This window comes from Mangifera indica, chromosome 2, assembly GCF_011075055.1.
Source record: "Mangifera indica cultivar Alphonso chromosome 2, CATAS_Mindica_2.1, whole genome shotgun sequence".
Lineage (NCBI taxonomy): Eukaryota > Viridiplantae > Streptophyta > Magnoliopsida > Sapindales > Anacardiaceae > Mangifera > Mangifera indica.
The window spans coordinates 23,752,526-23,981,872 of record NC_058138.1 but is presented as its reverse complement, the minus strand read 5'-3'; the positions used below and the strand labels follow the sequence as shown (position 1 = coordinate 23,981,872).

At 33.8% G+C, this 229,347-nt stretch overlaps 35 protein-coding genes, 1 long non-coding RNA gene, 2 other non-coding genes and 1 pseudogene across 76 annotated transcripts; 16 read left to right on the top strand and 23 right to left on the bottom strand.

The window, feature by feature from the left end:
* The first annotated feature begins 6 nt into the window (after positions 1-6).
* LOC123208820 (syntaxin-43-like) lies at positions 7-2,066 on the top strand. Its single transcript, XM_044626387.1, has 7 exons — positions 7-142; positions 305-392; positions 723-802; positions 919-996; positions 1,100-1,165; positions 1,246-1,326; positions 1,424-2,066. Exons 2-7 carry the CDS (start codon positions 338-340, stop codon positions 1,535-1,537), a joined length of 474 nt encoding a protein of 157 aa, XP_044482322.1. The 5' UTR covers positions 7-142; positions 305-337; the 3' UTR covers positions 1,538-2,066.
* Positions 2,067-3,429: 1,363 nt separating this feature from the next.
* Positions 3,430-4,216, bottom strand: LOC123208816 (exonuclease DPD1, chloroplastic/mitochondrial-like). Its single transcript, XM_044626385.1, has 2 exons — positions 3,836-4,216; positions 3,430-3,735 (listed from the first exon to the last, which is right to left on the bottom strand). The coding sequence occupies exons 1-2, from the start codon at positions 4,038-4,040 to the stop codon at positions 3,518-3,520; spliced, it is 423 nt and encodes a 140-aa protein (XP_044482320.1). The 5' UTR covers positions 4,041-4,216; the 3' UTR covers positions 3,430-3,517.
* Positions 4,217-5,385: 1,169 nt separating this feature from the next.
* LOC123208817 lies at positions 5,386-6,992 on the bottom strand. Its single transcript, XR_006500828.1, has 2 exons — positions 6,720-6,992; positions 5,386-5,688 (listed from the first exon to the last, which is right to left on the bottom strand). It is a non-coding gene; the product is annotated as an uncharacterized LOC123208817 (long non-coding RNA).
* Positions 6,993-8,334: 1,342 nt separating this feature from the next.
* Positions 8,335-9,640, bottom strand: LOC123208834 (GATA transcription factor 15-like). The gene is made up of 3 exons (XM_044626414.1): positions 9,282-9,640; positions 9,080-9,193; positions 8,335-8,917 (listed from the first exon to the last, which is right to left on the bottom strand). The coding sequence occupies exons 1-3, from the start codon at positions 9,408-9,410 to the stop codon at positions 8,561-8,563; spliced, it is 600 nt and encodes a 199-aa protein (XP_044482349.1). The 5' UTR covers positions 9,411-9,640; the 3' UTR covers positions 8,335-8,560.
* A 2,565-nt stretch (positions 9,641-12,205) lies between these two features.
* LOC123208833 (importin subunit alpha-2-like) lies at positions 12,206-16,697 on the bottom strand. Its single transcript, XM_044626413.1, has 11 exons — positions 16,403-16,697; positions 15,471-15,567; positions 15,281-15,372; positions 15,037-15,168; positions 14,651-14,836; positions 14,380-14,543; positions 14,207-14,285; positions 13,583-13,711; positions 13,327-13,454; positions 12,867-13,244; positions 12,206-12,769 (listed from the first exon to the last, which is right to left on the bottom strand). Exons 1-10 carry the CDS (start codon positions 16,610-16,612, stop codon positions 12,869-12,871), a joined length of 1,593 nt encoding a protein of 530 aa, XP_044482348.1. The 5' UTR covers positions 16,613-16,697; the 3' UTR covers positions 12,206-12,769; positions 12,867-12,868.
* Positions 16,698-19,536: 2,839 nt separating this feature from the next.
* LOC123203938 (dnaJ homolog subfamily B member 8-like) lies at positions 19,537-20,971 on the bottom strand. The gene is made up of 5 exons (XM_044620439.1): positions 20,608-20,971; positions 20,411-20,498; positions 20,258-20,319; positions 20,099-20,155; positions 19,537-19,999 (listed from the first exon to the last, which is right to left on the bottom strand). The coding sequence occupies exons 1-5, from the start codon at positions 20,731-20,733 to the stop codon at positions 19,853-19,855; spliced, it is 480 nt and encodes a 159-aa protein (XP_044476374.1). The 5' UTR covers positions 20,734-20,971; the 3' UTR covers positions 19,537-19,852.
* A 489-nt stretch (positions 20,972-21,460) lies between these two features.
* On the bottom strand, positions 21,461-25,373 carry LOC123200267 (calmodulin-binding protein 60 G-like). 2 transcript variants are annotated; one of them, XM_044615411.1, is made up of 9 exons: positions 25,181-25,373; positions 24,895-24,985; positions 24,706-24,781; positions 24,273-24,325; positions 23,341-23,834; positions 23,041-23,201; positions 22,752-22,952; positions 22,489-22,657; positions 21,461-22,412 (listed from the first exon to the last, which is right to left on the bottom strand). In XM_044615411.1, exons 1-9 carry the CDS (start codon positions 25,239-25,241, stop codon positions 21,928-21,930), a joined length of 1,791 nt encoding a protein of 596 aa, XP_044471346.1. In that variant the 5' UTR covers positions 25,242-25,373; the 3' UTR covers positions 21,461-21,927. The 2 variants fall into 2 exon arrangements, with proteins under 2 accessions (XP_044471346.1, XP_044471353.1); XM_044615418.1 differs by lacking the exon at positions 24,273-24,325 and having other exon boundaries at positions 24,895-25,285.
* Positions 25,374-28,275: 2,902 nt separating this feature from the next.
* Positions 28,276-37,713, top strand: LOC123208889 (exopolyphosphatase). Of its 6 annotated transcripts, none has more exons than XR_006500855.1 (9): positions 28,276-29,496; positions 29,938-30,111; positions 30,337-30,378; positions 30,467-30,547; positions 30,648-30,767; positions 32,001-32,105; positions 32,250-32,422; positions 33,450-33,579; positions 37,644-37,713. XR_006500855.1 is itself a non-coding variant. In XM_044626510.1 (7 exons), exons 1-7 carry the CDS (start codon positions 28,390-28,392, stop codon positions 32,343-32,345), a joined length of 1,725 nt encoding a protein of 574 aa, XP_044482445.1. In that variant the 5' UTR covers positions 28,276-28,389; the 3' UTR covers positions 32,346-32,558. The 6 variants fall into 6 exon arrangements, 1 of the variants encoding a protein (XP_044482445.1); XR_006500856.1 differs by having other exon boundaries at positions 33,345-33,579; positions 37,654-37,713; XR_006500854.1 differs by having other exon boundaries at positions 33,345-33,579.
* Positions 33,450-47,561, top strand: LOC123208888. 3 transcript variants are annotated; one of them, XM_044626509.1, is made up of 11 exons: positions 33,450-33,579; positions 41,668-41,839; positions 42,608-43,289; positions 43,465-43,549; positions 43,785-43,872; positions 44,449-44,633; positions 45,497-45,629; positions 45,877-46,013; positions 46,139-46,213; positions 47,075-47,194; positions 47,311-47,561. In XM_044626509.1, the coding sequence occupies exons 2-11, from the start codon at positions 41,692-41,694 to the stop codon at positions 47,359-47,361; spliced, it is 1,704 nt and encodes a 567-aa protein (XP_044482444.1). In that variant the 5' UTR covers positions 33,450-33,579; positions 41,668-41,691; the 3' UTR covers positions 47,362-47,561. The 3 variants fall into 3 exon arrangements, with proteins under 3 accessions (XP_044482444.1, XP_044482443.1, XP_044482442.1); XM_044626508.1 differs by lacking the exon at positions 33,450-33,579 and adding an exon at positions 36,872-37,180; XM_044626507.1 differs by lacking the exon at positions 33,450-33,579 and adding an exon at positions 37,660-37,760.
* Positions 47,562-48,833: 1,272 nt separating this feature from the next.
* LOC123204690 (ATP-dependent DNA helicase Q-like 1) lies at positions 48,834-53,161 on the top strand. 3 transcript variants are annotated; one of them, XM_044621490.1, is made up of 11 exons: positions 48,837-49,162; positions 49,303-49,679; positions 50,015-50,275; positions 50,363-50,526; positions 50,769-50,865; positions 50,961-51,004; positions 51,354-51,468; positions 51,549-51,902; positions 52,315-52,539; positions 52,635-52,750; positions 52,787-53,161. In XM_044621490.1, the coding sequence occupies exons 1-10, from the start codon at positions 49,048-49,050 to the stop codon at positions 52,743-52,745; spliced, it is 1,863 nt and encodes a 620-aa protein (XP_044477425.1). In that variant the 5' UTR covers positions 48,837-49,047; the 3' UTR covers positions 52,746-52,750; positions 52,787-53,161. The 3 variants fall into 3 exon arrangements, 2 of the variants coding, with proteins under 2 accessions (XP_044477425.1, XP_044477417.1); XR_006499603.1 differs by lacking the exons at positions 52,635-52,750; positions 52,787-53,161 and adding an exon at positions 52,086-52,214 and having other exon boundaries at positions 48,834-49,162; positions 52,315-52,455; XM_044621482.1 differs by having other exon boundaries at positions 48,838-49,162; positions 52,635-53,161.
* A 2,489-nt stretch (positions 53,162-55,650) lies between these two features.
* LOC123209344 lies at positions 55,651-61,654 on the top strand. Of its 8 annotated transcripts, XM_044627334.1 has the most exons (8): positions 55,655-56,092; positions 56,241-56,288; positions 56,870-56,980; positions 57,093-57,151; positions 57,275-59,014; positions 60,172-60,322; positions 60,692-61,379; positions 61,458-61,654. In XM_044627334.1, the coding sequence occupies exons 3-7, from the start codon at positions 56,878-56,880 to the stop codon at positions 61,363-61,365; spliced, it is 2,727 nt and encodes a 908-aa protein (XP_044483269.1). In that variant the 5' UTR covers positions 55,655-56,092; positions 56,241-56,288; positions 56,870-56,877; the 3' UTR covers positions 61,366-61,379; positions 61,458-61,654. The 8 variants fall into 8 exon arrangements, with proteins under 8 accessions (XP_044483272.1, XP_044483277.1, XP_044483269.1 ...); XM_044627337.1 differs by having other exon boundaries at positions 55,651-55,724; positions 60,692-61,654; XM_044627335.1 differs by having other exon boundaries at positions 55,655-56,125; positions 60,692-61,654.
* Positions 61,655-64,681: 3,027 nt separating this feature from the next.
* Positions 64,682-66,069, top strand: LOC123206113 (uncharacterized serine-rich protein C215.13-like). The gene has a single exon (XM_044623248.1). The coding sequence runs from the start codon at positions 64,769-64,771 to the stop codon at positions 65,918-65,920; it is 1,152 nt and encodes a 383-aa protein (XP_044479183.1). The 5' UTR covers positions 64,682-64,768; the 3' UTR covers positions 65,921-66,069.
* Positions 66,070-68,838: 2,769 nt separating this feature from the next.
* On the bottom strand, positions 68,839-70,798 carry LOC123199693. The gene is made up of 3 exons (XM_044614736.1): positions 70,620-70,798; positions 70,436-70,526; positions 68,839-69,323 (listed from the first exon to the last, which is right to left on the bottom strand). Exons 1-3 carry the CDS (start codon positions 70,687-70,689, stop codon positions 69,188-69,190), a joined length of 297 nt encoding a protein of 98 aa, XP_044470671.1. The 5' UTR covers positions 70,690-70,798; the 3' UTR covers positions 68,839-69,187.
* A 664-nt stretch (positions 70,799-71,462) lies between these two features.
* LOC123209219 (E3 ubiquitin-protein ligase RFI2) lies at positions 71,463-76,605 on the bottom strand. Its single transcript, XM_044627088.1, has 6 exons — positions 76,174-76,605; positions 75,133-75,302; positions 73,791-73,849; positions 72,882-72,907; positions 72,389-72,776; positions 71,463-72,165 (listed from the first exon to the last, which is right to left on the bottom strand). Exons 1-6 carry the CDS (start codon positions 76,355-76,357, stop codon positions 71,706-71,708), a joined length of 1,287 nt encoding a protein of 428 aa, XP_044483023.1. The 5' UTR covers positions 76,358-76,605; the 3' UTR covers positions 71,463-71,705.
* Positions 76,606-78,341: 1,736 nt separating this feature from the next.
* On the top strand, positions 78,342-80,334 carry LOC123201079 (translationally-controlled tumor protein homolog). Its single transcript, XM_044616533.1, has 5 exons — positions 78,342-78,501; positions 78,876-78,949; positions 79,572-79,700; positions 79,793-79,950; positions 80,050-80,334. The coding sequence occupies exons 1-5, from the start codon at positions 78,474-78,476 to the stop codon at positions 80,165-80,167; spliced, it is 507 nt and encodes a 168-aa protein (XP_044472468.1). The 5' UTR covers positions 78,342-78,473; the 3' UTR covers positions 80,168-80,334.
* Positions 80,335-82,414: 2,080 nt separating this feature from the next.
* Positions 82,415-85,848, bottom strand: LOC123208812 (26S proteasome regulatory subunit 6A homolog). Its single transcript, XM_044626376.1, has 10 exons — positions 85,662-85,848; positions 85,109-85,225; positions 84,743-84,850; positions 84,443-84,634; positions 84,158-84,349; positions 83,833-83,951; positions 83,611-83,698; positions 83,228-83,347; positions 82,999-83,139; positions 82,415-82,851 (listed from the first exon to the last, which is right to left on the bottom strand). Exons 1-10 carry the CDS (start codon positions 85,773-85,775, stop codon positions 82,774-82,776), a joined length of 1,269 nt encoding a protein of 422 aa, XP_044482311.1. The 5' UTR covers positions 85,776-85,848; the 3' UTR covers positions 82,415-82,773.
* Positions 85,849-86,747: 899 nt separating this feature from the next.
* LOC123208810 (heparan-alpha-glucosaminide N-acetyltransferase) lies at positions 86,748-91,860 on the bottom strand. Of its 3 annotated transcripts, none has more exons than XM_044626375.1 (13): positions 91,516-91,860; positions 91,282-91,419; positions 90,549-90,630; positions 89,984-90,060; positions 89,771-89,886; positions 89,563-89,680; positions 89,085-89,201; positions 88,889-88,980; positions 88,157-88,223; positions 87,992-88,073; positions 87,811-87,902; positions 87,402-87,545; positions 86,748-87,092 (listed from the first exon to the last, which is right to left on the bottom strand). In XM_044626375.1, the coding sequence occupies exons 1-13, from the start codon at positions 91,651-91,653 to the stop codon at positions 87,015-87,017; spliced, it is 1,341 nt and encodes a 446-aa protein (XP_044482310.1). In that variant the 5' UTR covers positions 91,654-91,860; the 3' UTR covers positions 86,748-87,014. The 3 variants fall into 3 exon arrangements, with proteins under 3 accessions (XP_044482310.1, XP_044482309.1, XP_044482308.1); XM_044626374.1 differs by having other exon boundaries at positions 86,748-87,069; positions 89,789-89,886; positions 91,516-91,858; XM_044626373.1 differs by having other exon boundaries at positions 86,748-87,069; positions 91,516-91,857.
* Positions 91,861-92,377: 517 nt separating this feature from the next.
* On the top strand, positions 92,378-92,449 carry TRNAE-UUC. The gene has a single exon. It is a non-coding gene; the product is annotated as a tRNA-Glu (tRNA).
* Positions 92,450-97,167: 4,718 nt separating this feature from the next.
* On the bottom strand, positions 97,168-101,935 carry LOC123198007 (F-actin-capping protein subunit alpha). Its single transcript, XM_044612578.1, has 10 exons — positions 101,638-101,935; positions 101,406-101,521; positions 100,536-100,625; positions 100,063-100,127; positions 99,436-99,597; positions 99,148-99,226; positions 98,961-99,038; positions 98,474-98,548; positions 98,366-98,401; positions 97,168-97,757 (listed from the first exon to the last, which is right to left on the bottom strand). The coding sequence occupies exons 1-10, from the start codon at positions 101,735-101,737 to the stop codon at positions 97,650-97,652; spliced, it is 909 nt and encodes a 302-aa protein (XP_044468513.1). The 5' UTR covers positions 101,738-101,935; the 3' UTR covers positions 97,168-97,649.
* Positions 101,936-102,582: 647 nt separating this feature from the next.
* Positions 102,583-105,977, bottom strand: LOC123197829 (tafazzin). The gene is made up of 7 exons (XM_044612253.1): positions 105,567-105,977; positions 105,111-105,229; positions 104,949-105,014; positions 104,670-104,867; positions 104,131-104,249; positions 103,830-103,935; positions 102,583-103,378 (listed from the first exon to the last, which is right to left on the bottom strand). The coding sequence occupies exons 1-7, from the start codon at positions 105,805-105,807 to the stop codon at positions 102,857-102,859; spliced, it is 1,371 nt and encodes a 456-aa protein (XP_044468188.1). The 5' UTR covers positions 105,808-105,977; the 3' UTR covers positions 102,583-102,856.
* A 698-nt stretch (positions 105,978-106,675) lies between these two features.
* Positions 106,676-113,221, bottom strand: LOC123209603 (ATP-dependent Clp protease proteolytic subunit-related protein 3, chloroplastic-like). Of its 11 annotated transcripts, none has more exons than XR_006501092.1 (11): positions 112,805-113,221; positions 111,252-111,353; positions 110,667-110,789; positions 110,050-110,109; positions 109,660-109,756; positions 109,492-109,565; positions 109,171-109,224; positions 108,997-109,080; positions 108,745-108,868; positions 107,651-107,774; positions 106,676-106,990 (listed from the first exon to the last, which is right to left on the bottom strand). XR_006501092.1 is itself a non-coding variant. In XM_044627714.1 (10 exons), exons 1-9 carry the CDS (start codon positions 113,114-113,116, stop codon positions 108,773-108,775), a joined length of 1,002 nt encoding a protein of 333 aa, XP_044483649.1. In that variant the 5' UTR covers positions 113,117-113,221; the 3' UTR covers positions 106,676-106,965; positions 108,745-108,772. The 11 variants fall into 11 exon arrangements, 7 of the variants coding, with proteins under 7 accessions (XP_044483649.1, XP_044483651.1, XP_044483647.1 ...); XR_006501094.1 differs by having other exon boundaries at positions 106,676-106,888; XR_006501093.1 differs by having other exon boundaries at positions 107,651-107,736.
* A 736-nt stretch (positions 113,222-113,957) lies between these two features.
* Positions 113,958-116,110, bottom strand: LOC123208324 (REF/SRPP-like protein At3g05500). Its single transcript, XM_044625766.1, has 3 exons — positions 115,954-116,110; positions 114,742-114,966; positions 113,958-114,589 (listed from the first exon to the last, which is right to left on the bottom strand). Exons 1-3 carry the CDS (start codon positions 115,990-115,992, stop codon positions 114,098-114,100), a joined length of 756 nt encoding a protein of 251 aa, XP_044481701.1. The 5' UTR covers positions 115,993-116,110; the 3' UTR covers positions 113,958-114,097.
* A 3,637-nt stretch (positions 116,111-119,747) lies between these two features.
* LOC123208325 (rapid alkalinization factor) lies at positions 119,748-120,376 on the bottom strand. The gene has a single exon (XM_044625767.1). It carries the CDS (start codon positions 120,275-120,277, stop codon positions 119,921-119,923), a length of 357 nt encoding a protein of 118 aa, XP_044481702.1. The 5' UTR covers positions 120,278-120,376; the 3' UTR covers positions 119,748-119,920.
* A 3,288-nt stretch (positions 120,377-123,664) lies between these two features.
* LOC123208323 (cell cycle checkpoint control protein RAD9A) lies at positions 123,665-128,125 on the bottom strand. Of its 2 annotated transcripts, none has more exons than XM_044625764.1 (10): positions 127,961-128,125; positions 127,387-127,506; positions 127,205-127,313; positions 125,878-126,129; positions 125,698-125,810; positions 125,291-125,355; positions 124,873-125,123; positions 124,642-124,798; positions 124,233-124,273; positions 123,665-124,138 (listed from the first exon to the last, which is right to left on the bottom strand). In XM_044625764.1, the coding sequence occupies exons 1-10, from the start codon at positions 128,063-128,065 to the stop codon at positions 123,996-123,998; spliced, it is 1,356 nt and encodes a 451-aa protein (XP_044481699.1). In that variant the 5' UTR covers positions 128,066-128,125; the 3' UTR covers positions 123,665-123,995. The 2 variants fall into 2 exon arrangements, with proteins under 2 accessions (XP_044481699.1, XP_044481700.1); XM_044625765.1 differs by having other exon boundaries at positions 124,642-124,789.
* A 1,924-nt stretch (positions 128,126-130,049) lies between these two features.
* LOC123199189 (40S ribosomal protein S21-2-like) lies at positions 130,050-131,952 on the top strand. Its single transcript, XM_044614081.1, has 4 exons — positions 130,050-130,193; positions 130,286-130,380; positions 130,465-130,597; positions 131,537-131,952. Exons 2-4 carry the CDS (start codon positions 130,331-130,333, stop codon positions 131,600-131,602), a joined length of 249 nt encoding a protein of 82 aa, XP_044470016.1. The 5' UTR covers positions 130,050-130,193; positions 130,286-130,330; the 3' UTR covers positions 131,603-131,952.
* A 5,637-nt stretch (positions 131,953-137,589) lies between these two features.
* Positions 137,590-139,455, bottom strand: LOC123200528 (heavy metal-associated isoprenylated plant protein 36-like). Its single transcript, XM_044615726.1, has 3 exons — positions 139,209-139,455; positions 139,046-139,121; positions 137,590-138,896 (listed from the first exon to the last, which is right to left on the bottom strand). Exons 1-3 carry the CDS (start codon positions 139,293-139,295, stop codon positions 137,965-137,967), a joined length of 1,095 nt encoding a protein of 364 aa, XP_044471661.1. The 5' UTR covers positions 139,296-139,455; the 3' UTR covers positions 137,590-137,964.
* A 1,931-nt stretch (positions 139,456-141,386) lies between these two features.
* On the bottom strand, positions 141,387-146,722 carry LOC123203423 (respiratory burst oxidase homolog protein B). Its single transcript, XM_044619783.1, has 11 exons — positions 145,801-146,722; positions 145,450-145,609; positions 144,591-144,639; positions 144,382-144,495; positions 143,867-144,295; positions 143,392-143,778; positions 143,210-143,305; positions 143,000-143,115; positions 142,734-142,910; positions 142,127-142,644; positions 141,387-141,708 (listed from the first exon to the last, which is right to left on the bottom strand). Exons 1-11 carry the CDS (start codon positions 146,330-146,332, stop codon positions 141,599-141,601), a joined length of 2,688 nt encoding a protein of 895 aa, XP_044475718.1. The 5' UTR covers positions 146,333-146,722; the 3' UTR covers positions 141,387-141,598.
* A 10,687-nt stretch (positions 146,723-157,409) lies between these two features.
* LOC123204921 (luminal-binding protein 5-like) lies at positions 157,410-159,903 on the top strand. The gene is made up of 5 exons (XM_044621731.1): positions 157,410-157,532; positions 157,626-158,099; positions 158,199-158,921; positions 159,020-159,174; positions 159,257-159,903. Exons 1-5 carry the CDS (start codon positions 157,484-157,486, stop codon positions 159,821-159,823), a joined length of 1,968 nt encoding a protein of 655 aa, XP_044477666.1. The 5' UTR covers positions 157,410-157,483; the 3' UTR covers positions 159,824-159,903.
* A 584-nt stretch (positions 159,904-160,487) lies between these two features.
* LOC123203440 (ATP-dependent DNA helicase Q-like SIM) lies at positions 160,488-166,284 on the top strand. The gene is made up of 16 exons (XM_044619800.1): positions 160,488-160,622; positions 160,765-161,350; positions 161,450-161,669; positions 161,761-161,871; positions 162,317-162,506; positions 162,653-162,965; positions 163,136-163,362; positions 163,480-163,536; positions 163,816-163,896; positions 164,133-164,196; positions 164,452-164,551; positions 164,635-164,718; positions 165,035-165,122; positions 165,325-165,432; positions 165,525-165,617; positions 165,773-166,284. Exons 2-16 carry the CDS (start codon positions 160,774-160,776, stop codon positions 166,094-166,096), a joined length of 2,637 nt encoding a protein of 878 aa, XP_044475735.1. The 5' UTR covers positions 160,488-160,622; positions 160,765-160,773; the 3' UTR covers positions 166,097-166,284.
* Positions 166,285-166,589: 305 nt separating this feature from the next.
* Positions 166,590-166,660, top strand: TRNAG-CCC. Its single transcript has one exon. It is a non-coding gene; the product is annotated as a tRNA-Gly (tRNA).
* A 1,334-nt stretch (positions 166,661-167,994) lies between these two features.
* On the top strand, positions 167,995-168,737 carry LOC123209430 (probable histone H2A.5). The gene is made up of 2 exons (XM_044627492.1): positions 167,995-168,296; positions 168,467-168,737. Exons 1-2 carry the CDS (start codon positions 168,093-168,095, stop codon positions 168,689-168,691), a joined length of 429 nt encoding a protein of 142 aa, XP_044483427.1. The 5' UTR covers positions 167,995-168,092; the 3' UTR covers positions 168,692-168,737.
* A 910-nt stretch (positions 168,738-169,647) lies between these two features.
* On the top strand, positions 169,648-174,940 carry LOC123197839 (putative protease Do-like 14). 6 transcript variants are annotated; one of them, XR_006497933.1, is made up of 12 exons: positions 169,649-169,810; positions 169,894-169,996; positions 170,089-170,202; positions 170,304-170,561; positions 170,649-170,776; positions 170,923-171,134; positions 171,271-171,352; positions 171,623-171,765; positions 172,531-172,651; positions 172,848-172,940; positions 173,077-173,255; positions 174,329-174,940. XR_006497933.1 is itself a non-coding variant. In XM_044612301.1 (11 exons), exons 1-11 carry the CDS (start codon positions 169,796-169,798, stop codon positions 173,191-173,193), a joined length of 1,317 nt encoding a protein of 438 aa, XP_044468236.1. In that variant the 5' UTR covers positions 169,648-169,795; the 3' UTR covers positions 173,194-173,364. The 6 variants fall into 6 exon arrangements, 3 of the variants coding, with proteins under 3 accessions (XP_044468236.1, XP_044468214.1, XP_044468246.1); XR_006497934.1 differs by lacking the exon at positions 174,329-174,940 and adding an exon at positions 173,464-173,614; XR_006497935.1 differs by lacking the exon at positions 174,329-174,940 and adding an exon at positions 173,442-173,614.
* A 1,243-nt stretch (positions 174,941-176,183) lies between these two features.
* LOC123208451 lies at positions 176,184-180,946 on the bottom strand. The gene is made up of 2 exons (XM_044625988.1): positions 179,526-180,946; positions 176,184-178,954 (listed from the first exon to the last, which is right to left on the bottom strand). The coding sequence occupies exons 1-2, from the start codon at positions 180,667-180,669 to the stop codon at positions 176,535-176,537; spliced, it is 3,564 nt and encodes a 1,187-aa protein (XP_044481923.1). The 5' UTR covers positions 180,670-180,946; the 3' UTR covers positions 176,184-176,534.
* A 1,413-nt stretch (positions 180,947-182,359) lies between these two features.
* On the bottom strand, positions 182,360-190,970 carry LOC123209023 (acyl-CoA-binding domain-containing protein 4-like). The gene is made up of 18 exons (XM_044626729.1): positions 190,692-190,970; positions 190,003-190,073; positions 189,557-189,620; positions 189,390-189,461; positions 188,799-188,993; positions 188,631-188,708; positions 188,265-188,366; positions 188,044-188,110; positions 187,802-187,863; positions 187,312-187,451; positions 186,675-186,801; positions 186,480-186,594; positions 185,441-185,529; positions 184,833-184,916; positions 184,557-184,745; positions 183,913-184,068; positions 183,077-183,136; positions 182,360-182,863 (listed from the first exon to the last, which is right to left on the bottom strand). The coding sequence occupies exons 1-18, from the start codon at positions 190,851-190,853 to the stop codon at positions 182,672-182,674; spliced, it is 2,025 nt and encodes a 674-aa protein (XP_044482664.1). The 5' UTR covers positions 190,854-190,970; the 3' UTR covers positions 182,360-182,671.
* A 1,654-nt stretch (positions 190,971-192,624) lies between these two features.
* On the top strand, positions 192,625-199,697 carry LOC123209279 (annotated as a pseudogene).
* On the bottom strand, positions 198,149-201,177 carry LOC123209280 (psbP domain-containing protein 7, chloroplastic). 2 transcript variants are annotated; one of them, XM_044627200.1, is made up of 4 exons: positions 200,700-201,177; positions 200,314-200,524; positions 199,963-200,224; positions 198,149-198,421 (listed from the first exon to the last, which is right to left on the bottom strand). In XM_044627200.1, exons 1-4 carry the CDS (start codon positions 201,052-201,054, stop codon positions 198,416-198,418), a joined length of 834 nt encoding a protein of 277 aa, XP_044483135.1. In that variant the 5' UTR covers positions 201,055-201,177; the 3' UTR covers positions 198,149-198,415. The 2 variants fall into 2 exon arrangements, with proteins under 2 accessions (XP_044483135.1, XP_044483134.1); XM_044627199.1 differs by lacking the exon at positions 198,149-198,421 and having other exon boundaries at positions 199,802-200,224; positions 200,700-201,176.
* Positions 201,178-202,768: 1,591 nt separating this feature from the next.
* LOC123198469 (protein indeterminate-domain 12-like) lies at positions 202,769-206,497 on the bottom strand. The gene is made up of 3 exons (XM_044613153.1): positions 205,939-206,497; positions 205,130-205,526; positions 202,769-203,748 (listed from the first exon to the last, which is right to left on the bottom strand). Exons 1-3 carry the CDS (start codon positions 206,168-206,170, stop codon positions 202,947-202,949), a joined length of 1,431 nt encoding a protein of 476 aa, XP_044469088.1. The 5' UTR covers positions 206,171-206,497; the 3' UTR covers positions 202,769-202,946.
* A 9,523-nt stretch (positions 206,498-216,020) lies between these two features.
* LOC123209491 lies at positions 216,021-221,391 on the bottom strand. Of its 3 annotated transcripts, none has more exons than XM_044627565.1 (3): positions 221,278-221,391; positions 219,052-219,864; positions 216,021-218,529 (listed from the first exon to the last, which is right to left on the bottom strand). In XM_044627565.1, the coding sequence occupies exons 2-3, from the start codon at positions 219,862-219,864 to the stop codon at positions 216,487-216,489; spliced, it is 2,856 nt and encodes a 951-aa protein (XP_044483500.1). In that variant the 5' UTR covers positions 221,278-221,391; the 3' UTR covers positions 216,021-216,486. The 3 variants fall into 3 exon arrangements, with proteins under 3 accessions (XP_044483500.1, XP_044483501.1, XP_044483502.1); XM_044627566.1 differs by lacking the exon at positions 221,278-221,391 and adding an exon at positions 221,148-221,271; XM_044627567.1 differs by lacking the exon at positions 221,278-221,391 and adding an exon at positions 221,074-221,127.
* A 5,237-nt stretch (positions 221,392-226,628) lies between these two features.
* LOC123207893 (probable methyltransferase At1g29790) lies at positions 226,629-229,077 on the top strand. The gene is made up of 2 exons (XM_044625382.1): positions 226,629-227,040; positions 227,398-229,077. The coding sequence occupies exon 2, from the start codon at positions 227,468-227,470 to the stop codon at positions 228,869-228,871; it is 1,404 nt and encodes a 467-aa protein (XP_044481317.1). The 5' UTR covers positions 226,629-227,040; positions 227,398-227,467; the 3' UTR covers positions 228,872-229,077.
* Positions 229,078-229,347: the final 270 nt, after the last annotated feature.

Here is a 229,347-nt window from a genome sequence, read left to right as displayed (position 1 = left end):
ATTTGGAGACGGTAAAGAAGATCAGCGTGTGATTGAGACTCTTACCCAAGAAATAACGAACCTTTAAGGAGATCAGAGAGATTACAGCTTTCTTTCGGCATCTGGGACTTCTGAAGATTCAAATGTTAGAAAAAATGTGCAGGTGCGATTCTGCAGCCTTTGAAATTCCTGTAGTGTATATGTTACTTCTACTGGTTGTGCAGTTATGTTGGTATTTATTAGCCTTTTTCTTCAACTCTCCTCTCAAATGGTGAGATACACATATCTGCTTATATTTGCTTATATGAGCTGCTTTTAATTGCAGCGATCTCTTGCCACAGACCTTCAGAACCTCTCTATGGAGCTTCGTAAGAAGCAGTCAGCTTATTTGAAGCGTCTCAGACAACAAAAAGGTGAGTAAAGAATATTTCCTTGAAGTTCTGCTGAAGTAGCAGTAGTTTTCAGTCTTTCAACAATTAATGGACAAAATACATTTGTAGTCATGGTATTGCATAGGTACCCTTCTGATTATGTAAATTGTGATATAGTACTTATGCTGTATACTATGGGCTATTGGCATATCATCCGCTGCATGTAATTAACATATGGACAATGTTTGGTTGCTTTTCTGCTGCTTCATTTTCTTCTAGTTAACAAGAACTAATCTCTTCTAAATATTGAACTATTTGCAGTTGATGAAATTTTCATTTGAAAGATTCTCCTATATTGTTGGTTTGTGATGCAGGGTCAAGATGGAGTTGATTTGGAGATGAATCTAAATGGAAGTAGATCTAGAACAGAAGACGATGATTTGGATGACATGGTATGCGGACATTATACCTTCTCCTAAATTAATACACCATCATCAACTAAACTAGGATGACATTTATTAAATGGTATCTTATTTCATTTGCTTATATTAATACACAAAAAATATTAGCGTTTAATGAGCATCAGATAGCAAAGCTGAAAAAAAGTGAGGCATTTACGGCAGAAAGAGAAAGAGAGATCCAACAGGCAGTGGAAGCTCACTCAAACACTTACCCTTTTATAGTTTAAGTAGATCTGATACTTTTTCGTGTTGGCTAATACTGCTTTCTCTTAAATATTCTTTTGATAGGTAGTGGAATCAGTAAACGAGCTTGCTCAAATTATGAAGGATCTTTCAGTACTTGTAATAGACCAGGTTAGAAGCTGTTCATTGTTTAATAAGTCGAGAAACTTTTCTAAAATTCCAAGGCACTGATTTAGCTGATCTTGGAGCAGGGCACTATTGTCGATCGGATAGATTACAATATTCAAAATGTTGCAACTACTGTTGAAGATGGCCTGAAACAACTTCAGAAGGTACTCTTTCTCTTCTTTTAGTCTCTTTCTCTCCCCATGTGCACACGCACACTGGGATTCTATCGATATATTTTCATTCAATTTGCTGGCCATGCAGGCAGAGAGAACACAGAAACAAGGGGGGATGGTAATGTGTGCGACAGTGCTAGTTATCATGTGCTTTATCATGTTGGTCCTCCTAATCCTAAGGAAATACTGTTCTAATCGTTGAGCATAATTATTCCCATGATTCATTTACATGTGATAGTCCTACCTTCATGAGAAGTTGACATGCATAAAGATATTGATGCATACACTATCTTGCAGAAAAGCAGAGGAGTTCTGAACTGCCTCCTTTATATATGAGTAAAACTAAGTGCATTATAAAGAATACTAATTTTTGTATTAACAATGACATAGGTGATTGAGTGTTACTTCATTTCTAATTCAAAATCATCCCGTTACATGATAACATATCATTATTTTTACACAAATCAATCTTTGTTGTTAGTCCACATAGTTTTGTTGTTTACCTATGCTACCGGATTGGAAAAGGAAAATGAATGAATGTCTTGAAAATGTATAGAGCTTAATTTGTATTTTGTTAAGAACTATCCATTCTTGTGTTTTTACCCAGGACTTGAGTAGCTTTGGTTCTCACAGTGCTCCCTTTTTGAGGAGACGAGGCATTTGATTTGTTTGTATTGTATCATTTTTTTGTTTTTCTGTGTAATAAAAATGAGAAGCATCCACTTAGACCTTTTCCTTGGCTTTCCTTTTTAACTCTTTGTTGCTCTTACCAATCTATGTAAAGATCCAGTTATATGAGATGTATCCACAAATAGAGGTGGATTTGAACTGATTTCACACAAGAATAGGGCTGGATTCGAGCCGAACCAAGCTCGGCTCGCAGCCAGCTCGGGCTCGGCTCGGCTTTTTGAGGGCCGGCTCGAGTTCGGCTCGAGCTCGATTCGAGCCGAATTCGGCTCGGCTCGAGTTCAGCTCGTTTTCAGTTCGGCTCGGTAACGGCTCGGCTCGGCTCGTTTTTTATATCAAAACGACACCGTTTTGTATATATATATAAATCAAAACGACGCCGTTTTGTATAAAAAATTTTAAAAAAATATACCGAGCCAATCCGAGTCAGCTCGGGCTCGGCTCGAGCTCGATCGAGCCGAGCTGAGCCCGGCTCGTTTCGGGCTCGAACCGAGCCGAGCCGAGCTTGAGCTCGAGCTGGCTCGGCTCGAATCCAGCCCTCCACAAGAATAAGTTTGAAGTCGGTTTAAATTTGGAATGACAAGCTTTAGTTGAATGGTGAACTATAATATTAGAAAGAAAAAGAAAAATTGTTGGAAAATAAATAAAGGTCTCTATAGAGAAAGAGCTCCAGTGCAATGACTTTGGCAAGCTCTCAAACTTGAGTGAGGCGGGTCAGCTTCATTAGATACCAGCTGTCCTCAGGAAGACAGGACCATATAAGGGTATTTCTTAGTTGGCATTTCACCAATAAATTTATAATAATTTACATTTGGTTCTGGTAAACATAATAAAACTTTCAAGGCTAAACATAGTGAAGTGTAGAACCCAAACGGAGTTCATTTTCAAAGGTTAGGAAGAATTTTATTCTGGTTTTGTAAAATGAATAAAAACATTCTGATTAGCAAAACAATGTTCCTCGTAGCTCGGTTAGAGCACCCGTTTAGTAAGCGGGAGGTCTTGAGTTTGACTCTTAACAAAAACATATACTTTTACGTTTATTTCTCTCTCTCTCTTTTTTTTCTTTTAATAATTATTATAATGTACAAATATTATGCCTTTAACCCTTCCCCTTTGCATGGTGTTCCGAAATGATGACCTACAATAGATCTCTTATGGTTAGATTCAATCTAAATGCTCAAATTCAAATTTAAGTTTAGATTAAACAAACTAAATTTAAACTAATAATTAGACTCGTTTTTATAAATAACCAAGATCAAATCAACTCAAATATTAAAATTCAAACAAATTCAGAGTTGGTTTATCTTCAAATCAAGTTTAAACTTCAATTCATCAATGTAAGTTGACCTTGTTTGGGTTCAATTCAATACTAAAATTTCCTTACTATGTAGACATATATAATAAGAATGAATAATAAGTAGATATTTTATTCAAAAGAATTAGTTAAAAATTACAATAACAAGGGTTAGTACATGAACACGGGTAGGATTTGAATCTAGCTTGAACTCTTCTTCTTATGGGTGTTCAAATCAGAGGCTGTGAAAGTTTTTTGAACTAGGCCAGAGATAGATAGCTTCAGTTCGGAAGTCAATCTTTGAAGAATCATCGACAGGACCTTCACATCAGACTTGGCTCTGTGAGCTGAACCAGCCAATGGAATGCCATAGTATTCGCGTAGAGCTTGCAATGATAGTCCTGAAGTAAGCTTCGATCCTGTTGGCATTGTCAATATAAGAACATCAACCTTCTGTTGAAATTACATACCACATTCCAGAGAAGGATACAAAAGACATAAAAATATCGATCAACTCACCACCAGACTTCTTCATTTCACGTGCTAGAGGAAGCGTATCCAAAAACAGCCAATTCGGGGGAATTTCTTCAGAGCAACGCCTGAATTCCATAACCAGAAATGGTACATCAAATGCACGGGCATTGTGCGCAACAAACACCACAAATCCCCCTAGTTTCTCACGGCTTTTAACATACTGTTTTAATTTCGGTATCAGCTCCTCCATCCTGCATAAACATAAAACAGTAGTTCTATTAGTAAAATTGTATGCAATTGTTCATATATATTTTTCACACTGGTTATTTGCACATGTACCATATGATATATCTGCATTGGTGAACTTAGTTGAAATGAGAAAATACAAAAACAATTTCATACAAACCCATAGCTTCAATCCATGATAATGCTTCACCGTATTTGAATAGTGGTGTAGTTTCTAAATTGATTGAAATATAAATCGAAAACAAAAAACACCCCATAAAGCATGTTAAAGATATTGGATATGTATGATCATTTCATATTGCTTGGGAACAGAAGATTGGTAAAATAGTTTTGAACTCCTATATAGTCATATATGTTTTAGATTGCAAAATCTGTAAACAAAATAGTGACCGATTTTATCCAAAACGAATAATATCTTAATAATGGGTCATACTATTAGACCAAGATGGTAAATCATTGTTTTACAATAAAATAAAATTTTGTATACTCATTTTGGGTGCACAAATGTGCTTTATTTTATCCATCGATGTCAACTAAATATTGAAACTCAAACATAGCAAAAGCAAACTATATATTGAGGTAGAAATTACTCTCAATATTCATCAGTTAGCATCAACTTACTCCATCTCCCAACGAGATCGTCCTATTCCATGTGTATAAACTAAAGCCTAGTAAGAGCCTTCCTAAGTCGCCAAGATTATCCATATTCAACATAACATCCATTATCATAATCATATGCATATTGATACTATTTATCATAAAGGACCCCCCAAATACTTGATTCATCCATGGCCAAGTTAAGCCAAATCTCTACTTCACCATACAGGCAAACAAACTCTCTAGTTCCTACCCTAACTAAAACTATAATTTTTAAAAAAAAAAGTCCAACAAAAACCATTTTTCTTACGAAATCTAAAAAAATCAATGGAAACAATTTTCACAATATTGGCTAAATATAATTGAAAGTTAACCAAAGAGAATCATTAACAAACTAAAAAAGTATACCTTACATCACTTCTGCATCAGTAGGTTGCATTGAATATGCTGTGAACATTGCACATCACATTCAACATGATAGATTACAACATCTAAAAAACCCCTATTTTAACCCCTAGTGGAGATCTAAAACCCAATCTCAAAATCCCTCTGCACTGCTCAAGCCCAGTCCCGAACAAAAACAATAAAGTCCACAACAAATTCTTGTCCTCAGCAATCCTTGTTGAATATCAAAGTACTGAGAGTTCTATGGATACATTTATTCTTTTATTTACATTTATTGTATTGCTTGTTGAAATCTTCAAGCCATTGATTTTGGCTTTTATTGCTTTGGGTAGTCTTGTAGCCTTCTGTTCTTGTAGTAATTGGTCTTCTAGTCCAGCTGTTACTGCATCCTCCTTCAATTCCAGAGACTTTGGAAGAAAGCATCCTAAACCTTGAACTATTTCCATAATTCCTACTTAAACAGAAACTTTCCCAAAGATTACTTAGGGTATGAATTCTGCATTTAGGAGCTTGATGGATTGAAAAACACATCAGAGTTGTCCTCATATCAATTGCCTTCACAGAAGAATTCTACATCACCCATGGAAATGATTGCCTTTGACCTGATGATCAAAGCAGAATGAATGTAGGGAAACCAGGTATGATAAAACCTGTAAAACATTATCAGATATATATTTTCACCAACTCGCCAACAACAAAATTGCATATTTCATATTAATTAAAATTGCCAAACACAAACATGATTTTTTAGATTCTAGGATGAACTAACTAGAGAGTGTTTGTAATCAATAAAACGAACAATCACACTCAAACCAATATAAATGATAAAGAGAAAAATACACGTGATTCATCCTAGGGCTATGTCCAACAAAGTCATATTATTCCAATATTTTCTCATCTCTCTCATTACAATGAATATATTTACTTATGAATTGTTATATTTATATACTAAGATTCTAATCCTTAAAATTCTTATTCGTAAGAGAAACCCTACTAGAGTTCTTATTCCTAAAATGGGTTGAGCCCAAACTGCTTACAAACTTGGGGGCGCCCCCTATCAACTGAGCGCGAGACCTGTGTGCGCATATCTTTATCTTCACCAATTCTAACATTGGTTTCAGAAATTCTTGATATATGGAATGTTACATCATGCAAAAGGAAACAAAAGAAAAGAATGCCTTGAGGCTCTTTTTGGTAGCCAAAACAGGAAAGAATGCCAAAAGGCAAAGTCTTAAGAACATAAATGATAAATCTTTCATTACCTGGAATTAAGGGGGAAAAAAAAAAAGCAAACATCATATTTTCCATCTCTTCCTCAGCATAAGATTTGATTTAGATTTTACATCTCTTCCTCAGCATTCACACAATAAAAAAAAAGAAAAAGGCTAAAACAACAGAAAGATCATAAGCTCCATTAATCCAAACAACAGAAAGACTCAAAATTTAAGAAATCTCCATAGCTGAGCTTCAATCAAACAAACCCAAGTAAGTAAAACATCTTAACTCATCAAAATCTGATGCACAACAATAAAAATAAGTTCCCACATCCAAACTAAAAGATCCAACTTGAAATTCAAACATCACAGAACAAAGCAAAACAAACAGAACCGATTTAATTATACAAGACAAAATCATTAAAACCACATGCAAATTGCATATACATCAAACTTATAACAATTACATCTTTACACCCGCATCAAATAAAGATGAAAACTTTATCTATTCCCCGCTTTCTCGGAAACCAAACAGATAGAAACTGAATAGAGAAAGAAAGAGAAACGTGCCTAGAAGTTATTTGAAGGTTGAAAGAAGCACATTTGAATGTAAAAGAAATTGTAAAAGCTTTGAAAAAAGAAAAGAATTTATAGAGAGAGTGAAGAGTGAGATATATAAACTGTATTTCGTTCTTAGAGTGAAAAAGATGAACACGTTAAGCAGAAAACGATGTCGTGTTAACAAAGAAATATGGGAAATTATAAAAATAGCCAAGAAATATAGACCATCGTCAGAGCTTGACCCACGACTTGCGGAGCTAATGCCCGATCCATCTTTTTCGGTACTCAAATTCTTCTTCCTTTTTTTATTAATTAAAATTTAGTTATAAATTTTTATTTTTTGAAGTAATTACAAGTGGATTCAAATTCAAACAAATATCAATTTTGAGCTCAATTCGTTTGAATTACTAAAAAAAATGTTATTGTCAATAAAATATAAAAAATCATTGATGAAGGAAAATTGCCTACACATAGATTTTTTGATGTGACAACATTAACTTGATGAAATGATTCAAATCAAATTAAATTAAATTAAATTTTTTTAATTTAAATTTAATTTATTCGAATTGAATATATATTTAAATTTAAATAACTTAAATCAAATCTATAAGCTATGCACAATAATCAGTGGTATGGTTTCTTGAGAATCAAATCTACCTCTGGAGCAAGTTTATAGCAAACTACTTACCTAAAAAACAAAAAGGGATTATACCAAACTCAAACTCAAAGCATTATATCCATTGTTGACTTAGACAATTGATTAAAAATAAATAAAGCAACGTATGAAAATATATCAATATTTTGAAACCCAGACTGAACTCTTATCCAACTTGTTAACATCAACATGTAAAATTTTGACATTATTGAACCACAATTATGTTTGGTTAAATATTGTTCAAACCGATCAAAACTTGGATTGAGCCCTTTGTCGGATCGATATGCAATCCAGGTCTAAAAATCATTGATTATGCCTTGCTTGAGATACTAAGGCAAGTACCGGATGAACAAAACCGAAAGAATTTACCAACAAGCAATCACTTGGATGCCCTAACAAGTCATTTTGGTCAGCACTTTGATCAAATTTTCATGTGTGGAAATTTGGGCTTCATTGGGTTCATTTCATGATTTGGGCCGAGATTTTGGTCTGATTTGAAAGAGCAATGCCCATTCAGCCCATCAAGCACCTGAAAGAGGCTTACATCAGTAGAAGCAACCATCATTAGCCATCTGCCATTGAACATAAAAGGACGCTGATGAAACATCAACGGCCCTTAACATAATTGGATTACCCTTTTGGGTCTAAACAAATAACCCCGAGTAGTTCACTCGATAACTCAGTTCTTCCATTATCTACATTAATCATCACCGCTACGAGACTGTTTAATCTCTTGTATGATACTGTTCAACCCCCTAACAATATTGAAATCCGAACTCGAGTTGATTAATAATAGGTTTGGCTTGGATAAAATGCTCCCTTAATTTTGTCCTGTATGCTACAAATTCACAAACTTGACATTACAATTTACGAAGGAATTCAACACTTTTTTGTCATATTCCAAAAACAATATTTACAAATGTTGATTGAGATGACATCAACCAAGTCCTGCATTATCATCACTACCATCAATGTTGCTCTGTAGCTTCTTTTTGTCCTAGAAATTAACGAGGGAAAAACAAGAAAATTGGCCTGAAAACAGCCGAGTGAAGTAAAACGGTGTGTAATTTTGGGTGATTATGAACTAATTAATCAAGCGAAAACAAACCCACAAGATAAAGCCATCAAAGAGAAAGCTGCTTGTTCTTCCTCTTTCAGCTTCCTTCTTCTTTGGCATCTTTGCTTCTTCTTCACCACCGCAAATGGCGGTGTTGATGATGATGATGGCCTCTGCAACATCATTTCTTTGCCCAAAACCAGTAACCGCATCTTGAAAGACTCACTCAATCCTTTGTAACTATTATCATTATCAACTTTGGCAAAAGCACTTTTAGCAGAAGCACCAGGTATGGTGGTTTTGTCTTTTCTCTTTTCTGGACGACGCCTGTTTAAGCTTTCAAAAACTCTCTTTTTCTTTCTGTACCTGATCCCGCATGCGTTACAAAGCGACTGAAACAAAAACAGAAACAAACATCACCAACCTACTACTAAAAATCAAATAAATGAACCCAAAAAAAACAAAAATCACAAACCCAGATCAAGAAATGAATCAAATCAACTGGGTGCAAAGTGAATATTACAGAAACTGAAACTTGAGCTTGTGTGAATCACCTTAGGACCAGCAGGGCCACCTCTCCACAAAGGGGTTTTTGTAGTCTTGCAGTCCGTACAAAACTTGATGATGTTAAAGTTGTTGCTTTCATTCATCACGTTGTTTAATGATTTCTGAATCAAGAAAAACAACAGAGCTCAACAATGGCTGCTGCTGTTGCTAAAGGAACCAACAAAACAGAAAACACTTTAATCAACTCACCCGCTTCAAGTTCTCAACAAAAAACAGCATGGAGAAAAGAAAATCATGAGAAAAAAGATAAAAGAAAGAAAAAAAAGAACTTTTTGAAGTACCGAAAGGAGAGAGAAGAAGAAGGGGTTTAAAGGGCATCTTTTGTTGCCACTCAACCGATAAACCGACATGCAAATATGAATCAAATAAAGGAAGGGTTTTGGAGAGATGAGAGAGAAACCCTAATTATGAGGGTTTAGGTGTTTTAAAAGACGAAATTGCCCTTGGTGTGACAAACCAATCCGTGGAGAAGGTATTAGAAATGCAACATGTGCTGTGGTCTATTCTAACTTAAGTCGAATTGGCCAAAAGACTTGTTCCCACCCAAGGTTTCATGTAAATAATTTCACCCTTCAACTTTTAAAAGTCTAAACACCACTCATAAATTAATTTATGTTAAAAATCCCAGTTAAAACTAAGAATAAAACTACTATTTAATAAAAACTTTTAAAAATTAAAATTTTATCATATTTCTTCTCAAAGTTAAAAAATCTATCATTTTATCCCTCACTTAAGATTTGAAAAATAAACATTTTCCCCTTAAAGTTTGTAGTTTTGTCTTGCTACTACTTCTTTGGTGACTAGAGCCGACCAACATCTATATCGATGCTCCTCTCTCTCTTAGATGATGACAATTCGTCAACCCACCTTCGATTAACAAACGATTTGTCATCGTTCGAAAGAGAGAGGAACATCGGTATAGAGGTTGGCCGGCTCCAATCACTAAAAGAGCAACAACAAGACACCTTAGGGGGGAATGTTTATTTTTCAAACCTTAGATGAAAGGGAAAATGATATATTTTTAAACATAAAAGAAATGTGATAAAATTTTAATTTTTTAAAATTTTTTTATTAAATAAAATTTTACTCTTAACTGATATTTTTTAATAGAAATTGACTTATGATAAATGTTTAAATTTTTGAAAATTGAAAAATTGAGACTTTAAGATTACACGAAACCTTGGGTGGAAACAAGTCTATTGGCCGTTCGAATTTAATTCATAGAAATTCAAGAGGGTGAAAAGATTGTCCGTTACATGGCGTCATAAAAAGAAATTAAAATAATAAAAATATGTGAATTTACTATCTCAATTTAACAATTAACCTCAAATTTGTTATTCGAATTTAATATCAAACCAATTAAACTCAAGTACGACCCTATTTGTTTAATATTAATGAATAGAACCAACCATAAATACAACACTCATTGATCAACACAGGCAAAAATCTGGAGAAGGGGAGATGACACGTGGTGGCATACGGTGAAAGGAAGTCCTGAATCTTTCGTGTACTGTACTCAAAAGATTATGAGAAGATTCTCACTCTTACAGGGAATGTTCTCTGTTTTTCGCTTTCAAAAACAAAATTTGTTTTGTTTCCCTAACCATTCAATCGGAACACAACCTATTTTATGAACAAATTGGCAGAGACATAACTTGTTTTAGAAACGGATTTGTAACAAGAATGGCACTTTCACATACGTTCTATTATACATAATTTACATTTACTCGACACACCGTTTCCTAATGGATTAAAAAGCACAATTCATTTGCTGTAGGTGTTAAAAAACCTCATTCCAAACCTACATTTATATATGTCAGGTTTACGTAATCAAGGAGAATGAAGTACACGATGTCTTTATTACAGACAGACAAAAAGACCCCAAATCTTTCACGAAGGAACCAAACCAAGACCAATTATTCTGTGAATTATTATCAAAACAGACCCACAAAGGGCAACACAGAGAAGGCAGGGCCTGGAAAGGAGATGATGGTCTGGGCCTCTGGGGTTAATTGCATTCCCCAACGCCAATAATCAAACAAGTAAAAAGTACCTTTCTTTCCCTTTTTTTTTTTTGACGGTTTTCCGTTCCCCATGTGTATATAAACTAAAGACTAATTAAGTGACATCCATCAAAAGCTGAGCTTCGAAATCAGGTGGTGGAAGACAGACAGTGTGTGCTGAGTGAAGGAAAAAGCTGAATCACTTGCATTGGTAACATCTATTCATGTCAAAAATGGTTTTTTGGTAACCTTCTCACTTACCGAGGATCGCGTTGATACCTCGACTCTACCTCAATCTTCACTTCCAGTATTATTCTCCTTTGCAGCAATGTCTAAGCCAAACAAAAAGACATGATAACAGGGCTGGATTATATCCAAACTATTCAAACCCAAAGTTGAACTTGAATCAAATATTGGACTCATAAAACATGCGCACCTGACCACATATTCAAGTTTAATCTAACTCAATTTCAATATAAAATTAATATATTTTCAAAATAAATTTGAATCTCAAACTTATCAATCTTAGGCCAATCTCAAATTGGCTCTTTCGTATTCAAACCAATTTCAAGCAAGACTATATTCGAATTTAACCCAGATCAAATTCAACCATATAGGACAATTATAATTGATCAAACCTTCAATCATTGAATCACTTGCAAAATCACCAATATAAATAGAGTTAGATTCAAACCGAGCCAAACATAAACATTGCCTAATTCAAGCTCAAATCAATAATGGTCAATTTAAGTCAGTTCAAAGTTGAACAATGATTTTATAGGGTCATCAACAAAATGAATGGTGTCACCACCACAATGAACAACATCACCAAAGGAGAATTCTAAGCAAACTATCAAGCTAAAACTCTGGCACGAATTTAAATCGAATCATGTTGTGTTGGCTTGGTTCAGTCTAACCCTAAATACATGGGAATAAGCAATTCAAGAAAGTGCTGCCTGACAACAGCAAATTGAAAGCAAAAAATTCCAGCAAACCAAGAACTGTTCTACAATATCAACTGCACGGTTGATCAATGTATATGACAGATAATACAAACTAGAAGTACTATTGCGTTCCAAAAAGAAATCAAATGTTCATATGAGACTAGGAGGACACAAAAGGTAAAAGCATTTTGATTTAAAGATCGTAATCGATAAGAGATTTGCAATAAATATAGGAGTTTTGGACAGCTTTCCACACAACAGGTAGACAGTATCTATACCCAAACTATGCTAGAACCATAATTTCACGGCAACAAATGACTGACCAGGCAATAGAAATTTGCAGTGTAGACAAAAAGAATACTCAAACGTTCATAGTATCCAACGGCAATTGCGTAAAAGCAACAACAGGATAGCCTTCAGACAAATTATAAATAGACCACCTATTTTTTTTCTGTTTTATGACAGCCAATCTCCACGGATGACCTACTTGCTGAAAACAGACTGATTCAATGAACCTATTGTACCAGTCAATGACCTACTCATCCGACATCCAGATGCGTATCTTTTGTCTGTAGCCTTGGTAACCTGGCCATACTCAAAATTCAAGCCAGTCAATCATCCAAACTCAAATACACCTAAGACCGGACCAAACAGGACCACAAACGACAACCAGCCAAACATTATCTCAACATACTTCATCAGAACTTCCAAGTACAAGCAGTGAAAACTCCTGAAATCAATTAAAGAGAAACAGTTCAAATTGGGGAAAAGAAATTTTGCCCACAAAAGCAGATATGCTACCAGAAATTATAATGTCATACAAATACCTCTAGCTGAAATTGAATCCGCCAGATGGGGCATTAGGAGTCTCACTGCCTCCAAATTGGAAACCGGGTTGAGAAGCATCGCCAGGTGGCATTGTCTCATCCTCCTCATCTAACCAATACGTCTCAAGAATCTTTACAGCCTTCTCATAAATCTCATTGTTGTCATGCGATTGTAAATTCTCAATTTTTTCTAATCCCTCAGCATCATCAATCATTTGAGCAAACAGATTTACCCCACCATTGTTTCCCAAATTCTTATCTGCCTCTCCCACCTTCAAGATATTTTCAAGGCCTTCCAAACAGACCGTGACAATTCGGGGATCAGGACAAGTGAGGAGATCACACAAGGGCTTGATACAACCTTCATTCACAAGGTACCTGCAACCACCAGAAACAGATAATGAGAACAAGAACTTTTGAAAACAATATAAGATCAGGGGAGCACATATTATTTTCATACTTGATTTGATCACGAGTACCACCAGATGTAGCATTTGAGATTGCCCAGGCAGCCTCTTTCTTAATCTCAAACTCAGCATTTTGAAGCAGATAAACAAGAGGCCCGATGATGTTAGCATCAATCACAGCCTGCAATATTTCAGTATCATCAAGTGACAATACATTACAATATTTAAGAGACTTTTGTCAATCATTACTGGAATTTTAAAGATTAAAAGACCGACCTTAAATTAGGAAGACATGATTGTATAAGTTACCTGAATTTGCTCTTTGTTGCCAGCCGTGATATTTGAGATAGTCCAACAAGCTTCCTTCTTGACGCTCTTTTTATAATTATTACTCAAAAGATTTAAAAGGCAAGGCAATGCTTGATGGCTGATAATGCACTGAGTTGAAATAAAAATAGGAATAAAAAAACTGTCAGCCTAAAACCTAACAAAACTTCCCCTAAAAATAATAAATGATTATTTTCACTAAATACCAGAAATGTCAGTAGAAAGAAGGGTAAGCTTAAAAAAGAGGCAATAAAGCAACTCATCCAAAACTATCAGCAAAGGATCTATTTTTTTGGAAATATGAGTCAAAACAACAAAATATTATGGTGGAACATCTTAGCTGATGCGTTTTGAATGTTGAGTTTTGAAGGACCACAAAACAAGTAGTAAATGCATTTTAGGTAAATATGAAAATGAAAAAAAAATAATAATAAAAACAATAATTCCAGTAGAATTTCAAAAGATTTTGGCATCTGCAAATAAGAGTAACATGCAAGAAAATAAAGATCACATAACATTTATTTTACTAGCTTAAAAAAATAAAACTATCTCTTAAGCATATAAAAATAAAGAGAATATTAAATTATCCTTCATAGCACATCATACCTGAGTTTGCATATCATCCCCAGTGACTATATTACCAACAGTTCGAAGAGCAGGTATAAGCACAGAGGGAGAAGGATGCCTGAAAAAAGGCACATAAGAACACAGATGCACAACATACAACAAAAAGCTCATTGAACAACCAAGGTACTCTGTATAACTTGACTTGCACTCACATGAGAAATTCAACCAGACGAGGACACACACCCGCTTCAATAACAGCTTGGATTTTGTCATTTGTACCATCAGAAAGATATGAGAGTGCCCAGCATGCATCAGTCAAAACTTCCTCATCATTCGAATAAATAAGACGTGCAAGAGCTGGGAGTGCAGGCTTAACCTGTTTTAGAAAAAAAAATCAATGAGTACTTATACAACATAGCAACAAGAAACCCACAATAATTTTATATATTAGGATGAGACAAGAATTACAATGCCAGAACAAACCTGATCAAACGGTGGCTGAGGCTTGCCTCGACAAAAATTTGAAAGAGTCCAAGTAGCATTTCTGAGCATGGAAAGCTTTGCACTTTCATTCAATTGTGCCAATAGAGGCTGCAAAGCTCCATGGCCAAGAACAAGATCACGGCATCTAGGAGAGTCACCAGCTACATTACCCAGCGCCCACACAGCCTGCATGTTAAAGAACAAGAAAAGGTATCAATAGAACACTATTACTCACTTTCAATAAATATAGCTTGGCTAATGATTCACGTTAACCGCAACAACCAATAAAATGAAGTATCAATATCAAAAACACAAACTAAGAAAACATCATGAAAAAAATCAAAAGCAGAAGAGCATATTTGAATCCTGTTTACTAGAGTAAGTACCTGCTCGCGAACATCATCACTAGGAGAAGCAAGAAGTTTTACAAATATTGGGACAGCCCCATGATCAATAACCACCTTCGTGTTCTCAGATGTTCCAGAAGCAATGTTTGTAAGAGCCCAAGCAGCTTCAAACTACAAGAATGAAAAGAAAATTCAAACCTCAAAATATACTATCTCCATCAGTTAGAATACAATTATATACCAAAAAGGAAAAACGCCGGCTTGTATAAAGTTTCTAACAAACCTGGAGTTGCGGAAAGTCCTCCCTGACAAGAAACTCAACAAAACGAGGAACAACACCGGCTTGTATAACCTCCTCAATAGGAGGGCTCCGTTCTGTCAAAAGTTAGAAAAATACAGTTTAGTTGTCATAAAATATGAATACAACTAGAATACCGAACACACATAACAATTAAAAAGGAGCAACGTCTCACCAATTGACAGCAATTTCCTGAACTGAGTTGTTGCCTCAAGCTGTAGATTACCATCATTTGTCCAAACACCAGCTATCATAGCTGGTAGATTTTCCAACTACAATCATGCATTCAAATACAACATGAGAACATTCATCAGACCTTGAACGTTCCAAGCACTCCAAACCCCAATAACTATAATCAAACCCTCAATATGAAATCAAAGAAATGAAAGAACCTACATTACCCAACAAATAATGGCTCAAATTTCATAAGACGCAAAAATTTCATATCCCCATGAAGTTAAAATCAATCATAACTATAATAGCCCACATTGTCAAAATCTATCATAATTTTATAATCAGATAAAATAAGCTCTGGTTCAGTTTTAAAAAAAAAAAAAGTTTAAACTTTATAAAGCATAGAACAAATTGAACCAAAAAGAGCTCTAACTCCATAAAGCTTGATTGAAATGCATAATTATGAGATGATCCATCTTCTGAATAACAGAAACATAAGCTCTAGTTTGATATAAATAAGTTTATGTGTCATAAAAAACTACATACAGTGAACCAAAATGAGATTTAATTTAAAGAAAATTAAAATGATTGTAGAAGAGAGAACAGCAAACAGTCGCCTAATTCTTAAACAGCAAAGACTACACATTTAGGTTAAAACAAATCATAACTATAATCAAATTAAATGAACTTAGTTCAACCAAAAGAAGTTTAAACTTCGTAAAACATTAAAAGAAAAAAGCAATCGAAACGAGTGCATAAAATACTGAATTATTTTCTGCAGAAGAAGAAAGGATTCAATAAAAATCAACCATCTAACTATAATCTCTAATTCAATCAAAATAAGTTCATAATCATAAAACATTAACCATAATGAATAAAAAACCGTTCTAATTCAATAAAGCCTAATTGAATAGGTGTGATTGCGAAAGTGACCTTTTTCTCCACAGTTGAAGCGTGAACAGAAGCTGGCAGTTGCTGGTTCTGAAGGCCTTCACGTCGCTTCTTCTGCAAGCTTTCTTCTCTCTTGTTCTTGCGGATCTCCACCATGTTGTCCTCTCTCCTCCGGCGTCCCTCATCCGCATCCACCGCCACCTTGTAGCGGTTCCGGCGGACCTCCGTCCTCTCGCTCGGCCTCAACGACATCGTTAAATTTTAAATTTAAATTCAAAAGTTCTAAAACCCTAATACGAAATTTGAAATGGAGAGACACCGAGAGTGGGAGACGAAAGAATAAAAAAATGGTTTATATAGGATCGTGCTTAGGGAGGTGGATCTGAAACTGGACATGGATCGGGTGATTATTACGTTAACGGCCATTACGTTTGAATTTATAGAAACGACGTCGTGTAATTGAATTTATAATTTAATTTAATATGTTTTAAGTGGAGATTTAAATATGGTGGTACTTATCCCATCCCATCCCATCCGGCATGCTTTAACGGGAAACTTCGTAAACGACATCGTTTCTAGCCATGGCGAGCTAACCAACCTAAAATAGTTAGGCAATGACATTAATTTATTGTTTTTACAAATTTATGATTAAAAAATTTTTAACATTTTGTACGAAAAATCTTAACAAAGGGCCTAAAATTAGAGAAATTAATAAAATAGCCAAAACTCGAGTTTGACAAAATTACTCCCATTGATTTTTTTTTTTTTTCATTCTCTTACTTACACTTTATAGTAAGGGTGATTTAAATTCAAATTGACTAATTAAATATAATTTATTGATTTTGATGTAACCTTTTTATATCCAAATTTATTTTTTGAATTAAACACGATCACATTATATCTAAATCAAATCCAACCTTTTTTTATATGTTCTATTTTTATATTAATTTTGGTTGATACAATTATGAATAAAAAAAGTCAGTTTTAAAACTACTTCAAATATTTGAATTTAAATTAACACTGATTAAGAGTTAAATCATTTTTTTAATAGAGTTTAAACTTTAATTCATTATTGATTAACTATTTTTTTATTCAAATGGGTACAATTGTGATTAAATGAGCAATAAAAATATCATATATTTAGGCATCACAAATTTATATCATAAAGACAATAAATTAATAAAATTATATATATTTATTTTAATATATATGATTAAATAATTTTAAATTAAAAATAAAATAATATGACATATATTTATATAATTAAATAAATATATATAATATTATTAAATAATAAACATCATTATGGTTGGTTAACACGTGTGTTTCCACCACTATGTCTCACCTAATTTTAGATTCTTTTTAACCCACACGATAACTTCATGGACTATCAAAGTATTTCACCAAGAATAATTATTGATACCATTCAAAACTGGCTCGAACTTTAATATTTGGGTCTATTTAATTTTGATTTATTTAATTAACTTAATTTTAATTCAAATAGTTAAAATTAAATCCAACTCTAATATAATAGTTTAAATATAAAATAGTGAATTAGTCTACTTAAGATTAATTCAAGTTCAAAATAGTTATTGATAAATTAAAACTCAAATTCCAATTAAAAATGATTTAGCCTTAGATTTGATTGAAGGTAACGCAAATTGAAATATATAAACAAGGTGGAAGTCCATCAAATCAGCCCTAAATCAAATAATTAAAATATTATATACTTGTCATAAGAATTTACTGAACATTGTTAAACAAAAGTGAGAAAGCAAAAACAACATATAGATTAATAATAATATTAATGGGTCAATCAATACTATTTATACCATGGATAATCTCTATTGAGTTGATAAAATTATATATTAATTCGAACGAGTTCAAATTGAATATATGCTAACTTCAATACTACTCTAGCCCTACCAAAAGCTACACTCAACCCCTATAACCTCTACCATGCTATGTGTTATATATATATATATATATATATATATATATATATATATATATATATATATATATATATATATATATATATATAAAAGCAACTATAAATTATGTACTAATTTGAATGGGAGATGTATGGCGAAAAGGAGGGGCAATCAGAGAAGGAGAGTAGATGCTTAAAGATTATCGATCGTAGTCAAAAAAATGAGATATGAAGGTTTAAAAACCTAAGAAGAAAATACAAGTTTTAAAAACTTGAGATGAAGAGAAATTGTTAGTTTTTAGGGTTTGGAGGGAAAAAATGATATAACAAATAGACTCAATTAATTTTAATGATCCACAAGTTGGTAAATGAGATTTTCAAAGTTAACGAGGGTATATCTGAAAAAAAGCATACCTTGGGTGGGAAATAATCCTTTGGCCAATTAAAAATGTAAAACAATGACTTATTGTCATAAAGATACCTCTCAAGGGGATTAGATTAATACCCTAAACCTTGTGAAAGTATGTATTATTAATTTAAAGTCGTGAAGTTGTACCAAATTTTTTATCTAGCGTACGTATAATTTTTTAATAAGATCGTCAACATAATTTTCAAACTAATGCGGAAATTACCTACTCAAATTGTTATGATTTGTCGCATTAATTAAAAGTAGATGCATATTTGACATGATTTTATCATATAAAAGAGAAAACATTGTAAATTTATTCCTTGGCAATCCAATTTGGCTTTGCAACTTCAATCAAGAGGCCTTTATTTTCACAACTTATATGCCAAATTTTGTACAAAATGGCAAAGAGGAGTCGGTAATATCACTTTATCACTAACTTATAATGATCTAATCATATAATAAAAAATCTGTCTACTTATTTTATTCAATTTCAAAGCAAAGGAAAGACAGATATCCCCTAAGTTATTCATTGTCCCAAAGCTCATGTTGCCTTCATCAATGTTTAATACTACAATATTCTGGTTGTGACTTCCACTATTTTTCGCGTAGACCCTCGTTTATTCACTATTTCACGAACCAAATAGCAGTTGGAATCAATAATGAATCAAGAATTTGACTGTTTTCATAAATATGCCACATTTGAACAGATTTCATACATTTAAACTTAACCTTGACTCACATCAAAATACAAAGTCAAGTAATTTCCTATTTAAATTTACTTAAAAATTTTCGGTTCAATCAGATGTCAAGCTAACTTATAATCAAACTCAACTCTAATAATAAGAATGGTCAAGCATACTATTCCAAGAGTTACACTTTGAAGTACACATGTCTACTCGACAATGAGTTCCTTCCACAGAAGAATACAACAATGAAAGTCGAGGCTAAAAGATTAGTAAGAAAATACATTAGTAGGTCTAGATTATTTCTATAAAGCAACTATAAAATGTCACAACCACATCCCCACAAAAGCTTTCAAATCTCAAGCCCTAAAGGCTTTTACTGATTTGATGTCCACAATCAATTCAATTACATTTCTTAAATTAGGGGACAATTACAGACAAAATCTTATGGGATCCACTACATCGCATCAATATCTAGAACTGCTGCGCTTACCGTTTGATGCATTGACACGTGGCCTCTTGATGTCCGCTTGATCCACTTTGAACTCGAAGCTCATACTGTCTCCTTCCACCATCTCCACGAACATCCTTTGAAGGTCCTCAAAGCTATCTCCCTGATTAATCAAGGTTAATAAAAATTAAAAAAAAAAACAAGTTAATTACCATAATAACATTTTAAAAAGATCTTAAAAAGTGAGAAACGAAGCCCATACCTCGTCTTTTACACTGTTCATCATGGAGATCATCTCTTGCATGAAATCATAGAAGTCCTGTTTTACAAATTTCAACAAATTCAATAGCATAAAAAAAAATACATCAAAAAAACAAACGACATCTTTTAATACTAAAACAAATTTCAGAATTATTGATACTTCGTCTTCATCTTCGTACAGCCCGGCATCATACATTGACCGTTTAGTCTCATCGGAAAGGACTGTTAAAACAAACGGAGCAATTAACGGCCGTCATCTGGCCCAGTAACCGAAAAATTCACTGCGTCAATTAATCGGAGTTAAGATAGTTACCGGAGTAAGCCTCCTGGATTCGCTGAAACCGCCGTTTCGCTTCCGACGCCACCCCAGGATTCTTCGCAAACCTGTCCGGATGCCATTTCTTCAAAAACCCAGCACCGTCACCCACCCAGAATTAAAAGTTCCAACGTCAAAAACTCAGACAAATTTTTTAAAAAATTATTCGAAATTTGAATATCCATAAACTGTACCATGGCGAGCTTGCGATAGGCGGAGCGAATATCAGAGAAGGATGCATCCTTGCGGAGGCCAAGAACCGAGTAGTAGCAAGAAGATCCGGCAGTGGAACCTCCTCCTCCGCCTCCTTCTCCGTCCATTGTTTCTTTTGTGTGACGACCTGCCACGAAAGATCAAATCATAAAGAAACGAAACGAAAATGAGAAAACGAAGTTCAAATTTATGAACAGAGAGGTTGAAAAAGAGAGAAGGGGCTGGCTGCGAAAGCGAGAATGGCAAAAGTTTAATATTTTTTATAATAATGTGTTGGGGGTTGAAAGGAAATAATTTGACTGCTGAGAAGGAGTGAAATATCTTGGGGAAGAAAGTTTGAGAGATACAAGATGATAAAATCTTTGGAAGGAGAGATATTTTTCTTTGGAGTTTGTAATTGCCATTGGAGTTAGAAAAATTATGATTGTTGCCATTAATTTTGGGCTCGACCCATTCTGTTTGGGTTCGGATAAAGTGTTTGGAGCAATTCTGCTGTATTAGATCAACTACATTGGTTTTGCAAATTATTATTCTATGTGGTTAAAATAAGAGTAAATTTAAACTAAATCAAACGAACTTGTTTTTACATAGCTGGGTAAACTTGCAAATTCATGATTTAATTCGATTATAATATCAACAAATTCATAGAATCTTTATAATATGTAAGTAGTTAATAAATATATAAATAACATAATTTAACTGTAATTTTTTGTGCTAAGTTTGAGTCAATCATTTATGTCTTGAGTTCAAATTTCCAAAGAACAATCTCTCCTAAACTTTTCTTTTTCATTAAATTTATCCATTTGTTTGTGTATCAAATAGAGAATGAGAGAGTAATAAAAGAGAGCATTTTTAACCTTTCTTCTTGAGCAGATAATAGTTTACAAGAATAATCTCTCAAAAATACATTCATGAACAAATAAAAAGAATGCATGACATTTAAAACTAATCAACATTTAGATCATTTTCAAGATTATGTACATAGAACCCATTGCTTCTTTAGTTACAAGACGGAGACCAAAAAAAAAGAAAAAAGATTATCCATGAGATGGATTTGTGTTGAGTTGAATTAGAATTTAAATCTGTTGAGTTAAACGATGAATTTGAACTGAGATAACTCTGCTCGAATTCACCTCTATTGGCAAGAAAGACTAAGCTTAGAAATATATCACATGCTATGACCTCCCTTGCTGCAATGTTTACAAGCAGGGATAAAAAGACTGCTGCTAGAAAACAGACGGCTTAGCAAACTAAACTATAATACATCTACCAGAAGCTTTACCTTGTAACTTCTAGGATGCTTAATTAATGCCAGAGCTTAGCAGTTGATTTACATAGAAAGGCCTTGCCATTCTTCTGGCTGCCACATTGCGCCTGACTGATCCCCATATCACAGCAGCTCTGATCTTGCACCAGGCTGCTTTGGGGTTGCCAGTCCTTGACATATGTACACCGAGGTTTGGAAAAGAGGAAGCCATGCCAAATTCGGATTCGTTGCTTGGGGTGAAGAGAAATCCATTGCCTGACCCCCATCCAGGATTAACTGGAGACCAAGTTGACATTGGAGCCTGAGAAATGGACTCAGAGCCTAAGTTATAGTTTGGCCAACTGATTTCCTCATTGGGAACAAATTCAGCCATTGGGAAGCTGTTTCTTAGCATAGGATTAAACATGTCGGCAGGATGAAGGCTGTCTTGTAGGAGGGAAAATTGGAACTGATTGCAGTCTACTGGCTCGTAAGTATTAGAAGTTGAAGTAGAAGCATGGTCGAAATCCAGCTGCATTTCTGAAGAAAAAGTAAAGGTTATGGTTTATGCGAAAGTGAAAAGTGGGATAATGAATCATTGAATATCTTCATATACCTTGTGCAACTGGGAACTCATGATGCTGCAGTATTGAAGTTGGACTGTTGAGTTGTTCCACTTGCGGATCCATTAAGGACCTCTGAGGGCCTAAAATGGTGCGTGCATCAACTGCGACAAAGTCCGTCACATGCTTATAAGCACGAATCTTTAAGTTTTCAACAATGTACTGCCAAATGGAGAAAGAAGCTGTTAAAATTTTATATCAGATAGCAGATTTCTTTATTAACAAGAGTTTTAATTTCATGATATGAAATTCATACCTTCTGAGAGCTGTTTAGATTATCAAGAGATTGATAAACTTTGCCATCAAATGTGGCGGCTACAAGCTTATAGATGGAGTTGAACAAGAGAACAACCCCATCTGCATTCGTATAATACGCATACAACTTTTCGTCATCCACAACACAAGTTACAGCATGATCTACAATTGTCTCCCAGGTCTTGTGTGGAGCACCAAGTATCTATGTTGTCCAAAATTAAGATGGAATCATTAGCATATGCCCATCAAATGATACTAACTGCTGTAGCATAGTAGTTTATTTATCTTACTTTGTGTAGCAGCGTGGGATCGATTGTATGCAACTGCAGGAAATCTCTCACAGTTTTAACTTTCTTCTCAGCCAATCGCTCATAAATGGGGCCATCTTTGGCTATTCTCTCCAAGCGCCATACTTCATCGTCCAAAGCTGGAGGATGGTGTTTTTTGTATGCTGAAAAAACATCAGTAATCAGTCTTCTAGGATTGGCTATAATCGGGTATTATAATACATAAACTCAAGTAGATTTATAAAACAACCAGAAAACTACGCATCAAAATATTATATACAGTTTAAATTGATCTAAACTTACATTCGCCACGTTGATCCTTCACCATAAAAGCTTCACTTATGGCTTCCCTTATTCTCATATCATCATTATTTCTTTGCACTGCTCTAGCTCCTAACCTGAACTTCCGGCATTTCATCCAGCTAGAATTGTCAGTGAAAACTACATCATTGAAAATACCAACTCCTCCTTTTAGGGTAATAGTTAGCTCCCCTGTCACCAGTGGTCGTTTACCTTCTCTTTCACGCATAAGTTTGGATCTGAATTCATTCTCTGACCAATCTTCTTGGTCGTCGGAACAAAAATCACCATCAAGGACAACGATCTCGATTTTCATTGAAGAGAGGGGACCAGAATTCACTACCGTCCTGCTATATGCATCCATCAAGTTTATCTTAACAGGTCCGCCATCCTCAGCTTCTATTTTGCTGCAAGTAAAGATTGAGAGGGGCAGTTTGTTAACAAAAACCAATCGCAAGCGACTTCTTTCAGATGTCTCAGCTTGATCAACTAAGTTTCTGCACAAGAGTTAACAACAATCCAAAATTAGACTCTTGAGATAGTAAAAAGGATGAGAAGCAATAAGCTGCAAAGGCTCATGGAGTCAAATTATACACATGAAGGGAAGCTTTGAAGGAAACATGATCCAACAAATTTGCACTGTGACAGCAACTTAGAAGGACAATATAGATGATATTTTTAAGAAAAAGCAAATCAATCAATCAATAATTTGAGGCCTAAAACATGTCAAGAGCAGATTATACAGCAAAAATCTTCTCAGATTATGTGTCCTAAGCCTACAAGTTGCAGCCAGTGCACGAAAATTAGGATCTAAAAAGGATCTGTGCTCACTACAAGAATCACAAAGGGGTTACTTTTATACTTTGTTAATGAAATTAACTTATAAGATTGAAATCTTTAGATACCAAGAAACAACAGTCAGCAAAAGAACTAACCTTGCAGTCGGGTGAAGTAAAGGTAGAATCACACGTTCCACCTCATCTCGCACCTAACAAACAAAGATATATGGAAGTTGAATTCAGTGATTTAAAACACAGAAAAAGAATCTCTTTTGTACCGGTTGATTAAGTTGAACTTTGACAATCAAGCCTTTTTCAGAGCAAAGATGAAACTAAAAAGGTAGAAGGACAAAATTAAGGTTATGACAGATACAACACAAACAATTCAAACTGTCAACGTTCGAAAGACCCTGTTAAGTATGGCGAGTTGATTTTGGCAAAAAAGGAAAAAAATCAAACTATCTACATGAACTGATGCCTTATTGCCTTAAACTGAACTAAATCAGAAAGGAATGTGGAATTGTTTCAAAGATAATAGACTGCAATCAAATTCATATTAACAAGTGACAAGAAGGCAGGGTTATCTTACCGTTCTGCGAAGAAATGGCTCCATTCGGATGACCATTTCATCCATTGAAATCCCTTTCATGACATCCATAAAAGCTCTGCAACAAATCATACAAAACCCTGAATAAGAAAAACGGCTAATAACCCAAAAAAAAAAAAAAAACACCTGTTTCAACTCACACCACGCACTCTGTTTATTCAACCCACTTACTTCTTAGAAGTAACTCTCCTGCTAGTGTCAGGACTCAAACCTCCAAACTCATCATCATCATCACCTTGAAAGGCCCTCTTCAGTGTCATTGCTGATTCCAAAAAATAAAAGTTCAAAATTTCCCAATTGATTTTGATACAAGAATAACCTAAAACCCTTGCTCACAACCCCTTTAAATAGATAATAACTACATTGACTGGCAAACAAGAAGCAACATGGAAGCTTCATTTAAACTACAAACTCTTCCAATAACGCGGTAATGAAAATAAAGAAGTCAAGAATATACCCAGTAAAGTTTGAAGAAACAAGAACCTAATGAACAGATCTATTTGGATTCTCCAAAGCATCAACCAACTTCTTGCACTAGTCACTTATCAAAACCCATTAAAAAATACCGGAAATTGACAAAAAAGATTGGGCAGAATGAAGAACTCGAGATACTTGGGCGTTGAAATTCAAGATAACGAACATACCGCGTAATGATTGAAAGGTACACATAAAAACAATAATCATTCAACATGTGCTCTTGACTTGATTAAAGATTTGAAGACTAGCCGCGTGCTGACTAATATTTGATCCAGAAACTTGGTGGGAAAGTTACATAACATATAAAAATTCAGCACCTTACGCGTCTCCCCGATGAAAAGTTCCATATTATACACTCAGAATGTGACAAAATCAAGTCCTTTTCGATTTACAGTTGCATAATCTACTTGTGGAACCATATTTTATATATTTGATAGTTACAGGCAACAATTTTTCTGCATTAACGTGTTAACATTACCATAAACGAATGTTATAAGAACGAAACCTTGTTAAAAAACTCATTCTGATGCATGAGATGCAGACAGGTTAAGATTTTCTTGTTACGCGGTCTAACTGATTTATTCCTAATCCCGAAATATACCAGAGGTAGTGAGGAAAAACAACTGACTAATTCTTTGCAATAAATTCGAAACTCACACATCATAACAAGTAATCGTAAACACTACGAATAAGATAATATTTTTATATTATTCTCTGTTCTCTATCACAATTAATTTCCTCATGCACCACTAGCATACCTGTCCAATTCTTCTCAAATTCTATTGGCTGTTATCTTGTATAAGACTTTAAATTATGTATATTAGCTATTGAAGAGAAATCAAATCTATATTTCTTTAATTTTCTTGACAAAGTCTTTAAAGGGTATCTTGAATTTTGATTTTTGAAAGCAGCTGCTACATAAAACTAGTAAAATGGTGAGCTGGGTAGCGTCGACAAAGGGCGGTATGTCACTGTCCAAGTCAAGCCACCTGGCGAAGGGAACTTGTCTCGAGTTTTCGGCAACGCAGAAAAATCGAAAATATAACAAAGTGATTACATGAAAGTAAACAAAGTGATGATATGGTAGGTGAAGAGTTGTCGGTGACTGAGGTGCCTTTAAATTTCTGTGCAGTTTCTGGGGTTAGTGTTTTTCTATGCTTACATTTTCCGGGAAAATACCCCCGTTTGGTAAAATTCTTGGAAGTTTATATTGCATTCTATTGATTTGGTTAAAGCTATGTCATGCTGTTTGCTTGCTTTGTATTGCTATACTAGTATGCATGGTAGACTGGTTGGTGGGTGGGATGCTTCACTTTCTATGTATCCAGGATTAAATTTAGTGAAAAATTCACTCTTGGTGAAGTAGTGATAGATTCGAATCAAATTGATTCATTTGAATAAACTTGAAATGAGTTTGGTTTAAGTTACTTTAGACTCAAGCTTGAGTATAAAAGTTTTATATTGTCGAGTTTGAGTTTGAGCTCAAGTCTGAGAAGTATTCAATTTATTAAATTCGTGAGTTTAGAAAAATTTTACTTGAATAAATTAAAATAATATTATTTTAATCAATACCTATTATAATAATTTCATTGAAGTCAATTTTTCATTTGATTATAATATCAATTTAACCTTATCTACGGCTTTAATCATTTAACTTAAAAGATGGGTGAAATTTTAGTTCGGTCAAGATTGAATTGTTGCTTGACTAGAACTAATCAAGTTTGAATTAAATAATTTTCAACCTATGACTTCTTACTTTGAAACTTGTTTCATCAATAATTTCGTTTCTTTAATGACATTTTTTTGTTTTCTATGATGTTATTGTTCTTCATCAAGCGGGTTTAATTATTGAATTTAAATTAAATTTGAACTAATTTTTATTAAAATTTCACCCATTTGAACCCACTCCTACTCGTGTCTGTTGAATTTAAAAAGCCTATGTCAAATACCAGATGAGCTAATAGGAGTTATCAAATTTAACGTGAAATAAAATCTTCTAAACACAAACAAATTTATAACAATGGATGTGGAGTAAATGTAAGTCCGAAGAAAAGTGCTCAGTGATTTTTACAACGGTTCGAATCATCGATTTGGAGTGATCTACGTCCAGTTACTCAGGAGTCAAGACGGCACTCTCAAGGTTTTCACTAAATTCAGATCGTGTCAATTACATTAGTTTTGTTGGAATTTCGCTTAAATCTCACAACTGAAAGATTTATATAAGGATAAATTATTTAAAATAATGAGTTTGGTTAAATTGGCATTGATAATGATGCTGATATTACGCCAACAATACCAAGGGAAGAATTTTACTGTAGGAAATTCAATTCAATAAGGCCAAAGGACTATTTCCCACCCAAACTATGCGGATTTATCGAAGGTTTCTCTTATTAACTTTAAAAATCTCATTTATCCACTTATGACAGTTTAAACTTATTAATTTTAAGGATAAAATTATTATTTTATATTTAATATTAAAAATAAATTTAAATATGATTTTATTCTCCTCCTAAATTTAAAAAATTAACTTTTCTCCCCTAAACTAAGTTTAAAAAAATCACATTACCCCCTTAGAGTTTAGTTTCAAAATCCGTTCACTTTCTCCGACACTATCATTGGGCCGTCTCTCTCTCCTGACAGTTTTTCTTCTTTCGACGGCTTGCCTCAACCCTATTCTAACTCATCTGACGTCGAGAGACATCATCTAAGAAGAGAAATCATCTCAGACGATGTCTCTCAACGCTGAATAGGTTAGAGTGGAGTTGAGACGGGCCGTCGGAGGAAGAAAAATCACCGATAGAGAGAGACGACGGATAATGACATTAGAGAAAGTGAACAAATTTTGAAACTAAACCCTAAGAGAGAAATGTGATATTTTCAAATTTTGTTTAAGGGATAAAATGAGATTAAATTTTTATGGATTAAAATTTTGTTAAATTTAACTGAGTATAGATGGATAAATAGTATTTTCAAAATTAATAAGGGAACGTTGGGTAATCAACATAATTTGGGTGGGAAATACTTTGGCCATTCAATAAAACAAAAACACTTCATAAAATTGTCGCATTAATTTTTCTGTGAAAACTATTTAGTTCCAAAAGATTATTTTTATTGAAACCCACCATCTCAGGTAACAACTTTTGTTGTCACGTCATCTTCTCCAATCCATTGATCAAACGCAGCAGAGCCATGGCCACTAAATTTCCATCTCTCCAAACCCCAAAAACCCTCTTTGCTTCCGTTGACATGGGCACGAATTGTTTCAAGCTTCTCATTATTCGAGCTTATCCCAGCGGGAAGTTCTTAATTTTGGACCGTGTTAAAGAACCTGTGACTCTTGGTCGCGACTTCACATCATCTTTGTCTTTGCACATCTCCAGTGAGTCATTGTCTCGCTCAGTTGAATCTTTACTTAAGTTTAGAAAGTTGATTGAATCTTACAACGTGGAGAAGGATCAAACACGTGTTGTTGCAACTGCAGCTGCACGTGAAGCTAAAAATAAGGAACAGTTTGTTAAGAGTGTTGAGGAGAATGCTGGGTTTGAAATTGATGTGTTGAGTGGTGAAGAGGAAGCTGAGTTTGTGTATCTGGGTATGCTACAGTTTTTGCCGGTTTATCATAAATTAGTTTTGGGGGTTGATATTGGAGGTGGGTCCACTGAGTTTGTTGCTGGGAAGAGAGGGAAGATTGTGTTTTGTGAGTCATTGAGGCTGGGGCATGTGGGGTTGAGTGAAAAGTTTGGAACTTGTGAGAGTGAAATTGTGAAAATGAGGGAGTTTATTAGGATGGTTGTGAAAGAAAGTGGGTTGGTTGAGAGAGTGAGGCAGAGTGGTTTTGAGGTGGCTGTTGGTTGTTCCGGTACTATTAGGGCTATTGAGAAGGCGGTTTTTAATGGTTATGATCAGAAGTTTGTGGATAATGTGGGGGTTTTGCGGGACTGTAAGAGGGATTGGAGACTAAGTAGAGAGGGATTGAAGAGTGTAGTTGATAGGTTGTGTTCTGGAGGAGGAGAAGGAGAGAGGGTTAGGAAAGAGAGGTTTTTTAAGAGGAGATCGGAGTTTATTGTTGCAGGTGCGGTGTTGTTAGATGAGATTTTTGAGTTGCTTGGGATCAAAGAAATGGAGGTTTCTGGCTATGGATTGGCAGAGGGTGTTATTGCTGATAGCTTGTCTAAGATCTTTGATGGATATGATTTGAATGCAAATGCTAGGTGGCATTCAGTGATTCAACTTGCAATGAGGTTTAGTGGTACAAAGAAGATGAGATATGCTGCACAATGTGCTAGCATTGCAAAGGTACTCTGAAAATTTTATATGTTGGTTACTCTTACCAGATGTTTGTTGTAAAATATGTTTTATCATGATGGAAGTGAAATGGTTTCATATTTCAGCTTTCATAATGCTGCTGAATTTGCTTATGTGTGGCTTTGGTGTGCAGTAGAAATTTCTTTAAGGACAAGTGTTATGTTGTGAGTTTATGTTGGATACATGTAATGCTAGACATAGTTTTTCTTGAAGTTATTTTTAACTTGACATCATTTGCACAATGTAGATAGAGCTTTGTATATATTGGTATGTATTATGTGACTTTACTGTTGCGTTGTCGTTTCACAGCTTTTGCAAACTGAAAACCTGATCAAAAGCAAAACACTCTGCCTCTTATGTCTAATTTTGAATTGAGCTATTGCAAAGGATTACAAGTACAATCTCATAAGTTGGACCGAATGATTGCTGCAGGATATTTTTGAAGGTTTAAGAAAATGTGATGAGCTTGCCAACAGTCAAGTTAAATTTGGTGTCTCCTTGGATAACAAAGATCTTGAATATCTTGAAGCTGCATCTTTGCTTCACAGTATGGGACTCTTCATCAGTAAAAAGGGCTATCACAAGAAGTCTTGTGAAATCATTATGGTACATGCACTTTTCTTTCAGTGAGATGTATACCTCCGTAGGATGTTATTATGCGTGTGTAATATATCAGACTCCTCATGGCTATTAAAGAAGTATGTGAATACTCACTGACTACTGAGGACCACCTAAGAAGTATAAAGTTTTGAATTCTTACACTCTGTAATGAGTTATCTTTTGTTTTGTTCTTCAACATTTATACCTGACAGACTTCATCTTTTTGTATAGAATGGTGATCATCTTTATGGATACAGTACTGAGGAAATCAAGGTATCTTTTCTGCCTACTGATTGTGGTCTGTCCTAATTTTACTCAATAAATTTTTTCTATATGTTAATAAGCATTAAATAATTTGCAGTTAATTGCACTGCTTACTAGATATCACCGAAAGAAATTTCCCAAATTTAGTCATTCTCCTTTAAAGGAGTTTTCTGGAGAGGTATTTTATCTATGTTTTCTGCAATGTAGTCATCTACTTGAATATTGGAGAATCTACCATAGTCAAGTTTTTCATTACTAATATCTCGTATTCTTATTAGGTAAAGCAGAAATTCAAAATGCTTTGTGCAATACTGCGCATATCTGTTATATTACAGCAGAATGAATCTGTGAATCTACAGGAGTTGGAAGTTTTTTGTTCTCATGAAGGTTTTAAGCTGGTATGTTATGTTATAGTGTCCTTCTATTTATATTTCTTAAAAAACAACACAAACACAAAATATTTAGTTGTTCCAATCCACAAAGTCAATGCCCCTGGATGTTTTCTTCACTTTTATGTAAAACATTAGTCAACATTGTTGGTATCTCCGTTGACAAATATGATCAGGCATAAAATAAGATATGTGAAGAAATTTTTCTAAGTTGGATAGGTGTGCATTGTTATAAAGGGTCCAGAGTTCACAGTTGTAGTTGGAATATGTACATTTTATCAGATAACATATTTTTGAACTAGTTTTGTGTGTTTTAGTTGAGATCAAAACATGGAATTCAAAACTGCATTTTTCTTGACTTTTGCATAGATATAATACTACTCAAGTACTCACAGTTTGAGGAGGGATTTATTTGTTGTTTTTACAGATCCTTGATAGCTTTCAATAAATTTAGCGGACAGGTATTTATCTTTAGATTTCATTGTTTAGGAACATTAGAGAAGAGGGTGTGGGAGATATTGTTGTAACAGTTTGACATTTCTATGGTAGCAGATATAGTAAGCATCACTATACAACAAAAAGGAGGTATAGGAAATTATCATGGCACATGTGTTGAGTGAATGGAGTTAAAAAATGTTTCAACTCTTCTTGGGATGATATGACTAGACAGAAATAATCAAATAATCAGATTTTTGGCAAGGAAAGAGAAGAAAGCAGTAGCAAGTTACGATATCATTTGCTTTTTATTGGTCTTCGATTGCTAAGAAGATTCATAATTGTTCTTTTAATGCTTTATTCATCTTAATAAGGTAGGGGTTTTGGAATTATTTGGTACAGGGGAGTGATGATTAACCGCAGCAAATGAGTGTATAGAATTTGTTTCGCCTCTCCTGTGTTTTATGCTTTATGGACCACTAGTCTATGATTGTATCTTTCTTATTTTTCCTAATTTCATACAAATTTGCTGGTTTCTTATTATAAGAAAATGGAGATATGTACATAAATTTGCTGGGAGAGGAATCTATTTTTGAAATTCAGCCTATCAGTGGCTAAGTCCAGTACTTCGAGTGGGTTTTTGCTCTTGTGATTTTTAGCAGTAGTTCAAACTTTGCTGTTTCTAGTTATATCCTATTCCGAAGTCACACTTTGTCATTATTTATTAACTAGGTTAATATCATTTTTCTGCCCAAGAAACTGGTAAACTACCTTCTTGTTTCATTGAGCTGAGGGCCTTTTTAACAGGTAATCCAGGAAGCAAGGGGTCAACCTTCTTTCCATGGTATATCACAGCCCACGGCAGAGGACATTGAGGCACAACTAAGGCAAGAGTTAAAATACTTTAAAAAGGTAAGTTTTTCGAATTGATACTAGTATAATAGGTTTCTTTTCTTTTCTTTTCTTTTTTTTTTTGTATTTCCTGCAAAACTAAGATATTAATAAATATAATTAGAATTACAAACTTAACATTATGTATTTCTTTTCCATCTACAGGTGTTCAAGCAAGAATTGTTGATTATAATTCCACCGTCTAGTTCAATTGACTCTAAAGATAAAGTTACTTCTAAAAGAGATGTCGATCACTTGTAAACAATTATAGGTCATACTAGATTCTATAATCTCTGCATGATTAATAGCCTTAGCGAGGAGTTGCAACCGATGTATAGGTACTTTTCTTGTTTAACTAACACAATTTCTGTAATTGATTTGATAATATATATCCTCTTCATCAAGACAAACCTTGTGTTTGTTTGACTTTGTAAATTCATTTCAAATAATACTACACAAACTTTCTATGTGAAATTCATATATGTTAAGATTGCAAGTATAAGGTATAAGAATTGAATCTCACATAAAAAAGTATAAATTTCTAGTATGAGATTTATATGTTTTTGAGTTTTTGAATCTCAATAACTAGCATTTGAATCGTGGTTTTCTTAAAGTTTATATTATTTGGGAGCCACCATCATATTTTCCAGTTGTAATTATGCGGTGTGGATGGTGATATCAGCATTGTAGTATTCACTTAAGACTAGTGGTGAAACTAATGCACAACTTGGTTGCATGGGTGATAAGGTTGGGGAGCATGGTGGTTTGTTACAATTTCAAGTGTAAGGTATAAGATTTGGACCCTACATCAGCAAATGTGGGTTTCTAGTATGGGGGTTATACAACTTTAAACTTTCCAATCTTCATAGCTAGTTTTTGAAGTGTGGTTGTTCATATTATTATACAAATTCTTGTGGTACATGGTTAATGGGATGCTAGAAAAAAGTGTGTAAATGAAAATTAACAACGAGAAAACAAAAACGTAATATCACATCAGTTCATGTATAGAGTTTGTATCTACAACATCATCTATCCATTTAATATGTTTAAAATTAGTGTTACAATTCTTTAGTCCCTCATTGCTAGGAGGTATTGCGGGTTGGTTTTGTTTACTTTCTTTTTACTGTTGTGTGTTTTTTGCATAGGAATTTAACTGGAAATTGGTTCATTGTTCATAAATTTCCCATATTTGTTTGCTAAATTTATTGTTCAAATTTCACATACAATTATAACTTAATCTGTTGTATAAGTTATTGACAGTTTTACTCTGATTCGAAGTGGGTTGGAGTCCTTTTCTGGCCAACACGTAAGGAAGCATATTGTCATCACCTCTCACACTTAGTTCCTTGTCTTCTTTGAATCAAGAAAACTTGCAGAAATACAGAACTAGAAGGAGCAGCGCTTTCAGGTAGCTGATTTCTATACAGAACTTGAAGAAACAGAGCCTTTCAAAAGGAGGGTGGTGCTGGTCCAGGCTATATTCCATATGTGAAAGGTTAGTTTCTCAACATCTAGGCTATCTAATGTGATATTGAAGTTTTGAATTTGTGTTTATAAATTGTTTAGATGCAGGGTGGTAACATTCTTGGTTGGGTTTTTCGGATTCGAAGTATCAACATCATTGTTGTTACATGCAACTATATTATAATAACTATAGTATATAAAATAGTCTATAATATTACCATCTCCCTGCTAGGACAGGAACACTTGTCCCATTTTTAGAGTTTAGATTTTATTATATAGAGGGATAGTTAGGGTTATCAAGGGGATAATGAAGAAAAATTAGGGATTTTTGGACAACCTTAGGATTGTGGACAGCCTTAGGGCTAATGGGAGGTCTCCATCAAATTGTCTAGTTTATCCATGTAAATACCCTTTTCTGAATAAAATAATTTATGGTTTCTCTATTAGTTGGTTTGTTTGCTGGTTTGGGAGATAATGTGGTTGGAATTGGATGCCAAGACTCACTGGCTCCAATAATGTTACCTGATCAGTAAGGTTACCAGCTAAGCTTAGACTGATAACAGGCTATGGTAATGGTTTCTGATTCAGATAGAACTGTGATAAAAAAAGCCACAGCAGGCTATCATGTGTAATGTCAGCTTGTCTCTTTTTCTTTGCTCTAGTTGAAGCAAAAGCTAGGAAAGGTGGTTATGAGAAGTCACCTTCACATTTCTAATTATGATGACTTGGACAGAGACCTTTCACTGAAGCCGGAAAGTGCTTCCTAGTTTTATTATTTGAGAAATGAGATAGAGGTGGAGATACATGCAACCAACTTGTTTGAAGTTGACAACCCAGAAGTGCTTTTCTAAGTTGAGTTTAGATCTCACTGCTTTTTATTTTCTTTTTAAAGGAGAAATCTTTACTTGAGTCAGATCATTTCTTTGGGTTTGAATTGATTGGGTTAACCTTCAAATTTAATGATCGGTCCTATAATTATTATATTCAGTAAATTAAAACTTTAATCTAAATATGTTGTTTGTGAGTTTCGAACACATACTCTCTTACTACATGGATGTCTTTAACTTTGTCATTTAAGCTACCCTTGGGGTTATGGGGGTTATTTTCTCGTCCTTTCCTATCAACAATCCATTGAATCAAGAATTTTGTCATGTGCTTCCCAAAAGTTGCTATATTCTAATTAATAAGTTATTTATTATATTTTTCTCAATAATAAAACTATATGACCTCAAAGGGTTAGCTTCAGTGATTGTGGGGTACTAAGCAATATAGAGTGTATCAGTTAGAAACTCGTTAAAAACATATCAAGAGTAAATTATTGATTTATTTGGTGTAGTAGTTATGAAATTAGTTACTAAATTAAAGGTTTTCTTTCATTTGGTATAGATAGTTTAGATCTAACTAGATCAAAAAAGTAGTTCTTGACTAGATACAAAAAGAGAGTCCGACTTAAGTATTAGTTTTTTGTTATAAAAAAAACTTGGACATATGTTATATTTTTTTAATGTTAATGAAATTATGCGTTTTTTTGTGAGCAACGAAATTATGTTTTTGTTGAATGTTTATAGTTTAAGAATTTATTAGATGAAAATTTGTGATTTCCCTTTATCTCAAGTGAAAAATAATGAACTATTTTTTATGATTCAAATTGCATTAACCTAGGGATGGGTTTGAGTTAATTCTAAATGATTTCAAAGTTTCATTTGAATTTAGAATAATTAGCTTAAGTTTGATTCACTCAAATTGGTGAATATTAATATAGGAAATAAAGAAAAATCATTCAAATAGAAAAAAAGTTGTTGACTAGACGAGCTCTTACATTGGGATTGATCTTGAGTTAAGCTTAATAAGTTAATATTTCTTTAGTTCAAGTTGACCACCAGCCCAAGTCTAAGACTCAATATGAATCTATCCCACTTGCTATCCCCTGTAAAAAGTTTAGTTTTGGTCTTAACATGGATGTATTCGTTTGCCTTCAATTTCAATTTCAATTGTTCTAATTTCTAAATAGATAATAAGAATGAATCATAAGTCAATAGTGTTATAAACAGCCTGAACGATATTGTCCGTTTTGGGCTTCAGGCCCTCACGGCTTTAAAACGCGTCTTTCAAGTTTAAGGCTTCTGGCCTCTGCTTGTATACACGCTCAGTCGACTGCACGGGAGCGATGTGAAACTTCAGGTCACAATACACCTCCCATCGCGAATCGTGCTGATAACGTGTTATAAACAGTTTGAACGATATTGTCAGCTTTGGGCTTCAAACCCTCACGGCTTTAAAACGCGTCTTTCAAGTTAAGGGTTTTTGACCTCTGCCTATATACATGCTCAGTGAACTGTATGAGAGCGATGTGGGACTTCAGGTCACAACAAATAGCTATTTTTATATAAAAAATTAATTTCCACTTTTTTATTAATATTATATATATATATATATGCACACACACATGGGAGGTTGTACCTATCAAGGAGTTATTGACTCAACAACCTTATCTACTCGTTTTACCAGCTGCACTAGTATCCATACCATTTGTGTGGACCGTTGCACTTTATGGACAATTTTGCCCTCCACTCTTTTGATTTTTTTTCCCTTAAACAATGTGTATTATTGTGTAAATAATATAATTGTTATTTTAATTTGAATTCAAAATCTCTTAAATCACATTCAAATAATAAATTTGTATGAATACGTTAATGAAAATAAAGTGTTATTTATAAAATCCCACTTTCATATTTCATAAAGTGAACAATTTTTGAGGTCTTAATTGTAAATACAAATTATCCACAAGAGGTTAGAAACAATCAATCATATGTATGGTATTTTTTTTCAACAATTATAGAGTTATACAAAAACTCTTATCCAAGGTTACCGTTTTTTAAGTTGAGATTGAAGGATTTGATGGTTGATTTGATTTATTCAAGTTTGGATAAATCAAATTGAGTTTATGTTAAGAATAGAATAAAATATAAAATTAAATTATTTTAAAATTAAGTTTAAAGGTGAATCTCAAGTTAGATCTGAATCAAATTTAACCTAAACTCCAATGATTGATTTTAGAAGGACTCACCTTTAGAGTTCAAATGGAAAAAGCTAAAATCAGTTTCTTACATGGATTTTCTTAAATATGAAAAGGAAAAAAAACTATAAATACAAACTATTTTAATTTACAAATTATTTCATTTGAGTAAGCTGAAAAAAAAAAAATTAAAACATTCCCATTGATCAACGGTTGAAGTCCTGCCAAACAATCAGATATAACATTCTGAAAACCCATCTGCACGTAGCAAATCAAGTCACCATCGAAAAGTCGAAAGTCTAAAGTCCTTCTCTTTATTATATAGTTTCTTCCGGTTCCAGCTCCCAGCAAGGCAAAAATGCGTCCATTGTACCTCCCAGCGCAAATTAACCTTAACCGGAACTCTCGCGCAACTCAACATACTCCGAGTCAGTACAAAAAGAGAAAAAACAAATTTACCATTTTGGGAAAAAAATCCAGTGGGCCACCACTTTCACATTTATAAGCACTCTACGTCACTCGACTCATGTGAATGTAGAGCCACAGAGTGGGAGAGAGAGACAGAGGAGAAAGAAAGTATTTAGAGAGAGAACGAGGCTCCTGGTTTTGAAATTCGGTAGGTTGAAATTTGAATTCGTGTTTGGTTGCCGAGAAAATGACGAAAAATACAGGAATTCTAGTTTTGTTTTGTTGTGGTGCTTTTTCTAGGTGAAGAAACTGAGTCAAAGCAAGTTTTGTTTATTTATATTGTTTAATTTATATTTTTAGAGTTCTGCATTGGTGTGTTGTTTTATGCTTTTTTATTTGACTGTTTGATTGCTGAGAAACTGACGGAAAATAGACAAAGTTGAGTGAAGAAACTGAAAAACTGAATCATAATAATATCATTATTATTTATTTTCCTATGAAATTCTGCATTATTTGGTAGGTTGAAATTTGAATTCGTGTTCGGTTTCCATGAAAGTGAGGGAAAATAAAGGAATTATATTTTTGTTTTGTTGTGAAGTTTTTTTCTAGTGGAAGAAACCAAGTCAAAGCAAGTTTTGCTTGTTTATATATTTTAATTAATATTTTTATAGTTATGCATAGAGGTATCAAGGGATCCGGTCTGCATTTTTTGCACGCCCCTGGCTACTGTAGCGGCTGCAGGAAAAAAGGGTGTAGAGCTGTTCAGGCGTGTGGGCCGTGAAATGCAGGTGGGTGTCAGTTCTACATTCTTAATTTTTTTATTTTTTTCCCTATATAAACTCTCCCCACTCCCCAAAACATAATTTCCCAATCTCTATCTCTCAACACTTTGTTCAATTTCTCAATATTAAACTCTCTCAAACAATTTTTAATTCTATCTAATAACTTACTTTTCGTTTTTTTACAATTTTGTTAATTTTTTTTCCTTTTAAATACTTTGATAATGAAGAAATTTAATATTTTCTAAATAAAGAAAGTGTTCTAATGATTGGGGTGAATGCATTTTTGTAAGGCCAAAAATTAGATTTAGTGTAAATACTGTAAGGAACAAGTAACAGTAAAATCAAGCCTTTTATTTACGTATATCATTACAAAAATGTTTTGATTTGAGAAATCCAAATAGAGTAGCAAATAAAACAAAAGCAGGAAGTGACATTGTCTTTTTTTGCCTTATCTGCAACTCTACTTAAATTTTTTAAAATCAGAACATTTTTGTAATAATGTATGCGAATGAAAGGTTTGATTTCATTCTTACTTGTTCCTACAATATCTATCTTAGGCACTCATTTCTTCACATTTTAGTCCACAAAAATGAATTTGTCTTAATCGTTTAAACACTTTAGAACATATTAAGTTTTTTCATTATTAAAGTATCTAAAAGGAAAAAATTATTGGCAAAATCGTAAAAATAAAATGTAAACTAAGTTGTTAAATATAATTAAAATTTAATTGGGAGATTGAAGAAAATTTGAAGTTATTAGGAAGTGAGTTTTTTTGAGTAAAAATTTAGAGTTTCCTTTAATTAGAATATGAATATAAGTAATAGGAATACAAAAATGATTTTACATCATTTGAAAGTAAATAAACAATGTAATTTGAGGGGTTGACCCACCATTTTCGAAGTATTGTTGTCGGTTGTATCAATTTGAAAGTGAATAAAATTAGTAATATTTAATAATTTATTTGAAAAATATTTTATTATTAAAAAATATGGGCTGGCATGACACAACCTGCTACAATGTGGGTCATGCAGCAGGGCGACTCGGCCCACAAGGTCAACATTGTAGCAGGCCTTGGCCTGACACAGCCTGTCGGCATGACAGACTGAGCAATGCCGGCACGGCCCGTTGACATCTCTAGTTCTGCATTTGTGTGTTGTTTATGCTTTTTTATTAGAGTGTTTGGTTACTGAAAAACTGAGGGAAAATAAATGAAGTTGAGTGAAGAAACTAAGAAACTTAGTTATGATAATATTATTATTTATTTTCTTTTGAAATTCCGCATTATTTGGTAGGTTGAAATTTGAATTCGTGTTTGGTTCTAGAGAAAGTGAGGGAAAATAAGGGAATTAGAGTTTTGTTTTTTGTGATGCTTTTTTCTAGTTGAAGAAACCAAGTCAAACCAAGTCAAAGCAAGTTTTGCTTATTTGTATAGTTTAATTAATATTTTTAGAGTTCCGCATTGGTATGTTTTATGCTTTTTATTTGACTGTTTGGTTGCTGAGAAAATGAGGGAAAACGAACGAATTATGATTTTGCATTGTTTTGATAACTTTTTGCAGTTGAAGAAACTGAGTCAAAGCAAGTTTTGTTTATTTATATTGTTTAATATTTTTAGAGTTCTGCATTTGTGTGTTGTTTATGCTATTTTATTTGACTGTTTGGTTGCAGAGAAACTGAGGGAAAATAAAGGGATTTGAGTGAAGAAACTGAGAGGCTGATTCATAAGAATTATATTAATTTTTTGCTTTTGGAACTCTGCATTATTTGCTGATTTATATGTTTATATTGGTGTGTTTGGTTTCCTCAGAAGTGAAAGGGAAAATAAAGGAGTTTGAGGTTTATTATTTGCTGCGTTAATTTTTTTTTTTTCAGTTTTAATTTTTTTTAGTGAACCTGAATAGCTGATTCGCAAGCCTGTTTGTTTGTATAAGCTTTGTAGATTTCTTCTATAATTTTTTATATTTTGGATACATTTATATTTGATTGTTTGATAGCTGAGAAAATGAATAAAAATGGTAGAGTGTGGGGTTTGTTATATTTCTACTTTTTTTTTCTTTAAAAAAATTTTGAAGGAAAGTTACAACTCTTTTTATCTGAGCTAATAGTCACTTATCTATGGATTAGTTTACGTCTAAGTGTTTGTTTCTCAAAGAATTCGAGGGAACAATCAGATATAACATTCCGAAACCTGATCTGCATGTAGCAAATCAACTCACCTTTGAAAAGTCCAAAAAGTTCTTTTTATTATATAGTTCTTCCCGGGTCCTAGCATGGCAAAAAATGTGTTCATTGTACCTCCTGGCACAAATTAACCTCAACCAGAACTCTTGAAAAACACAACATACTCAGAGTCAGTACAAAAAGAGAAAAAAGCAAATTTACCATTTTGGGAAAAAAAATCCAGTGGGCCAACACCCCCGGTTTCACATAGCACTCCACGTCACCCGATGCGTTTCATCATGTGAATAATTAGATACAAAGTGAGAGAGAGAGAAGAAAGAAAGCATCTTAGAGAGAGAACGAGGCTCCTAGTTTTGAAATTTGGTTGGTTTAAATTGAATTCATGTTTGCTTGCCAAGAAAAATTATGGAAAATATAGGAGTTATAGTTTTGTTTTGTTGTGGTGTTTTTCTAGTTGAAGAAACCGAGTCAAAGCGAGTATTGTTGAGTTATATTGTTTAGTTAATATTTTTAGAGTTTTGCATTGATATGTTGTTTTATGCTTTTTTATTTGACTGTTTGGTTCCTGAGAAAGTGAGGGAAAATAAACAAAGTTGAGTGAAGAAACTGAGAAGCTGAGTCATAATAATATTATTATTTATTTTCTTTTGAAAATTCTGCACTATTTGGTAGGTTGATATTTGAATTGTGTTTGGTTTCCAAGAAAGTGAGGGAAAATAAAGGAATTACAGTTTTGTTTTGTTGTGATGTTTTTTTTAGTCCATGTCAAAGCAAGTATTGCTTATTTATATAGTTTAATCAGTATATTTAGAGATCTGCATTAGTGTGTTTTATGCTTTTTATTTGACTGTTTGGTTGCTGAGAAAATGAGGGAAAATAAAGGAATTATGGTTTTGTTTGGTTGTGATATTTTTTTCTAGTTGAAGAAACTCAGCCAAAGCGAGTTTTGTTTATTTATATAGTTTAATATTTTAGGCAATCTGTGTTCATGTGTTGTTTTATGTTTTTTTATTTGACTGTTTGGTTGCAGAGAAACTGAGGGAAAGTAAAGCAATTTGAGTGAATAAACTGAGAAGATGAGGCATAGTAATATTATTATATATTTTCCTTTTGAATTCTGCGTTATTTGCTGATTATATGTTTATATTGGTGTGTTGGTTGCCTTGAATGTGAAGGGGAAAGTAAAGGAATTTGAGGTCTTTTATTTGTTGTGTTAATTTATTTTTTCAGTTTTGATTTTTTAGTGAATCTGAATAGCTGATTCACAAGTCTGTTTACTTGTATAAACTTTGTAGAGTTCTTCTACAATTTTTTATATTTTGGATACATTTATATTTGATTGTTTGATGGCTGAGAAAATGAATAAAAATGGTGGAGCGTGGGGTTTGTTATTTGCAAGGAAAGTTACAACTCTTTTGATCTGAGATAATAGTCACTTATTTATGATTTTTTTTTTTGATAATTGGAGAACCCTGCCCAACTTCGCCAAACAGGCAAATCCCAGGGGCATAGTGATAGTTGTTTCCAAGGAAAGTGTTTGGTTTCATAGAATTTGAGGGAAAACTTAGTTCATGGTGTCACAGTTGTCTTTAGTAGGTTGAGAAATTCTCTTTAAATTAGTCATAAATGTTATGACAACAGTTGTCATACTGGATTTGGTAAATAAAAGAAAGTGATTTTATATCCCCCAGTCTTAAAGCGTTATATGAAAATTGATTTTTGTTTTGTCTAGGATTTTCACGGTGTCTTTTTTGCTATGGGCTTGGAGGAACAATTTACAGGGCAGCGCATTGATGGAGACAAGACAGACCAACCTTGGACTATATCCGTGCATGCATTTTCAGATTTGACCTACATTTCTCCTGTGGTTTTCATATACCTTCTGAAAGAATGTTATATTCATGGTAAGTTTTTCTTCTATCATTACTAATCTTATTGTCCACAAGCATAGTCTTAAAAATTTCAGCTATTGCCATAGAGGAAGAGGGATTTTGGGATAATGATTAAAATAACCTATTTTTTTTCCTTATATACATATATAGCCACTTTTTTCCTATTATACATATATAGCATAAAATATAAAATATTTAAAATATCCTTAGGTTTTGTACTCACTCAGCCAAAACTCACCCAATCAAACATAAACTCACCTAATCAAGCCATAAAACTTACTCACTCACTCACTCAACTAAGACTAAAATATGAGGTGAAATGAGATGAAAATGTGAAAATTTTTGATGATTTTGATGGTGGGAAGGTCGGCCGGCCAGCCAACCAATTTATTTTTAAAAAATTGGTTGCCCAACCAATTTATTTTAAAAAATTGGTTAAGCGGTGGTTGGCCGAAACCCCAAATCTCATAATCTTCTTCTTTTAAAGACAAAGTCAACTTAAAAAGTGGTTGTATTTGTGTAATAGGAAAAAAAGTGGTTATATATGTATAAAAGGCAAAATAAATAGCTATTTTAATCAATATCCCAAAGATTTTCTTGTATCTGCATATTTAGTTTGTGAAAGAGTTGACACAGGTATGTCAAATTGCTAGTTTTAGTAATTTGATATACACATTAAGATTATTAACTATGTGAACAAGAAAGGGTTTGATGAAGAAAGATACGATAGAAGGTCTCTGTTCATGTTTCCATTCAATTGTAAATAAATGCATTTTACAGGTACATGCAAAGCAACTAGAAAGTTCCGAGCTCTACAACAGCAAGTTCACCAAGTACTTTGCAATTCTCCCCAGCCTGAGCCAGCCACTTTTGTTCTTCAATGCCTCTATGTCTTGCCTATCTTTGGATTATATTCTGAAGGTTTCAGTCACTTGATTATTTCTTCTCTTCGTCGGTACCTAAAAGCGAAAACCACCTCAACTGTCTCCTCTGAAGCAAAAGAAATTGCTACCAGATTAATTCTTGAAATTGTTGGGGGCTCTGTTGGCCATGATGAGAGGGTAGTTGTGAAGATACTTGAAGTTTTTGATTTAAAATTGATAGACATTGAGAAATCCATAAGCCAACTACAGGACCAGAATGATTATAGGTTTGACACTGCAAAAACATTTATTGAGAAATACATTTTTGCGCTGATAGAATCACAGTCATATATGACAGCAGTCTCTCTGTTAGAGCATTTCTCTATCCGCCAGTCTGGAGAGTCTTTTCTCTTAAAAATGATAGAAAATAAACAATTCAAAGCAGCTGAGAAATGGGCAACTTTTATGGGGAAGCCAATGTTATGTCTGCTGGTCCGGGAATATGCTGAAAGTCACATGTTAAAGAATGCTTATGAGACTATAAAGAAAAATAATCTTCAGCAGGATTTTCCAGACGTGTATCACAAGTGTAAAGAGAGGTACCTTTGCTGATCTGTATTTGCTCAAAAGCAAGGCTTGTTTTCCAGAATAATATTGGTCTGTTGGTTTTTATTGCATTCAATCCATTTTCTTCTGTTGCTCTTCCCATAACTCCTGAAAAAGAAAAAAGAACCAAAATAATAATAATAATAATTGTATTATATCAACATGCAGCTTATTGAAGCAGCTGGCAGAAAAAGCATGCTGGGATGTTGCAGAGGCAAAGACAAAGGGTGATAAGCAACTTCTTGAGTATCTTGTGAGTAGTTTTTGGTAGAATGATTATATATTCTTGAATTTCTATTACTTATCTGGGGCTGGAAGTTCTCTTGAAAATTATTATTATGTAATAAAGAACATCCCTTAAAGAGTCACATTTTCCTACTTTTTATGTTTGTCTGTGCTTTTGGTAATATTATATTTTGTTTTGATTAATATTGCTCATTCTGTGATGAGTGAATAATTAATCTTTCTTCTTTCGTCAAAACTTGTAGGTTTATTTGGCAATGGAAGCTGGTTACTCTGAGAAGGTTGATGAACTTTGTGATCGATACTCCCTTGAAGGTTTTCTCAAACCCAGAGGTAGTGAAACATTTTTTTTTTTGGGCATTAAATTTAAAATGGGTGGATGTGCTATTCTGAGTTCATTGTAACTGTGAAGAAGATAACAAAAGAAGACCTAGAGATCTAACGCAACTTCCATTGTGATTTTTGTATTAACCTTGGTTTGATTTGTTATTATTGTGTAGAAGCCTTTTTTTGAAAGTGAGAACCAGGATTGGCAAATTGCAAATTAAGACCAAATCTTCTAATGTTTGTTTGTGCTAGATGTTGGATCAAAATACTGTTAATAAGTTCCAAATGGAGGTGAAGGATTCATGGAGTCTTTAGTCCTCCTTTTTGCATTTTGTAATGGTTCTTCATTTCTGATGAACCTGAAATCTTAAAAGATTTACATGCACTTTCACATATACTTGCATACATCCGATCTTGAACACCCTCCTAAAGTTCATGCAAACTCACATGAAGGCAGTTCTTTTATTGATGTTGAATTATTGGATTTCCAAGTCATGGCTTTTTTATGTGAACTATTTTATAGGTTTATTCGGTGGAGTTATTGTTTAGACCCTTAAATTGCTACTGTCTTATGTTGCACAGAACCTGAGGTTGGTATTCAACAGAGGCGCTTTTTGCATCTGAAAGAATTAGTTGAAGAAGGCCTAATCTGGGTTGATGAAGTTGATAGTTTATGTAATGCAACTTGCCACATTGAAGGATGTAAGGTCGTGGGTGTTGATTGTGAATGGAAACCCAATTATGAGAAAGGCAGCAAACCAAACAAGGTACTTTCTGTAATAGTGAACTGTATGCTGTAATTAATATCTTCTTGATAAATCTTTTCCATGAGATGTTTTTAACATTGTATTTTGTTAGTATATTTTCTTTCCCTAATCCATTTGCATTCTAGCCAACATTTTTTTTTTTTTTTTTGTCTATAAACTTAATGGATTCCAATCTTAATATGCATTTTCTTTTCTTGGTTTAGATCAAGGTTAATAAAAACACAAACTCAAACTTTTTTGAAACAATTTTCTAAATTCTGCTGCACTTGATGGAATTTTCTTGAATCTTTCTGCACATGATATCAATAAATAATGAAAATATGTGATCTTTCATTATTAGAACTGTGCTCTTTTCACTAATGATTGTGTAAATGGTTCTCTTTTTGTGACATTTACCATTAGTTGCGCATAATGCAAAATTTTGTGAAGTACCAGTCCAATAGTCTGTAGTGGAATATATCACTGAATTTCCAGTTTGAACTATCATGATAAGATGGTGCTTGAAACCTTTCTCCTCTCGTTCTGTGGCATGCCATTCTATGCTGATCTTAATTTATTGTGATAATTTTTCAGCTCTGCTGTTTTATGCTGATTGTAGATTATTGTGATTAATTTGTTTGTATATTTCCCTCTCTTACTTTTTGTATGTTTGAGTTGTATCACATTGGTGCCTTCAATTAAATCAGTTGTAGACACTAGAAAAGCAAATTGTTTGTATGGGTTCTAACACTTTTTTGTGTGTATGCTGTTGACTTTTTTCAGTTAATGTGTTAATGATGCTTCTCTCCTCATGTCCCCATTTATGTTTTTACTGTTTGCAAACTGCTTCGCTTTTTAATTAAAACGCCTTTTCCATGTTTCAGGTTTCTATCATGCAAATTGCTTCTGATAAGAAGGTTTTCATCCTTGACTTGATAAAGTTATGTAAAGATGTGCCCGATGTTTTAGATAACTGCCTAACTCGCATTTTGCAGTCTCCTGGAATTTTAAAACTTGGTATGAAATATCTGAATTCACCATTCTGAGGAGAATTGTTCTTATATATTATTACGAAATCTAGAACTTCAAAAAAGTATTTGAATCACCTGTGTTCCCAGCCATTATAAGGGATCCTATTAATGATCTTGATAAAGGTTTTAGCTTGTTAGCTGTTTGTGCTTCAAATACAATCTTCAGATTTGTGGGTTTGCAGTGTATTTTTCATTGTCTAGAATGTTTGATGTGTGGTTTGTGCATGTTGTAGGTTATAATTTTCAATGTGATATAAAGCAACTGGCTCATTCTTATGGAGAGCTGGATTGCTTCAAGCATTATGAAATGTTACTGGACATTCAGAATGTGTTCAAAGAACCTCGGGGTGGCCTCTCAGGACTTGCAAAGGTAACTTAAATGTAAAAATACTCCCAGCTCTTCCTTTCCCATTTCCACTGTGTATTTTTGCTAGCTTAGTGTTTGATCATGATTCTCTCTCTATGTCGGTTGGTGCTTCCATGCTATTAAATTAGAAAATACTGGGAGCAGGCTTGAACAAAACCAGAAGGAACAGCAACTGGGAGCTGCGGCCTTTGAGTTCAAATCAGGTTCACTACCTTTTGTGATTATTAATTTTCCTTTTCTAAGCAGTGTTACTTGACTGTGTTGCCAAAAACAACAAACTGAAGCTGCAGATGCGTATGAGAAATATCAGTTTTCATTTATTTGCACCTCCTCTCTGCATCAGCCCTTCTAATATACTGTATCTTAATGAAAGTTCAAGTAAAGCCATCCAATAGCAATTTATGTAAATAAGGACTTGTGATTGTTTACTAATGAATTAAATAAAGTGTGATGAAATGACATTGCTATTTGACATTGGAAACTCACTAAACCTTAGTTCACTTGTAATAATTTTTGTTTATCCTGCAGGAAATTTGTACATCTCTATGTTAGAATCCCAGATATTTTTCTTGTTACTTAGGGTAGATTTTACAAAGGGGCTGTGAGTGTGTTGTATTTGGGGGTTTATTTGAGCCGAGCTTGGAGCCAATTCAAGCTCATATCAAAGCCAAAATGTCTAGCTTGGGTTCGTTTGAGCTAGTATACAATGTCATCGGAGGGCACTAATGGGATGAATAGTGTCACTGGAGGGTAAATAGTATCATTGGCTTGACAAACTTTGTCACTAGATGGACAAACTAATTTCGAGCTGAATTATCAAGTTAAAATTCCAATTAGAAATCAACTTGTTTGAGCTTAACCACGGGTTCGATCCAAGCCAACTCAAATTGGATGTACCCTTAGTTATCTTCCTCTCATATATTGTATTCTCCAAACTGATTCTGAGATCATATAATGATACTTCTGCTTCAATAGATAACAATATTGTATGGAGTCAGTTCAATGAAGTTTCTTGTTTTTTATTTTTTGTCATTGAAGCTGAAATAGAGCTATCTATTGTGCAGCTAGAATATGCTGCCCTGGATGCTGCTGTACTCATTCACATATTCCGCCATGTTGGCGATCATTCTCAGCCTAGCAATGTCTCAGAGGGTCATGACAAATTCGAGTGGAAATCCTACATTGTGAGTATTGATGTAAAAAGTTCAATCCAAAAAACTTAACTTGCCCATGTGCGCTCAGGAATCGGGGGCTAGCTTGTTTATGCCTAATTTCATAAAATTTTGGATAAAATGTGCAGGTTTCTCACATGGATAAATCAAAGAAGTCGAAAAAACGGATCTATGATTAAAAGAGAGGCAACAACAGAATCCGAGGCCAACAACTCTCAAGTTGTCAATCTCCTCCGTCTGTAAATGTTTCCTCTCTGTTGAAGAATTTACTTATTAGTTAAAAGATGGCTTTGTTTACATTTAAAAGTTGGGCTTCTTTGCACAATTGAGTATATTGTCTCTCCTTAATTTGACTTCAATATATTGTTTTTTTTTTTTTTGAAAGAATATCACTTCACCTACAGAAATTGAATAGAACTTCTTCATGTAAAGCCTATTTGATTGAAATCGGGAGATAATTTTGTTGTTTTATTCAGGACGGAGTCCAGAATGGCAAGTAGGAGGGTTAAGGTTAGGAGGTGGCTCAAGGTAGATTAACGGTGAAATAGATGGGGTTGGGTTAAGTTATAGAAAATGTCGTTAGGCCTTGAATCAATTTGAACTGTTTAAGTTTACATTTAACAAATCGAGTTTGAGTTAATTCGACTATTCAAATATAAATTTGTTTGAATGAAATTTAAAATTATTTTATATTAAATTTTATTTTATTAATCTCAAATTGATTATTTTATTCAAACTCAGAGAGATTCTACTCTTGGATTTAAGAAAACATGGGGTGTAATTAGTTAACCCTAAGATAGTTAATACCAGTATATCGTTGCAAATAACAGTTTTGGCGTTATATCCTAGAAAGGAGTAAAGTTTTTAAAATTAAGCTGTCTAGCATACCACCTTCCACTCTTTCCTAACAAAAAAAACAAACGACCTTAGCTCACTTCTCTACCACTCCATGTATATTATATGGAGATGGTCCTGCCATCTTTCTCAATTACCCACTTACCCCTAAAATATATAATATTATGGGTGAGGTCTTGCCATCCTCCGGCAAGAGTTACGAATATGGAGATGGTAGGAATGTGAAGATCGGCAAGCAGGATGGCTTTGAACCCGATTTTAAAAATTACAACCATGTTAAGGTCAAGCTCATTAGGAAGCCAACTTCATGGTGGAATTCACCTGACACAAGGAGAAAAAGGAGAATTGCTAAATACAAGTATTATGCTGTGGAAGAGAAGGTGAAGTTTTCACTTCAGAAAGGGTTCCGTTGGGTCAAAACCAAATGGTCTAAGGCTGTTCATAGCTTGTAGCGATTGGAAGAGAAAGCAAAAGTGCTTTCACGGTAAGACAATTATATTTGTGAAGTCTGTAGATAGGCTTGTAAATTGTGTAAAACTCTTTCCTCATGTGTACCTACTGACCATGTATATGTTTATTAATTTTTTTTTAATCTATGAATAAAAGTTAATATTCGATCTTGTAACGTTATCAAACTGAAATTATCATGTATATTTAATAATGCTGCCATGTAGATGCAACGTATAATTATATAATTTGAGTTACTCACAATTTTCAGTTATTTTAAATCCTTTCTATATGTAATTTTTGTTTTATTGTTAATATTCTTTTAGAAAAATTAAGCAACCCATCCAAACCCGTTTGTTTCGGGCAACTTGTGGGTTCGCACTTAACAATTAAGGCGGGAAGAGGAATTAAAAACGGTGTCGTTTATGGAGCTTCGAACTCTGAATAAATCTCAGCTGGTTTTCTTTAGTACACGCTTTAGGTTTCAGCTTCTTCAAAGCACAATTTAGCGCGGGAAACTTTAATCATTTTCATCACCATTCATTCGAATCCATCGGTCGCAAATGGACGGCCACGATCTCGAGTTTGAGAAAGCTCGACTGCTGAGCTTGGCTCTTGATTTTGGCTTTGATGAAGCATCATCCCAGAAATGCTTGAATCGTTTGATTTCACTCTACGGTACTTGTTTTTTTATTATATTGGTTTCCTTCGTGTTTTTTTTTTACGGTAACGTTATGGAAAAATTATTGCTTGAAACATGATATGGGTCATAACTGAAGCATTTAGAAATTTCTTGGACAATTTTAATTGTTGTGAAGGTGATGATGGGCGAGATTTTGTTTCCGTGGAGCATTGCGGAGATGACTTTCTTGCGGCATTGGCTGAAACCATGCAAGGCAGTGAGGACTGGGATGATTTACAGGCTATGGAGTCGGAAGCTTGCGGAGCTTTGAATGACATGTTAGACGAAAGGGTTTTGGATAATGGTGCGGCTGGTAATGATGATGACAGTAGTAGAAATTATATTGACATTGTGGATGATTCACCTCAGCCTAGTAGAGAGGGCCCAACATTGATGGAGTTGGATTCTTCGAGTGATGGTGAAGACCTGGACTTCAGAGTTCCGAAGCAAAAGGATCAGAACAGGCGTTCCTGCACTGGAAGAAGTTCGGGTGAAAAATTTTCAAGATCCTTGGTAAGAATTTTTCAGTACAATAATACAATAAAACTATATGCACTTAAATGAGCACAAATTTGGATGTTAATTATGATGTGTCACTATGTGAGTAGGGGATTTTGAATTAAGGATAATGTAATATCCAATTACATGGTGACGCATGATCATTGGTATCTAAATTGGTACTCTTTTCACTCTCAGTGGTTCCAAGTTAGCTTTTTGCTGCAAACTATTCATTCACCTCAGCTAGTTGTGTATTTTGTTTATTTATGTTGCTTTAAGCTTACTTGCTTCAAAATTTTGATTGGGTCTGAAGTAATTCTGGATACTATTGTGGTTGGTTTATTTTGAAGGATTGTGAGAGCAGTATCACTGGTGCTTCAGAGTCATCTATTTACAATAAAAAGCAATGCTCCCAGATATCAAAAGGTGAACATGGGACTCTTAGTTTTGAAGAGTTACAAGCTTTGGATGATATGGAATTTGCAAATGTTGTTATATTTGGCAATAGAACATTTCGACCATTGCAGCATCAGGCTTGTGAAGCTTCTGTTGCAAAGCAAGATTGCTTTGTTCTCATGCCAACTGGAGGTGGTAAAAGTCTGTGCTACCAGGTGAATTTTTTTTTTTATTTATACGTGCAAATGCTGTCTTCTTATCCGTGCACAAATGTGATGTTGGTAACTATGTCATTTCTACAGCTCCCAGCAACACTAAAACCAGGTGTAACAGTGGTCATATCTCCCCTACTTTCACTTATTCAGGATCAGATAGTAACTCTAAACCTCAAGTTTGGAATACCAGCAACTTTCTTGAATTCTCAACAAACTGCCTCCCAAGCAGCAGCTGTCCTTCAAGAGCTAAGGCAAGGTTCAGTTTATTCTCTCCACCGGGTTCAGTATATTCTAGGAATTCTGGGTTCATATAAAACTCTGAACTGGGTCCAGTTTTTAGATTTGCTTGAGTTAATCTGTATTCTGTGATAACATTTTTTTGAGATTAATCTGTATTCTTGTAGCAAAGGTATTATCTTTCAAATTGAAGTACCCAGTTCTGACCAGATACTCTCCATCTATTAGTTTTCACTTTTACATTTTGTGTTTCTAGGAAAGATAAACCATCATGTAAGCTCCTGTATGTGACTCCTGAAAGGATTGCTGGGAACCCATTGTTCCTTGAGGTGCTAAAATGCTTGCATCGGAAGGTGAGTCTTTCCATCCTAGAATAATACAGAATATAGTTGTTTACGATTATACAAAAATTTTGGTTACTCATGTGATGCTCCAACTTCAATCACAGGGACAACTAGCAGGTTTTGTTGTTGATGAAGCACACTGTGTAAGGTATCTTCTTCACATTATGGTGACATTTTGTTTCATTGATGGTAATTACTTGTTGAAATATGTGAGAATCATCTTTTACCACTAGCTCCTCTTATTGTTCAGTGACTTTGAAATTATTCCTTGTAGTTGTTAAGATGTTTCTGTACTCATATTACACATTACATGCCGTTTGTGGAAAAGTTGTATGATGTTAAGGCTTACACCAACCCATGGAAAATAGATTTAGCAGACATACTAGGTCCCAAACTATGAGCATCAATCAGTGCAACACTCCTAACTTTTACTTTTGATGACAAGTAACTGAGAAACTTCCTCATTAATTTCTACATGCTCTACTTGTGCTTCTCAGTCAGTGGGGACATGATTTCCGTCCAGATTACAGGGGGTTAGGATGTCTTAAGCAAAACTTTTCAAATGTTCCTGTGATGGCTTTGACTGCCACAGCAACCCCGTCAGTTCGCAAGGTATTAAGATTTAGATATTGGGCATTTAATTTCTCTCTTTCTAAATAATGTTTCTCTTATTACAATTGATTCTTCTGCAGGACATTCTAAAAGCTTTAAGGATTCCTCATGCTCTTGTCCTTGAGACAAGCTTTGATAGAGCCAACTTGAAATATGAAGTGATTGCAAAGACCAAGGAATCACTGAAGCAGCTTGGACAGCTTATAAAGGATCGTTTCAAGAATCAGTGTGGAATAGTTTACTGTCTTTCAAAGAATGAATGTGTTGAGGTCTCAGACTTTTTGAATGACAAATGCAAGATTAAAACTGTATATTACCATGCTGGGCTGGCTGCTCGTCAAAGAATTGCTGTTCAAAAAATATGGCACACTGGAGAGGTCCATATTGTGTGTGCTACCATTGCTTTTGGGATGGGGATAGACAAACCAGATGTTGTAAGTCCAGATAAAATCTACAGTCTCTCTACTTATTCTCGATTAGGCTGTGACCATTGATGATTTCATTACTGACACGTTGTCAGGAAATATTATCTTCTGCATACTGCGAAACTTTTAGTTCATTAACGTTATTGAAAATGAACTGGCAATCAAATAATCAAATCTCTTGTTTCCTATCAGTTACAGTGAAAGTGACACTGGCTGCTATGTAGCGCATTTTGGCATTTGGCATTTGGCACTTTTACTTCTGTTTAAAAGTTCAAGCAGTTCTGTATGTATTGACTATCATAGTCATACAAAGTTTAGAATGTTAGTATTGGTATCAGAATCTTGCTATGTGTTTTTTTGGCATAGTGCATTGATAATTTTCCCCTCTACTGGTTAACATTTTCTTTATATCAACTTTCAGCGCTTTGTTGTCCACAATACATTGTCCAAATCGATTGAAAGCTACTATCAAGAGTCTGGAAGGGCTGGAAGAGATAATCTTCCTTCTGTATGTATTGTTCTATACCAGAAAAAGGATTTTAGTCGGATTGTATGTATGTTGCGGAATGGTCAAGGCTTTAAGAGTGAACGCTTTAAGGCCGCAATGGTTCAAGCTCAAAAAATGCAGCAGTACTGTGAACTTAAGGTAAGTTGATTCTTTCTCCAATTAATTCTTCCTACATGTTGCTGCAAGTCAAGCTTATTCTTATTTATCATTGTCCACTAATCTGAATTTTCTAGGTTGAATGTCGGAGACAAACCTTACTCCAACACTTTGGAGAGTCTTTTGACCGGAAAACATGCAAATATGGTCCTAGTCCATGTGACAATTGTCTCAAGGCATCCCTCTGATCTCACCATTGCCTCTCTTTGCAGCCGAGATATGTACTAACCCATTGCAGGTATTCACTGGCCTTCTTCACCAGCATACTGTTAAATTATCATCTTCTCTCCAAGGCATCCTACTTGTGATTCAGGAAATGGCATTGCCGTCTTAAACTTGCCAGAGTTAAAGATGCCAATCAGTGTCTTCATGTTGGTGCTGATTTTTTGCCTACATGCCATTCTTGAATCTCCATTTGAATTATTGAGTTACGATTTTGGGTTTTCTTGGAGAGTGACAATGAATCAATGGACTGAAGGTTTTAGTTTATCTTACGGTTGGAAAAGCAGTAATGCCCCTCATTTCATCATCAACCCTGTTAGTACATACAGAATTACGATATATTAAAACCACAGAAACAGGTAAAATAGTTTCTATGTTTTCATCTTTTGCTGTCAACACATTGCGGGCTTTACTCATAACTATGAATCTAAGATCTAAGATCTGCATTTTGAAGAAGACTTGTGAAAATTATTTTGACAGAAAGCACATGCAACCACCTTGCAAAACGGCTGGTGTGATTAACTTTTTATTAATCTAATTTACCAAAAAATTTACATCAGGTAATGATATGTCAGCAACCCAACAATGCATTTTTCATGTGTCACTCAATACAACAATAATAATTTTTGCTTCAATCCAAAAATCATCGACTTCAGGTGGAACAGGTGGTTAATGTATTGAATCTCAAATATAAAGTTATAGAATACTATATTCTTACAAATGTATTTTAGTGTATAAATTAACATCTTTTAATTATTGGAGTTTATCGCATATCCTAAAGAATCTCAACACTTTAATGGTGACTAACATTAAATTGTAATCTCAATTTTATATATCTATTCTAAGAGTTAATTATAACAATTTAAAATTATATTTGTATTTTATAAAGGTTCTAGTCTAGATCCAACGAATGGGTTAAAAAGGGTCACTTGATTTTGCCATATATGTTAAATACTTTTTTTTTTTTTTTAATAACTTGACCCTCTTATTATTCATTATCTCGAATACATAAAAGGGAGAAATAATTATTATTCAAAGATTGAGGGTGAAATGGAATTTAACTCTTATTGATTTTAATATTGAGTTTATTAAAGGCATAAATTCTTCCATTTGTACTGACTTTTAGCGGCGGAATTTAAAAGTTGCAGCCAAAAGTTTTGTTGGGAAAGTTGGAGCAGGGACTACTGGAAAATCTCCACAAAGATAAAGACAAGCTTTAGCTCAACGATGTTCTACCCTGAAATTTTCTATTGATTTTTTACATGCAATTCCATTGGTTTCTGGAGTCTTTAAATACAAGACTCCACAGAACAAAGGGCAGTTTACAATATTTAATTCCCCAAGTGTTAAAATGTAGCAGGCGTACCATCATATTTGGTGAAATTACAATGAACCCACAGATCTTTTCGTATTCAAAATAAAGTCATATTACAAAGCTTTAATCTGAAATAGCCAGTTCAAGTTCAAGGTCATTCTAGCTTTAATGGTAAACAATAATACTATAAAACATGAATTATTGTAGAAGAAGAATAAGAATCACCAAAAAAAGGGCTTTGATAACGAATGGTTGATGAGTCCTCAAATTCGAGTCTAACTATTGAATTAGAGTTTAAACTCAATTTTAAATTGTTCAAACTGAATATAGATTCAAACTTATATCAGTTTAGCTCAAATCTACCTTTGTTGTCCCAATAGTACCCTAGCTTTTTTTTTTTTTTAAGTTCTAAGTGTCACATTTTCCATTCTAAATCCAACCTTCCATCGTATTGTAAGGTTCAATACCAATTATATAACTGTTGTAATATCAAAAACAATTTTCGACTATTGGCACAAGATAAAAAATATTGGATTTAAAGGTTCACTATCACAGGGCTAAATTTATGTGATAACAATGGTTGATGGTCAAATCTATGGTTTTGAAAAGTAAAATAATAATTTCATCATTTATCAAAGAAAGTACATCGTAACAGGGTTAGAGTTAACTTCTTAAACTAGTAGGGGTTTTTAAATTGCAAAACATCCATGGGTTTGCATAAATTACTCCCATAATAAATGTGATTTGTTGATTTTTTCATTTAATCTTTTTTTTTTTTTTTTTTTGTAACAAAGGACTCTTTCTTAAATTGGATTTGAATTTATGTCTTCTCTGTTATTTGAGTGTCCCAACTTTGTCACTCAGATGCATCTTTTTTTCCAGTTAGAAGAAAGAGTATCATGAATTGATTTAACATGGCTAAGTGGCAACTGGCAACATGTTATTGCAGAAGAAGTTGGCAACATAAATGACAAAGTTATGACACGTTTGCATATGCTACTGATAAAAAGTAAGAAGAGGCTAAATGGTTGATAAAATTTGATCTAGATTGCATTGCAGTTTGCAGGACCATTCCTCATTAACTCTTTGTACTATTATATCTTTTATTCAATGTTTTTAGACCCAGTCAAAGGGCAATCTACTGGAAATTGGTTTAATGGACGGAAGGGATAAATAATATCAGTCCAATATAATTAAAAATTTTAAATGGTTTCATTAAATATATTTATGAGATAATGATGAATGTTTTCTGTCAAACAATGTGTTCCAAAATTGAGATTCAAGTCTCTTCATTCTCAACACCAATGTTTTCATGTTAAGATCAGCATGACGGTCTAACAGGTGTCCAATCTGAGATTTTAAACGCCGCTTCTATCCGGTCAACTATTTTATTTTGCCCCCCCGCGTAAAAAAGAAAACAAATTAACTAACTCACATTCCCACCAAATTTACAGGGAGGAAACTTACTTAAGTTGATCACTGAAGACATAACCACGTAAGGTAGGTCAAATCCATGCTCTCTTAGCTGCCCCACCTTTGTGCGATATCATAATATTTCCCTCTCTCTCTCTCTGGTATTAACTCAAGTTTTTACGTGAAGAGAACTTCAGACTTCTTCAAAATATTAACTGTAAGGGACAGAGCTTCTTCTGTCTTTCTCTTTGCTTTTATTACTTCAAATCAGAACAAACATTTCTTACCGTCTTCCCCACTCTCTGTCCTGACACACCCCATTTAACTTCATTACTTACTCCATCTTCTAGGGATCCCATTTCTTACTTGACCAGTTGACCCTCAATTCTCTCTCACTATCTCTGCTAATGTCACCCATATTTTCTTCTGATTTAACCTCTTTTTCCTGCTTTTTTTAGCAATTACTTTTATTCTTTTTTAAAATCAATCTTTAATTGAAAAAAAATCCAATCTTTACTCAGAAGTCACCAAAAAGGAAAGTACTTGCAGGAGATACTAATTGGAGTTTCTGTGGTTATAATGAATGTATGGTGGTCAGATTGGTTAAAATGCTTCAAAGTTTGTCTCTTTTGTTCTTGTTTAAGCATACCCAGTTTGACTTCGGTGATTTTCTATACTTCCATTGAGTTCAGTTTTGTTGTTTTTTTTTTTTTTTTTTTGGTTTCAATGGCAGGTAGAGGAGGTTGAAGTTGGCAAAGTGGGATTTTGCGTTTGATTTTGGGTAGGATTTTACTTGATACCCCCTTTTGATTGCAATTGTTTGTTTCTTTTACTTCATTGTGTTTGCTGATTCGGTAAATGTGAGATTAAGAAGATCAAAGATGTGATTTGCTTGTTAAAGTTCTTCAATTTTAGCGCTTTTGTGACTCTTTTTTGTCTAGCTCAATGAGAACAATTGAGGATAAACTCTGCATAGTTTTAATTTAAATTTGTGTTGCTTATTTTTTGGTTAACCATTTTGAACTTTTTGAAAATTTATGGAAGGAAGTATGATGGTTTTTTGTCGACATTATATTCTGAATTTTAAAGTACTTATTTATTGTTCCATTTAACTTATTTATGGTTAAATAGTTCTTCAATTTTGGGGCTTTTGTGACTCTTTTTTGTCTAGCTCAATGAGGGCAATGGAGGATAAAGTCTGCATATTTTTTGTTTAAATTTGTGCTGCTAATTTTAAAGGTTTACCATTATGAACTTTTTTGCAAATTTATGGAAGGAAGTATGATGAATTTTTGTCCTTATTATCTTCTGAATTTCTTAGTAATTATTTTTGTTCCATGTTGCTGTTCTTTTGGCTGGTAGATGAAATAATGGAGGTCGAGAAAAAACGTTCAAAGGGGGGCTTTCTTCATTTGTTTGATTGGAATGGAAAATCTAGGAAGAAGCTGTTCTCAAATAATCCTGATTTTGATGGTACATTCGTGTTCAAATTGCATAATCGCTTTTAGAATTCACTACCACTTTTATATTCAATCTATATGTTAATTTATTTAGTTAAATTTCAACCGTATATTTATTATCGTAGATGAACCGAAGAAAGTAAAAGAAAATGTTGGGAAGATGGCTAAGTCACTGCTTAATGTGGTGGGAATTTCTTTTTTCATCTTAATCTTTTCTTCTTATTTCTTTTTTTTTTTTTTTTTCTGACTGTTGCATTTATAATAAGGGTTATGGTTTGTAAATAATTCTTTTCTTTCCCTGTGTTAGCAGATAGAGGTGGATGAGAGTCTAGTGAGTTCAAGTAATAAGGCTATTAGTGATCTTAATTGTGCTTCATCAGCAACTAATGATGAAGGTTATGGGGCTAGAGCACCTGGAGTAGTTGCTAGACTTATGGGATTGGATTCGCTGCCAACATCTAATGTTCCTGAGCCTTGTTCAACTCCACATGTTGATGTACAATCCCTTAGAGCATCTCATTATGATAGGAATATCCCCAATATGTGGAGTGACCACTCAGTGCAACACCTTAACATTCCTAACAAAGAGTGTTTAAGTCATAATCAAGTTGATTCAAGGGTGCATAAGGTGCAGAACCAACCAATTGAGAGATTTCAAACTGAAGTGCTGCCACCAAAATCAGCTAAATCAATACCGATTAGCCACCATAAGCTTCTGTCTCCTATCAAGAGTCCTGGGTTCATCCCAACAAAAAATACTGCCTACATTATGGAGGCTGCTACAAAGATAATTGAGGCAAGTCCCCAGACAACTACCAAGTATAGAAGGCAATCTGTTGTTCCTTCGGTTCCCTTGAAAATTTGGGATTTGAAAGAGAAAATTGAAGCTGCACATAGAGTGTCAAGACCTCAAAAATCTAATGAGTCAGTTTCTGCAAGGTATACAAAAGGACAGCATATTGGCCAGAGCCGTGGGGGATCAGTGTATCGTGCTGTGAAGGCTTCAGTACATCTGGAAAAAAGCAATCCTGAGAACACAAGAAAGAAGGAAAAATTAGTTTCAGTTACGGCACAAGCAAAGGTCGATATTCAGAGAGAAGAGGGATCAACCTTGATTAGTAGTAGGAGTTCAACCAACCATAAGGAAAAGAGTGATGTGAAAGCAAATCAGTCTTTCAAGAGCCAACCAGATACCCAAAGGTCAGCACAGAAACGAATTTCTGTGAACAGGGCTAGCAGTGTCCTTAGGCAGAATAATCAGAAGCAGAATTATATATCAAATAAAGACACTTCATCTTCAAAGACTAAAGTTCTCAATCAGCAAGGCAGGGAAGCTAAGTCCACAAGTGGTACTATCAAGCCAAAGAGGAGCATAAATAGGGTGGCTGCCAATGCTGAAACTGGTTCTAGAAAGACAGACTTAACAACCAATAATACTGGAAATGACTTTTCATCGTCTAAAGTAAAGAATCTCTCTCAAAAGAAACAATCTGCAATTGCAAATACTCAATTTGAAGAAAGTATTGCTAATAATGGATTGAACAAGAAAGATGAAAGATCTGTAAAATGTAATGTGGCAAGTGAAGGATCCATGAACTGGGGTGCAGATAATAGAAAGAAAGGAATGGACATTGTTTCATTTACATTTTCATCTCCCATAAGATCCATGGCTGACTCTCAGTCCTCCAGTAGAGTAATGGAGAGGAATTACAGCTTCGATATTGATTCCTTTGCAAAGAATAATCAGCACTACTTGAAGAATTCAACTTCCGGGTTTAATATTAGTGCTGGTGATGCTTTGAGTGTTCTTTTAGAACAAAAACTCAGGGAATTAACAAGTAAGATTGAGTCATCCCACAATAATATGATCCAAGAGAGTACTACTGGTAGTTCTGCATCCAATTTACAAGACCTAATGACCGCATTTGATGCAATTAGCATTAAATCTCCCCAATATGACAAGAGGGTTCAACTTGTTTGTGATGAAGATACATTTGCTGGCCTTGACAACTCCTCTTGCTCTGTAATTGACAGCCAGAAGTGGCAGGTATGTCTCATTGGGTTGTTGTAACATTTGTTGTTCCTTGCTTTTTATTCACTCTTTGTAATTTATTTTTCCAGCTGGATTTTTCAATGATAAAGTGATAGATGAAGGTGTTGGAAAGTCTAAAAGAATCCCTGTTTGTTAGAGATTTAAGATCCTTGTCCATCTTTATTAAGGATTTAGGATCCCTATTTATTAGTCATTTGGAATATTTAATTGTTTCTTATTTTAGACGACATTATAATTATGTTTGCCAGTAGTTTTATATTTATATTTATTGTTCATAAATCTTAGTGATTTTTAAGTTTTATATTTGTAATATTTTCTTTTCTTTTTAGGAAATTCTAGTGATGATTAGGATTCTCCCTCTGTATATTTTGGTGGTGATGGCAATGAAGAGAATTTGAATGAGTTATTTATCTCAGATCTTGATTCAGAAGGTGTTCCTATGTGTAAACTCTTATGTTTGATCTTAAATGGATGAATAGATTTGGAACACCTTCACTTTGTCAGAAGAATAAAAAGACTTATTAAATATCTACAGTATACCAAAAAACTCATCTTAATTCAACTGATCCCCAACTTAAACTTAATAATGTTGCGCACGGGAGCCAGTAGTGGAATGTTTTAGTGTAGCATTTACTGTTCATCACCGTACAAGTTAATGGTTGATTCTGATCATATAGGTGCCAATTAATAAAAGTTAACTGTTTAAAGTAGTATGAATTCATGTTCAAGTACTAACTAGCTTATTGCTGACTGCTTCATTTTCTACAGAATTTGGCTTTGAATGTTTAGTTGTTTGGTGCATAATTGCATAGGTTGTTTTCTGGCTGTGCTAGAGGCAGAGATTTGAGTTTCTGTCAGAATACATGTAGCTGAAAATTTTTACTCCACACTGTGCAATCTATAGTCTCCTGCATAAGTCAAAATGTTGTCTCTATTTTTTATTTATTACTATCTATACATAATATATGAACAAGCTATCCATATTCTAAGGTAATTCAGGCTTTAAGATGAGATAATTTACCTTGGTTCCAATGAAGTTACTGCCTGCAGACCTTGCCCTTGATGTTTTAATTTGCAGGGCAGCATGATTTTGATAATTAGTTTTATGTAAACGGGCATTTCTTGATTAATATTCAATCTCTCTTGAACAGTACCTACAGTCTGAAGAAATGGAAATTCATATCAGTAGCAGCAATGAAGATGATGCTGTTACAGAAGATTGTCAAAGTTCTTGCGCCATGTCAAGTTTTGAACCCTCAATTACAAGTATGAGCTGCTCAGATAGCAGAAACAGTGCTGACGGTAAATTTATAGTCTTACCTTTTTTTACTTCTTGGCACCACATATAAACATGTTCAGTTAAAACAACTTTAGAAGCATGAATGGAAAAGAATTAACCATGAGGTTTGTGGAGATAAATAGGAGAAATGGTGCTCATCGAGTTCAGAGTTATTTGGACCAATACATATATTTTGCATATTGGGGATCTATTTTGCTACATGAGATCTATGCATTGTCTGAACATCGATTATGTGACATATTTTCTATAATAAGGCTTGTAAAAGCCAAGCGACAGTTCATGATGATTATGTGAATTGCTTCTTGGTACATAAGTACAACTGCATGTTCAATTGAGAGATTGTTAGCCAAATTATATACTTTTCTTTTCAGAAAGCAAGCAATTTCTGTTGGCTCTAGATCAGTCAGAATTCAGTTGGCTCCCTACTAATTTATCTGTTCCTGTGAATGAGGAGACAGATTTAGCTGATTCAGCATCTTCTACATTGGTGGGAAACATAAACAAAAGACATATAAATAGATCATTCAGTTTGGTAGATGCTGAGGAATCGAGCAGCTGGGAACTTGACTACATGAAGGAAATACTCGACAGTGCAGAACTAGTGATGAACAAGTTTGTGTTGGGTCAGACTGACCAAGTCATAACACCAAATCTCTTCAATCAGTTGGAGAATCAGAAAAATAAAATGGGAAGTAATGGGGATGAGTACCTCAAGCTTGGAAGAAAGGTTCTGTTTGATTATGTACATGAATGCCTGGATTTCAAAGGCCAACAAATTTTTGTCAGAAGCTTTAAGGGATGGGCTAAATGTGTAACAGTCTTTCAGAGGAAGGATTGGCTGGCAGAAGAATTATACAAGGGGATCCGGGGTTGGAATAACATGGAAGATTTAATGGTCGATGAACTTGTAGACAAGGACATGAGCTCACAATATGGCAAATGGCTCGATTTTGAAGTAGAAGCATTCGAAGAGAGTACAAAGATGGAGAATAGTATATTAACTTCTTTGATCGATGAACTGGTTTCAGATTTTTTTCGCTTCTAAAGCCCTTCTTTAAGGTATTTTTTCTTTTCCCCAAATTCTAGTTTATCTATATTAATTGTTGCCTGCTGAATCTAGTTCCCTTTCCTTTTCAGAAGTAAAGAAAATGTATCATTCAGAAAGTATCCATTCATATTCAAGCTTGTATATTTCCGTTAGGTGTCACGTTTGATCGCTATACAGGGTATCTGTATCACTGTACATACAAGAATTTTGCAGCATGGTACAGTCCGTGCCGCAAAATTTCTGTATAATAATAATAATATACCAGCTCTCCTCCATGATAGCAAAATCCAAAGTTTCCATCAACTTTGGTATGACATGTTTTTGGCTGTTAAAATTATGGTTATAGGAGAGTTGGATGAACTATGGTTTTCAGAGAGACAAACCTGTCCCTGCTACAATTGATCTTGTGGCCACAATGTTGGCAATGGTGTTAGTGATATCCTTCACTTGATAGTTTGTGTCTTCAAGGCTGGAACCTTCAGAGGAATCTCAACCTCTAACTTAATATTAATGATAGCAAAGTCCCAACTAAAACTAACCATATTCGGGTTGTGGTTGCTACTTCACAAGCCGACTCGTTGGATGGATTGGTGATGTCAATATTAAATAATTAAAATTCTTAAACATATTTGTCAAATATATCGTTGATATATCTAATTAGATTTCAACAATGGGACTTCAATCACACAATATAACATGTAAGTGTGGATGATAACTGATAGAATAATATTATTTATATATATATATATATATATATATATATATATAGTTTTAAGTATATAATTAAGTGTTTAGATATTATGTTATTATGTGATTAGATGTATTTTTATTTTTAATTTAAAATTATTTAATTATTCAATTGCCGGAGTATCTCTAAACGATGTGCATATAGATTTATTAGAACTGATAACAAAGAAAAATAAGGAAAGGCAACAAATGTGTTTAAGAAAACATTTTGTGAAGAATAGAAAGGGGGGCACATTGGCCCAAGGAAGCCATGAAAAAACAAATGTGAAAAACAGAGCATGTGAAGAAATATTTCTTTATTGGTGCTAATGCTAAGCCAAACAAAGTCCTCTTTAGTAGGTCCCCATTCATTGGCTCCAATATTCTTCTTTCTTTGTTTCTCTGTTCCTTGGACTCTGAGCCTGAGACCTGAAAAAATAAAAGAAAAGAAAGCGCTGCAACTCTGCAAGATTGTACAGACTACCATGTTCATTCTGATTTTCTTCATTAATTTATATAATCCCTTGTTAACAAATGATTAAATATTAATTATGGAGGTTTTAGGTGCAGAACCCTTGTCTTGAAATGGCTGCCCACAAGTCAGGATCCTATGAATCCTACTATAATTTTGTTCTTTTTAGGCTTTGTTCTTCAGAATTATCAGTAATTTTTTTTTCTATTATTTATTTAATATAATAATAAGTTTCAGAAGAACAATCTTTTTACTTTTCCTTTTTGAGATGTGCTGTGACGTGATTTGAAGGATTCGATTACATTTCAGTAGGTCAAAAGATTTTTTTTAGATAATCTAAAATTAAAATAAATAAATAAATAAATAATCAATAACTTTGATAGTTGATATTAAAAGTTTTGTTTTTTTATAAAAAATTTAAAATTTTGATTATTTTAATAAAAAACTTGAGATTTCTATCTATTTAATATAAAAAAATAAATTTTGATATTTTTAATAAATAAAATATGATAATTTGATATTTTTTAAGTATGGTTATCACTTTAAATTATTCTTATTTTTTTTAAGATTTTTTACTTTTATAATTTAGTTATTTTTTCTTACAAAACATCGTTTTAAATAGAGATAGGCACAATTCTAATCAGATTAGACTTAAATTGTGATTTAGCTCATGATCAATGTCTAATCGGTGTCACTATATTAAAACTTATTGTGACTCTTTAATATTTAAACAATACTTCTTTACAATCCTTCTTTTCTTAGGTTATTATTTTTCTTTTTTTTTAACATTATTATTTATAATTCAATTTATCCAAACCAAGTTTCAAGTTAGTTATTTTAAACTCGATTCAATCTTAAATTGACTTGAATAACATTCACCCATAATCATAAAGACTTAACATATGCCATTAAATCCTCATAAGTAATCATCAAAAAAATTATATAATTAAATATCTTTTTATTTTTAATTCATCGAAGTAATATCAATTTTATGATTATATTATTAAGCCTTGAGTGTCATTAATTTGATTAAAAAATCCTTATTTATTTTATAAATATAATATAATATAGTTATCATATCTATATCTTGAAACTTTATAATATTTTGTAAAAGTACATCCGTTAAATAGAACAAAGAGTGGTATGACATCAAAGTAGAACGTGGTGGCCTCTAACATTTTTATGAACCCAATTCACTTTTCATGTAATATTAAAAATAAATATTAAATATTTACATTTTGTCACACTATCTTTCTCAATTTTCCACGGAGATCCCTACACTTGTCTCAATGCTATCTACATGATGATACTTTAATTTATGTTTTTTTTCATATGACAAACTATATAATATAATAATAATAATAATAATCTATACATTATTATTTTATTTTACAAGTTGAAATATACTTTATTTGAGATTTGACAGGCATTGACTTTGGCCATTCAAATGATTTGGTTGGATGAGGAGAATAAATTCTCAGACTATTAACTGTCAGGGTTACAAAGAGAGGTGGATTTGAAATAGGCCAGGCTCTACCGGCTTCCCTCAAATAATTCGGATTAGATGTTCGTACTTTGCTTAACCAAAAATTAATTATAATAATATTATTTTGATATATTTTAATTTAATTTAATTTTTTTAGATTTATTAACTTGATATAATATATAAATTAATTAATTAATATATTCTAATATAATTAATTAATTTTAAATTAAATATATAATTACATTACTTAACCATAAAATAACAGTAAAAGTGCATTTAAATTAAACTAAGGTCAGGTCAACTCAATTACCTTAAGAGACAATTTTAACATAAAAAATTACATTTAAATTTTTTAATTTTTAATATTATTATTTTAAAATTTAAATTTTCTATATTTATTAATTATTTATTATATTTAAATTTTAAAATAAAAAAACAAGATTTGAAGGACATTAATAAATACAATATTCAAAACTATTAAAAGTATAATAGTTTTTCACGAAAAGGTTGAAGTCAATTCAAGAGCTAATATCGGTAATTTGATTTACACATGTGAATAATACGTCATTAATTACCTATATTTTGTCATATAAATAGACTAAAACCCAAACCCAAAATTTGATACCCACAAACTCAACATAAACTTTCTTTCTTGCACCCTCTATGGTTCTTGTCCCTCTTCCTTCCTGAAAACCTCACGCCATTTTCATAAAAAAATGGAGCTACAGTCTCCAAACTTCACCTCCAATGATACCCAAAACCCTAAAAATGACCTTCCAAAACATGCCCACATGGAGAAAGATCAAGAGCAAAAACATCACTTCTTTGAAGACATAGACAGCAGTTGCTCCACTCCATACGTCAGTGCACCTTCGAGCCCTGGTCGAGGATCCGGTCCAGTTAATGGCGGATTCTATTACAGTGCTCCTGCTAGTCCCATGCACTTTGCTGCTTTAACACCTTCATATGCATACCCATCATCATCATCATCATCACCGAATAACAATGGGAGCAGTACTAGTAGTATTTCTCTGGCTCTCGGTTTTGAGTTTGGATCCGGGTCTGGGTCAACCGGGTCGATGAGTTCGGCTGATGAGTTGTTTCTGAATGGAAAGATCAGACCCATGAAGCTGTCAAGTCATTTGGAACGGCCTCAGGTTCTGGCTCCGTTGTTGGATCTCGAAGGGGAAGAAGACTTTACTGAGTCGAATCGAGGTAGAGATATAAGAGTTGTACGTGATAAATCCATGAGGAGAAGAACAAGATCTTTGTCTCCACTGAGAAGCACTTCTTCTCAGCTCAAAAGTGCTTCTTGTTTAGATGAAGGTAAAGATCAGAAGAGTGCTGAGAAGAATGAACAGTCAAGTTCTGCTTTTGAAGCAGCAGCAACATCAACAACAACAGCAGCTTCTTCTACTTCAAGATCATCTTCAGCTGGGAGAAGCTCAAAGAGATGGGTGTTTTTGAAAGAGTTTCTTTACAGAAGCAAAAGTGAAGGAAGAAGCACCAACAAGTTCTGGTCAACAATCTCATTTTCACCAGTTCTTAAAGACAAGAAATCCTCAAACTCTTCCACTGCAACAACAACTATTTCTTCTTCTCTTCAAGCTTCAAAAGTTCACCAAAAGGAAATTTCCAATCAGGGTTCAAGTGTGAAGAAGCCAGTGAATGGGATAGGGAAGAGGAGAATGCCACCATCACCACATGAGTTACATTACACTGCAAATAGAGCTCAAGCTGAAGAGATGAGGAAGAAGACTTTTTTGCCTTACAGACAAGGCTTACTTGGGTGCTTAGGCTTTAGTTCAAAAGGTTATGGTGCCATGAATGGGATTGCTAGAGCTTTAAATCCAGTTTCTTCAAGGTAATTGAAATTGTATAGATTTATATATTTTCTTCTTCTTATTTTCATATTAAGCTTCTTATTAAATCTCAGTTGCCTTGTATGAAGAATGAATATTAATCTATCTATTTCCAAAAGCTTAAGATAATGTGAGATCTTTGGCTTCTTCTGGTATGCTGCTGTTACTCAAAATGGACAGATTATGAAGCAATATGTTGAATTATTGACCCAATAATATGATACAAACTTTGAGATGGCTAGCCCTATTATGGTAGGTGGTGGAGGAGGCCCCCATAGGAACCCACATTTCCATGAGGATGCCGCCTCACTGACCCACAATTCCAGAAGAGAATTTGGTTGTATTTTCTTGGCTCAAGCTTGTGTTGCATGTGCACTCAACATTAGTTTTTGTATCCATGAGATGTTTGTTGAGATATTGGGAAGATCTTGAGGTTACCCAACTAGCTTTTTTTCACTTGATCATTTTCTTTTATCATTATTAATGCAAGATCTTTGACTCAATAGTCCAGTTCATTATTAAGATATTATTTATTTTAGATAAATAATTTGTTACAATTTTATTTTTAAGTTTTGCAATCCAAAACATATTTTACATACAAAAACTCAAAATTTATTTAATCAGTTTTGTTTTATCATCTTCAAATGGGATTTCGATACATATTTAGTATCAATTAATATATGTTGTTGGCAAATGGTTGGATCTTATATTATATTGGGGCATTATGTCTCCTAGACATTGACATAAAGCAGCTTAAGATTATGAGCTCAAGATCTCATCCCAAACAATTGCCTCACCTCTTTTTGGCTTCTTCCTTTTGTGTTCACTTCTTCATCTTCATCACTTTTACCATCTGGGAATAGAGGGTTATAGAAGTTCAACCATTAATATTTATTAATATGAACCAGCTACCTTTGCCTGCCATCTATAACATCAACTTTTATGTCATTCATTTACCGACTTCTGCAATAAAATATAACAAATTGAAAACAAAATTTTCAATTAAGGAAGGATTCGAATAAAGAGGATAAATAGTTTTATCGGTGTAGTCAGAGGAGGATTAAAATCAAGATCAAATTCAAATTGGGTTATTAAACTGAAACACTAACCCAAATTTGGCTTGAATCGAGATGAACCCCAATCCAAGCCTAGCTGGTTAGGTTTGAATCCTACTATTTCCAAAGACAACCAAACAGGAGAGCTAGCCTGGAAGAAGATATCAGGAAATCTTTCTTATTCTTTTGGATTGTTGAACTCCAGTAACGTGGATATAAATGTTGGTTACCAGGATAGTTCAAAATTTTGAAGGGAAAGCATTAACTATAAGTACCAGATTTAAATATCTGCAGGCCCCAACCCCATTAAATTCTCAGGTGATAGTGGCCAAGCAACATCATCCATGCCTGGACCCAGCTCCATTATTGTTCATGGGCTATGTTTTTCTCCATTTCTGTGTTCTCTCAGGAATCATCATTGCCTAAGCCATGGGTCATTCCATAAATTTTAAAGCTCCCTTTTAAGAAGTTTATAAGTACTAACCAAATTGTTTTTAATACTAAAATACTGATACACAGCTTATTAGTTTGATTTAGCGTTAAGCAGATGTTGCTCCTTTTAAGAGTCCATATAGAATTTGTAGATATTAATTTGAACGGCACACAAGAAACTATATAAAGTTATCAAGTATTATTCATTTTGATCTTCGTTGGTCTAATAGATTAAAATATATCTTACAAAGAAAGAGACAATAAATTTATATTGATCAAAGTCTCAAAAATAAGATTTAACTTATATTTTTTTATACATAAATTCTTTTCTGTTGTCATTCAAATTACCTCTTTGAAGTTCATTGCTCATGTTATTGTAACTTAGATATACACATCTCTTGGATGTAATATTTTTGGCATCAAAGAGGATTGTTTTCAAATTCCATGGAAGCATTATTTTTCTAAAATGCACCTGCTTAGTTGTAAAAAGGACTTCCTACCTCATAAACTTCACAGATACTAAAGCCGAGACATCTTTCCCAGAGGATAGTATACATGAGAGTAAAATGACAACACAAGGATACTAAAAGCAAGAGCCTTTAGACAGCAGCTTTATCTGAAGATAACAGAGTTAAACACTTGAGACACTCTTAAGGACACAAGGCATCTTGGAAATGAAGGTACAACACAGAAAATCTTATGCAAATGGAAGGTGAAAATGATGTAACACGTCACATCAGATCAGTGACTATAAAAGCCGCTTCTTTTGAACAAGTTCTTATTTGAATAAGCACACAATCAAAAAAGGCTATGGTTTCTAGATTTGCCAAAAAACTAGGACCTGGTGAAATTTTTTATCTGACTGTACAATCCCAATTCACCAAAGCTCTGGAATCTGGTGAAATTATTTGTTTGTTTCTTTCACAGCACAACACTACACAGCTAGTGAATGACATTTCATCAGAGCAGGAGTTCAGAACATCAAGTGGGACAATTGGCCCAAAATCACACTCAATATTCACGTTGGTGCCTTGATGGGGAGAATATAGCTCTTTTAAACAAATCTTCTATCAATAAAACACAGGAAAAATGTTTGATATTTTGACAGTAAACAGTGAATTATTAAGAAAGACGAGAAAAATTATCTAAACAGAAAAACTCTGATGAAAAATTGCTAACAAACCTTTGAACTCAAACTAAACTAAAGCTTCTGCTCAAATTCAACAAATTGACTCAGACTCAAATCCACCACCCCTTAATTGTGTTTTTTAATAAATAATCTCAACTTTTTTCAACCAGCATCATTAAAATGATGCGAGGGTAACAGATATTCTTCCATCAGTCTAAAGACAAAGCTAGATTCAATAACCCAACAACCATAGAAACATTCACCGGCAGACCCTTCCATACATCAACAAATAATAATGAAGTACAAGGTTCTTGATAAAGATGTTATATTTAACTGAAATATGCATTTTAGTAATCATGCAATTGTAATATTTTTAATTCAACAACAGAAAAATACATGTTTTCTCTGTGATCCTTGTCACAGTTGCTATTGATCAACGCAAGTAACAAATATTAGTACTAGCACAGTAAATACGTTCAACAAACCAATACAACCACCAGAAAAAAATGTGTTGGAGAAGTAGCAATAGTGCCTCTTCAACAAAAATACTCCTGAAACTATCCATTCAGTATACACTTAGCAAAAGATTATTAAGTATGCTGAACGAATGACTACCTAGTCATTGTATAAGTAGGCACTGAGCAAAAGGTTGTTCATCTAGTTCTTATGCGAGTGGGCATCAGACTGGAGGAACTTTGCATATTGATCAGCCTTCTGTCCAGTTTTGTGGTCATAGTATTCAACCACTGCAGCTCCGGCTAATGCAGCTAGAGTAAGGGCCTGAGCATGCAACCTGCAATTAAATTTATAAATGGCAGATAGTTAGCTAGTTGAAACAAATACAGCAAAACCTGAAATCTAAAGCACATACAGAAATGTGTAACATAAGGCTTTAGGACACATGACTGATAAAGAAGGTCCTGGATAACTCTTTGATATAAATTCCAAGCAAAAGCTTCAGTCACATCAAGAATTCAACCGTATGTATTCCTAGGAAGATAATGGTTCAAGAACTCAACAAATAACAAAACGAGATTGGTTCATTATGCCTCGCATTTCAACCTACTAGTTAAAGGCCTCATCAACTTTGTACTTCAACCCCCCTAAACCTGTTATTTGGGTTAAAGACCCCTAAGATGATAAAAGGAAATAAAACATGTTGCCTCTTAACAAGCTTTGCAATTTGCAGGATACAAAAAGTTAGCATTATCATTTCTTCAAATCACCTTCTCTACATCTTTCATACAAGCATGCACAAACTGAAACAGACATCTCATTAAGGGTCACTGACAAGCCACAACCATTATGCTTCCTGATGAAACCAACAACTTGTCCATTCCACAACCAATCAGATCCCCATTTCAAGACTTCCATTACATCAAGATACAAAACACCTTGTCTAGTATGGCACAGAAAATTGTTCAAATTAGGAGTTTATACTAGTCAAGTTTTGCCTCAGAACAATGTCTATTAGAAACTATACCAGATTTTTAAAAAAATAAAAAGAGTTAAAACAGACGATAAACAGGCAATTCAAATCAAATCCTCTTCAACCTAAACAAAATATGAATCATTCTATAGCCAAAAAGACTTGGGCTATGAATGATATGAAAAACACTTTCAAGCCAAAAACTTTCCACACATCCATTTCACCAAAGAGATATAAAACAGTTTGATTCATGAACATATTAACAGACCCTTAAATCTATTGAATTTCTCAGATACTCAAAACTTTCTCTTCAGACATTCTCAGCAGCCAAACACACATCAATTTTGCCAACTCTTTCTCCACATCTAATACAAAACCTACCCATTGAAATCAACAATAAAAACAACTAAAATTTTCACCCAAACAAAACAAAAAGAAATTAATAAATAATTTATAACAAAAGGATCAAGCTTTACCTAGCATGTATGATCTTGACGCTGGTTTTCATATTCGGCTGAGACCAATTGTACGCGATCGAGCCCGTGATCCCACTCAGCCACAAACACCCTTTTCAACGAAATAATAAATAAATCAATAAAAATAACTAATAATCCCAATATAAAAAAATCCCACATCGTAAAAACCATATAAAAAACTCACCAACGGTTCTGAGCTTGTGTTCAACAACCCATTCCCTCAAAGATTCGAGCTTTGACTTAGAATCCGCCATTGCCTAGAAAAAATGAAAGAGGGTTGCTTTTGTTTTGAAAATTTGTGATTGTGAGAAGAGAGAATTGAAAGCGGAAGACAAAGCGTATTGAGATTGTGAAGCTCCTTATAAAACGGTGGCGGGCACAAATAGGTGGAAATGCGTACACAGTTTGACTGCCTTTGTTTTGACCGTACACGTGTCCACCGTCGCATATGCCACGTGGATTTTAAGTCTAGCTGTCGTTTCCCGTGTTTGAATCAGTTTATTTTTTAAAAGTTATTTACGGAGAATTTGTAACAAATTTTCGTTCTCTCTCTTTTTTTGTTTTTTTTTTGGTTTACTTTGAATACACAGTTTATCACATAATCTCATTTATTTTAGTTAAATATTTTAAATATAATTATTTTAAAATATTTTTATATTAAAAATAAAAATATTATTTTCTTAAAAAATTAATAACAAAAAATAACATATTACAATTTCAAGAATAAGATATAAAATTTAAATTATATGGGTATTTTTTAAAGATGATTCTCCCCAAATTAACATTAAATTATTTTTTAATATTTGTATTTATTATAGTGTACCCAATATTTTACTCATATTTTGCTTATTTATAAAGAGATTATTTTTTCAAGTAGCATTAATTAGTAAGTATGTTTTAGCCTGGCCTTTAAAGTTTGTATAAGAGGAAAAATATGAGGACAAATTTTACACACTCTAGATATACAAAGTTTCCTTCCAGGCTTTGGACTCTCCACCGTCACAAAATCATTTTCAAATTCTGCTTCTGCCATCCAACATTTGATATTATTTCATATCCTCAAAGGCAAAGAAACTAGAGGAAGCCAAATTGTTCTATCACATCTCCTGTGGCTGCGAAAAAGGATTGTTCTGGAAAGCCACTCTCACAGTTTTTTGAGTCTGTTTTAGACTCCAAGCATTATATATCATTTCTCAAGCATACATAATTTTGGTCTCAGTCATAGTAGTGTTAAGTTTGATGCACCAAAATAGCACCAGCAAGAAATTATCTATGACTGATTTTGCGTTAATGTCCTCTCAGATCCATGCCTTCGTCGCAAGCTGCTGGGTCTAATGCCTGGATCTGAGCCACTGGCAGTCTGATGAAATCCACCCCAACTGGAATCTCGGTCAACCTGGTTCATGGAGAATGACGGCAAAGAATCTCTTTCCCATGCATGGAAACGACTTGACAGAAGATTGTCCGCTTCTTGGTAATTACGGCCTGATGTACCTGAAGGAAAGAAATAGAAGCCACCAGTCTGATCTGATGACGAGGCCACTGGCCCCACTTGTGGTATACCTCTATGACCACTAGATCTTCGACTGCCAGGGATGATGGGTGTCCGCATAGCTGGCGAAGACTGTTGATAGTATGCCTGAAGAGCCTGAACTCTGTCACGTGCTCGGGTATTGCTGCCTGGATATGGAGGTATCATAGAAGAAGCAACTGAACTTCCAGCTCTAGCACTGGACATTTGAAAAGAAAAATATTTTTGCTAAGAATCAATGCGACTATAATTTAACTGAAACATATAATTCAGTAAACAGCGGGGGAAGGGAGATTCTAATAAGATGTTATTAAGGTAAATATTCAGACATTCAAGCACACATTACCGTACACAACAATAAACATTGAAAACCAAACTCTGAAAAACCAAATCCATACACCACCAAGAAATTTATGACATACCTGTGACCAACAAGGATCGGTTGCATAAAAGATCCTGATCTTGGTATATCAGATGTGGTCCTCGTTGACCTCTGAGTAACAGGTGGAATCGAAGGCTGATCACCACTAACAATTCGACTACTGGATGTAGAGAAGGGAGAAGAATGCTGATCCCAAGTGTGATAATGGAGATCCATGGGAGGAAAACTATATGAAGTTGGCATCTCACTATGAAATGATGGACCATTCCAGGGATTGTTGAAATTAGAACTATCTGAAACACTTACACTGCTGTTTGAGGATGAGGGATGAATAGGTCCAAAATAAGCAATATATGGACATGGGTGAGTGGCGGATGACACAGCTGTGTGTTCGGCAAAGATAGCATGTTGTCCCAGTAGATCATGATCTGCATTACAAGATTACTTCATCAATATACTACCCAGAATGCCTTCCACCACTAAATCTTCTACATGAAATCTTTAGTTATGCATAAAAAGGAGGAATATCTTACATGCAGTTGAAGAAAATTCTCCTTCTCTGCAAAAAATATAAAAAGAAAACTTGTTTAGGAAAACTGAAACTAGAAAGAGCGAGAAATACCAAGCAGACCAAACCACAATGCCTAACAAGAAAAAAAAGAAGCCAAAATCATTGCATCAGTGGAAATTATTTCTTGGATACAAAATAATTTTACATGAATGTTTTTAGCCAGTTAGTACTTAGTACCATTACTAACAATCAGTTTTAATTTGTACCAATCTCATTTTTTCCAATCCCTTGATATATATATATATACACACAGAAAATATCATTGTTTAAATTCTGTTCATCCAAGATATGACAAAGGTTAAAAGATAAAACAACCACACCCAATTATGAAGCTTAGAATTTTGAAGCATAAAACAACACAGACTATTATTTTAAATTTTTTATAGGGAACATAAAACTTAGTATAGGGATAACAACACTTGAAAGTATCAAATTATCACTTTTTTTCTATTGAAAAACCAAACTTTATTTTTTCTAATTGAAGGGATTGAACTCTTACATTTTCCTATTTAAGGAATCGAGCTTTCAAAATTTTCTATAAAAGGGACCAAATTTTCAGTATTTCCTATTGAAGGTACTAAACAAACACAATAAGGATTACTTGTTTTGTTTTGAAAGTAATGTGATTAATTTGGTACTTTTAATAAGAAATAGTGAAAAGTTAGTCACCTCAATTGTAAAATCTGAAATTTTGGACCCTTCAATAGAAAATTTTGAAAGCTTGATCTCTTCAATAAAAAAAAACAAAGTTCAATTCCTTCAATAAAAAAAAAAAGTGATAGTTCAATACCTTCAAGTGTTATCCCCTTAATATATTAATAAAAAGGAAACCCACAAAGATTTAAGCTCTAAAGTGTGAGATTGTACTTACTCAAAGGATGAAGGTAGTCGTGTTAAGCTACCAAACGGACACCAGTGAACTCCAAAAGACTGCAAACCCATTTAGACACCACAATAAAGATGTTGAGTTATGTAAAGTTCAATATTATCAATATCTTGTTTTCAAAAACCCAAACACATAATGCACACAAATTCATAAAAGAACAACAAAGTTGTTTCATTTTCATAAATTTACTGACATAAAAGGAGAAAAATGAAATCATACAAAATTGACAAATAATCATAAATCAAAAGTCAGTATATATCAGTATATAAGTTATCAACATGTTGACACTCAAAGCACAAGCTGGTATAACAAATTCTAGCACATCTTCAGCTCATATTTTACAATCACTTGCTTCCTGAATAAGTCAAAGTCCCCGGAACTGTGGAAGTACTTGCAACTAAAAGCTATGCAGAATTCTCCAGAAAACATAGTTTAAATTTTCATGACAATACTGAGAGATTCAAAGATTATTACTGGTAAAAACACTAATACAAAAGAAATAGCTAAGGCATTGGTTTTATAAAGTAGTTTTAATTTCTAGGAAGGACTGATTTCCTAAATTGTTTGGCTGTCTGCGTCCAGAATTCATAAAGTCTATTACATTATTATCCTGTTTTCTGGATATATAGTTTGGTGAACAATGATTTTGACAATTGGATTTTTAAAACTTTGTTTCCGGTAACAATTAGCATTCTAGAATTTATTTTCATAACTCAAATGCAAATAGGTACAACATGTAAAATTGTTTTCCAAAAACACATAGCATTTATTTTATCTACTTTCTGTTTAGCCTCGACAGTCATGTGGTCAATATTACCATTCATTTACCCATTCACAATCCTAAACAAAATATCTACCTTATTTGGACAGGCGAACGTACTTCAAAGACTCAATAAGAAAGTTTCCAAGTCAGTATATATTGAAGCAAAGTCTTTCAATTTATAGAAAATTTACTTATTCTCTGAACCTTCTCAAGAAGCTAGCTTGGCAACTTTGCTAGGGCAGATGGTATTTAACGTTAAGTTTATCGGGACGTATATAAAAGAACCTTAAAAAGCAGCTTAAAGTACAAAATGATACTAGAGCAATCAGCCTGTTTATTCTTGTATGAGACCAGAATTAATAAACAATGCAAAACCTTGTGTGAATTGGAAAGTAAACCAGATAAAAAAGGAGTATGCCATCAACGCTGAATTAAAATTTTAAGAGTATGTGTGAAAGGATGCAATTCATTATGCGGGTAAAACGAGAAGGTTCAACCTATTGAATAAAAAATAAAATAAATTACAATAAAGAATGGAATCTCTAATAGAAAAAATGTTTTTACCATTTCAGAGTAGCTTAGATCATATAGATCTTCATCATGAGTCCAGTCATCCATGCTAAACTCAGGAAAGGAACGGCAACCATTTGCATAAAGCCATTGACCTTTCTCAATTTTCCGACAATTAGGGCATTGCATTGCACCCTTTATATTGAAGGCTGACCCAATGCAGTCTGAAGACAATCACGAATATAAGTTAGGAAATGGGGATGAAACGATTCTTATATATTCTAATTTTCATATTAAATCAATGTCCTCCAAAAGTTGAGAAAAGTTATTCTATAGTTTCAAAATTACATTCTAGAGCACACGATCTGAAATAAACCACATAGAAACTTCATGAAAACCTAGGCTGATGCACCATCCCTCAAAGAGGATAATATCAAATTCTATTATTTTATTTGGCAGACTAATAGCATTATATTATTATTATGTAATTCAAAACAATGAATTGCTGTACCTATTACCATCACTGCCAACAAACATAGCACACAAAAACTTAAACTCAATTCTTGCACTCAAGTCAGTTGAGGTCCCCCTAATTATTACACAAGGACAGGCACAACAAAAAAACCATTTCAAAATACCCCAACATGATCATGCTCCTATTTCAAACACCAACTTCTACCTATCTATGAACATTAATAATTAAAAACATCCATAACATGGTTCCAGTATTATACCAAACAACAAAAATAGGAACTGCAAACCGAACTAATATCCAACACGAAAACAGCAATCTTATTATGAAAAATCACTCATACTCTAATCTCTTCGTCAACCCAGCAAAATGTAACATTACAAACTAAATTCTAACATAGTCAAATGATCACAATGAAAATAACTTCCCTTAATGTAAGTTCTCATTTAGTACATGTCTGATATATGATAAAAAAATACACCACTAGCAAAAAGAGAAACGTAATCCATAAACAACATTTTTACATGCCCAGATCATCAAATTATCAAAAATAACCCCAGATCTCATCATATAAAATCCAATCCATAAAATCAACACAACCCAAAATACAACCTTAAACTCACCTAAATGAAATTGGTGGCCACACTGAAGCTTCGCCCACGACCGATCTCCATTATCGGTGACCAAATCAAGGCAAATGGAGCACGAAATGGAGCCAAACCCTTTACCACCGCTGTTACACTCACCTCCATCGCCGACTCCGTCATAAACCACCACGTCATCGTCTTCATTAGCCCCCAATCCCATAAATAACCAAAACCCCAAATTTCAAAACCCTAATTCGACAAAATCAAAATCAGCATCAACCCACCAAAATGACGACGAAGATAGACAAATTAGAGATGAATTACACGACTAGACGATAGATTGATAGAGAAATCAAGAGAGAGATGGTGAAATAAAATGAAAAATCAATAAAAATTTTGCCTTTCGTTTTTGTTATTGCCTTTTTATCATCTGTGTTTGAAAATTGTGGGTTTGGGGCCGTTGGATTTGGAGCCTGTTGGATTATTGTTAGGAAAAACTGCTGTCCAAATTATGAAGATGGACGGCTGAGATGTTTTGAGATGTCTTTGAAGACTGATTTTGGTTGACAGTGGTTGTTGTTACCTTGTCTTGGTCTCGGATAAGATTTTGTTTAGTTGTATTAATTCCCTTTTTTTTTTTAAACTAAAATTGAGTTTTAATTTTTATGAAATTCAATGAATCTTTTTATTGAATTTATTGTATTTTAACAAAATAATTATATATTTAAAAAAAAAAAATTTAACAATTGAATCTTAAGCTATGAAATATTTTTTTTATGAATAAATTAAGCTTGACAATTACATTTCACTGGACAAGGTCAAAATCAATCCATCTCAATTTCTTTTTCTCGGTTGCTTTCTTCTATCGACCAGATGGATTGGTTGGACATATTTATATTGAGGATATGATATAATTAAATTTTTTAAATGGGCTTTAGTCAAATTATAATAACCGTTAGATAAAATAAATTAGACTTGATGGTTAAACCTTAATCCAAGTACAATTTACCTATTTTCAATTGTTAAGGTAATGTTTAATTATAATTTAAACTGAAATTATTATTGGTTTTACGTTAGAAAAGACGATGGATTCCAAATTTTAAATATTGATTATAAAAATAAATAATTAGAGTTAAAAAAATGAAAATCCTTCCAAACTCATCTATACTTCAACTAATTAATATTTTAAGTGAGATTAATAAACAAATCAACATGTATAATCATACTTTAAATTGTTGGATTTAGGCTTGTTTACAATATTTTTGGCCTTTTTTTCAAGGTATTATAAATATGAATTGCACAAATGATGAATACAAATTTGTATATTAATGATGATATATTACTATATAATTCAGTATTATTGTATTTTTAATTTTAAACAATTTAATCACATAATTATATATTATTATTATTATTAAAACACAAATTATTATTTATTGAACACCAATTAAGATTGCAAACAACATGAGTCCAAACACATTTCTTTTCAAACTATATAATAAAAAATGAACTAATATCCATAAAACATCTTCAATTTTCATGTGCTAGCCTAGCAATATTATACGGGTCATTGACTCATTCTTATTGTAAACAAATATATAGTCAAAAATGGTGATCTCAGGGACAAAAATGTAAAATCCCTTATTCTAATTCCACAAAGAGGTCTAATGGAGTATGTCTCTATGCAATGGATATTCTTGGCCACTTGTGCATAATTCAAAGCTAAACATGATTCCCTTTTCATTCTTTTGTTTTGATTTCCATTTCTATTTCTAGCCCACTTGATAATTGGGTTTCCATATCTTCCAATTTGACCCAATTTCGAGTCTCTGGTCCGGACTTAAGATTCATTGTACTCAAATAAATAAAGATTCTAATTACATATAGTCTTATGAATTATTTAATAATAGTTTTTAGCGATAAAGTTATGAGAGAAGCCGTGAAAAAATGTCAAAGAAGATAAAAAATTTGTCATATAAAGAAAAAAATTGTTAAAATAGAAACTTGAAGAGAAAAAATATTATAAAAAAATATTAAAAAAGATAAATTAATTTACAACTTTTTAATTTCTCGTTATATTTAAATCAATTTGATTCAACCTTGAGCTGAAGTAAGTCCAATTCAATTTCGGCAACTTTTGAAGTGAACATTAAATTGGCTCTGCTCAGATTCACCATGCCCAATTTAGTCATCACGTTTACAATCTTTGGCCCCACGTGTCACAATACTCTTCACTATAAATAGTCACCGCCTCAGGGTACCTAAAGGCACTGAAAGCTCTTCCAATTTCTCTTACTCCATTTTTTGAATCGAAACTCAACTCACAATACCTAAACATGTTAGTTTATCAAGATCTTCTCACAGGTAGGTATCACTTATACAAAGGTTTTTTTTTTATGATTTTTTTAATCTTACGAGAAACATGTAATGTTCTGTTAGTATTGATATGTTTGTTTGAATCCGTAATTCTCATAAAAGAATTTTTTTTTTTCCGATAAATTTATTATCTTCACATAAAAGGATGAAAAGGGTGTTTGTTATTTGTTTTTTTCCCCATAATTGTGAACTAAAGTTTTGATTTTTTTTTATAAATATTTTCTGATGTGTTCTGTTGTGTTGAGAATTGAATTTTGAGTTAAGGGTTTTGCTTTATTTTTATGATCAAGAAGATTTTATTTTGTATTGCTGAATTTGATGTTGTTTTGTTGATAAAATTCGTTGGGTTGATTGACTTTCAGGTGATGAGCTTCTTTCAGATTCATTCCCATATAAGGAAGTTGAGAATGGGATGCTTTGGGAAGTAGAAGGAAAAGTTAGTTCCTCAATCTGAATCTTCTCTAAGATTGTATCTCAACTTGAGTAATTTCTTATTTTGACTGTCTTTTGATATTGATGTAACAGCTCTAGGCAAATCCCACGTATAGTTTGGGAGCTCTTCAAGACTTGATTTGAGTTGCAAAACCCATAAGGAAAATAGTAACAGAATGGATAATATTTGACAGTGGGTCGGACAATTAGACCAAAATGGTACTTTTACACTGACGGGCAAACCTCAACTAGTTTGTCGAGTCTCATAAGGGTTGAATGAAACATCCCCTATGTAAACAACCTTTGTCAAATCCTAGGTTAACACAGAACAACAGATGTTGGGTATCACATCGCGGGGAGATGATAAGAAAAGATTCGTTAAATAATCTATGTTCTTTTAAATTGTCAAGAAGTGTTTTAGTTTACAAAGTCTAAAAGAAAAACTATGATGGGTTGTGTTTTCAAAACGGATAATATCTTAGACAATGGACTGGAGTGTTAGACTAGAATGTTATAATTGATGTCTTAGTTTTTTGATGTTGTGATTGGAATTTAGATTACTCAACTCTCGAATCTTGATGATGGATATCCCTCTAACATTTTCATGTGATATCTTGTTTTGGTAGTGGGTTGTTCAAGGAGCAATTAATGTAGACATTGGGGCTAACCCTTCTGCAGAAGGTGGCGGTGAAGATGAAGGTGTCGATGACCAAGCTGTCAAGGGTGTCGACATTGTTGATACTTTCAGGCTGCAGGTCGATGAAGTGAATTGCTTTGAATGATAATATACTTGGTCAAGTTTTCACTTTTACTGGTGTCCTAGATACTTGAGTTTTGTTATTCACAGGAGCAACCTGCTTATGACAAGAAACAATTTGTTACCTTCATGAAGAGGTACATTAAATTGTTGACTCCAAAATTGGAGCCAGAGAGGCAAGAGTTGTTTAAGAAGCATATCGAATCTGCAACCAAGTTCCTGCTGTCTAAACTTAGTGACCTTCAATTGTATGTCTTGCGCCATGCTCTTCATATTAATGTTGTATTATAATTGTTGTCACAAGATGCATATATCAATATCTTATCTAGTTTGAGTTCTTTTTACAGTTTCGTGGGTGAGAGCATGCATGATGATGGCAGTGTGGTATTTGCATACTACAAAGAAGGCGCAACTGATCCAACTTTTCTGTACTTGGCATATGGGTTGAAGGAAATCAAGTGTTGATCAAGTCTTTACACAGCGGTAATTGATGTTCAAGTTGTGTACGTTAGGGTTTTAAGTTATATAAACTATTCTGTGACTTTATTACATTAAGGAACACTGCTATTTTTGTTCTGGTCAAGTGGTGATAAATTATCGAAGTAATGGAGGTGAGTAAAGTTACTAAAGTAGATGCAAATATTCCCTTTCTTTTGATTGTGGAAGAGCCAGTGAAGTGAGCTGATTCTCTTCCATTTTGGATGGTTTAAAATAAGGGGATACATTTGAAAAAGAAGAAAACAAAACAAAGTAAAAAGGCAAAACAAGTTGGGTGTCTTAATTTGATATGTAAATGTGTTGGATGGATTCATCTGTGCAAGTATTGGGCTGATTCGAGTTTGAATCAATGATATGATGTTCAGTAAACCTCGTTTAAACTAATGAACAGTAACATTGGAGAGTTGTCAATATGGTAAATAAAGTTGTTAGATGTTACAATCTTGAACCAAACTGTCCAAGTTTTATATATTAGTATTATTTATTTGTACGTGAAATAAGCATTATTGTTTTAACATGTCTTTAAAGAGAATGATTAAGTGCATTTCGATTCCTTGAAGGAAGCATTAAACTACCCTACTTATCAAAAGTATAAATTACTAATCAAAGGTAAAAACAAAGAGGATAATTCCCAGCAGGCATTGGAATAAGATGGAGATATTGGTGTCACTCTTTTAGCAAATTTAATGTTAAGAGTTTCCATTGCCTTTAGCACTTTCTTTGGAAAAAAAAAATTATTGTTCCCTTTGTCTATTCAAGCCCCTTGACCCATCAGCTTTTCAAATTTGCCCATTCTGCCTAACGCTACGTTTTTTAGCATAAAGAATAATTGATAAATATATATACTTCATGTTTTTACTACATGGCTTTATTGTAATTTTTTAAACCAAGTTCAAATCAATAATTCCTATCTCGATTTCAAGTAGACCTGGCCACGGTTCATGAACCGTCGGTTTCGATTCGGAATCGCCGGTTCACGGTTCGAAAATATAAGGACCCTGAACCGAAACCGTAACAGGACGGTTCGTCCACGGTTCGAAACCGTCGGTTCCGGTTCATGGCCCCGGTTCGGAACCGACGATTTCGGTTCGAAACCGATATTGAACAGTGAATTCTAATATATGATCTTGATTTAATTTTTAAATGATTAATTACAATAATTAAAAATTAAAATAAAGGCTTGAACTTAATTACAATAAATAAAATTAATTATATAAATAAATTATATGATTAATTATAAAAGAAAATAAATAAATAATAAATAAAATTAATTATAGAAATAAATTCTATAATTAATTATGAATTGTATAAAAAAAATTAAAATTAATAAAAAATTAAGAAAGAATTTAATTAAATTTAAGAAAATTTGATTGAATTGAAAGATTGAAAGAGTATTAAGAGTTTAAAGAATGAGAATGAGAGTTTGAAGGATTGAGTGAGAGAGTAGAAAGATTGAAATTTGAGAGAATGAAATTTGGAGGAGTATATATAGGAAAAAACTTTTTTAAAAAAAATTAAAAATAAGGGGGTGAATTAAGATTCAGAGAAATTGTAGGGACCAAGTCCCCTGCATTTTCTCTGAAAATTGCACGGGATTGGTCCCTCCCCTACAATTTTTCCTTCAAAAGGCAACGGTTCCCTGCGCAGGAACCGTTGCCTTTTTTAATAAAATTTAAAAAAAAATCAAAAAAATTTCAAAAAAATTTCAAATTTTTTTTGGTTCAGCACAGTAAACTGCCGGTTCATAAACCGGTGTGAACCGTCGGTTCCACGGTTCCAATTTATGTGAACCGAAACCGAACCGCAGAGCTACGGTTTCGGTTCCGGTTCAGTCCGGTTCCGAGTCTGCCGGTTCTGGTTTCGGGTTTATCCGGGCCGGTTTCAGTCCGGTTCACGGGCCAAACCGGCCCGTGGCCAGGTCTAATTTCAAGTCTCCAACTCCTAAACTTGTTGAATTCGAACTCAAATCTGAAATCAACACTATGAGGCCAGACTCAAGCCCAACAATAATCATCTCGGCTTGATTGCATCCTTACTTGGAGAGATTACAATAGAAGAACTATTTTCAGAGCAACACGAGTGTTGAGTTTTTATGCTTAATTTCATTCCACAATTAGTATTCTTCAGAATTTAATTCCTGTTTTGTGAGGCAATCAAATGGCCAAAAAATGAGTGTTTTTTGCTGGATTTACAAGAGAGTGATTGGAAAACAAATCAGGAAATCAGTTTTCAAACTGGGTTATATATGCCAAGCTTGCTCAAGATAAATTCACAACAAAATCTAATAAATGTCAACTACAGATTCCAAAATGAAAAATTCCCCCAATCACATATCAGATGCTTGAGCAGCGCTTGTAGCATCTCATTGTTTGTTTACTTCTAAACTTCCAAGTATAACAGCGTGTACATCAAATTGAAGTATTACAGTACAGCAAGCTAAAGGTAAATACCTTGTGGAAATAAAGCATTTGGTTCTTGAAATAAACAAACTCCAGATTCAGAAAGCTTGCTTCTTTCTTCTTGGTTGCCAGAGTAAAACCCTTCTTTGTGTTGGGAGATCTCTGGTTTTACGTCTATGCATAATAATTTAAGCTTGCTTTCTTTTTAGCCTGGACTTGAATGATACCTTCATTGAAATCTTCATGGTTGACCTGTAATAAGACAGCATCAGAAAACACTTAAACTGGTACTTTCTTGAATCAAAACTCAGAAGTTCAAAGTAAATAACACAAACATTTCGTAGGGCCTTCTACAAAAAGAGAGAGAGAGAGAGAGAGAGAGAGAGAGAGAGGAAACACCTCAGTAGCATCACGGCGAAGTGCTAGCATGCCTGCTTCAACACAAACAGCTTTTAGTTGTGCCCCGTTGAAGTCATCAGTGGACCGTGCAAGTTCTTCAAAATTGACATCTGGGTGAACATTCATCTTCCTCGAGTGGATCTGCAAAATAAGTAATGCAAAGGATTCTGTAAGTTTTATACACAGGAGATGAATGCAGGAGTCACTAAAGAAAATAATTGGTCGGTACCTGCAAAATTCGAGCTCTTGCTTCTTCTGTGGGATGTGGGAACTCAATTTTGCGATCCAACCTACCAGAACGCATAAGAGCCGGGTCCAGAATATCTGCACGATTTGTTGCTGCTATCACCTGCAATTTACATTATATCACTAGTGGCTTCAAGCATCCTAAACAGCAGATGTTACTACTCTTAAGCACCACACTGCATCATCTTAAAGAAGTAAACTATATCCTACAAAATAAAAATCTTCATTCCAGATACATCAGCCAAAAAAGAACACCAGAAGGTCAAAACAAGTTGAAACACCAACGGACTTATAATTGCACCAAACTGATAAAGAATAAACAGAGTAAATAGAAAGATCTATCAGCAACACGAGGCATTAACAAACCTTAATTCGATCATCACTACTAAATCCATCAAGCTGATTGAGTAACTCTAACATAGTTCGCTGCACCTCCCTATCTCCGCTCACTTCACTGCAGTCAATGACAGTAATGTAATATCAGAAAGGCCATTCAAGAAAAAACTTCAATGACATCAATTCAACCCATTAATGTACAACAAAACTTCACACGTCAAGATATCATAATGCCTTGAAGATGCAACTAACCTATCAAAACGCTTTGTACCAATGGCATCAATTTCATCAATGAAAATGATACAAGGTGATTTTTCTTTTGCAAGCTGAAAGGCATCACGAACCAGTTTGGCTCCATCACCAATGAACATCTAGAAATATTCAAAATTAAGTTTATTATGGGCCAGTGAGGTATCAAAATCTTGCACACATCATAATATAAACAATTAGTAAAATAAAAAACTAAAGAACACCAGTCGTCAGACTTAACACATCAAAGTATATTGTAAGCCAATAATGGCGCTAAATTGAAAATCAAATAAATTTATTAGAAGAAGGTAAAAAAAGAATGTCATACCTGAACAAGTTGCGGACCTGCCAGCTTCAAGAATGTAGCATTTGTTTGTGCTGCACAAGCACGAGCCATCAAAGTTTTTCCAGTACCAGGAGGTCCATATAGAAGAACTCCCTTAGGTGGACGAACCCCCAATTTTTGGAACCGCTCTTTGTGTGTCATTGGCAGCACAATGGCCTCAACAAGCTCTTGGATCTGTCCCAAACCACATTAAAGTATAAGGCACAAACTATTTGGAAGTAACAAACACCAGCAATTGTTCATAATAAGCACATTTTAGAGACCAACCTGCTTCTCCAGTCCTCCAATGTCATTATAATCTTCAGTTGGTTTCTCATCAACTTCCATTGCCTTCACCCGGGAATCATATTCAGATGGCAGTGTGTCCAAGATCAAGTAACTATCCTTATTCACCCCAACTAAATCACCAGGTTTCAACTTATCTGGGTCAACAAGCCCAACAACTGGAAGGAAGATGGTCTGCACTCAAAATTAAATAATCATTTTTGATAATCATAGATTAACTAACGCTTACATCAGTATTACATGAGTACACACACAAAATATTTATGTAAACATTTGTCTTACCTGACGAGTAGATGTTTTCAAGACTACACATTTACCCTTCCTTTGTGAGTCAAGATCAATATTGGCACCGTCTTCCTCAGCCTCATCTTCAGGATTCATTTCCAAAATCTGGAAACATAAATAGGCTAAATTCAAGCCCAACTCAACTATAAATCTACTATGTTCTTTTCCTTTTAGAATAACCCTAGAAGTTATACTCAAAACAACTCGACCGAATCCCAGTAAATGAAGTGCCACAAGTAAATTTGCCACAAAAATTGACAGAAGAAACCTTTGATCTTTTTTTTGTACCCTCAAACAGTAGGTTCATAGCTTATTCATTCCATAAAAACACACATTATAAGAAAAAGAGTTATAGGAAATTACCTCAACAATATTACCCACCAAGTAAGGAAGCTGCTTATTAAGTTTAATCTTCTCCTGATTCTCCTTTATCTTATCCTTATACGAATCCAACTCGAGATTCGTTCTCTGCAGCTCTTCCTAAAACCCAACAACCACATTAAAACCGACATTCTCACAACAAATATAAAAACTTTCTACATATTTCACAAGACACAATCCAATTCCATCACAAAACAACAGCCACAACAATACACCTACAAAATCCAGACTTTATATCAGACTTTATATACAACCAATAAGCACAGTTTTGCTCAGATCATTAACAAAATAAGTCATTTGGAAGCAAAATTAACCACAAAGAGCTGAAAAAACCATAAAGCAAACCAATTTCAAATGCAAAACAACACAACTGGACTACAACGCTTGCACTAATGACTCGTAATTGACTCCAAAACGCGGAACACAAAAAGCCCTAAAAATAATGAAAAAAGGAAACGATTAAAAATAGAAAAAGGATAAAAAACAAATATAAGCGAAATAGATTGGATAACTTGATAAAGAAGAGATCTGAGACCTTGAGTACACGAATCTCGTTGTCGAGAAGACGAGAAGCTCTGACGATGTCTTCGGTGGTCATGGAGGCCAGCTGGTCGTCTTCAAATGAGTCTTCCACCATCGCCGTTGCCATTTTGATCGCCGATGAAATTCAAGCAAAGCAGAGACTTGAATCAATTAAACTTTTTTCCTAAGTGAGAAAAGGTTAGGTTCGATTCGGGGCCTTATAAGGATTTGAAGATGGGCCTCGACTTGGATATTTTTGACCCGAACAAGTAAGCTCCATTTGGACTTAAAGATTGGCCCGATCAAGGTATTTTGGGCCGGACCTTAGTGTTGGGGCCTTTTAGATGATCACTGAGGTTTCATTAGATGTGGAATATCCCTAAGGTCTTATAAAATTACAAAATTCCCATAAGAAATCGTTACTAAACCAAGTTTGACCAAAGACCAATTTGAGTTCAATTCAAATATAGAATATCTAACACTAAATTGACTAGCTCGAGTTAATAAACAGCAACATCAATAAAGATAAACAAAAATGTTGTAAGAGAAAAATCATTAAAAAAAATTTTTTTGAAAAAAAATAAATAATAAGATAAACTTCACCATTGGCATAGGCTTCACACTCGATGAATTAAAATTACTTCAACTAAAATTTGACTTGTATAAGTTAGACAATGAGCCACATCCAATCCTCCACCTCTACCTTAAACTTCAAGTGTATTTTATATTTTAATGAAAACTCTAGGGACTTATCACAATCAAATCTTAATGATATTTACTTGAATAAATTACAATAGTCAAATTGTGAATCATATAATCTGACGAAAATCTAATTATTTAAATTATATATACCATGATATATGATACACATTTAAAAAATAATAATAATAATAAAAATTTTCAATTTTTACATCATTATTGTAAAACTATCCAAACAACCACAAACTTTTAAAATTTCTGAAAAACACCTCTGACATATCATCAACTCTCTAAGAAAGTATATTGGTCAATACCTGTAAAATTACCAATACAGACTGAATGTATTGCATAATACTAATGACCATGCATTGATCACCCATTAAGACTTAATAGGCCAAACTTTGGGAGACAGAAACAGACATGAGATTGAATCTTAAATGTAAAATACTGCTGTGTTGATACAATGAAGTAGATTGACATAATCTATGAATGAAAATCAGCAGCTTTTCCATCCAAATACACACAAACACACACACACACAAAAAAACATATATACATGTATGTCAGAAGAGTTACTAAAGTTTCCAATAGACACCAAAACGGTGCAAAATGCCCGCGATGAGAGCCCAGAACAGGATCTCTGCAAAGACAACATAAAGTAGTGTGCCTACTCTTCGGGAACGCCAAACTCCAATGAAAACGTGCTTTTGAATCCAATAAATCTGCCACAGATCAGATCAATCCCCTGGTAAGTATTAGGATGTTAATGCAACAACATCAATGGCTGATGAAAAGATGAAAGTATGCTGAAAAGAAACAGAATTTGGTCATGGAATCATCAAATGGTATCACGCAACACCTTCCGAACCTTCTAAGAAAATCCACGGTATTCCTACAGGACAATGAAAATCTAAATATAGATCAATGGGCGATGCTATGATATGATGATATCCATTCCTTACGTTTGGGTGAAGAATTAGAATCTTGTCAGCTGCTGCAAATCTTGAATTTAAAATGAACATAAACATGTAATGTGTTGACAAAGGAAACTCACCAGTGTATTATGTGGGTCTTCGTAGTACCACCCGTTAATGAAACCTGCAAAGATGCCTTCGGCGGCCATTACATAAACGAGCATCGCATTCATGCCAATCCACTCAAATGGCAGAAAGATAAACTTAAATTCCCAAATATCAACCTGGCATAAAAGAATAATTTCATCAACAGACCATCTTAGGTAAAACAATAAGTCTGTCTCTACAGCGAAAAAAAGGGGCTGTAAGTGAACTGACACTATCTAATGCGCATAACAAAGTACGAAACTGACAAATAAATCGAGCATTTATTTTATTATGTAGCCTTTTTGTCCCGTTTAAATCGAGTGTTTTAGATTCTTATGGATCCTTACATAGCCATCAACAAATTAAGTCCGTAGCTATCATAGTTATATGGGACCACCATACCAGGGCATAGATGGCTGAGAAAACCAATGCGGCTGATCCAGCTGTTACACAAACATAGCTAAAAGTGAACAACTGTTTATTCAAAGGAATAGCTGCAATGAGAAAACAAAAATATTAGAATGGATGAATAGAAATTGATTTTCCTAAAAAGTTATAAAGAATTTCATGCTTCGATGCTCACCATGTGTGAAATGTAGAGTAAGCCCCAAAATGAGAAGACCCAGTCCCATTGAGACCCAATGCTTGAGTCTAGCTAAATGACTCTAGAACAAAAAAATCATCAGGAAAATAAATCAATACATACTGCTTAAAGCCATCGGTATGTAACAAGAAAAGTTGGCCTAACCTTCAAATGTATAAGCACATGTCCAAAATGTACACCTATAATTGTAGAGAGAATAGCAGATATGGAGCTGCAAAGAGAAGTATTAAGTTCATATATTCAAAAAATACATTTTCACAAGATTTACATAGTTCAATTAATTGGTGCGTTGTATTCACCAAGGACTTTAACTAACACTCATAAGCTTCAAGTTCTATAAAATACAATCATGTATGTAAAGATATGAAAGCAATGCTCTGTTAGGACCTAGAGGGTCATTTGTCCTGATTTTAGAGGGTAGAGTTTATCATATAAAGGATGTTAGAGTTATCAAATGGGGAGGAAGAAAGAAAAAAATTAGGCCATGGACAGCCTTATAGCTGATTAGGGAGGTTTTTAGCGCCTCGAATGGCTAGAATTGGGAGGCTCTGATTCTTCAAATTGCCAGTCTATCATTGTAAATCCCCTTTTATCACTAAAATCTTCTCAGTTTTCTGATTTGTTTGTGTTTTTGGTCATTTTTCTTGAATAATTGGTTGGGCTGCTAACATGCCCTAATAGAAGGGTTGTTAGGGGAGAATTCAAGCCTCTAAGCGTGAAGCATCGTTGTAAATGCTATAATATAACATATCACTAGTAGTAGACATATGGTACCAGCAATTCCCCAACTGTCAGATGATTAAGAGCCACAAGTTTTTGCAGCTTCATAAAAATTACTATAAAGAGCACATAAAATGAAAACGATGTACAACAAACCTCAAGATACCCTCAGGTTCAAAAGGTGCATGACACCAAGATGGAGCATCAATTCTTAAAGGCCCTTCATATGGAGAATCTTCAGTACAAGCCTGTGTCACTACAGATATTATTAAACACCAGTAATTGAGATCTACCACATCCATAAACTAGTAACCTCAAATCTAAAGAAACGTTTGGTATGCTGGCTACCCACTTTAGATCTCCTCCATGCTGGATGATGATACATGTGATTGATCCCTAAGACTTTTCTGTCAACATATCCAACAGCATTACAGGGAGGATCAAGTTTTCCTCTCACACCACAGCTCACCTAGAATTCAAAACAATGTAAAATTTAATAGAAATCCTAGCAACCATAGTTTGACCCACCATCAAAGAGAGGAAAATGCAACCCTTGCTGAAATGATTAAATTTGAAAAGAAAAATTTTCCAATTGTATGTGAAGAAGTAATAATGTTTCAGAAAAGAAACAATATATACATATATGGTAATAATATGTCAGCATTTTACTCAGTTGTTCAGGCTGATGGTAGATCATATGAATTACAAACTAATACCATGATAAAAAGGATAACTTCTTCTAATGTGTGCAAGGGTAAACCAGCATCATTTGAAGATAGATATTAGGTTCTTAATAATATAATATCAATCATAGGAATCCAGGGACATACATTGAAAACCTTCCCAAAATCAGCACTGTCCTTGTTATGAATAGTAAATTGCCAATCAGGAACATATGTTCCATAGATAATGGCCAAGTAAATGATTAGTACACATGCACCAACCAACCTGAAAATTGAGAAGATGGTGTGAAAGTTTGTTGTACAATATGATGGGTACTATCATCAATCAGAGAAAATAATAGAATTAAGAACCCACCAGTGCCAACGGTATAACCTGAATATTGACAAACGCATAGGTGATCGATCCTTGTCTTGTGCATCTTTTGTAAAGATTTCCACCAGTGCCACTATCAAATATGCAAGAGCTATTCTCTAGAAACAGTAAAGTCAATTACTACATAGATTCATTCACATAAATTATATGCATTCAAAAAAGAGTGGCGTATGCAAAAATTTAAACAAACATTACCTGGAGAATGCCACACCACCTAATCATTGTTACGTCAACCCCGTATGTTAATTTGTCAGGAGCATGAGAGAAACCACCTTCACAAAATAAGGTGCAAGTTAACATCAAAGCAACGATTTTTAAGTAATGGTTTAATTCGGAAGTTTGTTGACGTGAAATGTGATTCCACCACAAACTTTGCCAGGTTGAAATGGGAATTAAAGTGAGCCACTTCTATGTATCCATGCATTTGACAAAAAATTCACAGGTTTATATAAACACGCTTTCCCGCCAACAAAAATATATTCAGCTAAGCACCTAAGCTCTGATCATTTCAGGAGCAGTGGTTGCATTGTGACAACCACCGCATAAATCACAATGAGCAATGCAATTCTCTATCAATTCCCATTTGTTGTGTAATATTATTACAGAGAATCAGGAATGCAGCCAAACACATGGTTTCAAACTGTCATTCACTGGCTACGAGAAAGCAAAAAGGCTCTTGAAAGCGTAAAGATGGTAGCACTCCATGGCAACATTGAACAACAAAAATGCAACCAAGCAGAGTATTGGAAATGAAACTAACCTTGTAATAAGATGCCCCAAAAGAGGAGTTTCAAAGTTCTAAGAATCACTTTTTTCACAGCTTCAAGCTGGCTCGGTATTCTCTACATCAAGATTTGCTAAAAAGAAATCAAATTTATAGAAATAACATAAGGAATCAACCACAACACTAACTACACTAAGACCTACAGAGAACACGTTCTAATGTAGTAGCCTATTTAAACTATTATATATACTATCTAAAATAACAAAAGAATCCAAGTTTGGAAAGGCCTCTTATAGTTGCTAATTAATCATTGAAACTGCATCCATTGGATAAATAATCTGTCTAAAGCAATACATTTCACATGTCACAAACAAACAATTGTGAGTGTGTTATACTAGATATTTGAATGAACAGATACTTCTACAATACTGTGACCAGTAACTTCTAAAAGAGTAAATAACAATGTTTTAGCCATAAAGGCAAAAAAAGTAGTTACATACACTGGTAACTGAAAAATCTTCTATGGTTACGAAATCCTGGATACATGCTAGCCGAAATATATCACAATAGCTCTTGAAGGATATGTTCCAACAGTTTCTTATGCATAAAGTGATTGTTTCAGAGCTTATAAATTTATAAAAAAATATATATATATTAGTACTGCTAATGCTGATATTATTTTGAAATAGAAGCCATCTTTCTATCTTCTTGTTATCTATTACCCCTTTTGCATTAAATAAAAGGATGAAAACATGAACCAAGGTCCAACCTTGAGAGCAAGAGCAATGGCCACACCCACAATGAACAAGAAGAAAGGCATCACAAAATCAGCCAAATTGCAGCCATTCCAAGGAGCGTGAGCGATCAGGGGCCACTCACCTCCAGCATCATCCACCAAAATCATCAACTACAAAACAGCCCACATAAAGAAAATAAATTAATAAATAAAGGTGCAGATTGAAGTTGAAAGAACGAGTTTCAAGAGAGGCTGGAGATAACATACCGCCACTGTTAGGCCTCTGAAGATGTCTAGTGAAGCAAGACGCTTTGTTTTGATATGGGGGCTTTCTGGGTCCGAGATATCGGGTTGGGAAATGATGAGAGGGCGGTGGTGACTCGGTTCGGCTTTGATTTCGGCCATTCTTAAGGAAATTTCTTTCTGGGTTGTGGATCTTCTTGTATTGAAAAGAATAGATTTTAAGCGGTAAGATGAACTGAGACTGAGAAATAATGCACCTTGAGTCACTTCAAACTGCTGTCCATTGTTTTCATACCAGGCGTTGACTCAACGGGTCCCGACAGGTTAGCAATGGAGTAGAGCCGAATTCCATATGTCTAGTTCACTTCTTCGACTGTATATAAAAACAGTTCAAACGCAACACGAAATTGTCCGACCGGTAAAACCTCGGATTGAGTTCAAGGTAAAAGAAAGTCTTATTTGAATTCAGTTAAAAAAAAAAGATATTACATTTTCAAAACTTAACTGTAAAAAATTATATTTAAATACATAAAAATAAAAAATAAAATTTTAAAAATTATAAATTCTAACATTTAAAACTTTAAATATTTATTAACATTTTATTCAAATCAAACTCATACAGTCAATTAATATATGTCAAACTCATACTTGGATTGGATTGAAAGCACTCAAACTCAGCATATTTGATTTTGATCCATTTTCAACCCTAAATTGGTCTTATTCGGTGCATATGACATTAAAAAAAAAAAATTATACATTAAATGTATTTATTAAACAAGTTTATTAATTTTCAGTTTAGAGACCTGTGATGTACAAGAAAATGAGTTGCATCGGCTTCCTAATGTTTTTTGTTAATATAAAACAATTGAGACGACGATTTTCAGATTCCGTTGTCGTCCAGCGGTTAGGATATCTGGCTTTCACCCAGGAGACCCGGGTTCGATTCCCGGCAACGGAATTATTCAAAATTTTTATTTCTTCCTTCAAAAGTCAAAACATCTTATGGGAAATTGAAATTTTTACCCTCATTTGGGCTCACGTATATATTTATACCACACTTTTTATATTCTAAATATTTTTATCACTTTATAGGATATGATGTCTAAATTACCCTTATCTTCAACTTTGAGAAATCAAAACTAAGTTTTCAGCATTACTTACTTTTAATGCACTATAAAGAGAGAAAATGTATAAATATTTAGTATTAATATTTGAAACAAAATTTATATTTATATGTACTTAGTGTTTAATATGTAAAAAATACATCAATATACATATATATATATATATATATATATATATATATATATATATATATATATATATATATATATATATATATCTCTGAAGAATCAAAACAAAAATAAATTATAGAATCTTGCAGAGAAAAATTTGCAAAAGCATGAGAGAATAATTTTTATTGCAGAAGAATCCTGTAGGGAATAACTTGACTTGCATGGAATTATTAATACAATAATTTTAAAAATGAAAAAATTGTCAAAAAACTGATTTTGACTAGAAAGATTTAGAAAGGGGATTGTGTAACATCCCTCCCTATAAGTACTACCCATCGAAGGAGAAATGTTATGAATTAGTCTTCGGAGCGTCTATTTTTTTCTTTTAAAATATTTTAAAATAAACGCTTTACTAAAAGTGTTTAGAAAATATTCTAAAAAAACTGAAAATTTGGAAACAAACAAAAAATGTATATACTTATATGAAAACTCATCTAAAAGCATCTAAAAACATTGAGTAATCATATACAACTATACAACCATCATAAAAACGTCCAAAAGGAACAAGAACATGCGATTGTATGCATGTAATATAAACCAGAGATAACCTGCTCTAGCCGGATCTACCTACGCTAACCTGACCCTGTCTCGCAGCTACCTCGATCACTTGTATCTATAATCATGAAAGAAAAGGAAGTGAGTAATAAGAATACTCAGTAAAGGGAAAGAATTAAGTAAATTATCTTTTTTCATGTTCTAAGTTACTCTCGGGACTCAACTTCACTCACAACCCCTATAAGAAATCGAAGAGATAATCTAGTTCATTCTTTATTATTTGGGTCATACTTTGTCTCATCTAATGTCTATTTGATACTTTCTGGAAGCTAACTATAGGGATTTGACACTTTTCTAAGCTCGAGTTTTTTTCATTTCTTTTACTACACCATTTTTGAATTTGAATTGTACTATACTACGAGCATGCTCTATTGCGAGCGAACCCTACTGTGGGTCTATGTCCTACTATAGACGTGCTCTATTGTGAGCGGTGTAGTGTAAAGTACCCTCTCATAGTTTATAGCATGCATGAGCGCCTTATATCTTACTAATTTTGCTTCCATCTAAATTTATTCATAACTCATCAGACCATATTCTTGGGATGACCCTCGAATCTTGAGCCCTAAATTTCTTTTCTTGCTTTTCTTCTTCTCTTCTTTCTTTCCTTTCTTTTCCTTTCCTTTCCAAAACTGTGAAACACTGTTCATAACCCTGTTCATTTGACCGGGTAACCTTCTTTTTTATACAATTTCATGGTCCAAACGGTTTCTAATTCATACAAGTTATATATCATTGGAAAGAGGATTTAAAGATATTTCCAACAAGCTATAATAATACTCATAATTCATTAGATAAGATAGTCAAAACGTGAGATGAAATCAGTGGCAAAATTGCCCCCTCTGTTTATTTGATGAAGCAGTTCTTTTGGTTCATACAATATTTAACAGTCCAAATGATCTCTAATTTATACAAATTATATATCATTGGAAAGAGGATTCAAAGAGTTTTCCAACAAGATATAAGAACATTCATAATTCATTAGATAAGATAGTCAAAAAGAGAGACGAGTTCAGTGGCAAAACTATAAATATTATGCAACTTTCTGTCATGAACAAAATCACACATATAGACATCCCAAATGGTAAAACAATATTTCTCAACTTCAAAATCATCATTTATAACATAGATCCAAGGAACCAAAAGCCTAAAACATACAACATATCAAGGATAATACCTCTTACCTTGTTTCAAGCCAATCTTTGCAAGTTGACTTTCTCTTCCTTGTCTTATTTCTTTTATCACCAAAATCACCTTAAATCAACACAAAAACATACTAATATATTCATATAACATACATTCAATATATATAAACATAGAAAGAGGGAAAAAGAAAGAGATTTTTTAGTTACCAAGCTCCAAAAGTGTTTCTATTTCTTTTTTTTCTTTACTCTTCTTTCAAACTCTTCAAATTATCCATTTTCCTTATAAAAATGAAGAAAACAAGCATGTAAGGGCTGGCTGTTAGAGTTTTTACAGGAGAAGATGGAAAATCTTGAAGTTTCCTTGTTTTGTCTTTTTTTCCTCTTTATATAAATTTTTATCTTTTTTTTTTCTTTTTTTTCTTTGTCTTTTTTTGTATTTATATATATATAAACACATACACACATACATGTGAACATATATATTTAAAAGGGAAAATGACTATTTTCCACCTATATTTTAGCGTTATCTCAAATGCATACCTACGTTAGATGAAAAACTCAAACACCCACCCATCTCTAAACTGCCGTTAAATCCTCCGTTAAATTGAGGGGTAAAACCGTTATTTTACTGTTTATATTCCGGTTATATAATTTTATCGCATTTTCCCCCTTCGATTTTAAAAATTAATTTTTACCCCCATCTCTAAACTTTGAAAAGTGACTTTCACCCCCCCCCCCCAAATCCCTATTTTTTTTTCACTTTCCCTCCGGCCACCGACAACGATGTGGCTAGAGGGAGAGTGATGAGCGTCATCCAGAGAATGGACGACGCTCGTTGATCTTCATTGGACAACGACGGTCATCGTCCATTAACGTCGTCCATAATAGACGACGAAACATCGTCCAGACTGGACGACGCTTCGTCGTCCTGGACGAAGATTCTTCGTCTGGAAGACGATTCTTCGTCGTCCTGGACGACGCTTCTTCGTCCGTCGTCCAAATTTGGACGAAGAAGCGTCGTCCAGATCTGGACGACGATTCTTCCTCCAAAGATCTGGACAACGGTCGTCCTTCTTGGACAACGATCGTCGTCGTCCAGAGGTGATCAACCTCTGGACGAAATCTTCTCAGCCGTCACCGAAAAAAGTGGCTGCATTTCAAAGGGAAAAAGTGATTTTTTTAAAACTTAATTCAGGAGGACAAATGTTAGTTTTTCAAATTAAAGAGGGAAAAATGAGATAAAATTTTAATTATTTAATATTATTAATAAAATTACTAATTTGCCCCTTAATCTAACTGAAAAAATGTGGGTGGAAACAAACAGATTAAATTTTGGGTGGATGATTGAGTTTTTCATCTAGCGTGGATATGTGATTGAGAAACGGCTAAAACATGGGTGGGAAATAGTCATTTGCCCTATTTAAAACTAGAAATATCTCGAAATAGGATCAAAAGATATAAATATCTCTGAAACGTACCTAAGGATATTACAGATTGACATAAAAATAAGGGGTTAGCGATAAAAAAAAGGGGTTGAGGAAAATAAAAAGAGGTTAACACCAGTTGACGTTTTTTAAAAGGGTTGACATCTGTCAACCCTTTATTATTTTGTAAGGGTTAGCGTTGATACCAATCCTTGATTAATTTTTAAAAGGTTGGTCGCCACCCTTTTTAATTGAAGGGTTGGCTTGCCAACCCTTTTTTACTCCTTTTTTTCAGTTTTTTATTTCAATGAATTATATTATATAATATAATATATTTTATATAATATTATATTTTAATTATATTATATTATATATATAATTATATTATATTTATAATAAAAAACCAAAACACACGCCAATCTTTTTTAATATAATTATATTATAATATAATTATATAATATTATAATTAAAATATAATATAATAAAAATACGAACCCTTTTTATTTGGCCAACCTTTTAAAATTTTTTTTTTCAGTTAAGAATTCTTAATTTAAAATTCATTTTCTTTTTCACTTTTTTTCTACCTTCTTTTATTTTTGAAACATTTATTCTATTTTTTATATAATTCTTTTATCACTTAAAAGATAAAAAAGAAGAAAAAAAGTTACAAAGAAAAATAAAAAAATCTCTACATAAAAATAGAATGAGTGATATTTTGAGAAAGTAAATTATTGTTATAATATATTTGTTTAAACTTTAAAATGAGTGATATTTATATATACACAAATTACAATAAAGATAAAAATTTTAATTTCCCTTCATTTTTTCTCAGACCCAAATTTTATACCGATCCATCAAGAAACCAATAACAAATCCAAACCATGAGATGACTAAAATCCAAGACACAAGTTCCAATGCCGGCTTTTATTTTTTCACTTTAAGAACATCTTCACATCATTTTTTCACGTTCCCAAGTTTTAAAATTCCAGAATTCAAACCCACCAGTCGATTCATCAAAAAATTTAAAATTCAAACCCACCAATCGATTCATTCAAAAACCAATCACAAATCTAAACCATGAAATAACTAAAATTCAATGAAACCATTGAAGATTGACTCAAAATTGAATCGAGCTGCAGTTAAAAACCATACTGTATTTATTTTGAAATTTTATTAGAATTTTAAATTTTAATTATGCCATATATTCTAAATATGAGAAATTTATGATCACATCTTAGAACAATAATATTACAAAATAACTTAAGAAAAACCCAAGATTATAATTATGAATTACTAAACAAGCATCTGTTCTCAGTTTTACTTCTCTGCCATGAAAGCCCTAATTCATCGCATCCCACAAACTCTTCAAAGGAATCCAGCGAGTAAATAATTTAAGGATACAGCGCAAACAGAGTCAAAATTAAGGTCACAAACTTTACAAACATCAGAAGGGAAAAATAATGTCATTGTTGAAAAAAATTACTGCTATACACAACATGACTCCGTCAGTAACACGGTACAAGAACTACGCACCAAAATTGAGAACACTATTGACAAAGAACAATCGGATGGCAAATGGCATATCTACTGCAATTGACTGAATTTGAGGTGAGGAAGGGAGAGGAAGTAAACTCTCCCAAGAATTAATATGTTTAAGAAAGCAAATCAGCAATAGGAAGGGGACTCACTATCTCAATTTTACGCATCAAGACAATGGCCATGTTTTCAAGATGCTGTAATATTCACTTTCCGATTCCGAGTTCTTTTGAGATTTCTCTTGTAAGGCTAAATTGTGAAGTGTTATGCCAAGGGAAATGGGTACGGGTAACTGGAAGTTTCCTCCGGAGATCCTGCATTACAATATTAGGGATTAGATGGCTCTAGAACTAGAAATGATTTCAATTCTTAGGTATCTCATCATATTACAGAGAAAATGCAAACTCTATTTGTTTGAGTCAGCTACTAGCAGAAGAAAGAAACAATTTTGAGGACAATATGCCAACAACCTTCAGCAAAAACAAGCTGCATAACCTAGGTAGCGTATTGTAAGGACTAGGATACAGTGCACTAGAATGCTTTGTAGCACAGTGTTGAATTGCATTAAACTGGACCAATTACTGATTGTTAATTAGGACCACTGTTTGGTTTAAGAGATTGAAACAAAAATTACAAAAAGATACTGTCTACTTGTTATCCAAACAATCAATCAGGAAGCCATACACAGAGGGGTTGTATCAAGGGTAGGTAGCATCTTTCAGTTTTAATTAAGTTATATACATACAAGAACACCTCCCAAGCTAAATGGTTTCATGCCCAAACAGCATACATGAAAAAACAAACATCTATAATTGGTGTGAACGTAGAAGAAAAATAAAAAACCAATGTAGACCTTCTCAATTATAATGGAGAATGTATTCAGAAAATTTTCAGAAAAGATAGCCCTCAAACAAGATGATACCTTGAATGTGTTATCTGGCAGATTTGAGTAGGATGCCTGTTGATGTAAATTGTAAGCAAAAACTGAAAAATTCAAGTATTTGAGAATAAAAAACAGCATAATGAGAACCTCTAGGGATGCCAGATACTCTGTCTCATGATGGCGTATAATGTGGGCTATCAAAATTGCAGAGTCGTCAGGGGACTGAGACAAATAAAACAAAAATAATGAGATAAGAGCTTAGGTATGTACCCTTTTCATACAATAAATCTATACAAAATGCTCAACTCCAATGTTGTGGAAATTGGAGCATGGTTCTGCAGAAAATCGTAAGTCTCTGGAGGTCTTATATAAGAAAAAAATTTATGTTCTACTAATACTAAATGTAGCAAATCCTAAGTCTCTGGAAGTTTTCCATAGTAAAAGTATTTCTGTTCTACTAATACTAAATCTAGCAAACCCTGCTACTCAGCTCTCACACAAATAAGATACATGCAATTGAATTAATTGACTTGGCCAGTAGAGTAATTTGCTGGAGTTTTAGTTTCTCCCATAAAGATGGAAGGGCCACATCATAAATAGGATGTGATCAGGTACATGTAAGTTTAATGACTACCTGAAAGATTGTTGAATCTTTGCATTCATGTTTTGCATCTAACTGAACATTTCCCTCTTCAAAATAATGGGCACCCACCTTAAAAAAAAGAAGAATCGGCACAGTAAAGATGTATATAAGCACATAGATGAGAATTGAGTAGAAGTGGCAAATATATTTAATGAAAAACGCAAATTGCTACAAATACCTGCAGCTTGCCTGTCACTTCCAGCACTTGTGCATCATCGTTGAACTCAATGTTCCATATTGACCGCCAACTTCCATTACTATTCATATTCCAGCAAAATAATGTAAGGATTAATTCAAAAAAAAAAGTTTACCTTTCGTAACTGATATATCTTGTTATTAATTAATAATATGTAAAAGTACACCCACACAAGCAGGTGTTTACATGGTATAAAAATCTCCCAAAGCTAACCATGGTGCCAAATAAAGAGCATCAAATAACTACTATGATTTGATAGATTTTACACACCAAAAGTTCTGTGGGCTAAGTCTGGCAGCAGAAATCACCACGACAAGCTCAAAATCAAATCCCGGTCCCTCCACATCTTTTCCCTTTGTACAATAAACTGAACATACACCTTTTGGATAAGCTTCACCAACATATCTAAGTACTTCTGAATCCAGAGCATACCTGCCACAATAAAAGCTTAGCCACAATTTTGTCAAGCACTCAAGAGTACAACCTTTTAGTAAATAACCTTAGGAACATGCTACTACTTGGGGCATAACCTTGGATTTCAAACATGGAAATGAAGGAACAATAAGTTAGAAAAAAAGTCAACAATCACAAATTCATGGTTGAACAACAAACATGAGTCTGAATTTACAAAATCTACAAATAATAAGATTTCAGACAAAACACTTTTGAAAATTTGAGTTCAGAAAGGCTAATGGAAGAAATCCACAATAGCATGTGAAGTAAATAGAAGCAATAATAGGGACAAGCAAATAGTATAATAGATGTAAAATATAAATCTAAATAAATTGGATGCTTACCTTCTTGCCCTTTTTCTCATTTTAAGGTTCATACAATTAAACAGAACTACTGCAAAGCAATTAAGAAAACATCTACATATAAGAGAGTAATAAGGCATACCGGAATTCCTCAATATATGGAGATGGAAGTTCCTCATCAGCTGCAGGTCTTACTTCTGTACAAACCTGAACCAATTTAGCACGACATGACATAAAAAATGGGCAATAAAAAACAGAGTTCATCATCTACATACACATACTATTACTTCAACAAAAATGAATAGTATGCAACTAATGAACTTTGAATACTTTCTCTTTATTGATTTATTTACATGACTCCATGTTTATAACATAGATACTGTAAATGAATAATAGCGCTTCAAGCTGCCTTAAGATAAGTAATTGAAATATTCTTATTCTTTTGCACTACCTTATAATATACAAAGTGCAAGATTCTTTAAAGATATCACAACTTAGTTTTTAAAATGGTCAACTATAGCAACCTGGGCAGTCCTAGGACCACGATACTTATTCTTATCAAGTTCATCATAAGATGTACAATGAGCAGAAATCTCTAAAGATATCACAACTTACCTGTTTAACATGGTCAATTATAGCAACCTGGGCAGTCCTAGGATCAAGATACTTATTCTTATCAAGCTCACCATATGATGTTACCAACACCTACAAATACAAATCAATATTAGAAGGAAATGCAGAGATAAATTTTGATACACATAAATTTATATGAATCAAATAACTTTAGCGTCAAAGAGATCAACAATTGTCACTTTATTCGCACTCCACATCAGCATTCCACAAGACCCCATTTTGAACTCACATTCACTTTATGAGTTAGGGCCATTTCTGAGTTATGAAAATTAAAAAATATACATTTGTCACTACTAACCTATATTTGAAGTCACTTTCACTTTACCTACATATGTAGCAACTTTGTAAACAAGATTCTCAAAGTGTAACCACATCATATATCAGATATTCCACAACCCCAACCACCGAAAAAAAATCAATAATAATCTGATGTATCAAAATATACACAGTGAAAACCATTTAACAGATCAATAATTCTTCATGTACTAACGATGGGTATAAATGTTGACATCGATAATGTAATTAAATGATTTTAAATTTGATATAAAGTAACACTTAATCACGCGATAACACAGTCTGCGTTTGTACTCAGTGCTTTTATTCATGGTTAATGCATTTACTATTACTCTATTACTCTAACCAGATATTCATTTATACTAATATTCCATAACTACATATTGAAGTATTCACCAAACCATTAAGATTTATTCAAAATATATATATATATATATATATATATATATATATATATATATATATAAATAAAAATAATCAGTAACCAATAGACTAATATCTCATACAATACTCAAAAATCTAAAACCGAACAAATCAGAAAAAATTAAAAAGACTTACATCTCCAGTTCCAGCAGGCATTTGGATGCAAATCATGTGAGATTTGTTGTAAATAGGGAACGACTCAGAAGCCGCCTCGTTGTACACGTCATCGTCATTCAAAACCGATTTCAAATCTTCAGAAGCGAAAAGAAAACCCAATGGCGGTTAATTCAATGAAATCAATGTGAATGGATCCAAAACGTGCCGATTCAAATTGATCATTAAGAGAAAAAAAAACAAGAAAGAAAACCTTTGGCGACGTATTGGATTTCGCCGGCGGGAGCGTTGAGGAGGAACCATTTGGCGATCTCTTTCTTCTGTTTACAGCTGAGCTCGGACTCTTCCGCCATGTGTTGGCACGCGTGAAGGACTTGAATTGAAGCAATGTTAGTGGGGTGTGGATTTGAAAGGAAAGGAGCGAGCGAGGAGTGAAAATTTTGGGAAAATGGAAAAATAAAATAAAATAAAATAAAAAAGGTGGGAAGAGAGAGAGAGTTGTATGATCTGTAAAGGGCCTGGGGGTGTGTGAGTAGAAATGATTTCGATGAACAGGGGGAAAATGAATAAATACAAAGTATTGGATATTACAAGTGGGAGGGAGCCGATCTTCGAACTCGATAGGACCTTTTGGTGACCAATAAAGTTACAGGAGAAAATAAAATCATAAAAAATAAATAAATAAAAGAGCAGAAAAATCGTCCAAAAAATATAAAAAATAATTGATAAAATGATCTATAATGCGATAATGTTCGTCTGAATCTCGAACTCTTAAATTTTGCTCATTTAAAATCAGTATAGATTTGAATTCAAATTAATTTAGATTAAATTTATTCTTAATTTATAATAAATTTTTATAACAAAAAATTTAATCCTTCCATTTTATAATTATTTATAAGGTTAATGGTGTAGAAAATATTAAATCAATTTTTTTAAAAAATTGTCATGCAATATAAGGGTATTTTAGTCATTAAATATTAATTGCTTAAAATACCCTTTTCCTATACGCAAGACAAAAACAACGTTTTCAGACCATAAAATCCAAGGGTTGATCATTCCGACTAGTGGATCCTGGTTCAAGTATCTTATCATCCGACCTAACGGTTCATCCGGAAGACGTTATTCACATGATTCTCGTAAAAACTTATGGGTGCAAGTAATTATCGTCATTGATTGAACCTAATGTAATCAATCCAACTAATCATAATTACATTCATTCATTCCAACTAGTAATCAGACTTGTAATCATCCTTCTTTTAACTTATCAAAAGAAGGAAATTAACAGCGCAAATTCTCTATTTTGACATCCTAAAACACTTTCTGAATAGTCAAATTGTTCAAAAAGAAAGAAGCTATGTACAAGCTAATTATGGAAACAAAAAAGAAAACACTTTCTAGAAGTGTTTTGCATTTTGGCTGTGAGCGTCAAAATTTCAGGGATTACAGATGCCTGGAGACTGGAGAGAGTATTCCTAGCATGTATTCCACCTTCCTAATAGACTAGCTTCGAGATAATGTTTCCATGCTCTCAATGGTCCTATCTCTCTAACACTTGCAACCCTATCACCTGATCGACTATGTTTCATGAACAAACCTCTGGCAGCAAAACCCATTAGCTCAGAAGGGTCCATATAGCCACACATCCTTGAAGCAAATGCACCTTTGTGCCAGAATCCCATTCTGAAAAGTGGTTGTTCTTGTGAACAATCTAGGTTGGTTTGAGCCTGGGTTTCTTGTGCGAGTAAGTAATCTTCGGTTGATATGTGATTGCGGATACCAAACGGTTCACAGTCAAGCTGTTGCAGGATCTCAGCTGCACGTTCAGCAGTTGGTTGCTCAAGAGCAAGCCTGTCAACTTGGACTTTTAACTTATGCAGTCGATGGCCAATCCTTGAAGCTATAGCATCATAAAGCATTCCCCTTGATAAGCTTTCTTCTTGTTCCTCGTTAAGCAAATCATCAAACTCGATGGGATCACCGATAAGTACAGTTACCTACAAAATATTAGAATGTGAACTATTTTGGAAGTTATTAAACTGGACACAAAAATATGATTCCAATATGTGGGCCTAGAAAAGGTTAATAAACAGTGAGAATATTAAATAACAGTAATCCACAGCAAAGTATCAGCATCACCATTATTAATTAACAAGCCACATGGTACAATAGTACCAAACTACTTCCTACTTAAGGCAGCCGTAGTGTTGAACGACCTTCAGAAAGGGAAGGGGGTTGATACAAAGCAGAAAGTGAATATTGTGATCATACAACAAAAAATCAAGTACCATCCTTTTATTTTCCTTTTTTCAGCATTCTAAATAAGATTGAAAAGGCAGAAACTTTTATTTCAATCCCCCAAATGTGAACATCTATTGCAATGAAAATAAAATGCATGAGTTAGAATACTTTGTATGCAAGAGCAAGAAGAATACTTTGAATACTTACTGTTTTGCCAAACCTTGGAAAGGTAGCACCTATAGGCATGACTTCCTGCATCCCAGTATGCACAAATGGAACAACCATTGGGATATTATCAGCATCTAAGACTAACCTGTTGAGCACTAACATACAACTGTTAAATATATCATTCAAGAAAAAAATGAAGCAAATCACACAACAGATAGCAGAATTAAAGAGTTCTAAAATGTCTCATTAGTAAAAGTTACGGTAAGCAAATGAACAAGATTGGAACTCTCCTCTTCCCTAGGTGGATAATAGAAGAACATGTCTCACAACAAATTCTTACCTCCCAACACCTCTCTTGGAAGACCCAATGGTTTTCCCACCATCCCGTGAACGACTACCTTCTGGGAAGATGTGAACCCACCCACCACCATTCAACTTTGAAACAGCCATATCCATACCCTGAATGAAGCAAGTGGGCAAAGTAAGCATAACCACCTTATAAATTGACACCAAAATGGATAAATATAACCATAGGAAGTAGATTTATTCATCTAAGCAAAGCTTAGAGAAGAACACATAGTAACTCAAACCAGCAGAGACAGAAATGCAACTTCCCATCTAGGTTACATTCTAAATTTGTGAAGAGATTAATCCGAGTAGAAGAAAAGAAATATCAGAAGATACTTGCAGTTTACAATAAAGGACTCAAAGAACCTTGACTAAGTACTAAGATTCAAAGCAAGTAAAAAACAGGTGAGCCATCAGGATGTACTCCAATTGTGAACAAATAACTTCCAATCACAAATTTGGTTTGGTCTGGTGCTGAAGCAATTCATCCATGTTGCATTTTCAGTAAAGCAAAAGATAAATAAAGGATACCTTCTGATATAACCCCTCACCACGAGAAACCGGCAATACTTTAACACTCCGAAAGAATGCAGTAGTAACAGGATTCTTAAAACACCGATCTGTAGCACAAAGTGTCCATCTCAAGCTCTGAGCATCCAAGAGAACACCTGGAGGAAGAAGTGAAGCAATAACAAATGGATCATCCACAGAAGCAACATGGTTGCTCACCTGCAAAGGAAGCAATCAATTCACCCCAAAAAAAATATCTAAACAAATGCAGTCAAGTTACAAGAAATAATTTAATCATACCGTTATAAGAGGCTTGTTCTTGGGTCTACGCAACAATGCATCATGTAATTTTTCCACACCATAGACCTTTCATATCAAACAACCAAAAAAATTAAGGTGAAAATCAATACGCTAAGCAAAGAAGAAGCATAAAAACCAGGTATAATCTGCAATTACACAAACCTGAACACGATTAAGGCCATTCATAAACACATGACAGACATTCCCAATGACAGGTACAGCCACAGCCTGAAGCATTCGAACAAGAACAGAATCTTCTTCCACATTCAAGTCTTGGCTCACTGAGACCAAGAGAAAATGTCAACACAATCAAGATTAATGAGCACAATAGATCATCATACCAATAACAAGCATAATAATTAAAAAATTAAAAACAAAAAACAACAGTATGAGAACCAATGACGGCACACTCTCTCGAAAAGAATCGTTCTAGATTCAATTGTTAAACATATAGTTATTTTTAAGATAATATTTCGCATTTTCTACCAAGCATATTACAATTTCGAATTGATTCGATCGCATTATAAGTGCATCTGCGATAAACGCGCCATTCCCATTACAAAGTAACAAACAAAAAACATTCAAATCTCAACACGTGCGTGAGACCGACCGGCTGACCTCGTTTACGATAGAAAGCAGAAGAAGCGGAAGGGAGAGCATCACGACGGAAGTCACGGAACAGACCGAGCCAGCGTTGAATGGCGGTGGACAAAGAGCCGTCGGACGCGAATATCTGAGGACGATGACGGCGGCGTCGATGGCGGTCCACAGCGACTCGAAACCGGTCCCTGAGCTGCAGCTGAAGTGCACGTACCTTGTTCTTCCAGAGATCTCCTCTGTCTATCCTCTGTACAGCCATTCCAAATCACGATAATTTTCAAAGAGCGTGAGAATAAGCGCGAGAGCGACTGTCTATACTGTGGTGAAGCCGCGAAGGGTTTCCGCTTCCTTTGTTTTGTGTTAGGGCAGTGGAGCTAATCTAAGCAGGGGTGCGCAGTGCGCGCATTTGGGTTTTCTTTTTTTGGATAATGCATGAAAATTGGAAAAATATCACAGTGGGCCCCAATATGACTTTGAACGTGGAAGGCAGTTGGATATGTTGGGCTTGGGCCCCAGGTGGTCTGCTTTCTAGAACAAAACAAACTCTTCTTTCTTACACGAGTTTGAGTTAAAATTTCCAATTAATAATAATAATCTCGTGATCCAAAGATTAATTAAATAATTAATCAATAATCAGATAATCAATGCTTTGAAACCTAGACGGGTGTTGATCCGAACAAGATCTAGGACCAGGTCCGTTGGACCCTATAAAAATTGGTTTAAAATCAACCAAACCTGAGAGATAAGAGACAACTTATTGATCACTCTCAAAATTGAATGAATAAATTTGATTTTTTTCAAACCTTGAAAATGACTTTGGGATTTTAATTTGACAAACTATAAGAACTAAGGGCATTTGATATAGGTAATAAATCTGATAATCTATTTTTTATTGTTTATATAACTTATTTACAATAATTTTATATTTTAAAGATTTTGATAATATTTTATTATCAAATTAATAAATTTGATAATTTATTTTTTATTATTTATATTACTTATTAATAAAAATTTCATAATTTAAATATTTTATTATCAAATTAAGGTGAAAAATAATATATAAATAATATAATAAAATTTTAAAAATTATTAAAATAATTTTTATCATACTACAATTTTACCCTCACTTTAAAAAATTTGAATTACAGAGATATTATCATATTCAATCAGAATAAGAAGTATACATAAACCTCTAATTGTGACTATTTTGCTCGTATAATTTTCAAGACAAAAATATCATTTCAAATAAATTACAAGCCACTCACAACACCACCCCCACCAACGCACTTCCGCAGCCCATATTTCTGCAGCACCACCACCATTGGCGTGACCACCAAGAGCTGCAAAGATCATTGGAAGAAATTGACGATACAATCTTTCACAAAATCTTTCCTGTCCGATTAACCCACTTTGGTAACTTCATCCATTTAGAATTTGTTTACCTCAAATCAATCATGGTCAAAATTATCAACAAAAGATTAGATCAAGATAATATAAGAACACCAACAAATCTTAGCCACCATCAATATGAGATATAAGACTAAAATCAATTTTATTAACTATTAAGATGAAAAAATAAGATTGAGGCCAATTCAATCGACATCTTCAAACTCTGGACTCATCCCCTACTTTTTGATTTACTACAATTTCTACCGTCGAGATACTCTTTTAACACATACCTTGATTGGCTCCTCACTTTTAATTTAGTTTAACATATTTAAATAAACTAATATGTTATTGTTCTTTCATTAATATCAATCAAATTCAATTTTAATAAAAGATTACTTAAACCAAATTCCCTTTAGGTGTATTGATTCACATGGTGGAAAAGTAGAAGTATTTAAGGGGTATTATTTTCTCCTCATACTCTAATATTCTTCTTGAGAGTTGGGACCCGGGAATGAAATTATACTGTTTCAAAAGAATATCCTTATTGGTAGAAAGCAAAAACCACAGGGGCGACAACTGAATTCCATTGTTGAAACAAGTTCATATATTTCTTCTATCCATCAATTTTGGTAGTCAAGTTTCTAATGTTTTCATATAGACCTAAGAACTTGCAAAAACAAGGGATGAGCAAACAGAAGGAAAAGAGATCATACCATGAAAAAGATTTGGATTTTTCCTACTTTTCCGAAGAAATAATCTTCTTCTTCAAGATTTTAGAGGAAGAATATGAAACAGAAACCTAGACATAATGTGTGTTCATGGTAAGGTCATCAGAATCTGCAAGCAGTTCCAGCTATGAAGTTCTCTGTAAACTTGCGAAGATGGCCATATTGTCAAGTGTTTAAGGCCCTATCTGAATATAATATCATTACACCAGCAGATAAAACTAAAATTCAATGCCAATTCATTATCGTGTAATCAACCACAATCTACCTCCTGCAAGATGACTTCAAAAGCATCTGCAGAGAGTGGTCTAGTTCCAATTTCATTGGGGCATAAAAAAACATTTTGCCCCAATTAAGTAATTTGCACCACAAATGGCAGCAATGGTATACAAACATGGGTACAAATACTGACGTGTTATCATATGATTGAGTCATTTTAAATTTAAAATAAAATAACATCTAATCATATGATGATATGTCAGCTTTTATACCCATTGTTACCATGAAAAAGATTTGGATTTTTCCTACTTTTCTGAAGAAATAATCTTGTTCCTCAAGATTTTAGAAGAAGAATATGAAACGGAAACCTAGACATAATGTGTGTTCATGGTAAGGTCATCAGAATCTGCAAGCAGTTCCAGCTATGAAGTTCTCTGAAAACTTGCGAAGATGGCCATCTTGTCATGTGTTTAAGGCCCTCTCTTAATAAAATATCATTACACCAGCAGATAAAACTAAAATTCAATGCCAATTCATTATCGTGTAATCAACCACAATCTACCTCCTGCAAGATGACTTCAAAAGCATCTGCAGAGTGTGGTTTAGTTCCAATTTCATTGGGGCATAAAAAAACATTTTGCCCCAATTAAGTAATTTGCACCACAAATGGCAACAATGGTATACAAACATGGGTGCAAATACTGACGTGTTATCATGTGATTGGGTCATTTTGAATTAAAGATAAAATAACATCTAATCAGATGATGATATGTCAGCTTTTATACCCATTGTTAGTATATGTAGTATTACTTACATGGCAATCATGTAGGAAAGGAAAAGAGAGAGACAGAAGTGAGATTTACTTCTTATGATGAATTGGCTAGAGAAAGCTTAAAATCTGTCTACAACTTTAATTCCAGCATTCTTGTCCCATTCCTCTGGGGGCGCAACAGCTGCCATGATTGTTTCCTGACCGTGCCATAGAATCTGAACACAATATTTAAAAGTTAGCTCCGTCACAAGCAATCACAAGTGTGAAAAGACAATAACCTCAATAAACGTCTATTCACAAGCTATAACAACGAACCTCAATAAAAGTCTATGCATAAAATTACCTTGTCAATGACCCCAAATTCTTTAGCTCTAGTAGAATCCATATAAAATGGTCTTTTCATCACATTTGCAACTGTCTCTTCTGACTATTGAAAGATTGTAAGACATATGATTAGTTCTAAAATTTCGACTAATTAACATTCATCCACAACAAGGTTTAAAGCAATGAACCATACATTTCCAGTATGCTTGGCCAGAAGTTTTACAAGAGTGTCCCGGTTTGTTATAGCCTGCAAAAACAATTAAGGCAGAGTGAAATTTCTGAAAACAGTCTCTTAACTATAAAACAGTTAACAAGATGCGAAGAAAATGAGCACAAAATGACTCCTAAGAGTAATCAATTTGATAGCCAAATGTGGTGAAGGATACACATGAGACAAAAGTAAATTGTGACTAAATAAAGGGAAAGAGGATTATTCTGACTCTCATAGCTGTTGACCTGTTGTACTTCATTTCTTTTATATGCAGAAAAATGGATTTTAACAGAGTAAACTAACCTCTCTGGCACGAATAAGAACATCACTAGCAGGCATCAACCCAGATGATGGGACACGAGGCTGTTGGATCATGGCTGAAATAGAGTTCATGCGATCATTTGTGATCAGACAAAGGAGCGGATAAAAGCACAAAAAGCATAGGATCACAAGTTAAACAACTAAGTAAACCTTTGGCATGAGGCATCATAAATCGTTTTCCTGGGCTTCCTGCAGCTAGCAATAGACAAGCCTGGCCTATAGCAGCTCCAACAGCAACTGTATGTATCTACAGAAGAAGAGCAAAAAAATATTTAAATCATGATTCATCCTCAGTGATGAAAACCTAATTCCTTCATGAAACTAACTGCATCATAAACTTCCAATGGGATCAAGAAAATGACCGTTTATATCTCCGTTGCATCAAACTATAAATAGATATCACAATTCTACATTAATTGCTACAATGGTCCATCCAAATAGATCACATTACATTAGCAGCATTACAAATCAATCACTTTTACCACCAGAAAGATGATGCAAATGAGAAAAATTAAACCCTTTCACAAAAGAGTAACTCACCTCATTTTTCATCTGCATCATAGCATCATAAATGGCAAAACCTTCTGTTTCCATCCCAACCTGAAAGGTAAGAATTTTGATTAAATGTCAATGTTGATAAAAGGCAAAAATTATCAATGAACACTAGTATTCAATATACAAATTTCACAAGAAACAGTGACATTTATAAAGGGTAAGTGAACATATAATCTTTCAGTTCTAAAACTAATCCAGGTGTGCCCAACATTCCCATAAAAAAGTAGGTATTGATTCAGAAAAAACAACCCAAGCCCATTTGTACAAATTATACATTGTCAGGTTATTTATCATTATATGGACAGATGTATCAGAAATATAATTCCCAACATATACAACATGTTCTCAAGCAGATCTAACAAAACAAACTTGCACAACAAGAATAGTCAAATCTATTTCTGAAAAGAACTCAAAACTCACCCAATTCATTCTTCCAGCGAAGAATGAATATAAGAAAAACATAGTGCATCAGTAAAAGCTGTGAATTACCATACCTGAATTTCAATGAGTTACATATAAACAACACCTATTTTTTATTCATATTCAATTTTAATGTAATAAACAGAAAGACAGGTTTCTAAGGATTCAGATGCAAAGCTCACCGATTCACCATCATCACGAGTTGTCCCAGTTGAATTTATGTAAACGTATATTGGTTCTTTGGGATCCATCCACTGCAAGTACATCAGCTCTGCAACAACAAGCTCTGTGACAGCAGGCACCAACTGGCAGAGATAAAACGGTTAATTTGTTGAACAGATGAGAATGAGATAATTAGGAAAAGTAATAATGAATGTTATATACCATAAAAAGTAGCATCAGAATGCAAAAACATTGACACTAGGATAGCTAGAGATAATTACAGCAAACAATTTATGACTCAGTGGATATGAAAGAAAATTGAGAGACTTTGGGTATCAAGAAGTAAATAAAAAATAAAACACAAAAATGTTAGTCAAGGGACAAATCAGCACTTCATCACAGTAACTGCACTGACCTTAAAATCTCCAAGTTGAACAAATGGTTTTATGTCAAAAGGCTTGGTCCCTTACAATGAAAATTACTCTAGTTCCCACCAAAAAATATTCAATAGGTTAACAAATCCTCTATAATTTGATAGATTCCAGCTATTTACATATATCTCTACTACAAACATTTAAGAGAACATATTAAAGTAGACCACTTACCGGCATTCCAATGTAAACTATTCTACCATGAAGAAGCAGTGAAGGCAAATCCGGTGGTGGTGTCCTTGGCCTATGTTCATTGTATGAAACCGATCTCTCCACCTAGCCCAAAGACAAATTACCATTAATAAAACAAAATAAGAAACTACAAACTTGCATCACTGTTCAGATCATAAGCAGTGACTATACAACAACTGCATCCCATTTTCAAACAGTAAAAATTGGCACATGAAACTAGTACTTGTTGACATCAAAGTGTATGTTAAATTCTGTGCAGAGATTTTATTAACCTAGTTTAAGAATAGGTTGGAAATATTGGATGTTTTGGGAAGTGTCAGAACCCACATTCCAGTTCATCTCAGACCTTGCCAAAGGTTTTTGAAATTTATTAGAAATCTCCTCACATGAAGGAGATTTGTCTATTTTCAAAACTAAAATACAGGCCAACCTCAGGGGAGATGAAATTCACATATATTTTCCTTCCTTTTTTCACTTTTTATGTAATGCTACACTTGCAAATTCTGTATGAAAATGATGTGGTAATTAATTTGACATGCTAAAATCACTAACCAAATTATCTCACAATTTATCTAGTGTTGACAAATCAATTGCAAAGCTCCTTATGGTGTAAATTTGGTAACAACATTATGAGTCTAGTATTACTTTGTCTTTTTTTTCACCTAATAAATTCATGTCAGGGCACTCAAAATCCAAACAAACAAATTTTGGCGGACAATAACAATTCTACCTTCTTCCACAGTTAACCCTACTTCACAAAACCTAGTACACTAGCAATTACAAATAACTCATGCTCAAAACAAATCCATAAGTGACAGTAGCCTAGCCAACGGTAACATAAGAAGCTAATAAAGAACTTAACATCCCGAATAAACAAATCATACCCCCATTTCTTTAAAATTAATCATAAGGGGCTTACTTTGGAAGCTCTAATAAGTATTTTCTCAAGAACACTAATCATTAGTCTTAAAAATATGTCACAAGCATCACTTAACTCTTATAATCCAGCAGAATAAACAAAAAGAGTAACACTGGATGCAGAATGGGTACAAACACGGGAATAAAAGCTAATGTGTTATCATGTGACTAGATGTTTCTTTATCTAATTTAAAATTAGCTAATCAAATGATAATATATCAGCGTCTTTACCCATGTTTGTTATTATTGTTAGTGCATGGATTATTATTACCGGCTACATTGACATATTAAACTCTACTTTCTCCTTAATTAACTAGCTCTACACCATGAACCATAGGCTTAAAATAGATTAACAATAACACAAAATTTTCAGCTAAGTAACTGCTGACACAGCTAATATATAAATGCCAATTACATCATCAACCTCAATCAAATCCACTCCATAAGCCCGGATTAAAAAGATTAACAGTTTGCAAATAAGTCCCCTTTAAGCCAAATCTCTGACTCCCAACACCTATCCATCAAAAGCATAACTTCATGGCTACCCATGTAAATAAATTGAGGGGGAGAGGGAAAAGAACCAATATCTTTAAAACTACTTGAAAGAGCTTACTTACTTGAGCAGGAGTGGCCATGAGAGTGGGCGAGTCAAAGACATCCAAATACGGCGGCGTTTCGGGGTTAACAGGACGGTTAAGAAACTTTTCAGGAGATTTGGCGGCAACAGAAGCGAGTTTGGAGAGAAAGGGGTCGTTAGGGTTGATGGGCGGTATGGGGATTTTAGCCGCGGCCTTGGCACCAATGCAAGAAGCAGCAAAGAGAGTCTTGAGTGGCCTTCTTGTGTGGCTTCTACCACAGGGAGGAAACAATTTAGAAGAAGATGAGATTGAAGTCACCATGGGAGTGAAATGAAGAAAACAAGCGGACATGGTTGGCTGATTTTGTTTGTTTTGAGGTGGTGAGGGAGGGCGATACGGTGACCGCTTTGGTTGAGAGCGTCTTGAGTTCTTTTTGGCGAAGACTGGGTTGGGCTACACTGGGATCTGTCGGATTGGGAGTGGCCAGTCTACCAGTGATTTTAATGGGCCTTGATTGTCCTGGGTTAAGCCCGGAATGATATGTTTTGATTACGGTTGTTTCAACCTGAGCTAAATTGGATCTAAAATTGACTCGAGCTCATATCTAATTCGTAACATCTAATTTAAACTCAAATTAGTGCATAGTATCATAAAAGAGTGTCGATACCACAAACAATATCATTAGAATGGTAAACACTATCACTGAAAAGATAAATCAATTGAACTATTAAATTAGAGCTTCAGGTCAAGTTCAATTCGTTAGGGTCAAATAATAGATTCAAATTGAGTCTATTTTTATAGGAATATTAGATCCACCCCTAATTACGTTTATAAATAAATCTTACTAATTTATTCATTTTAAATAATATAATAATATGTGAAGGAACAATGTGATTGTTTACTTTTTTACATATTAAAACCTCCATTAATATTAATTATTCAAAATAATGTGATATAAATTTATATATGCGATTTAATTTAAGCTAATTCAACCTTTGCTTATTCTATAAAAACAAACTCAATCCTTGGTTCGAATTTAACTCAGTTTAATCTTACCTCAAATTTCAAGCTATCAAACCAATATTCATGCATTGATACGGTGAGAATTTTCATATTAAGGAAAAGATTTAGACTTGGGTGGCATCCATTTTCTGAGATTCAATTGGATTGGGATCCATGATAAGAAAATGTATGCAAGAAGCAAATCCATTATGCATAGAATTCGTATGAACAAAGACAATATTCCATGCCAAAACATCAAACTCCAGTCCTTCTCTATATATTCCACACATACACACACAATCAGACAAACCATCCACATTAAAAAACTAATCAATGCACAGAAACATCAGATTCATGACCATCGGAAACCAGAGGCTGTGATTCAGCTACCTCATTGCTAAACACGTTAGCAATCTTCTCAGTAGGGACCAATGGCAAATAAGAGGACACTCTGTATCCCTTCTCAGCAGTGCTTAGCACCGTCTGGTTGTACTTCTCAGAACAGAAGGCGGCAGTTGGGACAACAACTTGGGCCATTTGAGGGAAGAGTGGGAGCTGGTTTAGTTTACGCCACACTGACACAGCGCATTGCTCAGCTTTTGGCTCATACTTGGAGTAGAGCTCCTTGGCTGCTGGCTCATACTTGGTGTAAACAGATTTTGCGATTCCTGAAGCTGTGTCAACCACACCAGCACGTTTCACTTCAGAAGCCACTGATCGAGCCACCACTGGAGCCTGTTGAGCTGCAGAGAGGGCCTGAGTGGGGACTTGCTTGAGGACTGGAGGCACATGGCTGTCAAGCTTGGTCACAGACTCATCGACCTGCATGAGCTCATATTTATAGGCAAAACACTTTCAAAATGTTGTCACAGGTCAGAAATAAGATGCTATGACCTAAAACTCGTCATAAACAAGCCAATCAGCGAATGATTGATTATAAAATTAATCGAATCCAATGCAACAAAAATACTTACCTTGCTATCAACATACTTGAGGAATTCCATTGGGACTGCATGGAACTTATCATAAACGGGTCCAACCACATTTTTAAGCGTTCCCTCAACAGTCTCCAGACCAGGTTTCAATGGCCCGGATTTCTCCTTAGCATAAACATAGAGGTTTGTGAAGCACATCAATGTGTGAAGTGTAGCCACTTGCACAAACTCCAAATATTTCAGCTTCTGCTGCTCCTCCGCAGTCTACAAACATATCAATTGCATAAACTCAGCGTCAGCTTTGAAGGATTCATTCAAAACTCTATAGAACCTACAAAACATAAAGACAAGCCCTCTGTTGTTTCACAAAAAAGTTTATCAACTTTTCTAGCATAAGGGAAACCAGTGGTAGAGGGAGAGGTGATCATATGGGGGCAGCTGACCCCCTTGACTTTGAAATCAATTAAATCCCTAAAATTTTACTTGTCCCTAGATTTCATTATTTCTTCCTAATCTCGTATAGCTTACTGTTATATAAATTTTTACCCTTTTTAAGTTTAATTTTTGGCTTCAAAGCTGAGGCAAACCAAAGGTTCAAATTCTCTGTTTGGTTTTGGGGAATCGTTATACAAGCTAATAAACAAATAAGATCACCAAAAGCTGCAAAAGTTCCCGTACAGAAGTTCTATTATTAGATTTCACAAGGCAAAATCAAATTTATATTCTGTTTGGTTTCAGGGAATTCTATATACAAAGAAAAGCTTATAACTTCCAGTTTGTTTTCAGGGAAAATTTTTCAATAAGAAAAAAAAAAGCCAGAATTATTTCTTTCAACCTTTTTCCAGATGAAAAGCAAATAAAACGCTTATCTTTCTGTTTGGCTGCAGAGAAAACTACATAAAATCATCAATCAAAATAAACAATGACCCAAAGAAATGAAAAAAAAATAACAACTTCGAAATTAAAATTAACGAAATTTCTAGCGTAAACCAAAGACCGCATATAACTTTCTGTTTGTTTTCAGGAAAACTTCGTAACATAAAAAAAAAAACAAATAAAAACCCAAGTTCAGAAAGGGATCATAGAACTTGAAACATAAAAAAAAAAAAAAAAAAGCAAACACATGACCATTTCTTTCAACTTTCACATAGAAATTTACGAACTTTATGATGTCAACCAAACCAAAAATCATAACTTTCTCTTTGCTTTCCAAAAAAACTTAATAAAAAAACCAACCCCCTGATCACTCACCATGGCTGGTTGCGCATCAGTGTTGCCTTCCTGTGCCATCTCAAAAAAGACGTCGTCAATCAAAGAACGGAACTTGTTCGAAGAAACTATAGATGTTGTTGATGGGTTCCTAGATACTAACGAAACTTAGTATTTATAGGGAAAAAAAAAAAAAGAAAATCCTGAAACAAAACCGGGTGTAAACGTAGGCTGGTTGTGAAAACGGCTGTTTTTGACACGTGGCCGCGTGTTAACGGTGGGGTTTGCCCACCGGCAACGCTGATTCGTTGACTACTTAAAAGGCAAGTTACTTATACGCTAAGCATTAAGATAGTATTACAATTAATTAAAATTTTATTTTTTGGTAAGTTACAATTAATTAAATTAATATCATAAATCCTAACCATTAACAGGTACAAATGAACGTGAAAATTGCGAATTAATAATTTCTGAAATAAATATTAAATAAACGATTAAATAATTCACTTGAATAATTTGCTAGTTTATGGTATGTTCGTGCGTATTATAAAAAATTCTTATAAAGATAAATTAATTGGTTATTATTTTATCTAATAAAAAAATAATCAAATAAAATAATCTCATTGAGGGGTGATTACATTATTCATCAATTTCGTATGTTGTTATCAATATTATATGATACAATTTAAAATTTATGTAGACTCAATTAATGACATAGTTATATTCGATTTTGGTTAATTTTAAATAATATTTAATTTTAGTTTAATCTAATCTAAAAGAGTTAATTCAAGATTAACGAATAAATATTTGAGTCATGTTAAAAAATAATTTAATTTTAGATTTGATTTAAATTAGCTTAAATTTGATTTTTATTATTAAAATAAACCAAATTTTTTGTTAGAATTTGATTTTTTTAAATTCAAATTCAAATTTAAATAAGTCAAATCGAATTTAACCCTATTAAGGGATATTACACAATTGAAATAAATTATTTTACATGATTTATTTTATTAATCATAACATTAATCAAACTTAAAACTCTTCACCCTAAATTTATAATCATCACGTTGTTTATTGGTTGTGGATTCAGAAGTACCAAGAATAGATTGTTGAATGCTATTTATGAGACAAATTTAAGGCCCATCTTTTTATGGGCCTTGCAATTTGATTTCAGGCCCAACTCTTATTAGCTGGGGTGGCTATAGAGTAAAAACTAGACTTAGTTTATTTTATTTTATTATTATTATTTTTTAACATTAGCAATGTTGAAAGGGAAAGATTTTCCCATCCGATCACATTGAAAGTAACGAATTAGAGTCGACAAAAATACGGTGAAATAATAATTTATAAAAAAGAAGTATTATTTGTATATTATTTTTAGTATAAAGATGTTATATCATTATATGATAAATTTTTATTTTATTTTTAATTTAAAATCATTAAATTATACAATAATATATCATTTAAATATTTAATTAAATACTTAAAACTAAATTTAAATTGTTTGATTAATTTATAAATCCCACGACAAATTTTAGTTGAAACGGCATGAACAACTCAAATCCTCATTTGTCCTCTCAAATCATTTGGGTGAAGGAGATTAATTAATAATTGAATATATAAGGAGTAGGTCCCTAAACATAAATTTATTTTATATTTAGCACAAAATTCCACATCTTACTTTACACTATTTTTCTCCATTTTACCAATAGCATATCTTGGAAGTTGCTTTATATTAAATAATGAGAAATTCCCTTTTCCCACCCATAAATTTGAATAAATCACAAGTTTTGACCTCATGAATTTTAAGATGTGATAGGGTGATACAAAATAGTACAAATAAATTGATGTGTTATCCTATAATCTAATTATTTAATTTATATCTAACTAAATATTATATAATGGCTAATTTCTTAAACTTGGGTAAATGACAATTTTGACCCCATGAACTAATTTTTGGCCTAAAAAATTTATAAAATCTCTTAGAATATGCTTTTAAAGCCCACTCTCTCATTTTAAGACATGAGTAAATGAGCAATCAATTGAACATTGAAATTTGAAACTTTCTTTCACAGAAGAAGGAAGAGAATGTGGCAAGAGCAAAGGTAAAGGCAAGATCTTGGAGGGCCCCTTTGCATAAATAAGTAAGATTAAAGTTTCATGGGCATCTGTTTTGTGCAATGCTACATGAGGGTGCACAGGTGGTGAAATGAACCCATTATTAGCTATCAGTATGTCACCTATAGAATTCAAAACAAAGGACTGTGATAACGTGAACTTCAATAAATTTTGAAACCCTAGTTAGAATGTTTCAATCAATCATGCACTTTCATGTGAGGGACTTTAATATGGTGGAAAATCAAATGGATGAAAGCTTCCACGCCAACCTTTGTGATTTTACCATCTAGATTATAACAACTTTAATACGAAGGCAAGACTTATGATGTAACGATTTTATTATTAACTAAATTTAATAGGTAACGAAAAGATAGAGAAGTTTTCGACATAATAGCTATTACGTCGAATTCAAAAAGTATTTATTTTATATATGAATTTGCCAACTACGGTTTATACATACCAGTTGTATTAACATATATGTATATTAAAAAAAAAAAGACAAAAAATGTGCCATGAAACTAAAGATAGAATAAATAAATTTTCATTTATTTTATAATCTTTTTATTATTCATAATGAAATTTTTTCCGTCTTTATCTCGTGATTTTTCTTATAAATCTTATTTTTTATTTGCATTATAAATGTTTCCTTACCTTAATTGTTAAGATAGATAAGATTGCAAAACATAAGATGCCGCAAAAACAATTAATGGACATATATATTATTTCAACAAACCAACGTGCAAGCAATCAATCCAATGAGGGCATGCCACTTGTGCAAATTAGACAGGTGGGTGGGTAGATAATCAAATCCTCATCCCCAAACTAATGATGTGTAAGTTAATGAAGGAAGAATTTAGTTTAGTCTCCATCCAAGCAAGAATATTAGGATTGTTAGAATGTCGTCATTGATCTTGATAAACAAGAAAGGTAAGAATTGGTTGCTTGTCTTCTAGAAGAAAAAAGCGCAATTCCCGGGGAGGGAGAACAATGAGAACAAGAATAATATGGCAATAGTAAGCAAGCAACTTTATTTGCATTTCCATGAAGTTTGAATGAGTTATTCATTTCCCTTTTGCCTCAAAAGAATAGATGATACTTTTATTATCAACTTTTGTATGGTATTCTTATAATATAAATACAAATGTCTACTGGTCTACCTTTTCAAATACATGACAACTCACATCCGCTGTTTTAAACCCAAATCATTGCTCCCGTTAGTTCAATCCAACCGACAATCAATGTTACATCCTAATTAGGTCAAGACCAATTTGGATTTGCCCACACCACAACCCCAAACCCCCATCTAAAGTTAAAAAAACTCTAATCTTGATTAGATAGATTAAATTTTGAACCCACCACACCCCCTTTTTTGTCATTCAAACAACCACTCTCCCTTTCACATTTTAACTGTTCATATTCTTGCTTTTACTTTTACCTATAAGGATTTTCATCGAGAAAATTGTGCCCATTACACCAAAATAATGCATTCAATTCAAAATAGGAGAAGCCTCAAACAAGAAAATAAAAAATAAAAAATGTAAATTGCACAAATAATTTCAATGAAATTCCAGTAAAATGCAGAAAAAAAATAAAACCCAAAATGCAGTATTGTTGCATGCATTACTAATTATGAAAATTCATAACTATTAGAGATCTCTCTTCATACAACAGTAAATAAAAAATCAGAAATAAAAAACCATGAGAAAGAAAGAAAGAAAGAAAGAAAAAGAATAATTAGAATTAATATCTTTTACAAGAGACATCCAATCCAAACGTACATTGAGAAAATGGACCAACATTATTTTTCTGCTAACGATAAAGCCCCTAAATTTCCAAGTATAACATCACACCCCCATTTTATAAAAATAAAATTAAAAATTTGAAACTCAACTCAACTCCTGCAACGTGTAATGGTGCTGCAGCCACGGTTGTAAGGGTTAGCCTGGCCGCCATTCTGGCAGTTGTAGTAGGAGGCGCCGCGCCGGGAGCAGGGCACAGTGTTCCTCTGCAGCGCACCGTAGCTGATGTAGTTGCTTGTGGCTAAAATGCGCCGGTTGGTCTCTGAGTCCAGTTCAAACTCGCCTTCCTCCTCTTCGCCCACCAACGATGATCCAGTGGGTAGCCATCCCAGGTTGAGGTGGTGATCCCCGCTCGCATCAACGGCGGACAACGGGGCGCTCATCATGAAGATCATCATCAAAGAAGAAATCGCGAGAACAAGCGCACATGAATTGACCAAGTTCACCATTTTCTTCAAGCTTCTCTTTCTTTCTGTCTTTCTCTTTGATTGCAGAGATGGAAGAGAGATGGTTTGGTTTGGTTTGATTTGAAGACAGACAAGGGTGGCCTAGTTGGGACTTATACCTGGGCATCTGTGTGTTTGAAGGTATTTGGCCTTCTTTTTCAGTTATATTACAAGAATGCCATTATTGAGGGGCTTGGAAATTGGGATATCGACTCGGTGGGGTGGGGAACCACCAATTTACTGGAATGATTGGATTTTATTGACTTGTGGTAACACGATATTAATAGGCTTGCATTTTCAAGGTATGCAACGTAATTAGGGGCGGGCGGAGAAAAGTTACAAAATATTCATTATAATCTTTATCTCCTAGTAGTCCTTAACAAGAAATTAATTATATAAAAAGATGGCGTGACATTGGTACAACATTTAAAACATTAATTTCATGTGCATTCCATTCATTCTTTCTAGAATTATTGTTCTGCATTTCCATCATGCAGTAAAAGACACATCCGTAAATAAAAACAGTCAGAATATTTGTTTAAACTTAAATCGATCATAATCATACTCAGTAAAAATATTAAATTTAGTGATTAATTTTATAATTATTATATCAAATATTATTTAGATATCTTTAATTTCAAATGTATTTAATGAATTCCATCTGTGTGAATGACTTCCCTCCGTTTGCCCAATGCAAAAAGCATGACTGCGGCGTTGTGGGGTGAAAACTGCTACTTATTACTTTTGAATAAGAATGTGTTACTTGTGAAATCCATGGGAAGCCAAGGCCCACACAAAAGTAGCAAACAAGTAATTTTAGATGAAAGTAAAGGGTATAATTGTAATTGTAGTTTAGGCACACTAGTTGACTAGTTATATCACTGTACCTTTCCCTGACATGGTTGGTATAAGAAAATTTAAAAAAAAAACACAAAGAAAAGAAGAGAAAAAGAAAGACGGCATTAGGGTTAGCACCTATTCCTATGTCCGTCCAAAGAATCTCTTAAAGGAAACACCTTTTCTCTTTCCCATCTGGTTAAATTAGCTTTAACTCCGTTTATGTCACCGTTCTTTAACGGCGCCGTTTGTCTATTAACAACAGTCATATGAACAAAATCCTCTTAATCGGAATTATCTTTGTGAAAAAGTTTTCTAATATGTTAGGCATAACATTACCGGATATTTACAACTGATAGTAATTATAGAAAACAATAAGCAATCTCAAAAGTCACTCAAAAATAAGTTTATATATAAATTATTAATTATTTTTTTGGTCACACATCTAAAATCAAATTCAATGTGAACAAATTAAATTTGAATTAGTTAAATTATTTTTAAGCTAAATTTATATCGTAAATCATTATATTGAATCAAGATTTGTTTGAATTCAATTTAGATTGAATCTAGCATTTCTCCTACCTAGGTTAAAAAACAAAAAGGTTCTAACGGAAGGATTCAAGAGGGAATGACGGAATTAGGCTCAAGAAGAAGATTGAAACAGACGCCGGCGTCACATGCACGTAGCCGTTACAAAGGTGGGGCCCAACACAGATCACCAGACGGTGTATGCGCGTTCCAAAATCAATCCTCTCTCCTATAGCCAGCCAGGCCAGCTGTATGTAAACAGTCTTTTTCCACATAATCTTTTCCTAAATATATATATAATATTTAAAATGAGAGGGCAGAATTGTGCCTGTACCTGATAAGTCCAAATCGTGCTCACCAGTAACCATCACTGCTTCAGAATTTAAACGCTCTTAATTTTTTTTAGTTTACCTTTTTGACTCGCAGATCTGACAACTGGTACCCTTGATAGTCATCTATTTGTTTATGGTATAGCAGGTCCTGTTGCGCAAGGGATGACATTAAATTTTCATTGGAGTTTCAACTTGGAAGGAAGGAAGTAAGTCTTCCAAACCTTGGAAGAAAATATTACATGCTGGCATGTAAGCATTGTTCAGAAATCAAGGTTTACGCAAATGGAAGGACACTGAAACCAGAACTCATGGGTCCCTCTCTTCTTTATAATTTTCCTCATTCTAGAACCAAGTTCAGACTACCAACTGAGCAATTTAGATGTGGTTCAAAATAGTAACAAGCCGCAAAGTCTTCAAAATTTGAGCGTACAAGTTTATGGTTTAAAGTTACAAGTTTCATGTTCGGCATCAATGCCTACCAATAAGCCATATCCTTCAAAATTAAGTACCCAATTCCCCCAACTATTTTTAAATGTATCATACATACATACATAATTAGGCTATAAACAAATTGAACGTGCTTAAACATAATTTGACTTTTAAACTGAACTCAAATAAAATTTGACTCTTGAATCAAACTCTAACTTGATATTGATAATCTCAATGAGTTACAAGTTTACATATTGACTCGAATAAAATATCACTAAACATTAAAAATTTCAAATTTTACACCTATACTCCTCTTAACCCTAAAATATGCAATTTGAAAGTTAGGCAGTTTGAAGAAAAAAATCTTTGAAGAATATAAAATCATAGTCGTGCATTGCACTCAGTTATGGTGCTAGAATCAAATTTAGTCCATATAAGGAATACTAGCAGAACTCCCGAACTTTATGTGTTCATGAAAGTTCAGATGCAATTGGATTGGAGCATTGACACATCCCACCACAGAGCAAAATAAACTTGCATCTACTCCTCTTGGGAATCCAGAAAAAATAGCATTTTGGTGGTTGAAATCAAAGGTCCGTCTGCAGGTAAAGAAATACATCTATGTAAAGCAAAGATTGTTTGACTGAATTCCTATGTCATTAATGGCATAAATCCATTTGCAATATTTAAAAACCCAGACCAGATTGGTTGGTCTAAATAAAACTAACGGTCAATCTAGTCCAAATCAAGACTAAAAACTCATTTTACTGATTATACTAGATTTACTCACTTTAAAATTGAGGATGAAAGAACTCAAACCTGAGACCGGAATGTAAGAAGACTACTAAACAATAAAAAATTATTGTTAAACATAATCTAATAAATATATTTAACAAACCTATTTTAAAAATTTTAATTATGTCATACTAATATTATCGATCCATTTGATCGGTCAATCTACAAACTTTTGATAGGATCAAAACCTAACTAGGTCTAAAAACATTATCCGTCTACAACCATCAACACATCAATCTTCTTCTTGGAAGGGGAGAAAATTGTCATTGTACTAGTAAAATGTAAAACACTCTTTATCCTTGCATTTTATACTCGGAAGCTACAAGTAGAAACCAATTACGGCGGTGAGAAAAGTTGCCTAGTCTTAATATTGCGAGAACTGAATCAAGAAGGGAAATGATTCAGTCACGTCTTAACTGTTTTCACCTGGACGAAAAATTAGTGCTGTAAATAAGTAAGATCACCATGATTGAAGCCAAGCATATTTATTTAATGTTTGGTTCAATCAATATGTTTGGTGAATAGCTACTGGGAAAAGAGCTAAATGAGAACCACAGCATTGAAAACATAAACTTATCGACTGATTTCTTCACGACAGATGCTCACAATAATATGGAAGTAGGTCCACCTAGTTATAAATTGCTTTCTAGAGATCCATGCTCAATAATGGGAAAACAAATAAAGCAGACGCAGACCTATTGAATTATTAAGGTGACACCAGAAGAGATACATGCACTTACTGACTTACAACAGAGGAATGGCAAACGAGAAGCCTAAAACTAAGACAAAGAGATCCATTGCTAGTCTTCTTCATAGTATGGCGGAGTTGACTGAACACATAGTTCCTGATCATCCCCATCATCATCGTCATCATCCTCATTTGCGTCTACCCAATTACTAGGATGATGTTGTGAAAAACCTTGGCCATTAAATTCATGCTTATCTGAGAGCAAAATAAAATTGCAGATATATTAGTTACTAGATAGACAGGAAGCATTTGCAAGAAGAATAAACATCATAGTAGCCCTATAACTAACCTCGGGCTTCTCCTGCAAGAGTCTTTTCCAGGGGATGGCAGCTAATTTAATAGTCAAGGTATTGCAGTTAAAAGCGGTCACCAAGAATCACAAGTCATGCAACAAAGTTATACTGACCAACATAACAAAATCTTAGAATCTAAGGTGATCAGTGTTCCGTCACCTGCCTTTTGAAAGGCTGAAAATGTGCTTTTTATGTTAGTTCCTAATATAAAGTCACTGAAAAAAAAATCAAAACAAAATTGTGCACAACGTGGAGGTTCAACACTGCTTTTGCATTAATGCTATATCCAGTTTAGAAACTAGCCTGAAAGACAGACGTGAATTAATAGGCACATGGTTAGTTAGAGAGACAGACATGAAGACACATAAATTGACAGAGAGAGTGAATCAGTCACATTTTGGATACGATGTTGGACCTGCAGCAACATTTTCTCTAATAGGTGCATCTTTTGATATTTGAATCGTGCTTATCCTTTGGATTTCCCTCTGTTCACTAGCACCCACATTTCTTTCCCCTTGAACCTGTCTGCCTTCAGCACCACTACCACTTCTTGCTGCACTTCCTGCAGAGAAATGGAGTATATAAGTTTCTGGTTTAACATCTTATTGTCGCCACTGAAAAAAACTATAAAAGTACCTGAAAGTTCAGACCAAATTCTGGTGTGATCAGATGGATGCTCAGAGACATTTGCTCTACATCTTTCTTGTTGTGCTTGAGACCCTGTGCCAGCAACAGCCTGAGCAGGCATTGCAGTGGCTGCTTGTGGAGGTTCTGAGGAATTAGCTTCACGGAGTTGTGATGTAAGCATGGTGGCAAGTACAACTGTAGCATCAAAATTTGAAATGGACCCATCATCTAGACCGAATTTTGGTGCCATTAATATTGGCCTGTTTGCCAAAATAGTTTTTAAAAGTGAAGTAAGATATTAGCTAGTAATTCTAAAAATTATTACTACTATACTAGATATTGTTGTGACCAGATGTAGTACACTTATATCACAACCAGTCTGCATAGCATAGAAATTAAATTGATAAAGGAACAAGAATCATCTTACTCGCCAGCATTGTCAAAAAATAAGTGTATGTCAACTTCACAGCCTTCACAAAAAGAAAGAAATGCCTGAAAATTAAAACTGAAATAAACATGAATAGATAATCCCTGATGCTCACATGAATTAGTTGTATGGGCTCAATCATTTCATTCAGCATACAGGAAACAATCATGAAGGTTGTTGTGATCATAATTCCAGCAACTTTTCTTTTTAACCCTTAACTTTGGCAGAAGAGATTATATTACAGGAAAATAAAGGGAAAAAATTGTGTCAGTGATTGGACAGATTAACTTTGTATTTAAATGGGAACAAGGCTCGTCAGTTGGGATAAGGGATTTTCGATTTCATTTTGTGACCTACAGAACATCAAATCTGTAAAGAAACTGGTCTTGCTGCATGGATTATTATACCTTTAGTTCCTTCACACCAAATGTCACATCTACAGGATCTCCAGAATGAGTATACAAAACAAACTCTTCAGTTGGATCTATCCACAGTTGAGTATGTAGCGTAGAGTCATTTTCTGCAGATAAGGAAAAGAAGCATATAACTTCCTGTCTCTAATATCTGGTAAAGAAAAACATCCATACCTTTGGTTGGATCTATATAACTTCTGAGTTCAACAGCCTTTCCTCCTATTTCACCGGCAGCATCAGAGGGCAAGGAAGTGGGTTCTGTTGCAATGATAGTGATCTCCTGAAGGGACGATTGAAAATTACCAAGCAATCTGTTGAGATCACGAGGCCTCACTACAAAGTTGCTTCGGAATTTTCTCCTATCAAGAGATAACTGTTGTATGTCGGGTTCAACATTGCAAGTAATCCAATAGGCTTTCCTCATACCTATACATGATATGGTTTAGAGCTGTTTAAGATGTAATTATAACACAAAACATGAGAAAATTATTGTGATGAGAAGAATTGATGCCCCATATAATATACCAGAGCAGTCGACATAAACTAGAGGATTAAGCAGTGTGCTTATGAGTCCAAATTCAAATATAAATTAGCTTTTAAATAATTGTGGCAGCAACAATGATAAAATTTTATAAAAATTAGTAAAGGTGCAACTGTTTAGCTGTAGAAAGAGTTGCATCTTGCTCCTGGCTCCTATAATAGGAGCTCAACCTCACCAGCAACAGTTTGCACAAGAATGAGGGTTCACTGTAATGATGGGAAAGATTCGATTTTCATAGTCTAAAACTACAATAAATCAAGGTACAACTCAAGAATCTCAAGAGCTAAGCATCAGTATGGTACAATATTATTTTAATTGAAGATAGGTTTCTGTACTATGATGACACCTGTCACAAAGATCAAGATGGTTGATGGCCTTGTGGCTAAAGTATCAAATAACTAGAGATTATCCCATATTGAACGTTGGCAATGCCCTTGTAAGTCTAAATAATTTTTTGATTTAGTTTCAAAATGAATCCATTTAATTTCCCAAATCAGTTCAACAAGTGCTTATTCTTTAAGTCTTATGCAATTTACACAAGGTGTGTAAGTCTACATAATTTTTTGATTTAGTTTCAAAATGAATCCATTTAATTGCCCAAAAATCAGTTCAACAAGTGCTTATTCTTTAAGTCTTATCCAATTTACACAAGGTGTGTAAGTCTACTAACATAATCACACTTACATAATCAAAACTTTGTTGTTCATTAAAGTGCAAATGACTTTATTATAATTGACTTTATTGTTAAAGTGTCATTAAACATTATAGAATTGTCTCAAATCTCCATTTCACCATTAATTACTAACCACCATGGTGCTTGTGAAACTTTAAATAGCATCGACAGCACCATAAGTTTACATTGCAATCATTGCACTTTCCATCCCACACATGTCTCAGTCTCCAATTTCAAAATAACAATTGCTGTCTGAAAATAATACAGATGAGAAAGAAACACTTTACCATTATAGCATTTTAAAGTCCACTGAACTTTAGGGGCATCAGGATCAGGCAATTGCACGGTCAGATGTTCAACACTTGCAATTGGAGTCCTAAGAACAGAACAAACAGCCTAAACTAGCTACATCAATACTTACACTCTCTGATTAATTCCACGTAAAAGGCAATGAAAAATGGCATCATACCTTCAACAACACGCTACATTGGACTTGCGCACCAGAAACTGTATAGACGTCAAAGAAGTTTGGCTTAAATGTAATAGATTGATATGCAGAGCGTGATGAATTGAGTGTATGAAAAACAAGCTGCAAAAACCGATTCCATCTGAGTTAGTTTTAACTCTTCAGAAAGCAAAACAACAAATAATACAGAATTTGTAACTTTAATTTCTTCTTTGTTTCTTTGAATATCTCAGCAACCAAACAGAGACTGGTAAATAATAATTAGTAGATTATTCTTCTCTTTTTTTTTTTCACTTTATCTCAAATTATTTTCTGAAAAAATGTAATAAATAAATCTAATTAATCAGTTTATACTCTTTCAGACACCACAGCCGCGAAGCAATAACCCTAATTAAGCTCAAACCGTTGCATTTCGAAGCATAGTAAATGAATTATCAAATAAACGTTACACGCGATCAACTAAAAATCCACTAGAAATTTTAAATCAAGTCAAGCGTTCGAATACAACCATCAAATCGTGAAATGAAAGGATGAGAACAGCCAGCGAGAGCGAGAGAGGGAGAGAAAGAGAGATAACCTGAGAAGAAGAAGCTTGAATGACAAGCTCGTTTCCTACACGTGCAAGGCACGTGATGGACCTCGCGAAGGTCTTCAGAGCGTTCTCGCTTACAGAGAATTCCATAGTTCTTTCCTTTTGTTTTGATTTGATTTCTTTTCAGTCTCTCGCGCTCTGTAATAATAATTTGTGTTGGCGGGAAGGGGAAATGATATTGTTTCATCATGATTATTATTAGCCGTCCAATTTCAGATTGCGATCCACCTTCGTGTTATTGATGGTCCAGATCTCGTCTTAAAACAAAAATTTTAGAAATTTATTTAAAATATATTTATAAAATTTATTGCTCTAACGCTAAAATACAAAGTGAAAATGCCGCATTTGGTTCCTCTGGGGGTGGTTCAAGCTAACCAAATTTGAATAAGAATTAATTTAAAATTAAATTTAATTAATATATATAATGAATAATTTAAAATTTAATTTAATTTGATCAATTTATTAAATATTGAAAAAAAATCTCAAAAAAGGAAAATTTATTACGAAAGAAGAAAGAGAATTATTTAAATCTAAAATAATTGCCTAAGTCAAAAAATTAAAAAAGCTCATTAATAAGTTGAACCCCAATGTGGCGAAATCAACAAATGGGTTTGAGTTAACCTGTGTTCAAATTGAAATTTTTTTAGTTCAAACTTGATTTATATTTTTTTATCATCAACTAATGTATACAATTTAAATAATCGCATAATTTGTGCTACGATAATAATATTAAAATTTGATAATAAACCATGATATTCATTCAAGTAATAGAACTAAATTTTTTTTGAAAAAAAAAATTAAGACACATTTCTTAACCTAGTTTGATTTGTTACTTAAAAACATTCAACAATGATTGTAAAATTGATTAGGGAAAATGACTATTTTTCATCCAAGTTTTAGTTGAAATTTAAAATCACATTGCGACAATTGAAAAACTCAAACTCTCAACCATAACTCAACTTCTGTTAACTTTTTTTGTTATAAGTAAGAGTAAAATTGTTATTTTACTATTTATATTAAAAAATATATAAAACTCGTTACTTTTTCCCTTCCCTAAGTTTTAAAAACTAAAAATTTCACTCTTATCGAAATTTTTCAAACTTTGAAAAGTAGTATTTTTATCCCCAAACCTAAGATTTTTATATTTTCAAACTACAATCGCCCACAAAACTTTCAAAAAGAGTATTTTACCCCCACTCTTCAACTTCAGCTTTCAACGTCGTCCTCCTTCTCTTGAGCGACGGTAGGCTATGCTACAAATAGATCTTTATCTCTTCATTATTTGGTACGACAAAAAGATGTCTCTTCATCTCACTGTCGTGTGACGAAAAGATGAAGATCTTTTTGTCATATTACGGAGAAAGAGGACGTCGGAAGAGATGTAGAAAACTGAAGTTGAAGAGTGAGAGTGAAACTATTGTTTTTGAAAGTTTTGGGGGGCGGTTGCAGTTTAAAAAATATGAAAACCTTAGGTTTTTGGGTGAAAATGTTACTTTTTAAAATTTAAAAACTTTAAACAATGATAAAATTATTAGTTTCTCAAACTTACGAGGAAAACAAGTAACAAGTTTTATATCTTTTTAATATAAACAATAAAATAATAATTTTACTCTTAATTATAATAGAAAAAATTAAAAAAAATTGAGATATGGGTGAGAGTTTAAAATTTTCAACTATCACAGATATGATTTTAAATTTCAACTAAAATTTGGGTGAGAAATAATCATTTTCCCAATTGATTATTTTAGGAAGGTGCTTAAATTAAATGTAAAAATTATAAATGAATATCCTAGAAAAACAAGGATGGGAAAGTAAAGGAGTAACGTGGGAAAGATATTTGGTATGTATTTGTATGTTACATCATATTTATATGATTTAGATGACACAGAGAGGACACCAACTAACAAAACACCTTATCTAATTAACAAAAGTCTATCCATTAGTCGGGATACAATAACTCGTTGGGGTCAAACATTAATACCAGCTCGAGGAGGAGAGTGATAACATTTTACCAGTTACACATAAAAGCCGCCAAGTAAAATTCTATTTTCTACTATCCCAAATGAAAGCGAAACGACGACGTCCCAATCTTGACAGGGCATTTTTGTCCACGGAAGCCTTTTAGGGTTTTACTCCGAGGTAGATATAAAAAACACCTCCTAAGTTCGCCACTCTGCCCTTCCGCATCTCTCAACGGTTGCAGTCTCGTCTCCCGCGGGTACTTTCTCTCCTCACTTATCTTTCATCAACGATAAAATGACTGTTTATCATCTGGGTTTGTAACAGTTTTTGAACTTCCGATTAAAACAGGTTCTTTTTATAGCTTTTTTTCACGTAATCAGAACAGCGCCCAAGATGCAGAACGAGGAAGGTCAAAACATGGATCTCTACATCCCCAGGAAGTGGTACGTTTTTTTTCTTAATGAAGAAAACGACGTGGTTATATTGATTGAAAGTTTTGTTGATTGAAAATTTGTTTGGGTTTGCAGTTCCGCCACAAATAGGCTAATCACTTCCAAGGATCACGCATCTGTTCAGATCAACGTTGGACACCTAGATGCTGATGGCATTTACACTGGCCAATTCTCCACTTTTGCTCTCTGTGGCTTTGTTCGTGCCCAGGTACTTATTTATTTTCTTTTGTGTTTCTTATGTATTTTTTAAACAATAATACTATGTGCACTTTGTACACAAACAACTATGTGTCGTGTTGTCACATGGTGACAGGTCGATGTTTGTATCCAAAGTTGTACACAAAAGTTATATATATAACATTACTTTTTTTTTTAAACGCAAATATGAACTGTAGATACTTTCAACAAGCTATAGTTATGTTTATGTAGAAATAGTTGGGTTTATGGAAAGGGTAGACAAGGGAATGGATTAGATTGGTTTGCTGTATAGATTACACTCTGTGTACCCGGAACTTTTCCTCCATTTTGTGTAATGGGTGAATTGATCAGGTGATCTGTGTATAGTTTATTATAGTACTTTTCTGGTCTGGTTGTTGCATTATTTTCGGAGTGAATAATGATTTTTAAATCTATTTGCTGTGTGATTATTGAAATTGAATAATGCTTACCAAACTGGGTTCTGTGTGATTTTTTCTTGAGTTTGCTGTTTATGAGACAATTTGCAGTTGAATGTTGGTGAGGGATGGTGCTTTTTATGGAGTGGCTAATTTTTCTTGTTTTGTTAGTGATATAGGCAGATGTGAAGAAAACCATGCAGCCTTATTGTGTGCTATTGTGGCCCCATTTGATTTGATCGAGATTGGGTACTGGGGGATTAGAAATATTTGGCACTGGGGTTTGTTGGGCCATAAGGCAGCTTGTATACTGGCTAAAGAGTCTTGTGAAGTTTTGAAACCAAAGAGATTATTTTTAGAAGTTACTCTTTTTTTTTTTGTAAACATTGGCGCTAAACATTGATTTGGGTGTCTTGAATAATAGATACATGTATTATGCGATGTTTTTACTTTTTTCCTTCAAGTTCCTAGTTCAGGTTATAATGTGTGATTTTAAGTTGACTAAATTGGTAATTTGGTGGTTCAATCTGCAGGGTGATGCTGACAGTGCCCTTGACAGGCTTTGGCAAAAGAAAAGGGTTGAAGTTCGACAACAATAGGAACCATGAGAGCAGGTTGTTTGTGTGTCTTCTTGAGCAGTTCTCTCATCCTGCAAGGGGAGGAATTGTTATAGGGATTACTGATTTGTTCTAGTTTAGTTTTGTGGACCATGTTAAAATTTGATGTTGTTTTGGCCAAATTATCCAGAGTACTTGGTTTCCTTGTGTGTTGTGGACCTAGATCTCTGCTTTTATTATAGCTTTGGATGACCTTGGCAAGTTTTCAGTTTCTGACATTTGAGGTCTTCTATTACGTTCAGATCTTCTACATGTATGTTATGATCCTTCTATGAATTTTGACATGGCATGCCTCTTATGAGATAGGGGAAGCAATGTATCTTTGTTGAAAATCTTTTCATGTGTAGCTGAATGCGAATACTTCTGTTACTCAGAACAGAACATTGATATGAGCATATCGTCATCAGCAGTGCCCAGTCTTGCTAGATATCCCAAAGCCCTAGCATCTATATGAGAAGTATAGATAGCTTTTTTTGGGGCCTAGAATTAGATAGTGAAGGGAGTAATAAGCTGAACTGGATGGTGATAAAAGAAGGTAGGGTTAGATTTGACTGATCTGTTTGAGTTTGAATTGAATTAGTCAAGTTTGAGATAAGGATTGAGTTGATTTTCATAAAATGAGTGAGTTCAAATGGATGTCTTCATTGTTGAATCCAGCAACACACACTAACTTAAAAATGAAAGTGGTTCAACTTTCTGTTTTTCCAGTATTGGTTGAAATGAGCTATTTTATTGTTTATTTTATCTCAAATTAAAATTTATTCTATCACATAATCATATGCCATCTTATTTGTATGCGTTAATATTTAATTTATAAAAAAAACAACATTGAGGTAGATGTTTACCAAGACTCTGCTTTTTGGTTTTGAGTAAGTGGGTAGATTTTAACTGCAATAGTATTTTGTATTTTATTTGTTTATTTCCAATTGGGCATGTGGCTCCATACCATTTTTTTTCTGCAATATTTTAGGGGTCAAGTTCCCTGTTTGTGAGACATCTTATTTTTGAGTGCTTGGCTGCTAGCGAAAGAAAAATTATGTTTGTTACAAGAATATTCATTCTTAGGAACAAGGTAGTTCGGTAGCTATTAGGCCGATGGTGATCAACTTTATTATTTTATGATAGGAGTTTTGAGAAAATTGTATCCCAAAAACTAGCTACCGAGATTGTATAATATCTTAAAGTCATATAAATTTTACAACAAAATCTCATATTTTCTTATGTGGGAACTTAGTTTCAATGTTCACATGAGTTGATTATGTATTAGCTCTTTTTCATATTTTGGACTTGAGATTATAACATACTATCATACTCCACAACCCTCAAACTCATGTGAATTGACATGATTGTAATTAGAATATATCATTTTGATTTTGATATCAAATGATACAAATCTCAAGAGAATCATATTCTAAAAACTAGCTATTGAAATTAGAGAGGTTAAAATCATATAAACTCTACCCCAAAAATCTATACTTGTGGGATTTTAATCATATACTTTACATATGAGATCATAATATTTTACCTCTCTCATAATATATATATATATATATATATAGAGATAGGGTTTTGAGTACATCCTATATCATATTTGCCTTATAATTTTAAAAAGTTTTATGGTTGCAATTTATGGATAAATTAATAATAGTAACAAGTGATCTTGTAACATAAAGTTGGACTTTGATGGATTTATAGTTTCTGTGTGCCATATTGACTAGAGATTTCTAGAGAATTATGATGCTTGGCAAGGAAGATAGATTTGGACTTGACGGAATCAGATTCCAGATAAAATAGAAGCTGCCAGGAAATTTGATGAGGGAGAAGAGTCTGCAGTTGTGAAGAAAATTGATATGGATTGAGTCAACAAAGCTTGTTTGTTCTTTGAGATTATGATTCCCAAAAATCATTTTCATAATTTTTACCGATAGTTTTCAACTAGTCATATGTTGTATATAATTGATTACAGTGTTACAATTCGAAGCAAATTGGTCAATCTGATTGGTTTGAATGGAACTTGAAGTTAGCAACTATGGAGTGACGATCCAATGGCTAAAAGTAATGTCAAGTCGTGAGTGAAAACCATCAAATCAATCGTAGAAATGAGTTGTTGAAAGTGACAAGTTCAACATTAAGAGGAGTAAGAAATGATAAGATCGACACTTAGAAGAATCGTGAAAAGGGAGATCGACACAAATAGAGTTAAAAATGATAAGATTGATGCTAGGATAAGATGAAAATGACTTGATTGATGTTGAGAGAAGTTGTTTGAGAGAAGATTTACATGGGATGAAGTTGGAAATGACAATATTGATGCTTAAAATAGTTATAATTGACAAGATTAATATCAAAGAAAATGTCTAACAAGAGATTGGTGGTTAGGATTTTTTTGATCTCTCACTTTCTTTTACTCCTCTTGAACTTAAGTTAAAATTCTAACTGAATTTAACTCATTTCAATTAAATATAAATTCGAACTCAAATCAACTCAATCTGAAATCATCTTTACTCCGGAATAACAATAATGTACTATAAGGTTCCCTTGGCAATGAAGCTGACAGGAATAACAATTGTCAAATGAGGCTTTAGTGCGGAAGGGAATATATATAAAGAAGATGGAAAGGACAAAATTGAAGGGACTCATTGATGGGTTTTCGTTTTCTATTTTTCCAAACTTGTTATGAAAGTTGTGGAAAGTTGGGTCCAAATATTCTTTTCAAGATTTTTTTAAGAAATAAGAGGAATGATACACTTATAATGTGATCTAATCCACAACTTGGAGAACCCATCAAATGGCCCTTCTTGTTGACTTGAACATATTTGTCGAGGCTGAATTTGCTTTGGTTTGTTTGAGTTCAAAGTTAAATCTAAATTAAATGAAGTGAATTTAAATCAATTCAAACATTTGAGTTTAAGTTTATTGGAATCGATTATATAATTAAATTATTTTCAAATAAATTTTAGTGTTAAACTCATTCATCTTGAGATAAAATTTGTTCGAACTTGACTCAAATCAATTACAACCTAAATACCTATTACAGCTCATATCTCACAAACCTTAAGTTTCTCATAAGGCCAAACGACTATTTCCCACCCAAGGTTTGATGATTTCTCAAGTTTTCACCCTTTAACTATGGAAACACTAAACACCCACTCATGACCGGTTAGATTTAACAAAACTCTAACGGTGATAAATTTAATCTCATTTTTCCCCCTAAAAGTTTAAAAACTAATATTTTTTCTCTAAGCTAAGTTTGAAAATATCACATTTCCCCCCTAGGGTTTATCTCTCCGGCGCCATCACCGGCCGTCTTCCCCTCCCGACGGTTTCTCTTCCACTGACGGCCACCCTAAACTCTTGCACTACTCATCCAACGCAGAGATAAGTTGTCTGGGAAGAGAAATCGTCTTCCCAGATGACTTATCTGACGACGATGACTGGGAAGACGAAGAACTTTGTCTTCCCCGACGAAGTTCTTCGTCTTCCACGACTTCTCCGACTCCGATGGGGGGTTCAAATGAGAGGAAAGAGATCGCCGGAAGGAGAGGATGCTTTGGGAGGGAGAGACTGTCGGCAATGGAGCAGGAGATGTCGTCGGAGATTTCAAAAAGAAACCCTATGGTGAAACTGCGATTTTTTAAAACTTAGGCTGGAGGAAAATTTTAGTTTTTAAAGTTTAGGGGGGCAAAATAGATTCTATTTAAGTTTATTTTTAATATTATAGAGAAAATGATGATTTTACCCTTGCCACCGTTAGAGTTTTGTTAAATCTAACCGACTATGGGTGGGTGTTTGGTGTTTTCATAGTTAAAAGGTGAAAACTTGAGAAAACGTCAAACCTTAGGTGAGAAATAGTTATTTGGCCTTCTCATAAATGACAAACTTTTTATGTCACATCTCATGACCAAAAATATGTATCATAAAGAAGCATAAGAATGAATTTAGCATGCGGGTTTGGGGAAAAGGCACTACTCTTCCCAATAAATTGACCAAAAGACATGGTGTTAGGTCAAGAACATTCAAATTGAATACTATATTCACCGATAATATATATAAACCCTGGCATAAAAAATGATATATTATAATGATATATTATGATAAAATTAATTGTTATTTATTATAATTTTATTAAATTTAAAATTCAAAATTATCAAATTACTTGATAATTTGTCATGTGCTTGTACTAATTGTTGAAATATTATAGTCTAAACAATTTACCATCGATTCAATTTTTAATTAAAGATAAATTCGAATTGAATTCGAATAAATATTGGTTTAAATTCGACTCAAATATAAAAACTCTAATTCAAATTTAAGTTGGTGATGAGATTATTATTGGAAAAGTTATCTAAATAATTGTCAGAAAAAATGAAAAAAAATTGTGTAAAAAAAAAAAAAAGCTATCAAAAAAGATAAATTTATTAATTTGACTTAAATCTAAGCCGAAGCTATCTCAACTCAATTTCCAAGTTATTTAAACCAAATACCCATACGAGTTTAAGTTATCTTGAGTTAAATCTATCGCTTTTTAATCATAATCATAAATATGCATTATTTATTTATATGGTAAACCCTTTTTCCAATTGAAAGATCTTGGAGAGAGGGAAAAGGCCTCTGAAACGTGGTAATGTGCATTGTATAACCGTACCAACTTTGCTAGAGGCCAAGGCCTCACTCTTTGAGTCTTTTCTGCGCAAAAGCGCCCAATTGCTCAAAAGAGGAATGAATGTAAAGAAAAATAATAAATAAACAAGGCAAAGCAACAATCAATCTTTGACAAAAGGCCACACTCTTCACATACTCCAAAGATGGTTTAACGGAGGAGAGAGACTTCAAAGAGAAGATAGGAGGGCCAGAGTTATGTTAGGAGGAAACTTTGCTTAAATAAGACCATTTGATTTTAGAAAAAAAGTGAAACCTTATATTCAATAATCACATTATAATTATTGTATTAAGAAGTAAAAAGTTTAATATTAACACGTGTTAATAGGTTTTGAATTTATATATTTTTATTATTCCTATTTTTATCACTTTTATAGATGAAAGAGTTCAAAGTTGTATAGTTTATCTTTAGGTAATTTTAAAACCACTCTCTCTCTTTTTTTCTTTTAAATATACTTTGAAGTTAAATGTGGGTGTTTTTGTCAAAATTCAATTTTAAGATTTTAAAACTAAAACAAGTTTTAACCATATTCTACATCAGATTTGTTATCAGTTTTCAATTGAATCGATAACCATGATTCTGGTTTTAAAACACCAATTGTATATATATTAGAAGAAAATGAAAATGGGAAAGTAAATGTTATTAATATTACTCTAATCTGAGTATTTTTTCCCTTTACTTTTATCAATATTAAGAAAATGAGAGTGATAGAATAAAGGTTGAGATTGCCCTAAACAAATTCAAGTTGAACCAATTTTTGAGTTCAAACTATCTCAATTTGTATACAATGCTGCTTTACATATTGATGATTGGTCTTTCCACTTCACAATCTTGGATCTTCTTTATAAACTCCCTAACTTCTAATTCATTTCCCACATTCCTAATCAAAATTTTTACTTTACACATCATAAAGAAACCCCCAATGGGTCCTACAAATTAATCAAACATTTTAAACAAGAAAAATTACTCATAACCTAAAAAACGTCACATCATCTCAAGCTACCATCACCTTGACACGTCTATTTGGTTTTTTCATTATTTTTCTCTAAAATTGGCCACATGTACGTCAAATCTTACCATCTTTTGGACCCATAAAGCATTTATGCCTATGATAAGATTATAATGTCTTCATTTGTTAATTTTTTCTTCATAATTTGTTTGAATTCAACTTTATTCAAATTTAAACTTAATCTGAATTAAATGATAAATGATAAACAATAATTATTAAGAAAACAACAAATCCTCAAAAAGGACAAAAAGTATTTGAAAAAAAAAATGATCACTAGATAAAAGACTAAGAGAAGAAAAAGAACCATAAAAACAGAAGAGTTTCAATAGGGAATCAGAAACTTAACTCCTGTTATGCCAAATCTACTTTCCACTAAGACACAACTAAGCATTACAAGGCCAAAACTACAACTTTTAATGTAAAAACCACCCTTAAAGAACAATTAAAGACGATAAAGCTCTAATTGGACACCAACACCAGCAAAGTCTAAAGCAAAACCCTGAAGGATCTCTAAAGCCTCCCTTATTTTTTGCCCCTAACCTGAACTACAATTTTACCTTATATCCACATACATTACAAAATGTCAACATCATCCCCCGGTTACACTTATACAAGTAGTATAAGTTCTTCATATAACAAGGTAATGTCCAAATGCTTCATTTCACTCAAAATTCATCACATAATTGAACATGCATTAGGGTTTTCGTCACTAAACATCTCAAACGTCCCGGACGGTTGTGGCGGGTAAGAGTCAAAATCTGACGGAGCAGGTTCACTTGCAACCCCCGAATGCACATACGCGTATGTATACGTTGTTGTAGGTGCCGTGGCATAATAGGAAGTGCCATAGCTTGTGCTTGGGTATGTTGTATTGTAACTCGCAGCATAGACGGGAGGTGGACCATAATACGGTGGCCGAAATTGATCCACATGCTGGCGTGGCAGGCTGTAATTGGCTGAAGATGGAATTGGGCTTTGAGCACTAGGCCCATGAGGACCATGATGTGGTGATCCACTACCTGCAGGTGCTTCACTAGAAGGTTCACCCTCGCCAGCATCATTATTATTATTGTTATTCCCTTTATGCCCCTTCTTTTTCTTCTTTTTACCATCACTGCCACCACCACCTCCACTACCACCGCTTTTCTCAGGGCCACCTTCACTTTCTCCATCAACTTTCCTCTCAGCAACCGGAGACCGCCCACCAACCGGCAACATCACAGCCTGTTTCACCTCATTCTTCACTTCATTGCCCTGTCCACTGGACTTGCCCGTTCCCGTTCCAGTTGCACCTTCACCATTATTATTTTTACCACCATTGCTATCGTTCTGTTTTGCAGAGCCCTGACCTTGACCTTCAACAACCTTCACCGTTTCTTTTTCCGCAGAGTTGTTTTCTTTACTGCTCTCTTGATCGTTTTGCGGTTCTTGTTGGTGATTCTTCTCTTTGTTCTTCGATTTGTCTTTCTTATTCTCTTTCTGCTCCGGCCATAGCTCTACATGTTTGCCATACTTTTTCTCCAGCTTTCTGATCAAAGTTGCAGCATCTACGTCCCCCACAACAGTGACCTTTTGTTGTCTCAGATCAATATTTGTCGTATAAACACCTGCAAAAAGAGGAGGAAAAAAAACACCCAGATGAGAAAATAGAAGATAAATGATAAGGGATGATCAAGAACTGAACGAGAAAGACATAAAAATCTAAACTTTGGTTACAATTAACAGTAAAATTCATCAAAGAGGCTAAATATATTACCATCAATGTTTGTCAGGATCTTCTTCAGTTTCTTTCTGCAACCTTCACAGTGAATAGAGACTCTCAAAACCCAAGTCTGAGAAACAACAGAAATTGGACCAGGTTAAATAAAAACAAGATCTTTTTGACAAAAAGATTAAATTTTTTCGAAAACTTTCATCACCTTGTACTTGAGATGCTCCTGAGTTTCTTCAACTTCTTTTTCTTTGGCTTCTGCTTTAGCTTCTGTTTTGGCTTCTGAGGCAGCCATTAGAGAGCTGAAATGCTTCAAGAATTGGAAAGCGAAGTGGAGGCTTTAATTAAAGAGAGATTAAAAAAAAAAAAAATCATAATAAAACTAGGGCCTTGGATTTGGTGCTTGGTGGGGTGTAAATAGTACTTTGCTTTTTAAAATTATTTTAGTTTTCTGAAAGTGTTTTGCTTTCTCACAATGGGCTCCCATCAATTTTAGAATTTGATCTCTTGGCTTAAATGTAGAAAAATCGAATTTTATTGTTTTTTTAAAAGAGGCAATAAACAAATAACATCCAAATAATATCCAAAATTTTTGTCCTACCCAGTTGTATGCAACAATCAATTCGAGCATATTCAATTTTAAATAAAAAATAAATTTAAATTTGACTCAAATTCATATAATTTAACTCAAGTTTGAGTTAAATAGAATGATAAAAAATGACTAGAAAAAAAAATAAAATTGCTAAAGAAAAAGTTCAAGGAATAATCATTCAAAAAAAGTATTTAATTATAAGTTTATTAGTAGTTTACCTTTGAAATTATGAGTTCAATCATTTATCTTTATTATTGTTTCTTTTTTTTTTAAGATTATAGAGTTATAGTTTTATATTCAAATTTGTATAAATATATATATCCTATTGTATAATTTTTATATATCTTAAAATATGTACTATTTTGAATGATACATGTTACCGTGGTCAATTAAAAAAAAAAGATTATATTATGAAGGGAAGGATCGAAAACTTTGGTAGTGTGTGGTAAGAAAAATTTTATGTGGGGCTTGCGGTATGTTCATTTATTGAGAATTGATATCGTTTTTGGAAGCATTTATGACTTTTAACTGCGATAAAACATGAAGAATAAAGCCAAGTCTTTATTATCCAATTTAATGCTCCAACAACAACCCAATCTTGGTATCAATTTCTTATTTAGGGCAGTCACGTCAATAAACCATATTTTTAGGGATGGCGACACGAGGGATAGGGATCGAGAACTCTCCCTATCCTCATTTTCACAGGTATTATCAATCTTCGTTGTTAGGATGTCTCCATTAATTATTAAAATATAAAATATATTTTATTTATCTTATCCCTATCTAAATAATTAAATTAATTTACTGTTTCAAACGTTATAAATATTATATATTAATTTTTTTAATATATATAATAAAAATATAAATAAATTTAAAAAATATAAATAATCATATATTAATATTTTAAATAAAAATATTATTATAAAAAAGCAAATATTAGATAAGAAAGGAGGGCAAAAATTGTAAAATAGAAAAATGATATATATATCTTTGTCTTTAATTACAGAGATATTTTTTACCTCAATCTCTATTTCTTTTGAAAAATCTCTTTTTCGTTAGAGTCAAGAACCTTAAATTTATATCGAAATTATCATCTTTACTTATTCTTCAAATGCCCACCTACATTTACATTATTCAATTTCATATTTCTTTTTTGTTTACTTGCTCTTTCAAATAACTAACTTTGACTTTGGAATCACTTTTTACAAATAAGGGTGGAGATCAAGTTATATTCGAGTTTCAGTTTATCTAATTTGGACTGAAAATAATTCTTTACTGATATCACACACTAGATCTTATCTCATTGATAGTTCTTATTTTTTGTTAACATTCTTTGCTTCATTTTAATGATTTTTCTTCTTTTTTGATATTTTTGATCGATCAATTTAAATAAATTAAACCCAATTTTAAGCTAATAATTTTATATTCAAAATAAACTTTTATTGTCATCCTCTTCCCCTTTGATAATGATTCGAATGAATCAAGTTCGATGTTCAAATCCATTTCTAATTCTAACATTTCATAACTGACATCAAAATGATGTTATTATACTGGTCAAATTAGTCTGACTTTCAGTTGAATGGCAATCTGACGCAATTCATTCTGTTCAACTTTGGAATACTGTGATTTTATGGATAAAATGATCCAAATCAGATTTATCACTAGTTTTCACTCGGGTTTGGGCTTTAAAACACTGCTTCAATTTCATGGAGTCCCACCACCCGGAGTCAAATTGAATCTGGCAGGGGATGAATCAGAAACTTTATTCAAACAGCAATCATCAAGAAATTCTGATTAAAAAAAATTATGTAAATCTTATTATATCTGTCTGAAACAGTACAAGAAACATTACGTATTATTGTGGACTGAAGGAAAAGTCCACAAAACCATCATATGAAGATTCAAGATTACACGTATACCCAATAAGAAACATCACATATATTACAATTACAAAAAAGAATTAAATTTAAAATACAAAGAGAGAAAAGCAATAACTAAACACAAACTCAAAAGTTCTCTTTGTGAAAATCAAATTTGGTTGTAGTTCTCCTTGAAAAGTCTTGAGCTAGTCTCCGTAGTTCTCCTGTCAATCCTGGAGCTCCACAGTAAAACACCCCTGAAACAGAAGCAAAATCCATTAATTTCTTCATCCCAAATCAGGGTTTTATGTCAAAAGCTAAAAATAGTTTTTCTTTTGAGAGGGACTTTCACGAGGGTTGGATGATCTTTTGACTTTGAAAATTTTTATTTTGGCTTCCATAAAATATAATAAAACTGCTAAAATTCTATGTCAACATTTCTAGATTTTATTATTTCTCACCAACCCTTTGTACTTTATTGTTATTCAAACGTTGACCCCTAGGTTTTAGGCATCTAATGGATTGAATTTGTAACCAAATCCTAGTCGAAATGACTGACCAAGTTTTAAAATAATGCCCCTATTCAATAAGGATAGGCTTTTTAATCATTTAGTCTCACTTTAATAACCTTTTTTTGTTAGACTTTAATAGATTATAAGAAAATATGTTACTTACCAACTCTTTCATCAGTATGCTTAATGGCGACATGCTTGAACACATTACGCCAATTAGGTCTGGCAAAATGTGTTTTTACTCGGGTGCCTGAAACAATGTCAACTCCATTTTTAGCGTGGTGGAGAGATTGAAGCATGGTGATTAGTGCTGATCTTGCATCTCCTTCTTCGTAAACACTAGTGCAATAGTTGTGTAGTTCAATGACCCCATCTACATCGTAGTCTGCAACCTCATTCATGACACCTCTAAACCACTCGAACGAGCCTTGTTCTCGAGTGACCCAATAGAAATAAGCTTGTTTGGTAGCAAAAGGCTTTTTCTTATTGTTTTTAGCTTGTCCACTCTCTGTTATTCCTTCTTCCAATTCTTTCTCTAGCTTAATGTTGTTAAGAACATCTTTTACAATGCTGATCAATGGGGTGGCTCCTATGCCAAGGCCAACCAAGAGGAGCACATCATACTCCTTGTAGTGTTGTGCAGGAGCTCCATAAGCACCATCAATTAAAAGCTTTGGCAACCTACTTTATTGTAATAATAACGCATTATTATTAGTGTACAAATTATTATTCACGGTTAGTATAAATTGTCTTACTCGAAGGAAAATTACCTGGGCTTGTTGTCTTCTCCAGTGATGTCTGCTCTTAGAAGGCCGCTTTGATTCACTGATGGAGGCTGACATGCCTTGGAGAAAAGGGTTTTAAGTTGTGAAGTCCAGTCACCCAAAGTCCTGATATGGATGCTCAGATAATCATCTCCAGGAGCTGAAGTAAGAGAGAAGGGGTGCCTATGTAAAGATCCAAAGTTGTTAGCATTGGCCTATTCTATTGCACTGTGTTAAATTTTTGTGAAATTACGAAATAATCCTCAGATTACCATTGAAAAGGGGACACATCTGCACAGTTTACAAATATATATTGCCCACTAGTGTATTTGAACCCTTGAGGCTTTGTCATGTGCAGGGCCAAAACATTTCCAGGGTACACTGCAACCTGAATCACAAAGATGAAGCATGTTATATTTGCCCTTTCTGAAATTGTAAACTCATGCAATGTTGAACATTTCCAGGATAGTTGATCAATGTACCTTAATAATCTTCACTGATTTGTAGCCTGACCTGAATGCACGAATCAAGCGTTCACATGCGTATAACAGAACTGGGATTGCCAGATACATCCAGGTCTATGACAACATTCCAAAACATTGATTAGAATTCGGATGAATAAGAGGTGTTAGTGTATATAATTACAGGTTGTAAGGTAGCTTACAGTTTTCTTGTACCATTCCTTGGTCAGGAATAGATAGTACCCGTGAATGACGAACAATATGTACACAATAATAAACAGGTGATGCGAGTACCAGAAGGCATTGAAACCAGTGAGTTTATTGAAGGGTTTTGGGAGCTTTAGCCTGTTGCGGCGGAACCAAGGTTGTGCTAATACGAAGGCGATGACCATTAGCACCACCATCACCACACCAGTCCAACCCTCAGTCCCTTTCACAAACCACCAGTAGTCGTCCGGGCGATCATCACCAAAGAATTGCTTCATTGGCTCGTACTCTTCATCAGTAGCATGTAGCAGCCTTGGAAAATCACACGTAAGATGTGAAATTCCATGGAGTCCAACTCCTACAGCAATCCCCAAGGCAACCACCTGCAAGTACCGAAACCCCAGAAAACTGTTAAAAGACAAAAATTTGCAGTTTCTTCGCGTCGGAGAAACTTGAATGATTCATTTATACCTTGTGAAAATTGATGTTGTCATCAAAAGGAACAACAGCTCCAAGCTTGGTTTTACTCCTAAGCAAAGTAATGGTATTTCTGCAAACTGGAAGAAGAATTATTGCCATATTGAACTTGAGTGTCTCAGCCCCGCCCTTAGCTGTGGTAACACAGTACCCCATGACATCAAACACGGCGCGATGTTTATACTGAATGAATTTCCAGGTGAAAAGTCCTGCACAGATGGAGAGCCATAGTGCCATGACCCAAATTCTTTTCCAATTGTCCTCAACAAAGTAGGCTAGCCCCCTGTAACATTTTTTGAACACATTTCTCTCCTTGGTTGGCATCAGCCTTTCGCTTAGCATCTGGCTCAGCATCCGACTATCGGTTACCAGGTTCGTAGATTGATTTGGGGCTTGCAGTAGCAGCATTTCCAGGTTGTGCAGCTGCAGGAAACATAAAAATTAAACTTGTTACATAATGATGAAGACTATGTTGGGATTGACCCTGGAATGAGCCCGGTAAGGCTAACCTCAACATATCCAAGATTGTCTGGGTCAAGTTCTTCCATGATTAGAGCTGCATATTCCTCTGCACTTTCTTGGATTTTTGACAGCTTATTTGCAGATGCACTTAGAAGAATAATCTGCAACATAATATTTAGATATAATTAATCATATACTTAATTGAATTTTTTAAATTTTACACAAAATACTAATAATTATAATAATAAAACCTCACCTCTTTCACCTCTTCTTCAGTGATTCTGCCATCCAAGTTTTTATCAACCCTGCATTTAAAACACAAATTGGGTTACTCATATTACCCTGAAGATTTAACTTTTGAGACTCCATTTGAAATTAAGTTATTTATGGGTATATAAGTATGAGAGAAAGTCTTACTCATAACAACTACATTCAAAAGTTTATGAGAAGGTAATTGTTTCAGATATATAAGTGTGAAAGAAAATCTCAGTCTTTTTGACCATACGCGAAAAGAGAGACCCAACAACACTAATAATACCATGCCTCTAACAATAATTAGTCAGACTAATTATTATTTAATATTTTCCAACTTCTTCTAAAACATACAAATGTCAACAAAAAACGTTGGAAAGTCAATGACATGTAACTAAATTTGTCAACAATTTAAAAAATAATAAAAATATATTGCTTGTTCATAACGCCAAAATATCCTCAACATATGTCGTATTAACACAATCATTCTTTTGCATGAAAAACCAAATGTTTTAACATTTAAATTAAACAAGTTAGTTGAATTAATTTAATTAAGACCTAATAATCAATTCGATTTAAATCAATATTTAAACTCATGTCAATAAACCGGTTCGATTTACAATTGAATTAAATAGATCAAATCAGATAATAGTTTAACATTTAAGTTAATCCAATCAAATCATTATAGTGATTAAACTAGTCAAAACCTAGATCTATCGTTTAACTAGGGCAACATTTTAAACACATTAGAACAAACTATCTAATGTTCATGAAATTTGTTGTAATGTTGTAATATTTATTTCCAGTAGTTTTATTAGATAAATAAAATTAGTTAATTTGAAATCCAAATAAAATAATCTTACATGTCAAAGAAGGTTTGCAGCCTTGCATCAAAGCTCTGATCTGTAATTGGTTCCCAAAATTCTTGCAGTTGAGCCTTTGTAATTGAATCTGATTTTATTCCTCTCCTCCGAGCCAATGCATCAAACAATACCGTCGCAAATTCCTTCGATTCATTCATTCCTACACCAAATTTATCGGATTCATCAAATTCAATTCTTATTTTCTATGAATGTTTTTACAAACCCTTTCAGAAAGTGTTTATGTCACATTAATATGTCTTTTATAAAAACGATTTCAATCCTTAATTCAAACCCAATTCATTTTATTAGAACTCGAGTAACTTTTGCATAAAAAGAACATAATTGTCATACCGATGCATTGGCCAAAGCTTGATTTTGGCAACAACCCGTTCACAGCCAGTTCCTGAAACCGTAATTCAACTTGGGACCAGCCTTCACTTCCAATATTTTTATTGCTACTCATAAACTGGAGCCCTTTCAGGGCTCGGGCTGCTCCGGATTTTGACCTGTCGACCTTGTTGAACCTCCTGGAAGAAGTCATTCTCTTCAGCTCTCGTGAAACTTGCCTCAGTTTAATGGAGAGTTGGGAGCCAAGCGAAGAAGAAGAAGCCTTTCTCTCCAATCTACTCGCCAAATAGGCGGTCTCCGAGCCGCCTCCCCGAATGTTCTGCACTGAAACTGAGTCATCGTGAATGTCCAGGGTGATCTCCACATAACGGTCGTCGTCTTTGAACCTGGCACTGTTCTTCTTGCTGCTGTTCTTCTTGCCGGTGGAGATGATTGGACCGCTCAGAGGTCCACTGTATCCGACTCTATTGCTTCCAGGATTGCTGTCTGTCTCAGACCACGACTCCTGGCGATGATGATTCTCCTGGATTTCCATTTCTGATTTTTCTATGAAGATTTTCTCAGGATTTCTTCAGCTTTTAAAACAATTGGCTCGTCCTGGAATAACGAAGACTAAACACAAAACTGACAAAGTGGAGTGGGATTCCTATATTTTGGACACTGCCAGGATGCTTGGAAGAGTTACAAATCCTGAAAAATGGCAACTAAATGGGTTGAAACTTACCGGGGTGTATGATTATAAAGATGATTACAATTCAAAAAGCTTATGTAAGAAAGTAAAAGCTTCTGCAAGAGGTGGGAGAGTTTAGCAAGAGAGGTAGACCTGAGAAGTTGGAAGAATTGTGAAAGTTTATGCATATATATAAAAACAGAGAGAGTTGAATTTGGTAATTTAGCAGTTGAAATGGTAGATTAAGGATGAGAAGTCTAAACAGGAGAAATTCCAGGGGGCGCTTCCGGGTTGTCTTCAAATAATATAAGGGTTTTGTTAAGTGGGTTGGTTGTTGAAGATAGGGTTCGGCTCGAATTTATTTTTGATGATACAATTCATCTATTCGGCGACCTCACAACTACATTTTTAACTAACATAAATAAGTTTGGATTCAAACTAATTATTACAAATTCAAATCAGGCTCAAGTTAAATTATGTCTGAGCTTACTCCGATTCAATTCCAATTAAAATTTTCAAAGACATCTCAAAATGTTGTAATTTTCAAAACATTACCAACCCAGTTTTGTGTTTTTTCAAACTAGAAATGGATGGGCATGATGAATTGGAAATAATTACATGAAGCAATACTGTTTACAGACAAGTCAATGAGATTAGGTCAACTAATGTGAAAATCATGGTAGGCAAATTAAAATTCTACTCTAAATTTTTTGTGTTCTTTGACACTGTGAGTATTTACAAAAAAAAAATACATACAATAACAGTATGCCGGGTCTTTCGTATGTTCATACGTCTTTTACCTTTTCATACATCTGATTAATATACGATTTGTGGTTTTTGAAACTGAAAATACAGTGTAACACAACTTTATAACACCGGTGCTACCCACAGTTTGTATATGATAAATACTTATTATATTAGTTCTTGAGTATGTTATTTATATATTTATTCAATAAAAAATATAAAAATGAGTGTAAATTTAATTTGTATATAGGAAATTTCGGATGTGACTTTGTCTTATTGAAGATTGGGATGTGACAAGTCATCCTCCTTGTGTAACTTTCACATGTACATCACCAGACACCAACAACAAAGGGTGAAGTAATAGATATTATTTCTAAAAGGTTGTTAATAAATTAATAATATTATTAAAAAAAATAAATTAATTAAACTCAATTCAAATTACAAGTTTAACTCAATTTTGATTTATTTGAGTTGAATTAATTTAGATTAAATCTATTTTTGATTATAATCTAAATGGGTAGAGTAAATAGTTACCATTAATTAATAGGAAATTATTTTGCGTTCCTTCAATACTTTCATGATTAAAATTAAGAACTTGAAAATGACTACCAAATTTATGTATGTCAAATTCTTCATCCTAATTATTTGGTCAAAAATGTTAGACGATAACTTTTGCTTATTGGGTTTGTGGTAATGCCACTATGAGGAATGAAAGCCACTTAAGAGGGTTTTCATCTTTATATCTTATAATGAATATACAAATAAAACTGGAGGTTAATGTTAATCTGATCCATATCTCATGATGAAGCCAACAAATAATTAATTATGAAACCGCACAATTTGGAGTACAAAATTATTGAATTGAAGTCAGTGTTAATTGAACGGCTTAATTGATTCCATAACACTTCATAAATAGCTCCGATTGGAATGGAGTCTTTTTAATGTTGAAAATTGGTTTGATTTCATTCGATTTAATTTGGTTCTAAATTTATTTAAATTAAATTTGAGTTGAATTTAAGTGAAAAATATTAATTCATTTTTAAAATTTAGTCAAATTTAAATTAAAAAAAATTTAATTTGATCTAACTTATAAATTGAGCGATATATTGATTCGATTTGAGTTTAACTCATAACTTAATTTGATATTTGAATTGTGTCAAATAATTTTAAAATAATGACGTTTTACTATTTATTAGATAAAATAATATTTTATCGATAAATCATGAATTTAAATTATAAATTTGATTTTGAACTATGAATTAAGCTAAACTTCTAAACTTTAAATTTAAAAATAAAGCTGAACTCAAACTAACCTAATTTTAGTTTGACAAATTTAATCCAAACTTGAGTCGTTCTATTTTTATTTGAATTAAACTTAAATTAGAGAGTGTTTAAATTCAAATTGATTCGAATTCACTTATATGTATAAACTATAATAAATATAAATTATAATTTTAAATAATTTTATATTAATAATAAAATAATAATTAATTATATGATAATATATATTAATATATTTATAAGATGCACTATTTATATACGAAACATTGATAACTAATCTTCAATCAAGTCAAAGCCTACGTCCTAATCTTGCGCCTTACATTTTGGAAATTATTGGTTTAAACACGCTTAGAAATTTGATAGTTCAAACTTTGCTAAATTTTTTCTAGGATGCAGAGTAGAGAGGCATAGACAGAGAAAAGTTTTTATTAAAGATAAGGATAAAAATTTAAATATCTATTTATAAACTAATTTTTATTAAATATAAAGATAAAATTATTATTTTATTATAATTATAAAATTTTATAAAATTTATATATTTTCTCTCTTTTTAGTTTAGAAAATTAGTAATTTTCTTGTAAAAGTAAGTTTTGAAAAATTCACTTTTTTCTCTTTAGGGTTTCAAAATTTTGCTTTCATTTTTTGATAACCAACTCTGGCCAACCCATTTTCTTTCTCAACAATGATGATGGCTTGGAGATTCTTTCTTGATAGTCGGGATGACAAAGGGATCATCCGAATGACAATAAAGACAAATTCGTCTTCATTGTCATCTAGATGAAAACAAATTAGATGATTTTTCTTTGTTTGGATAATAATAAAGATGAATCGTTTTCATTTGGATGATGACAAAGATGATTTATTTTCATCATCATTTAGGTTTGTTGGATGACAAAAGATTTATCATCTAGAGGATTTCTACATCATTCCTGCTATCGATGAAGAGCCTCTAAGCCATCATCATTGTTGTCGTTGAGAAATAAGATGGGTTAGTTAGAGTTGATCGTTAGAAAATAAAAGCAAGATTTTAAAACCTTAGAGAAGAAAAAATAAATTTTTCAAAACCAAATTTTAAGAAGAGATGGTTAATTTTATAAACTAAAAAAAGAGGATAAATTTTATAATATTTTATAATTATAATAAAATAATAATTTTATTTATATTTTTAATAAAAATTAATTTATAAATAAATATGTAATCTTTTAAAACCTTACGAATGTATATTTAAATCTTACAGCTGTATATTTAACCTTCAGGTGATATTTTTAATATGCCTATTAATGGGGGTCAAAGTCTTATCCAAGTATAAAAACATTGATTTCTAACCCCATGCAATAGGCAGCGCCAGCTAGGCAGGCAGCCTCTTGTTTTCCCCCAAAACCAGTCAAATTTGAGGGCACAAATTGAGAGTTAATAATAATCAGAATAAACGTCTGAGAAACTTGGAAATAGAAGAGCGGAGAAGAAGAGGAAGAAAACACAATTTCAGAGAAGTGTCAAAACAAGTGAAAACATTTTTTCTGCTTATTTGTTTCTGTGTACGAGTATACAAGTTTTTGGCTGGTTTTAAAGCACAGATAGATACCCTTTGACCTGAAGCTGCCTTTTCCCACTTTAATTTCTATTTTCAACATGAACTGATAAGACCAGATCAGATCAAATCAATCCCAAGCAAGTTAAATTCTCTATTTGGATGATGCTAATGATGTTGATGCCTATTAATCAGTAATTTGGTTACGTTTGTTTGACGTGAATTATACGTCAAACCTGTGAAGAAAGATCTCTACTTACTGGATGTAAAATTTATGTATGGGAGTCTCCTATAGGTTTGGTACACTTTACCCCCTTTAACTAGATATGGGCCACAAAAAACCCAGGCTGGGCAGGGCTTAAGAAGGACGGCTAGGCCCTCCTTCATTCAACATTAAAGATTGCCTTCCTAGATGAAACAAGACATTTAAAAAAGAAGGCACCAAATTTGGCAGGTTGAGAAGATATTTAAGTTTTTCGGAAAAAGTTTGGTTCAAGTTAACAGTGTTTTCCAGAAGAATTAATGGAGGTGAGATGAGATAAAAGTAAATGAATAGAGAAGTAAAGAAGGTCCATTGCAACTGCCTGGCTCAGGGGTTCCTAGGAGTAGCATTAAAGATTGCAATTACCTGCACTGCACCTCCACAATTAAATGTTTTTACAGGGAGAAGAATGTGACAAAAGGTAGATAGATCATGGCTTCAGCTTCTGTGATTTTCTTTCACAAGATATTCATCATTTGTCTTCGATAGTATTCCAACAGCAAGTTATGAAACTTGAATCACAGATTAAAAATATGAGATTCTAGCTTGAGATTTATATGACTTTGGATTCTTCATTTGTGATTGGTGATTATGAAGATGATTCTGCTTCTCCATTGCCTGCCATTCAAGCTGAGTCTGCCAAAATCTTAGAAAGCAGAGTTGGTTCAACGCGGCGAACCAGAGAAGCTTGAGAAGAGTAAAAAAGAATTCTGTTTTTATTACTTGTATCAATCTATTACATGCTATGCTTTATATACTGTAATTCTAATCTAAGTTTAGTAACATAATATTCATACAATTAAATCTTGCTTTGAATGGAAGGAAGAATGATTTGCTTATCAATGTGGTATGATCTTTAGGGATGTGATAGCAATGAATCTGGGATATGATCTGGGATTGATGGAGAATGATCTGGAATATGATTTTCAGAGATAGCGCAGGATTTCCAGGGATATATTTTCCAATACTCCCCCTCAAGCTTGTGGTTTGTAGATGTCGTAAACTCCAAGCTTGTGTAAGAGATAGAAATGTTGTCTTGATCCCAAAGGTTTGGTGAATATGTCGGCCAATTGTTCTGTAGTTCGAATGTGAAAAGGTTTATTAATCCTTCTTGCACCTTGTCTCTCACAAAGTGACAGTCGATCTCTATATGCTTAGTTCTTTTATGAAACACTGGATTAGTAGAGATATCTTTTGCTGCTTTATTGTCACAGTAGAGTTCAACTGGTTCTGAGATAGTCACGCCCAGGTCCTTTAGTAGACCACGAATCCATACTATTTCACAAGTAGTCTTTGCCATTGCCCGATATTCTGCTTCAACTGAAGAGAGAGAGACTGTAGATTGCTTCTTTGTTTTCCACGAGATAAGTGAACCCCCAAGTTTTACACAGAAGCCTATCAGTGATTTCCTTGTCATAGGACATGTACCCCAGTCTAAGTCACAGTAAGCAGTCACTTTTTGGTTTTTTTCTCGAGGGAATAATAACCCTAGACCTGGACATCCTTTCAGGTATTTAATCACCTTTAAGGCTGCATCCATGTGAGATTGCTTTGGTGCATGCATAAACTGACTAAGGATCTGAACTGCGTAACCTATGTCTAGTCTGGTCATGGTGAGGTAGATCAATCGCCCCACTAGTCGTTGATATTCGAGGTGATCCTGTAGTGGTGGGTCCTCCCCTGTTTCACTATCATATTCTTGACTGGTGAGTTTGACATTTTGCTCTACTGGGATTATACTTAGTTTGTAAGCAGATAATCCAGTGTCTGCTATTAATTCTAAGGTATATTTCCTTTGGCTGAGGGCGATTCCATCTGTAGATCGAGCAACTTCAATTCCCAAGAAATATTTTGGAGATCCCAAATCCTTTATTCTGAATGATTTATGGAGATGAGTTTTTAGTTCTTCTATGGCGGTTGCATCATTTCCAGTTATGAGAATGTCATCTACATAAACCACGAGGCATATGAATGAACTTCCTTGTTGTCTTGTGAACAAGGCATAATCGTGTCTTGACTGCTTGAAACCTAGTTTGATCAATGCTTTTGTAATTTTGGTATTCCATTGTCGTGATGCTTGTTTCAGACCATACAAGGATTTTCGTAGTCGACATACAAGATTCTCCCCCTGGCTACGAATTCCTGGTGGAACTTCCATATATATTTCTTCATCTAAGTCCCCATGAAGAAAAACATTGTGAACATCCATCTGATGAAGAGACCAGTCATGAGAGGCTGCAATGGCAAGTAGTGTGCGAACTGTAACATGTTTGATGACAGGCGAAAAGGTCTCTTGGTAATCCAGTCCTTCTTGCTGAGTGAATCCTTTTGCAACCAACCGAGCTTTATAACGTTCAATGGAACCATCGGCTCGGTGTTTGATCTTGAAGACCCATTTGTAGCCTATGGGTTTTCGATGAGAAGGTCGTGGTACCAAGTCTCAAGTTCTGTTGATATACAGAGTTTCTAACTCTTTTGCCATCGCCTGACGCCAATACGGTGTCTGAACTGCTTCTGAATATGAGGCAGGTTCACGATGTTCAGAGATGTGACTGATGCAAGCTCTGTGTACTGGAGATAACTTGTCATAATTAATATATTGAGAGATAACATAAGGTTCAGATGAAACAACACAAACATAGTTAGTGCTCCAAATAGGAGGCTTTCTGGATCTTGATGAGCGCCTCAAAGAAACCTATGCAGGATCATCAGAGGTAACTGGAACATCCATGGACGATGAAGTTGGATCTAGAATAGATGAAGGTAAGTCAACACCTGGTGTAGAGTCAGATCCTGTTGATACGCCGTCCTTGTGATGATATGATGGAATGATGTCATATTCTTGTGCAAGGAGATCAGTGTGCATCATAGGTGTTGAGCCTACAAGAGTCATGTCTTTAATCTCATCAAAGGGAAAGATGTCTTCATGAAATGTGACATCCCTACTGATGAAGAATTTATCTGCAGCCATATCATATAAACGATATCCCTTTTGTAGTGGAGGATATCCTATGAATACACAACGAGTTGCTCGGGTGTCAAATTTGTCTGCTTGCTAAGTTTTGGTGGAGTAGCAGAGATACCCAAATACTCTTAAGTTCCTGATGTCTGGTTTCTTGCCAAAGATAAGTTCATAAGGTGTTTTCCCACCCAGAACTGTAGTTGGCATCCTGTTGATCAGATAGGCTGTCGTGACCACACAATCTCCCCAGAATTTAGGTGGGATTTTGGATTGGTGTTTGAGGGTACGGGCTACTTCTAAAAGATGTCTATGTTTTCGTTCCACAATCCCATTCTGTTGTGGTGTGTAAGGACAAGAACTTTCATGTAGAATTCCTAGGGAGTCAAGGTAGGCGGTGGTGGTATGGTTAAAGAATTCTTTAGCATTGTCTGTTCGGATACGTTGGATTTTGGTGTGGAATTGAGTTTGAATCATAGACACAAATTTCAAGAAAAAGGAGTGTGTTTGGGCTTTGGAATTCATGAGGTATAACCATGTGGCACGTGAGAAGTCATCTACAATGGTGAGAAAATATTTGGAACCATCATGATTAGGTGTATTATAAGGTCCCCAAATGTCTAAATGTATCAATTGGAAAGGTTTTGTGGTTGTAGAGGTACTTGTGGGAAATGTATTGCGAGTTTGTTTGGCAAGGGGACAAATAGGACACTTTGGACATGGGATAGTACTCGAATGTCCTAACCTTTGATGGGAAATGAATGACACTTTATTAATTTGATTTGTATTACAATAAGAAGGGGTAATACAATTTTTATTAAATAAAGAAAGTGTTTTGGGGTCTGGTGTCCAATGATATAGCCCATATCGTTCTTTACCCAAGCCCATCAGATTGTCAGTCGAATGGTCCTGAAATATGCATATAGTAGGTGAAAAAGTTACTACACATTTGTTGTCTATGCATATTTTGGATACTGAGATGAGATTGAAATGAAATGTGGGTATGCAAAGGGCATTTTTTAGTTTGAGGTTTCCTAATTGGACATCTCCTATTTGTGTGGCTTGAGTTGTGGTCCTATTAGGTAATTTAACAAGTGTTGGAGGAGATAGATATTTGGTATTGGTGTAAAATTCTAGAGAACATATTATATGGTCACTAGCCCCTGAATCTATTATCCAAACATCTGGGGAAATAAAAGTATTTAAGCATGAAATCGTACCTGCGTAAGAAGTTGGAGTGTCATTGCCTTTTGGTATCTGATTGAGAAGCTGAATTAATTGATCATATTGCTCAGATGAGAGTCCTGATGCAGATCCTAGATTGGTTGAAGCTGCTTGATTCGTTGTGGGCCCTTCTATTTTAATTCGACTGGGTCCAGGATGACCATGTAGCTTCCAGCAGGTATCCTTGGTGTGATTACGACGTTTGCAATAGTCACAATACAACTTTCCCTTTTGTTTGGGGGGTTGATTGTAACTATTGAAACTATTTGGAGCTTGATAGAAATTGTTGAAAGTTTGGGAGCCAATTTGATGTTGTGCTGTGGGTGAAGATGCACCGTTGGATCTTTTGACTTCATCTTGGCCGTTGATTTTCCCATATGAATGAAAACTTTGTGGAGCCAGCCCTAAATCTTTTCTTTCTTCTCCAGCCACCTGCCTCCTTTGGTAAACGTTAAACGCAGCAACTCCAGCAGCTCCTTCATCATGGCTAACACTTCTCTGGCTCTCATCTTGAATGGCGAGGTGATACGCTCGTCGTAACGAAGGCGCTTCTGCGAATGCAAGGATATGGGTTCTGAAGGCGACGAACCCTTCATTCAGCCCCATCAGGAAGCGAGTTAGCCTCTCTCGTTCCTTTGCACGCTGAATCTATCGGAGAACTTCTGGTGGCGCTATAATCGAGCCTTCGACAGCGTCCAATTCGTTCCATGCGGCGGAGAGTTTGTTGAAGTAAGCTGTGACGCCTTGATTGTCTTGTCGGATTTCGGCAAGAGTCTGTCGCACGCTGTAAATTTTCGCAAGATCCAGAGCTCCGTACATGTCCTTGATAAATCCCCACAGCTCGTCGGCATCTTCAGTCAAACAATTGCTAATCCAGGCGCGGACAAAGGTGTTACATCGCGTCCAAAATCGGACAAGATCGGGTTCCGATGGCATGGGTACAGTGCCATCGACGAATCCAATCTTGTCTTTTGCGATGAGGGCTCTTCTAAAATCTCTAGCCCACTGTGCATAATTATCGGCTCCGGTCAGTGTCTGTTTTATCAACACGAGTTCTGGTCCATCCGATGGTGAAGCATAAAGAACATCTCCAGGCTCCGGTTTATTTTTGTTTGAATGAACCAGCCGAAACGCTGGCATTTGTGATGTTTCGGTGGTGCATTCAGGTGATGTTTCGGTGGCTGCTTTGATTGGTTCCATCTAATCCAATCTTTTCCTTTGTGCAGGTTAATGGAATGCAAGTATGTTGGAACAGAAGATCAAGAGATAAGCAATTCGGAAGATTACAGAAGGAGCAATTCGGAACGTTGCTCTGATACCATGCCAAAATCTGAGAAAGCAGAGTTGGTTCAACGCGGCGAACCAGAGAAGCTTGAGAAGAGTAAAAAAGAATTTTGTTTTTATTACTTGTATCAATCTATTACATGCTATGCTTTATATACTGTAATTCTAATCTAAGTTTAGTAACATAATATTCATACAATTAAATCTTGCTTTGAATGGAAGGAAGAATGATTTGCTTATCAATGTGGTATGATCTTTAGAGATGTGATAGCAATGAATCTGGGATATGATCTGGGATTGATGGAGAATGATCTGGAATATGATTTTCAGAGATAGCGCAGGATTTCCATGGATATATTTTCCAATAGAGTCTCTAGTCCCACCTCCGCCTTTTCATGTTCAGCCTCGTCGTCCCCTATCAAATCCTACTCCACTTCGCCACAAGATTCAGAAAGAAACTTCACATTAAGAGAAAGTTAGAAGAGTTTTGGCATCAGGTCTTGTTGGAGTTGTGTTCTTAACATATTCTCTAGGTGAGAATGGCAACTTGACCTCAAAAATAGGGAGAGAGAAAAAAACCTACCCCCATCCCAAAGCAGGGATAGGGGACAGCATCCCTCCCCTCCCTATCCCATCCCATTGTCATATCTACTCATAGGATGATTTTCTTCTGTTGAAAATTCAGAAAAAAATCACAAAGTACATGAGTTCTCAGAATTCAAAAAATAAGGTAACCATAAATCCTGGACTTGATCTCTTTTATCACAATTCATTAGACACTGATTTGTAGCAACAAAATTCTTGGCCAAAACAAGTTGAAGATGAAAATGTCACCACAACTTCAACCAGAATCAGATAATGCCAGTAGTTCTTCTACCAGGGAGATCAAATCTGTTCACGAAGATGTGGATTCTGATCAGATGATAAATTTTTTTAATTCTTTGCTTGAATCACACTCATCGAAAATCCGATTTTCGAATGCTTCAGCTGGTAGTCTCAGTGACACAGCGGAAACTCAACAAACTCTCGGCAATCACAAAGAGGAAAATCTAGAAGCTAGAAGCTCTCTAGATTCACAAGAGGACTACAGGCCCTCACCTGCGCCATTATCCGCCTCCTCTTCACCTTCTTTGCCTCCAATTCTGGGATTATCTCAATTACATTCAGTTTCCTGCTCCACTAAACGTGCATCAAAAGCTCCTAGCTCTTCTGCATTGCCAAATTTGTCATCTGCAAAGGTTTCAGAATCCTCTTCAGCATCAAACCGAACTCCGCAGAGTGACTTGCTTTGGCCTGTAAAGTCTTCACCGGGCAATCCTCCACCTCCATTTCTGAAACAAAATAATAGCTCTTTGAAAGGGCCCGTGGCGACCCCTCATTGGTCAACCAACGTGTAACACTTTAATTCTCTCGCTTTTTTATTTTTTTTGTTTTTTGGTAAGTTGTTTAATGCTCTTATTTCAGTATTTCTTCCCTAAAATCCACAATAACCAACGTGGCGACCCCTCATTGGTCAACCAACGTGTAACCATAGAAAGAAATTCGCGCCACTTCAACTCCTAATTGAATTTTTGTTCCTTCCGGATTTCTTACCCCAAGTCCGAATCAAAAATATATTACTTGATTTGTGCCTACTGCCCTCCTATAAATAAGTGAAGCCACAGTGAGCTTTTCCACACTACTTTATTTCAAAGGTCCCATTAGTTGTTTGTCACGTGAAAGAAAGCAACAATGAAGATCCTGAGCAAAGCATTAGCGGTCTTTCTTCTCTTTTGTTTAGGTGAAAAGGGTTTATCTCTTTTCTTTTCTTTTTTTCTTTCTTACTCTGTCTTGCTTTCTTCTTACTTTGCTTATGTTGTGTTTTTGTTTGAAGGGTTCTCGTTGAGTTTGGCTGATGAATCATCTTCGAGACTAGGGACGGTTATTGGTATTGACTTAGGGACGACGTACTCTTGTGTGGGTGTGCACAGAGATGGGCACGTGGATATTATAGCCAACGATCAAGGGAACAGAATTACTCCATCATGGGTTGCGTTCACTGATACTGAACGTTTGATTGGAGAGGCCGCCAAAAATCAAGCGGCTTTTAATCCGGACCGGACTGTGTTTGATGTTAAACGTCTCATTGGAAGAAGGTTTGATGATCCTGAGGTGCAAAGAGATGTAAAGTTCTTGCCTTACAAGGTTGTGAACAAGAACGGTAAACCTTATATTCAGGTCGAGGTTAAAGGTGAGACTAAGGTGTTTAGCCCCGAGGAGATCAGTGCCATGACATTACAGAAGATGAAAGAGACGGCTGAGGCTTTCTTGGGGAAGAAAATCAAAGATGCAGTTGTCACTGTTCCTGGTAGAGTCAAATTATGTTTCTTATATGATTATATGATGATGTTTTGAAAGTTTTTGGATGGAAGACTGATGGGGTTGTTTAATTTGTTGTTTGTTGTAGCTTATTTCAATGATGCACAAAAGCAGGCCACAAAGGATGCGGGCACAATAGCTGGGCTCAATGTGGCTAGGATTATCAATGAGCCGACGGCCGCAGCCATAGCTTATGGTCTAGACAAGAAGGGGGATGAGATGAACATTCTGGTTTATGATCTTGGTGGTGGTACATTTGATGTTAGTGTTTTGACTATTGATAATGGTGTGTTTGAGGTCCTTGCCACCAGTGGAGATACTCACTTGGGAGGAGAGGACTTTGATCATAGAGTGATGGACTATTTCATTAAATTGATTAAGAAGAAGTACAACAAGGATATTAGCAGAGACAACAAGGCTCTTGGAAAGCTTAGAAGGGAATGTGAAAAAGCTAAGAGAGCACTGAGTGGCCAGCACCAAATTAGAGTTGAGATTGAGTCACTCTTTGATGGGGTTGATTTCTCTGAGCCATTGTCAAGAGCAAGATTTGAAGAGTTGAACTTGGATTTGTTTAAGAAGACTATGGGACCAGTGAAGAAGGCTTTGGCAGATTCAGGCTTGAAGAAAAAAGACATCAATGAGATTGTGCTTGTTGGAGGGAGTACTAGAATCCCCAAGATCCAGCAATTGTTGAAGGAGTTCTTTGATGGGAAGGAACCCAACAAGGGTGTGAATCCTGATGAAGCTGTTGCATACGGTGCTGCAGTTCAGGGTGGAATTCTCAGCGGTGAAGGTGGTGAAGGAACCAAACGTAAATGATTCAAAACTCGTCATTGATCTTTCATCTCAATAGTTTACTGATTTGGATGGAGTATTAACTAATCAACCTATTACTTTTGTTTGTTGCAGGTGTTGTATTGCTTGATGTGGCTCCTTTGAGTCTTGGTATTGAAACAGTGGGTGGAGTTATGACTAAGCTGATTAACAGGAATCATGTCATCCCTACCAAGAAATCTCAGACTTTTACCACTTACCAAGATCAGCAAACCACAGTTTCTATCAAGGTACATCAATTAATGAAATGAATAATCACATTGCAAAACTGATTATACTTTGAACTAACAGTGACACCCTAAAAAATTTCAGGTATATGAAGGTGAAAGAAGCTTGACGAAAGATTGCCGCGAGCTTGGAAGATTTGAGTTATCTGGCATTGCACCTGCTCCAAGGGGAGTACCACAAATTCAAGTAACATTTGAGATTGATGTCAATGGGATTTTACAAGTGACAGCTGAGGACATGGCAGCAAAGAAGTCAGAATCCATCACCATTACAAGCGACAAGGGGCGTCTGAGCGAGGAAGAGATCGAGAGGATGGTGAGGGAGGCTGAAGAGTTTGCAGAAGAGGATAAAATGATGAGGGAAAGGATTGATTCCAGGAACAAATTGGAGACATATATTTACAACATGAAAAGTAGTATGAATGACAAGATTGGTGACAAGATTGATTCTGATGATAAAGAGAAGATCGAAAACACATTAAAGGAAGCTCTTGAATGGCTGGATGATAATCAGAATGCTGAGAAAGGTGAGTTTGATGAGAAGTTGAAGGAGGTTGAAGATGTTTGTAATCCTGTAATCAAACAGGCATATGAGAAGAATGGTGCAAGTTCAGCTGATTATGAGGAAGATGAACCTCATGATGAGTTGTGAAAAGCTTCGAGTGTCCTATGATTCAAAATATATTTCTTGTAATATTTTCTTTCTTCATGATCTTTAATTTTTTTTAAAAATTATGGAGACTTATCATTATATATATAGTGTTAATGGCTTAAAATAAATATTAATTTAGATATTAATAATAATATATTATGTGTTATTTAAATTAAATAATTTTGAATTAAAAATAAAATATTTATTTGTATTTATTATAACGACTCTTTGTATCTCTAATATTATTTAGGGATGTAAACAAATTAAACTCGAATTTAAACTACTTAATATTAACTCTCAAACCTAACTCAAATTTGATGTTATATGACTCAGTAAGTTTACAAATTCATAACTCAACTCAAATAAAAATATCAATATATTTTAACAGTTTCAAATAATGTATTTACACTCTTAAAATTTTATTTTTTGATTTTAAATATAAATAATAATGGATGATTATATAAATTGTGAGTTTTAAATATAATATTTAAAAATTAAAAGTTTTAAATATAATTCTTTCGAATTGAGTTGAAGTCATCCATTTTTATGTCAAGCTCAAACCTAGATGTTACCAGTTTCACGAGCTAAAGAGAAAATTACACCCCTAATTACTCTAACCATAAAAAGAGAAAATTCAATACTTTAAAGGGTAAAAGAGAAATGTTAAAAAACTATAAGGATTCAAGGCAAATATTCCCACTAATTTGCTAATTTTAAGTTTCGCGCCTTTCAGACAATAACAAATAAAAAAAAATTGCTGAAATTCTAGGGTTTCAATCGCTCTGGACTATTCCGATCGGTAACGTATAGATTGTGTGAAATTTCATTTAGTGTGATATTAAATTGATTCAATTGGCTCTCTGTGTGATTTTATTATTGTTCATAGATCCTTTATTTTTGGGTTGACATTGTTATTTGTATATATCTTGAAAATTGAACAGTTTCATAAGATGAGTGGTGATGGCACTTCATCTGATCAAGTTATTGTAAAGCTTATTGAGATGGGATTTGAAAAATCAGCTGTTGTAGAAGCTGTAGAAGCAGTTGGTCCATTGTTTGATGAAGCTATTGGGTATATTTTGAATGGTTCCAATAGAAACTGTAAGGGCGTGTCCACTGCCAGTAGTAGTTCGCATTGTTTCAGAAACAATGGGAATGGGAAGACTCAGGTCAAAAGGGGACGTCAGTCTAGCATATTGGATCATTTTCAGTCTAAGCAAAAAAGAAGCAAAAGTGATGTTGTATCTGATGGACTGGTTTCTGGGTCTGGGTCGGTGGTGTTACCTGCTGTTGTTTGCAAAGGTAAGGGGGCTTGCCTTGATGCAAGGTGTAATGGGAGAAATGAGGTTCATTTTTTGCCGGTTTTGTGTAAACAAGAGGTGGAGATTGGGTCAGATTGGGAGGTGAAGGTGAATAGTCTGTTACAAAAGCATTTTGGTTTTTCTTCATTGAAGAATTTTCAGAAGGAAGCGTTGGCAGCTTGGTTGGATCATCAAGATTGTCTTGTACTTGCTGCAACAGGATCTGGTATTGTGCTTTTGCTTAGTTAATGTTTCTTGTCTTTTCGACTGTTTCTATTGCTATTATATTGGGTGGTTAATGTTTTGGTATCATTCCCATCTGCAGGGAAATCTCTGTGTTTCCAGGTTCCAGCTTTGTTAACTGGAAAGGTTGTGGTTGTGATTTCACCCTTGATAAGCTTGATGCATGATCAGTGCTCAAAGTTGTCAAAACATGGAGTATCTGCTTGCTTTCTTGGATCTGGGCAACCTGACAGCAGTGTGGAGCAGAAAGCAATGAGAGGAATGTATAATATAATATATGTTTGCCCAGAGACTGTGTTAAGGTGAGGGATATTTTATATCATTTGGCTAGCATATCAAATAGGTTGTTCATAATTTCATGTGATTGAAGGAGTATGATAAATGTTTCTGCAGACTGATAAAACCACTTCAGAAGCTTGCTGAAAATCGTGGAATTGCATTATTTGCGATTGATGAAGTCCATTGTGTTTCTAAGTGGGGCCATGATTTTAGGCCTGACTACAGGTTGTATTCTCCTTTCCAACCACATGGCTATTTTCCATAGTCTTTGCTATGATCTGCTTTACCTTTACTGCAGTGGTTGAATTTTTGCAAAATTTGTCTATAGTTGCACAATTATTTTAAATAAATTTATGAATGACTCTAAGTGACCATCAATTGATCAAATGTTCAAAGAAGGGATATATGAGGCCAATTGTCTGTTATTTCTCCCATGATATCTGCACTCCACATGTTGTAACAGGCACAAAAAATTTGGAATGTCATACCCAATTATTATTTTTACTCTTTTATTCTTTATATCCTTTCTGCTTATGTGGTTGATTATCAATGCACTGTCTTGGTTGGCTACTTAAATGTTATATCTACTCTTTTCATTCAACTACTTTGTTCTTGTATCAGATGGTTAGAGTTATCTAAATTTTTTTTAAGACTTATTCTGCTGTTTCAGGCGATTGTCTGTGTTGCGAGAGAACTTCGATGCTAACAGTTTAAAATTCTTGAAATTTGATATTCCACTGATGGCATTGACTGCTACTGCCACAATTCAAGTTCAAAAAGACATTCTAAAGTCATTATGCATGTCAAACGAAACAAAGATTGTACTCACTTCCTTATTTCGTTCAAATTTAAGGTTCTCGGTGAGTTTTCCTTATTCCAGTTTTCATTTCAGGGGTATAAATAACTCTTGATTTAATAGAATTATATTTATTGTATGTTTCATGTTTTCTCTGAGTGTAGCTGCTTTTTTTTTTTTTGTGGAAACCCAATCCGCTGCTATTTGCAGGTAAAGCATAGTAGAACATCTTCACCAGCTTCTTATCAGAAGGATTTCTGCCAGCTGATCGACTTTTATGTCAGAAAGGGAAAGGCCAGTGAAAAGAAAAAAACTGTTATCTTTCCAGATTTAGATGATCAGTCTGATAGCTCATCCACCTGTAGCACATCTGGGGCAGACAGAACTTCTCCAATCTACGACCTTGAGGATGGAGATATTGATGCAAATAATGATAAAATAACTTCTACAAGGGAAAAAGAAATGTCAGTAGAATATCTGGAAAACGATGTTGACATCTTTCAGAGTGTGGATGATTGGGATGGTACCATTTTGTCCTTTGCATTGAGCATTTCTTTTCATGGTTGTACCATATGCATTGGCTTTAGTTGTGACGTGTAATCAAAAGCAATGTATAATGAATAGAGGAAACTTTGTAATAACTAACTTCATGCTCTTTATTGTTTTTTTCTGGTCACTTTCTATTTTTTACAGTTGCCTGTGGTGAATTTTATGGGCATTCTCCTTCTGAAGATTGGGATATATGTGGGTCATCTAGGATAACTGTTCCACCCGATAAGCTGGAAGAAAGAGTGCAAATCATGCAAGAGCCTTTAGAACAAGGGCCAACCATTATTTATGTTCCTACCAGAAAAGAAACGTTGAGGATCACGGAATATCTTTGTAGGTTTGGTGTGAAGGCTGCTGCTTATAATGCTGCTGTATGTATAATACAAACTTATTACTTCAGGTCCATTTAGTTGATTAATATACTTAGGTCCCTCTCATTCCAATTGTGGTTACACAGTGTAATTAAAATTTGACTTCTGGTTCCTCAGTTGCCAAAATCGCATTTAAGGCGGGTTCACAACGAATTTCATGAAAACAAGCTAGAGGTATGGATTTTCCGGCATTGGATCTGATATGGGAAATTGATAATTCCATATAGTCTTCTGTTTCATTTGGTACCACTTTTGAAAACAAAGCATTGTTTGTATAATGCTGGGCTGTTCTGATTCCAGAGGCCTGTGCTTTTTCAAGTTAATTTTTTCTTTTTGTTTACTTATTTAAAATCCAATACTCTTCATCCTTCTATGATTTGTTTAATTTATGTAGTGTAATCAGGAAATAGGAAAATACAATATATGATACGGCAATATTACAATCCCATCCAGGTTGTTGTTGCAACGATTGCTTTTGGAATGGGGATTGACAAGTTAAATGTTCGAAGAATCATCCACTATGGTTGGCCGCAGGTTTGTACTGGATTAAATGTTTCTGCAAAATGTTATTGGAAACTGTTATTCATTTTTAGTGAACTTGTGATTATGCTGCGAAAATATTCTTGCAATTGTTGGTTCTCTGAGGCTTCAATCAATAGTTTACAATCCTGTTTTGACAACTTGCATGACAGTTGTCTTTCCAAATTATGTCTTGCTATTATCGGTTCTTCAGTCTTGTGAGCTTCTTGTAATCTTTAATCTAATTGCAGAGTCTAGAAGCATATTATCAAGAAGCTGGCCGAGCTGGAAGAGATGGGAAATTAGCAGAATGTAGTAAGCCCTTTATTTATTTTTTCACAAGAAGACTTGTTATAGTAACAATTAAGTAGAATTTTGCTTGATGATTCTTCCTAATTGGGTAGAACAAATAACTTTACTTTTTTCGCATAAAATTTTTGCAACTTCATATCTCCTTTTTTCATTTTGTGAAAGTTATCTGTAATTGCTTAGAGAATGGCTTTTGCTCTAAAATATAGATTATAAGTGCTTCTTTTATGTATATTAAAGTTAATCTTCTTTGTCAAGCAGCTCTATATGCAAATTTGTTGAGGGCACCAACACTTTTACCGAGTCGAAGAAGTGAAGATCAAACCAAACAAGCATATAAGATGCTATCTGATTGCTTCAGGTTTGCATTAAGTACATTTCTTTACTTTCTTATATGCCCATTTTGTTTTGAAATTTTATTTTAGAATTCATGTTGACTTGCAGATATGGAATGAATATTTCAAGTTGTCGAGCTAAAATACTTGTGGAGTACTTTGGCGAGGACTTTGCTCATGACAAATGTCTAATGTATGTAATATTTCTTCTTCATTTTTAGTTTTTTTTTTTTTTTTTTAAATAGAAGTGAAATACACTTCTGTATTTGGTTAACTCAGGCTTCTCTCCCTTTAGTTAGAATCTTGAATATAATATCTTTGAAATATAAAGCAGTGAGATTTATAGTTTTCTGTGTTGTTATTCTCTTTCCAATACTTTGGACATATATTTATAGCCCTTGTAATTGTGTATCATACATTTCATATCTGCAGTGAAATGTAATTCATGAACAAATTAAAATGAGTTTTATTTTGAAAAAGGTTATAATATTTGAAGCCCTTGTATGCAGGTGTGATGTGTGTGTTAATGGACCTCCTGTAATACAGAATTTGAAAGAGGAAGCAAAAATTTTGATGCAGGTTATTGCTGCTTATAGTGTAAGTGTTATGGCATGTCTTCCAATACCCTGTGGCTTTATCATTCTGTTTACATGTGAATCCATGCATAACAGCATAATCTCATCTTTGGAATTTATTGTCATGGGCAAAGTTCAATACTTCTAAAGATGTTTGGACATATGATTTTTCTAATGATTCTTTTATTTAAAAAAGATCTTAGAAGGTTTGTGTCTAAATTCAGGTTTGGAAAAATTCTCTGGATGCTTCATATGATGATGTTGACATTAAACAACAAAAATTCATGGAGAAGCCAAACCTCAGGATGTTTGTCAGTAAAATAAGGGAGGAGGTGGTCCATCATTTACTTCATCTTACTCTCCTCATCTACGGTTTTGTAAGACATCAGTCATAAATTTTGACAAAGTTGTTGTATGATGACAGTCCAAAAAATTTTTGGCAACCGATTTGTTATGGTGGCGAGGTCTTGCGCGAATCTTGGAACATAAAGGATATATCCGGGAAGGAGATGAGAAGGTATTCTCTGAAATTAACTTAAAGCATTGTTTCTTAGCAGTAACTTGTACCTATATGCAAACTGGATGAAATTTTTTGTGGTTACAGAGCATAGTGTGTGCATGTCAATGCTTATGTTTATTGCCAGTCTACTCAAACGGCACTGTTACTTGCAGATACACGTTCAGATTAAATTCCCCGAGCCAACAGAACTTGGGTTGGAGTTTCTGCAATCAGATATGGAACAAGCTTTCTGTGTTTACCCTGAGGCTGACATGCTGCTCTCTGAAAGCAGATGCAAATCTTATTCCAGCTTCTCAGAGTGGGGAAAAGGTTGGGCTGATCCCGAGATTCGTCGACAGCGCTTAGAAGGGAGACAATCACACAAGAAGTCACACAAATCACGAAAACCAAGAAAACGAAAGTCTAGAAAATCTAATCTAGAATCGGGCACTGTTCGAGGTAGATTAACTGCGAAACTCTTGAAAAAGAAGTCATGAATCTAGTTCATCAGAGTTTTTGTTTTTTTTCTGTACAATGTATGCATAGAAACAATGATTAGTTTATCACCCTTCACTTTTATTAAAGTTCTAAAGATTGGATTTTGATAATGTATTCCTAGGGCTAATCGGTAGAAGTTGCAGCCTCCATTTGATCAATTATAATTTTTCCATTTGCTTTGAACATATGAGCTAGAGCTGGATTTGATACAGGTTGTATTTGTGTCAAAATGACGCACAATTTGAGATTAGTTCAAATTCTAATAAGGCAATTTAAAATCAATGAGTTAAACTTCGAATCTGATTTGAAAATAATTTAATTATGAATCTAATCCAAGTCAGTTTGAATTCTAACGTTTGGACTCAGTTTGCTTATTATTTAGTTTTAAACTTGTTTTGATTGAAAAGAGTTTGACATTACGAGCTGTGCGGATTGAATAATAATTCGAGCGAGAGACCTTCGAATATATTAATTGTGGTTCGAAGAACACTTGCGCATCTGGTGTAGTGGTATCATAGTACCCTCCCACGGTACTGACCAGGGTTCGATTCCCTGGATGCGCAAAGATTAATCGTTTTCGCTTCGATGAAATTTTTGAAGCACCCCTTAATAATATGTGATATTTTTAATCCAAGACTTTCCCTAAACATAAGCAAAGAATCTCTGAACTCTCCACATTCTCTTCTTTTTACGTTCTTCATTCAGCACAAGCCACATGGATTACGGTCGCTTGCTTTTCGCCATAATCGGCTTCTCTTCATCGTTCTTTCTCTGTTCGCCGTCGCTGAAGAGACAGCATCGCCGCCGCCAAATTTCCCAAGAGAACTTGAGGCTTGTAACTGAGGCATTAGAGCAGGCTGAAGAAAGGGTGGTGAAGCTCCAAGAAAGACACGACCGCATTCTCGATCAAATACGCTCCTGTTATATGGTGAATGAAGAGCTCTTGAAAGCGTTGGTAGGTGCTCGAGACGCCATGGATGGTGCTTTAGATTTTGCTGTTGGTCTCAGAAACATGCAGATGACGATCTTGAACTCTTTATCTGGTGAAAAATGATGCTTCTATTTCTTATTCAGAAGACAACTGAAGAATTTTGCATGTCTAAAATTTTTTTTTTTTCATAATGTTATAGATCAATTCAAAATGTCCAAAAAAAATGTTAAAATTAACAATATTATGTATTTATGATTATAAAGTTTTTATATTCGGTTTGGACGTTGGCACGGTTAAAGGGTCGATTCTAATTTTTCTTAGTCTGATGGTCAATCGTATAAACAATTTTATGATCGGTTTTTAATATTTTTATAAGATTTTTTAAAACAAAATAAATTATATAATATAAATTTATTTTTATAATTAAAAATATTTAAAAGTTTTCGAGAATGGTCAAGACTCATTAAATTTATTAATATATCATATAAAAATAAAATATTCTTAATAATGTTTATAAATCTCATTTAAGTTTTGACTTAGTCAAATAATTGATCTGGTTAGTGATGTCAATTGGGAAAAAAAAAAAAAGCAATATACTTCTCCTTCAAATTAGTAATAATCCATGATTTTATTTTCACAAAAAATCACATAGAAAATAATTATTCAAATATGAACTATTTTTCTAAAAATTTATATATAAAATAATAAGTTTTTATATTTATTTAAAGTTCATATATTTTTTCATCATTTTATTATAAGTTAATCAGAATTTCTCCAAGTTCCCTTGAACTTCCAGAACAAATATCATTGGCCCATCCACTTCCACACGGATAGCCATTGCATCTCAATTTACAGCCGTCCGATCAATAGTCCACTCAACACAAAACTCACTCCGAGCAACGTACTCCCATTGGCTATAACTCAACGGCAGGGATAGCCAACGTGGCATAACTCCTATAAAATACTCAAAGCTGAATCCTGCAGAGACAAATCGCTCTCTCTTCAAATCAACTGGGACTCGTCGCAACGCAATACAGTTCTAATTTCAGCTCTAAAAGAGACAAATGGAGGCGTCAACAAAGCCGGTGAAAGGTGCGGGAGGCCGAAGAGGAGATAGAAAGAAGGCCGTCTCGAAATCGGTCAAAGCAGGCCTCCAATTCCCCGTTGGACGGATAGGCCGGTTCCTCAAAAAGGGTCGCTACGCTCAGAGAATGGGCACTGGTGCCCCCGTTTACATGGCCGCCGTTTTGGAGTATCTCGCCGCGGAGGTACGTTTCTCAGATCCGATGTTTCTGCCCTTTCGTTTCTTTTGGGTTTTGGTTCTGTTTTGTTTCAGAGAAAATGTAGGGAAAAAACTGAAGAAACGGAGTCGTTGTACCCTGTTCTCTCATTTTTTCAAATATATATATATTGATTTTGTGGTAAAATATACATTAAGGTGCTGGAGTTGGCGGGTAACGCAGCACGTGACAACAAGAAGAACAGGATAAATCCGAGGCACGTGTTGTTGGCAGTAAGAAACGACGACGAATTGGGGAAACTTCTGCAAGGCGTAACAATTGCAAGTGGGGGTGTATTGCCAAATATTAATCCAGTCCTCTTGCCCAAAAAGACCAAAACTTCTGATGCTGAAAATGCTGCAAAGTCTCCTAAGAAGGCCTAACTCGTGTACAAAATTACAGCAATAAAAATTGATAAAATTTTCTTCATTTTGTGTATAATTACTTCAATGACCATTTGCTTTTTTCTTCTTTCCTAGTTTACCCATAATTACTTCGATGACCATTTCGTGTATTGACGGTATAATTTGATGGGAAACACATTAAATAGGATACAAATTAATAACAGCGCATCTTGATTATAATTTTAGAAGATTTAATCACCCTATGGAAATATTTGAATTGAGTAATATTTTATTATTAAAATTAAAAAATTATATTAAAAAATTATTATATTGGTTAAAAATTAATAAAATAAATATGTATAAATAAATATTATATTTGATTAAAAATAATAAAAGAATATTAATATATTATTTTATTTAAATATTTTTTAATATAATTATTTTAAAATATTTTTTTATGATTTGTTATATTAATTAAAAATTAAATAATTTTTATTTATAAATTAATAAATAAAAATATAATTATAATAAAATTAAAATTATATTAATAATTTTTTAATATATAAAAGTAATAATTAAATTATTATTTATATTATTTGTTATATTAATATTGATAATAATATTTTATTATCGATAAATTAAATAACATAATATAAATAATAAAAAATAAATTAATAAAATAATTTTTACTAAACTCTAATCAAAATATAATGTGGTTATAATAAAAAAAAATAAAATATTTAAGTTGCGATAATAATTTAGTAGTTTGATTAATAATATTTTCCTTTAACTAATTTATTTTTTAGGTGAAAATTTATCGTAAAAAGTTAAAACCTTCGACTGGGACAAACAGAAGGAGAAGAAATTGGGTTATATTTTCTTTAAGCAATCTAAACATTTGTCATAATTAACTGTTTTATTTTTATTCGTTTAAAAATGTATAATTTTCTAAAATCAGTGAGGTCATAATTTGTAGTGTATCTGTACAATTCATGTAGAAGTTTCTAGAAGCCTCTCTTCAAGAAAGGGTAGCCCTTCTCTGAAACACTAGGGTTTATGCAAGGTTTTTGAATCAATCCCAATTTTATTTTCACCTCTGCGCACTCACTCAAATTAAGAGGTTTTTCTTTTTCATTATTCATCATGCATCGATTACTGGTAAGTTACTTATCATTGTTTATTTGAGCGAGACCGTTTGCTCTGCTCTGTTGTGTTCTAATTATTTCAATTTCAACTCGCAGAGAAAGGTTTCGATCTCATTCTGTCCTCAAAATCTCATCCGAGCAGTGGCCATGGCCACTGCCGGGTCTGGTCTTTTGTATGCCTGTAGCAATTCGGACTGTGGTAAGCGTCTACTTTTTGTTTGATTTCATTTCTTGTAAAGAGACTTTAAGTGTTTGGGGAATTTGAGAGTCGAAGTATGTTTTGGATTGTAGGAGCAAGAATATCGCTGTCATTTCCTGTGATATGGAATGGATCACCGTCTTTACAATTTTTGCAAGGCTTTCGGGAACCTTCTCTGTTTACGTCATCAGAAAAATGGAAACTTGGTTGGGTATCTTTTGATTTACCTTTGAATATCAATTCTGCTTTCTCCGTTTTTTAGTTATTATTTATTATTTTTGTTTTGATTTCGAGTTTGGACATGTAGGGAAGCTCGAATTTTTTTCAAGAGTCAGTTCAGCTCCTGCTGGAGATGTAAATTCCAGGGTCAGTCCAGCTTCCTCTGGAAATATTAATGCTAAAGTCAGTCCAGCTCCTTCTGAAGCTGTGAAGAAACAGGATGATCCTGGTTCTGTTGTGGTCAAAGATGAGGCAGAGCCACATTGCAGATGTTTAGGTAGAAATACTATTGCCAATGCAGCTGCTAAAGTTGGTCCTGCTGTTGTCAATATAGCAGTTCCACAGGGTATATAATTTTGAATTAACTTTGGTTTTTTAGTGGCTTGAGCAGTTTCCTGGTGTATAAACTGTAGATTTTTAATTTTTTGTGTAGGTTTCCATGGAATTACTCTGGGAAAGAGTATAGGCTCTGGAACAATTATAGATGAAGATGGTACTATTTTGACATGTGCTCATGTTGTGGTTGATTTTCAAGGCATTCGTCGCGAATCTAAAGGGAAGGTTTGTATTTTGATGCATTCAGAGATTCACATGTACAATTGTAATGATTGTTGCTATGCTAGTGGAACAGAACAAAATTAGTTTTAAGAACTTCATTTTATTGTTTCTAGTGTATGGATAAAATGTTAGATGTGATGAATATTCAGGTAGATGTAACTCTGCAAGATGGTCGGACATTTGAGGGTACAGTGCTGAATGCTGATTTACATTCTGATATTGCTATTGTAAAGATTAACTCTAAAACTCCTCTTCCAACTGCAAAACTTGGTTCTTCTAGTAAGCTTCGGCCTGGAGACTGGGTTTTGGCTGTGGGCTGCCCACTTTCTCTTCAAAACACTGTAACAGCTGGTATTGTAAGGTATAAAAGTACTTGGCTGTGGTGCAGAATTTGCTTATACTTAAATATAGGATCATGGGAAATCTATATTATCTTTATTTTTTTTATGATTATTTGAGATTCCTTTTCCTAATATGTTTGGTCTCTATGGAATTAGTTGTGTTGATCGTAAAAGCAGTGATTTGGGTCTTGGTGGAATGCGGAGAGAGTATTTGCAAACAGATTGCGCAATCAATGCGGTAACTCTCACCCTCTTTGTGTATGTGTTCACACGTATACATAGAATTGTATAGCTGATTGTGCTTTATACGTGATCTGCATATTCTAGGAACTATGATTACTGTTGTAGACTTTGAAATGTTATTGATCTAGGGAAGGTCAAAGGATATTGAAAATGGTCATTAATACACTAGGGTATCAAATTTTTATCTGTTTATTTGGCCAAATCCTTGCACTATTTACCATTATCGCTTCTCTCTCATGTGTGTATATGCACCTGTGTGGTATAGGGAAATTCTGGAGGACCCCTGGTAAATATTGATGGAGAAATTGTTGGTGTCAATATTATGAAAGTACAGGCTGCAGACGGATTGAGCTTTGCTGTACCAGTGGATGCGGTTGCCAAAATTATTGAGCATTTCAAGAAGAGAGGGTACGTTTCTATCTTTATTTATTCAACTGCTTTTATAATCACATGTAAGTACAATCAGCTTGCTTAATTTTATACTAGTTGTCATCTTTCATCCATTGTTTTGCATATAAGAAATCACCGTTGGCTTTAGTATTTGAGTGAAGGATTTAAATTTCTTACATTATTATTTCTGCCATATAATCTCCTTAAGTTGTTTCATAGTAGTTTTGAGTTCTATTATAATGCTTGAAATAGACTCTGCATTCATGCTGCTGATTAGAAATGTGTTTTACTATAAAAGTAATTTCTCTTTCTGTGATTTAATTTGACCTTCAATGACGGGATAAATTAGACCACAAAGTTTCTATCTTTGGATCAATTACCCTTGTTTTAAAACTATTTTATTTGTATTATGTGGCTACCATAGTTTGAACTTTTACCAACTAATGTTCTGTTGAGTCCTTTCATTTTAATCGGTCTTGAGTTTGTCTAGCATGGTAAAATTGGGATAATAGAAAACCATTTGAAAGTTTGGAATAAAGTATGGTCCAATAGTTCTATTGTCCAATTGGCTTCCTCAGTCCAGCAGTCCAGCTTCTCCTTGAAAAAAAGAACAATTTAGAAGAGAGTAACAATCTAACTGTTCCTTAATTTATTGAGTGTGGTGGTCATTTTTGGTTTTGTTATGGAATTAATACCTATAAACGTGCTGGTCTCATCCTTTATGTGCTTTTGAGAGTACCATTGTTTCAACTGGTACATGTACTAAATGATGAAGTTCTCCAGGAGAGTTGTTCGACCTTGGCTTGGATTGAAAATGCTTGATCTTAACAAGATGATTGTTGCTCAGCTTAAAGAAAGAGATCCCTCATTCCCTAATGTCCAAAGGGGTGTTCTTGTACCTATGGTATGTACTCCAATAATCTATTTCCGCTATTTTGCATAGAAGCTATTGGCAACTTCTTAATCTTGGAGATTTTTGCCACAAAGTTTGGTGGTACCTTTTAATATTTTGGATCGCTGAAATTTCGGTTTCATATATATTGTCAACTTCAATTTGTAGATGCTTCTTGCATTTGAAAATTTTCTTATTTGTCAAATAGGTGACACCTGGATCTCCCGCTGACCGTGCTGGATTCCATCCTGGTGATGTTGTTATCAAATTTGACGGGAAGCCTGTCGAAAGCATCAAGGAGGTATACACATGGTTCACTTTGTGACACCAAAATATGGAACTGCAAGAGATCATCTTACATAATACTGTTTAGTGGTGAAGACAAATAAAGCACCATTTAAATACTGATTCTTCGTTTTTGTTAATGAATTTTTCAGATTATAGAAATAATGGGAGATCGGGTTGGGATGCCTATGAAGGTAGTTGTGCAAAGAGCAAATGATAATGTGGTGATTCTGACTGTAACTCCTGAGGAAGCTAATCCAGATATGTGAATATTCAAACAAACGGAGCGGTAACGTTGCATCATAGAGTTTACGTGAAAACGGTTTTTACGGTTAGTATTATTCTTTTTAGGATGTAGTTATATATATGGTTTATCTCATAGAATAGCCAAGAATTTTTTTCAAAAAAAATTAAAGTAAATTATCCGTTACTTCTTTTTATTGGATTTTTTTTATCATTCAAGATCTGAGATATATATATATATATTTTAAACTTTTTTCACATTTTCATTTCTTAGGAATAAATTTTGTATATGAAAGAGATACTTCATATCTGAGTTTTGTTGCTCAGAAGATGTTAAAAATGCCAATAAAACTTATTTTGGTGATTTTTAAAACAATATCAAAACATAAGTTGTATTATTTTTAGCGTTACCATATTATATTGTCATATTGATTTGATATGAGTGAATATCTTATGAGTAAGTTTAGACTGAGTTGAGTCTATTTAAATCATGACAATTTCTAATTGAATTGGAATTTGTTGATGGTATCATTAGAAAGTTGTTGACAAAATGAATAATATTATCGATAAAATAAATAATATTATTGACGAATTGAATAATATCATTGATAAGATAAATAATATCAATGAGATTAACAATATAATCAAAGAAGGATTTGAACTAAACTTAAATTAAATTTTATACTAAAATTTTGATTTGAATTTAACTTAAATCAAGTCAAGCGTGAATTTGAATTGGGTTGTACAAAAATGTTGGAGGGTCACCCTTAGTGGCAGCTGCTCTACCTCTTATCATTTTACCAAATTTATACGGAAAAAAATAAAAAAAACTAACATTCGTGAAGTCAGTTTGAAAATAATATATCTTTATAATTAGTTAGTTTGGATTCAAATGATCAAATTAATTCGAATTTAGCCTGTCAGATTAAAGTTCAAGCAGTTCATATAAATCCAACCCTAACTATAATTAGTGGAAAGGCTCATAAGCAATTAAATTATGATTATATCATTAATTAGAATTTATTTATAGTTTGTTGATCTTTAAAGTCAATTGATTAATGGGATTCGAATCTTAGGTAGTTGAACTAAGTTAATTACGGAAATAATTAATAATCTTCAAATCAAACTATGAAATCCCTTCAATTGTTTATCCATGTTCAGCATGAGACCTCCCAACGCTCCTGCTTCTATTCGTAGCCCCACTTTAACCGCCATTCCCCACCCGTCACTGCCACCTCCTGTATGTTGCGGCTGCGCGACCGGCCTCCTGTGATCATTTCCATATGCTGATATTCCACTACGGCCAAGACCCAATGGCAGGTAATTACACCCACTTGCGGGTGTTTGCGGTGGAGTCAGAGATTGTGGAGTTCCTCCACACCCTGGCAGTAGAGGTGGTGGCAAAGCTTGTGGGAATCTTGCCAGTGGTGGGTTCGATGAGTAAGGGGTGGAATGGGTGAAAAACTTTGTGAAGGTGTATATTCGCCTTTATCTGACAGCAGATACCCCCCCTTTTAACGGCGGAGGGTGTAGAAAATTAAACCATGCATGATGATCCGGAGGTGAAAACTTGAAAGAAACATTTAAAACTCCCTTAGCCCGACCGCCAGGAGTTGTGATATTGTAAGAAATATTATTCTTTTTGTCTGACCTATTATTACTCTAATTCAACATTTCTTGAATAGAAATATTAACTCCTCTGAGGTCGCAGTCGCGGAAACAGCAGCGACTGACTCCGACACTGTAATTAATATGAAGATTACTTTGTGACAAGGCAGCTTCATCCACGGTGAACTGCATGTGGTGTTTCCACTTGGGTTTCATGCCTATTAATGATGATTAAAGTTTAGTTAATGAGAGGTTTAGAGGGTGATTAGGGAGTTTTTCTATATATTTTGAGGACATAAATTACCAAAAATAAACCACAATGTATGCAGGCATGTATATGGAGTATGGTTGATTTGAGGCTTTCATTATAGAAAAGAAATGCAAAATTGAAACAACTTGGAGTTGTGTCAAACCCTTTTTAATTATTAGTGTTGGTTTAAGTAGAGGTGAATTTAAGCCCAAGCAGAGTTTGGATAGGCTTAAGTTGGAGTTAAATTTATATTATCAAGTTTGAGTTTAAACTTTAAACTCATTTAAGTTGGTGTACAATAATTATAAAGGATTGTCAACAAGTAAGGTAAACAATATCACCTAATAGATAAATGAGTTAAATTTCCAATTTGAAATCAATACATTTGAGATGAATTATGGATTTTCATTTGAAATAAGTCTGGATTTGAGATATATTATGTATGGATACAAAGACTAGTTTTATATTTTCCGTTTGAAGTCTTTTAGGTTCTTAAAACATACGAAATGCCCATATCTTCTCTTCTTGTCAACAGATAATGATCATGAAATGTTCATTGCGAGCTGAATTCTAACAAAATATTCATGAAATGTTCATTGTGTTAAACCCATTTTAATTAATAGTGTTTGTTTAAGTAGAGGTGAATTTAAGCATGAGCTGAGTTTGGATACGTTCAAGCTTGGGTTTAATTCACATTATCTAATTCTGAGTTTAAATCTCAAACTCATTTAAGAACTAAGTTTGGATATATTCAAATTTGGGTTTAATTTACATTATCTAATTCGAGAAACCCCAAACTCATTTAAGTTAGTATAAAATTTATTTCTGAGGATTATGTACAAACAAAATAGATAATATCATCGAATAGACAAAATTAAGTTAAAACTCCAATTTGAGATCAATGCGTAAAAGATCTGAATTGTGAATTCTAATTTGAAATAAGTCTAGATTCAAGATAAGCTATGAATAGATACAAAGACCAGTCTTATATTTTCTGTTGTAGTAGTCTTTTAGGTTTGTAAAACATGCTAAAGTGCCCATATTTTGCCTTCTCGTCAACAGATAACGATCATGAACTGGTCACTGCGAGCTGAATTCTAACAAAATAGTCATTGAAGAAAGAAGGAACTCGTCAACCTAACGTGGGAATCAAGGGGCTACCAAACAAATCAAATCAGATAAAACTACAAGACCAAAATTTTCACCATTGGCAATACAGGTACGAGCTCAGTTGGCCCATATGCCACAAAAGGTCTGATAAAATTAGAAGAAACACAAAGCAGATGGCATACATGAGTGATCTCTTTCAACTACACAGCATGCATTCTTTAAAACCCAGATGAGTCGTTATCAATTCCTAAAAATTTTGCTTCTTTTGTTTCACAGCAGAACGGCCCCCGCCCGAGTTATCTTTTTGGTTCCATTTGCTTAAGCTGCATTTCCAACGCTCTATTGGCAGCATTCTAGTGTAATCCCATCTTTAATAATCTGGCTATTGTATTGCCCTAATCAAAGAGGGTGGTACGGCACATAGCCTAACAGTCCAGTAACGTTGGTTACAACATCGTTGCATCTTGTCAAAAGGCTTAACATCTGCTGTGATATATCAATGGTTGGTGTCGATGCAGTGGGTGGTGGGGCTGTGGGTGTGTTAAGATTGTGAGAGTTTCTGGGCGCTGCTACTACTTCAGTATGATGTGAATTATTAAATTGTGGCTTTGCAAATTGAGGCGACGGAGGAATAGGTGATGAAAATGGAGGAATAATAACCTTTTGAAAGTTCTTACTATTAAAATCCATTGCAACAGAAGAAGATGCACCACCATCAGCAAAAGATGTAGCATTGTTGTTGAAGTTGTTTCTATTGCCAACCATCAATGGCTCTGTCCTACTACTTTCCTCCCCACCCAACATGAATTTTACCCGAGCTGTCCCTCTGCTGCCATTACTGCCTGTTACCTGCCCAGCTTCATCGCCAGATGGTTTCTTCAAACAGGACTTCAGCTGGATCATTGGCTGCAGGAGAGGTGACTGTGTTGGTCGATCAAGCATGGGATCCTTCACACGTGGGTTCTCATTGGGAGGTTCATCTCCTCGACCTTTGTCAGTGTCCAGTGCTTCTGCTGCAGGAGCTTCCACCTCCCGCACAATATATCTCACGTTCACATTGCCAAATAGGGCATTGTTTCCATTTGCATATTTATATGCTGCCTGTGCATCAGCTTTGTAGCGAAACACCACACGACATGTTGAAGATTTCCAGAACACCCGGATAGCTGATTGATCTATTGACCCAAAGCGACCAAATCTGGCCTTGAGCTCAGCGGCAGATGGAAGCGATGTCCCCGGAGGAAACTTCATCACCAACATGGTAGGCTCCACAGATCTGGCTTGATGCCCTAATTTCTTTATAGTATCAGGTCTGGCAAGCTTTGCAGGGGGAATTGTCACATGTTCTTTTCCCTCTGATCGCTGGCCATCCGATGTCCTCTGACCAGACTTCTTCTCTGTGGTCAATGATTTCATAAGACTAATCTTTTTTAACCGCTTTGCAGCAATTTCTTCCTGGCGATCAGATGCAGGATGTTTTCGCCCGGCCTTTGTAGGATCATCTGGTCTAGCCAAATGTTTAACTGGTTTTGAAGCTGGCAAATCTCTGACATTCTCACCAGGAACAGCAACACTGGATGAAGATTTTGCACTACGAAAATCAAAGGGCTCAGTGTCAGATGGTGGTGATAAAACCAAGCTTTTCTGGTATACCAGGGATCTGAACCGCATAAAGCACTGCCGAATAATTGCAGGGCAATTCCTTTCCACACCATGAAAGGGATCTAGAGCAAGAGCATGTAAATCATTCAATAACTGTGGGAGCCCACCTTCAATATTCTCTATGCTAACTGCTGGCATGGTTGTGACTGAAGTCAACATAGAATTACCATCACCAACATCTTTTCTCCGATTTATAACCCGCGAATTTTCCCTAGAAGCCAAACCAACCTGAGAAGATTTTTTGGACACCTTCCCAACTGCAGTACCACCTTTTCCAATGGCCAACTGCTTTTGCATACTACCAGAACCTGCTTTCAAGCCAAGATCCATTTTCTTTTTCTTCTTCTTTGGCTCCCCCATCGAGTCCGGACTGCTCATGTCCACCAGAGGCCGCTTAAGAGCTTCAGGCTTTTTAATTTTACCATCAGGACTAACTCCAACAGAATGCTTTGCATCAATTGGCAAAGGATGAATGCTTGGGCGACTGTCCTGAACTTGATCTAACCCATGATCACCTTCTCCTCTTGCAGAAAAATTTGGCTCAGATTGATGATACCCTTCTTTTGATCTGGACATTGTCACACTCTCCTCATTTTTAATGTCAACCATAACATTATCTTCCTGTTGAGAAGATGGCCATGCACCCTCCATCAAACCTGGGATCACCTTCTCTAACATATCAGATCCACCTCCGCTGGTGGAGCCTGGAACAAAACCTCGTTCCACCCTCTCCTTCATTGCATGGATACCTGGAGATGATCTTACATCTACAGAAGCAACTTGTATGGTAGGATTACCACTGAAGGCTGAGGTATGATCTATAGTTGCAGTGTCTTTTCCAGAAGCATCCCTGCTTAGACCTGAACTTTCATTGCTTATAAACCCAGTTTCTTCGACTTTCACTGGCATATGAGCTCCTGGAGCCCTCTTCTGCAACACATAATCTCCAGCTGCCAATGTTGATAATCCATCCATGACAGGAGATGGACTTAAGGAAATTTCTTGCCCTTGGCTAATCTGATAAGTTTTCAAGTCACCTGGTTCATCCCTTCGCTTGAAAAGATATTTGTCTTTCTTTGAATGGTCTTTGACCTTCATAGGCTTTTTCTTCCCACCACCCAGAGCTTCAGCATAAACCATTGGACCACTCAATGGAGCTGCAGAAGGCAACAAACATATTAATAAAATGAAGCAGTGTATGCATGCGAATAGATTAATTTTAAATATGGCTTAATAGAGAGGCACTTTCATTGAATATAATTGGCAGCCACCCCGATAAGGGCAAAAATATGGCATAAACCTTTGGTATCAGTGGCAGAAAGCAAACACGGTAAGAAAGGACAATTGGCCAACAACAACCAATTGCATGGGATGAAACTGAGGAGGAACTATGGGAGGACACTGACTGCACAAGATCACAGAACATAACCCTTATGAAAATTCAAAGTAGACCTCATTGAGCAGATTTGTTTTCATCATTAAAATATGAGTAGAAAAACAGAAAATCAAGGGCTCTCAAAAAGTGCAATATCTTTGCACCCCATGTTCTTCTGAAATGGAAAAGAATCCTTAGAATAAGAAACAATGGTTTCAGTGCTGAATGCACCAAAAAAAAAGATTCATCAGCAATGAATAGGCTGATTATGCATTAAAGTATTTATGAAATTTCAGGAAATGTATGAATATCAAAACAACTAAAAAGATTCAGCAAAGCATACAAAGTAGTACCTCTAGTTGGCTGTCTACTACACTGATCTAATAAGGCAGCTCGATCCCGAGAAGGGCGTGCTGGCTGCACACCAAAAGCTTGAGCGTAAGTCTCATCAAACTCCTCAAACACTGCCTTACGGAAAGCAAAAACTGTAGCCTTATTCTTAATAAAATCAATGCTCATCTGTTCACAACCTCGTGGTGCTGATGCCAATTGCTTGACAAAGGAAAGAGTCTCAGCAGGCCGAAACCCGTCTCTTGCCTTCTTAATCTGATTAGCCGAATAAAGCCCTCCAGGCTCAAAATCTGGCACATCAACTGTAAAGTACCCTTGAACATTAGTAGGCCGAAAATTATAAGGGTTCCTACATTTACACACCAATCCAAGACCACACCTCCTACTTGCCTCATCCACTGCTTCCTCCACAGCCCTAACAAAACTCCTTGCATTTGTTTGTTGTGATTTCTCCGCATAATTAAGGTCAAAAGGAATAAGCTCAGCTGGGTCGAACCAACCATAACTACTATCTCCAAAGAAAGCAACCAACACATGACCATCACTCCTTGTGCGACGCACCATGGAACTTGCAAAAGATTCATTGAAAATATGCCCAGGCCACCATGGATGCGATTTAACCTTTCCCCAAACCATATCACCCACTTCAAAACCATAACTCAATGCCCTATATGTCCCCACAAGCATCTTCTCATTGGCCACAAAATCATCAAACTCTGAAAGCAAAGAATTATACGCCTCTCCATGCCCCTCAATACTTGAGAAATTACTCACCACTCTATCAATTTTTTCATCAAATCTATCATTTCCAGCCTCAAAATACTCCCTCCTTCGTCTATCAATTTGATTAACACTCACTTTGTTCTCCTCGGCCACAAAAGATTCAGATTCCATCTCAACATCCCTACTATTACAATCATTACCAATTTCCGAAGAAGCCCTAACTCTAACTTTAACCTCAGATCTTTCACTCTCCAGAGCTAACCTAACTTCTTCATCCACCCCCGATTTTAACAAATTTTCATCTTTATTTGAACGACCAATGACATTATCATCTGAAACCCTAGGTTTCGCCTCAATTTGTTGCTCAGTACTAGCATCAGATATTCTATCGAATTCACAGTCGCCCCTCATAACAGATATCATGCTAAGCTAACAGCTAAAACACTTAACTCGAAATCCTCCAAATCGAGTTCTTTACAAGGTTGGGCGAAAGAACCCCCCAAAATAATAATAAAATAAAACGTACCTTATTTATCGTCTCATGAAAGCTAGAACGACGTCCTATCCATCTGTTTCGCAAGAAAATTTGAGATGTTGTTTTTCAGTAGTGTTTGTTTGGATTGTAAGAAAATCTGGATTGAGATTCTCTCTTTTCTCTCGGAGTTTCGAGTTTATTGCTCGAGGATTTGTTTGGTTCGAGGATGAGAAGGTAGAGCAGGGTGTAAATAGAAGACGGTGGATCAACCAATTGAAGAATGCCACGTAAGTTCGTTCCATCGTGTGGTTATCAAACCAGTCTCCGGTTCTCCCAAAGTGAAATCCTGTACGTTCATCTAAAGCCCTCGCTGTAATACTATTTGGATTAAATTTTATATTCATTTTAAAATTGAATCTTTTCAGACACCGATTAGAATCAAACCTAAAATTAAGTTATTTAAAGGCTAAAATTAACTATTGTCCACCCAAGGATTAGTAAAAACACAATTTTTTATTTGTTAATTATAAAAAATTTAAATATATATTTTTTTTTGTTAAATTTCATTATTACTGTCAGATATAAAATTATCATTTAAAAAAATATTTTAAAAACTAAAAATTTATCATATTTCCATTTCTAAGTTTAAAAACTAATAGTCAATCTCACTAAAATTTTAAAAAACTTACATTATCTTTTAGGTTTGTATAACAGTTGCTGACAGTTGGAAACAACAACGACAACAACGTTAGCATTCTCCCTCCCTTATGTTTTTTCTCTTAGCTGCGATCCGTTTTCAGTTATCTTCACCCCTCATCAATAGCATGATGAAGAGATTGAGATTTGAGTCTCTTTGCTACATGATGAAGCGTTAAAAAGACTAAGATCTTAGTCTCTTCATCACGCCTTTGGTGAGGGAAGAAGACGACTAATGATAGTAAAAAATAGACCATAACTGAGAGAAACCTAGAGAGAGAACGCTGTCATCGTCGTAGTCTCTCTCTGCCGACAACTGTTACAAAAACTTAAAAAAGAATATAAAATTTTCAAACTTTTGACAAAATAACTTGTTAGTTTGTAAACTTGAAAGGTAAAAATATAATAATTTTTTAGTTTTTAAAATATTTTTTTATAAATAACAATTTTACCTTTGATAATAATAATAAAATTTAATAAAATTATAAATATTTAGATTTTTTTAAAATTAATCAGTAAAATATTATTTTTACACTAAACCTTAAGTAAGAAAAAGTCATTTGACTTATTTCAAATCAAATTCAGTTATCAACTTATTAATCGCAAACCAAATCTTAAACTTAGATCCGCAAAAATCCAACCATAATTCAACTGCCCATTACGGGGGTTCCAGAATTGATGAAAGCTCAAAGGCAAGAATAGTTTCCTGTGAGAAGATACGTAAGGCAATAATTCTTTGTCGTGTTGTATCGTTTAGTCCTCGTTCAAACATTACCACTTCGGTAATATTACCAATGCAGTAAAACAAATTTTGCTACAATACCGCGAATATCTTACCCACACCGCCCAAACTCGATGAAACTAAAACTCATATACAAGTTGATAAGATTACACTCTAAAGTTTTGTATTGTGCATTAAAAAAAAAATAGTGAAAACGGGTATACATCCACAAGACTGCAAATAATGTTTCATAATAACATTACATTTGTAATCCTCCAATTTCAAATAGAAAAAAGGTACAAAATTAACATATTTCATCCATAGCCATATAAAACTACCTTATACTAAAACTACATGTATTTCATGCAAAAATACTCAACGGGGTTTTCTCTGTGCCAGTGAGATCTCTGGTATCTTACTCCTCATATGAGAAAGAACCAGGTTGGGTAAAATGAAAAATATATATTTTTGAAAAATTGATGAATGAGAATCAAATCTAGCAATTACTACTCAATTTGAGGGTTCAACCAGTTTTAAGCATCATTGGCTTTCTGGTTAGGAGGGGGGCTGCCAGCGAGCCAACCCCATACACCACCTGAGCCCTGCTTTTGTTTTGCATTTAAGGCTGCTTGTTCAGAAGCGGCCTTTTGGCGCTGCAGGAGTTCGAGTTCCTTTTGCAATGTCTCCATTGTTTGTAACTTCTGTCTTAGTTCTGCTACATCAACCTATTGGTTCAGAGATTAATTAGTCAACACTCATAAATTCATCGCTTACAGCATGCAAAGTTCCACTATTGAAGGGTTTCAAATCCATCTCAAAATTGGAATGGAATGACTACACAAACAGCCAATTCACATCCACCGCACGTGAATTAAAACATATGTTGCATAGGTATAAGCTTATAAACAAACAAATAACAAATAATCAGGTGAGCATACCTCCAGTTTGAAACATCTCGATTGCTCAGCAGCAAGTTGACCGCGAACAGATTGGAGCTCCTATAATATGAAAAATAATGAAGGAAACCACGGGCGTTAAATCTTACTAGGGAAAAAAAATAAATCTTTTTTCCATGCCACTGGACATTTTTGTATGAGAAACAAAACAAATTGTAATGAATCTGCAGTTCTGCAGCTACATAGGCACATAAGTACATGTTTCTGAGTGCAGAGGTAGTGTAAAAAGTTCGTTTTAAGAAAGCTGCCACAGACTTTATTTTCTGTACATTATGGAACAATTTTTAAAAAATTCACGACAGGAAAGATATTTTAGAACCATCCCCATAAATTTTCTATTGTGCACAATTATGATAGCTTTGGTCAGTTGCATCTCTTTTCTATTTTTTCAAAAATGGTGAAACTTAGCATGTGAAACAGAATATTGGATTCAAATTCTGCTGATGGAACTGAACATCTTAATTATGTAAGCTACAATCCACTCCTTAAAAAATTTTCCAACGAAGATTTCGCTTTAAAAAGTTCAGCCCAGCTCTATTCAGAAAATTTCTTAGTATATCCTGCAATTCACCATAGGCATGCTTTTTCCCATTAAAAACCAGGGGAAACCTCTTTTATTTTTTTTCCCCCTAAAACAAACGGTATTCCATAAAATTTTGATATGAAAACATTATTGGACCCCCCCCCATAATTTTTTTTCAACTAACAAAATACCTCCCATTAAGTAAAAATATTGCCGATCATCATTTTTTACTAAACAAATAGAACTTTGCCTATGTACAGAAGTACAAGTGTGAAACTAAATACCAAGAGATTACCTTGTGAAGGTCTGTGTTCCGACTCTCAGCTTCTGTTAATTCTTGCTTTAGCTGGATAGATTGCAACTTCTCCTTGCTCAGTGATGATTCCAATTCTTCTTTCTCTGCCTTGAGGGTTGCTATAAGATGTTCAGTACTTTGTACACCTTTCGATTTCTGCATGAAAGTCGATATATTGAGTGAAAAGAGAAAATATAAACATATCTACAAATATGGCAATCAAAAATGTTGACATAGTTTCACAATAATGAAATCAATTGGCTAATTGTTTAGCCAATAATACACATGAATTATTTGGCAATCATATTGCCATTTGAAGACTAGATAAGCAATTTTCAAAAGCCAATCATTTCTCCAACATTGTTTAAGACAACATTCCCAAGAAAATTATCCAGATTGACCAAAAGGTACTAATCAACCAGGAACAATGTGAAGATAACAAAAGATTAAGTCACTCAGATGATAGTACACAGCATATGAATTATAGACATGAAAAAAAACACACATGTAGGCATAGATTAAGATGTAAAAATTATAATATTTTGCATGTCAAAATAAATGATGGAGATTTTTAAGTTGCAGAATTTGAATGGATGAATATTAGTAATCTGCTTAAAATGTTGCGTTTTTCAAAAACAACATACCGAGAGCTCTGAATCAACATTATCCATCACAATTTCTCTTATTTTTGCTTCTTGACCAACCTCAGACTCAGACTCTACATCTCTGGTTGCATTTGTAGCATTATGTATGGCAGAAACACTGTCAGGAACAGGAACCTCTATTATCTTTGATGGCAAAGTTGATTTGTGGCTAGGTTTAAGAACATTAACCTAACAGCAACACAAAAAAATCAGAACAAGAAGTGAGCCATAGAAGGAGACATAACTACATGCAAAGTCACTAATTTTACTCTTTACCTCACTGTTGTATCGTCCATTATATCCTCCAAAAGAAACAAGAACATCTTCGCTGCTATAGGAGCTCACAGCCAAACTCAAGCCCTGTGATAGGAATTAATAATCTTTTCAGCCAATGATCTTGCATTACCAGAATGCCAAAATACTAAAATGATCAATAAAATGACAATAACTATGATTTGATTTCAAAACTTTAGCAAGACAATAACAATAAAATAATTTAATGGAAATTGACATGAAAATGTTATTTTCTAAATAAAAAATTTTCAGAATATAGCGTCATTTTTACTTCCAGTACAAGGAAACTCTTAAAAGTAAGTGGTACCAATTCTCCAATTACAAATGACAAGTTAATGATGATACAACAATAAATCCAGTCAAAGTACTACAATAATGAAAATATTGTTATAAATTAGCCTAAGTGTTTGTAAGCTTACCATTCCCATTTCATTTATATGCATCCCTGTAACTCATTAATGAATGTCAGGCAGCTTTTTTAAATAAATAGCATTCTAGATCTCTATCTGAATGAGAACACGAGTAAACTTCTTATTGACTGAGTTCACCTGTATATCAATTACAACTAGCAAATGTTCCCAAGAGAATACCTCACTAGCAAGAGGAACACGTCCCTGAACAGAAGTTACTACTGACCAAACAAGGGTAGACATGTTGAGGACAACAGTTTCTGAGACCCCTGCAAAATGTTCAAAGAAACAAAATATACCAGTATTAGTGTTAAAGATACAAGGAGAACATGAGCAGTTCAACAAAACCATGATGTGTTTTTTCTCCCATCTTTTAAATAAGATACTCAAAAATAAAAGAGATTCTAAATATAATCGCAAGGGCTCCTGAAAAAAAATCCAGATACCTGACAATCCAAAAGAATGCAGTCTAATTTAAAAGTCAGATATCATTAATTCCATTAAAGCAAAAGAATCTATAATCTATTTTGCTTGACCAATCTAAAGTCTAAACCCTGGCTGAGCCCATTGCATAAGGCACTAGCCCTATTCTTTAAAACTGTACGCTACTTTTACTCTAGAAAAACAAAAGTAACTGAATAACTCTATGGTCTTTTCTATCAATTAAATTAGGTCAATATGAAACACAACGATACAAATGTTATGTCAAACCGTCTCAGATTCCCCATAGTTGATACAAGTTATTTTAAGCATTTAGTACAAACTTCCAACCATACAATTATTTGCATTAGTTTTACAACCGACACTATATTTCAGCTTTCATTCACCCCACCCTCTCCAGTATTAAAAAAAAAAAAAAGCAATAGCAAGCCTCAACAGGGATTTCCATTTAAAAAAAGACAGAATGGGATAACCTTAATCTAATTACAGTTGACTAACCACTATTTTTTTAAGCTCAAGAGATCTATGCATTCAATCATATGCAGCTTAGATCCCCTGCACTATCAGTCAATACTTGCATAGATTGAATTCATTATTTTTCTGTGAGATTATAGAAATTCAGCAGAAGCTTCAATCAAATAATTTTATCCGTTGTACAATATCATTTTCTTCACTTGACATGCTTAATGAAGCATGCCACCAAGAATACAAAAATTAATCTCAAGGATAAGTGACAACACAAGTTTATATCTGAATGTTGAAGTTGTAGAACACGAACCACTCTTATTGTCACCACCACCAACAATGAACCAATTTTCTCCAATTGTTACACCTGCATGTCCAGCCCGTGCGGTTGGGATCTCACCTTGTTGAGTAGGTCTTGACCACTCCATCTATAATTATAAAATGTAGAGAAGGTATTAGCAAAAAGTCATCATTTTACCATATTGGTACAACAATGGTTATATCTTACTGTTTGTAAATCAAGAACATGCAGATCATTGAAACAAGTGGCATGTGAGCCCCCACCAAAGATAAGAAGATAGCGTTCCGCATGTAGCGCAGCCGCATGATCAGACCTTGGAGAAGGAGGCGCACCCCTATAAAATTAGGAGGATAAATTAATGACAACAGTAAATCAATATACAAACTCGGAATCACTCTGTTCCAGCATAATTGGAAATGGGTTATTCCTTCAACAAAAATTGAATATAAAGATGAAATATGCTTCTTTTTCATAAGGTGGATATGGCTATAAATATTTCAGATTCAGTCCCAATCTAGTAGAAACCAAGTTTGCTTAGAACAAGACAAACTAGAATTCAACTTTAAATCCAAATTATATAATATATATATCAATTATGAACCATAAACACTAAACAATTTCAATTAAATTTGAACCTCTTCTTAATTCAGCTGAAATCCATCTAGCATTCAACAGTTGTTGACCAAATCCTAAGAACTACATACAAATTTAACAATTCAATCTGATTTAGCAACATATTTGATTATTAACTGGAATAAAAAGTTTGATTGAACACAAATGCTTATGTAACCAATTGACAATAACAGTTCAAAGCTGACACTGAAATTGTGAAAAGTTATCTTACACAGCATCCACTTCATCCCAGGTCATGGTTTCAAGATCAAGTACATGCAGATCATTCAAGAGTGATCTGTTTGCATCCTGACCCCCAAAAATTACTAAGCTTGTTCCAACAAGAGTCACAGATTGACCTCCACGAGAGACCTTAAATGCATAAATAATGAAACATTCACATAAAGAGTCATAAGCATGGAAAATTGAAACAATAACAAAGAATGTGCTTATAAGTAATCATCTTTAAGTCTAGATAATCAAGAGATGATATTAGAATGATAACAAGAAGTACTTCCCAATTAAAGCATACCTATCTGATTCACAAGTTATAAATATAATAAAACTAAAATTTTGGTTTTCAATTGCTTAAGGACATAATCAATTCTGCGACAGTCCTACTGGTGAACCAGTATCTATGCCATAGCCAGATACCAGAAGCTACTTGTATTATCTTTTTGTGAAAAAAAAAAAGATAAATAAGAAAAATAACTGATAAATACCGGTGGTTTCCCATAAGTCTTCAGTGTTGACCAAGAACAAGTTTGTAGATCAAACACCTTCACTGTCATGAAAATACAAATTAGTTCATTAGTTTTTGAAATTTTCCTAAGAATATATAAAATTGTATCCAACTTATAACTTTCCACTAATTTTTTTACCTTTCTAAAAAGCCATATAGACCACTACAGTGATACAAACCAAATAAGAAATCAAATGACGGTACCATAATAGTAAAATGTACCTTGAATTGTTTCATAAGGATCCTTTGTATGACCAGCAATTGACAGAAGCTTATTTTCCCATGGTATCTAGAGAAATAGTTGATGTTAATAGAATATTCACCATTGGAAAAAAAAAAAAAATTGTCAGTAAATAGATATTATGAAAATGGTCATATGTTTGCCAGATAACAGGACACACAGAAGTGACAGAGAAGGAAATGATACTCTGTAATATACTAACCAAGGAATGACCCGCACAAGGGGTTAGTGTCACTGGATTTGATGAATCAGCCCCAGCCTTAGCCTCAACCTTTGACCAGGTCCAACTTCTCAAATCCAGAACCTGCATTGATCAGCAGATGAGGAAAAACTACTCAATCTATTTCTATGCAAGAGTAGCCAAAGGAGATATATACATATTAAGAAAAAAAATATCCAAATTTCTCAAGCAAAAGAACAAAAATGAGATCACATTTACAAAAAATGTGTGATCCAGTTTATGTTAGCAAATGCATAGGCATTCCTGCCAGCAGTCCTGTACAGAATTTGTTATGTAAAATTTATGTGGAACATGCATGTCTACATGTTTGTGCAAATGAGTTCTTACATGAAGATCATTTAGGTAACGACCGTTATGGTTTCCACCATATATATACATCTTGTCTTGAACAATTGCAGCTCCATGCTGAAAGATAGAAGAAGGCTTCAGTGAGGGGGCAGAATGATGATCAAAAGGAAGAAGGATCATGAAACAACTGAAATGACATTCCAATACCTCATATCGAGGTTTGGGACGTTGTCCGGATATTGGAGGTGCAATCCATTGATCATAGACAGAAACTGAACCAAGGCCTTCTGAGACTACATCTTTATCCTGAGTTTCCATCAGGCTCCCATTCTCAGTGGAAATAGTCTTAGTCTCAGGAGAGGAAGTCCCGTTCTCCACGACAGGTTCAACTTTTGAATTATGCTAAGAAAAAAAAAATTAAAAATACAGGTCATTATATTCAACATCAAAACTGAGACAGATATTGACTGAATAAAATATTCTTTTACTATGGGTCAATTGTTCAGTTCCTTCAGTTCTCCTTTCCAATCTGAACTATGGACAGAGTAAAGAATTTTCAAACATTGAGATCAGAGAACTGCATTCTCAATAAAACCAGATACAAGAACAAAACAAATTAGACTAACTTGGATTCAATTGATGCAATATGTATTTACATTTCACCACCCTCAACAATTTAATTGCCGGTAACAATGTTGATTGTAGAGAACATGTAGAAATAACGCCCACAACTAGTGTTAAACCATTGCCAATTTATAAAATTGAATTAAAACTTAGAGGAATTTTTCATGTACTCACATTCATCTGCACATCTACAACGGGCTCAGAAACATCGTAGGATGCCCTTGAATACCAACCTGGATCTTCCTCCTACTCAATAGAAGATTAAAAGGAATAAAAAATCATTAGCTACGGCTATGAGGAAAATACATGAACCCGATCACAAGAATTATATTGGAATAAACCTCCAATATTTTTACAAAGAGACGCATGGCCTCTGTGGCAGCCATGTTTCCAAGTCCTTGCCAGCTGCACACAAAATGAAAAGCTTCAGAGAACAAATTCAACACTATACAAGGAGATGCATGACAGTGCAAGAATCTAAAAGGATGTTCAACTCAACTAAACAGCAAGCAATAGCTTACATACAAAAATTGCAAGAAAATGCATCAAAATAAATGCCCTATTCTAACCCCAACCCCCATCCCAAAAAAAACAATCCTTCTACACAACCTACTCCATTGAAACAAATAGTCCAAAATAGCAAATGGGAATAACATTGCAGCAAACGCAATCAAGAACCAGAACTGCATTGCGCTACCACTAAGTGCATTTACACTGCCATCAGCTGGAATCCACTCTCAATGCAACTACCAAAAGCTAAATAACCCATGCATAACAATAAACTAACCTTTTCCATTTGCTTTGTTCCACAGGACTCCATGAGCTAGGTTTTGGAATGTTACAAGGTCCTACTGTAGCCTGCAAGAAAAATAATATGACATGTCAGCACAAAGCCACAAACACATTCAAAACGTCAAAATCTATAGACACATACTTATAAACATATCAACTTATCACATATTAGTTAAATATTGCACAATTTTGAATTTATATGTTCTGATAACAAACATTTGTTACAAATCTATATAAAATGTCACTACTTAGATGTTATACATTTCTAGCGTCAGCCATTACACTAGTGACGTTGCTGGAGTTAAGTGAACATGGTGCAATTGTTACAAACTAATGCCACTTTCTCTAGTCTTTCTTGTAAGCTAAAAAGGCCAACAAATCTTCCATTTCCACCACCTGAATCTCGATTCATAAGTTCAGATCTAGCTCAGTTACGCTCAAAATACACAAATTATACATGAACTTCGCTTCATAAAACTAGACAATCAGCGAACGGATTCCAAAATCTAACTACGAACAAGTGACACGTATTAAAATGATTAGCAATCAAATAACCAAACAAGCTCAAATATAATCACAAATCAGCAGCAACAAGCGCGCGCCACATCAAAAAACCGACGAAAGCACGGATCAAATCATGAAATGACAAGAATCGAAATAAGAAATGCAATAACTATTTGGCACCTGCTGATACAAAGCGTAAAGGAGTAAAGCGCTGTCGTTCGAGAACTTCGAGGTGAGACCTTTGGCGGCGGAATTAGGAGATCCGTCAAAGCCAGCGTACGACACCGCTGCGTAGAAACGTTCGGGATACGCGAGGCCTGAACTCGCCCTCGCCATTGACATGTCTCTCTCTGGCTTCTTCAGATCAAATCGAAACGGTGAGTAGAGTGAATAAGAAGATGATTAATATTATTAATTATTAACTCTTAAATGATAAGTCGTTCGGTTGCTAAGATGTGTTGAGTTAATATACGGCCACGTTTTGGTAATGGAGTTTGTATTTTAGGATTTGCTTGAAGGCACAGTAGTAATGACAGTTGACAATTTGCTTATCACTTTGTTCCGTATTTTGAATCACAAAACTATCCAAAAATGTATTGGACGGACAAAAATACCCTTCATGCGGTCTCCGACGTGCTGTGCAAATTAAAATGAATAATGATGTGAGCACCAAGTTTTAATATCAAATTGGATACCATTCATTTAAAATCCTCCCATCATAAGATGATAATTATTTAGATACTAAAACTTGAATGTTAACAAGATTAACATACCTTTCATATAATATATGCTACTTAATGGTATGAATAAGAGCTGACCCTAAATTCACTAAATTTGTTAGATTTAACTTAATGTAAGTTTTTTAATATCAAATTTGAGTTTATATCGAATAAGTTAAGATTGAGTTAATGATTAAACTTGATTTATAAAAAAAGTTAAGTTTAAACAAATCTAAATATTTAGGTTTGAGTTAACTTTTATTGAGTCAAAATTTAAATTTATTTTGAGCAAAATTCGAGTTTTAGATTTTTTTTATTCGTCAATCTTAAACTAATTTTTTAAGTTTTAAATTGATTTAAAGTTAAATTTAATTTAAATTTAATTTAAATTGAATCAAATTTTATAAACAGGTGGATTCACATCCCTTACAACCACAAAGTCCCATGTTGTTGAAGTAGAAACGATTTACTTATTTTTACATTTAATTAACAATAAAAATAAATTTGATAGGAACCACTAATGTATTATTATGTGTTATTTACTTAATTGGTCTATTTCTTAACGGACTTTATACAAAACTTGAATAATCGTATTCCATATCTAAGTTATTTTGCATTTTGACATTATTTCATTGGCCAAAGGGTTATTTCTCACCAAATTTTTAGTTTAATTTCAAAAGTATACTTACAAATAAATAAAAAATCTAAACACCCAATTCTCCTTAAACTTTCATAAAAATTGTCATTAAATATAAAAAAAAAATCCTTGTTCAATGATAATATTAAAAAATAAATCATTTTTCCTTTAAGTTTTGAAAATTAACATTTCACCTTATACCTTAATTTAGAAAAGTGACTTCCTCTCCCCTTCCAAATCTTAAGATTTTTTTTTTCATCCCTCCCTTAGCCCACCAATGATATTCAGAGGCCCCGAATTTTACAAATCTAGATGACAACTCCTCCTTCGTCTATTATAAGACCACCATTCGTGGGTAAAAGTGATTGAATTTCAGGTCTGGTATCTTAAGGAGAAAAAATGAATTTTTAAAAACTTAATTATAAGGTGAAATTATTAGTTTTTTAAATTAAAAAGAGAAAATGAAATATAATTTTAATTATTTTAATATTATTAATAAAATAATTTTTTTATTCTTTAATCATATCACACTAAAACATTTGTAGATATTTAAGTTTTTTATTTGTAATAAAAATATATTTGTTATTTTACGAAACTTGGGTGAAAATAATCCACCGGTCTAATTTTATTTACATATAAACCATTCGAGAACCTAAGTCAAGCTTGTCTTGTAATTGCTCGTTTTAAGTTCGCGCAAGTGAAGCTCAAGCCTACTTGACTTGACACCGTCAGCTGGGTATATAGGCAACAGGTTGTTTTTCTCTCTCTTGGTACGGCCGAGGTTACAAGTTGAGTTCTGACTCCAGAAAGTCTGGTCTGGCACACTTCACAGTTCACAGTTGTCTGTAAAACGAAAACATTATGAACACAGAAACAAAAAACCTTCAACGACCCAATCGAGTCCTCACCTTCTCGACTCTACACTTTCAACTCACAATACAACGCAGTGAAGCCTCAGCCTTGCGTTCAATTACGCCTCTTGGATTTTAATTTCATTATAATGTTGTTGTGTGGTTCCGGGAGACTTGCCAAACCCTAGTCCCACGTATCTTCTTTTCTCAGCTTTTCCCTCTTTCGTTTTGTCAATGTTTTTCTGGGCATAATTGAATATTTCTGTCTGTACTGCATTCGGATATTTCTCGCAAACTCAGCTCTTAATTCTCGGATTTTTAAGTTTTTTAATTTTGTTTTTGTCATAATTGTCATATGTGTTTTTGTTCTGGGACGGGTTCTTTGGTGAAAACTAGTAATACCGATACTTAAACTGTTCTGGAAATTGGTAATGTATCTTAGCTTTGTGGAAATTTATGGTTATGGAAACGTTAATATTGAAAATAGATGTAAATTTATGCAATGCTTCTTGAAGCAAGTCATTGTTAACGTGTGTAACTGTTCTCTTGTTCTTTGTACCTCAGTTTGTTACGGTGTAGTTTTGCATGATGGCTTTCTTGTTTTCTATACTCAATGCATCTTGTTTTGATTAAGAGTTATTTAAGTTATTATTCTTGTTGTTGAAAATACTGATAGTTCAACTGTATTGGATGTTGGTGTAGTAGTTTTGTGGATCTGGATACTCTAATGTGTTAAATTATGGTCTGTGAGACCTTAATATTCAAAATTGGATAAAATTAGATGCTTCTGGGCCAACTTGATGTTAATGCAACTGTTTTTGTATTCTTGGTAGCTTGATGCGTAGCAGTGTGATTATATGGACATCTTGGTCGTTTTCATTGATTTGGTTGTTGTGTGTGCAGGTTTGTTTCATGAGCATACAGTTGTGAATGTTCTATTGCTGTTGAACTGGGTTGATGGATCATCCACGTTCAGGTTCAGGGAATGGTGAGGATAATGTTGGGATTCCAGATGATTTGCGGTGCAAGAGGTCAGATGGGAAACAGTGGAGATGCACTGCACTTTCTATGCCAGATAAAACTGTGTGTGAAAAACATTATATTCAGGCAAAGAGGAGGGCTGCTAATTCGGCATTAAGGGCTAGCCTGAAGAAAGCAAATGGGAAATCTTTAGGTGAAAGTGACATATACATGGAGAGTAAAAGTGATGATTATGACATGCCAATTGCGAACATGAAAAGTGGTGTCCATTCTTCAGTGTCTGGGAAGAAATTTATGGAGGAGGTGTCAAAAAGTCATTTTCGCTATTCACCTGAAACACCTCCTACAAGGAGCTTGTCAGCACATAATTCTCAGAAGGAAAATGATGATTCGCAACGAGATGTTGTAGAATTTGATGAGAATTTGAGGTCTTATAAGACACCACCCCATTCTGCCATGGATTCTTCCAGAAATAGATCTTAGAAGAGTACTGATGCCAGTACTATGATGGTGAGTCAAATTGCAATGTATTTACCACAACCTGTCTGTATTATTCCTGGTTTGTTGTTATGAATTATGTCACATTGATATATAAATGAGAATATGTTTGTTTATTTTAAATAAAAACACACAAAATTGGGGGAAAATAATGTAACGGTGTACTTTAAGAAAGTTGCATCAACTGAATAGCTTCTAAATAATGTTACTACTCAAGGGTTTGTTCTTACTGTAGAAAACTATGCCAAATGGTTTTCTTTGTTGGAATGACTATTCCTAATATCTCTTTTGATTCTCATTTTCCCCATATGAAGATACTGATTTGTAAATGGACAAGTTATGCAGGATTATTCTGATGGAAGCATGAATTGTTCTGAAGATACTGGTGGACAAATTTGTCATCAATGCCAGAGGAATGATAGAGATAGAGTTATTTGGTGCCAAAAATGTGATAAGAGAGGATATTGTGATAACTGTATCTCAACATGGTGAGACTGAGTTTTTCCAACAGATGTACATATATTACAAATTTACGAGCATATTGAGTATTTAAGTTTATCTTCTCAGGTACTCAGACATCCCATTGGAAGAAATTGAAAGGGTCTGTCCTGCATGTCATGGTTCTTGTAATTGCAAGGCATGCTTATGTGGGGATAAGTTGGTCAAGGTATTTCATTTCTGAACTAATGGTTCCTTGTAACTATAGTATGAAGTTTCGTGTTATCTTCTCTATGAGGAATACTGATTTTTCTTGGTATGATTGTTTTTTTTTTATAAGACTTATAATTGTCTAATTGAAGGAAAATATCTTTTTGACTGAGTTGCAGGTAAGGATACGGGAAATACCTGTCCTGGACAAGTTGCAATACCTCTACTCCCTTCTGTCTGCTGTGCTTCCTGTGGTTAAACAGATTCATCAAATACAGTGCTATGAAGTAGAACTGGAAAAAAAACTCCGTGGTAAAAATGCTCTTCATGTTCAAAATTTTAGCATGTAAAACGTATGCATAATGTGACAATTTTGCAATTATTTTTCCAGGCAATGACATAGATCTTGTCAGGATAAAATTGAATGCAGATGAACAGATGTGCTGGTACCACTTTTGGAACTTTACATGTGATTAGAGTATTAAACATTAATATATGAAGTGTTCCAATCCAAGAGCGTGATATCTTGTTGTCATAAATACTTAGATCCTATTTATTTAGGATGTTTGGTGATCTACATCATAAAATTTAAGGAAGAAATTGCTCTACTGATTAATTTGTTTGTATTATATCTTATGTGTTGTTTCCTTTGGGTTTGTTAATAGGAGAAGTGTGAAATTGCCCAATAGACAAAAATAGTTGGCTCTTCATTCAATTTAAACGGTTAAGTATTACAGTTCATCATTATTTGTTTTCTTGCAGCAACTTCTGTAGAATACCCATCATTGATTATCACCGGCATTGTGCAAATTGCTTGATAGATCTGTGCCTTAGTTGCTGTCACGATATTCGAGGACCATCTAAGAGTGATAGTAAAGGAGAAAATCATGTTACTGGGAGAAGTCTAGACTCAAAAGCTGTGTCAGAGCATGTTAAAATATCCAAACTGAGATTAAATATATCTGATCATTTCCCTGCCTGGAAAGCCAGCGGTGATGGCAGTATTCCATGCCCCCCCAAGGAGTATGGTGGGTGTGGTCATCGATCATTGAACCTAAGCCGAATATTCAAAATGAATTGGGTTGCAAGACTAGTGAAAAATGTGGAGGAAATGGACAGTGGTTGTAAGGTTCATGATGCTTGAACTCTACAAATAACTGGGTCAAATGATCCAAGACTCTTCCAGTGTGCTTACAGAGAGGATGAAGAGGATAATTTCTTGTACTGGCCATCATCTCAGGATACTAAAACGAAAGGGATTTGCAATTTTAGAAAACATTGGGTCAAGGGTGAACCTGTTATTGTTACGCAGGTATGTGATAGGTCATCCATGTCAATCTGGGACCCAAAGGAAATTTGGAGGGGGATGCGGGAGACAGCAGATGAGAAGACAAAAGATGAGAACAGAACAGTGAAAGCTATAGATTGCTTAGACTGGTCTGAGGTAGGCTTTTGTTGCTTTTGCTTGTAATTATGTTAATGATTCTTCTTTCATCCTTGTATTCTCTATATTTCTTAAAATTACTTCCTGCTTGCAGCTAATACCTGTGATATGTGGTTTTCACTTTTTGGCAGGTTGATATTGAACTTAGTCAGTTCATCAATGGGTACTCAGAAGGACGATTCCGTGATGGTCAGCCAGAAATGTTGAAACTGAAGGATTGGCCTTCTTCCAGTGCTTCTGAAGAATTTTTATTCTATCATAAACCTGAATTTATTACTAAATTTCCTTTAATTGAGTATATCCATTCTCGGTTGGGTTTTCTAAATGTGGCTGCAAAACTACCTCATTATTCCTTGCAAAATGATGTAGGACCTAAGATATATATGTCTTATGGGACTAATGAGGAACTTGGTAGAGGTGATTCTGTGACCAATCTTCACTTCAATATGTGTGATATGGTACAATATATGTTCTGCTTTCTTGTTGACCTATGATCGGGTTGACTTTATTAAGAGTTACTTTTCTCTGTTTATCATTGAAGAAGAAGAAGAATTTATGACTTGTAATTCCATAATTAGTTTCTTGACCAAAGATGATTTGCCTCTTTAGTTCAGTGATTATTCCCTTAATGTTGGCAGCATTTGAAGTTTTCAAATCTTACCTTTTGCTTGCTATTTATCAATCTATTAATACCAGTTATTGCATGTAAAACTTATATGAAAAAAGTCTTATCTTATTTTGATATGAGTAATTGAATCTGGTTGGCTTGTTACACAGAAATCTTGTTGGTGTCAAACTTATAAGGCTTAAGAGAATAGATACTTTCTTTCTCCCTATAATATATTCTTCCATACAGTAACTTAATGTAGTGATGAAATAAAGTTGCTGATATTTGCTAAACTATTATCAGGTATATTTATTGGTGCATATGTGCAAAGTAAAGCAGAAGAAAGCAGAAGCTGAGAAGATTCAAAGTTCTGCATCAAAAGCTGAGGTGACTGAGTCAACTGAGAATCCTGAAAAGAGTTTGGATGGAGGAAAGTTACCTGATTTATCACTTGGTGGACATGATGTGAAAAATGAATGTGGGAAAACGTCTGCTGAAGGTGAGGATGAGGTAATGGAGGATCAGGGGATTGGAACTACTGCTAACGAAGAGAAGGTTGTTAATTCTAAACAGTTAAATGGTGATGGTGGAGATAAATCTGAAATGAGTCTTGCAGGAGCACATTGGGATATCTTCCGTCGGCAGGATGTTCCAAAGCTAACCGAGTATCTGCAAGAACACTGGGATGATTTTGGGGACCCTGGTGATGCTATAAAGGATCTTGTAAGTTATATTGCATAGAAATCAATCCTTTTATTGAGTACAGTTGGATAATATAACCTTTAATTACTGATTCTATTGTTTGGATCTCAGGCCACACGTGCTCTTTATGATGAAAAGGTATACCTGAATGGGGATCATAGAGGAAAATTGAAGGAAGAATTTGGTGGGTAAAACTTTTTTATTAAAAATATTTCATAATCTGGGAAGAATTGTGAATATGTATCTTGGTTGAATCCATTTTCTTTTTTTAATCGTTAATCAATGACACGTTGATGGATTGGATCATGCTAACGGCTCGTTTTTTTGTCAGGAGTTGAGCCATGGTCATTTGAACAGCATCTGGGGCAGGCTGTTTTTGTTCCTGCTGGCTGCCCATATCAATTGAAAATTCTTGAGGTAAGTCATTACAATATGCAATGTGTCATTTGGATGGGTTTTACATTATATTGTTAATCCTAAACACGAGGTCAGAATACCTCAAATGTGACTGTTGAGATGTCTCTCCTTTTTGTTTTTACTTTAAATGGCATGATAGCAAATTAGCCACTGGTATCTCAATAGATAAAATAGAAAGTGTTTTTGTGTTAGATGATAGATATTTGAAGTAGTATACAAATTGATGCTGACAAATATTTTGGAATGTCCATGAGGAAAAAATACATACATACTGACTGCCTTTTATTGGAAAGTAGAATGCCCCTTGAATCTTTTGGATGATTGCATGGCATACTGTGCTGTTTACTGTCTTCTCCATGCCTCACTGTTTGTGCAAACATGAGTCTTTTCACATTCATTGTTATATCTGTATATCAGTTTAGTAGATATTAGGTTAGTTTTTTAAACTACAATTGATTACAGGAGAATAGAAGAGCAGAAGAAAAAAGAAAGAGAACCAAGTACTCCTTGATTTTCAGTTCTCTATGAAATTACTTTCAGCTAAATCATCTGTATAGTACTTCTGGAAGATGCTTATAGTCGACTGGGATTTTTAAAAAAATTAAAAAAAAAGTGCTATATATACTACTAGTTTTAGGCCAGCCTCGGAGTTTTAATATCTTTATTCCTTATTTTCATAACATTATGTTGAATAAGTTGTTTCCTTGTTATAAAATTGTCAGTCCACTGTCCAGTTGGGCCTTGATTTTTTATTTCCTGAAAGCGTTGGAGAGGCTTTGAGATTGGCTGAAGAAATCCATTGTCTTTCCAATGAGCATGAAGCGAAAATTCAAGTTTTAGAGGTCTATGCCTTTTCCTTGAAAATTACTGTTTTCCCTTACTTTGTATTCCCTTTCTTGATCTTAGTTCTTTATATATTTTCTATATAATTTATTATAGGCCTGTTATCATATTGAATTTCTTGATTTTGTTCTAATGCAGGTTGGAAAAATTTCACTATATGCAGCAAGTTCAGCTATCAAAGAAGTCCAGAAATTGGTGCTTGATCCAAAGTAAGCAATTCAAACATCAAGTGTCTTAGTATTGACATACTGATTTTACTTTTGACCTTCTACCTTTTTTATTGAAGAAAAAGATTGATTTGTTCCATTTGGCTGTAAACCATTTTGACCGGTGTTTCTAACTTTTATTTATTTATTTACTGTTGTTAATTCATTTTTTTAGGGGGAATGCATTAGATGCAGTGCCAGATTCTCTTCCTAGTTCTGTTTTTAGAATGTTAACAGAAAGTTGTTCCCATTATGTTGCTATCACAGGCTTGGTGCAGAGCTTGGATTTGAGGATCCTAATTTAACTGCAGCTGTTTCTGTGAACTTGGACGATGTTATGAAGCGTAAACAGATAACTTGTGTCTGAAATAGTGTACACTAAATGTAATTTAGTGGTAGCATAGCTAATTCTTATGGTGGTTGCTTTAGGCCCCGAAGGAACTTTAGTATACCAATATATTTATATTGAATCTTCTAACTTCATGTGCCTATCGTTTAAGTGGCCAAATTATAGATCTGGCACCATAGCTTACATTTAGTGCTTGTAAGATGCTTTAGACTAAGACTAAATGGCGGCAAACCATTTATTCAGCCAGTTGCAAATTAGTGAAGTTTGTTGTGAAGTTGATGGCATCATCTTGTTTATAAGGATCATTACCAGAAGAGTTTCATTTTGCAATATTATTCGGGATCTCCATTTAAGTTTCCTTGCAAATGCTGGTTCAGAAAGTCTACTTGACGAACACTGATTTCACATTCTTTCTTGAATTTAACATGAATTCTAGGCAATCTTCTTAGAAAATCGAATGCAGGTGTATGAAAACTAGGTGACGGTTTACACCAGTGCTTAAGATGTGAGACTAAATGATTCAGCAATTGTATAAAAGTCTGATTTCACCTCTGGCCATGTTGATTCAGGTGCTTGTGCATTTAAAGTATATAGCTTCCCACTTAGAGCACAACAAACTGCTACATTATGCCTCTGGAATGAGGGGCTTTCAACTCTGAATTCCAGCTCATAGTACTTAACTTTCCTCAAAGGGTCCTCTCTCAATCTTGATTCTATCAGAGTTCCTTTAACATCTGGGCGTCGCCCAGCACCTGTGATTGTTCGAACTACAGTTTCTCCCACCTCCTTTGCCCCTCCAAATGCTTCAATACTGCCAGAAAATGCAGAACATAAGCTCCAAGCTTTCATTCAACAACACACTGTCGTGCGACATAGCATTTTCATGAGAAGAGTACTCACGAGAAATCCGGTGAGACTGGTGAGACAATGACACTAACATTGAGCTCTCCAGTTGAACCAGGAGGTCCAAATGCAGCAACTGGTTCATTAACATTCTTGCGCCGCCCATTGCTGAGGGGAGGTGGGTCAAGCGACCTCTCAAACTCTCTTTTCTCAGCTGCTCTATACAACAATGTCTGGTCTCCCACCCAGTTTTCTGGGTAAATGAATTCTGCAGTTCAATCAAACCTAATACATGTAACACTTTTAAAGTAAATCTAATATCGATAAATTATAGAAGAGATGCTAAGTATTTATAGGTCTAATTATCAAGATACTTTGATAGTGAATGGACTATTGAACGAGGGAAAGTAAAAGAAAATTCAACAGTTAGAGGACTTGCTAACCAAATCCTTCAGAAGTGTCAATGCAACGATTGAACCCTTTAATTGGATACAAAACATCAAGCTTAAGATTTCTCCCACTTTCAGGAGACAACCCCAGAAGGAAACTCGTAACTCCACCAAAATTTGCACCAACACCCACTAAAGAAGCTGACCCTACACCCACAAGTAGCCGTCGCCGGAACGTTGCTGCTAGTGGAGCAAACTCCTCGGCCGGAGACCTTGGCCGCACTGATGATGAAACCTCTCCAAAATTCTCTTTCCGGCCATCATTTGATGACTGTGTCATGTGAATTTTACGGAGAGACACATTATTGTTACTGTTTTTGCATGCATGAAAACAATTTTGCAATGCCATAATAATGAAGTTTTGGTCACTTTGATCTGTTGTCCTTAAAAATGTCAAGTAGTTTCCCTTTGGCGGCCATTTGAGCTGTGACAAACTAGATTTATGACATGGGCTTCTTGTAATTTTATTTAAGGATTGTCTCAGAGGCAGGCAATGTTGGCAATGTTATCCACTTCTGGTGGCTCTGATTTTTTGGGTGTTGAATAAAATTCTTACAGCCACAAGCTTTCACCACGGTTAAGGGACCCTTTCATAAGGTGACTCCGCTTGCAAATAGTTTTATAATATATATATATATATATATATATATATATATATATATATATATATATATATATATATATATATATATATATATATATATATATATATCCGTAAAATTAAATTTACAAACATTCCCAATTAACTTACCTATATTAAATGATTTTAAAGTTAAAAAACAATTATATTATTTAATTATAATTTATTATATTAATTTATATAGATAAATTAGTGTTAAATGATTATTTTTCATATAAGGTTTGATAAAACAATTTATTCTCGTCGTTTAAGTTTAATAAATCTATATTTTTATTTATTTATCAAAATCAATTATTAGCTTTAGTAGTTAAAAAAACATTTATGTCATTTTGTCCAAATATTATAATAAGAGTAATGTAATTTACATCTTTAATAATACAAATAACTTACATGTTAGCTCAAATATTTGACTTTTTCTTCTCTTTTTCACTCAATTTCTACAATTTTTTCTCAAATCCAAAATTACACTGATTTGATAATTTTAGTCAAAATTATATCAATCTGTATAATTATCAATATTATCGATGATAAATATCGTTGGTAAATATTAAATTTATATTTATTTTTAATTAAAATGAACATAAATTAGGAGCAAAATATATTTAATAAAAATATTGGGGCAACGTGTTTAGCTTGAGAGTTACTGTTTTTTCAACAATTTTATTAAAAAAATTAATAGATATTTTAAACAAATGTAAAATTGGATTTTTCAAACATAACTAGTAAGAATTTGTCCTTTCATCAAACCTTGCGTTTGAAAAATGTATGTAAGTATAGTTTTATTCATATATAATAACTTCTTCTTTATAACCATACTTATTTCTTGTAGCCAAATAAATAAGGTTTCGCTTGTGGTTTTCATGTTCTAATTCAAGGTGAGAAGAGGGAATGGGAATGTGAGGGTAATTTAGCACATGAAAAGTGTTTGAGAGAATAATTTTGTGAAAAATGTTTTTGGTTATAAAAATATGCTTTTGTAAATTGATTTGAGTGTATATTTTAGTGTCTAACATAACATTTGACGTAATTGATAAAGTATTTTTGAGTGAAATAATAATATAATAGACGTGTATTAAATATATTTTAGATATTTGAACGTCCATATAAAACTTATGAATGACCAAAACAACCCACTTCCGCAATGTATACTTACTTTTCTCAGTTAGATATATAATATGAACTCACTTATTTTATAGACTCACTTAGAAATCTTTGACCAGTTCCAATAAAGTCGGAGCCGCATTAGGGCTAAGGGGACACCAGATCCCTTAAATTTTTTAAAATATTGGACCATATTAATCCCTTAACAAAAATTTTTGTCTCCGTCACTGAATTCAGTGAGAGACAAGAAAACTAGTCTAAGGATAACCCGACTGATATTTTTAAAAAAAATGCAAAAGATTAATTTTCGAGATAAAACAAATTAAGTCTAATTAAAATGCAATTAAAATTAATATATCTTAAACCAAAATCCTCAATGCCTTACTCTTAGTAAGACATGCATGCATGATTCTTCTTAGTTCCACCGAAAAAGTTTCAATAACTAGAATTTATTATTAAATTAACTAAAATTAAAAAGGCTTTTCTATTTTTCTAGCAAGCTAGACTCCCCACATCTGCTTCCCCATTGCTGCATGCTGCTGAAAATTGTTCAGTGCTTGCACTTGATGAAGCCTTGCTTGATGCTGATCATGATGCAGGTTCCTGATATCTGCTGGCCTCCCAACTCCTAGGAAATCAACGGTCATCATGTCTCCACCACCAAATCTTGATGAGAAGCCGGTTGAGTTATTATAGTTTGCTCCGGTACTTGTATTATTACTGCTACTTAAACCTAAATTGTAATCCAGATTATTATTATTATAATTATGAGTGCTCTTAATGCCCGCCTGCTGGTTCAGATGTTTCATTAATGGATTATTTTGATGATCTGAGAACCTGTAAAACATTCCAGGGTCGTTCATGGCTGCCCGCTGATCACCAACCGCTACTTCATTGTTGAATAACGGGTTCAAAGTCTGGTCGTTCTGATGAATGTGTGGCTGCATTGTGTTGGCAAATGACGGTGGCGCCATGTTTGTGAGCAGAGAAGAAGGAACTGGGATGTTCATGTTACCTCCGGTATCTTTACTGGCAGTGGCGCCTATTTGAGCCGCCTTCTGCAGCAGTGCGGTGGCCGATAAAGAAGCTGTAGAAAACGAGCTGCCTCTTCCTAGAGAGTTGTTGGAGAACATGGCTCGCGTTGGCGCCGCCATGTTCAGACTAGGTTTCGGCAGCACGAGCTCAGGAGCCTTCTGGGTTTGTGGGTTCGAACCAGTGTGAGCCATTGCCCCCTGGTTGACCTTGTTGTTCTCTTCAGCTAGGGCATCACAGAAGGCTCTGTGAGTATGGTAACTGTCTCTCCTGCAACACAAAATTAATCAACAAAGTAAATTAAGTATAATATTACTAATTCATTAGATGAAATACGAGGAATGGCCTGGATTGGATCCAATGGAACCTGGAAAGGTTTAATTTGACATCAACAAATTACTTAAATTTGATCTGAAAATAATTTTATTTTGAAAGAATAATTCATTTTATGGAAACAAACCTAATTAGTTGAATTCGAATTTGAACTTTAAAAGTTCAAATTGAATCTGATCTTTAACTAGGAATATGAGATTGAAATAAGGGAGACTGAGACTTCAAAGTAGAATGATAAGTTAGTAATATTATATGGTCAAAATAAGACTTTGATTAATTACATTTAATCACAATTATAATACAAGATAATCAAAATGTGAAGTCATTCTAAGTCAAGAAAATTAAAGACAAGTCAGTTCATAGACAAGTTTAAGACTCTAACCATACATATTACCAAACCTTATTTTGTCTTCCAACTTAGTTAAATTAGAAAAAAAAAAATATAATTATAAATTAATAATAAACACTCTATAACATTATCCAATTGATATTTCATTTATTTAATGATAAAGAGTTTTTAATTATTTCTTTTTACTAAGAATCCCGTTAGTAGACCCTCTCAACCTGATCACCAAATCAATAAACTATAAAGAAACTAATCTAAAAACCTAAACGAGCAAATTAGAAGATGTGGTATGTACATTTCAATCTATCTACAAAATTAGAGTCAAACATGAATTCTCTAACTCTATACTTAAAATTTCACACATTAACCAACTATTCTATTTATAGTGGATGCTTTTAAAAAACCTAGGGGAAAATAGCCTAGCAACCTATACGGGCATAAGATGTTAATCTGTTGTTTAATTTGTGGTGGGTATTTTTTAATAAATCACAAGGAAATTAGTCTAACAACCTATACGAGTATATAAGAAGATGTTAGTGTATATATTCAGATGCAATTACAACAGTGTCGAGTAAAACCTAAATCCTCTAATTCAAGCTTAAGATTTCACACCATTACTAGGTATTTAAATAAGTAATGTTTTTAATATTTATTATCAATACGCAAATAGTTTTTAAAAATATTTTATAAGGTGATAAAATATTTTACAATATAAGTATTTTCAAAATTTTTTTATTGAAAAAAAGCAAACTAATGATTTTTCCTTTAAACAAGATACAAAATAAAGAGTTTTAATCATGTTTGTTGGATATTTTAACGAAAGAAATTGTTTTTACAATAAAAAAGGGTAATTCTTCAGTCTGACTGAGTATGATTATCCCGTGATAATTGAAGGATTTGAAAATAATTGTGAAGATTAGTGGTTAAAATTATATTAGATAAATGATTAATTAAATTAAATTAAAAAATTACCTGGAAAAGACGGTTCCACAGTCGCAATTGTATTCCTTAGAACCACAAGTCTTGGAATGAGCTTTCCAGTCGGAATAAACAGCATATTTTTTAGAGCACTTCTCACATTTCCATGTCTTCTCACCGTGCTTCCGGCTGAAGTGCTTCTTGATTCCGGTGAGATCCCCCAATGCACGATCCGGTTTGTGATGAACGCACGTCGGAACGGGGCAAACATACACCCGTTTTCTCACCTCATTGCTGCTTCTTTGCTTGAGCTTCCATGGCAGATTATGGCCCCGTCTGTGCAGCTGCAAGTTTTGGTCTCTTTGAAAACCCTTGTGGCAAATCTCACACACGAAACGGTTCGTCGCCAGTAGAGAGCGTGGCGATAGAGCAATCACTTCAGCAGACGGATCTGCAGAGAAAATTTCAAAGAAAAAAAATAAAATGAGGCAAATTCATGATGGCAGCTTTACTTGAAACAGTATTTTTTTAAAATATATTTTATAGAAAGCAAAATAAATAATAAACAAACAGTAGCTTCACTTCAATGATTGTGATCCCTGACCAATAATTGAACCCTTTCAACAACCTTACACACTTCAATAATTCAGCCATTTTTCGATTGTTTGGATCAAGAAAGTACCCTCAATCTTTTTCTCTTTGAGAACACAACAAAATTTTACACAGATTGTTTTTTTCTTTCTGGGTTGGTTTTGGACTTATTAGATTGTTCAGATCATCTGTCTGACAAGAAATTTTGGTGTGCCTCTTTGAAAATATTTATTATAATAATAATAATAATAGAAAAACCAAAAGAGATCGACCTGGAGTTCCTGGGAGATTTCTCTTTCTCTTTTTAATGGCTGGAGGAGGAAGAGGAGGAGGAGGAGGTTGATTTTGCTTCTGAGTAGTGGTGTTGGTTGAGGTGGAGCCTCCATGGAAGTGAATGGGGAGCTCTTGTTGTTGATGTTCATGGTGAGCTTCATCTCCACCGGTACCACCAGATGGAGATGAAGAGAAACTGAGAACTGCACCATCACCTGAGATATTTGACATGGCAGAAACAACAACGACAATAATAATAACAAAAAAAATTCAAAAGAGAAAAGGGATTAGATGTTGCAGTAAAAAACACCCTTTTTGTCTTTCTCTTTTCTCTTCCTTTTCCTGTTCTTGAAGAAGATGATGATGGTGAAATATCAAGAGAGAGAGAGGTGTTTGTTTTTGTTTTTCAAAAACAAGAAGAGAACTTGGGATTTGTTGGCACTATCTATCTGCTTATAATAAGAGGAATACGAAAAATTTTAAAAAGCCAGGAAAATTCTTCTTCATTTGTGGTGAAGAAAGAAGGGAGTTTTGCAGGCAGCCAAAGAAGAAGAGTACAAGAACCTGGTCTTCTCTATTGTCATTTATAATGATGCTAATTTATTATTATTAATTTGCCCCTCACTTTCTTGGGTATTTCAACTTGCCCTTTTACCAAAATCTATTCACTTTTTAATACCTCAATTTAATGTATTCACAGGAAATCCATAAAAAGGGTTCAAACTTTAATATGTGTAGTGTTTTCTTCAATGGCGGACACGGAAATAAAACTTGTATGGGTTCGGTTTGAAGAAAAGTAAAGTTTAAAGGGTTTGATAAAAATAATGAAATCTAAGAGAGTTGTGAAAAAATTTTTCGAGATTATATAATATTTTATATATACTAAATTAAAAAATTTTCAAAATTAATAGAGACCAACTAACTCTTTTTACTCCTTCATGATGCAATATTGGATTCATATTTTCATTTCAATGTGACTTGAGATGAGAAATTTTTATAGATAATAGTTCATGCACTAACAACAGATATAAATACGGGTATAAATATTGATATACCATCATGTGATTTGATAATTTTGAAATATAGATAAAATAACATTTAATTATATAATAACATATTAGTATATGTATCGGTGTTTGTATATATTGTTAACCTTTATAAAATTGCTCATTTTGTATTTATGAATCTTAAAAAATGGTAGATTTGGGTTATCAGAATCCAGAAAAGTAAATTTGGTAATAACGCTTATAAATGGTATGAAAACGCAACTCTTACTAGATATTTAACCTAAAAGTCAAAGATAGATTAATTACATCAGTTATCTTAATATAGTGACCGTTACGAGCGTGACCAATGAGCGACGATGTTGAGTGTCAGGCCATTGCCCAATCAAACCCTGCAAGTGCATCATTCCATATATGCAAGACTGAATCATATTGTTATTCAAATTTTTAATTTTTTTTATTGCCAATTGTATTATATCGCATTGTAAAATATGCCCTTTAAAAAAAACAATAATAATAATTTCTAATTATCATGCTATCATTTTAGAAAATATTACTACCACCTTCAAAATTTAAAAATTCTTCAAACACACTTCTATTATATCATCACTTTTCTTAAAAAATGTATTAAATTATACCGGTAATATCATATTATAAGATATACTCACTATATCATCCCAATTTTTAATACACTTTTTGGTACATATTATCTTTCACATATATGATATAGAATCAGATGATAGTAACAACCATGCTATTATTGGGTTGGTCCTATTCAATCCTTCGATTATGAAATTAAACTATACTTGCCAAAAAATTTCAAGTCATCATCCCATAAAACTTTGAAAGAAAATGATTCTATATGTGCATGTTTTTTGTCTTTGGCACTTAAATTTATCATCCTAGCATTGATTCAATTTATTTCTTAGATTAGGGTATATGACAAACGATACAATGTTGTTTGATTAATCCATCATATAGGAATATATATAGGTTCAAAGTATTATACTATCGAAACTCCTTCTCCCTCCCCCTGTCCTCTCTCTCCCCGAGTAGGTTTCGGTTTATAATTTTTAAAAGTCATTTTGATATGTTAAGTAGAGGGCAAATTTTCATCATAAATCTTTAAACTATTATAAGTGATATTAGAGTAGGCTTAGGCTTAAAATGAACAACTACCTTTTAGACCAACAAAAAATATGATAAAATTGAATGACTATAACGAACTTAGGTTATGGATGAGACTTTTAACATAAAGTCTTAATATGTTCAATCCATAAAGAATTTGACAATCTTAAAATATGTTCAAACAAATTTATTTTTATTTTTTATAGAGTAATATTATATTTTTAAATAGTAAAAACTATCATATAAAAATACTTATGTGTTTTTGTTTGATTTAATTATTTATTTTATCTCTAATTTGTAATAATTTAATTATATGATTACGATCTATATCCATCTTTGGTCAACTTTTTATACATAAATAAGTATTATTGATAATAATAAAATGAAATATTACTTTATTAAATATTTTTATTTCAATGATGATTAGAAGGAAATTATATAACACTATCAAATTATCACTTTTTTTATAGAAAGGATTTAGTTTTATTTTTTTATTGAAATTATTAAACTTTCATATTTATTGAAAAAATTAAAATTTTATTATATTTTATTGAAAATATTAAACTAATTGTTTTTTTTTCTAAAACAAAATAATAGAACAACTTTAATTATGTTTATTGGATATTTTTAAAAAATTAATGAATATTTGGAAAATTCAACAAAAAAAAAATTAAATAAAAATTTTAAAAGTGTAATAATTTCAATAAGAAAACAAATTTTGTGATAAAAATTGTAATAATTACGATGCCTCTGGTTATCCTTCTAAACAATCCTGCACTGACAATTTGCTCATAAAATTGTCATTTCACATCGCCATCCAAGTGGAAGGGCATTTTAGGTATTTCGATGAGATTGTGTGGCCCAGAGTGCAGGCGGAGCGCTTCTAGTAGGAATTTGTCTCAATGTGGTGATAATTTCGTAAGTGATTATATTCCGAAAACGCCACTTAAAGTGAGTCCAAATGACGAAACCACCACAGTACGAGCGATGGGGTCACCTGTCACGGGTCGGCATTGACAAAATCCTTTTCGAAAATGACCCGACAATGATACACAAGAATTCTCCTGTTCACGTGCACCTGTTACTTCTCCCTTAATAACTTCGAGGAAATGAGAAACTATTACTTCTAATTATGTAGCTATTTTCGTTGTGTCGATTCCTAATTTAATACATAAATTCATATTAAGAATAAAAAGAATCTCAATTTTTGGACAAATTATTTGGGCACAAGCATCGTTAAACTAAAATTATTTATTTTTTAATATTATCTAATAAATATATTCAACGAACTTATTTAAAATTTTAATTATATTGATATGTCTAATTAATTCTAAGGATTGATTTATGAAGTAGTATTTTGATTAAATCAAATCTAAATTCTAGTTAAAAACATTGGTTTTAAATGACAAATTGAAGGCTTGAGTTTATTTCGTAAATCCAAATTCAAAGCTAAACCTTACAATCTTTGAAAGAGATCAAAAACGCTAACTCTTAGTCGTACAAAAATTAATGAGATACAAAAACATGTTTAATCTTCGATGTTTTTAAAAATTAGTTAGATAAATTTTTATTTCATTTTAAAAAATGATAATCAAGATCATTTTTAATTAATGCAGATAATTTAATAATTGACACGAACACACAAACTAATCCAAATTTATTTATACAAAATCCATTCAAAAAAAACAAAATTTACAACAGTAAGTAAAATATTAATAAAAAATTTAAAAATGACATGGATAATTCAATTATAAAATTCTCAAATTAATTTTTTTCCTTAAATTTAAATCCACAACCCCAAAACCTATCAAGTAAAATAAAACTTATCTAGATAACCAAAATATTAACCGATAAATATCCACGTCAATAAACTAAAATGATCACAATAACGTTTTTAGTAGAAAATATTATCACGTGACTTTTATTTAATATAGTTAAAAGTCAAATAATAATTCAATACATTCCATTAAAATATAGGGAAAATTTTGTTTCTTTAATAAAAGAATTTAAAAATTAAATTCATTCAATAAAAAACACAAAATTCAATCCTTCTATTCAATTCCTTCTATTGTTCTTATATAATACATTTTGAATTAAAATAGTCCAAATTAACTATAAATAAAAATATATATATAAGAAGGAAGATTCGTAGAAGTGAACAAGGTTGGAGATAACTCTGCATGTGAATCTATAACGTTGTCGTAATGCTTTACAGGAAACTTTTCTGTACGTGCATGTGCTATTTTAATTTTCGGACAGTGCAAGATTCTCGTTGGCTTGATGTATTCCATTTTTAAATTTTTAGAAACATTATTCACATGCTTAATTAATTTACCTAGGATTAGAGAGGGAAATAAATAAAATAAAGTAAACAATTGTATTCAGATCAACATAAATTATACAGAAAAAGATCCTATGCAATTTGCTCGTAGATTGAGTAACAAAGATGAGACATCTAAGTAATAAAAAGTGTATAAGTTTGAAATTTGTTGATATCATATTAAAATCAAAATTTTAACTTATTTGATATAATTATTATAGAGTTAATCATTAGACTCGAAATTTTTACATGTTTGAACTAGTCTCAAAAGGACAGTCTGACTCTAATAAGGATTTTTCGTTTAAAAAAAAAAGATATTGGATTGATATCAGAAACATGAGAACAATTTGAAAAAACCATTAAGAAAAGGTGAAAAGATGGAGGTTAATGTCGAAAAACTACTAGAAGACATTCAAAATAAAAGTATAATTTCGTCAAGCCAAGATGTTTGATCTCATTGGTGAGTGAGATTGAGAAGAGATGAAAGATTTTGGATTAGGATTGTTGAATCCATGTTGTGTGGACCTCGACTTGCCGCCTTCGTCTCATTGTCACCTACTCATTCTATCAAGCATAGATGTTTGATGTTGCCGTTAGGTGTTTCCAACTACCAAAAAATGAGAAAAGAAGAGAAAGAAAAATAAAAATGAAAATGGAGAAAAAAGAAAAATATAAAATAATTACAATGAAATTATAATTTGTTTGTACTATTAAAAGTGAAAATTATATTAAACATATTATATTATACAAAATAACAAACATACACCTTAACTATCCAAACTATCATAGCACCTTGACAAATAGGCAGAAAAACGGAATTTTCAAACTTAAAGAATATGAAAGGTCTTTCATAAAAGTTTGGGTGGGCCATAGTCATTTGGACATAATAATATTCCAATCGGCTCACCAATTTGTATTGTGATAGAGACCATTCAATAACAAAGCTAGCTAAAGGCAAGACTACCATATTATTTCTATGTCCACAAAGTTGGATTTTTCTGTATATGCACTTTACATGAGACAGCTGAAACACCAGGGCCTTGCCCCAGTAGCATCAAGAATGGGGATCTCTCTGCATTATTTATTCTCATTTTTGCACTGCTTTGCTAGGGTTAATTTTTTACACTAATTATTAACATTTTTTATCTTTTAATAATTCAAGCTTCAAGCAGAACTGATGCTTTGTGACCTCGTTTTGATGATCAATTTGCTCTGGCTGTTAGGAGATCTTGATGGGAAAACATTGAAATTTATGTGTTAGATACATTGAGCTGAATTCAGACACAATAACAAGAACAAGCATTCCAAGGACTAGAGGAATGATTTCGCTCCTATAATTTGAATCTAACTTTTTTTCCCGAGTCATATAAAAACAAAGGATTGTCAAAAAAGATGAGAGAGAAAAACAAAAAAATGTATACATTCTCTCGCATATTCGTTATTTTTAGGATACCTTGTATGTAATACCGAATAACAATTTCATGGGCATAGGTTTTCCAAATTATCAGACAAAACCATATTAAAAATTTTGTTTCCCTTATACCTTCCTCTTTATTTTACTCATATTACACCATAGCAAACATCAAGATTATAATAGAATCTTATTGGTGTTATGATAATCTAACTTGCAAAAAACTCTAAATTGTATATATTATTTAGGGACAAAAAAATCTCATCTATAATTAATAGTTAATTATGTTGGCAAATTTAGCATCAAGACCAAAATGGGTATTGTTTAATTAAGTTGATAATCCTAATTATAAAATAGATAATGGTGGTTGAGCCACAAGACAATTTTACATTTCTTAAGTACTTTACAAATATATATAAATATAAAAATGTGAACTACTTCATGGACACATGAGCTTGTGCCCACCTGAGATCATCAACATTAAACTTCATATTATATGCTCAAACTTTAATCAACATACAAGCTAATTAAAAAATTTTAAACTCACATCATGATGCAATTGGATAAGGATTTAGTTGAGTCTTGAACGAGATTAATCATATTAATTAATATTATAAACTATGGTATATAGAATTGAATATGTGGGTTCGGAGGTGAATGTCAGACAGTCCAATCTAGACCAATGTTTTCTAAATTTATTGTTCCTAGTTGAACTTATTAATGGATAACATATTTAATCTAGAATTGAATATGTGGGTTCGAAGGTGAGTGTCAAACCAAGACAAATATCTTGTGCAAACCTAAACTAATATGAGCCGATCATAAATGGTAAAATTATCAAGCAAGCCAAACATAAACATGTGATTGAGCGAGCTCGATAAGCCAGAGTTTTAGCTAGTTCAAAACAAGTCGAAAACTAGTCAAACCTTATTCGAGTCTAACTCGGCTCGTTTCTAATTGTATTTATTACAAATGAACATATTTACTAATTAATTGATATATCATTTATTTAAAAAGAAAAGTGTTTAAATGCTAGAGTATTTATTTCCAAGAGAAACTCTATTTAAATTCTTATTTCTAGATAAAATATATTAAATTGTTTAGCAATAAGAAAATTCATAAACCAAACTTATTACAAGTTCATCCAAATTGTTATTGGTCCCCACCCCGACTCGCTCACTAAAAAGTGGGTCTCTGTCCACTAACCAAGCGATAGAGCCTCGTATATGTCATGATTTATGATGATCAATTCCAACATTTGTTGAACCGAATTATATTGATCGTGTTAAATAATTTAATGGAGTTTTTTTTAGATTTAATTATAAACGATATAAGTGAGGATCTATAGATTGTCGGTTTTGATTTACAATAAAAACAATATTAATCTTTTCTAATTAGCCGCCATATATAAAATAATTAAGAATATTTTACTCATGCATATTAATATTTTAATATCAGATAAAACAATAGATTAAAAAAAACTATATATAGTTTTTAAATTCGAAAATTAATGGATAGAATATATGCCAAAATTTGGTGCAATCAAAAAGGTCAAATTTCGATCTTCAGATTTTGACATTTTACTGTTTTTTTTTTTTTTTCCTTCATAAATTGTGACAAATTCAGCATTCAAAGGACACTGCCAATGCATGGCACCCACAAATAATAAATTGAAATAAAAATTAGTTTTCAAAAATAATAAATACAAAGAAACTAATAACTTTCAAATAATGATTGAATAGAGTGAAACTAATTTAATTCAAAGCTCTCAACAAAAGACTGCCTGCCCCCGTTAAAACCAAATGACTCAACTGAACAATTAATTTAAGCGCGAATGCATGGGATCTGCCTGGATCGAAAATCATCCTTGAACGAATAAAACAGCTTTTTTAATAATAGCACTTAAAGAGAGACAAGATTTGTTCATCATTACTGATAAAAATTGCATGCCAAATTTTCAATTACTTATAATTATGTGACATCGAAAGTCAGGCCATTATGATTATCATAATTAATATTATCTTGCAAATTTTGAACAATTTTTTTTTGAAAATTAGAAAAAAAAAAAAGTGCTTTTAGGGTCGAATCACTTTTGCCTGTCATTGGTTTATGCATATTTTGATGGGACTAGGCTAACACTTTTCTCCTTTTATCCCGGGCAAGTGTTGCACCTAATATTGAAATATATATATATACATACAAACAAAATGCCTTGACGGTTTGAGCTAGTTTCAAAAATTTTGGTTTAAGGGTTGGAATCCGACTAGATGAGAGAGCCAAACTATGCCAAGTGGGATTTCTAGTAGAAAGCATTATTTAAGTAATAGTGAATTAAAGTGAACATCAAAAACAAGTTTGTAATAAAAGATATATAGAAGAAAAACCTTTCATATGACAGATACAAATTTATACGATTTGCCTAATAATATATTTGTACAAGAAACCATGTTAATCATTGATATGGCAAATTGGTCATTTGGTTGACAAGTTGTTTGTTTGAAGATGATTCAGTGAGTGACAGTGAATTGGTCCCAATTTGAAGTTGCCTTCTTGATGGAGCCAACAAAACAAAAGTACACACTTGATAAAATTAAAAAGCCTAAGTTGAAAAAGAAGCTTTATGATGCTAACCCTTTTTTCCCTTTTTGAAATTTCCTCCAAACATCATTCATTTCTTTTTTTTCTAAATGAATGGTTAGTGAAAAGAAAGAACTAGAAATACACTAAATTGTTGATGCAATTTAGTGTAAGAAAATAATAAAATCAAGAACGTTTTTATAGTGGTTTAGGTTACTATTTGAGAGTCTAAGTCTACTATTATTTTATTGAGTATCTAATGCTGAATTAGTAGAATAAAAATATGTATATTAAAACTGTTATCAAATTATTTGTCTTTAAATTTTTATACAATTTTTAATTTATAAGATAAAAGATAAGAGTTATATGTATAATACTCAATTTTACTTCTATAAGAAATGGATAATTGCATAACAAAGATATAATATTAAGCTAAAATGAAACTCCAGGGTTATAATAGTGAGTTTTACATGTTAAAAAGATGACAAGGATTGTTAAATCTATTAAATCTCTTTTTTGCTGAGTCTGAAAGAAAGACCCTTCTACCAATATTCTAGACAACTGGCATATAAACCATGTTACCTAATCGCTTCCTTCATGTTCGTTCTACAGGTTTGATTGAGGACCCTGACCTCAATACAAAAAACATGATTTGACAATACCCATCTCATAAAAATTAATTTTTTTTGGGGGGTTTCAAATTAAAGTATGAATGCATGTGACACATGGCACCACCAAGTCAAGTTACAATTGTTAATTTCTTTTATGATAATGGTTAATTATTGCAAATTTTGAAAAAATATAAAAAAATTGGCATATATTATATCTTGTCATGGAGGAAGACAAAAAGAAAAGGGTAAGTCATTATTAATTTGGTAAGGCAAAAGGAGAAAGGACTTACCATGACCAAGCATTTTTATTATTGGCCAGAGGAAAGTAATAATTTGTATTATATTTATATTGTTTTATATGTTCCTAAGGACTTTACAAGTTCACTATATTGCACTTGAAACTGAGTCTCTTTGGCATTTTTTTGGTGTTAAAAAGATAGACACAATGCTAACATGATTTAACAACAGTTTATAGATATGATCCAAAACTAATATAAATTTCAAGAGGAGAAAAAATAGTTTTATTTTTTAAACTTTTGAATCGGGTTTTAGATATTATGTCTAAAAGACTGACATATTAGGTGAATCAAACCCATGTTCATCAGGACTGACATGTTACAATATAATCAATAATGCTTCATATGGAATTGGAATGAAATTGTTCATCAGTGAAAATACCAGATACTGTTTGTAGAGGAGCTCAGCAGCTTCTAAAGAATCAAGGATATATCATCAAAGTAATGGCTTTAATCATTCATAGTTTCAGATTTTTAGGAAGAGAAACATGTCATGGTTCCATTTTCAAGGAACTTCCACTGGCCTATACAAAGCAGTGGGGATATTCTTTGACTTCTTTTTAAATGGACTTCTGCACTATGTTCCAGGTACCATTAAAACTTCCATGAATTACTGAGTTCCAATGATCACCAACCATCTTACTCATATTCTGCATTTCTGCTACCTGGAGGACTCACGAAAGACAATGACTTTATGTACTTTGTGTAATAAGTTCACACACACCACAGCAACATCAGAATCAAGGTGATTGCTTCAATTTCAATTAGAAAGAAATAAGAGGCATCCAGATGGATTACATGTATAACATCTTACTTAAACACACCACATTTTAATGCTAAGTGACGCTTCATATATATGTTTTTCCAAGAGAGAAAAATAAAATAAAGAGACAAAGCTGGTATTCTCTGGCTAAAATGGTTCTTTGCACTGTGACAAGTAACTAGCTTAGGTGGTAAGGATTGTTGCAGGCTAGTATATACATGCTTTTGAAGAGATTTTTTTTTTTTCTGTATCATACTTTGGTGAAAGCATTGATGAGACAGCCGTATGCCGGTGTCTTTCAGTTAGCATTAAAAAACAGAAAGGAAAACTTTCAGAAAGAGAATGGTTGCTCCAGTATTACTCCAAAAGCACCAGCATAGTGTGTCAAGCCCAATAAATGATCTTCAAAGACTGAATTATCAAACTAATAAGCAGCTTTAGGAATTCCTAGTAGAAATGAGACTCCTCTCTTCAATTTGGTCTGCAGGTTTACTAGTGATATCTTTGTTTACAACACAAGTCTCGTTTGCCTCCTCTTTCTTCGAATCCACGATACCTGTGCCAGAACTACTGCGTTGGGATGATCCTTTGACTCTGCTACGTGCCCGGCGGGAAGGTGTTGAGAATGGGATTTCTCGCTTGCAAATTTCCTTGCTTTTCTCTTTCTTATTAGTGCTGAAAAACCCACAAGCAAGGGCTTCCAATGCTTTAGCTGTCAATGGTCGGTTTCTGGTGCTTTGCCTCCTGGGCTCAACATCAACAGCAGTTTTCTGTGTCTCAAGATTATGCTTGTTCTTATGCAAGAATAAACCATCTGCATTCGTACCTTGACTGTCTTCCACCTCCATTTTTACTAGTTCACCAGAGTCCAGTGGAATCTGAGAGAGGTTCAGATCTATTGACAAAGGAATTTGATGGTTCTCATTTTTCACCTGAGACATCTCCTTGCCAAAAGATCTTCTATTGTATATACCTTCACTGCTCACCTCTCCTTGGCTACCTTCTGCTGAACAACTCAATGATGATAACTTCTCTACCAAAGGACTCACTTGAGAAACACCAATGTTGTCAGCATGGGGCAAGTTAGATGCACAACAGGTCTCTACTTTTGACCCCAGGCCAACTGAGAAGTTCTCAATGATACGAGTTGTCTCTGTCTTAGCACAAGCTGTTAACCTCCTCCTTTTAATGAGGGGAGCTGAACTACTTGTATTACCAGATTTTGCTCTTCGACTGAAATGGTGCTTTATAATCCTCTTTGGCATTTTTTCTTCCAACTTATTGGCCTTCTGATCCTGGCAGATCTCCAATTTCTGTGCAGTGTCTGAGTTAAGTGCCTTTTCATTTGAACTAGCACCATCATAATTGTAGATATCAGCAATCTTATCACCATTGAAAAGTGAATTAGAAGCATCTGGCTCAGAATTGAATGGTGCCTCACTTTTATTCATTGAATCATCAGAGGAATTCTCTTCATCTACTCCAGACAAACAGCTCACATGAGAGGAAGTTTTAGATTCAACCGGGCAGTATCTCAATGCTCTCATCTGTGATGATTTTCCTCCATGGACTGAACTAGTGTCCACAACCATAAACTTCATACCAGTATTAAATTTATCCTTACTGTGCTCAGAAATACCGTTTTTCTTCTCTACGTTCAATGGTACATTAGCAGTACCAAGCTTATACTTATCCATGGTATTCTCAAAGTACCCTTTTCTTTCTCTGGATAGACCAGTCATTTTGGAAGAATCTTTAAAATCAACTGGTAAAAATCTCAGTTCTCTCATCTTTGATGATTTTCCTCCATTAATCAAACTGGAATCTACAACCATGAACTTCATACGCTCCGAATTACCATTAGAAGTACGAGGTTTTAGGTAACAATGGGGTTTATGATTTGATGGATCATCCTGATCGGATAAATCTTCTACAACCCACCGGTCTTCTGCATTGCAGCTGCTGACTCTAGCTTCTTCAGCTTCAAGCTCAAGAAGTTTCGGTTCAGATGCAACTTTGTTCAAAATATCACTGACTGAATCAAAGTAATGGTCTCCTTTTACAAGTTTCCTTCTTGAGAACTTCTTAATTCCCGGTATAAGGAAAACCAGATAATCTTTGGAAGTGATGTAACCCTGATTCTTGGGTTGCTCCGAGTGCCATCCTCTTGCAAGCAAACGTGGCCAAACAGCTTCCCAGAAAATATCATTACATCGAGCTTTACTTAGTCGGAAGCCTCCAGTTAAAAACTTGATAATGTCGCCGGATGTAAGTGAGGAACAAGCTTTCCCACATGGCATTTTGGGACAAACAGGAAACACCTGATTGATCTTCACAGGCTCCATTGAAAGGCTTGTGAGATCCTCCCTCCCCTTACCAATGCCTACAGATTCTACAAGTGCACTAAGTCCAACAGTAGCCTTCAAATAGGAGACATAAATGTCAAGTGAAGTTCTTCCCTCTGCAAATGACTTGGAAGCCTGCTAGGAGATTAAAATTAAGATAGAGATTGGAAATTGAAAATCATGTCCGAACAGGAAAAATTAATAAAACTGTGCGTGTACGCAGAAGAGTAATGAGTGTAAGCAAAATCTGATAAAAATGATGACATGAAAAATTAAAATTCTTTGCTCTCCAATGCTGATTTTTCCTATAGATAAAATACCCTCCCAAGTCAGCTTGGAGGAGCGTATGCAAAAGAGTTTGTCATCATGTGTGAAGTTACATGATGTTCTTGTAACCCGTTCTGTAGAAGTAAAGACTTCTCTATTACAGCTCCCTTTTTTAAAATTAAATTTAGTAACTATCTAGCAAGAAATTAGGGGAAAAACTATAGCTGCAAATCAGCACTGAAACAAAACCAAGATGGTTAATTTAGGCATATGTTACAGATATGTAGGCAAGTTTATTAACTGATTTGGAAAAGGATGAATAAAAAGGAGGGTATATGCTTCAATCTCAAATAGACAAATAAATATCCAACATATACACAAATGCAGTACCTCCAGCAAAGAGTTATGAGATTCCTCTGGAACATGGCGAAGCATACGAGATACCAATTCTTGCTGCCTCCACCCAGTAAAAATTTTCCGTCCATATACACATTTCCTACTTCTTGGTTTCCTGCAATCTGACCACCTGTGGTGTTCATTAGACCTATAAAATTTCCCGTAGTAATATGACAAAATATCCCCCATCTCTTTGGTCTCAATGAATCTTTTTATCTGAAAAAGGTTTTTCCCAAATATATATAGACCAAGAAGAAAATTTTCCTTTTCAGCATCACTCCAAGAGTCTCCTAGCAAACCAGGAACTGGAGAATGATCGGTGCATTTACAAAGTCTATCCAAGTCAGACATTCCTGCAATCTTTGCTTCTAAGTTATCTGGCTTTGACTCTTTTCTGGCTTTCAATCTAACACACAACTCTGAATCATTGAGTTTTGGACCTCTCCTCCCTATATTAATTTGGCCCTTTTTGATCTTTTTACATTTGAAAGATTCATCTGTACCAGCTGCATCATCAATATTATTTTCTTCATCATGTAGCCACACAATGGGAATGGGCAAACCCATTAGAAAGGAATGGGAAACATCAAACGTGACATTTGAATCAGTAGGGTTCATTAAAAGCTGAATATACTCAGTTCCTGTTATCATGGGAGGAATATTAACTTGAAATTCATCTCCAATTCGGGGATTTGCCTGCCGATCTCCAAATAAGTCACTTTGATGAGGAGAATCTGGAGGAAATAACTCATGAAGAGATGTTTCTTCAGTGGATTTGCCATTATAATCTGAATGATCTGACTCCATCTGCCAAAACAATATAGACCAAGAAACATAGTCGCGAAAATCAATAACAGCGAGGAAAAGAAGCAGAAATTACCTACACACCAATGACATGACATGCTTAACATTACGTTTGACAGAATACTTGGAATTGTTATGAATCACTGACATTTAAATCAAAGAAAGAAACTACAAGACCACATGAATGAGTAATTAGAGTATGACATGGAAGCACAACCATTTCAATGGTTATAACTTATAACATGTGGCTTAAATCTGAAAGTTTCATGACACAGGGTATATGAATCAAAATCTCCAATGTGTCAAAGATTTCACTCAATTTAGCACAAAATGCATTGAAAAGAACATCAAAATACATAAAAGAAAGATGGCAGCGTTGGGATCCTAGAACAGAGACAGAGTGAGAACTGCGGTGCGCCACTTTCACCATGTATATTAGCATGGTTATCCAAGAATACCAACAAAAGGGCAATGTTGCTGCATCAACACACAACCATGAACTTGCAATGATACAATAAAAATCTCTTCAATTGACTCCACTGTGCAAAAAAGGTAAAAGGGCAGGCCCTTAGGCCTCAACAATTCAGGCACCAAACAAGCCTTTCTCATCCGCCAGAAGCTCCCAAACAAAACAGTAAAACCTAGAAGAAAGAATGATATTCTTTCTGTGCCAAATAGAGAATTAGCTTAATCAATAACCACAAGCATTTTTCCAAAACAACATTGCCAAAACCAAGTGAACCCTCAAACCAAATCCCACAGGAAATACCCACTAATCATCTATTTCAGAGATAAAATTCCCCCAACTATTTTCTCTATACAAGCCAACAAACAGAATCCATAAACACTTGAAGAGGTATAGCACTTAACAAACACAAATACACTGATCCCAGAAAAATCGACATATCTAATATATATAAACCCAAAGAAGAATAGAAAAGGAAACAAAAACATTATGCGAGTTCCAAAATAACCATCCTGTAACAAGATTACCAACCCCAGATCAATTTTCACACAAAACTCACTATCAAACCTCTTAAAATTGTACAAAACCAAGAATCAGAACAACAACAGCAGAAAATCTAACGAAACCAATGACGAACAACAGTAAGCAAAACCTTGATCAAGCTGATAACAAACAGAACAAACACAGTGCATAAAGAAACCACAATGAAGATAAAAACATAATGCAAAAATAATGAAAGACTCAACATCAACAAGCCTCCATTAGAGATAGCTCGAAGTTGAAACGTGAAAAGGTGAAGAAGCAACGTGAAAGACAAGACCTGGATAAATGGGTTTCATTGTTATGCTATGATTTACATCTGTCAACAATCTTTCCACTCAAACATGGACACAGAACAAGAGCATCCGATAAACATAACTAAACGAAACAAAACAAACCAAGTTACTTACTCGGTTAAAAGGAAAGGAAAAAGCTTCGAGTATTGTTGGTGAATTTGCAAGGCTTCAAGAGAGGGAAAATAAGACAAGGCAACAGTGTTATTGCGTTGTGTGTGTGTATATATATATATATAGAAGGCTCTACAGATACAGATTTTTGCGAGACAGAAACTTAGACACGCTTAACATGAAAATTATTTCAAGAATCTTAATGTTAATATTAACTCAAACTACATGTGTAACTTCAATACACCACTGGGATTCTCTCACTTTTTTTTTTCATGCTTGTTTTGATTATATATATCATCCATTGAAATGTTCATTAAAAATAATGATAAATAATTTTGAGACATTAGTTGAGAATTTTCAACTTTATTTGAGTTTTTAAAGAATTTATTTTAGAAAAGTGATTAATTCACTGCAGTAATTTAGAACTAGATAATGTTAGGATGTGAAGTAAATATATAAATTACATTGAAAATTATATTGTTGTATGTAGGGGTAGCTTTGATTCAAGATTGAATCATTGTTCAGTTTAACTCATACTATAACTCTCCTCATTAACTATTCTTTTTCGGCGAGTCTTTTTTTTCTTTCATGATTCTATTTCTTCATTTTCAATAATTCATTTAGATTTGAATAATTTTTATTTTTCTCTAATATTTCAAATTAGTCAAACTTGATTTCAAAAAAGTCATTATGAATTCAAATCGAGGTTCAATAAATCTTTCTTTAGGTTAGATTTAGCTTGAATCTACCTCTAGTTATAAGAGATGATGAAATCAATCGAAAAAGTTATACATAAATAATGTATCTCTAAAGATTAATGACTTATACATACACTAGATGTAGCATATAAAACTTTTGCAATCTTTTATAAGTTGTACTTGTACATATGGGTGAGCCTTTCAATTGTCTCTCCGAAGTAAATGTCCTCTTAATGTTTTAACACCCAAACTAGATGTGGGCTCAATGTGTCAAAGCATTTTGATCCCAATTAACATAATGTTTTAGGGTAATAATACTTTATGTATAAATAATTGGTATTAACAAGTATAAATAAATGAATATATTATTATATAATTAAATAATTTTTAATAAATAATAAATAAATAATTAGATCACTCAATTATACGATAATAACAAAAAGCATATATAAAAGTGTCAATAATTGTAAGGGCAATAAGATGCATTATCCTAAATAATATTTTAGGGCATTAATACTTTATGCATAGACTGTTGGGTATTAACGAGTAAAAATATATTAATGTATCATCATATAATTAATTAATTTAAATTAAATATTAAATATTTAATTAAATTATTTGATCATATGATAATATATCAATTTATTTAGGTAAGTTAATACATAACGATTTGGCATATAAAGAATTGTTAAGATTGAGTAATTTATTATTTCAGAGTACCGTTTATCCAATGAGTGATGCTCTTCCGTTTGGCATTTTGAGTCGTTAAGTTGACTTTGGCTCTTTCTCAAGAAATAGATTTCCCAGTTAAATAATATTAAACTATAAAAAAAATTATAATATTTAAAACTAAATTAATTTATTATCATATAATTAAATAATATTAAATTATAAAAAATTTATATTTATTAAAATTTACCATAAATTCATCTAATAATATTTTAAAATTTCTCTGTAACCATTGTAACGTTGATTAATCAAAAATTAAGTCTAAAATTATGATCACATCCTTCAGGGTAGTGGGAAGAGGCTACTCATTTGATACAATCCATAAATACAATAAGGATTTTTTGTAGAAAATAAAAAAAAAATGTAAATCAAATCTGCTTGCAAGATATTTTGAAAATATAATATTTAATAAAATAACTTTATCAAACTGAGCTGAATCTCCAAATTCAAGGTCAAAATCAAAATTAATTTAATAATCTCCCAACTTGAAATAAAAATAAAAAAGAAAAGAATTTAAAATCATTAAAAAAAGAAAGTAAAATACTGTTTTTTCTCACCCAAGGTTTAGGAAAAGTACAAGAACCCCCCCACACTTGGATTACAAGACTACAAAGACCAACCCAAAAACTTTACTTCATCAACAAAGAAAATACCAACATAGCATAAGAAAAGTAAATGATTATATTATTTATAACTATTTTACTTTTATTTTTGAAATAATCATATTACTTTTGGCTACAGTAGTCAAAAATCTGATTGACTCTAATGTTAAAATCGCATCATAACATATAATTTTCTTGGATTATACAAACTAAAGAGTGAGCCAATATCTCTGTTGGTGTTGGTTTGATCTGCATATAGTAAATCACTTAAAATTATAAGGTATTGTTTGTTTTATCTTATGTTGACCTCACTATTTTGTCCTTAAAAGCATCTTGTAAGGGAGAGAAAGAGACAATCAGTTTATTGATCCAAAACCCTTTATTCTTGTTTGATATAAAATTTTTGACATCAATACAACTCTGAAATCAAGGGGTTTAGAGAGAGCATATGACATTATCTACACAAACGATGTCCTTCTTGATGTTGCATTGATCCAAACATAGCATATCACTTAAAGATGCGATCTAATTTTCATTTTGATTTTTATTGACCTTACAGTTTTATCCTTAAAATGTCTTATAAGAGAGACAAAGACAATGAATATATATTAACTTAAAACCCTCAACTCTTGTTCATTGTGAGATTTTTGAAAATAACAACCAAGTTGCAACAAATGTGACTCATTGCCTACTAGAAAACTAGTTTTTATACAAAGTTTGCAAACTCATGTTCGAGTCTCATAAAGTGCAAAATTTTTAACTTACCAAAAAAAAAAGCCAGTTGTGATCTCACCAAAACACATTTGTCTAGTGTAATTCTAACCGAAATAACATATTCTTTTGTGTGATTTTAACTCTAAAAATATGCGATCTTATAGGATTGTACTTTTTGATGTGATTCAGACCATGTAACACTTGTCTCAATGCGATTCGATAATTTGTGCTAATAATTTTATTTTTTTATTTTTGAAAATTTAAGGTTTAGTGAAATAACATGCATATATGCTCTTCTAGCATTATTTTTTTTTCCCCAAATGAATTGAATTTTGGGTAAATGTTTATAGTTTAAGAATTCAATTGGTGAAAACTTCAATTTCCCCAAATCTTGGGTGGTAGAATAATCTGCGCAAAGAAAAGTCAGAACGTGGTGAGATTGAAGTAAGTTAGTCAGAGGGACTATGAACCGGCATGTGACAAACAAAACTGTACTTAAAAAATAATATAAAATAATTAAAAATGTCATTAAAATTTATTAAAAATTATGCGTTTTTAATTTCATGTTTAACGAGGGATGTAATCAAGAATTTAATCGACATAGAATTAGAATTGTTTTCAATGAATTCTTTTAATAAGTTTATGTTTAATATAACTTATAACTTAATTACTGGAAAAAAAAAACAGTGTTTTGAAACTAAGGATGATAATTAGATATTAAAAATAGGGTTGCTCAGCTCTATCATAATATAAATTGTTCGACCTCTAAGTGTTTTGATTAAATCAAAATTAAGTTTAAAGTTAATAATTAATAATTATTAAGCTAATAAAGTATATGACATGAAATTCTAATAAATGAAAAATGGGTAAAATATAGATGTTTAATTTTTCAGGTCAAAGACACCCGTCTCAAATGAGATATCAGTCATATGCTTGTCTTTAGAAGTCTGAAGCTTTCGAAAATTTTTACTAAATAAATAAGGACACCTGTCCTAAATTAAAAGACGTTTGTCTCTTACTAGAAGACGACAATGCACATTCCCTCTCTAATGCATTTATAAGCAAAATTGGGATGGTCAACAAAGTCAACATATTAGAACGCCTGTCCCTTGCTTGTCCTCTCATGTTTGATGCTCTCTGGAATTTTAAAGAACAAAGTAGGATGCCCATCTCTCAAGTGACGCGTTTCAAGAATTCAACTGTTGGACGACTATTTCAAAGCCGCCAAAGTAGAGATGTGTAAGAGGACACCATCCATTCGAATTTTCGAGGTTAAAACACTTTTTTCACAAAGTTAATAGCTAGTAAAATTATTCTAACGAATCTTTCAAATCTCAAGACTATATAAATAAGTTAGATTGAAGTCAAAATGATTAGAGAACACATCCAAAACATTTAAGAATTTTTATTTCAATCTCTAAGCTCTTAATTTTTCTCCAGAAACTAAAAACTCATATATTAAAGAGAAACACTTGTACACGTTAGTAAAATCAACCTATTAGAGACACATTATACTTGTAAATCTTCTTTCTAATTATACTTGGATAAAATCTCGTATCACTATTATAAAAGGACGCAATTTCAAGTCAACTAGTGTAATCTAAAAGTGATTCAAATGGAAACTTCAAGCCAATTGCTTAAAGAAGTGGACATAGAAGACTTGAGACAAAAAACTCCGAACCACTCTAAATTCTTGAACATTCTCTAAATTCTTTTTCTTTACTTCATACTTTGATTATTTATTTGATTTTTGTTTATGTTATCTTGAGTAAAAATCCAATTTAGTAAATTTGATGTTTGATTTTTTAATAATCATATTCACCTCTTTTTAGGATTAATTCACCATTTAGGATTTTTCATAAATAAAGACGAGGAGAAAGATAAAAACAATCCCCATAAGCAATGACAAGATAAGGTGAGGATATACAAGGCGAGGGCAAGGATAAATATATTCACGCCATGCCTTGTTCTTGTTTTATCCCGTACCCATTTCTAAATTATAATTTATAGAAATATCTATTATGTTTGAAATTATTTATTAAAATGTCATTATTATGATAATATTTAAGAAGAGGGAAATGAACACCGAAGAGGAGAAAATTATTCCTCATCGACAGGGATCTATCACACTCTATGGTGATGAAGATGAGATAACTTACGATTCTTTTTCTTCTTTAACAAGACTTTTATGACGATTTTTCTTTATGTCCAACGATTTTTTTTCTTTAGTAATTTTTTTTATCTAACATTACTAAACGATCAGTTTGAGTGAACCAAGCTTGATCTTGATTTATTTATCATAAATTTTAGCCAAATTCAAGTTAACTTTTGTTCGAAGTTGTCTCCATTTGAATTCATCTCTAAATCCTTAACCAAAAATTAAATTAAAAAAAAAATCATGTAGCGAATGATCATGTCCTCAGGAGTCAAAACCAATCCTTTAGTCCGTTCACCCAACGACTTGCCGGCCCAAAGGGTTTCTTAAACCGACATGTCGTGACAGTCATGGAAATTCAAGTGACATGACGTCCGTTAATTTTCCATATAATTTCAGAAATAAAAAACTTTTAACGGTCGACAACGACACAGTTTCGCCATTGCCGCCGACCCAACTGAGCCAGCTTCACAAAGAATTCATGCATTACTAAAACAGTCAACGCTTCGTTATTCTCATTAAAAAATTTTTGTTTTAATATTTAAATTTACAGTTCGATCTTCTCTTAAATTTTTTCTTTACGAGATTCGTGCAAATTTAAAGCCACTTGATCATCAAGCAAGCTCATTTTACTTGATAAAATATAAACTTTTCTGAGTTTAGAGAGAATAAGCCCAGTAAAACTTCAGCTGGATTTAGTTTTGTATTCGAGTGAAATGCGGAGTCTTTTTGAAGTTTAGGTGAGAGTAAAGAGGATTATTTATATGTTTTGTGAAGGTTTTTGGGGTGTTCTGTTAAGTTGTTGAATTTGCTATGGAAGAGCGATTCAGATTTGTTTTTACACTTCTGTTGGATGATTCTTGTCTGGGTACGTTTAAAATTTTGATTTCCAAGCTTTGCTTTTATGAATTCTGTAGATTTTTTTTTCTATGTTCAGCTTTGTTTCATCTGCTGGGTTAGCGAAAAAACAGTGGAAAATTGTTAACGTAATTCTAGTTTTAGCAAGTTAGATTCAAATATGTGTCATAAAGTCCCTAAAATCAAATTAAAGGGGTAAAATTTTTATTGTTTGTTCATTCTATCTTCATGAGTACTAGTGTATCTTAGCATTAACATTTATTGTTTCATTTTGTCTGTTTTTTGTTTTCTTTTTATCGGTTTGGATGCATATACTGGGATTTGGTTATAGAATTTGGCTCATTTTATATTTTTTCTGCATCAAAAGTCAGCTTTGATTAGGTTGAAACTCTATCAAGTAGAGAAAGAAGCTGCATCTAGCAAAAAGAGAAGTAAAGATGGGGAGATCTTGCTGCCCAAAATGTAGATTGGGAAGAATAATGGGTTGGCTTCAGATTGTGCTTGGAGGTCTTGTTATAATTGTAAGCCTATCGAGTCTCTTCAGGCTTTACTCAGCTGGATTTTTCATGCACAATGAAGATATATGCCGTCATTTTTATGGTGCCACGGAGGTATATGAGGGGTTTGATATTAAGGCATTGAATGATAGAGTTGGGGAAGTACTAAATCGGATGGGTAGCCTGCAAGCGAAGCTGGAAAAAACAGTGCGACAATTGGAGAAGGAGAAAGATTTGGCTAAAACTAGTGTTACAAAACTGGTGTACAAGAGGTTTTTAGAGGAGGAAGTGATTGGGCCTCTTTATGTTGCTCATATTTCTCTTAGACAGATTCGGCTACCTAAGGCTGAAGGGATTAGAAACTCAACAATGAAGGAGGAGCCTTTGATTAATACTTTTGTGACAGAGGAGATTAGGAAGTATATAACCCCGAAAGAGAACAGAGGTGGAAAGGTTAATATATATGGAACCGAAAGGATATACAACACAATAGGGCATGCGTGTGTATGGATGAAGAAAGAATTGGAAGAATACATGGATTATGACATTGGATCTTATTGTAAAGATGATTGGAACATCGCTCAAAAGCTCATGGTTAATGGTTGTGATCCTTTGCCTCGAAGACGATGCTTGACGAGGGCTTCAAAGGTCTACCAGAAGCCATATCCCATTAATGAATCTCTATGGAAACTGCCAGATGGTAGAAATGTAAGATGGGGCCATTATCAGTGCAGAAATTTTGAGTGTTTATCAAGCAAGAATCCTAAACGGGGTTATTCAAAGTGTACTGGATGCTTTGAAATGGATAAGGAAAAGCTTAAATGGGTCAATAACAGTTCAATTCCTATAGATTTCCTGATCAGTGATGTTTTGGGAGTCAAGCCTGGTGAGATAAGGATTGGCCTGGACTTTGGTGTTGGTACAGGTACTTTTGCTGCTAGGATGAGAGAAAAAAATGTAACAATTGTCTCAACTGCCTTAAACCTTGGTGCTCCATTCAGCGAGATGATTGCACTTAGAGGTTTGATTCCTCTTTATGCAACATTGAATCAGCGCCTTCCATTCTTTGACAACACAATGGACTTGATTCACACAACCGGGTTCATGGATGGCTGGATTGATTTATTGTTAATGGATTATATCCTATTCGACTGGGATAGAATATTGAGGCCAGGAGGATTGTTATGGATTGACAGGTTTTTTTGTAATAGAAAGGATCTGGATAATTACATGTATATGTTTCTGCAGTTCAGGTACAAGAAACACAAGTGGGCTATTTCTCCTAAATCCAAGGATGAAGTCTACCTTTCAGCATTGTTAGAGAAACCTCCAAGAGCAATCTGATCAGAGTATGTTCTATTTTTTCTTTTTCGTTTCATATATCAAAATTTGTTGACTCATATAACTTGCTCAGAACTTTGAGAACATATCTTTGTAAGAATACTACTGGTGGAAAATTTTCCTCTTAATTGTAATTCTAAATCTGTCAAGCTTTCTTTGCAGACCAACCCTGTCATCACTCAATAAGAATAATATTACACTTCTGTACATGAGTTTCTTTCTGTTTCTATAACTGAACATGAATTTGTGGAAGGTTTTGGTTACAAACCTCTTGCATTTGCATTGGAACCTGGACCTCTGCAAGTTCAAGTTCATTACAGCTTGAGAACTTTAGTATAAGCTTCTGTAGGCAAATCTAGTTAAGGAGGGATCCAATTCTACGTTTTGAATTTGGCAAGCTACAGAAGTATGCTAAGAAGAATCATCAATGTGTTTACGGTTTGAAAACCAGGATTAGATTCAATCCGGGCCAACCCCAA

What these genes read in the sequence shown, in the direction of transcription:
- LOC123199189 (XM_044614081.1), top strand. Translation starts at nt 130,331, where the DNA reads ATGCAGAACGAGGAAGGTCAAAACATGGATCTCTACATCCCCAGGAAG. An exon ending in CTCTACATCCCCAGGAAGTG is followed by an intron (nt 130,381 to 130,464) that starts GTACGTTTTTTT and finishes TTGGGTTTGCAG; the next exon opens with TTCCGCCACAAATAGGCTAA. An exon ending in GTGGCTTTGTTCGTGCCCAG is followed by an intron (nt 130,598 to 131,536) that starts GTACTTATTTAT and finishes TTCAATCTGCAG; the next exon opens with GGTGATGCTGACAGTGCCCT.
- LOC123204921 (XM_044621731.1), top strand. Translation starts at nt 157,484, where the DNA reads ATGAAGATCCTGAGCAAAGCATTAGCGGTCTTTCTTCTCTTTTGTTTA. An exon ending in CTTTCTTCTCTTTTGTTTAG is followed by an intron (nt 157,533 to 157,625) that starts GTGAAAAGGGTT and finishes TTTTGTTTGAAG; the next exon opens with GGTTCTCGTTGAGTTTGGCT. An exon ending in TGCAGTTGTCACTGTTCCTG is followed by an intron (nt 158,100 to 158,198) that starts GTAGAGTCAAAT and finishes TGTTTGTTGTAG; the next exon opens with CTTATTTCAATGATGCACAA.
- LOC123208810 (XM_044626373.1), bottom strand. Translation starts at nt 91,653, where the DNA reads ATGGCCGAAATCAAAGCCGAACCGAGTCACCACCGCCCTCTCATCATT. An exon ending in TTGGGGCATCTTATTACAAG is followed by an intron (nt 90,061 to 90,548) that starts GTTAGTTTCATT and finishes TATTTTGTGAAG; the next exon opens with GTGGTTTCTCTCATGCTCCT. An exon ending in CAGCATGGAGGAGATCTAAA is followed by an intron (nt 88,981 to 89,084) that starts GTGGGTAGCCAG and finishes GTAGTGACACAG; the next exon opens with GCTTGTACTGAAGATTCTCC.
- LOC123209023 (XM_044626729.1), bottom strand. Translation starts at nt 190,853, where the DNA reads ATGTCAATGGCGAGGGCGAGTTCAGGCCTCGCGTATCCCGAACGTTTC. An exon ending in GTTACCTAAATGATCTTCAT is followed by an intron (nt 188,367 to 188,630) that starts GTAAGAACTCAT and finishes TGATCAATGCAG; the next exon opens with GTTCTGGATTTGAGAAGTTG. An exon ending in ATGTTGATTCAGAGCTCTCG is followed by an intron (nt 184,069 to 184,556) that starts GTATGTTGTTTT and finishes ACTTTCATGCAG; the next exon opens with AAATCGAAAGGTGTACAAAG.
- LOC123208889 (XM_044626510.1), top strand. Translation starts at nt 28,390, where the DNA reads ATGGCCACTAAATTTCCATCTCTCCAAACCCCAAAAACCCTCTTTGCT. An exon ending in AATGTGCTAGCATTGCAAAG is followed by an intron (nt 29,497 to 29,937) that starts GTACTCTGAAAA and finishes TGATTGCTGCAG; the next exon opens with GATATTTTTGAAGGTTTAAG. An exon ending in AGTTAAAATACTTTAAAAAG is followed by an intron (nt 32,106 to 32,249) that starts GTAAGTTTTTCG and finishes TTCCATCTACAG; the next exon opens with GTGTTCAAGCAAGAATTGTT.
- LOC123204690 (XM_044621490.1), top strand. Translation starts at nt 49,048, where the DNA reads ATGGACGGCCACGATCTCGAGTTTGAGAAAGCTCGACTGCTGAGCTTG. An exon ending in GATGAAGCACACTGTGTAAG is followed by an intron (nt 51,005 to 51,353) that starts GTATCTTCTTCA and finishes TGTGCTTCTCAG; the next exon opens with TCAGTGGGGACATGATTTCC. An exon ending in GGATAGACAAACCAGATGTT is followed by an intron (nt 51,903 to 52,314) that starts GTAAGTCCAGAT and finishes ATCAACTTTCAG; the next exon opens with CGCTTTGTTGTCCACAATAC.
- LOC123208833 (XM_044626413.1), bottom strand. Translation starts at nt 16,612, where the DNA reads ATGTCGTTGAGGCCGAGCGAGAGGACGGAGGTCCGCCGGAACCGCTAC. An exon ending in GGGATGATATGCAAACTCAG is followed by an intron (nt 13,712 to 14,206) that starts GTATGATGTGCT and finishes ATTTCAACTCAG; the next exon opens with TGCATTATCAGCCATCAAGC. An exon ending in GCAACAAAGAGCAAATTCAG is followed by an intron (nt 13,455 to 13,582) that starts GTAACTTATACA and finishes GAAATATTGCAG; the next exon opens with GCTGTGATTGATGCTAACAT.
- LOC123199693 (XM_044614736.1), bottom strand. Translation starts at nt 70,689, where the DNA reads ATGGCGGATTCTAAGTCAAAGCTCGAATCTTTGAGGGAATGGGTTGTT. An exon ending in ACACAAGCTCAGAACCGTTG is followed by an intron (nt 70,527 to 70,619) that starts GTGAGTTTTTTA and finishes TTCGTTGAAAAG; the next exon opens with GGTGTTTGTGGCTGAGTGGG. An exon ending in GTCAAGATCATACATGCTAG is followed by an intron (nt 69,324 to 70,435) that starts GTAAAGCTTGAT and finishes ATTTAATTGCAG; the next exon opens with GTTGCATGCTCAGGCCCTTA.
- LOC123197839 (XM_044612279.1), top strand. An exon ending in CAGATTGCGCAATCAATGCG is followed by an intron (nt 171,353 to 171,622) that starts GTAACTCTCACC and finishes TGTGTGGTATAG; the next exon opens with GGAAATTCTGGAGGACCCCT. An exon ending in CTGTCGAAAGCATCAAGGAG is followed by an intron (nt 172,941 to 173,076) that starts GTATACACATGG and finishes TGAATTTTTCAG; the next exon opens with ATTATAGAAATAATGGGAGA.
- LOC123208451 (XM_044625988.1), bottom strand. Translation starts at nt 180,669, where the DNA reads ATGATATCTGTTATGAGGGGCGACTGTGAATTCGATAGAATATCTGAT. An exon ending in TAGTAGACAGCCAACTAGAG is followed by an intron (nt 178,955 to 179,525) that starts GTACTACTTTGT and finishes TGCCTTCTGCAG; the next exon opens with CTCCATTGAGTGGTCCAATG.
- LOC123208323 (XM_044625764.1), bottom strand. Translation starts at nt 128,065, where the DNA reads ATGGAATTCTCTGTAAGCGAGAACGCTCTGAAGACCTTCGCGAGGTCC. An exon ending in TTATATAGATCCAACCAAAG is followed by an intron (nt 125,811 to 125,877) that starts GTATGGATGTTT and finishes CCTTATCTGCAG; the next exon opens with AAAATGACTCTACGCTACAT. An exon ending in TTTTTTGACAATGCTGGCGA is followed by an intron (nt 125,124 to 125,290) that starts GTAAGATGATTC and finishes TTTGGCAAACAG; the next exon opens with GCCAATATTAATGGCACCAA.
- LOC123200267 (XM_044615411.1), bottom strand. Translation starts at nt 25,241, where the DNA reads ATGCTTTGGAGAATCCAAATAGATCTGTTCATTAGGTTCTTGTTTCTT. An exon ending in GTTTCTTCAAACTTTACTGG is followed by an intron (nt 24,986 to 25,180) that starts GTATATTCTTGA and finishes TTTTGGAATCAG; the next exon opens with CAATGACACTGAAGAGGGCC. An exon ending in ATCCCACGCTGCTACACAAA is followed by an intron (nt 22,953 to 23,040) that starts GTAAGATAAATA and finishes TGGACAACATAG; the next exon opens with ATACTTGGTGCTCCACACAA.
- LOC123209603 (XM_044627714.1), bottom strand. Translation starts at nt 113,116, where the DNA reads ATGTCCGCTTGTTTTCTTCATTTCACTCCCATGGTGACTTCAATCTCA. An exon ending in TGGCCAAGCATACTGGAAAT is followed by an intron (nt 109,081 to 109,170) that starts GTATGGTTCATT and finishes ATCTTTCAATAG; the next exon opens with TCAGAAGAGACAGTTGCAAA. An exon ending in AATTTGGGGTCATTGACAAG is followed by an intron (nt 108,869 to 108,996) that starts GTAATTTTATGC and finishes TATTGTGTTCAG; the next exon opens with ATTCTATGGCACGGTCAGGA.
- LOC123208834 (XM_044626414.1), bottom strand. Translation starts at nt 9,410, where the DNA reads ATGCCCTTTAAACCCCTTCTTCTTCTCTCTCCTTTCGGTACTTCAAAA. An exon ending in TTGTTGAGAACTTGAAGCGG is followed by an intron (nt 9,194 to 9,281) that starts GTGAGTTGATTA and finishes TTCTTGATTCAG; the next exon opens with AAATCATTAAACAACGTGAT. An exon ending in GTGGCCCTGCTGGTCCTAAG is followed by an intron (nt 8,918 to 9,079) that starts GTGATTCACACA and finishes TTTTTGTTTCAG; the next exon opens with TCGCTTTGTAACGCATGCGG.
- LOC123206113 (XM_044623248.1), top strand. Translation starts at nt 64,769, where the DNA reads ATGGAGCTACAGTCTCCAAACTTCACCTCCAATGATACCCAAAACCCT.
- LOC123203440 (XM_044619800.1), top strand. Translation starts at nt 160,774, where the DNA reads ATGAGTGGTGATGGCACTTCATCTGATCAAGTTATTGTAAAGCTTATT. An exon ending in TCCACTATGGTTGGCCGCAG is followed by an intron (nt 163,897 to 164,132) that starts GTTTGTACTGGA and finishes ATCTAATTGCAG; the next exon opens with AGTCTAGAAGCATATTATCA. An exon ending in TCCGGGAAGGAGATGAGAAG is followed by an intron (nt 165,618 to 165,772) that starts GTATTCTCTGAA and finishes TGTTACTTGCAG; the next exon opens with ATACACGTTCAGATTAAATT.
- LOC123209219 (XM_044627088.1), bottom strand. Translation starts at nt 76,357, where the DNA reads ATGGGATTGGGGGCTAATGAAGACGATGACGTGGTGGTTTATGACGGA. An exon ending in CGACTACCTTCATCCTTTGA is followed by an intron (nt 72,908 to 73,790) that starts GTAAGTACAATC and finishes TATTTTTTGCAG; the next exon opens with AGAAGGAGAATTTTCTTCAA. An exon ending in CCGATCCTTGTTGGTCACAG is followed by an intron (nt 72,166 to 72,388) that starts GTATGTCATAAA and finishes TCAAATGTCCAG; the next exon opens with TGCTAGAGCTGGAAGTTCAG.
- LOC123208816 (XM_044626385.1), bottom strand. Translation starts at nt 4,040, where the DNA reads ATGGAGGAGCTGATACCGAAATTAAAACAGTATGTTAAAAGCCGTGAG. An exon ending in TGAAATGAAGAAGTCTGGTG is followed by an intron (nt 3,736 to 3,835) that starts GTGAGTTGATCG and finishes CAATGCCAACAG; the next exon opens with GATCGAAGCTTACTTCAGGA.
- LOC123209491 (XM_044627565.1), bottom strand. Translation starts at nt 219,864, where the DNA reads ATGGAGTCAGATCATTCAGATTATAATGGCAAATCCACTGAAGAAACA. An exon ending in CTCATAACTCTTTGCTGGAG is followed by an intron (nt 218,530 to 219,051) that starts GTACTGCATTTG and finishes ATCTCCTAGCAG; the next exon opens with GCTTCCAAGTCATTTGCAGA.
- LOC123203423 (XM_044619783.1), bottom strand. Translation starts at nt 146,332, where the DNA reads ATGGAAATCCAGGAGAATCATCATCGCCAGGAGTCGTGGTCTGAGACA. An exon ending in CTGAAGAAGAGGTGAAAGAG is followed by an intron (nt 144,496 to 144,590) that starts GTGAGGTTTTAT and finishes ATTATGTTGCAG; the next exon opens with ATTATTCTTCTAAGTGCATC. An exon ending in ACAATCTTGGATATGTTGAG is followed by an intron (nt 144,296 to 144,381) that starts GTTAGCCTTACC and finishes TGTTTCCTGCAG; the next exon opens with CTGCACAACCTGGAAATGCT.
- LOC123208324 (XM_044625766.1), bottom strand. Translation starts at nt 115,992, where the DNA reads ATGGCACAGGAAGGCAACACTGATGCGCAACCAGCCATG. An exon ending in CTGATGCGCAACCAGCCATG is followed by an intron (nt 114,967 to 115,953) that starts GTGAGTGATCAG and finishes ATATGTTTGTAG; the next exon opens with ACTGCGGAGGAGCAGCAGAA. An exon ending in TCAAGTATGTTGATAGCAAG is followed by an intron (nt 114,590 to 114,741) that starts GTAAGTATTTTT and finishes GAGCTCATGCAG; the next exon opens with GTCGATGAGTCTGTGACCAA.
- LOC123209280 (XM_044627199.1), bottom strand. Translation starts at nt 201,054, where the DNA reads ATGGCATTGCAAAATTGTTTTCATGCATGCAAAAACAGTAACAATAAT. An exon ending in TGACACTTCTGAAGGATTTG is followed by an intron (nt 200,525 to 200,699) that starts GTTAGCAAGTCC and finishes ATTGAACTGCAG; the next exon opens with AATTCATTTACCCAGAAAAC. An exon ending in CCAGTCTCACCGGATTTCTC is followed by an intron (nt 200,225 to 200,313) that starts GTGAGTACTCTT and finishes ATTTTCTGGCAG; the next exon opens with TATTGAAGCATTTGGAGGGG.
- LOC123207893 (XM_044625382.1), top strand. Translation starts at nt 227,468, where the DNA reads ATGGGGAGATCTTGCTGCCCAAAATGTAGATTGGGAAGAATAATGGGT.
- LOC123209430 (XM_044627492.1), top strand. Translation starts at nt 168,093, where the DNA reads ATGGAGGCGTCAACAAAGCCGGTGAAAGGTGCGGGAGGCCGAAGAGGA. An exon ending in TGGAGTATCTCGCCGCGGAG is followed by an intron (nt 168,297 to 168,466) that starts GTACGTTTCTCA and finishes ATATACATTAAG; the next exon opens with GTGCTGGAGTTGGCGGGTAA.
- LOC123208820 (XM_044626387.1), top strand. Translation starts at nt 338, where the DNA reads ATGGAGCTTCGTAAGAAGCAGTCAGCTTATTTGAAGCGTCTCAGACAA. An exon ending in GAGAAAGAGAGATCCAACAG is followed by an intron (nt 997 to 1,099) that starts GCAGTGGAAGCT and finishes TTCTTTTGATAG; the next exon opens with GTAGTGGAATCAGTAAACGA. An exon ending in GCCTGAAACAACTTCAGAAG is followed by an intron (nt 1,327 to 1,423) that starts GTACTCTTTCTC and finishes CTGGCCATGCAG; the next exon opens with GCAGAGAGAACACAGAAACA.
- LOC123208325 (XM_044625767.1), bottom strand. Translation starts at nt 120,277, where the DNA reads ATGGTGAACTTGGTCAATTCATGTGCGCTTGTTCTCGCGATTTCTTCT.
- LOC123200528 (XM_044615726.1), bottom strand. Translation starts at nt 139,295, where the DNA reads ATGGCTGCCTCAGAAGCCAAAACAGAAGCTAAAGCAGAAGCCAAAGAA. An exon ending in AGGAGCATCTCAAGTACAAG is followed by an intron (nt 139,122 to 139,208) that starts GTGATGAAAGTT and finishes GTTGTTTCTCAG; the next exon opens with ACTTGGGTTTTGAGAGTCTC. An exon ending in GATCCTGACAAACATTGATG is followed by an intron (nt 138,897 to 139,045) that starts GTAATATATTTA and finishes CTCTTTTTGCAG; the next exon opens with GTGTTTATACGACAAATATT.
- LOC123208888 (XM_044626507.1), top strand. An exon ending in GAAAGAATGTTATATTCATG is followed by an intron (nt 41,840 to 42,607) that starts GTAAGTTTTTCT and finishes TGCATTTTACAG; the next exon opens with GTACATGCAAAGCAACTAGA. An exon ending in AGGTTTTCTCAAACCCAGAG is followed by an intron (nt 43,873 to 44,448) that starts GTAGTGAAACAT and finishes TATGTTGCACAG; the next exon opens with AACCTGAGGTTGGTATTCAA.
- LOC123209344 (XM_044627337.1), top strand. Translation starts at nt 56,878, where the DNA reads ATGGAGGTCGAGAAAAAACGTTCAAAGGGGGGCTTTCTTCATTTGTTT. An exon ending in CTAAGTCACTGCTTAATGTG is followed by an intron (nt 57,152 to 57,274) that starts GTGGGAATTTCT and finishes TCCCTGTGTTAG; the next exon opens with CAGATAGAGGTGGATGAGAG. An exon ending in TAGCAGAAACAGTGCTGACG is followed by an intron (nt 60,323 to 60,691) that starts GTAAATTTATAG and finishes TTTTCTTTTCAG; the next exon opens with AAAGCAAGCAATTTCTGTTG.
- LOC123208812 (XM_044626376.1), bottom strand. Translation starts at nt 85,775, where the DNA reads ATGGCAACGGCGATGGTGGAAGACTCATTTGAAGACGACCAGCTGGCC. An exon ending in CAGGTCCGCAACTTGTTCAG is followed by an intron (nt 83,952 to 84,157) that starts GTATGACATTCT and finishes GAATATTTCTAG; the next exon opens with ATGTTCATTGGTGATGGAGC. An exon ending in CAAGAGCTCGAATTTTGCAG is followed by an intron (nt 83,140 to 83,227) that starts GTACCGACCAAT and finishes CTTATTTTGCAG; the next exon opens with ATCCACTCGAGGAAGATGAA.
- LOC123197829 (XM_044612253.1), bottom strand. Translation starts at nt 105,807, where the DNA reads ATGGCTGTACAGAGGATAGACAGAGGAGATCTCTGGAAGAACAAGGTA. An exon ending in ATGGCCTTAATCGTGTTCAG is followed by an intron (nt 105,015 to 105,110) that starts GTTTGTGTAATT and finishes TTGATATGAAAG; the next exon opens with GTCTATGGTGTGGAAAAATT. An exon ending in AGAACAAGCCTCTTATAACG is followed by an intron (nt 104,868 to 104,948) that starts GTATGATTAAAT and finishes CTTCCTTTGCAG; the next exon opens with GTGAGCAACCATGTTGCTTC.
- LOC123198469 (XM_044613153.1), bottom strand. Translation starts at nt 206,170, where the DNA reads ATGTCAAATATCTCAGGTGATGGTGCAGTTCTCAGTTTCTCTTCATCT. An exon ending in AAATCTCCCAGGAACTCCAG is followed by an intron (nt 205,527 to 205,938) that starts GTCGATCTCTTT and finishes TTTTCTCTGCAG; the next exon opens with ATCCGTCTGCTGAAGTGATT. An exon ending in TGTGGAACCGTCTTTTCCAG is followed by an intron (nt 203,749 to 205,129) that starts GTAATTTTTTAA and finishes TTTGTGTTGCAG; the next exon opens with GAGAGACAGTTACCATACTC.
- LOC123198007 (XM_044612578.1), bottom strand. Translation starts at nt 101,737, where the DNA reads ATGGCGGAAGAGTCCGAGCTCAGCTGTAAACAGAAGAAAGAGATCGCC. An exon ending in AATCCAATACGTCGCCAAAG is followed by an intron (nt 101,522 to 101,637) that starts GTTTTCTTTCTT and finishes TCGCTTCTGAAG; the next exon opens with ATTTGAAATCGGTTTTGAAT. An exon ending in AGTATCTGGCATCCCTAGAG is followed by an intron (nt 98,402 to 98,473) that starts GTTCTCATTATG and finishes TTACATCAACAG; the next exon opens with GCATCCTACTCAAATCTGCC.
- LOC123201079 (XM_044616533.1), top strand. Translation starts at nt 78,474, where the DNA reads ATGTTAGTTTATCAAGATCTTCTCACAG. An exon ending in TTTGGGAAGTAGAAGGAAAA is followed by an intron (nt 78,950 to 79,571) that starts GTTAGTTCCTCA and finishes TTGTTTTGGTAG; the next exon opens with TGGGTTGTTCAAGGAGCAAT. An exon ending in AAACTTAGTGACCTTCAATT is followed by an intron (nt 79,951 to 80,049) that starts GTATGTCTTGCG and finishes TTCTTTTTACAG; the next exon opens with TTTCGTGGGTGAGAGCATGC.
- LOC123203938 (XM_044620439.1), bottom strand. Translation starts at nt 20,733, where the DNA reads ATGGACGGAGAAGGAGGCGGAGGAGGAGGTTCCACTGCCGGATCTTCT. An exon ending in TGTACGAAGATGAAGACGAA is followed by an intron (nt 20,156 to 20,257) that starts GTATCAATAATT and finishes TTTGTAAAACAG; the next exon opens with GACTTCTATGATTTCATGCA. An exon ending in TGAACAGTGTAAAAGACGAG is followed by an intron (nt 20,000 to 20,098) that starts GTATGGGCTTCG and finishes TTGATTAATCAG; the next exon opens with GGAGATAGCTTTGAGGACCT.